Source organism: Schistocerca piceifrons, chromosome 9 (genome assembly GCF_021461385.2).
Source record: "Schistocerca piceifrons isolate TAMUIC-IGC-003096 chromosome 9, iqSchPice1.1, whole genome shotgun sequence".
NCBI lineage: Eukaryota > Metazoa > Arthropoda > Insecta > Orthoptera > Acrididae > Schistocerca > Schistocerca piceifrons.
In genome coordinates, this window is record NC_060146.1 from 184,048,482 (window position 1) to 184,336,839 (window position 288,358).

The following is a 288,358-nucleotide window of genomic DNA, read 5'->3' on the forward strand; positions in this document are numbered from 1 at the left end:
CCTTTCGCTCCCTGCATTTTACCCCTGCCATCTTCAGAATTTGAAAGAGGCTATTCCAGTCAAAATTATCAAAAGCTTTCTCTAAGTCTACAAATGCTAGGAACGTAGATTCTCCTTTTCTTAATCTACGATACGTCTTAGGGTCAGTATTGCATCACGTGTTCTAACATTTCTAAGGAATCAACTTATCTTCCCCTAGGTCGGCTTCTATTTGTTTTTCCATTCATCTGTAAGGAATTCGTGTTTGTATTTTGCAGCCGCGACTTATTAAACTGATAGTTCAGTAATTTTCACATCTGTCAACACCTGCTTTCTTTGGGATTGGAATTGATATATTTTTGTGTTGGGGTTGGGTTGTTTGGGGGAAGAGACCAAACAGCGAGGTCATCGGTCTCATCGGATTAGGGAAGGAAGTCGGCCGTGCCCTTTCAAAGAAACCATCTCGGCATTTGCCTGGAGCGATTTAAGGAAATCACGGAACACCTAAATCAGTATGACCAGACGCGGGATTGAACCGTCGTCCTCCCGAATGCGAGTCCAGTGTGTGCTAACCACTGAGCCACCTCGCTCGGTGATATATTCTTCTTGAAGTCTGAGGGTATTTTGCCTGTGTCATAAGTCTTGCTCAATAGAGTTTTGTTAGGCCTGGCTCTCCCAAGGCTGTCAGTAGTTCTAATGGAATGTTGTCTACTCCCGGAGCCTTGTTTCGACTTAGGTCTTTCAGTGCTCCGTCAAACTTTCCACGCAGTATTATATCTCCCATTTCATCTGCGTCTACATTCTCTGCCATTTCTATGATATTGTCCTCAAGTACATAGCCCTTGTATAGACCCTCTATATACTCCTTCCATCTTTCTGCTTTCCCCATTTGAGCTCTTGATATTCATACAAATGATTCTTTTCTCCAAAGGTCTCCTTAATTTTCCTGTAGGCAGTATCCATCTTACCTCTAGTGATATATGCCTCTACATTCTTACATTTGTCTTCTAGCCATCCCTGCTTAGCCATTTTGCATTTCCTGCCGATCTCATTTTTGAGACGTTTGTATTCTTTTTGCCTGCTTCATTTATTGCATTTTTATCATTTCTCTTTTCATCCATTAAATTCAATATATATGTTTTGTTACCCAAAGATTTCTACTAGCCCTCGTGTTTCTCCCTACTTGATCCTCTGCTGCCTTCACTATTTCATCTCTCAAAGCTACACATTCTTCTTCTACTTCCACCATTCATGCACGATGGAGCTCCTGCACATTTCAGTCGAAGTGTTCGTACGCTTCTCAACAACAGATTCGGTGACCGATGGATTGATAGAGGCGAGCCAATTCCATGGCCTCCACGCTCTCCTGACCTCAACCCTCTTGACTTTCATTTATGGGGGCATTTGAAAGCTCTTGTCTACGCAACCCCGGTACCAAAAGTAGAGACTCTTCGTCCTCGTATTGTGGACGGCTGTGATACAAAACGCCATTCTCCAGGGCTGCATCAGCGCATCAGGGATTCCATGCGACGGAAGGTGGATGCATGTATCCTCGCTAACGGAGGACATTTTGAACATTTCCTGTAACAAAGTGTTTGAAGTCACGCTGGTACGTTCTGTTGCTGTGTATGTCCATTCCATGATTAATGTGATTTGAAGAGAAGTAATAAAATGAGCTCTAACATGGAAAGTAAGCGTTTCCGGACACATGTGCACATAACATATTTTCTTTCTTTGAGTGTGAGGAATGTTTCCTGAAAGTTTGGCCGTACCTGTTTGTAACACCCTATATAATCTATCTGAAACCTTCCAGTATCTCCAGGCCTCTTCCATGTATACAACCTTCTTTCACGATTCTTGAACCTGGTGTTAGCTATGATTAAGTTACACTCTGTGTCACATCCTACCAGACAACTTTCTCTTTCATTGCTTACCCGTACCCCATATTCACCTACTACGTTTCCTTCTCTTCCTTTTCCTACTATCGAACTACAGTCACCCATGACTATTAAATTTTTGTCTCCCTTTACTATCTGAACAACTTCTTTTACCTCATCATATAGTTCATCAATCTCTTCGTCGTCTGCGGAGCTAGTTGGCGTATAAACTTGTACTACTGTGGGAGGCGTGGGTTTCGTATTTATGTTGGCCACAATAATGCGTTCACTATGCTGTTTGTACTAGCTTACCCGCATTCCTAATACCCACTCCCGCTTTACCCCTATTTCATTTTGTATTTATAACCCTGTATTCAACTGACCAGTGGTCTTGTTCCTCTTACCACCGAACTACCGAACTTCACTAATTCCCATTATGTCTAACTTCAACCTATACATTTCATTTTTTAAGTTTTCTAACCTACCTGCATGATTAAGGGATCCTATATTCCATGCTCCGATCCGTAGAATTCCAGTTTTGTTTCTCCTGATAACGAAGTCCTCCTGAGTAGTCCCCTACCGGAGGTCCGAATGGGGGACTATTTTACCTCCGTAATATTTTACCAAAAGAGGACGCCATCGTCATTTAACCATACAGTAAGGCTGCATGCCCTCGGGAAAAATTACGGCTGTAGTTTCCCCTTGCTTTCAGCCGTTCGCAGTACCAGGACAGTAATGCCGTTTTAGTTAGTATTACAAGGCCAGATCAGGCAATCATGCCCCTGCAACTACGGAAAAGGCTGCTGTCCCTCTTCAGGGGCCACACGTTTGTCTGGCCTTTCAACAGATACCCCTCCCTTGTGGTTGCACCTACGGTACGGCCATCTGTATCGCTGAGGCACGCAAGCCTTCCCACCAACGGCAAGGTCCATGGGTCATGTGTTATATGTTAGCTAATTTCTTTGACATTGGTTCGAAGTATACTGACCTTTCGTTATGAACTGTGGGAAGTATAGCAGAAATAGGTAATAACAATCACTATTCCATGAGCTGTGATTCGAACGGTAATTGTTGTACCAATAAGAAGCTAGTAAGCGAATACCCTCTTAGCCCAAAGAAAAAAATCCACAGTAATAGCTGGCAATCACAAAGAATAGGCTGAAAATTCCTCGTTACACAAAGGAGGGGGAAAGCGCCTAAAACTGAGCGGTGTGCTAAGTCAGTTCCGTTTCGTAAAATGTGAGTTTGAACTACATAAAGAGAAGAATGTATGACTCGCAGTAAGACATATGCACCATAATGAAATTCGCGGAAGTTTGAATTATTAGAAATATTCAGAGTTGCTCAAGACAGATATTGCACTGTTACTGAAGGAGATCTGCAAGACAGCGCCCTCCGATTTAGAGTAAGAGGAAAATTGTTCGTTTCAAAGCTTCTGTGAGCTGATTAAGCGCATTCAAGAAATCAATCAGAATAGAAAATCGGGAAGTTACGAAGTTCACTTCAGGCCAACGTGTAGATAAATTGACCTCAATGGCAATACTGGAAGGAAATTCGTATCGAATGAGAAGACGCTTCCTTTTGACCCAGAATTTGTTAGGTGTAAAAGCAAATAAGAAGAATTTCGTGAGACAACTGCATGTAAATCGCACTTTAACATTTCGGGGTGATAAAAAGACAGAATCGGTTGTGCAATCGATGAATGCGACGACACGTGCGTATACTACAATGCCACTGGAAAGTTGCGGTATGGGGCGCCATCCGTCGACCGCCAGTCAAACCGCCGTAGTTCCTACAGCCGCAGCAGCGGAATGGGGGCGCTGCCGCGAACGATTATGTCGCTGCCAATGTGCACTCCGTGTGCATACTGGCTGGAGTCATTCCAGGTGTGGAACGGGTATGCCATGAAGAGCACAGGGTGCAACCAACTGCTGGTGGTTGCTCACGTCGGTGCCAATGATGTGTGTCACTTTGAATCAGGAGAGAGTTTCTGTCACGAACGATTATGTCGCTGCCAATGATAAGAAAGCATTCCCACTCCGGAGCTCCAGCAGTTGTCACACTTCAGTCCAAACATCGATGCGCTGAGCCCATTTTGTGTTTTTGCCAGTTCATAACATTTACAGGCCTTCATAGCGGTCAGGACTTGTCATCTACAGAGTAGTCATTGTATTGAGGACTAACTGAATTGTAAACCATTACACACTGAAGAGTCAAAGAAACTGGTACACCTGCCTAATATCGTGTAGGGCTCCCGTGAGCACGAAGAAGTGCCGCTACATGACGTGGATGGACTCGACTAATATCTGAAGTAGTGCTAGAGGGAACTGACACCATGAATCCTGTATGGCTGTCCAAAAACACGTAAGAGTACAAAGGGGTGGAGATCTCTTCTGAAAAGCACGTTGAAAAGCACCCCTGATATGTTTAATAATGTTCATGTCAGGGGAGTTTGGTGGCCAGCGAAAGTGCTCTCGTGTTTATGGAGCCACTCTGTAGCAATTCTGAACGGGGAGGGGGGAGGTGGGAGGGGGGAAGAGGTATCGCGTTGTCCTGCTGGAATTGCCCAAGTCCGTCTGAAAGCACAATGGACATGAACGGTTCAAATGGCTCGGAGCACTAGAGGACTTAACGTCTGAGGTCATCAGTCCCTTAGAACTTACAAGGGAACCTCCCCATCGCACCCCCCTAAGATTTAGTTGTAAGTTGGCATGGTGGATAGGCCTTGAAAAACGGAACACAGATCAATCGAGAAAACAGGAAGAAGTTTTGTGGAACTATGAAAAAAATATGCAAAATATACAAACTGAGTAGTCCATGAGCAACATAGGCAACATCAAGGACCGTCAGAGCTAAGGAGCGCCGTGGTCCCGTGGTTAGCGTGAGCGGCTCCGGAACGACGGGTCCTTGGTTCAAGTCTTCCCTCGAATGAAAAGTTTACTTTTTTTATCTTCGCAAAGTTATGATCTGCCCGTTCGTTCATTGACGTCTCTATTCACTGTAATAAGTTTAGTGTCTGTGTTTTGCCACCGCACCGCAAAACCGTGCGATTAGTAGACTAAAGGACGTGCCTCTCCAATGGGAACTGAAAACATTTGATCGCAAGGTCATAGGTCAACCGATTCCTCCACAGAAAAACACGTCTGATATATTCTATACGACACTGGTGACGGCATGTGCGTCACATGACAGGAATATGTTGTCGATCCACCTAACTTGTACACTTGGCGAATGGGTAAAAAGATTCTTCTACCTTGCCCGATTTAGGTTTTCTTGTGGATGTGATAATCACTCCCAAAGTGAAGAAAACATAACGGACGGACAGACAATAACTGTCTGAAAATAAAAAGTTAAACTTTTCACTCGAGGGAAGACTTAAACCGAGGACCTCTCGTTCCGCAGCCGCTCACGCTAACCACGGGACCACGGCGCTCCTTTGTTCACACTCTCCTTGATGTTGCCTATCTTGCACATGGACTACTCAGTTTGTATATTTTGCTTATTTCTTTCATAGTTCCACACAACTTCTTCCTGCTTTCTCGATTGATCTGTGTTCCGTTTTTCAAGGCCTATCCACCTTCCCAACTTATAACTAAATCTGTGGGGGGTGCGATGGGGAGGTTCCCCTGTTAGATGTACTAAGACCTAACTAACCATCACACACATCCATGCCCAAGGCAGGATTCGAACCTGCGACCGTAGGGACATGAACGGGTGCAGGTGATCAGACAGGATGCTTACGTATGTGTCACCTGTCAGCGTCTTATCTAGACATATCGGGGGTCGCATATCGCTCTAACTGCACACGCCCCACACCACTAAGAGCCTTTACCAGCCTGCTCACATGCAGGGACCATGGAGTCATATGGTTGTCTCCATACCCGAACACGTCCAATCTGAAACGAGACTGCCGGCCGGTGTGGCCGAGCGGTTATAGGCGCTACAGTCTGGAACCGCGTGACCGCTACGGTCGCAGGTTCGAATCCTGCCTCGGGAATGGATGTGTGTGATGTCCTTAGGTTAGTTAGGTTTATGTAGTTCTAAGTTCTAGGGGACTGATGACAGCTGTTAAGTCTCATAGTCCTCAGAGCCATTTGAACCATTTTTTTGCAAGGACGACGCCATTGGTCCTTGCTGCATTTGCTTCGTCCTTGCCGCTCTGTTTCAGACTTGACTATGAAGTTTCACCCGAACCTCAGAGTTAAATATAGTTTTCAACTAGCCACATTACTGGGAATGAGGCTGAGCTGTGCACGGCTCGTGTTCATGACATTTATTGTTATCTTGTATTACGGTACTGCCGCCTCGTTTTCTTATTCCGTTTACTGGCATCACTACCTTCCTGCTTTACTTGTCCGTGAGCGGCAGCAGCAGCTCGCATCGATAAGTGCACTGTCATACCATCTCTGGAGCGACCGATAGTATTTCCACGTCGTCCTGTGTCAGTCAGTTCGGGACGGACCAGCAGTGCAGTCGGAAGGCAGCAGCAGTGAAGTCGGGGACGGAGCGCCGGCGAGGCGCCGACAGCCAGTGCTCGCCGACCGCTGGCGACACACTTGAAGTGTCCCATGGAGGGAGATTGGAGCGGGACGACCGTTGGTGGGTCGTTTAGTTGGTCGTCTCATCGTCCGACGTATAGTATTTCCACGTCGTCCTGTGTCAGTCAGTTCGGGACGGACCAGCAGTGCAGTCGGAAGGCAGCAGCAGTGAAGTCGGGGACGGAGCGCCGGCGAGGCGCCGACAGCCAGTGCTCGCCGACCGCTGGCGACACACTTGAAGTGTCCCATGGAGGGAGATTGGAGCGGGACGACCGTTGGTGGGTCGTTTAGTTGGTCGTCTCATCGTCCGACGTATACTTGGTCCTTTCACCGTTTCCGAGCCTGGACAGTAGGTCGGTTGCCGTGGAGCAGCGAGGAAATCTCCGCGGCGCGTAGTTTGGCCAAGGCCGCTGGCGGCATCCACGCGCGGAGTGTGGGGTGCTGTTCCCATTGCCACGAGGTTGGTGGCTTGCCGATCCTGGACACGAAAGTTGAGTTTTGACTTAATCTACCATCAAGTCACAACTGTTCTCATTGTGTCATTTGGATTTCGTTGTCGGCTGTTGGAACATTCCTGCGAGTAACAATGTGTGATTTCAAGTTGGCAAATATTAGCCACCTCCAGTGGCGTTTAACTGGGCTTGGTTATTTTGAATTGAAGTGCACCAGCGGAATCTTCAGCCTTGTGGCCGTTAACGTTCCGGTTACCTGCCCTGGCCCTTGACGTAAATTCCGGCAGTGTATTTTCCTCATCGTGTTGTCGCTGTCCTGCACGGTGTGTAGTTTGACAGCTCCATGTATAATTGCTTGTGGGCGCCAATACCTTCTCCGTTGTTCCATTGAACTCCCTGTTGTGCGTTGGTCGGGTGGAGCGGAAGTTATCTTGTCGGTGGGTCCGTTGGCTGTCTGTCGGTTGGGTTGTCGTCGGATCGACAATGGTTGGACCGACTGCCCGTCTCACCTAGGCCGACCCTCGGAAACTTCTGAGCGCCGTTGGGTGTACTGTCTTTTCTTATTTGTTCTTGTTGTTTGTATTTGTAAGGCTTCTAGCCGATTTTTAAATTAAGGTTCTTTTGCCCTTAAGGGGTGAGATTTTTTGGGCCTTCAGCCTAATTTGAAGAACTGTTTTAAGGTTCGGCCTTGGCCTTTTAAAAATTTAATTTTGGTTGAGTCTTAAGTGATGGACCTTCAGCCGATTTTTAAATTAAAGTTGTTTTGCTCTTAAGGAGTCAGATTGTTTGGGCCTTCAGCCTAATTAAAGAACTGTTTTGAGATAAGGCCCTTTGCCTTTTAAAAATCTCATGTTGGTTTGAGTCTTAAGTTATTGGCTTTCAGCCGATTTTAAATTAAAGTGGTCTTGCCCTTAAGGTATTAGATTGATGGCACCTTCACCCGGTAATTAAGTTCCAAAAATTAATGCTGTGTTCCTTAAAAATTTTTTTGGCTCTTGTAATGTATGTTCAAATAAATAAAGTTTTATGTTCGAGTGTAACTGACAGCTGCTTATTTTGGCCACTTAACACAATTTAAACTACCTGTCCTGTCCTGCTGGCTTAGCAGCGCGTTTCAGAGGCGTTTTTCTCAGATCACCTGGCAGAATGCAGTACACTATTGGCGACAGCGCAGGCACGAATCAGCGCAACCAAAATCGGCTACGGCTCCTTAAGTTATCCTGCCTTAGACGAAACTGTTCGAGATTTCTTCTAAGCACGGCGTTCGGCTACCATGGTAGAGCCTCCCACGCCTCTACCCGTGGCCATCTCACCAGTTTAAATCTCCACCCGCCTATCTGCGACGCCGTTGCCGCTTACGCCGCAGGTCGCCTCTTTCACAGACATCGACGCCCTCACCATCGGCTGGTCGCAGGGACCCTTTGAAACTCCCTCCATGCTCCTACCTGTGCCCAGGGCTGAATGCTGTGCATGCTTTTCCTGTGTAGTTTTTTTTTAAATCTTTATTTCAACAACAATATGCGCAGAACAAAATGTTCTCGGGTTTCCAACCGCGTCAATTGCTTAAAACTACACGATATTTCCTCCAAACACTCCTTGGCCATTGTCAAGTGGTATGACTGCCAGCGGGCTGTTGGTGCGCCCTTATATACGCTAGCTATGACGTCACTGGTGCCCGTGACATTGCCATATATGGGCATGTTTTGAGTCGGCGTTCGATGTGCCCTCTTCAACCGCACGATCTGTGGATCCCACGCAGCGCTGAGCTGAAAGCCACCGTCTCTATTCAGGGTGTTTGCGGTAATTTTTATTTCAATAGTTTCCTTTATTAAACTGTCCCAGAAGCCGTTAGCGCGAGCCAGGATAGAGGTATCGTCAAATTTTATTTGGTGACCGTTTTCTAACGCACGCTCAGCTAACACAGATTTCTCTGGATAGCGTAGGCGGTAATACCTCTTGTATTCTTTCCTGCTTTGTTCCACAGTGGGCACTGTTTGTCCGATGTATAGAGACGGTGGCCTGCAGCTCAGTGGTGCGTGGGATCCAGCGGTCGCGCGGTTGAAGAGGGCACATCGAACGCCGACTCAAAACATGCCCATATATGGCAATGTCACGGGCACCAGTGACGTCACAGCTGGCAGCTAGCGTATATAAGGGCGCACCAACAGCCCACTGGTAGTCATACCACTTGACAATGGCCAAGGAGTGTTTGGACGAAATCTCGTGTAGTTTTAAGCTATTAACGCGGTTGGAAATCCGAGAACATTTTATTCAATGTTATCGTCGCGAGACTCTGCATTCATCCAACAATATGTGCAGTCTTTTTTACGTTCTTTATTTCAACAACAATATGAATACTACATTAACCCACCACCTAATGATACGTGGTGCTTGCTGGAATTGAGGAAAACGTGGAAGGGAGGACCCATAAATATAGCTTTCTTTTCACTCAACATTTTTAAGTAACAATATATAAACTGTGTTTTACAATTTGCTGTGAGCACTATGGAACTGTGTTTTACAGATAATCGAAACAATTGACCATAAAATTTTCTTTAACAAAATGAACAAATTTGCTAAATTCTTTTGGCCGTAAACCTTAAGTTGAATAAGCTTTTAATCTTTACAAAATAAATCTGACATGCCGTATTGCAAAACAGGAAACAAATAGACAAAGATTACAAGAAGGCTGGACCTGCAACCCGCCCGCTATCGGGTGAAACAGCGATGATTACTACCATTCTGGACACAGTCTCTCTTATTGAATGCCCTTCTGCAACAAATGAAAACTATACAAGCACCATTAATGAGAAGAGTGATTCAGTTATTCAAAACAGATGACGTCATTTTTAATTTCAAAGCTCTATGTCGAAAGGTTCGGGGTTAAGGTGCGCACCTGTGCTTCAAGGTTAAACAGATTAGCAAATAATTATGACAATGATAAAGCTTACTTCAAAGCAACTAACCTCTGAATTTCAACCGGCAACCAAGCTGGGACTGGATGCCAACCCGTCGCTTCTGACAATTTTAATTTGACTAAAGACCTGGTGACAGTTGGCTGTTAATATTTTCAGAGTTAAAATGATTGTCAGTTAATAAGACCGCTCTGAAGGAACGTCTTAAAACATTACCCGTGAACACTTATTACAAGAGAACTCACTCGGCGAAATCACAAGATCCAGCAAAAATACACTAATAAAGACTCGGTATTTGAAACACAGAAACGAACAGATTAGTACAACAGGTTGTTCAGATTATAACTGTTTTTGTTGTTGTTGTTGTGGTCTTCAGTCCTGAGACTGGTTTGATGCAGCTCTCCATGCTACTCTATCCTGTGCAAGCTTTTTCATCTCCCAGTACCTACTGCAACCTACATCCTTCTGAATCTGCTTAGTGTATTCATCTCTTGGTCTCCCCCTACGATTTTTACCCTCCACGCTGCCCTCCAATACTAAATTGGTGATCCCTTGATGCCTCAGAACATGTCCTACCAACCGATCCCTTCTTCTGGTCAGGTTGTGCCACAAACTTCTCTTCTCCCCAATCCTATTCAATACTTCCTCATTAGTTATGTGATCTACCCATCTAATCTTCAGCATTCTTCTGTAGCACCACATTTCGAAAGCTTCTATTCTCTTCTTGTCCAAACTATTTATCGTCCATGTTTCACTTCCATACATGGCTACACTCCATACGAATACTTTCAGAAATGACTTCCTGACACTTAAATCAATACTGGATGTTAACAAATTTCTCTTCTTCAGAAACGCTTTCCTTGCCATTGCCAGCCTACATTTTATATCCCCTCTACTTCGACCATCATCAGTTATTTTGCTCCCCAAATAGCAAAACTCCTTTACTACTTTAAGTGTCTCATTTCCTAATCTAATTCCCTCAGCATCAGCCGACTTAATTAGCCTACATTCCATTATCCTTGTTTTGCTTTTGTTGATGTTCATCTTATATCCTCCTTTCAAGACACTGTCCATTCCATTCAACTGCTCTTCCAAGTCCTTTGCTGTCTCTGACAGAATTACAATGTCATCGGCGAACCTCAAAGTTTTTATTTCTTCTCCATGAATTTTAATACCTACTCCGAATTTTTCTTTTGTTTCCTTTACTGCTTGCTCAATATACAGATTGAACAACATCGGGGAGAGGCTACAACCCTGTCTTACTCCCTTCCCAACCACTGCTTCCCTTTCATGTCCCTCGACTCTTATAACTGCCATCTGGTTTCTGTACAAATTGTAAATAGCCTTTCGCTCCCTGTATTTTACCCCTGCCACCTTTAGAATTTGAAAGAGAGTATTCCAGTCAACATTGTCAAAAGCTTTCTCTAAGTCCACAAATGCTAGAAACGTAGGTTTGCCTTTCCTTAATCTTTCTTCTAAGATAAGTCGTAAGGTCAGTATTGCCTCACGTGTTCCAGTGTTTCTACGGAATCCAAACTGATCTTCCCCGAGGTTGGCTTCTACTAGTTTTTCCATTCGTCTGTAAAGAATTCGTGTTAGTATTTTGCAGCTGTGACTTATTAAGGTGATAGTTCAGTAATTTTCACATCTGTCAACACCTGCTTTGTTTGGGATTGGAATTATTATGTTATTCTTGAAGTCTGAGGGTATTTCGCCTCTTTCATACATCTTGCTCACCAGATGGTAGAGTTTTGTCAGCACTGGCTCTCCCACGGCCGTCAGTAGTTCCAATGGAATATTGTCTACTCCGGGGGCCTTGTTTCGACTCAGGTCTTTCAGTGCTCTGTCAAACTCTTCACGCAGTATCATATCTCCCATTTCATCTTCATCTACATCCTCTTCCATTTCCATAATATTTTCCTCAAGTACATCGCCCTTGTATAGACCCTCTATATACTCCTTCCACCTTTCTGCTTTCCCTTCTTTGCTTAGAACTGGGTTTCCATCTGAGCTCTTGATATTCATACAAGTGGTTCTCTTATCTCCAAAGGTCTCTTTAATTTTCTTGTAGGCGGTATCTATCTTACCCCTAGTGAGATAGGCCTCTACATCCTTACATTTGTCCTCTAGCCATCCCTGCTTAGCCATTTTGCACTTCCTGTCGATCTCATTTTTGAGACGTTTGTATTCCAGTCACCCATGACTATTAAATTTTCGTCTCCCTTCACAATCTGAATAATTTCTTTTATTTCATCATACATTTCTTCAATTTCTTCGTCATCTGCAGAGCTAGTTGGCATATAAACTTGTAGTACTGTAGTAGGCGTGGGCTTCGTATCTATCTTGGCCAATAACTAATGACTCAAAAATGCGATTACAATCAAAGAATTGAACCGGTTAACAGCTAAATCTAACCACAAGGTCCCTCTTTTGTTTAACGAAAACCTGTGCCCTAGTACAATTGTTCCGGTTGCATTTACGACCAAGAGCTCATTAATTAGAACATTAACATTAATTATCGGGTACAAACCAGAAAGAAAAGGCATTGTAGTATAGGGACGAATTTTAAAACGACAACTAGTGTCTTAGTACAATACTACTGCCTATATTTACGACCAAAGAGTCGACAGAGTAAAGCTCTGAGGGTCGGGTACAAACCAAAGAATAATAAGGAGGCCAGGTAGACAATGAATATTGCCAACCATCCGACGCAGTGTCGGCCTCCTGCTTATGGTCGACCCTGAGCCCGGTGAAGAACTCCGGTTTCTTCGCTCTGCGCAGGATCTGCTTGCGCAGCTCCTGGTTTCGGCCGCTCGGACCTCGTGACCACTTCTTTCGCGACCGCCAATCGCCATACTTCGTGACTCCCTCTCGGGCCAGCGGACCCCATATGTGTATATATATATATATATATATATATATACATATGTGGGCTGTGTACTTCGCTTGCCTATATATGTGGGTTGTGTACTTGTCTTCGCTTGCCTATATACAGGGCTATTACAAATGATTGAAGCGATTTGATAAATTCACTTTAGCTCCATTCATTGACATATGGTCACGACACACTACAGATACGTAGAAAAACTCATAAAGTTTAGTTCGGCTGAAGCCGCACTTCAGGTTTCTGCCGCCAGAGCGCTCGAGAGCGCAGTGAGACAAAATGGCGACAGGAGCCGAGAAAGCGTATGTCGTGCTTGAAATCCACTCACATCAGTCAGTCATAACAGTGCAGCGACACTTCAGGACGAAGTTCAACAAAGATCCACCAACTGCTAACTCCATTCGGCGATGGTATGCGCAGTTTAAAGCTTCTGGATGCCTCTGTAAGGGGAAATCGACGGGTCGGCCTGCAGTGAGCGAAGAAACGGTTGAACGCGTGCGGGCAAGTTTCACGCGTAGCCCGCGGAAGTCGACGGATAAAGCAAGCAGGGATCTAAACGTACCACAGCCGACGGTTTGGAAAATCTTACAGAAAAGGCTAAAGCAGAAGCCTTACCGCTTACAATTGCTACAAGCCCTGACACCCGATGACGAAGTCAAACGCTTTTAATTTTCGGCGCGGTTGCAACAGCTCATGGAAGAGGATTCGTTCAGTGAAAAACTTGTTTTCAGTGATGAAGCAACATTTTTTCTTAATGGTGAAGTGAACAGACACAATGTGCGAATCTGGGCGGTAGAGAATCCTCACGCATTCGTGCAGCAAATTCGCAATTCACCAAAAGTTAACGTGTTTTGTGCAATCTCACGGTTTAAAGTTTACGGCCCCTTTTTCTTCTGCGAAAAAACGTTACAGGACACGTGTGTCTGGACATGCTGGAAAATTGGCTCGTGCCACAACTGGAGACCGACAGCACCGACTTCATCTTTCGACAGGATGGTGCTCCACCGCACTTACATAATGATGTTCGGCATTTCTTAAACAGGACATTGGAAAACCGATGGATCGGTCGTGGTGGAGATCATGATCAGCAATTCATGTCATGGCCTCCACGCTCTCCCGACTTAACCCCATGCGATTTCTTTCTGTGGGGTTATGTGAAAGATTCAGTGTTTAAGCCTCCTCTACTAAGAAACGTGCCAGAACTGCGAGCTCGCATCAACGATGCTTTCGAACTCATTGATGGGGACATGCTGCGCCGAGTGTGGGAGGAACTTGATTATCGGCTTGATGTCTGCCGAATCACTAAGGGGGCACATATCGAACATTTGTGAATGCCTAAAAAAACTTTTTGAGTTTTTGTATGTGTGTGCAAAGCATTGTGAAAATATCTCAAATAATAAAGTTATTGTAGAGCTGTGAAATCATTTCAATCATTTGTAATAACCCTGTATATACAGGGTGTTACAAAAAGGTACGGCCAAACTTTCAGGAACCATTCCTCACACACAAATAAAGAAAACATAATATGTGGTTATGTGTCCGGAAACGCTTAATTTCCATGTTAGAGCTCAATTTAGTTTCGTCAGTATGTACTGTACTTCCTCGATTCACCGCCAGGGCCCAATTGAAGGAAGGTAATGTTGACTTCGGTGCTTGTGTTGACATGCGACTCATTGCTCTACAGCACTAGCATCAAGCACATCAGTACGTAGCATCAACATGTTAGTGTTCATCGCGAACGTGGTTTTGCAGTCAGTGCAATGTTTACAAATGCGGAGTTTGCAGATGGCCATTTGATGTATGGGTTAGCACGGAGCAATAGCCATGGCGCGGTACGTTTGTATCGAGACAGATTTCCAGAACGAAGGTGTCCCGACAGGAAGACGTTCGAAGCAATTGATCGGCGTCTTAGGGAGCACGGAACGTTCCAGCCTATCACTCGCGACTGGGGAAGGCCTAGAACGACGAGGACACCTGCAATGGACGAGGCAATTCTTCGTGCAGTTGACGATAACCCTAATGTCAGCGTCAGAGAAGTTGCTGCTGTACAAGGTAACGTTGACCACGTCACTGTATGGAGAGTGCTACGGGAGAACCAGTTGTTTCCGTACCATGTACAGCACGTGGGCAGGTACTATCAGCAGCCGATTGGCCTCCACGGGTACACTTCTGCGAATAGTTCATCCAACAATGTGTCAATCCTCATTTCAGTGCAAATGTTCTCTTTACGGATGAGGCTTTATTCGAACGTGATCAAATTGTAAATTTTCACAATCAACATGTGTGGGCTGACGAGAATCCGCACGCAATTGTGCAATCACGTCATCTACACGGATTTTCTCAATGGAGCACGTTATCATGATTTCATACGGTATACTCTACCAGTGCTGCTACAACATGTGCCTTTACAAGTACGACACAACATGTGGTTCATGCACGATGGAGCTCCTGCACATTTCAGTCGAAGTGATCGTACGCATCTCAACAACAGATTCGGTGACCGATGGATTAGTAGAGGCGGACCAATTCCATGGCCTCCATGCTTTCCTGGCCTCAACCCTCTTGACTTTCATTTATGGGGACATTTGAAAGCTCTTGTCTACGCAAGCCCGTTACCAAATGTAGAGACTCTTCGTGCTCGTATTGTGGACGGCTGTGATACAATACGCCATTCTCCAGGGCTGCATCAGCGCATCTGGGATTCCATGCGACGGAGGGTGGATGCATGTATCCTGGCTAACGGAGGACATTTTGAACATTTCCTGTAACAAAGTATTTGAAGTCACGCTGGTACGTTCTGTTGCTGTGTGTTTCCATTCCATGATTAATGTGATTTGAAGAGAAGTAATAAAATGAGCTCTAACAAGGAAAGTAAGCGTTTCCGGACACATGTCCACAAAACATATTTTCTTTCTTTGTGTGTGACGAATGTTTCCTGAAAGTTTGGCCGTACCTTTTTGTAACACCCTGTATATATATGTGGGTTGTGTACTTAGGTCTTCGCTTGCCTATATATATATATATATATATATATATATATATATATATAGGCAGGCGATGACCTAAGTACATAACCCACAGATACGAACTCTTCCTCATAGTTGTTGGCAATGGGGCTGCAAGTGGGATAGTCGATACTACACCTGAGCCAGTGGCCCCAGACTGAACAGCTTACTAACTCAATACCATCACGGCTCACCAAATATATTAGTGGGTCACATCTTTACACAATGCAATTCTTTGCCGGCCGGGGTGGCCGAGCGGTTCTAGGCGCTACAGTCTGGAACCGCGCAACCGCTATGGTCACAGGTTCGAATCCTGCCTCGGGCATGGATGTGTGTGACGTCCTTAGGTTAGTTAGGTTCTAAGTTCTAGGCGACTGATGACCTCAGAAGTTAAGTCTCATAGTGCTCAGAGCCATTTGAACCATTTGAGCAGTTCTTTGCAGCATGTTTACTACTACAGGAAGTGTTAGCTACCCTATGGGCAACAACTGGTCTTGATCACTAGGTGTACTTTACTAATCTAGCCTACCAAGCTACACTCCCTGCTGCTTTACAGGTGTGCTGGAGAATACAAACCTACATTGTCTGGCTATGCCCACAGAGCTAACCCCAGAGCGCGTGCCCCTAGCACTGAGCTAGCCCCTAAGTTGACTCGCTGTAGTTACTACATGTGATGTTGCAGAAAAAAAACTACTTCCTACGTACATACTAACCTGTTCTGCGAGATGTGATAGGTGTGCGGTTTAATGTTCGGTTTGGTGTCGTACCTTCCCCCTCTTCAAAGACGCAGCGAATCACGACTGTTATAGCGATCGTCCAGTCCGTGGCCCAGCAGAATGGGATAGGTGCGTGGAATCTTTCGCTATCTGCTATTAATTACTAGTTTCCCCTTCGATGAACTCGCAGGACCTTTGATCAAACCTCACTGGCGAGACTGTCAATAATTCTGAAAGTATCCTGGTCTCTAATCAATTGGCATGTGTCATGATTGGGCAACTCTTGTCTTAATCTGATGAGAACATCAGTGAACAGGGGGTACTCCCAGACCACATGGTCTGGAGTGCCCTCCTCAGCAACGCAGTCACACGAGGGGGTGGTCTGCATCCCAAACTGACAGATATGTCGGGTGCAGTCCATGTCCCGTGAGGAAGTGCAGTGACCCTATACATGGCTTGAAGTCTTTGAGGTGCAAGCTTTCTCTAACGTTGGGTAACACCTGGTATGTCCTGCGTCCAGTTTCCTGGCTTTCATGCCAATCTTCTTTCCCCTTCTTTTGATTGCAAACTTTAGCCAACGTGAACTCACACAATGTCTTTAGTTTTGTCAATTTCACCTCTCTTAACCCAGTACTGTGCTGCCTGTTCTCTTATCTTTATATCCAAGGGACAAAGCTCCAAAGTGCCAACAATCCCCCCCACTCTGAAGAAGATGTTCTACATCACCGAACTGAACAAAAGAGCACATTACGCTGCACCCTCCTCACAGTCATGCCGGGCATGACCCACGTGAACCTGTGCGCCCATACCCTTGATCCGTAACCAACCATGTCAAAATGCTGCATGAAATCAGATCTCTTATCAATGACTGCACACAGATGTCGAGCCTCCCGGCGCCTAAGAACTGGTGAACCATCAATTCTGATAGATTTCTGGCTATCTGACCCTTTAGTAACAGATATGTTGACTTATTGGGTGCTACCCTCATTTTGGATCTTTGACCCCATTCTGTCAAGACAGTCATTGCCTTCTCTACTTTTGGTTCGAGGTCTTCCCGGTTATGGCCGCCAACCAGTAGGAGGAGGTCATTTACATAGGCTATCGCCTCTATCACATCTGCACTGCCCTCCAAGCTGTCCAGGAGAGGCCCCATATTTATGTCCCATAAGAGTGACCCTAGGACTGAGCCCTGTGGACACCCCTTCATAATCATTTTACCAACTCTCCCCCTAGGGGACGATGGACAGACCTACATTCCCATACAAAAGACCCTATGCCATATAACGGCCCTGGACACTTTTTCTCCAGCAAGCAGAAGAAGAGCGAAGGCCACCACAGGTTGTCAAAGGTGCCACTGGTGTCCACCATGATGCCAAATATATATATATGTGTGGGGATGACCCAAAGACCTCGGTCGCCATGGCGATTGCGTCAGACGTAGATCGCCGCTATCGGAAGCCGAATTGCCTGTCGCTCATCCCACACAGCACTGTCAGTCTGTGAGCCAGCAACCACTCTAGCAATTTACCCAGCAGGACTAAGAGAAAAATCAGTCTGTAAGATTGAACTTCCTTTGGGTCTTTATCGTGGTTCTCCTTCATAATGGCTACGTCAGCCTGCTTCCAGATGGCGGGAAACTTCCTTAATCGTAAGCACTCATTACATATCTTTGTCAGAGATGTTAGTTGTTGAGGAGCGAGGTATTGCACTACCTCTGCTACAATGCCGTCTGGCCCTGCGGCCTTGCCCCTCTTTAGAGGTATTATGTGGGCAGCCACTTGGTTCTCTGAGAACGAGTACAAAATGGTGTTGTTCTCATATTGTCTTTGACCTTCCTACGTAATTACACATTGTCCTTCTGTGTCCTCTTACTCGTTGTCGTCAGGGAGCAGGGACCAGAGGAGGTATTCAGCAGGTTCCTGCCAGGATCCCGCCATCCGGTTCCCGTCCCTGAGAGTGAACAACACCATGGGTGACCGTATTTTTTTCCCTTAGAATCTTGTAAGGGACACCGCGGGGATCGTTAGGCAATTGGCTCAGTACATACTGCTCTTAACTTCGGAGCCTTACTGCTCTTAGCTCTTTTTGGAGCTGCTCTTGGCATCCCAGTAAATTTGTAGGCATCACCGTTTTTCTCCCCAGACGACACTTCTCTGATGGTACCTCCTCGCCCTCCTGACAGACTGATGCATCTGCCTTATTTCAGCAGACCGTGGCGATGCAGAGGCCGCAATGGTTCTAATCTCTGGTTGGTATGGCTGCGCCCACTCCCCTAGTAAGTGCACTCACCATTTCCTTGATGTGTCTGTCGACGTCTTCATCATCTTTCAGCCATACAAGGGCGTCAGACTCTCTTGTGAGGCAGTTTCAATCGGCTTTGTTGTAGTTTAGCTGCACTTCCCACCCTAAATCTCAACGGCACTCACTATCGCAAAGTGCAATGGTGATTAGATTATGGCCGCTTGTGGTGACCCTGTCCCTCTCCATCTAATTTTATACATCTCCCGCTATATTTGGTGACATCAGCTTCATGTCAATGTTAGTTTCCTGACACCCTCCGCCCATGTAGTGGGGGTGGGGGGGGGGGGGGGTTCCTGGGTTATTGACAATTAGGAAGTGTAAGACCTTGATGGTTTCTTCCATTTTCCCAACTCTCTCATTCCGAGTGTCACTGTGCCACAGGGCGGATTTGGCGTTTATACTTGCCACCACAACAACCTTGGCCCCATCAATGCTGTGGTTCCTGTACAAGTTGATCAAGGTACACATCTATCTCTTTTCCGTACTGAAAGTACATGTTAATTAGATATGTTACCCCTAAGGGCGACTGGAGCTCCACAACGTTGCAGTGATCATCTGATAGGTGTGATGACACTGTGACTCTCAGAGCCCTGTTTATTACCGGGATGGTGGCTTTCGGCTCATCAACTTGTCAGCTGACAGCGGCAAATGCTGTTTTCCCAGCAAGAGGGTAAGGCTCCTGTAGACAGGGTACTTCAAGTCTCATCCCCTCCACCACCCTCTGAAGCTACTGCACGGCCAACCTACTCTTGTGCGCCTTTAGCTGTCCTAGCTGTATTTCTGTTGTTGTGCAATGTACGTGTGTACGTGAAATTGCAGGAAGTTTTTCCTCCAATTGAGAGCAGTTCTCCCGTGGGACAGGACTGATTGATTATACTGGGTGATCAAAAAGCCAGTATAAATTTGAAAATTGAATAAATCACGGAATAATGTAGATAGAGAGGTACAAATCCACACTTACTTGGAATGACATGGGGTTTATGCAGGATGGCGCTCCACCCCATATTGCTAGACGCGTAAAAGATCTCTTGCGCAACGTCGTTTGGTGACGATCGTGTGCTCAGCCGCCACTTTCGTCATTCTTGGCCTCCCAGGTCCCCAGACCTCAGTCCGTGCGATTATTGGCTTTGGGGTTACCTGAAGTTGCAAGTGTATCATGATCGACCGACATCTCTAGGGATGCTGAAAGACAACATGCGACGGCAGTGCCTCACCGTAACTCCGGACATGCTTTATGGTGCTGTTCACAACATTATTCCTCAACTACAGCTATTGTTGAGTAATGATGGTGGACTTATTGAGCATTTCCCGTAAAGAACATCATCTTTGCTTTGTCTTACTTTGTTATGCTAATTATTGCTATTCGGATCAGATGAAGCGCCATCTGTTGGACATTTTTTGAACTTTTGTATTTTTCGGTTCCAATAAAACCCAATGTCATTCCAAGCATGTGTGTCAATTTGTACCTCTCTATCTACATTACTGCGTGATTTATTCAGTTTTCAAATTTATACTGACTTTTTGATCACCCGCTATATTTCACCAAGATCAAATGGTTCCTTTCATCTCTCAAAAACATTCTTCACCAAGTTACGCATGGCACCTAAGTCGAGAGATTCATCGTCTTTAACGGTATCCTGTCTACAGCCTCCATGGCCTAGAAGGTGACTTCATGCCCATACTTACGTCCAACACGTACCACATGTCAGGGCTGTGGTCAGGACAGCCGGCTCCTCCGGGCGGGATAGCGGCATGGAGTATTCAAGGTTATGGTAAATTCTGACAGGGTCGATTTCTAATCTTCTAATAGCTCATCGACCTGGTGTTGTCATGTCAAGACTTGTGCTACTCTCGGTGTTGACCTCTACCTGTTGTTCTGGTACAACATTCCCCTGCACAACCACCAGTCGGCCCAACACTACAGGACGCCCTTCTTATGGCAAACTGTAACCCCGGCGATAGGGAGAGAGAGCAGCCTCTCTTTCTTTACGGGTCAGTGTCGACGCAAGCGTCCACCGTTTCCACCCTTTGCGTTTGGCCTCCTGCGACCATTCTCAGAAATTTCTTTGAATCTTTCGGCCCTTTCCGCATTCGATACAGTTCCGCACTGTCGCCTGATAAACAAAGTAAGAGCCTACGGAATATCAGACCAGCTGTGTGGCTGGATTGAAGAGTTTTTAGCAAACAGAACACAGCATGTTGTTCTCAATGGAGAGACGTCTACAGACGTTGAAGTAACCTCTGGCGTGCCATAGGGGAGTGTTATGGGACCATTGCTTTTCAAAATATATATAAATGACCTAGTAGATAGTGTCGAAGGTTCCATGCGGCTTTTCGCGGATGATGCTGTAGTATACAGTGAAGTTGCAGCATTAGAAAATTGTAGCGAAATGCAGGAAGATCTGCAGCGGATAGGCACTTGGTGCAGGGAGTGGCAACTGACCCTTAACATAGACAAATATAATGTATTGCGAATACATAGAAAGAAGGATCCTTTATTGTATGATTATATGATAGCGGAACAAACACCGGTAGCAGTTACTTCTGTACAGTATCTGGGAGTATGCGTGCGGAACGATTTGAAGTGGAACGATCATATAAAATTAATTGTTGGTAAGGCGGGTACCAGGTTGAGATTCATTGGGAGAGTCCTTAGAAAATGTAGTCCATCAACAAAGGAGGTGGCTTACAAAACACTCGTTCGACCTATACTTGAGTATTGTTCATCAGTGTGGGATCCGTACCAGATCGGGTTGACGGAGGAGATAGAGAAGATCCAAAGAAGAGCGGCGCGTTTCGTCACAGGGTTATTTGGTAACCGTGATAGCGTTACGGAGATGTTTAACAAACTCAAGTGGCAGACTCTGCAAGAGAGGCGCTCTGCATCGTGGTGTAGCTTGCTGTCCGGGTTTCGAGAGGGTGCGTTTCTGGATGAGGTATCGAATATATTGCTTCCCTCTACTTATACCTCCCGAGGAGATCACGAATGTAAAATTAGAGAGATTAGAACGCGCACGGAGGCTTTCAGACAGTCGTTCTTCCCGCGAACCATACGCGACTGGAACAGGAAAGGGAGGTAATGACAGTGGCACGTAAAGTGCCCTCCGCCACACACCGTTGGGTGGCTTGCGGAGTATAAATCTAGATGTAGCTGTAGATGTAGATCCCTTCTCCTTTTGCATGGGGACATTCTCTTTGGCATCCTGTGCACTGTGTGGACTCAGCCATAATCGATTCTAGATATTAACCTCTGTTCTAACATCCTGTACGTGGGGCAGTTCCTTCCGGTGGCATTGCGTGTCTTCTTACCCCTGTTGGTACAGGGAATGCAAATTACAGTTTTTGAACAATTTTTTCTTATGCGACCTCCCACTCCGCACTTGCAGTAAGCCGGCTTGCGATCATCGTACTTGTGTACACGGTCTGAGCCTCCACAGTTATGGCAGTGAGGCACCGCCAAACAGTCCCGCACGTTAATAGCATGGAACCCAATTTAAAGTTTGGCCATAGACGTAAGCTTTATCCACATCTTCCCCGAAACCTCGGCAAGGTGGGGTACCACGTCGCGCTCCCGGGGTCCAGTTTTAAATCTTAATTTAAATGTATTTCTGAAATCTTCAGTGAGCCGTAGTAAAGTTAGCTTTGAAAAGCGTGCCGCAGCGCGTAGCGTAAAGCAGTCGCCCTCCGTTTTCTGGCGGTGGCGCCGTTGTCGCAATTGAACGCTTCGGTGTCTCCCTCTAGCGAGAAAGTGGAAAAGTGGGCTGTTCGCGTGGGTTTAAGAAGAGGCTCAGTTGAGCGCGCGATGCCGATGAGTGCGGACAACGGAACGCGCGCGTCCGAGCCAGCCGGCTGGGTCGCGCCGGGGGCGGCCGCTGGGGCCTGCCCCGCCGGCCGTCCCGGCGGCCGCTCCCCATAGGACGGATGGATACAACGGCGACGACCCCTGCAACGACAACGGACTCTGAAAGGCAACATAATGAGGACAGGACCACGACGAGTGATATGCGAAGGCAGAGCGGAGGACAACAACGTCAAACCCCTATGACGAGAGGCATCAGCTAACACAGAACGATTGGCAACAACGGGAACTAAGACGTGAAATACAACACATGATTCTGCAAAGTCAGGAAGTATACGACAACCGCACTAGTACAGTTCCTACTTCACAGCCTCAAGAACAAGTAGACGACGTGGAACAAGTTTCTCCACCAGACGACGACGACGAAATGGAGGGAGTCTCCTCTGAAGAAGTTTGGACCATGCAGCCCACCGACGGAGAGGGCTATTTTACACTAGTTCGCCAAAGGAAACGACTCAACGCTTCTCCTAAGCAGAACAACTCTCGGAAGCGACAACGTCCAGAAGAACTGAAAACTTCCAACCGTTATGCGGCTATTGCGACGGAAGATACTACAGATGCTCCAGAACGTATAGAAGCAGATAAAGAGGGGACAGATGGCTCTAGCCGGAACTTACTACGCAAAGTCCCGCCCGTTACTATTTACCATACCAAGAACTACATGGAACTCAACAAGGCGCTGAAAGCGAATATTGACGGCAGTCTCAAGGCCATCTACCAACGAGACAGGATCAAATATCACTTTGACTCCTATGAAGATCAACGGCGGGCCATCAATTTCTTTGTGTCGAATGACATTCACTTTTTTACACATCAGGCCGCGGGGGACAAGGACCTCAAAGTGGTTGTCAAACGTATACCTGCCGAAGTTACGGAGGAAGAACTGAAAGACGCACTGATAGAGAAGGGTTTCCCTGTCATCAACGTCCACCAGTTTAAAAATCGAGACGACAAGACGAAGGAATTACGACCTCAAGATGCTTACTGTGTCACGTTGCAGCCCAAAAGGAAAATTACAAGATTTACGACATCAAATACCTTCTATATACTAAAGTCGTTATTGAAACCTACAACAGACAAGAAGGACCTGTTCAATGTCGCCACTGCCAGCGATTCGAACATACAGCTAATTATTGCAGCTTGCCTGCTCGCTGCGTTCGATGTGGAGGGCAACACCGACCTTCAGCATGTACGCATCCCCGAGGGGCTCCGCCGAAATGTGCTAACTGTGAAAAGGACCATCCTGCCACATGGTGTGGCTGCCAGAAGTACCAGGAACTTCTCAGGAAATATACACAACGGTCTTCCCCGCAGCCCTCTCAACGAAGGACTCGTGTCATACGGAACTCCAACCTGACGCCACACCCTCCGCCCCACCGTCAGCAAACTACACAAGAACAGCCGGCGGCGACACGACAGCCAGTAACACAGCCTCCTCCTGAAGCACTTCCACCTCGACAGCACCGCCATCATTATTCATACACCCACGCAGCATCACCACGCCGACCGGAACCGGAAACCTACGTCTCACCAGCTCATTTGATGGAATCTATATCTCCAGTGCTCTCTGATGTCGCGAAACTTCTCACCGCCGTGCAGAAACAACTAATGGGGATACTTTCTTTAAACGAAAGTGTATTGAAGGCCTTTGGAACACCTTAAGATGGATCGCCCTGGGACCACGAGAAACCTGAAAATCTGTATATGGAACGCCAACGGAATGAAACACAAGAAAACAGAATTCACTGAATTCTCACAACGTCGCAAAATCGACATCGCACTTGTATCGGAGACGCACCTTCGTCCAACAACTGAGCTCAGATTTCGTAACATGTACGTCTATAGAACGGACAGACAAGGCTAACGAGGTGGAGGGACTGCAGTTCTGCTTAAAAGGGAACTGCGGCACCATCATGAAACACTACCACACCTCCAACATCTGGAGGCAACAGCAGTAACGGTTCGATCGGCGACAGGCAACATCACTTTCATTGCGGCGTACAACAGCCCCGGTAAAAACCTGGTGCCAGACGACCTACGGAGTATCTTCACCAATTTTGACAAAATCTTCCTAGGAGGTGACCTTAACAGCAAGCACGTCGCGTGGAATTCCCGGCGTACGAACCGTCGTGGACGAACTTTGATTGCCATGGAAGAAGAACTGGGCATCACAATCCATGGCCCACGAGAGCCCACACGGATTCCTTACGTCGATCGGCAAGCAGCAGACGTCCTAGATATTGCTGTCCTCAAAAATATTGAGACGAACCTCCAGCTCCGCACAGTCGGCGATCTTTCGTCTGACCACCGACCTGTTATCAGCAGAGTGGAAAACGTAACGGCCAATCTTCGGCCCCCAACCTCACAAACTCTGAACTGGGGTCAATTTCGGACATATCTTGACAACAATATCTGCCCGACGCAGGACGTTTCAACACCGGAAGCCATCGACATCGCGGTACAAACTTTGACGCAGAAGATAAAGGTAGCCAAACGGAGGGCTACTACTCACACGTTCTACCCTGTAGTAGCTTTCGATGAGTTCCCGCCTCTACTCCAAGAACTGAAGACACAGAGAAACAGGAGCAGGCGACGTTGGCTCCACTATAGAAACCCGATCGATCGACGAGAAACACACGCCTTAACACGAGAACTGCACAGGAGAGTGGCCGAGTGGCGACAGCAGGTCTGGGAAGATAAGATTGAAGATTTCTTAATTCGAACCAAGAACGAATGGCAGGTAGTCAAGAACATACGACACCAGCGGCCACCTAAACGAGCCATCCGAGGACCAGATGGCCTCCTCTATGACGAACTCGCCCAGGCAGAGCTGTATGCTACGACTTACCAAGAACAGATGTCTACACCAGCGACCCCCGTGAACGACGTCCGCCTGCAAGAACAGGAAGCCGTCGTTACAGCAGAATGGACTGCTTTTCGTACTGCGCCTGTGCAGAGCCGCCCACAACTGACCACACCAGCAGAGATCCGTAAAATTATCCGGAAGACTCGGAATAATGCGCCGGGCAACGACTCCATAAGCAACACCGATTTGAAACAGTTGCCCATGAAGCCAACTGTGCTCCTTACCCGAATTCTCAACAGCTGCCTTCTGCAGGGATATTTTCCTACGGCATGGAAGACGGCTCGAGTAGTTCCAATACCCAAGGCAGGTAAAGACCCAGCAGAACCCAATTAGCCTCTTGCCGACCCTTGGCAAGGTGCTCGAGAGAGTGCTGTTGCAGAGGCTCCATGACACGCTTACAGCGCATGATGTTATACGACCCGAACCATTCGGTTTCAAGGACAAGTTATCTGCCGAACTTCAACTTCTACGGATCACCGAACGGATACAAGAAGGATACAACAAGCAGCACTTCACGATTGGTGTCTTCCTTGACATCGAAAAAGCTTACGATAAGGTGTGGCGGCCCAACCTTATCGTCAAACTGCATCGCACTACCCCTATTGCGGATTGTTACATTAGACTCATAGACAGCTTTCTGCAGGACAGGAAACTGTATGTCCGAGTCGACGATGAAAAATCCGAAATGAAACTGATCTCCGCAGGAATTCCGCAGGGCTCTGTCATTTCGCCTCTACTTTTCAACTTATATATAAATGACATCCCAACAGTCCCCCTTGTCACGGCGAGTTTTTATGCGGACGATACGGTCTTTCTGACAACTGGACGACACTTGGAGCAGCTAATCGCCAGGATGCTACGGCAACTTTCTATAATGGAACGCTGGGCGCTGCAAAATAAGATAACGATCAACCCGACGAAGACGGCAACCGTTCTGTTCACACGGAGGAAACGGGTTCTGAACGACAGACTCCAAATAGCTGACCAATTTATCCCATGGTCGCCGGGAGTGAAATATCTCGGTGTCTACCTTGACAAAAAATTACTCTTTACGCAGCATATTGACGACAAGAAGACGGCAGCCCAGAAGATGGCCAGGTCATTGATTCCGTTCCTGAAGAGTAAGGATCTCAACCCTAAGACTAATCTCCAATTGTATAAGGCAACGGTGGAACCCACAATGTTGTATGGCTCCACCTCGTGGGGAACTGCGTGCGTCTCCAACCACAACAAACTCCAAGCGCTGCAAAACATTTGCTATCCATGGATCACAGGAGCTCCATGGTGGACAAGAAACGTCGACATCCGCACCGCGCTCCACGAGACCACTGTACAAGAGAAGGTCCATGACAAGGCTCTACGAGTTTTTGACAAGATCGATGCCCTTAGGGACGAAGTTCGACAATTACAATCGGTAGGAACGGTAAACCCTGCAAGATGGCACAAGTATCGAGTAGCGAAGTCAATAACGTTTCACCCCCATAGGCAATCTGTCATAACACGAGGAAGCAGTCACACATAACAGCCATCACACGTTTCACCCTCCACAGGAGACAGACATCACCAAAGACAGCAGGCCAAAGGACCCATTGCGTGCCCAAGCCTAACTGAATGTGTAATAAATAAAGTGTTTTCCTTTTATTCTTTCATCCCATCCTAGAAGAATAAGTCATCAAGGATGATCTCTTCACACTACACACTATATTAAAAAAAAAAAAGAAAAAAAAGTGGCTGTATGGGCTCTCGTGGAGAGTTGGCAGTCGGGGCATCAAGAAGCGACTTCTCTGCCGGTGCTAGAGTGACAGCACGCAGACCGCGGCATCAGCGAAACAGCGTCTCCGTGGTATGGGGCGTTAACTGCTCGTCGCGAAAGGAATCTTCCTGAGCGTGGGTCCACGAGGGGCCTACTCTGCAGTTCGGCCGTATGCTGGAGATTCTGAAAATCGGCGCGCCTTCCTGCGTCCGTTGAAACGGCTGGCAGCGGGCGGCTCGGCAGAGAATTTGGAGGTGCTGCGTTGGTTCAGTCCTGGGAGTCGTAACGCTCCAGAAGTTGAGTATTGACTGTTAACAGATTTTATGAAGTTTAACTGAATTCAATTTACTTATTCTTCTTAATTATACCAGCCGTATATTTTGGGGGTTTCCCGCCATTCATTGTCGTCTGCCCACCCGCAGGAAGGTGGTAATATTGGAAACGTGGTCCGTTTGTCCCTTTTTGAGGACGAAAGGGGGGGGGGGGGGGGTTGGAGTCAGAGTAAATCTGTGGTCCGCATTGCTTCTTTCCCCTCCCAGCTTACCTACGTGTTTATTCGAGTGTTAGTTAGCCTGTTAGACTGTTAGTTAGTCTGTGAAAGTCTAAGGCACCAAGGGCTGTACTGTTTAAAACGCAAGGCACTAAGACCTGATCCATTCTCTCGCCTGCCGTAACTAGTATTACTAGACTCACGTGTAAAAGGTACTGTACGGCAGAAGAAAAATTCCTTTGCCCTCGTGGTAAGAACTAGTCAAGTGCATAACGAATTCCTGCTCATCTGGAAGCTGTTAACTTATGTAAATTTCTGTTTATTTATATTTGGCTATAATCAAGCAAGGTTGTTTACGCCGTAGTGGATTTTTTTATATTGTTTCTAGTCAGCAAAAACTGTTGTGTGTTTTTCCAATTCAGTACCTTTTAAGGCTTTTACTCAACGTGCTCATGTGTTTTATACAGGTAGTTGGTTATCAGTGTGTTTTCTTGCCATTTCATTACGGGTGGAAATTGCTGCCTTGAAAGGAGAATGTTGTTAAGGTTCGCAAATCCTACCTTGCGAGCGTGTGTGTTTGCCGTAAGTTAACTGGCAGATATTTGTAAAATTTGTTTTTTTATATGTTTCAGAAATGTTAATGTTATTAGCTGTGAGCGTCACCTCCGTGTGCATGATTCATGCGTTTTGGTTTTTCTATTTTAAGAACTTTTGTGAACAGGATTGTCTTTATATGTTGCAGAGAAGTCAAATAGTTCAAATGGCTCTGAGCACTGTGGGACTTAACATCTGAGGTCATCAGTCCCCTAGAACTTAGAACTACTTAAACCTAAATAACCTGAGGACATCACACACATCCATGCCCTAGGCAGGATTCGAACCTGCGACCGTAGCGGTCGCGTGGTTCCAGACTGATGCGCCTTGAACCGCTCGGCCACTCCAGCGCCATTTAATGAGTCTGAGTGAGACTGCTGAGGGCGGCCGTAGCTACGGCTGTTGTAACCAAATGGGATATTTTTCTGCCCAAAAGTGAAGCCATATATTCAGATTGTATCCATTTATTAATGAAGTGAAATTCACCTTTTATATAGCTGAGCTTGAAATATTATACAGCCTCGCGTTTATATGTTAAATTGCTTGCCTGTACTTGCCTTACTGGCTTGAAATTTTTTAATAATAATTTAATAATTTAAAAGTCGCTTCCTATCGTAAGTTGTGACTTATTCGTTAAATTATGGGTGTTTTTTTTTTTTTTTTTTTTTTTTTTTTAATCGTAAAGTCTTGCACCAAATTTGAATAAAGAGTGTTACTGAAAATTGTGTGTAATTTCACCAGTTATTCTTTGGCACCTACTTCCACTTTACATTTTGCGTATTAATTGTGATTGATAACCTTTGGTGAACCAGTAGTAAATTTACTGTTCATTCAGTACTCATGTCTTCGAAATTTTGCAACCTAACTGTTTCACAAATCCCGTTTTGATCTAAAGTGACGGGAACATCATACATTATCACCAGGGGGTTCGTCTTTTTTGATAGGTCACACTTTACAGGCTTACAGAGTTTCTGGTTACCTAATTTCTTTTTCTATTCTCTTCTGTTGCTACATCAGTTTCCCTGATGCTCGCAAGACGCGATGTCCGGACGCGGGTAGGTCTACTCTGCCTCCAACCAAGCAACCTGCCTGATGACTACCTATGGTGCAGGTCTCCCCCCACCCCTCCCCCGGTACAAGTTGAGGGTGGGGGACGAGGGGGGCTGTGGTATCGGCCGCTATCCGGTTCGGCCGTACTTTCAAATACGCGCTCCGCCACTTACACCGCCGCGTTTCCTACAGCCACCACCACGGCACGAATGCGCTGCCACCAACGATTACGCCACTGGCAATGAGATGCAGGCATTCTCTTTCCAGAGCTCATGTGGTGGGTGTACTGAAGTTCGAACATTCACGCACCGAGCCCATTTTGTGTGTTTGCTGTTGAATAACATAACTTTAGTAGTGATCGAGGCTCGACAGCTTCTGACTACATACTGTATTGAAGAGTGGCAGATTTATGAATCTTTTGCATCCGTATATGTTTCAAAGCCGTTTTTAGCAACTGGTGCTGCAACTACAGCAACAAAGTTATTTTCTATTTTTACTGTTTAATTTTAGATGTAGAATAAATTAATACACTACTGGCCATTAAAATTGCTACACCAAGAACAAATGCAGATGATGAACGGGTATTCATTGGACAAATATATTGTACTAGAACTGACATGTGAGTACATTTTCACGCAATTTCGGTGCATAGATCCTGAGAAATCAGTACCAAGATCAACCACCTCTGGTCGTAATAACGTCCTTGATACGTCTGGGCATTGAGTCAGAGCTTGGATGCCGTGTACAGGTACAGCTGCCCATGCAGCTTCAACATGATACCACAGTTCATCAAGAGTAGTGATTGGCGTATTGTGACCAGATCTTTTCAATTGGTGAGAGATCTGGAGAATGAGCTGGCCAGGGCAGCAGTCGAACGTTTTCTGTACCAAGAAAGGCCCGTACAGGACCTGCAACATGCGGTCGTGCATTATCTTGGTGAAATGTAGGGTTTCGCAGGGATCGAATGAAGGGTAGAGCCACAGGTCGTAACACATCTGAAATGTAACATCCACTGTTCAGAGTGCCGTCAATGCGAACAAGAGGTGACCGAGACGTGTAACCAATGGTACCCCATACCATCACGCCGGGTGATAAGCCAGTAGGGCGATGAAGAATACACGCTTCCAATGTGCGTTCACCGCGATGTCGCAAAACACGGATGCGACCTTTACGATGCTGTGAACAGAACCTGGATTCGACTGAAAAAATGTTTTGGCATTCGTGCAACCAGGTTCGTCGTTGAGTACACCATCGCAGGCGCTCCTGTCTGTGATGCAGCGTGAAGGGTAACCGCAGCCATGGTGCAGCAAACGTCGTCGAACTGTTCGTGCAGATGGTTGTTGTCTTGCAAACGTCCCCATCTCTTGACTCAGGGATCGAGACGTGGCTGCACTATCCGTTACAGCCATGCGGAATAAGATGCCTGTCATCTCGACTGCTAGTGATACGAGGCCGTTGGGATCCAGCACGGCGTTCCGTGTTACTCTCCTGAACCCACCGACTCCATATTCTGCTAACAGTAACTGGATCTCGACCAACGCGATACGATAAACCGCAATCGCGATAGGCTACAATCCGACCTTTATCAAAGTCGGAAACGTGATGGTACGCATTTCTCCTCCTTACACGAGCCACCGCAACAACGTTTCACCAGGCAACGCCGGTCAGCTGCTGTTTGTGTATGAGAAATCTGTTGGAAACTTTCCTCATGTCATCACATTGTAGGTGTCGCCACCGGCGCCAACCTTGTGTGAATGCTCTGCAAAGCTAATCTTTCGCGTATGACAGCATCGTCTTCCTGTCGGTTAAATTTCGCGTCTGAAGCACGTCATCTTCGTGGTGTAGCAATTTTAATGGCCAGTAGTGTATCTGAATTCTCTGTTCATTAGCAGCTTTCTGTTCCACGCTCCTGTGCCCACAAAAGAACCACACGGCGTGGAAAGGAAGTTACAACAAGCATCACATACGACACTGCAAACTTCACTGATTTTGCACTCAATTTTTTAAATGCGTCTGAGTCATGTCTGACAATTCGGATAAGTTTGTAGATGAGATTGGAAGGAATCCGCAGTCTTCTTCTGCGACGACTGCCTACCTTCATTTTTATTTGTATGCTAATCTTTCCTCCTTGTTACTGATTTGTCCTGTACGTTCTATGCACCTCAAACACAAGCTCCTCATTCGTACAGCCTTCAGTTGCTCAAAATTCACCTTAATTTGCGATTTACGAAAGTACTGAATGCGGTAAATGTATCATAGCGATTTATACAACATTCAGACACTTATCGCTTATTTTTTGAATATAAATATTTTGAATATGCCTCGACGGAAATTTTTGATCATTGTCCAGTACACATAAAATATCTTGTCGTTAACTAACGCAAGCCTAAAAAACAAAAATCATGTCTTCTGGAGAACTCCTTCTATTCCATACACGAACTTTGATTTGAAAGAACTTGTTGCCTGTATTAAAAATAGTCATTTGAAGTGTAGTTGCATAAATAAGACTGAAAAATGGTATGCTCATTGGTGTTGGATTTAGGTCAGTGAAAATGATGCACGGAACTCCTGACAGCAGACTCCTCCCGTATAACGTGTGTAAAAAATGATCAAGGGAACATGCAACTAACTAATTATCTATTGCTGATTCATGTAATCTAAGAAAGAAACGTTGAGCCCACGATGAATGTTCGCCTATGTAACAGGCCATACCCATAAGGATATCGATGTGCTGAATCTGAAAATAACCACAATTCTATTAGCAGCTGATGCTCTCTGATGAGATGGTCAGTAGTAGTAGTGACAGTACAGTAAGTTTTGATTTTTCCATGTGAACTCAACAGAAACATGTATGAAGCTGTAGAATGAAAACAATAATAAAAACCACAAAAAGCCTTTGGGAAAATTTTCGAAATATTCTCAAGAAATAATGTTAGCTGTTAATGAAAACAGTCAATAAAATGGCCCTGGTATATAGTTTACACAAAGTTCACTAACACAACGACATTGTAATTTAGTATCATTGCGATATTTTTATTGTATACTTTATCTGAAATCTCATAATTTGAATTTTAACAACTGTACAACAACACACAACGAAACTACATTACTGTACGTTGATAGAGAATTGCACATTACAGTTTTGCTATGAAGTATGACAACCTTGCAAATGACTGTGACGTATATCACTTTCTGAAGCAAAGGAAAAGCGCTCGATAATATATTTGATTGTTTTATGGGAGTGTTCCTACCTGCTCTCTCTTACTGAGATTTAGTTTTATTCAAAATACACACATCTGGCCATTCACATTGTCAACATACATCTGCGTACTTAAACGATAGTTTCTATAAATAAGAGTCAAATGTTACCTTTATACTTGAAGTTGCATCGAAACTTATATTTAGGGTTCGCCACTTTATAACCTGGTGTGTACATACCATTCTTACCCTGCAAGAAGGCGTATGTGCTCTTTGTTGTTTATACTTCACATAATATTTGCATATTTTTTGTGTAACAAAGACTCAATGCAATAGATATTCTTGCAATGATTTTCTTTCATATAGCATCGTAACAATAAGTGACCGTGTATTAGACTGTAGATACATCACTACTATAATGAAATGAAAGGGTCTACTATGGCTTCTATGTCTTCGTTGCACTGTATCGAAACGTAACCTTGGCCATGTGTATTTTCTATCTGCAGTTACACTGTGTCCCTAGTTTTACTGTTTGGTTGCGTAATATGGTTAATTTGATTACACAGCCGGATGTTACTTATGTATTATAGGTTACTATCTTTGCGTAAGCTACACAAACATCAGACCAAATATTTTCAAAATTTACATTAACTGCAAAGAAAAAGCTTATTTTCTTATGTGTATGTGTGTGATTACGATTATGCAGTAGAACAGTAGGTACTTCCGTTGTAAAAAGTTTCTTTATTCTTTTAGACTGAAGACCGTTTCTCAATGTCATTATTATCTACAACAATTTTGTTAGTTACCTGAAAAGTGAATGAATGTCTACTATTTCAAGGAAATATTGTACAAACAGTAAGAAATTCTTTATAGTGACACTATATTAATTTTGGTTTGTGATCTGAAATCAAATAATATACGAGTATTTATAAATGATAGTTGCGAAAGGAACAATTGAGGTATATAATGGTTTGTGTAACAGAGATATTTATAATCATAAAATCTCTGCAGACTGAATTCTTGGTATGAAATCTTGATCGAGACAGGTATGAATTGCTGTAGTACTGGTAAGAAATGATTCCTTCCTTCTCACTAATGAAAATACCAGATAATGAAAGTCAGACTTACAAGAGGATTTATTTGAGACATTTAATTTCCACTGACTCCAGTTTTTGTTAGTACACGTTTTCATTTCTCTGTTATAGTTTGAGCTTCCTTTCAGCAGCGCAGTGTTTCGCCTCTGATACATTTTTCACGCAATGCAGATGATCTGTAAGGCTAGAAAGCTGATTTTTCAGGATATAATGCAAAAACAATCAGACAGTCTTTAATTTATTTATTTAAAGAAATCTCGTTTGACGAGACATTATTCAGTGTTTCCTTTTAGCTGTAAACAATAAACCAGTTGAAGAAAGTAATGCAGTTCACTTGAAGTAGCGTCTACTGTTGCTGTGTACATACATTTATGGAAATTCTAGGCATCTTATTTACATATGTAAGTCGAATGTGGACATTTATTTCAAGATTTTCAGCACCAGAACGTCAGAATAGTGGACTTTTGGGGCTCAGATTTCGGCAGGGCACCCACGACCGTCTGTACTGTGTAGTCACCTAGGGGTGCCTTTGTCAATATTCCACTACTCTGAGTTCTTTACAAGAATGAAATATTACAACTATGGAGTACCGTTCTCCAGAAGGCGTTATTGCAGTAATTCTGCCCTGCAGAACTACAAGTTATGAGACTTACAACTAAGTGAGTTTTTATTCCTGTTAAACTTACAAAAATGTTTACTTGAACGAAGAGTAGTATGAGGGTATAACGCACAGTGTGTCGAGGGGAAATGTGATTTCAATGAAAAATGTAGCACATAGGCTTCTGCTTGTGAAAAATCTTAAATTAGGCTTTTTCAGATCTGTAATTAACATTCAAAATATAAAACGGGAATAAACTAATAACAGTTATTTTAAACTTAAAATTATTTTATATAAATATTACATTTTAAATGAATATTACATCATTACTTATTGCTGGTATTTTAGTTCGTTAAAAACTAAAACATTCTGCACATCAAAATTATTTGTGTAAACAGTTGGTCAGGACTCGCTCTTAGTGTCACACAGAATCCATCACAAACATCATCTAACAGGCTAAATGAAAGAACTACAATTCTTTGAAACGTAGACGTCTTAAAAACAGATACAAAAGTGTAGGAACACATAGGAGAATGATGGAATGATGTAGACGTTTTCATGGACTTATTTGACTTAAAACTCGTTATAGATGGTGCTACATATTCCACTACGTGTTTTATTGGTGTTCTTTGCTATCAGCTGTATCATGGCAACACCAGTAATATTTGTACACTACTAATTCGAATGGCATGCTTCAGGGTTGTCAGCTTTTCGTGTCACAATGTTTTGAACGACTTAGTATTGCAGCAAACACTTATATTTATTCAATGATTCTTTAATTATATTTCTATAAATACAGGCCTGATTAGCGAAAGCACAGTAATTTCTAAGCGCAGCATAAAAATTTTCATAAAGGTAACCAGAATCCGTACAACTGAGAATTATTTACATATTTAGTGCAGTAAATACTTTGCATATAATTTAGGGCCGACGGAACTGGTTCACCATTTGGTGATACCGTTTCATAAATATTTACACTTATTAACGAAACTAAACTAAAGGAACCACCAGTTTCACACGTTTTCATTGTCGTTCCACAGCACATTTCACTAAACTCTGGACGACAGTTGTATCGTTCAAAAGCTCGTAATTAAAAGTCAAACACCTACATTATTAGTTGTCTGTGTATGGCGAATGGTAAATTACATGTATATATTAGGTCATTCTTTTATTCTTACAGAATATTTCCAGTAATACGTTTTAATCTAAGAAATTTGCAGTTAGTCTTTTTTCACACTACACTAGAGCAGTAAAAACATTACTGTTTCAATTAGTAATAGTACCGGTTTTCTCCGAACAATCAAAGAACTAAAAAAGCATAATTAAAATCAAAACATACTGCTCGTTCTGCCGTTCAGTTTTATTGCTTTGCTATGAAGCCCCTTTGACTTAAACAGAGTGCAGTTTGATATGTACCTTCTGCCCCTACACCAAGGACATAGAAGTCAAGGCTACAGTTTTTTGTTCTTGTTTGGCGTTTTTAATTCTTTTTACATACATAAGGTGCTGTTTCACTTTGCGCTCTCCGATGACTAAACATTTCTTTCTGTATAACTTTTAGATAATTAATGTAGAATGTAAAATTTGTGTGTTGTGCTTACAGTAGGCACATCAAAACACGTTGTCTCCAACTGTTTTGATTTATACATCTGTTTTAATTAATTCAAATACACATACTGGTATACTGTAAAATGGTGAAATTTCCCCACTTCCTCTTATTAGAAAAGGCTATTAATTTGAGTGGTTTATACAGAATATTAGTATAGAATGGTGGAGATTTATCAAATGTATGGGCCATGGGACTTTGTCATTGACGTATTATAGATACTAATTCATGCTATGGCCAACTGCTTTTGTGTAATATTAGAATCTTGTTAGCAGCAGTTAAAATTAATTTCAGAATTTGCAGAGGTACGTGCTGCAGAGATATTAGGAAATTTGTTACAATACCTAAAAAAGTAGCTTTTGTCCATATCGTTATTCAATGTAGGCAAACCGTCTCAAATACAAAATACAGATGTTTATAAATTACTTACAAGAAAGTAACCTTTAATTGTGAAGGAAGTGAATAACTTAAAAAAGTATTTGATAGCCTACTGAATGCAGTTTATGTTCAAGTTTTATTCCCGCCATCCACTTTTAGTTCCTGACGTTTCCGCTAGACGGCACGCGTGATTGAGCTATTCCAACTGTCATAATGGAGTCGCATAACGGTGCAGGGCATGTGCAGTGTTGTTTATGGTTTGACGAATCCAAAACTGCAGCTACATTTCAGAGATAGTTCAGGAATAAACATCGGAAGCAACCAGCTCAAAAACAAGATGATCTTAATTGCTACATTTGTTCACCGAAACTGGCTGTGTATCGCATAGGACAGCAGTCTCTCATGCAGCAATTGAACAGGTTCGGCAGTCTTACATTCGCAGTCTGGGTAAATCAACGAGTCGTGCCAGCTTAGAACTGAACATGCCTCATGTTTCAGTCTGGGTGGTATTAGGAAAACGCCTGTCATACTAACCCAACAAACTGCAACTGTTACAAGCTTTAAGAGAAAGTGACAAAGGAAAGCGAGCTGTGTTTTGTACAGGTATGTTAAACAAATTGCAGAGTGAAGATGATTTTCTTAATAAAATTGTATTCAGTGACGAGGCCACCTTGCATATCTGCAGTAAACAAAATTGTCATCCCTTTTGGGATTTTTTTTCCATGATGACTGTTGAAATAACTCATATGAACTTGCCACCTAGCAGGGACGTTAGGAACTAACACTGTTAACAAAAAAAAAGCTTCAAAATATAGTACATTCAGTGCTGTATTAAACACTTCTGTAAGTTATTTGTCTTTTATGCGATTAGAGGTTAATTTTGTATAACTGGTTTATAAACATGATTTATTTTTTTATTCTCTTTAACTCTATAGTAAGCTAAGGCCTATTGGTTCTCCATCTATTATGAAAATATGAAGCAAAATAAGGCGGTAACCAGTAACGTGAAAGGAAACAGTATTGTAAAATAGAATAGGCAGCCAGTCATCAAGTATTACGACCTGGACGTTCAACAAAGTAAAGCAATATTAGGGTTAGATGAAATTCATTCTTCGTTGTTTCAGAAACCATTCATGTAGTTCACTAACATCACAAGACAAGACATTGATTTAGGGTATTATAATATTGTAGCTAGGATATGTGAGTATACTAGAGTATAATATTCTGAGAAAAAATGCAAACAATTCAAGTTGTTTGCTGGGATATGTTTTTGTACAATATATGGAAGAAAAGTCTCTACCAATTAATCGTGGTGCGTGCAAAGCAAATAATAATTACAGATCTGAAGACTTTAAGAGAAAGGTAAAGCAGTAGACTTAAAGCATGAGGAGGAACAGTGATGCATAGTACTATTGATCCATATTATTCATACACCTAAACGAGGAATAGGATCGCAAAGGAAAGAGAGAGAGAAGTGGAGGCAAGAGCGAAGTATCTGACTAGAAAATCGAAACACAGGTCTGATTATGGCCAAAGTGGAATATCGTTAAAATTTTTCGGTGCTAGTCAACCTCATGTTAAACTGTTGGTCGCAGTTGGGAAATTATTTTTGCATTTATTTATACTGTAATGCTGTTTCCGATTGTGAGAAGGCTGTTCCTGGAGCAATCAACAAAACTACTCGTTAACTAATTGAAGTATGAGAAGGTAAGTGAGGGATGATTGATATGCAAAGGACTTCCAGCGTGTTTTTGACGGTCAGTGGTAATCAAATAAGTGATGAGATCAATCTAAACTGAACTATTCTGATGTCAAATACCGGATCATAAAAAGCACAACAAAAAAATCTCAATGATAAAGAACCTGAAGCCACAGGAACAGTACCGTTTTCTATGGTAGACTGTGTGAAACCAACAAAATTAGCCAAAAAAGGAAACAACATGGAAGTGAAGGCGTGGAATGGAATTCCAAATAAATCTGAAAATGTGTTGCTTGAGGCTTTCCCGACGGACATGTTGTATATATGGTTCTCGGGCGAGACGTCGGATGTCATAGTGAAAACTCCACAATATTTCACCAGCGCCACTGGCCGACATCTTCAGGTGCGACGAACACACTGCTAAGGCTTGACTAGAGCCCCCTATTTCTTGCCAGTCTTAGGCAGGAAGTGCGCATGCATGGAAGGCGCCAAATTAGATGGCCAATAGCGACGATATCAACCGATAACTGGAAGGACAGCGACGCCATCTGCAAGATGAAGAACCAAGGACTTCGGCGCACGCGCGGAGGCTGCCGCCGCTGCTCTGCGCTGCCATCGGCCGCCCCAGCGGCCTCTGTCGGAAGCCGCAAGCAAAAATGTGCGTCCAAGTAAGCGCGTGACTAACCCCCCCATTGTCAACAGCATATTTATGTTGCTGGCGAATCGTCATCCGTCGTACGACCAATAGTACTCCTCTCTTCTCGACGCGACTTCAATATGGCCACTGCTGGATCCCAAGCTGTACTGAGTTGAAAACCCGTGTCTCTGTTTACAAGATTCGTCGAGCTATGTATTTCCACTGCTTGCTTAACAACACTGTCCCAGTACGAACTCGTTGACGCGAGAGTTTTGGTCTGTTGCTTGGGATCCAGCAGTGGCCATACTGAAGTCGCATCGAGCAGGAGTACTATTGGTCATACGACGGATGACGATTCGCCAGCAACATAAATGTTCTGTTGACATCGGGTGGATAGTCACGCGCCTTACGCGGACGCGCATTTTTGCTTGCGGCTTCCGACAGAGGTCGCTGGGGCGGCCGATGGCAGCGCAGAGCAGCGGCGGCAGCCTCCGCGCGTGCGCCGAAGTCCTTGGTTCTTCATCCCGTAGGTGGCGTTGCTGTCCTTCCAGCTATCGGTTGATATCGTCCCTATTGGCCATCGAATTTGGCGCCTTCCACGCATGCGCACTTCCTGCCTAAGACTGGCATAAATAGGGAACTCCGTTCATGCCTTAGCAGTGTGTTCGTTGCACCTGAAGATGTCGGCCAGTGGCGCTGGTGAAATATTGTGGAGTTTTCACTATGACATCCGACGTCACGCCCGAGAACCATATATACAAATCTGGAAATCTTAGTGTACAGTGCTTGAAAAATCTCTGCCACAAAGGATCATCTAGGGTACATGGTCCAAATCGCCACATACTGCTAAGAAAAACTGTGGACGATGAATTCATGATGGGAAATCTCAATCATGGTCTTTATCAGTTGGAGAAGTTGTAGCCCACTATGCGTGAATGGTTGGTGTGTGTGTATGTGTGTGTGTGTGTGTGTGTGTGTGTGTGTGTGTGTGTGCGTGCATATGTGTGCTGCACATCCGTATAGGGTCTCAGTTACGTTTGATGTCTCGATAAGTGTTTCTTCGTAGCACTGCTGCAAGCAGTTCTTTCGTTTTGGAGGCTATAGCAACAATAACAGCAGAACTGTACAGTGATCTAGTGCACAACACTCACAATTACAGACAACAAACACAAACCTTAGTGGTCTAAAACAGGCGTCTAATTCTAGCAGTAGGCCATGTCCGGCACACCCATCACTGTCTGCGAGAGTCGCACATACATCCTAGTATGACCAGAGCGTGCGGCAGGGCCCTAGTCCGACCCCACACGGTTTTTCACAGTTCGACGTCGGCGGGCGACACCGACGCGAACGTGGACCAGCTGCGCTACGTGTCGATGGCCATGATCTTCTTGAAGGCCTTCCGGAACTCAGGGTTGAAGATGGTGTAGATGACGGGGTTGACGAAGCTGTTCATGTAGCCCAGCCACGTGGTGAGAATGAAGGCGGTGACGCCGGGAGAGCAGTCGCCCGACAGCTTCGTGCACAGCGCGTCCATGATGTTGCACGTGAAGAACGGCACCCAGCACACCAGGAAGACGCCTGCGAAACCAGCAGATAGTGGGACACCGTGCCATCGACTCTGTCCCGTCATAATCAGCAACAACAACTGCACTTCACTAGCCAATAAAATCTGTATTACCATTATCATCATCGCTGTAGCCAGAATTTTTAACATCTAACAATGAAATTCGCCAAACAGCCATGCAATTGAGATTTTATTTTCGCTACCAGTTTCGGCAATTCATTATGCCACTTTCGGGCACAATATGCACCTCTGAAAATACAACCTCTGCAACGGAAACAAAATTATCTATCATATTAAGTAATGATATCAAGTACACACATGTGAAACTACTGTTGTAACTTAATTGTTCTATAACATTGAAAAATAGGCATGGTTTGCGTACTCGTACTACTGATAAAACGTACAGTTTAAGCAACACTTCTTGACAATCTAAGTTCAGGTACTGTATCACACTTTGCACGCACAATAGACCGTCAAATTTAATATTTTCATACCATAATTATCTGCAAAACTTATTAAAATACATGTAGCTAATAGCGCTACTGAAACACTCGTAGTTGCTTGAAACGTCTCTGTGAAGTCGTTTCATAAGACGCTTGTCGCATTCGGTACAACTTATTCACTTTACTGCCTAATTTTAGCTCAATTCATGAACTCTTCCAGAAAGACTGAGCACTGAAATAAAGCCTATTGATTATTATGTGTGTGTTTTAGTGTGGGGTTTAGGTTTTGTTTGGTGGGAAACGCTGTCATCGTCTGCTGTGAGCAGACGATGTTGCTTCTCGTTCGAATGAGAGTACAGGATGACCAACTTAGGTTTCCAATACCTGAACAGAGAGGTTTATCCATCTTAGTCGAGGACTGTGTCGAAGGCTGTTTTTGTGTGTGATATTGGTGACGGAGGGCTACCCCTCTGGTAGATTCCGCTGCACGAGGAGCTAGGTAAGAGAAAGGAGCACTCTTCGGTGAACGTTTGGTGAGTACGGATCGTAGCTCTTAAGAGGGGTTTCAGGTGATAGGAAGCAGGTTGAGATAGGACTTCGTTATGTTTAAGTCGTGAAATACTTAATAACTTCAGCTTAACTAAAGCGTTTGAAGCGAGTATGAGTTTTAATGATTTTAATCTTATATTTTGTGGAAGTTGCTTTTGTCTTTGTGTGTCCATTTTGTGCCACGTGTTCGCTAATCGATGACCCTTCTGCTTCACCTTGGCACCGAAATAGGCTTTCTTTTAACAGTTTTCTTGTTTAATGAGCTATAATTTCGGCAAGAATGTCGGTTCTTTCGGGTGCTTTCTACAAAGCAGCACAACAGCTTTATTCGGAATGCACCACGTGCTCTAGTTCGGCCGTTTGCAAGCAGCAGACGCAGTTAGTATGTTGAATAATTACACAACCTCGTGCACTGGTTAAACCTCTGTCCAGCATAGTGCATGCATAGAATCGTAATGCGAATCTCACTGAGATATTTGTATGGTACGAATGCAAAGGAGATGATAGTATCATTGTCTCCCATCCCCGTTTCCTGTGTTTTCCGTTTCTTGCTGTAGTTAAATTGTGCTCTGTTTCATTCTCACGTAATTCTTACTTAAATATTTCGAGTCACGCACCAGTTATGTGTAGTTAGGATGTGCAACCAAATATTTAGCTACAATAAATAATTTACGTGAAAAATAAATTCTTTGGTGTCGATCTTACCCCCCTACTCTGATTTCCATTCCTGAATTAATCAAGCTGCTTCATGCACGACATGGAGTGCTATTTATCTGGCTGCTTAAATAAATTTGCGTACTTGTAATTAAATTATTAAAGTAATGAAACTAATAATTTTCCAGCTCCGTTTTTTTCTAAATGGTTGGGAAGGGCTTGAGCTGGTGGCGACTCTGAATTTCTGAATTTTTATCATTATTTGTGTGAGAGAAGCAGCTAAAAATGCGAGATAACGTATATGGCTCAATGAGCAACGTCGTAAACATAGTAATATGTTACATGCTGAATAGATGTTGGTTTTTACCTTCGTACCATTCATTAATACCACACACTAACTTCATTAAATTCATAAAAAATTGTTTCCATTACACTGCAAAAGTCACTTCAGCACTGCTGCTGGTCCAGCTTCACTTTAAAATGCACATGTCGACAAGAATTTAGAAAGTAAATAGTGTTATTGTTTTGTATCCTGGTCCTAGAAAGGTCAGTGAGGCCCAACCAACTGCTGTGTCACCCTCCACGAATAGTGTATTGCATGCAGTGTATAGGGTGACGTAGTCAGCAGAGCACTCTGGTGGCCGTTGTCAGGCTTCTTGACCTTAGGGCAGCTGCTACTGGATCAAGTAACTGCTCTGTTTGCCTCGTGAGGCTCAGTCCCCCATTCCACACCTCCCACACCTCCATGTCTCTACTAGGAATCCAACCTGAATCCCACACATGGCAGTCAGACGTGCAAACCACTCAGCTATCGAGGTGGGAAACCAATGTTATTCCCATGTCTAAATTCGTAAAACTCTCATCTGTAAAATCTATGTGAAGGTCAGTGAAACAGTATCATCATCTGCTGTCATATAGTGTAAAACATGACACTTCAATGAGGTGGGACAGTGAGGAATTGTAACACGCGTTGATGTAGGTAAGGAATGACAGTTGCTATGGTTTTGGCTACACACACAATTATACAGACTGCATGCTAGGGTATTAATTTTGTCTTGCAGTACAAAACATTCATCTTCTGCTGATAATGCTGTGTAGACGGGGCAATGATATTTGATACAAACACATAGCCATTCCGAATTGCCGTATAATATAAAACTAGAAACTGACAGTGTATATGCTATAGCTTAAAGTGTTGAAGTGCGCATGCCACTACATGATGGCAGAACTCAGTCACTGAACCTTGGAAACTTAACTGTGACATCAGTAGCTGACGGGGTCTGTGTGCAGTGGTAGTCAGATGCTGAGGATGTCAGAGAGCTACTGATGGGGGAGGGGGTGTCACATATTAGGAGAGGTGTCAGGTACACCACGTTAATGCAAAACTGTAAAAAGATGCCCCATATTGCAGGTAACTATAACAATTTGCCATCTATGCAGCAATTCGCTCCATGTTTTAGTGAAATTGCAAGTTGTTATTCTCCATGCTACTGCCAAACATAGCAAGTTCTCCTACATGCTACAGCAAAAATTTAAGGCCTTTCTCCATGTTGAAGTAAATCTGTGATATATTGCCACATGTTACAGCAAATAAGTGTCATGTAATATTTTGTGTAATATGATATCTTGTATAGACACTTTTTATTAACCTGACACGTTCCACACCATTACGAAGTGTCGTATTCATGATCTATGGAACAAGTACTAATCTAATCTAATTTAATCGGTGTTGGAATTCTGGAGCCATATGTTTCCGGATGTCGTGAATTCGCAGCTCAAGTGCCTCCTTCGAAGAGATGATTGCAGATGGACTCAGTTGCATTCATCTCTTCGAAGGAGGCACTTGAGCTACGAATTCACGACATCCGGAAACATATGGCTCCAGAATGCCAATACCGATTATTTTTCAGAGGCGCGTATTGGGTCTGAACGAGGCATAATGAATTGCCAGAACTGGTAGCGAAAATAAAATAAAAGAACATGTCAATTGCACAGCTGTTTAGCGAATTTCATTGTTAAGTATTTGACCAGCCGCTCTGCCATGTCCACAATTGACTAGCACAGATAGCCAGAATCATCTTCATGTTCACAATGATCTAGACCATCATAATTTTCTTATCCATCTTAATGAATAATTTCATCGCCAACTGATGATGTCCACCATCATATTGACTACCTAAAACATCACGTTGATTATCTCCAGCATCATATTAAATATCTGCATCATCATATTGATAACCTCCATTATCATGGAATTCTCCACTGTCACACTGATTAACAACACTTTGATTATGTCCACTATCATGCTAATTATATGCCACACGCTGTTGATTAATTCCACAGTTAATGTGATTGTGTGTGTGTATGTGTGTGTGTATGTGTGTGTGTGTGTGTGTGTGTGTGTGTGTGTATAAAGTAAGTCAGTCAAGAAAGTTTCGAGATTTTTCGTAACAATATTAAAAAGCAATTTGGTCTTCATATATAGCATTGTTACTAAAGATCTCAAAAAGTTCTTGACTGATTTACCTCACATTTTTACAAGATTGTCTAATAAAGACCCAGATGGAATATAATGCTGTTCCCCATTATGAGAAGGATGTCAGTGAACCAATCAACAATCTTGTATGTTAGCTAATTGATGCATGGGGATGATTCACATACAAAGAACTTCCACTGTATTTTGCTAACATGTAAATATACAGCATACAAACTGAAAGCGTTCTTAGGAAATATCTCGCAGAGTTGTCAACCGATTTACTTCAAGCTTTTCACATTTCTCTAATAAAGATATATACGTAGGCAATGTTCATCTGAATATTTGTTACAGTGTCGTGTAAAAATTAGCTGCAAATCAGTCAACAACTTTTCGACATTTTTCTAACAATACTTCCTCTCTCTCTCACTGTTAAAAAAATGTCGAAAAGTTGTTGACTGATCTGCAGCTAATTTTTACACGACACTGTAACAAATATTCAAATGAACATTGCCTATGTATTTTTTAAACAATTTTCATGTTTTCTGTTAAAACCGATTGCGAGGAAGATAATACAGTGACGGGGTAAGAAAAAGTACAGTTTAGTTTCCTTGGTCGGAGTAAGTTTAACTTCGATAGCAGTGCATTTAAACCATTACACAAATTCTTTCTCGTATATGAATTCTCTCCCCTTATACCTAGTTTTCAACAAAAATTGTATACTCAGCAATAAGTTGTGTTTTCTTTCTCGCAGTCGCTTTTAACAGGGAGCAGGAAAGTTGTGTTAATGGAACACTGAGCACACATGGGCGATGGACCAACTGGAAACGTCAGAGACACCATGTGAGCATGACATAACCAATATATCCTACGAATGAACGAGACACAGAAATCTGGAAGGTGTCTTTACACAGATGATGAATACAAAGATACCAAAATATAATGAAACCTGGAACGTGAAATACTCATGATAATATATGAAATATATTAAATACCGACAATAATGATGAAAAACCTTTAGTTAAGGAATGTGAAAAATGCAAAGGAAATCTAGAGAAGATAGAGGGTGGAGAAAAATAAAAACAGTGATTGGATAACATGGAAGAGTTAACTAACGAATCAAACGTAAGTGGAGGGAGGGTGAAAGAGGGTGGGACAGAAGGGAATAGGAAATAGAGCACAAATATGTAACATAAACATATAAGATCGAAACAGTAAAAATTTGAATAAAAATAAGTAGGCCTATATAGGTAGTCGAAATTTGCGTAAAGATTGAAATATCTCATTTCTTGTCTGTTTAGCTTTATTCACATATTTAATGTTATATTAAATATTTTCGCTTCATTTCTTACATCCTTCTCTCACACCCACCTCCACCCACTCCCCATCCACAACTTACGTTTGGTTCATTGGTCCACTCCTCCTTCCCTATTATCCAGTCACTTTTTTATTTTCATTCATCCCCACCCCCCTTCTTCTTGAGATCCCCTTTACGCATCACACCTTCTTTAACGAAAACTGTTCATCATTATTCTAAGTCGATGATTACTGCCTGTATTTAATGGCTTTTATTTTCCATCAAGGTTATTTCGTTTTACAAATTTATTTATGTTCTGGCATTTTGTATAAATCAGCTATACAAGGACGCTTCCTAACATACTGAGTCTCGTTAACCGGCAGGATTTATTTCTTATGCAATGCTCGATTGATGTCGCTTCCCAATTGGTTCCTTGACTCCTAGCATGCTGAGGATTCCACTGGATCTCGGCAGTGTGTTACAGCCACATGACTTTTAAGTTTAAAATTCTAGTAAGTTCCTTAATACAGCCTTCTTTCCATTTTCAGCGTCTGTTTGTTAATATATTTCTCGAATCTGTTTTTCACCCAACCAGTCTTTATTGGCTGCTAATTTTCTGTTTTATTATTAGGTTTTCTGTTTTATTATTAGGTTTCCTGCCTGCGTACTACCGAATGGTACTGCCACACGATTGTAGATGTTGATGTAGAGCCACACCATCGCGTGCCCTGCTGAAAAACCATCGTAGTCCCCTTCAGCTTTGTTCCAAACACTGTCCTTGAAACCAACGTCACCCAGTGTATGAACATATATTTGATCATTCGTGAAGCTCCATCCTTGTTTGCCGACTGCGTATCACAGACAAAATTTCTGCGAATGAATATTAATTTTCAGTTTATGTGGTCGGAACACAAAAAATGACTTGCAAACAGAACGTTATCAGGAGGTTAGAGACCTGTCACCACTATATAAGAGATAGTGTCGTTTAGTTATATGCTATTCATGCGTACATTCAGTTCAGAACAATGGAATTCTTTTCGTGGAACAAATGCACAAAATATCTACAGGGATTCCAAGCTACAGAAGAATGCCATAAAAAACAGAAACAAAAAACAGTAATCGAGATCATTCCCTAGATCTGTTCAAAACACTGGCAATTTCAATCATATGTGAGTACATTTATAAGTCCGTGAAATCTTCAAGCGAAGATGATGGGTACGAAACCCCTCCAAACGTTGCGAGAAGACGACGCCTTTACTCGGCTGATCACCCGAGAAGATTTCACGAATGGAATACGCCGAGAAAGTCTCAAATCACATTTATAAGTCAGTTACACACATCAAAAATAAATTTGATAACTGGTACATAGGCATGTTTTTCCCTGAAAATGGAACAACACTAAAATTACGGGACTGATATTAAGAAAGAAGAAACATAACACAGCTTTCACCAAACAAGAAACAGAATTATGTAATACATTGCGAAAGGAAATTAAGGAGATTACTGAAATGAACTTATTTGGAAATGCAGGTAAAAATTACTGTAGACCCATAATTTCTCAACATCGAAGTATTACTAAAAAATATAGAGCAGGGGTTAGATAGTAGCTGTAACAGGAATGAATGATAATAAAAACGGTCATATACATCTCTCGTTTAACATGACACTTTTGTACTATGACTCTTTCCCTTTATTTCCTGCAGAAACTGCCTCGCAAATCTCTACTATGTATAATACTAGCAACCTTATCGTCTTTCTCTCAACATCTCACTCATTATACTGGCCATTACAATTGCTACTCCACGAAGATGACGTGCTACAGACGCGAAATTTAACCAACAAGATGAAGATGCTGTGATATGCAAATGATTAGCTCTTCAGAGCATTCACACAAGGTTGGCGCCGGTGGCGACACCTACAACGTGCTGACAAGAGGAAAGTTTCCAACCGATATCTCATACACAAACAGCAGTTGACCGGCGTTGCCTGGTGAAACGTTGTTGTGATGCCTCGTGTAAGGAGAAGAAATGCGTACCATCACGTTTCCGACTTTGATGAAGGTCGGATTGTAGCCTATCGCGATTGCGGTTTATCGCATCGCGACATTGCTGCTCGCGTTGGTCGAGATCCAATGACTGTTAGCAGAATATGGAATCGGTTGGTTCAATAGGGCAATACGGAACGCTGTGCTGGATCCCAACGGTCTCGTATCACTAGCAGTCGAGATGACAGGCATCTTATCCGCATGGCTGTAACGGATCGTGCAGCCACATCTCGATCCCTGAGTCAACAGGTGGGGGTTTGCAAGACGACAACCATCTGCACGATCAGTTCGACGACGTTTGCAGCAGCATGGACTATCAGCTCGGAGACCATGGCTGCGGTTACCGTAGACGCTTCATCACAGAGAGGAGCACGTGCGATGGTGTACTCCACGAGGAACCTTGGTGCACGAATGGAAAAACGTCATTTTTTATGATGAATCCGGGTTCTCTTTACAGCATCATGATGGTCGCATCCGTGTTTGGCGACATGCACATTGGAAGCGTGTATTCTTCATCGCCATACTGGCGTATCACCCGGCGTGATGGTATGGGGTGCCATTGGTTACACGTCTTGGTCACCTCTTGTTCGCACTGACAGCTCTTTGAACGGTGGACGTTACATTTCAGATGTGTTACGACCCGTGGCTCTACCCTTCATTCGATCCCTGCGAAACCCTGCATTTCAGCAGGATAATGCACGACAGGTTGTTGCAGGTCCCGTACGGGTCTCTTGGGATACAGAAAATGTTTGACTGCTGCCCTGGCCAGCACATTCTCCAGATCTCTCACCACTTGAAAACGTCTGGTCAATGGTAGCCGAGAAACTGGCTCTCCACAATACGCCAGTCACTACTCTCGATGAACTGTGGTATCGTGTTGAAGCTGCATGGGCAGCTGTACCTGTATACGCTATCCAAGCTCTGACCCAATATACGGGCGTATCAAGGCCGTTATTACGGCGCGAGGTGGTTGTTCTGGGTACTGATTTCTCAGGATCTATGCACCCAGATTGCGTGAAAATGTAATCACATGTCAGTTCTAGTATAATATATTTGTCCAATTAATACCCGTTTTCATCTACATTTCTTCTTGGTGTAGCAATTCTAATGGCCAGTAGTGTAGATGGATGCTGTCTAACTTTTTTAGGCAAGCAGATGGAAACAAAACGTCGTAACTGTGTTTCCGATGTCAGCTGATAGTGCGTATAGTGATACATTATGCGGTAGCCAGGGTACGGTGTCTAGTGTGAGCAGTGTCTGCTAGGGAGCAATGAATTAACAGTATAGCATTAGCCTCTTTAGGTTACTAAATAACTTCTTTTCGAGGCAGTATTGGACACTAGGGATACATCGAATGAGGATGTGCTGTTTTGAAAAGACATACCTTATACTCGGTAGACTAGAGGCTGCTGTCTTTATCCTCCATTTCTGATTTAGGTCTTCCGAGATCTGTCTATATTACCTCAAGCAGATGTCCAAACAATTCATGCTGTAAGGCTCCCGCCAGCTACCAATGCCATATCGGTACACGTAGTCCACCTGCATAACATGGATTCCAGGAGACAAACAACAGGTTGTTTTCAGAAGTAGTTCCGGCAGCCGCCACTACGATAAGCAGCCATCGATTCGTGAGTAGTGCCAATGTCAGGGTTACGACTCGCGGCGAATGCATCACCGCTCGCTTCCGCTGTGCCACATTTCAGCAAGTAGGCGACGCTGCTATTGAGCAGTATTTAGGCAGCCACGCGGCGATGTAAGCCAGTTCCAGCCGCTGCACTAACTTGAACGGCACACATTGGCAGCCACAAGAAGTAGCCAGACATCAGCAACGACCCTCAGCGTCAACGACATTGGCCACTGTGGACTCTGGTACCAGTACGTGGTATCTTCCGGATTATTGACTTTTGTGATTGGGATAATGAGCACCCATCATCTATGGGTCCATTTGGACTTAGAATTTGAGCCGTATCGATTCGTTAGGTCGCAGTACGTCTTCCGCACGCCACAAAAACCTTCAAATGTGTGTGAAATCTTATGGGACTTAACTGCTAAGGCCATCAGTCCCAAAGCTTACACACTACTTAACCTAAGTTACCCTAGGGACAAACACACACCCAAGCCCGATGGACGACTCGAACCTCACCGAGCGAGGTGGCGCAGTGGTTAGCACACTGGACTCGCATTCGGGAGGACGACGGTTCAATCCCGTCTCCAGCCATCCTGATTTAGGTTTTCCGTGATTTCCCTAAATCGTTTCAGGCAAATGCCGGGATGGTTCCTTTGAAAGGGTACGGCCGATTTCCTTCCCAATCCTTCCCTAACCCGAGCTTGCGCTCCGTCTCTAATGACCTCGTTGTCGGCGGGACGTTAAACACTAACCACCACCACCCCCCCGACTCGAACCTCCGCCGGGACCAGCCGCACAGTCCAAGACTGCAGCGCCCTAGACCGCTCGGCTAATCCCGCGCGGCCCGCATGCCAACTATGCCTCTAGCAGAGAGCGTGCGGCTTTAACGTAAGCTAGTAGCAGGGTGAGGAGTGAGTAGGACGGCAGAAGGAGGCGGAACAAGTAGGACTCTTTAGGCAAGGCCTATTGTCATTTTGGTCGTGCTATTTCTCTGCGCTTGGGGGCGCGTCTTCGAGTCGAAGTCAGTGCTTGCAACGTCTTGGTTAAGAGGGAAGCATGTCGTATTATAACTATGGTAGGAGACCTTACATATGTTGGGTGAATTAGGCGACAGTGTGAGGCTTGGCAAATGTTCCTTTCTATTGTCTTTCCCAGTGCGTCGCCGTCTGCTTATGCGCCTTACAAGCCTTCACGGCTATTAGAACTCTAAAAATACTGGCTCGGTCATCCTGGTTGCTTAAGCCCCGGTCGTGGGTACGTTGAGTGTGACTTCAAGAGGCCTCCACGTACTTACACCAGCGAAAATATGTGATCTTCTGTAATTAAGACACACTTTGAAACATCCTGGCAGATTAAAACTGTGTGCCGGACCGAGATTCAAAGTCGGGACCTTTGTCTTTCGCGGGCAAGTGCTCTACCAACAGAGCTACCCAAGCACGCCGTGCCCTCACAGCTTTAATTCTGCCAGTACCTCGTCTCCTACCTTCCAAACTTCACAAAAGCTCTCCTGCGAACCTTGCAGAACTAGCACTCCTGGAAGAAAGGATATTGCGGAGACATGGCTTAGCCACAGCCTGGGGGATGTTTCTAGAATGAAACCTTCACACTACAGCGGAGTGTGCGCTGATATGAAATTTCCTACCAGATTATAACTTTGCCGGACTGAGACTTGGTAGAGCACTTGCCCGCGAGAGGCAAACGTCCCGAGTTCGAGTCTCGGTCCGGCACACAGTTTTAATCTGCCAGGAAGTTTCATTTCAGCGCACGCTCCGCTGTTGAGTGAAGGTTTCATTCTAAAGACAAGCTTTGTTTTTAGCTTCTTGTATATCGGGAATGCCGCGTTATAGGAGGAGAAGGCACTCGCGCTTGACAGTGTATAAAGCTGCTAGTTAAGTTGTTAATACTAGGAGAACAGGATTCATGCCAATTTCATGGTATTTAACGTACTGTCTGCTAATGTAATTGAAGTTTAGTAGAAACGTAGGCTTCCGCGGCCACTGTCACATTCAATAAAAATTTTCTAGGCTCGTGAGTGCATTGTCAATGTATATAAAACTACCGCCGTTTCGGTCCCTGTTGCTAGGTACCTTCTTCAGTGTGTTCTGTTTACTGTTAAACAGAAACACTCTGCAGAAGGTACCTTGCAACAAGGACCGAAGCGTCGGTAGTTTTATATACACTCCTGGAAATGGAAAAAAGAACACATTGACACCGGTGTGTCAGACCCACCATACTTGCTCCGGACACTGCGAGAGGGCTGTACAAGCAATGATCACACGCACGGCACACGGACACACCAGGAACCGCGGTGTTGGCCGTCGAATGGCGCTAGCTGCGCAGCATTTGTGCACCGCCGCCGTCAGTGTCAGCCAGTTTGCCGTGGCATACGGAGCTCCATCGCAGTCTTTAACACTGGTAGCATGCCGCGACAGCGTGGACGTGAACCGTATGTGCAGTTGACGGACTTTGAGCGAGGGCGTATAGTGGGCATGCGGGAGGCCGGGTGGACGTACCGCCGAATTGCTCAACACGTGGGGCGTGAGGTCTCCACAGTACATCGATGTTGTCGCCAGTGGTCGGCGGAAGGTGCACGTGCCCGTCGACCTGGGACCAGACCGCAGCGACGCACGGATGCACGCCAAGACCGTAGGATCCTACGCAGTGCCGTATGGGACCGCACCGCCACTTCCCAGCAAATTAGGGACACTGTTGCTCCTGGGGTATCGGCGAGGACCATTCGCAACCGTCTCCATGAAGCTGGGCTACGGTCCCGCACACCGTTAGGCCGTCTTCCGCTCACGCCCCAACATCGTGCAGCCCGCCTCCAGTGGTGTCGCGACAGGCGTGAATGGAGGGACGAATGGAGACGTGTCGTCTTCAGCGATGAGAGTCGCTTCTGCCTTGGTGCCAATGATGGTCGTATGCGTGTTTGGCGCCGTGCAGGTGAGCGCCACAATCAGGACTGCATACGACCGAGGCACACAGGGCCAACACCCGGCATCATGATGTGGGGAGCGATCTCCTACACTGGCTGTACACCACTGGTGATCGTCGAGGGGACACTGAATAGTGCACGGTACATCCAAACCGTCATCGAACCCATCGTTCTACCATTCCTAGACCGGCAAGGGAACTTGCTGTTCCAACAGGACAATGCACGTCCGCATGTATCCCGTGCCACCCAACGTGCTCTAGAAGGTGTAAGTCAACTACCCTGGCCAGCAAGATCTCCGGATCTGTCCCCCACTGAGCATGTTTGGGTCTGGATGAAGCGTCGTCTCACGCGGTCTGCACGTCCAGCACGAACGCTGGTCCAACTGAGGCGCCAGGTGGAAATGGCATGGCAAGCCGTTCCACAGGACTACATCCAGCATCTCTATGATCGTCTCCATGGGAGAATAGCAGCCTGCATTGCTGCGAAAGGTGGATATACACTGTACTAGTGCCGACATTGTGCATGCTCTGTCGCCTGTGTCTATGTGCCTGTGGTTCTGTCAGTGTGATCATGTGATGTATCTGACCCCAGGAATGTGTCAATAAAGTTTCCCCTTCCTGGGACAATGAATTCACGGTGTTCTTATTTCAATTTCCAGGAGTGTATATTGACAATGCGGTCACAAACCCAGAAAAATGTGAATGAATATAATTGAAGTTCGTTTACCAACCGCGTGCATCCCTTCAAATCTTGTTGATTTTCCGCCTGCGTGGGGCCCCTGCTACCGTTACGCCACTGGGCGTTGTTTTGAAATTGAACTGCGATTGGCGGGCGAATCTTCTTATCTCCTTTTTGAAATTTTGGTGTGTGTTTGTTCATGCTTTTTGTTTTTTTTTTTTTTTTTGCTGTTAATACTGGAGGGGTTATTCTTTTGCCCCTTTGTTGATATCCGAGTGTGTAATTATGCTTGTAGCCTTATTCTGTTCAGTTCCATGAGCGAGGGGTTAATGACCATTTATAATTTGATTATTTGTTGAACGTAAACACCCTTTTTCTTGCGAGGTAATACTAGCAGTTACTAGCACCACGCACAGAGTTATATCGATTGTCCGGGAGGTGTCTATATCTGATTTACGCTGAGCGACTACCTGGGTGCAACCGGTTGGATTCTTAGGTCGAAGTTGAGCGCTGTCTCTTGATCAACAGTATTTGCTTGGCCAAAAGAACTGCTTGAAGCAACATTGTAACTATCTTCGTCTTTCTAAAATTGTGTATTTTTTGAAATGTGTGTGTGTGTGTGTGTGTCCTTTTGGGGAACTGAATGAAAATTTAAAGGTCATTCTTTTAGTAAGTTTTTATTTGATTGGTAAGCAGTGTTGTGGAACATTCTGTGATACCACGCAATTGTAAACTGGTACACAGGCTGTCATAAAATTGCTTGTGACACAAATACTTCTTGTTGTAACTGTCGTTTCAAAGCGTAGATACTATTTTGTTCACAATCAACCGTGTTTATGGTCAATACCAGACATATTACTTCCAGATGTGTCATTTATTGAGAATTCAGATTCGGTCGATATCACCGTTTTGTTCAATCGTCTGAAGATTAACAGTATTAGTGGATTTTATGTGAATACTTTTATGTCTGTTAAAATACAATATTTCTTGGTTTATATTTACTTGGATGCTTTGCCTTGCTCATTGAGCCCTCTTACGCTTACAGCATGTCAAACTAGATTTGTAAGTATTTAAATTTGAACAATCTTATTTTTAATAATGACAGAAGGTGAAGAACTGAATTAAAATTTATGCTATGGCCGGGACTTGAACCCAGGTCTCCTACGTACGAGGCAGATGCACTAATAGTTACATCAACGTAATACAGCTGCATAGACTAGCTTTGCCCATTGCCTTCCCTAACACAGACTTCACTTCACGCCTTCACCTCATTTTGCTCTACACTTGTGTAGTTGTTAGCACATCCACATAGTAAGCAGGAGACCCTGGTTCAACTCCCGTCCATGGTACAAATTTTAATTCATTTCCTCAGCTTCTGTCATTATCGAAAATAAAGTTGAGACTCATATGTCTCAAGGAAATTGTCATTCCATCAGATCAATCTTATTCTTGATGTTCTTAAATTGTAACATCATGGTATATCCAATATCCTTATAAAAGCGATTCAAAGATGAATACGACTGCTACCACAACTAAAATCCAAAAAGCAGCCTTTCACTAAATCATCTGTTATCACATTACATACATTCTCACCAGTCCACTAGTGGAAAGCCAATAAACAGCAGTTTAACATCTCTGTATTCGCAATATCGGTGAACGTTAAATGCAGCAAAATAGTACGGACTAATCGTTTCTTACACCATATCAAGTTCTAAAGAAAGATGCTCGTCCATATCAACTTTGATAATGGGTGTTCCACACAACTGTTCTTCCTCTTGCTTTTTATCTATGAGCCACTCTGGACTGCATAGGAAACGTTTCTCCTCCCTCTTCGCCCACATTTCATCATTTCCCAAAGTTTCTCTCTTCTTTCTTCTGTCAAAGTGGGTCCAGACTTCTTTTAGAATTTTTCATGGAAACCTTAGAAATTTTCAGTTTCTTTCTTGCAATCGTTTCTCTGTATCTTGTGGAGTAGTTTTTAATTCTTCTCTGTCTTCTCTTCCAACTTCTTTGCATCATGCTTTATCCACATCTCATTTACCGTAATCAGTGAATATTTTTGTCCGTCTCATGGTAATAACACGTAGGATGTGGCCACAGAAAACTGTTCTTCTTTTCCTGTTTATGCCCGCAATTTTTTCTGTATGTCTACAAAGTCTATTACTATGATGTCATCTGTATCGTGTTTGCTCTTTAACTGGTCCCAAACTGTAAACTGTACCGTAGTATTTTTTTCTTTGCTTTCAAATGCTTCCATCCTCGCCTTTTTGTTTAAAAGTAAACGCTCTGCTACATAAAGCGCTTCGTGGAGAATTATAGCACTATCTACGTTTAGCATCAAGGGCATTGATTTCTTTCATATACAGTACGTCCTTACTGACGTAGCACACTGTTTTTATCTGATTAACTTTTCTTTTAATGGTTTATTTCTCCGAAATGCCTTGTTCAGTTAGTTTTCCTAAGTACTTGAATCTTTAGTGGTTTCAGTTTTTCCATACTTAGTTTTCATTATCTTAGGGGTTGCCCTAACGTTTCATAAATTTGGTTTCCTCAAAGTAGATATGTAAGGTGGCTTCCTCAGCTTAATCTTTTTGCAACTTTACCAGTCTCTAAATGTTTCCATTGAATTGTCAAAAAATAGTTAGGTCGTCCGACACCGCTAGACAGTCTACTTTTAGGTTATTCCTTTTGTGACCTAGTCTAACACACTGACTGACTTGCCTTTCTCCTAATGACATTCCCTCATGATTTTATCCAAAGCAGGTAAAAAGCAATGGGAAGAATCCGCCCCCTACCTAATTCTAGCTTGAATCTCAAAACTAGTCGATGTCTTACCACTAAATCTCACTTTAGAGTGGTGGTTTGTTATTGTATAGCTTCGTACTTTTATTATATAAGTCCATTTCGTTGAGAAATGCAAACAGAGATTTCCTATCGATTGACATGCGCTTCTCTGAAGTCAACAAAAGTAATCACGAAATCCTTAGAGCTTCTTTTCCGCTACATTACTATTGCTTTGAGAAATTGCTCTGAATATGATCTTTTTTTTCTAAAACCACGTTGCTATTCGTGAATTAGAGGGTCGAGTTGTTACTGTGGCTCGGTTAATAATGCTTCTGGCAAGATTTTGTAGGTACTCAGAGGAGGGAAAATGTCTCTGTAGTAGTTTATACTTCCTTTGTGGAGTCGATGGATCAAAATTCGTCTTCCGGTCTCCAGGAATCTCTGCTGTTAACAAAATACGATTCACAACTTGGCTAGTTTGTCCAGAAACTTATTATTCGATTACTTCGAAAGTTCTCCAATTACGGAATTCTTGAGTTTCTTTGAGGGATTACATAATATCACAGAATTACCCTTTTGATTCGGGTTGCAAGTTCCAGTGCTGAGTATGTTCTTGTCTGAATTTACATTTCGATTTACTATATTCTCAAATGTTCATCTTCAAATACTTTTAGTACTTTTTGAAAGAAGGTTCATTTAATGAATGCCCGAGCCGGAACTGCAATTGTGAATTTACTGTGAGCTGTGTCGAATCGGATGGACCCAGACCTGTAGGGGAGGGGCGGGGGGAGGAGGGGGAGGAATGGCAACCGAGGGATGGAAAGCTAGTGCTCTGCAGTCTGTGCATTTCTTGCGCAGCTTAATATGCATTAATTCCCTTCAACGCAAGAATAACCCACAGTCGAAGCACAAGAATGATGAGCGAGTCTTAACACTCTGCAGAGATGCTGTATTACGCATCTTTGGCATCTTCATTATTTTGATAGGCCTAATCTGCTTGGAGCGTCTCCATTGTCTCGATATAATAATCTACAGGTCTTGGGCCCTAGAGACGATTGTGGAACGACAGTTTTGCATTATTAACAGAGCATTGTGTTTCCTATATGCTAGCAACACAAAACCCGCTATTTGAAGTCTGGTACCATGACATCGGGTACCCGTGTTCTAGACGCAGTGTGTTTAACTAGTGATCAAAACGTTCTGGGTCCCGGGTTTGAACCTCGCCACTGTTTAAATTTTGAATAAAAATCATCAGCAATATCGGCCTAAGACTTCCGACATGAGAAACCACTCCCATTCAGCCAACGATTTAGTCAAAGAGGCTGGAAGAGAGGACAAAGGTTCAGGGCGCTGTCTTACGTTTGGGATGGGAAACAGCCTCCAAACAAAGGAAAAATTAGCAGTCACCTACATGCTTGAGAATGCAGAAGGCAATATAAAAGCACATCATTAGAAAAAAAAAACATAATGTGTATCCACAGGGCACATGCCCTGAATCTGAAAAAGTATCATGATAATCTTTCCATTGGCAAAAGATTCCACATTAGCTTGCCTTCGAATTTCCAGGAAGGACTACCAAGAATGAAGAAACTATGAACGATCCAAAAAATAAAAAAGGTAACATTCGCCGAATCGGGGCGTGGAAAAACAGAAGTTTGATCATAGTAGGGAAACTTGAAAATCCGAGAGACGAAATGTAGAGACGTCAGTTTGGATATAATGGGGATCAGTAAAGTGAAATGGAGAGAAAACAAGGATCTTTGATCACACGAATATAGGCTAAAACCAACAGCAGGAGAAAATCATTTATGGCAGTAGGATTCGTTATGAAAAGAAAGGTAGGGCAGAGTGTGAGTTACTGTCAACAGTTCGGTGATAGGTTTTTCTCGTCAGAACTAGCAGCAAACCATCAACAACAATAGTTCAGTTATAGATGTGAACGTCTCAAGCAAAAAACGAAGGAAAAAGTACATGGTGGTATTGAAATGGTAATTCAGAACGTCGAGGGAGAAGTTTACAAATTGGAATACTGATATATGGTAGGAGTAAAAGAAAGGGTTTCGAATGGTTATGGGCTTGGGAGTAGAAATGAGAGAGGAAAAAGAATAATAGAGTTCTGCAGTAAATTTTTGTTAGTGATGGAGCTTACTCTGTTCAGGAATAAAAAGAGAAGGAGGGATATTTGAATAGGCAGGGAGATGCTGGAAGATTCCAGTTACATTACCTGGTGCACCGGTGAAGATTTCGAAATCAGATATTGGATTGTATGGCGTACTCAATGTAAACCAATAGTAAAGCGTAGGCCAAAGTTTAAGAGACTAATGAAACAATGTGCAAATATGTGGGAAACGGAAGTACTAAAGAATGAAGACATAGTCTTGAAATTCTCTCAAGCTACAGATGGTGCAACAGTGAATAACTAAGTAGGCAGTTCAGTTGAAGGGGAATGAAGATCCTTAAAAAGGTCAATCATAGAAGGTGGAACGGAAAACACAGGTACAAGGAAGGTAACTGTGAAGAAACCATGCCTAACAGAAAAAATGCTTTAGTTGATCGTTGGGAAAAGCAAGTACAAAATGTTCCGCCAAATTCTGGAACACAGAGAAACAAGTTACTTAGGAATGAAATAAACAGGACATGCTGGAAGCGAAGGCGAAATGGCGTCATAAAAATGTAAAGAAATAAAGAGATTGATCGTCGGGAGAATTTATGCAAAATATGGAATTCTATCACCATTCAGCGACATACAAAGTAAAGATTGTAAAATTAAGTTTGCAGTGGGAATTACACTACTAAATGCTACAGAGACAGTGGATAGGTGGAAAGAGTACATTGAGCGGCTGTATGAAGAGAAGGATTTATATGATGACTTGACAGAAGTAGAAACACGAGTCGCCAGAGCTTCGCATGACTGAAGATCAAATAAGGTGGAAGGGAGAGGTTTCATTCCACAATAACTTCTAAATTCAGTGGGTGAACGTGGAAATAAAACGAATACTCAAATTGGAGTGTAGAATCTATGAGACTGGTGATGTACTACCAGACATCCGAAAAAATATCATCCACACAATTCCGAAGACAGCAAGAGCTCACGAGCAGCATTGAAATCACTCTTAAATCACCACATAATGTCCATTTGTGGTCTGAATAGCAGAGTTTTCTTAATACCAGTTCAAGGTTTTCGCATCATTCTTTCAAGTGAACCAAGTGTCCAACTGGTATAGAAGCATACTTATTGCCATTGTGTAGAAGTACTGGTTTAAGGCTTCTTTTTGAAGATTCAATAAAAGGTCTCCACTCATCAGGAGCATATTCTATTTTGAAACGTGCCGTAAGTCCAGCAACATCACCGCAAAACACCAGGTCACCTTCTTGAGAGAAGAGAGATACAGGCTCCTTTTCCCTCGATCGGTACCAAGAAAAGGATGTGCCCGGAGCCGACATATGTTTATCTTTCAGCCTAGATCCGAAAACCTCTGCCGATTCATTAGAAATGCCTAGGTCTCTAACTAAATCGTTCAGTTCGAATTGTGAGAATGGAATGCGATCGGTTGTCCCAGGATCGTAGCAATCTGTCTTCTTCACTGTCATCTTGATGAGCCAGTGGCTCGTGAACATCTACGTCATCCAAACAACCTGGAGGAGAGGGTATTGGTACTTCAGGTCCATGAGAAACAAGGCGAATGGCTGATTGAATGTTAGGGTAAGAAATATCCTTTTTGTTTTTCAAACTGAAACCTCGTATGTTAAAAGAACAAAAATAGCAGTCATCACCATGATTTTTGGGCTTCCTCCAAACCATTGGAATTCCAAAACGTAAGGACTGCTTTTTACGTTGAAACCATTGCCTCAGTTCTGCAACACACACTGAACAAACTTTGTGTGGGGCCCAAGGCTTGCCTTGATCTCCTAACTTTATACCAAAATAGGCAAAATATACTTTTTCAACAAAATCAGAAATGTTTCTTTGTTGCTTTTTAACGGTATAGTTACCAGAAATGTAGCAGAAGCAATGTGGCTAGTTTAAACATCCTCTGGTATCCATTTTCGATTGTCCATAAAACAACTTCACAACACAAGAAAACAGTCACTACTTTAAAGCGCTAGTAACAACAACACGTGAACAGTACTGAGTGAAGAGGTACTGTGAGCTGAAGGACAATAGCAGAAGCTCACTGCTTGGTGATGGCGGAGGAAGGGGCAGCGCGACTGACAGGCACTGACGTGAAAGTACTGCTGGTTTCTCCTAATTACTCTTTATTTTACGTATATTTACACAACTGGCCATTAAAATTGCTGTACAACACAAAATTTTACGCCTCGCCCTGCCCGTCAACATCGCCATTGGACTGTTGATAACTGGTAACATGTTGCCTGGTCGGACGAGTCCCGTTTCAAATTACACTACTGGCCATTAAAATTGATACAGCACGAAGATAACGTGCTACAGATGCGAAATTTAACCGACAGAAAGAAGACGCTGTGATATGCAAATGATTAGCTTTTTAGAGCATTCACACAAGGTTGGCGCCGGTGGCGACACCTACAACGTGCTGACATGAAACGAGTTTCCAACCGATTTCTCATACTCAAATAGCAGTTGACCGGCGTTGCCTGGTGAAACGTCGTTGTGATGCCTCGTTTAAGAAAGAGAAATGCGTTCCATCACGTTACCGACTTTGATAAAGGTCGGATTGTAGCCTATCGCGAGTTGTAGTATCTTATCACGACATTGCTGCTCGCGTTGGTCGAGATCCAATGACTGTTAGCAGAATATGGAATCGCTGGGTTCAGGAGGATAATACGGAACGCCGTGCTAGATCTCAACGGCCTCGTATCACTAGTACTCGAGATGACAGGCATCTTATCCGCATGGCTGTAACGGATCGTGCAGCCGCTTCTCGATCCCTGAGTCAACAGATGGGGACGGTCGCAAGACAACAAGCATCTGCACGAACCGTTCGACGACGTTTGCAACAGCGTGGAATATCAGCTCGGAGACCATGGCTGCGGTTACCGTAGACGCTGCATCACAGACAGGAGCGCCTGCAATGGTGTACTCAACGACGAACCTGGGTGCACGAACGGCAAAACGTGATTTTTTCGGATGAATCCATGTTGTGTTTACAGCATCATGATGGTCGCATCCGTGTTTGGCGAGATGGCGGTGAACGCACACTGGAAGCGTGTATTCGTCATCGCCATACTGGCATATCACCCGGCGTGATGGTATGGGGTGCCATTGCTTACACGTCTCGGTCACCTCTTGTTCGCATTGACGGCACTTTGAACAGTGGACGGTACATTTCAGATGTGTTACGACCCGTGGCTCTACCCTTCATTCGATGCCAGCAAAACCCTACATTTCAGCAGGATAATGCACGATCGCATGTTGCTGGTCCTGTATGGGCCTTTCTGGATACAGAAAATGTTCGACTGCTGCCTTGGCCAGCACATTCTCCAGATCTTTCACCAATTGAAAAGTCTGGCCAATGGTGGCCGAGCAACTGGCTCGTCACAATACGCCAGTCACTACTGTTGATGAATTGTGGTATGGTGTTGATGCTGCATGGGCAGCTGTACCTGTACACGGCATCCAAGCTCTGTTAGACTCAATGCCCAGGCGTATGAAGGCCGTTATTACTGCCAGAGGTGATTGTTCTGGGTACTGATTTCTCAGGATGTGTTCACACAAAATGTGTGAAAATGTAATCACATGTCAGTTCTAGCATAATATATTTGTCCAATGAATACCTGTTTATCATCTGCATTTCTTCTTCGGTGTAGCAATTTTAATGGCCCGTAGTGTAGTACGAAAACGGCTAAATAACAGTTTACGGAGATCCTAAAAACCAAAATTCAAACTCAATAGAGTGTTGACATATCGAAAAAAGCTAAAACTAGACAAGCAGCTTGTGAAATAACTGTACGTGATGGAATTTTTTCACTATTTTTCCTGAAATCAGCGTTGAACACACTTTAAAAATCAATAAATCTGAAACAACATTTGTGTCGCAGACCTATGTTATCAGTGTACTATCAATGCTTACAGAGGTATAGTTAGTTATCGTGACACGGACTACTCCGTGTGGATGTTTGTGATGACGAGGTGCGAATGCAGTCTCACCGAGAACGATGGCGAGCGTCTTGGTGGCCTTGCGTTCTTTCCTGGCCGAGGACTTGTCGCGCTTCTTGCGGCTGGCGCGGTTCACCTTGTAGATGGTGAACCTGGCGGCCGCCTGGCCCGGCTTCTCGCGCTTGCTGCCCCCCGTCGAGGGCAGCAGGGAGTCCACCGTCGCCTGGCGCGTCACCGGGGGCGGCGCCGCGGCCGTGGGGGCGGCGGAAGGCGGCGGGCTGTGCGTCGCGGACCCGGTCGCCGCCCCCGGAGACCCCACGTCGCGTGGTGTCGCCCCCACTGGCGAGGAAACGGCGCCTGCAGGAGCCACTGTGGGGCCCGTCGTGGACGAAGAAGACGAGTCGTTTCGCCGCACCTGAAGACAAGGGCACACCAAAGTCATCCCACACATACCAGCTGTAATCCCCAATCTGTCACAGCCCTAAATCACTCATAATGCCATCAGTATTCATCACTCATCAGTTATAACCACCAACCAATCATTTCAGTGATCAGCCATAATCCCAACCAATCACAGTCCAGGCGGCCGTTGTGGCCGAGCGGTTCTAGGTGCTTCAGTCTGGAACCGCGCTACCGCCACGGTCGCAGGTTCCAATCCTGCCTCGGGCATGGATGTGTGTGATGTCCTTAGGTTAGTTAGGTTTAAGTAGTTCTAAGTTCTAGGGGACTGATGACCTCAGATGTTAAGTCCCATAGTGCTCAGAGCAATGTTTTGAATCACAGTCCCTATTTTGGTTCAAATGGCTCTGAGCACTATGGGACTCAACACCTTAGGTCATAAGTCCCCTAGAACTTAGAACTACTTAAACCTAACTAACCTAAGGACATCACACACACCCATGCCCGAGGCAGGATTCGAACCTGCGACCGTAGCAGCCCCGCGGTTCCGGACTGCAGCGCCAGAACCGCACGACCAACGCGGCCGGCAGTCCCTATTTTACTTGAACACAATTATTATCCACTGTTATCGTCCCACATCAATCATAATTCCAAATCACATTGACTAATCAGTTCACCTATAAATCACAATAACCTGTGTGTCATAATATCCACTCAGTCATCCACAGCCAATCACAATCCACAGCCAATCACAATCCTCAGCCAATCACAATCTCCATTCTATCACAATCCTCAATCAATTATAAATCAAAATTTAATTGTAATCTCCTTTAAGTCATCAATGACAACGGGCTTGCTTCAGTGGATACACCGGTTCCCGTGAGATCGCCGAAGTTAAGCGCTGTCGGGCGTGGTCGGCACTTCGATGGGTGACCATTTGGGCCGCCATGCGCTGTTGCCATTTTCCTGGGTGCACTCAGCCTCGTGATGCCAATTGAGGAGCTACTCGACCAAATAGTAGCGGGTTCGGTCAAGAATACCATCATAACGACCGGGACAGCGGTGGGCTGACCCCATGCCCCTCCGATCTGCATCCTCCACTGAGGATGACAGGGCGGTCGGATGGTCCCGGGAAGCCACTCGTGGCCTGAAGACGGAGTGCTTTAAGTCATCAATAAATAATAAACCTCTTTCAGTGACTATGATCCCAAATTAACTACATCCGCAAATTTACAAGACACACCTGTTGTTCGAACAAAAGTTCTTCGAACATCTGCCCTGGCAATACGTTTCTTCACAGTTAAATATTCTGCGAATGTTTCATACTGCTTTGAGCGAGACTAGACAACTTGCAACAGTCTGTCTACGACCGACTCCTGTCAGTAAACTGTACCAAATTATGACTATAGCACCATCAAGTATTTTCTGGAAAGCAGCTGGAGAAGTGGAGAATATAAAACAGGAAGCTGATAGCAAACAGCCCATGTTCATGTTTGGACACGAGTCACAACATACGAGACTCAGATCAAGAAAGAGCTTCATGCATGGAATTATTACAGCAGCTCATTCATCTCCTGGAAATAGACGAGCGGAACTTCGGCTAGATTCTCTGCCTGACGCACACCGAGCGAATGTCAGAGAGGAACCAGTCGCAGGATCACGCCTGCCTTACGGGGCATGGTAGACGCTGAAGAGACTGAGAACTGGGGTGTTACCACAGTGCAAAGTAAACCTCAGGAAATTGGGCTTCAGCAGTCGTGACGAAATTTGCCAGCGTGCTGACTGGCAGAACCAACACCTGCCGGTCTGCAGGAGCTTGCCAGATAACCAGACTACTTCTGACCCTGCTGCAGCTAAGAGAACATTAATGAAACCCACAGAATATTGGCTTTCCGCAGAGTATGAAGAGTATTATCTAGCTGTTTGTTTGTTCTTACGTTTTATTTTGTCTTGCTGTCTGTGTTTCATAAATACGTGTCTGCACCTCAATCCTTGTCCATTTATTATTAGAACTTGCTGTCTTTACTTCATTGAACACCTCTGAAATGGATACTTAGCATGTAATTAATGTCTGTACGTTATTGCAGCTCTACCAATATGGTAAGAATTTCATGTTGGATAAATAACTACAATTTCCAATCAAATCTCTGATGAATCACAATCCTCATCATCAGTCACTTGCAAGCTACAGTCAGTCAGAGTTAATAAATATTTAGTCAATCAGTAACAATCAGTCAGTCAACAATCACCACCACCACAACCACCACCACACCCAACACAGATATCCCTAATTCTGAACAATCCGCCACCTTAAAATAAGTAAATCTGTTGTTAGAGCTTATTAAGATCAGTGAAATTTCTGGCGAGATTAAAACTGTGTGCCGGAACCTTTGCCTTTCTTCGACAAGTGCTTTACCTATTGAAATATCCACACAATTCTAGGTATGCCCTCACAGCTTTGCATGCGCCAGTACCTCATCTCCGTCCTCACAAACTTCAAATATGTTCTTCTGCATATTCTGCGGGACTTGTACCCCTGTCAGAAAGGATACTGTGGAGACACGACATATCCGCAAATTATGGAATTGTTTTCATAATGAACTTTTACTCTGAAGCTGCGTGTGCGCTAATCTGCAACCAAAATAGCACACAAAAATAGCGCTCTGATGCAAAGTGAAAGCACTGTCTGTGGAGTGTTTGTACAATGAAGGAATATAGTGACACATATGCTTGAAGTCTGTCAATAATAGTTCATGTGCATCTGTACTCTTGTCTTTTCCTGTTGGTAGGCGTGTGTGATTAACATTAATCCTCACAAGCTGAAAATCCTTGGCCACAAAACTGTAAGAAAATTTATAAATGCTTCTAAGACCATACCTGGAATGCTATGGTTTCTGTCACTTAAGCATCAATTAAAGTGGTGGTTTCTAAACTATGTTTCCTTTACAACCAGCAATCCCTGACCACTCTCCCTGGGACTGTACTGTTAGAACGATTATACCAGTCGAGCACATCTACTTTACGTTTAATTTTACTGTTTGCACTTTACATCAGCTCGACAGTGCCATAAACAAAACACCCCACAGCAGCGCTTCTCAGTTCCCTCGAGGGTAGAACTCTTCAGAGCCACTCTATACACGCTCATAGTCAGATTTGTGGGTGGGCCGTAGTCTGGTAGCTGCAAAAGTTAGGGTTTGTCTTGTAGTTTCGAGTTACGTCGTATTTCGTAACAATATGAGACACGCACTAGTAAATGAGGAGAGACCGCGACAAGATGATTCTGATGTGTTTTGGGCACATGACGGCAAGGTCATGGTGAATGTAGATGAAAGTGTTAGAACTATCAAACTTCAAATGCAGTTCAGAAAGTTCTTAATACGCACAAATACATACAACACACACAGACACACACACACACACACACACACACACACACACACACACACGCACACACACACACACACACACACACACACACACACACACACACACACACACCCAGACACACACACACACACACACACACACAAATACGATACTCATACATGTTTCAGCTCTAAAACTTGTAATAGAAGGAGGTAAGTGGAAAAAGTTAAAGCATTTGAGCAGTAGCTAACTGATGATGAGGCATCCACTTTGAAAGACACTAAAATCTCCAGTCTAAAAGCCTAAGTTGGAATCTGCACACTATACAAAATTCATAAAACCTTACCACAGTATCATCAGCAGGTAATATAATGGGCAGATCCCCGCCCAAATTTGCTTCTCCCCCATCTTCAGAATAAGAAGCATTCGGCTGAAACGAGGGTTATGTTGATTACTCTCTCTAGCGTGTGAGGTCAAGTGTTAGGGAAAAGTGCCCATTTCGAAGAGGGTCAGAATCACTTCATTCCTCCACAGTGCCCGGTATGAGGCCCTGTAATTGGCTTCAACGAGCACTGCTTACTGTCTGTGCCACTCTTCCTCCCACAGCTGCATGACTCTCAGCATCACAAGCGAAAACACGGCCGGAGTAGAAATGGCTCACTGACGGCCGCAGCACTCGCTGGAAATGGTCATACGAGGTAGTACAGAACTGTGATACATCTCTGAAGACAACGCTGGAGATATTGCGACACCATTCATCAATAGTTCATGCCTCCTGGATGCGGCAGCCGACTGTGTTGTCATATTAATGGTAGACTATGCATGGGAGAGCCCACGGCCTTGCCGCAGCGGTAACACCGGTTCCCGTCAGACTGGGCTAGCACTAGGATGGGTGACTATTCAGTCTGCCGAGCGCTGTTGGCAAGCGGGGTGCACTCAGCCCTTGTGAGGCAAACTGAGGAGCTACTTGATTGAGAAGTAGCGGCTCCGTTCTCGTAAACTGACTTACGGCCGGAAACAGCGATCGTGTGATACCCAACTCGCTTTATTTGTTCATGAGACCCAGAAAATATTAGATACAGGCTCCCAGGTAGATGCCATTTTCCTTGCCTTCCGGAAGGCGTTCGATACAGTTCCACACTGTCGCCTGATAAACAACGTAAGAGCCTACGGAATATCAGACCAACTGTGTGGCTGGATTGAAGAGTTTTTAGCAAACAGAACACAGCATGTTGTTCTTAAAGGAGAGACGTATATAGACGTTAAAGTGACCACTGGCGTACCACAGGGGAGTGTTATGGGAAAATTGCCTTTCACAATATATATAAATAACCTAGCAGATAGTATTGGAAGTTCCATGCGGCTTTTCACGGATGGTGGTGAAGTATACAGGGAAGTTGCAGCATTAGAAAATTGCAACGAAATGCAGGAAGATTGGCAGCGGATAGGCACTTGGTGCAGGGAGTGGCAACTGACCCTAAACATAGACAAATGTAATGTATTGCGAATACATAGAAAGAAGGATCCTTTATTGTATGATTATAAGATAGCGGAACAAACACTGGTAGCAGTTACTTCTGTAAAATATCTGGGAGTATGCGTACGGAACGATCTGAAGTGGAATGATCATGTAAAATTAATTGTTGGTAAGGCAGGTGCCAGGATGAGATTCATTGGGAGAGTCCTCAGAAAATGTAGTCCATCGACAAAGGAGGTGACTTACAAAACACTCGTTCGACCTATTCTTGAGTATTGCTCATCAGTGTGGGATCCGTACTAGATCGGGTTGACAGAAGAGATAGAGAAGATCCAAAGAAGAGCGGTGCGTTTCGTCACAGGGTTATTTGGTAACCGTGATAGCGTTACGGAGATGTTTAACAAACTCAAGTGGCAGGCTCTGTAAGAGAGGCGCTCTGCATCGCGGTGTAGCTTGCTCGCCAGGTTTCGAGAGGGTGAGTTTCTGGATGAGGTATCGAATATATTGCTTCCCCCTACTTATACCTCCCGAGGAGATCACGAATTAGAGAGATTCGAGCGCACACAGAGGCTTTCCGGCAGTCGTTCTTCCCGCGAACCATGCGCGACTAGAACAGTAAACGGTGGTAATGACAGTGGAACGTAAAGAGCCCACCGCCACACGGGTGGCTTGCGGAGTATAAATGTAGATGTAGATGTAGATGTAGAGCACATGCCCCTTCATATACGCATCCAGTGACGCCTGTGGTCTGAGGATGACACGGCGGCCGGTCGGTACCACTGGGCCTGGCAAGGCCTGCTCGGACGGAGTTTATGCATGGGAGTGTAATTTCCAGTCCACCCGCTGCTAGGGACAACCAACGGTGCAGGCTGATGCAGAATGTTGAAGGGAGCCCACTGCTTGGTCTCCGATGGCAGGGGCAAAAGGGGATGAGCTACAATCTGCTTCGTGCACAATACGGTGATCCTCACGTGTGGTGGTCAGGCGTGGTAGGCTAGAATCTTGATGACGAGAATGCCTGCCCTCAGGTTGCTATACAGTCCAGCATCGACAGTCACATCTGATTTCTCAAATATGGATATCACACGATTCAGTTAGGTCGCCGAATGGAGACCGAGAATAAGGCTCATTTCAGACTCTGTCAGGTGCACGGCATCACCCAAAATGCGACGCTGTTCACGTCCCTTGTATATCCTACAAAGCATCGTGACGAGAGTAGGAACACTAACGCATTCTGTCACAAATAACTGAAACTGTAACAACATGATAATGATGTGCACATACGTGTAGTATTGACATCCAACCGTGTGTTCTGGGTACTTCCCATTTTTTTTTTTTTTTGACAGGCAGCATATTAGAAAGACGAATAGAGGACAGCCTCTCATTGATCTAATAGTCTGTCAGTAATCCAATGTCTGACTCAGTGATTAAAAAAATAAAGATGAAGAGACAAAATTGATTTTCTCACAGACTGTGAGTGGGCTGTGACCACAAGCTGGTTTAGTTGACTAGAGAAGTGGGGGACTCACCTTGGGTCTTGGACTCGACTCGTGGACGTGAGAGGAGGCGGCGCCAGACGTGGTCGTGGTCGTGGTGGTGGTCGCCTCGTCGAGGGTGGAGGCGGCGTAGCCAGAGTCGTTGTTGCCGTTCGCCTCCGGCACGACCACCGCCGCCGCATCCGCCGCTTCCGCCCCAACGCCTCCGCCCCCGGGGCGCCCCACGTTGTTGCTGCCGCCTCCCGCGGCAGTGTTGCTCAGCACTCCCGCCGCCCTGAACCGAAGACAGGTGATTCCATTCCTTCATCCGTCCCCTATCCATTTTAGAGAATCTTTGATACGGCAGCAAGGTGAAAAGCGGTTGGCCTCTACTGGCTAGGGTTTTAGAGGATTTCCATTGGTGTTAAGTAACTATGTCCACCTAAAATCAGTCCAGATAAAATACAGAGTACACATAATATTCTTCCCTGATCCTGAAAATTTATTTCTAAGTGACAATGATAGATACGGCGTGAAGTTTGTTACGGGGAGCTTATACAGATACACTCTGAAAGGCGTTCTGATAGTACCTGGTTTCTTTTGATGTGAAGTGCATCAAAGGATGGTCTGAAAATTTTGAAGACCCTGGGGGTTTTTGTGACAGGGCAGCAAGCAGTATCCTTCTAATGAGGACGCTGCTCGTATCTTGTGCACAGATCTTCAAAGCAGTCCGAGGATATCGACGCGTTGTATTTCCAGAGAAACAGGCATACGTCAGAGCACTGTGGCGAGGATTTTACACAACCTTGCTGCATTTCCAAGCATGTAAAGTGCAGCTCCTGCCGGTGTTGCTGGCAGGTGACAGACCCAGACGTGCTGTGTTTCCTGCAATGAATCGATGCAATCAGTGACTACCTTAAGAAAGTTTGTTTTTCTCGTGAAGCTCGCCCCTGTGCAGCTCGCGTTCATGCCGTTTCTTCTTTGGCATTTTGTCACACCGAGTGCCGTCTTGTTTCTTCCTCACTTACTGGCGTATAACGAAGTCGCTGGCTTGCCTCCTTGAGTGGCAGCAGCAGCGCTTATCGATACTAGTACTGTCGTACTATCTTTGGTGTGACCGCTAGTGTTTCTGGGCGATGGTGGTGTGTATGGTGGTCAGTCGGTTGTGATGGAGCAGCGAGGAAGTCTCCACAACGTGTGGCTAGGCCGGGACCGCTGGCGGCGTGCACACGCTGTCGGATCGTGAGGCGCTAGCTGCGAGACCGACAGAGTTCGTTGCCCACCGAACCTGCACGCTGAAGTTGAGTGATCAGTTAACCTGTTATGAGACCTCTGCTGTTGTGACATCTCTTCGTTAATTTGCACGTTGTCGCTCCCAGGGCTGCTCGGGCTAACAGCAACGTATGATGTGTTGGAATCGGCGAAATCTTGCAGCCGTCTTCCAATATTGTGATTAATTATTAAATTGGCTGTTACTTGCCAGACAAGTACACCAGCGGTATTTTCTGTCCTGTGGCTGTTAACGCCCCAGTTACGTGCCGTGGTCGCTAGCGTAGTTTTCCGGAAGTGTGCCTTTCCTCGTCGTGTTGATGCTGTCCAGCATGGCGTGTAGTTCGACAGCCTTTCAAGTGTTTGGTTCATATTTTGCTTAGAGTGGTTATTGTTCCCCTGGCTGTTTTTAGGCACCAGTTTCTAAAGATGTAGTGTTGTTCGTATCCTCGTCCTTGGCCGATATTTTCCATCGTTGTGCCGTTCGTCGGACGGAAGGGAATTGGTTAAATTGTTTGTCGGTCCTTGCACTGTCCCTAGTTTGGGTTGCCATTCGATTATTTAACTTCAAGTCTTGGCTGCCTGTCTCACCTGATCTTATGTTTGGGCTACCTTTTCAGGCCGACCCTTGGAACATTTCTGAGCACCGCTTGTTCTGTTTGTTTTAGATTGTGATTTTCATTTTAGTTTGAAGTACTGTGTGAGGCCTTTGGCCGTGTATTAATCCAGTTCTTTTTAAATTTTACATAAAGGCCTCCACCCATGTTAAATTTTTGAAGATTGATTTTATATAAAAAAATTTTCCTTAAAATTTTTTCTACCTGAAATTGTTTGTAATCCAGGCCCTAAGCCGTTAGTTGCTCGATGTGTTATGAGTGACCATCAGCTGGGGGTTTACGTGAACCCCTTTTAATAAGGCCTTCAGCCGTGTGTATTCTTTAAAGGAAAAAATTTTATAAGGAGGAAGGGGCTTATTTTAAATTGTTTGTCTGACTTGTTGTTCAGGTTTTCAGCCGTTGTTTCAAATTTGTTGTTGCCTTCAGCCGCGCAACAAGTTAGTATTTCTTTAATTAGGCTTTCGGCCGTTCTGATGTAAATGTAAAAGGAAATTTCTTGGTTAGAAGAAATGGTTTATTAATGTGTTTAAATTGTAGTTGTCTTTCAGACATGTAGTGTAGGCCTTCAGCCGCTAATTGTTCTCAATTGCATACCTTTTTCTAATTTTTTTACCCTCTATTTTTTATTGCGTTTGATTTCTAACCCAGGCCTTCATCCGTTCTTGTTTTTGGTGTGGTTTTGGGCCTTCAGCCGGAAAGCATCTCAAGTTTTCTTTAACTAGTTGCAGCCGTATTGTCTAATTGTGATGTTTTAAAGTAATGTGTAAATAAGTGGTTCTCAGAAAAATATAGTTGTGTGTTTGATTGTGCAACTCACAGTAACTGTTTACGGCCCCATCCACAATCGTAACCTTATCCTGTGCACTCTCAGACTACCTACCTACCAGGTTCCAGAAGCGACTTCCACATGTTTGGGGATGTAAAAAGGTACGATGTCAGGGTCTGGAGGTCGCAGAACCCATATATCGTGGTACAGCTGACAAGGGACAGCCCGAAAGTATATGTTTGGCGTGGCTTAATGCGCCGCACAGTTATCGGATTGAGCCCACCACTGTGGCAGAATGGTCGTTTACAATCTGCCAAATGCTTTCCTTGCCCCTCTGCGTGGTTCTTACACTGCCTCTGACAGGGCCGGTCCATCCATTGTACCTGTCTCTCAGGCCTCAGGCTTTCAGATAGAACAATTATACGCCTAGCTTGCTGATTTACCCTTGCGTCCTTCTCTTTTCCACAGTTGGGCAACTGATCCAGTGTACAGAAAAACATAACACGTCTCTTTCATTGCAGAAATACAATAGAGTAATATGGATCAGATTTGCAATCATTGGTGTTTAATTCAGTTGTACCCGTACTTTGAAGTATCGCAGCTAATTTGGATTAGTTTGGGTAGTCTGATTTGGAATATTAATTGGTCACGGAGCAGATTTGCAAAAAAACTGTCCTGTGACAAGCTACTGAAGAAGGATGCGTAATATAGGTGTGTATCAAAAAGAATCACCTGATTTCAAAAAATAATAACTGTTATGTTATTTGAGATTTGTGCGTGAACACCGTATTGTTGGATAGAGAAAACTCTCGACTTTTAAATGGTTACCGCTTGGTAGCAGCAGTGATATTTGTTGATATTTGGTTTGTGGGGCGCTCAATTGCGCAGTCATCAGCGCCCGTACTAAGTCCCAAGTTTTACACAGTCCATTTTTTTTTTCAGAATCCAATGTAGACACCGTTACGAATGACGATAATGATGAAATGATGAGGACAACAAAAACACCCAGTCCTTGGGCAGAGAAAATCTCCACCCAGACCGGGAATCGAACCTGGGACCCCGTGATCTAGAGGCAGCAACGCTAACCACTTTTTATTTCTTGATCGCATTTTGTCCTAGATTTTTTGTTGAATTTGTTCGTGGCGGACGGCCGATGACATCCGTGCACTTTGTTCGTTGATCCGTTCACTCAGTTTTTTTTATTACAGAGGGTAGCTAAACCATCTGACCGAACACGCTCAGCTACGAGCTGTGGACGGTAGCAGCAGTATGCGCCCACTTCAGTTCCAGTAAAGATAGTGTCGGGACAACAGAAAGTGTTTTGTGTTCTACGTTTTGCGCAGTGTGGTCAGTAGCAACTGTCCAGCGTGACTGTCGTACTAGGTACGATTTGGATCCGCCAACAGCACAGAGCATTAGACAATGGCATGAACAACTCTGAGAAACAGGTTGTTTGCGTAAAGGCAAATCGCCGGACCATCCCCGAGTGTCTGACACAGGCGTCGAATGCATCCTCCATAGTTTCACAAATAGTCCGCAGAAATCTGTTCGCAGTGCAGCTCGACAGCTTAAAATGCCCCCGATCTCCACCTGGCGTGTTTTGTGCTGACGTTTACACATGAAGCAATACAAAATTCAGCTACTTGAAGCTCTTTCTGAATGTGACAAACAACAACGTGGAGTTTTGTAATTTCGTTCTTGGAAATATGGAGGATGACAGTTTTCTTCCACACTTAGTATTTAGTGACGGGACAACTTTTCATTCAAATGGAAAGGTGAACCGTCACCATGTGAGAACAAGGAGTACGGAACAACCATATGAAGTTCCACAACATGAGAGGGACTCTCCAGAATTTAATGTGTTTTGTGCAGCTTCATAGGAAGCGGTGTATGGTTCATTTTTCCTTGCTGAAAACACTGATACAAGAAGCACATTTCTCGATGTGCTGGAGAACTTTCTTTTCCCACCGTTGGAGACTGATTCGAACGACTTCATTTACGAAAAGGATGGGGCACCTCCACACTGGCATTTGGAAGTCCGGGAATTTTTAAATCAAAGGATTACTGAACGCAGGATCAATCGCACTGGACCAAATGTTTCAGCCTTACATGAGTGGTTTCCAAGGCCACCGGAATTGACTGTATTTGATTATATCTTGTGGGGCTTTATGAAAGACTCTGTTTATGTGCTTCCATTACCAACAATAATGAATGAACTGAGACATCGCATAACAGCAGCTGTGGAAACTGCAACTCAAGACCTGCTCTCTGCACTGTGGGAACAATTTGAATACTGCATTGACATATGTTGTGCATTTCAAGGGGAGCATATTGAACACCCATGGAAAGGTAAAAAAAAAAAAAAATCCGTTCATCAAAAAACAAAATTCATTGTATGTGTTTATTAGTTTCAGATAAATAGATGTGCCAAATAGGATGATTATTTTTGATACACCCTGTACAAACAAGAGAGGAAAATAAGAGTGGGAGGCCAAGAACATAGACTAGTAAAGGTATACGGTAGGGCTGTCTTTCACCACCCGCATTCCATCCACGCACCAAAGAAGAGTCACCTTAGGTGTTGCTCACGTCTCCTTGGCTGTTGTGTCACCGAAATAGATTCTTCTGATTGAGAGAGCCACGAGTACTGACATCACATCCTTTCCTAGACGCCGCCACCGTAGAAAAGTTCTCCCGATAGAGTGAACGCGTTTCTCACTTGTGTACTCGAAATCATACAGACAAGGAAAACCAAGGTATGGAATTGGAGGTAAGCTTACGTGGTCTCCTCAGCGACAGTGGCAAGGATGAACTCGGCAGAGCGGTCGTTGGGGATGACGTGGCAGCAGTCCTCATAGCCGGGGGACACATCCTTGTAGTCCTCATCCTCCTACGACACACAGTGGTAATTGTTAACGTAAGGAAACAATAATATTAAGACTACTGTTAGTCTCCATACTGGCTGTTATTAATCTAATGTGCAGCCTGCAAGATAAGTCCATCAAATAGCAATAATATTATGTAAATGAAACGTCCATAACAAAGGAATTATCGACTCGATGTAAAGAGCATAAGTGATATCTCTCATCACTCCTCTACGTAGATATACAGTGTGGTCCACTGATCGTGACCGGGCCAAATATCTCACGAAATAAACGTCAAACGAAAAAACTACAAACAACGAAACTCGTCTAGCTTGAAGCGGGAAACCAAATGGCACTATGGTTGGCGCGCTAGATGGCGCTTCCATAGGTCAAACGGATATCAACTGCGGTTTTTTAAGTAGGAACCCCCATTTTTTATTACATATTCGTCTACTACGTAAAGAAATATGAATATTTTAGTTGGAGCACTTTTTTCACTTTGTGATACATGGCGCTGTAATAGTCACGAACAAATGGCTCACAATTTTAGACGAACAGTTGCTAATAGGTAGGTTTTTCAAATTAAAATACAGAACGTAGGTACATTTGAAAATTTATTTCGGTTGTTCCAATGTGATAAATGTACCTTTGTGAACTTTTCATTTCTGTGAACGCATGCTGTTACAGCGTGATTACCTGTAAATACCACATTAATGCAAAAAATGCTCAAAATGATGTCCGTCAACCTCAACGCATTTGACAATATATGTAAAGACATTCCTATCAACAAAGAGTAGTTCTCCTTCCGTAATGTTCGCACATGCATTGACAATGCGTTAACGCATGTTGTCAGGCGTTGTCGATGGATCACGGTAGCATATATCCTTCAACTTTCCCCACAGAAAGAAATCTGAGGACGTCAGATCCAGTGAACGAGCGGGCCATGGTATGGTGCTTCGACGACCAATCCACCTGTCATGAAATGTGCTATTCAATGCCGCTTCAACCGCATGCGAGCTATGTGCCGCACATCCATCATGTTGGAAGTACATCGCCATTCTGTCATGCAGTGAAACATCTTGTAGTAACATCAGTGGAACATTACGTAGGAAATCAGCATACACTGCACCATTTAGATTGCCATCGATAAAATGGGGGCAATTATTCTTCCTCCCATAATGCCGCACCACACATTAACCTGCCAAGGTCGCTGATGTTCCACTTGTCGCAGCCATCGTGGACTTTCCGTTGCCCAATAGTGCGTATTATGCCGGTTTACGTTACCGCTGTTGGTGAATGACGCTTCGTCGCTAAACAGAACGCGTGCAAAAAATCTGTCATCGTCCCCTAATTTCTGTTGTGCCCAGTGGCAGAACTGTACACGACGTTGAAAGTCATCGCCATGCAATTCCTGGTGCATATAAATATGGTACGGGTGCAATCTATGTTGATGTGGCATTCTCAACACCGACGTTTTTGAGATTCCCGATTCTCGCGCAATTTGTCTGCTACTGATGTGCGGATTAGCCGCAACAGGAGCTAAAACACCTACTTGGGCACCATCATTTGTTGCAGGTCGTGGTAGACGTTTCACATGTGGCTGAACACTTCCTGTTCCCCTAAATAACGTAAAATATCAGGCGAATGGTCCGGACACTAGGGTGATGTCGTCCACGATACAGAGCAGCATACATAGCACCCGTCCGTTGGGCATTTTATCACAATAGCCATTCATCATCACGATATCGACCTTTCCCGCAGTTGGTAAACGGTCCATTTTAACACGGGTAATGTATCACGAAACAAATACCGTCCACACTGGCGGAATGTTACGTGATACCACGTACTTATACGTTTGTGACTGTTACAGCGACATCTATCACAAATCGAAAAAAGTGGTCCAACTCAAACATTCATATTTCTTTACGTACTACACGAATATGTAATAAAAATGGGGGTGCCTATTTAAAAAAACGCGGTTGATATCCGTTTGACCCATGGCAGTGGCATCTAGCGGGCCAACCGTAGCTCCATCTGGTTTCCCCCTTCAAGCTAGACAAGTTTCGTTGTTTGTAGTTTTTTCGTTTGATGCTTATTTCGTGAGATATTTGGCCCGGTCACTATCAATGGACCACACTGTAGATGCTGTGTTTTGCCAAGCATGTGAATGTCGTGTAAGCTTAATGCGAAAGTGTGTAGCAACTTTGAATCAAGTCCTAGGTGAACATGTGTATATGTTAACATTACTTTATAGTATGTCAGAAACCCAAACATTGCTGCTATTTTTACTGCTTATCAATGTTATTGTGAACTCTGCAGACAGTGGCTACAAAGAAGAAATTTTGATGTTGGGTATCTTTTTAAAACATGCTCATTATATTCGACTTTTTGTACGTTTCCCCTTATTGAGTCTAATTCTTAGAAAAATGAGTACCTTAAGTATTAAAGACAGAAAGTATATTTCTTACTGCATTATGTAACAGACTTGTTAATGAGGCTGTCAAAATTTGAGCCTTATAAAGTCAAAACACTGTGCAAAGTAACTGAGTGATGGTTTTACTCAAAGCTCCTCCTCTGTGAAACACACAACTTTTGAGATACACTACCTGATCAAAAGTATCTGGACAACTATTAGTCCAAATTGTTGTGGGATATGGCCGCCATTCCCATTAAGAGGTGCTTCAGTTCTGATGCAGACACTTTGAATACGGTGCCTGTATGTCTCTGGAAGATTGATAGCCAATTCTTCCTCAAGAGCCGAAACCACAGGTAGTGATGTTGGATGCTGGAGTCTAGTTCGAACTCCTAATGCATCCTGAAAGTGATCCACTGGGTTCCGATCAAGAATCTGGTCAGGCCTGTCCATTTCAGGATAGTTATGCCCACAAAACATTGCCTCACAGATGCCATTTTATTGTCAGGTCATCGTCTCCGAACTATTCCTCTCTGGTACACGACACACAGTCCGGTAAACTGTGTTCTATACTCCCACATTTGGGTGTTTCTTAAGCGTGGAATGGTGGCCTCACTTTAGCCACGAAAAAACACATTCGTACTATATCAGCATCTCCTCTGTAGCTCACTAATGACACTACGCCTGATGGTAGGAAATCTTCTCCATGCATTCGCAAAATCCAAGTCTCTATTGGTTTGCCACAGCGCATAGCGTGATTCAGCACACCAAATCACTCCTTCCTAGTCATTCACTATCCAGTGGTGCCACTCTTTACATGAACATAAATGTCGCTTAGTACGGAGTACTGTTATTTCTGGCTTATGAGTATGTACTGGTTAGCAGCGAGTAAGGGAATATTTTAGGGGATTGTTTAACAAGAGATTATCTCCAAAGACCCAGCAGATCTTGACAGGTTTTCTCCCAGAGAAGCTTCGGGCTGTGCCTATGTGACTTGAGGCAGTTTTTCCCGTAAAAGCTGCTGACAATATGTGTGGTCAACCTTCTACTGACGTTTGCTAGCGAATTCAGCCGATAGCGTCCGTGAGAGGAGGGGCAAGTTTGTGGACGCTGGAGGGTTCTGGAGAGCAGGACTCAGTTTCTCCTCTCTCTTGTTATCAGACCTCGAGTAGAACAGGTATCTTTCTTGGGAGGCACAACCTCTTATTCTTCACTCCATGACAAGCCACCAACGGAGCTTACCATGCACCGCCACCTGCCTCATTGCCCACTTTCTTTAGTTAGTTCTACCTCCTGGGCTGGCAACACATGGTAATTTCCTACCCTAGGCTATACTCATGTACCCCATTTCCTAAAATACATTCTCTGTAGCTGCCCAAATTTCCTGTCCTCATTGAACGCCAGCAAAGGATGTCCACTCACCAGCCCTGACCAGCAGATTACCTGTACTGGGATATGCCCGACCACTGTGCACCGTTCTCTCAAATGGCCAGCCACCTTGTGCTAGCTGAACCGTTGGTAGCAATTTGGAGCTCATATGTGATTGAAACTTCCTGGCAGATTAAAACTGTGTGCCCGACCGAGACTCGAACTCGGAAGTTTCAGGAAGTTTCATATCAGCGCACACTCCGCTGCAGATTGAAAATCTCATTTTGGGATCATATGTGATTCCTACCCCTGGGTTCATGCGACGTTTTACAGTCCCTCTCCGCAATGGTTAGTGGATCCTTTCTGTCAGTACACGAGCTCTGCCTGCTCTTAGTTCAGCTGTGATCGTTCTTTTGCATTTCCGCTTCACAGCCACGTAAGCAACAGCGGACGGGGGCAACTTTAGAATGGGCGAAACGTCCCTGATGGCTTTTTTACGCTGGTGACATTCCTTGAGAAGTCCACGATCGAAGTTATACAGTCCTCATGGCCGAGCCACTCACTGGTGCTGCATCTCCACTGACAATTGACAATTGTTTTACAGATGGCATCATTCTTGTAGTATCACCCATATCCACAAAGGGCAGGGGTCCACGTTGCTGGGAACCAAGCCTCCTGAAGGGCATTGTAGAAGCGCTTAAAAGGTGTCGTAGGTCAGCCAAGTGATGGAAAAACCCGTTACAATTCCACTGGAGAATAATGCTGTTGATGTACTGGTAATGTGTCCATGTACTATGAGGCCATGAATGGACCAAGGGATCAAATTATGCCATAGTGCCACATGCCCCCACATCATCACACATACATTGTGGCGCACGAAATGTGTTACCAATTTGATTTTGAATATAAACTTTATTGTCAATACAATCTGAAAGGAACAATGAAGAGCCGTCCATGGGGATTTGTTCTAACTCAGCACATGCTAAAGATGTCCACCATCTCGTTTCCTAACTTCCTTCAAAGGATCACAGAAGTTAGTGATTACCCTACACCACATGTCTTCCGTAATTTCATTGCAAGCTTGAAGAATAAGTCTTCTGACCTCCATTAAATCACGTGGACGTTTCGGGAAAAGTTTTTTCCTTTAGGTATCCCCAAAGAAAAAAGTCACATGGATTGAGGTCTAAACTATTGGGGGGCCAATTTTGTCCGTCATTGAAGCGACCTGGAAACCTGAGTGAAATGATCCGCATGTCGAAATGCTCGTGTAAAAACTCCAGCACAGTGTTTGCAGTATGTGGCCTTGCTCCATCTTGCATGAACCACTGTGTGTTGAAGGGCAAGGCAGTAGCAAGAAGCTGTGGAATTTAATGGAGCTCAGAATACTTATTCTTCAAGGTTTCAGTGAAATTACGGAAGACATGTGCTGTAGGGTAATCACTAACTTCAGTGTTCGTTTGAAGGAAGTTAGGAAACAAAATGGTGGGCATATTGAGCCGGTGCTGAGTTAGAACAAATCTCCATGGACGGCTCTTCATTGTAGTATATGATCCTTTCAGATTGTATTGACAATAAAGCTTATATTCCAAAACATAATGGTAGCACATTTCGTGCACCACCCTGTAGATGCTGGATTCCATTGCGTGGTGCGACCTGGGACCTCAGAGGCCGCCAGAATCTTTCCTCAGCTGTAGGAGTGGAACAGGTGGGATGTGGTTGCGTGAGGGGCACCGGACTCTCATTCTTCTTGGAGCATCACTTCTTGTCTTCCCTCTCCTTAGAGGATTTGGTGACCGGTAGGGCTTCTCTGAATCAGTTTCAGGTAATGGTGATGATCACAAAGCTCTGCAACCAGCTACCCATTGCTCTTTGGCCACTGATTGTGTCCAGTTGTAGACTGGCAGAAGTCCACCTGGAGAGAGACGTCGGAGGAGGGTGATTTGTCACCAGCTGGAAGGTGGGAACCAATGACCCTGGTGGGTGGGAAGCCTGAAAGTAGATGTGGAGGAAGCAGCAAGAGAAGAGCCCATTAGGGGGCAATCGTGGTCGACCAGCGATGAGGGCGCATTGTAGGAGAGATATATAACATGCTGGGAGCAACCGCTCATCCTTCTTCATGGTTTCTTAATAACTTAGTTGTTCCAAGTCTTATATTCTTGTCTTTTCTTCTCTTTCTGGAAAAAGGTGCAATTTGATGAGCTGGGAGAATGGTGCATCTCACGGTTAGCACAGAGGGGGGGAGTACACAAGGAGCATTTGGATGCAGCAGTCGTCCACTATCTGTACAAATGGGGCTAGTATTGCAATGTGAAGACATGTGCCTGGGTGAAGACACCAGTAGTGATTTATTGTCCTATGGAGAAAGTGTACACTCCATAACTCCAGGTTGGTGTGCAGCTCTTCATTAGATTGGAAGAGCAGCTCTCAGTGGGTAGTGAGAGTCATTGGTACGCCACCCAACTTGTTACAAGCGAACAACTTCCATGACTGTGCAGGGGACGCTGTTTCGATCAAAACTGATTCACTTTTCATTTTGGACATGGCTGCCACTTCCTACACTTGTCTGCTATGTTCTCCACAAAGAATAAGGGCTTTGTGGACAAGGGGAATCAACATTAGGTCTTGCGAAAACTAAGTAGTGTGGGAGTATTTCTCTGCTTGCCATATGTTCCTCCCATGACACAGCCAGGGAATGGAACATTTTAGGGTCATATCTCTCTGCATCAAACAAGGACTTTCCTTCTGTAGAGAATACTGGAGCCGAATGGCTACCAGCGACAGGTAACTTCATTTACTTCATCTGTGGCTCAACCACCGTGGTGCCACCCATTTCTTATGGGTGCCACGCAGCCTCAGCAATTGTTTCCTGGCCAGCCCACTTCTACACTGGTGGGTCCGCCTTCCCTGACGTCCAGTGGTCGATTGTCCAGACACCTTTGGTCGTATGTTTGTACCTGGCTGCCGGAGCCAGTGTTGGTCGGCCGCTCCTCGTCGTCGGTGGTTGTGGGCGCCCCGCCAGGTCCCAGCAGGTTGGGCGGCCCCAGCGCGGTCTCGGCCAGCCGCCTGGTCTGCGCCAGGTTCTCGATCACCGAGCCGGGCTTTATGTCCGCCGGAAGGGGGCGCCGCGCCGCTTTCGCCTTCCTCGCGCGGTTCCGCAGCGCCTGCAATCAGAAGAGCAGAACAGCGTACAGGGTGAGCTGTGGTAAAAAGTCCGGTTTTGAAGAGCGCGCCGCAGTGCGTAGTGTGAAGTAGTCGCCCTCAGTTTCTGACGGTGGCGCCGCTGTGGCAATCACAGCTTTGGTGGGAAAGGGGAAAGGTTGCCTGTTGACCTACATTTAAGGGGCGCTATGAGCTCGCCAGTGACAAATCCTTGATCCGCCCCATCCTCTGTTATGGCAGCGTAGCTTGGATTTCCGCCCCTCCCCGGTTCTATAACGCCCTCCAAATCCTCAAATGCCATGCGCTTCGCATCCGTCTTCCGTCCCCCATGCGCATCCTCTACGACCTCATCCCCTTCCCCCACCTTCTCCTTTTCCTTGAACACATCCACACACTATATATTGTCCGCCACCTTGGTACCCCTCACCCCCTGGTGTCTCCCTTCCTCTCCACCTCCAACCAGTTGCAGCGCCTTTACTGTTGTGTCCCACCCTCTCTCCATCTCCACACCCTTCATCTCGTTTCCCAATGCGACTTCCCCCATCTACCCCTCCTGGATGATGAGCTTTTCCCTTCCTACCAACTCTAACCCCATCTTCCTGCCTCCTCCTGAGGGCCCTCTCTCCTCCCCCTCCCTCCTCCTGAGCGGCTTGCCCCTTCTACACCCCCTCCATCTCTTATGCCTCCTTTCAGTGTCTCTGCACTCCCTCCTGCCCTGTCTTCCCTGTTCGTCTCCCACCCCAGGTGTTTCCTGCCTCTTCGTATACCCACTGATGCCCCTCATCCCGCCACTTCCCCTGCTGCCCCTTGCTCTCCCCTCCTTTTCCATCCTCCCTGCCCTTTCCCTCAGCAGGTCCCGCCTGGCAGTTTTATTCTTTGTCGTGTGTGATCCAAGTGGGTTTTAAGTGTGTTTGTTCCAGAGTGTTTTTACTACTGTGGCCTACTTTTAACGTGTGCATGTCCATTCAGTGTCTTCTCCGAGTTTCGAAGAATCGCCAACTGTGTTTTTTAACTAACTCCATGAACGTCTCGGTGTTAGTCTCTATTTTTTACCTCCATTTTCTCCCATTATTCTGTTTTAAGTTTCCCTTTATCGCCTTATGTATGTACCATTTTATTCTTATTTTAAGTTCATGTCACTCGGCTGAAGAGCGGCGGATTGTGCCGCTGACAGCCCTCCCCTGCCCATATGGGGTAGGCGAATGAAATCACAATAAAGAAAAAGAAACTCGCCAGTGAGTCAGTCTGGGTCAGTCTCTCGTCCCCAGCTTGCTAGTCTGTCTCTCGTCCGCATTTGTTAGGCAGTTAGTGTCTGTCTGTCGTTCAGAGTGCTAGTATGTCTGTCGTTCGGATCAACCTTAAAAGCCGGCAAAATGAGAGTCTTTCCTCTCCGCCAGTAAGAGAACTCAGCGTGGTCACGTGGTCGGGGCTTAGTTCCTGCATCTAAGTCTGCGCGTTAGGCCGCCAGTCTGCTCGAGTTTGCTCCGGCAGTGGTCATTGGCGGTTGGATCGATCGGTTGGTCGGTCGCGCACTGAGACACAAGATGACTTGTCCGCCTGAGCGTCGGCGCATGTGAGGTCGCCACCTGAGTCCAGTTGGCCGTGGCATATAGCGAAGGGGTAGCGACTTGGCGGTCGACACGAGAGCAACAGGAGTCAACCCACAACATCAGTCTGGCTGCTGCGAACTGCGACGCCGTGAGACGGGAGATCGGCGCACCTTCCTGCGTCCGTTGAAGCAGCTGGCAGCGGACGGTTCGGGAGAGCGATTTGGGGGTGCTGCGCGAGGTCTTCTCGAGAAATCAGTTTATTAGAAGTAATTGGTGATATCTTGTTTGATGTAGTATTGTTAAATTGTACTTGTTTTCTTGGCGAGGTCACCAGCTGTTTGCTTTGGCGTCGTCCCACCATTATTCTCCGTTTGCCCACCCGCGGGAAGGTGGTTGTTTATAAATTGGGTGGTCAGTTTTTCCCTTGTGGAGTAGAGGCGGGTTAGAGCAACCTGCGGTTCGGGTTGTTCGGTAATCTCCCTGTCAATCTACCGTACATTAGTAGCTGGCTCTGTCATGTTTGTCGGATTTGGTGTGTTAACGAATTTATTGCTTGAAAATATGTTTTGATCTTTGGAAACTTGATATTATAGCCTATGATCTTGAGAAGTGGTATCTGTGTACTGCAGGGCATCTTAACTATTGTTTGGCCAACCTTGTAGAATTTAATAAAAGATTGCATTTCATGGGCATTTATTTAAATCATCATTTTTGTATATAGAGTTGCCACCCTTTCACCGTAAGACTTTTCTTAGAAGTTAAAATCAGGTTGCACCTTTGGTGGCACGGTTAATATTTTAATTGTTAGTGTTTTGTACCATTTACATCCCTCCTACAGGGGGTGCATAGTTTGTGTGCTTGTGTAAATTGTTAAAACTCTTAGTTTAAAGTTATCTGGTGTGTTGCAGATTTGCACCAGTGTAGTCTTTCAGAGGCTGTTGTGAGCGGTCGTAACTACGGCCGTGTCAAAAGGGGGCGGCAAGGTTCTCTGCCCGAAAGCTCATACAGTCAAAACTTCTTTCTTTCTGCCTCTGAATAAATTGTAATTTTGATATTTAGAGGGCGCTTTCTGATTATAATTTTAAATTTGTTTCTTTAATAAAAAATGCTTTTAGGCACTATTAAAGTGAATAAAATTCCCATTTGTTAAAAGGAATTTGGTTATGATATCATCAGTTACTCCCTGGCAACTACTTCCGTGCTTACATAGTGTGATTAAATGTGTGAATGTTCTTGATGAATCGCTACTAAATAAAATAAATTCTTAAGAATATTCTTTGAAAATAAATCTCGGTCCACAGGAATTGGATAAAAACATGAGAATACCATGGGAAATGCATACTTGAACATAGATAAAGATGTTAGCCAAACCTGCAGAGATGAAGATGTTAGCCAAACCTGCAGCCGGCTCTGTTGGACAAAGATAATGCCACTCAATATTTTTCCTGAAAAATATTCTGGATTCCAATACACCATATTATTCCCCAAACTTGTAGTTACACGGCCCTATTTTGAAACGTAATTCCCGTTCAGTGTGAAGGTATTAACCCACCTCGGTTCTAGTACATGTCGTATATTACTCGCCTTTCCCTATGTGTTACCCCAATTTTCTCAGGCTTTAGAACATCTTGAACAATTTTACATTGTCCGGGTCGACAAATACTATGAACGCGTCTTGGTTTTTCTTCAGTTTTGCTGCCATTAGGGGCAACGGCCTTGCCGCAGTGGATACCCCGTTCCCGTGAGGTCACCGAAATTAAGCGCGGTCGGGCGTGGCCGGCACTTGCATGGGTCACCATCCAGGCCGTCGTGCGCTGTTGCCATTTTACTGGGTGCACTCAGCCTCGTGATTCCAATTGAGGAGCTACTCGACCGAATAGTGTCTGTCGGCTCCGGTCAAAGACCGGCAGAGCGGTGTGCTGACCACACGCCCCTCCTATCCGCATCCTCAGCTGAGGATGACACGCCGTCGGATGGTCCCGATGGGCCACTTGTGGCCTGAAGACGGAGTGCTTTTGCTTCCATTATCAACCGCAATGTCAGAACTGCGTCTCTCGCGCCTTTACCTTTCCTAAAGCCTATCTGATCGTTATCTAATGCATCTTCAGTATTCTTTTCCATTGTGATTTGTATTATTCTTGTCAACAACTTGGGTACCTGAGCTGTAAAGCCAATCTCACGACATTTCTCAAAATGTCAGCACTTGCAATCTTCGGAGTTATTCAGATGATGCTTTTCGGTAAGTTTTATGATACATCACCACTTCCATACATTCCACACACCTACAAGAATAATCGCTGTTTTACCACTTCCCCCAATGATCTTACAAATTGCGATGGAATGTTATCGAACCATTTTGCCTTATTTGAGTTTGAGTCTTCAAAAACTCTTTTAAAATCCGATTCTAATACTGGATCCCCTATCTCTTCCCTATAGACTCCTGCTTCTTCTTCTATCATGTCATCAGATAAGTCCTCCCTCTATTTTACGAAATATATTCGAAACCCAAGTTAGTTATTGATGCCCCAGGTTCTGGAGTGTGGCTGCTCACCTTTCGCATTAAAAATCGAGCAGCTGTTGTTTCATTATTAAGTTTAGCCTATTTCACTCTTGTTTGCGGATTTACACTGTACTGTATGTTTCTCATTTTTTTCGTTCCAAATGATCGTTGGCAGGGTTGTTTCAAAGGTTTCGTGTTATTAAATTACGTCCAAATTTTCGTGTTCTGAGTCAATTTTCCTTTTTCACTGTCCTGTATGGTTCTAATTTTTCCTCGTCCCAGTTTCTCGCTGGTCAAGTTGTATCTAGGGTTTCCTGTTATTAAAAATACGTACAAATCTACGTGTTGTGAGTTAACTTTTCTTTTCTCGTTTGTACACAGTGAAGAGCTGCCGTTACCAGTGGCTGCTGAGTCGATCTCAGATATCGTCTTCCTTATTTAAATTCGTCGAATCAACAGGCTGAGCTTCATCGTGACTGCAAAGCAGTTTTTTCTGAATTTTTCTCCGAGGAAAGTCACTTTTTTTTAATGGTTTCGTTGTCTGCCCATCTGTCTGTCTATTTATCAATTCGACTCATAAGACCCCTTTTTCTCAGCAACTGCTAGAGATATCAACCAGAAATTTATGTCATGTACTAAAGACTACGGTTCCTTGGCGGTGCAAATAATTTAAGGTACTAAGTCTACTCAGTTACAAGGTAAGATCAAGGAACTGACTCTCATAAACTCATCAAAACCTATCGGGTACTTTGCACTGATCTAGAGACATGAAATCTGGTCCGAAACGAGGTTTCGCAGTACACGTAAAAGGAAAAAACTCGTCAATTCTTAATTTGTTGCTATATCGCTTAAAAACAGTCACTAGAGACGAACATAAACTCGCACTAGCGAAGGATGAGCAGAAAATAGGCCATGCCCTTTCAAAGGAACCATCCTGGAATTTGCCTTAAGCTATTGAGGGATATCACCGAAAACCTATATCAGAACGGCAGGATGCGGCTTTGATGCGTCGTCCTCACGAATGCGATTCCAGTGGGCTAACCACTGTGCTACCGCTGACACGCCAGTGCTAACATCGCAGTTTCGTCGTGAACTCTACATACAAAACTTTCCCTGACAGCCTATACTTACGACAGGTGTAGCTTATGCAATGTTTCAAAGGCTAGTAATACTAGTAATTGATACAGAATTGCCTCTACAAAACCAGAGCATTACATTCACAGGCGCTTGCAAAATGTCTCTGGAGAGCTGACAGGGAACAAAAGCGTGGTGAGTCGTTGGGCGCGGCACCTGTCATCAAGTCGCACAAACCCGTCCGGGCTCCTGCATGCTGGAACGTGCGGACAGTCTCATTCGACGTGATCGACGGATCACAGTCAAACACGTTGCTACTCATCTTGGTGTCTCCTGGCACTACTGAATCACTCGTCCACTTATTGGGGTATTCAAGAGCAGCCCATAGAGCTGCGCCACATTCCCAACTGTCCACCTCTCCTCCCTCAGCTTGGAAAGTCATGGCAACGGCCTTTGTGTGATGTCCTCCCTCATGTGCAACGATTAAATTTTAAGAGTGTAGTATTACTTCTGAGTATTGGTTGCCACAAAAATACAAGAATTTTTCCTTCTCCATGACAGCGCAAAGCCTCACGTAAGTCTGCGCTCCCAGGTGGAGCTCACAAAACTCCATCTCGTAGCTGTTGTTCCTCGTCCACCCTACAGCCCTGAGTCGCACATCCGACTTCCATCTGCTTGGCACAACGAAGGATGCACTCCACTAGCAGAGAGTGGTTCTGCGCGCACATACGGGCCATCCCAGTACGATGGCGTAAGACAGTCGCACTGAACGGGATTACGTTGAAAAATAGGGTTTTGTGGCCAAAGGAGTGGGGAAGAAAATGGTGTATTGCAATGCCGAACAAAACCAAAGTTTCTTTTAAAAAAAATAGAAAGGTGTAGCGTTAATTACTGAACGCGCCTCGTATAAAGCCTAAATTAAAGAAATACAACAGCGAAGCGAAATTACACAAAAAATTAAAATTACAACATTCTCGAAAATCTCGGAATTCCTGACACCGATAATTTGCGAGTAATTATATTACTGGCCATAAAAATTGCTACACCACGAAGATGACGTGCTACATACGCGAAATTTAACCGTCAGGAAGAAGATACTGTGCTATGCATTTACACAAGGTTGGCGCCGGTGGCTACATTTACAACGTGCTGACATGAGGAAAGTTTCCAATCGATTTCTCATACACAAACAGCAGTTGGCTGGCGTTGCCTGGTGAGACGTTGTTGTGATGCCTCGTGTAAGGAGGAGAAATGCGTACCATCACGCTTCCGACTTCGATAAAGGTCGGGTTGTAGCCTATCGCGATTGCCGTTTATTGTATCGCGACATTGCTGCTCGCATTGGTCGAGATCCAATGACTGTTAGCAGAATATGGAATCGGTGGGTTCAGGAGGGTAATACGTAATGCCGTGCTGGATCTCAACGGCCTCGTATAACTAGCAGTCGAGATGACAGGCATCTTATCAACATGGCTGTAACGGATCGTGGAGCCACGTCCCGATCCCTGAGTCAATAGATGGGGACGTTTGCAAGACAATAACTATTTGCACGAACAGTTCGACGACGTTTGCAGCAGCATGGACTATCAGCTCGGAGACCGTGGCTGCGGTTACCCTTGACGCTGCATCACAGACAGGAGCGCCTGAGATGGTGTACTCGACGACGATCCTATTACTGATTCACTTAATCTGAAGGGGACACACTGGAAAATTAAACTCCTACCTGCACATCAAATATGAGAAATATAGATGGCCGGCTGGAGTGCCCGAGCGGTTCTAGGCGCTACAGTCTGGAGCTGCGCGACCGCTACGGTCGCAGGTTCGAATCCTGCCTCGGGCATGGATGTGTGTGATGTCCTTAGATGAGTTAGGTTTAAGTAGTTCTAAGTTCTGGGGGACTGATGACCTCAGATGTTAAGTCCCATAGTGCTCAGAGCCATTTTTGAAATGTAGATGGCGTATCACAAGCTGATTACTTCTTGGAATGCAGCTGGAGCATACAAATCACAGCCACTCTCTGTGTGAGTGGGACAGCAGGGACAGAACAAAAACCGAACTATGAGGAAACAAGGCCCTCTCTGAATGAAGAAATCGGCGAGCATTATTAAGATGACAGTGATCACTGAATCTCAGATAACACGTAATTTACGACTTGACCCTTGACCCTGATAGCAGGTACGCATCTCGGCTAATTGGTCACTTACGTAATGGCGCTCTCTGTCTAGTACCTTCTCACACCCTCGCATCGTCCCCCTCTCCCTCCCTCATCTAGTGTTTAGTGACCAATGGCATTTGAGTATTAGGCTATTCGGCCAATGAGCTCTTGACCTTATGGTTCCCATGACTCTGCGTGGAGTGGCAGTTCATCAGCATTGTCAGCAGCTGCAACAAGCATTTTCAAATGTTGCAAAAAAGGCAGTAAGCTTTTCCAAATATACTTTTGCTATTATAATAGTTTATAATCGTTTTTCTGCAACCAGACATTGATATTGTTGCTATTATAATTGTTTTTACAGCACCCAATCACTTCTTGCTTCGAGCAGCCCAACGTTAGAGCATAGGGCAGCGGCGAAATTGCTGAGCCCCTAACGAGCTGCATTGCTTACTCGGCAGCCAATTAATTTCCTCAAGAGTACGCAGTGACATGGGCAGCTACTCGAAAAAATTATCTTTTGTGGTGCGATAGTGCAGTGGGTAGTTAGCGGAAAAAGTTAATATTTTTCCATGTGGCTGTCTACCTGTCATGAGCAGCAGGCTCACAACATAGTGGGAAAAAAATTATATTTGTGTTAACGAAAGCTGAGTGTGTCATCGTTATTAATAGGTGTCCTCCAAGGTAATTATGTATCAGGTTCCAGCGTGTTCAAGTGGTTCAAATGGCTCTGAGCACAATGGGATTTAACATCTGTGGTCATCAGTCTCCTATAACTTAGAACTACTTAAAACTAACTAACCTAAGGATATCACACACATCCATGCCCGAGGCAGGATTCGAACCTGCGACCGTACTGGTGGTGCTGTTGCAGACTGAAGTGCCTAGAACCGCTCGGCCACACTGGCCGGCTTCCAGCGTGTCTGTTCGACAATACTGTTGCAGCAACAGCCACGAATTACTGGCAGTAATAACTGTTTTTCTAGCTAGAAGGACGCTCATGAGCAGGACAGCATAGGGAAAGGATCAGGCAGTATCTATAACAAATTTGTCACCTGGCTTCTATTACGTCATTCGTGGGGCCAGGAAGATTTGTAAGTATTCTCACATTTTTTTTTTTTACGTATTTATTCATATTTTCGTAATTCTAATCACGTCGGGTTGACGTTATGATGCTCTCAGCCAATCACAATGCAAGATGGACATGATTTACTCATCATTATTTTAAAAAAAGTACCCCAATAAAGAAGAAGAAGCACAGCGTCGCATATTAAGTCGACAATGCACGTAACACGCAGTTGGTACTTTCTCCCTAGGTTATTAGCACGTGTACCATCATGATAGGGAGTCGCAGAAACGTTACCTATAGGTATCTACAACCCCACATACTCTGCTATTGGCCAGCCGCTATGACCGAGAGGTTCTAGGCGCTTCAGTCCGGAACCGCGCAGCTGTTACGGTCGCAGGTTGGAATCCTGCCTCGGGCATGGATGTTTGTGATGTCCTTAGGTTAGTTAGGTTTAAGTAGTTCTAAGTCTAGGGGACTCATGACCTTAGATGTTAAGTCCCATAGTGCTCAGAGCTATTTGAACCATTTGTTAGATCCCATAGTGCTTAGAGCCATTTGAACCATATTTGAACTCTGCTGTCCCTGCACAGGATCACAGCACAGCCGCGTAACCGTAGGTACACTATGTCTCCGCCACACTATAGGATGCGATATACATTTAATTTGTTTAAAAATATTTGTCTCGCAGTCCCTGGCTACCCAGTCGGCAAGCAGGTTGTTGAGGTGAACCTGGCGCTGTAGGCACCGGCCAGGCATCTCTCCCCAACCCTCTGTGTTCAAAAAATGTTCAAATGTGTGTGAAATCTTATGGGACTTAACTACTAAGGTCATCAGTACCTAAGCTTACACGCTACTTAAACTAAATTATCCTAAGGACAAACACACACACACACACACACACACACCCATGCCCGAGGGAGGACTCGAACCTCCGCTGGGACCAGCCGCACAGTCCATTACTGCACCCTCTGTGTGCCAGCAGCTTAACGATAAGTGGTCAGCAAACTGCCGTTCTAAAAAGCAACGAGCACCGGCAGACATTGATGTAAGCTGTATTAAAACACTACTTATCTCTCATTACAAACACTCCAGCATGATTCTACGAAATGAAACGCCCATCTCTCAAAAAAACTTATCACAGCATATGTATTAATTGTCCTGATTTGGAGGGAAAACTTAGCAAAAATACCGCAAATCGACGTATAAAAGCTTCCAAGACTATCCTTAGAGTTAAAAGAAATACCTAGTCCTTCCGGTATTGGTCACCAATAATCTCAGTGAATAAGCTATTATTCTGGAAATGCTCCGGGAACTCAAATGGAAAACTGTGGAGGGAAGGCGTCGTTAATTTCACGAAAATCTACTGAGAATATTTAGAGAAGCGATATCAGTGGCTGACTGCAACACTATCCTGGTGACCCCACCGTGAGAGAAATTAGACCTTATCTTCTTTAGTATGTACAGTCTTCTGACTGGTCTGATGCAGCATGTCACGAATTCCTCTCGTGTGCCAACCTCTTCTTCTCCAAGCAGCAATTGCAATCTATGTCCTCAGATATTTGCTGGGTGTATTCGAATTTTTGATATCCTTTGCAGTTTTTACCTTCTACAGCTTCCTCCATTACCATGGAAGTGATTGCCTGATGTCTTAACAGACTCCCACCATCCTGCCCCTTCTTGTTGGTGTTTTCCATACATTCCTTTCCTCGCCCATTTCCCGAAGGCCCTCCTCATTCCTTCGCTTATCAAGCCACCTAGCTTTCACAATTCTTCTATAACATCACATCTTTAATGCTTCGATTCACTTCTTTTCTGTTTTTCCCTCAGTCCATGTTACACTGACATACAAAGCTGTGCTCCAAACGTACGTTTGCAGAATTTCTTCCTCGAACTAAGACTTATGTTTGATACTAGTAAGACTTCTCCTGGCCAGGAGCGCCTTTTTCGTCAGTGCTAGTCTGCTTTTGCTTATGGTGTCCTCCTTGCTCCGACCGTCATAGGTTATTTTGCTGCCTAGGTAGAAGAATTCCTTAATTTCATCTCCTTCATGACTACCAGTCCTGATGTTAAATTTCTCGTTGTTCTCATTTCTGCTACGTCTCATAACTTTCGTCTTTCATCGAGGTACTCTCAGTCCATATTCTGTACTCACTAGACTGTCCATTAAATTCAGCAGCCGTCCGCGGTGGCCGAGCAGTTCTAGGCGCTTCAGTCCGGAACCACGCGGCTGCTACGGTCGCAGCTACGAATCTTGCCTCGGGCATGGATGTGTGTGATGTCCTTAGGTTAGTTAGGTTTAAGTAGTTCTAAGTTCTAGAGGACTGATGACCTCAGCTGTTATTCCTATAGTGCTTAGAGCCATTTGAACCAATCAAGCAGATCCTGTAATTCACTTCCACTAAGGATAGCAACGTCATCACCGAATCGTATCATTGATATCACAGACCAACGAAAATTAAAAAAAAAAATCTTTTTTGTACTTTGATAGCTGATCTTTATAAATTTTTATAAGCTGAATCCAAATCTTGCCTTAGTCTTTTTAGACCACCCTCAGTTTTCGATTAATATGCTTTTTATTATATACTATAAAAATGGCGGGTGATAGTTTTTTTAAGTATCATATTTGGATTTCCCACCCTAAAAAACATTACAATATTTTCAGCAAAAACGTTTTTCCATCGTTGGCCTACGTATCCTTTCACCTTGAAATTTAATTCCACTCTAGAACCTCCGTAATAGCGTCTTCTATGTATACACTGAACAGGAGGTGCGAAAGACTACATCCCTGTCTTACTTCGTTTTTAGTCCGAGCACTTTGTCTCCCACTCTTGTTGTTCCCTCTTGGTTCTCTTATGTATTGTATATTACCTCTCTTTCCCTATAGCTTACCCATACTTTTCTGATAATTTCGAACATCTTGCACCATGTTTTACTATCGAAACCAGTTTTCAGGTCGACAAATCCTATGAACGTGTCTGGGCCTTGCATGGAATCATATAGGTTGTCGTTTTTCCTTGGAACAGGAAATGATGAATAGTTGTGATATTAGTTATCCTCCGCCAGCTACCCTGTGGTGGCTTGCGTAGTATGTATGTTGATGTTGATGATGTTGTGTTATGGGCCTAAATATATGTGGGACATGTGGAGGCCTGTTTACTTTTGGGTGATATGATTATTTTAACCTCGTTCCACTACTGAACCGCATGGCCGTCTGAAACAAGTGTTTCAGGCACTCTAGTAACAATTGGCGTAGCGTGAGTTTAACGTTGTTTTTACCAGACGAGCTGTTATTTCCCCTTGAAATTGACTCTTCGATTTCATGGCTGCCTGTTTCGTTTGTTCGCAATCAATCGGATTCAGATTGCAGTGACTCCTCATTTGGTAATGTGATTGCTTCGTTTTCTATTTCCCTTTTGTGATTCCGGCTTTTCGTCAGTAGGAGATAGATTTTTTAAGTCTCGACTTCACCCTCACCTCTGGTGAGTACGTTGTCATTGTGCTGCAGAGGCGTTTCGCTATGGTGGTCCAGGCCAGCTTTTTTAAGAAATATTTTCCAAAACCAAGTTACTTGTTTCTGGTCTAGGTTCTGGCATGTGGCTGTTCATCTTTTAGATCTAAAATAGAGCAGCTATTGTTCCACTATGAGGTTTGCCCTATTTCACTCCTGTTTGTGTATTTCCAACTGAAATCGCTTGTGAAGTTTTCTTTTTTGTTTGATCATATGTAGGATTCGATATGACTTTTAGTCTTTTGGGGCGCAATCGTCAGTCACAAATTGGATAGTTCAGGTTGTATAATTCTAGCCCTTCTTCGTTTCCGATTTTGGCTTCTTGCGAAGAGATTGTTTCTAGAATTTGTTGTTATTTAATGAGTTTCTTTTCTCGTTTGTGCGTAATGAAGAATTGCCGCTGCCATTGTCTACTGAGCTTGTTCTATTGTGAGATGAACACAGTGCCAAACCGACAGATCACAGTGAAGGCGATAATCGTACAGATCCAACATTTCATTATCACTGCGAATCAAATGAGACACAGCTGTTTGTCCCCGTTTCACCGAGGAAGATGACTTTTTTATTCCCAATAATGCCGATTCACTTGGCAGTGAATTTAGTTTGTATGAGTGGCACTTGTTAGAAGATTCCAGGAAATGTTAGCGTGAAAATATACTTCTCCACAGGGAGAACAAATATCGTTTGCATACTATTGTCCTTGTAGCTAAATTCGAGGGGCATATGAGAACCTTCAACTGTTACGCAAACTTATTCAATATGAGAAACAGCAGAGGCGCGTATGTGGGGTTCTCTAAGTAGTTCCAGTTCTTCTCGGCATGGAGCCGTGATACAAAATGATCGCTAATTCCACGAGCAGAACAGCCAAGACAATAAAAACACTACTTTGGGGAAAAATAGCCTGCTCTGAAAGACGAATTCGGAGAACGCATTTCTTTTTGACCTCTAAAACATGTATTTACTTGCTTTGCACATTAAACTGGCACTCATCAAGAACATATGAAAGACACGAACAAAATATCCCGTACATCCATCTACTTGCAAAAGGTTTCAGGTATTAGTGAATCAAAAATAAAGGAAGGAATATGTGTAGGAGCCGAGACTGGGGAATTATTGTCTGATGAACGTGTACTTCATTTGATTCGTGATGTCGAAAGAATCGTATGGCGGCATTTCACATGCATCTGCAAGAACTTTTTAGGCAGCTATATGGTACAGAGCTATTGCTATATTCTACAAGAACAGTTCAGAACATACATGATGGGATGAAACATGTCACTTAAACTAGATAGTGTGCTCTTAATCTTACTTAGAATATATTTTTCACCTACAGATGAGTGATTAAATTAGAACTTTCTGAAAATTTTTAATAGCTGTTTACTATCGTCTAACGAAGACATAATATTTCATCATTGGCTACAAAAAAAAAAATGGTTCAAATGGCTCTGAGCACTATGGGACTTAACATCTTAGGTCATCAGTCCCCTAGAACTTAGAACTACTTAAACCTAACTAACCTATGGACATCACACACATCCATGCACGAGGCAGGATTCGAACCTGCGACCGTAGCGGTCACGCGGTTCCAGACTGTAGCGCCTAGAACCGCTCGGCCACCCTGGCCGGCCGTTAATTATGAATACGGTTTTTAAGTTTAGTACTTGATCTACCGTGCTAAAACTCTAACTTAAGGTATACCATTTGACTGGTAGATTATGACAGCATTTTAAATATTTAAATTCAGTTATGAATTTTTGACACTGAAATCAAATATTTGTTGGCTTGGAAGGCCTCTGATAGGCAACCTGTAACTGGAATTGTGCACCGTGCTCCGTTTTCGATGCTTAGTAAATCAGTTATGCGAAGATAGTAACTGTTCCGAAACAACAGATACCAGTGATGACCATGCAGCTTCTCTAGAAAGAAATGATAATTAATCGAAACCCACACCTGCCAACAGGTGTTGTTGATATACCTCAATGGGGGCAGCTGAAAATGCGTGCCCCGACCTGGACTCGTTCCCGGGATCTCCTGTTTACATGGCAGACGCTCTATCCATCTGAGGCACTGAGGGCACAGAGGATAGCGCGACAGCAGGGACTTATCCCTCGCACGCATCCCATGAGACCCACATTCCCAACTGTCCACAACCCTCATTCGTAATGTTCCTAAAGGATATTTGCCCATTCACTCATTATTCGCGCCAACTAAGATGATGGTTCGCGTGGTTCGCATGCTATACCAACACCTGTTGGCAGCTGAAGGTTTCGATTAATTATTTCTTTCTAGAGATGCTACATGGTCATCATTGGTATCTATTCTTTCGGAAAAGTTACTATCTTCATATAGTTAAAGTCTACCCGGCCGTTGACCTCCCTTTTGTGTGAATGTGCGCAGTTTGCCCGAACTCTTACGGGAATTGTCACCTTAGCTGGCGCGAGTAATGAGTGAATGGGCAAATATCCTTCAGGAACATTACGTTGGTAGGTTGTGGACAGTTGGGAATGTGGGTCTCACGGGAAGCGTGCAGGGCATAAGTCACTGCAGTCTCGCTATTCCCGGTGCGCTCGGTCGCTCAGATGGATAGAGCGTCTACCATGTAAACACGAGATCTCGGGTTCGAGTCCCGGTTGGGGTATACATTTTCAGCTGTTTCCATTGAGGTATACCAACAAAACCTGTTGGCCGTTGAGGGTTGCCATTAATTATCATTTCTTAATACAGGTAAGTTGGACTGTAGATCAACAGGATTATCAAAAATCTGGATAAACCGGCAGTTAAGAAGAAAAATTAGAATAACGTAGCGTAATTCCTGTAAACTTAAAATTGTATTTTTTTTCACTTAGAGACACACCGTATACATTGCTTTTACAGGCAGGATGACAATTATTGAACTATATGAAATAAAATCGTCATAACTTCTGAACGGTTTTCGTTAGGACGTTGAAACTGCACGGTTGGCTGTGGGGCGTGGTGGGAATTAGTATGGGCAGCATGGTTTGGTTTACTGACGATGCCCACTTTTATTTGGATGGGTTCGTTAGTAAGTAAATGTGGTTCATTTAGGGGACTGAGAATCCGCATTTCGTGATCGAGAAGTCTCTTCATCCTCAGCGGGTGACTGTGGTGTCAATGTCCAGTCACAGAATAATCAGTGCCATATTCCTTGATGGTACGGCGACTACCGAACGGTACGTGAAGGTTTTGGAAAATTATTTCACCCACATTATCCATAGCATGATTTCGACAAGACGTGGTTCATACAAGACGGAGCTCGACCCCATCGCAGCAGGAGACTGTTTGATGTCCTGGAGGACTGCAATCTGGCTCCAGGATACCCAGAGCCTTTTGGTGTGGACCTCGATTGGCCGCAATATTCTTCGGGTATGAACACATGCGACTCCTTTTTGTAGGGCTGTATTAAAGACAAGCTGTACAGCAATAAACCCAAAACCATTGCTGAAGTGAAAATAGCCAAGCCATTCAGGTAGTCATCCACAGCATCGATGTTCCGACACTTCAGGAGGTATGCAGAATTCCACTATTCGTCTGCGTCATATGATCGCCAAGGATGAGACGCATATAGAACATCTCATAACCGAAATCCGAATATCTGTATTGATGTTTATATCTTGAATAAACGGTGAGCACGCTATAGCTTGTAACTAATTTACGCTTTTTTCATGTTGTTCAATAATTGTCGCCCTGTACATTGTGACAAGAAACCTCCACACAGCAGGTCTGCCGAACTTGACCAGCGGGAAATAGCAATATGCGGATGACTTTGCTATTTCATGTCAGAATGAACATCTCTCTAAATGTTGAGAACTCCTAACAAACAGCCTCACTAAAATTCATGGATATTTTCAGACACGGTGACTTAGACCTAATGTTCCTAAATCTGAAGTATGTATTTCCTACCCCTCTAATCGTCTGGCATCAGCAAAGATCATCCCACAGTTTGTCCCACTTGGCATAAAAGCTAAAATATCTTGATGTCAAAATGGTTCAAATGGCTCTGAGCACTATGGGACTTAACATCTGAGGTCATAAGTCCCCTAGGACTTAGAATTACTTAAACCTAACTAACCTAAGGACATCACACACATCCATGCCCGAGGCAGGATTCGAACCTGCGACCGTAGCGGTCGCGCGGCTCCAGACTGAAGTGCCTCGGTCTTGATGTCACATACGCTGAAATACCATAAACACTTCTACACAGCTAAGGATTTAGAAACTTGAGTCAATGTGGTGAGGAAGGTGGCAGGTAGCAAATGGGGAGCGAATGAATGGTTTCTCCTTGGACCTTCTGTTGCGCTGGAATACTCTGAAACAGAATATTGCGCCCCAACTTGGTTCTGCAGCATACATGTGAAGAAAGTTGACGTTCCCTTTAACGCAGCAGGGCACAGTCAGATCCACACCTACACGCTGGCTGCCAATCACCTTTGTCAAAATGTGGCTGTCTACAACTTTATCCAGCAAGTTTCTAAGAGTGAGTCAGCTGTTGCTCACGGAGATTTATTCTCGCTGCCTATGAAACGACTGAAATCAAGAAGACCAATGTATGAAGAAGGATGCAAATGCTCGCCACTAGGTTCATCTGCGACTCTAAATAGATATGTGAATGGCGAGCCAAGGAAACCTGAAACCAGCACCCAACAGTTAAAATTCCAGGCTTTCGTCATCTAAGGGAGGGGTGAGTAATGCTTAACGTGTACCATTGTTGAAGAAGATATGTGCAAAAACAGCTAACAATGACAGTACGTGCGACTGTGGGGACATTCAAACAATGAGGTACATAGTAAATGAGCGTCCTAACGGACGTTTCCCCGGAAGCGTCATGAGTCTGCAGGAAACTTCCAACTTGGCGCACGATTCGACTGTATCTTCCGCAATTCGTGTGTAGTCTGGGCCGTTGGATAGTAATATAGTGTAAATACAGGATCCAGCCACATTAATGGGACCAACGCATATGTTCGACGTCAACATGCAATAACCGCTCCCGGACAGCATGAGGCAGAATTATTAGTGGAGTGGGAGAGAAGGGGAGGACGTTGAAAACTGTGCAGTCGTTGTAAGCGACAATTAGGACGTCCAAATGGCATCATCATTGGCTTTTGGTTAAATTTTTAAACTGTTCACATGCTACCGTAGTTAAAGTACACTGTGCGTCGCAAAATGGCGCTATCCAAAACAGACACCGGGGCTACTATGGTGCACCACGGCCCATGGCTAACAAGTGGTGAACGGCGGCTGTGGAGATGAGGCCGGGTGAAAAGATGAATTCTGGGCTACTGACTGCCCAAATAAACCAATTGGCTACTAACAGTGTGTCCTCAACGGCTGTTCAGTGAAGGTTGCTGTGTATGGACGTCCACATCAGTTGCCTGGGTCATGCACCCGTCGGCGACGAAGGCTGGAATTTGCAAGCCAGTAGCGCAACTCGTCGTCCACTTCGTGAAGACAGATGCCTTTTTCAGTTGAGAGGGGGCGGGTACAGGGTGAAAATTCTGAAAGCAAACACTCCGCAACGGTCATCGAAACTTGGAAGAAAATGAAACACTTGCAGCCGTCCTTATGATGTCAAACCTCTTGACAGTTGATGGTTGGAGAGACGACATCATAGTTACAGATAGTCTGCATAAACCAGTTGTAGGTCATTGGTGCATCGCATATATGGATTGTGACAAACCCTTCAGGCCTGACGATGGTGAATTCAAGCGCCGAAACTCATTGTTGTTATGGTGGTCTTCACTCCTGAGACTGGTTTGATGCAGCTCTCCATGCTACTCTATCCTGTGCGAGCTCCTTCATCTCCCAGTACCTACTGCAGCCTACATCCTTCTGAATCTGCTTAATGTATCCATCTCTTGGTCTCCCTTTACGGTTTTTAACCTCTACGCTGCCCTCCAATGCTAAATTTGTGATCCCTTGATGCCTCAGAACATGTCCTACCAACCGATCCCTTCTTCTGGTCAAGTTGTGCCACAAACTTCTCTTCTCCCCAATCCTATTCAACACCTCCTCATTAGTTGCGTGATCTACCCACCTAATCTTCAACATTCTTCTGTAGCACCACATTTCGAAAGCTTCTATTCTCTTCTTGTCCAAACTATTTATCGTCAATGTTTCACTTCCATACATGGCTACACTCCATACAAATACTTTCAGAAACGACTTCCTGACACTTAAATCTATACTCGATGTTAACAAACCTCTCTTCTTCAGAAACGCTTTTCTTGCCATTGCCAGTCTACATTTTATATCCTCTCTACTTCGTCCATCATCAGTTATTTTGCTCCCCAAATAGCAAAACTCCTTTACTACTTTAAGTGTCTCAATTCCTAATCTAATTCCCTCAGCATCACCCGACTTAATTCGACTACATTCGGTTATCCTCGTTTTGCTTTTGTTGATGTTCATCTTATACCCTCCTTTCATGACACTGTCCATTCCGTTCAACTGCTCAAACTCGTAGCTACCCAATAAATGACAGCGTAAGGACGGCTGTAGGTGTTTCAATTTCTTACAATAGTGAACGGATATTGTTCCCCAAATCTCCAGGCACAAGGATAGACATACAAAAAGAATCGTTGGAAGGGTCCAACCTGAAGGAGGAAGCGTTATTATCTGGGGAATGGTTTTGTGGCATTCCCTAGGTAACATAGTCATTCTGAAAAGAACAGAAGATCACCGCAGGTATACATCTATCCTTGGGGCCGTGTCCACCCCAACATGCAGTTTGTTTTTTCCTGGCAGTGATGACATCTACCAGTAGGACAACGCAACGTATCACACAGCTCGCAGTGTATGAGTAAGCGGGTGTTTCGAAGAGCACCAGGGTGACTTTACCGTACCTCCTTGACTACTGGACTCCCCTGAATGAACTAAACTCAGTCGAAAATCTGTGATACCTCCTCCATTGGGCTGTTCGCGCCTTGGGTTCTCAACCTAGAAAGCTAGGGCAGCTGGCCATGGAGTTGGAATCTGCATGGCTCCACATCCCTGTGGATACCTTCATGGACCTCACTGACCTTCACTTCTCGTAGCTGTTCGCGCTGAAAGAGGTGGTTATTCAGGCTTTTGACAGGTGGTCACACTAACTGAGACTGGACAGTGTAACAGCACATGTTTTTTTTTTATCCAGATCATTAACGCCGTTTCTGCGCAGCACAAAACAGCACGATCACGCGAGTTTTTCACCACCAACTTAGGCTCAAAATGGCTCAAATGGTCCTAAGCACTATGAGACTTAACGTCTGAGGTCATCAGTCCATTAGACTTAGAACTACTTAAACCTGACTAACCTAAGGACATTACACACATCCATGCCCGAGGCAGGATTCGAACCTGCGACCATAGCAGCAGCGCAGTTCTGGACTGAAGTGCCAAGAACCGCTCGGCCACAGCGGCCGGCTAATACTTCATCCAAAGCTGTCCCCATCTGACGTTCCAAATAAACCGTAAGTCTGTCTAGCTGCTTTCTGGGTTCTGTATGTGTCATAATGTACTCATACTGAGCGCCTACTTTGTAAATTAATTCATCACTATAGTCATAGTCTGCAGACGAATGAACAGCGACAATTTCGTAATCGTAAATCATATAGTAGCTAGTCAGTTACCTTTCATTAACTCGCTTGTTTAAGACCATTGACACATTAACTAATTCTCCAACGAAATCTTTTTTTTTAGATTTGTCCTTCACCCATCCTGTGTAGTGCATCTAACTTTTGGTCCAGGGAAACAAGTACCTACTTCTTCTTTGGTACTAATTTATACTCATTACGATCGGGGGCAGTAAAATACATTTATTGATTTACTAGCTGACGAACACGGCATTTGCCAGGTATAGATTTTGGCAATTTTCTATCACAAACGAAAGCAGAGATGAACTCTGATTGTAGTGAAGTGTGCAAGGAGTTTAATTTTCATGTATTCATGAGAAGATCTTTGAAATCATGAAACAGTAGTGCAAATAAATATGCATAATGTACAAATACATAACTAAATTATCCAAATTAAGAAACATGGTGCTGGACAAGTTCTGCACGCTTAGCGCAACTGCTTTGCTTGTCTACAACGCGAATTCGTCAACGTTTCTACGGCAACGACTCTTCATAGCTCTATAGACGGTTAACGTTTCCACCTCCAGCCGTCTACGTCTACATCTACATCCATACTCCGCAAGCCACCTGACGGTGTGTGGCGGAGGGTACCTTGAGTACCTCTACCGGTTCTCCCTTCTATTCCAGTCTCGTATTGTTCGTGGAAAGAAGGATTGTCGGTATGCCTCTGTGTGGGCTCTAATCTTCCTGATTTTATCCTCTTGGTCTCTTCGCGAGATATGTGTAGGAGGGAGCAACATACTGCTTGACTCCTCGGTGAAGGTATGTTCTCGAAACTTCAACAAAAGCCCGTACCGAGCGTCTCTCCTGCAGGGTCTTCCACTGGAGTTTATCTATCATCTCCGTAACGCTTTCGCGATTACTAAGTGATCCTGTAACGAAGCGCGCTGCTCTCCGTTGGATCTTCTCTATCTCTTCTATCAACCCTATCTGGTACGGATCCCACACTGCTGAGCAGTATCCAAGCAGTGGGCGAACAAGCGTACTGTAACCTACTTCCTTTGTTTTCGGATTGCATTTCCTTAGGATTCTTCCAATTAATCTCAGTCTGGCATCTGCTTTACCGACGATTAATTTTATGTGGTCATTCCATTCTAGATCACTCGTAATGCCTACTCCCAGATTATTTATAGAATTAACTACTTCCAGTTGCTGACCTGCTATATTGTAGCTAAATGATAAAGGATCTTTCTTTCTATGTATTCGCAGCACATTACACATGTTTATATTGAGATTCAATTGCCATTCCCTGCACCATGCGTCAATTCGTTGCAGATCCTCCTGCATTTCAGTACAATTTTCCATTGTTACAACCTCTCAATATACTGCAGCATCATCCGCAAAAAGCTTCAGTGAATTTCCGATGTTATCACCAAGATCATTAATATATATTGTGAATAGCAATGGTCCTACGACACTTCCCCGCAACACACCTGAAATCACTCTTACTTCGGAAGACTTCTCTCCATTGAGAATGACATGCTGCCTTCTGTTACCTAGGAACTCTTCAATCCAATCACGCATCACAGCTGAACGCTGCCCTAAGAGCTGTCAGGTATCAGATATTTCCTTAATTTGACTCGACTGTACAAGTGTCAGTGATATAACAACGGAGAAATGAACAAGCTGGTTCAAAGTAGCACATGAAATACAGCGTCCTGTTTCTAAGTTGACGACCATTCAAGAAAACTATGGCAGACCTATTTCCCTTGTACCATTACATCCGGAATGGTATGAGAAGCAGATGAGGTAATTCTGATCCACGTACTCTTATGGAACAGAAATGTAATTTTAACGAGAGTCCTCTTTCGTGCGTTGTTTGAGAAAGTGTTGTGGGTGGTGAGTGACATATACGTTTAAGCTATAAAAATGGAGAATTGAACCTACTGGTTCAAAGTAAGATATACAAGACAGCATCCAATCTATTTCTAGGGTGACGACAAGTGAAGAAAACAATGGGGAGCATACTTCCTGTGTACTATTACATCCGGAGTGGTGTATGAAGCTGATGAGGTTATTTTGGTCCATGTACTGTGGCTTGTGGAACGCAAATGTATTTTTAATGAGGGTCTTGTTTCACGACTTGTTTGAGAAAGTGCTGTAGGTGGTGACGTGTGTGTGTGTGTGTGTGTGTGAGAGAGAGAGAGAGAGAGAGAGAAGTAGTTTCTTCAGAGGGGACGGCTACGTGATGCGGCGTGCGGAGCGGACAGAACTCTCGGAGACAGCCTGCCCACCGGCTTCTGGAGAGGCCAATCAGGCGCTGCTTCACAGGCGCCCCTTCAGAGGGCGCTCTTTCGGCCTACGCAGACCAAGAGTGGAGAACAGGAGAGAAGAGGAGCAAGAAGAGGAGGTGGGAGAAGAGGAGGAGGAGGAAGAGAGTGGTTTTCACTTAGCGGATCCACAGCCGCCTATGCTCACACTCATCCTACACATACCAACCGGCCAGGCAGCCAACGTGAATTTAAAAGCACATCACGCATAAATGATATGGGACTATTTTTTTCCTCATTCCTTTCCTTTACCAGTCCAACTAAATTTAAATATTCTTCTCTAACAGTACATCTCCAGTGCTTTTCTTCTCTTCTGTTCCAGTTTTCTCATAGTCCATGTTTCACTACCGTGCTATGCTGTTCCCTGGATGTACAATCTAGGAAATTTATGCTTCAAGTTAAGGCCTATACTAGTAAACATCTCTTGGGCAGAAATGCCCTTTTTGCCACTATTTCAGTGGTTTATCTATACAAACACTGATAACAGTTCATCATTGCTGATAAATTTTGATTTTGGAAAACTTCAATTTATTACTTCCTGACAAAAGAGTGTGCTCTACTACCGTTAATTTTTCTACTTCCCCATGTCAGTGAAGGCTAATGTGTTCTTCCAAATGTGTATTAACACACCTCTTTTTAGTTCTGATGTAGACCTCACACAAGTATACACAATTTTGTAACAACTCACATGCCAACAGACCAGGTCATTTATGGTTTACAGCTGTGAGGGCTTGACATAATTTCTTTGTTGGCCTAAAAACTGACCTGGTGTTACATTTCTATAAAATCTTTCTGAATTGATTAGTTATTTTTTGATATATATACTAAGATGGTATCTGTCTTTTCGGACATGTCCGAAAGAACAGATACCATCGGTGAGCATGTAGCTCGTTAGAATGAAATTACAATGAAATGAACACCCTTAGCTGCTTACAGGCGTTGACATACGTCAACGGGGACAGATGAAAATGTGTACCTCGACCGGGACTCGAACAAGGGATCTCCTGCTTACATGGCAGACGCTCTATCCATCTGAGCCACCGAGGACACAGAGGATAGCGCGACTGCAGGGATTTATCTCTTGCACGCCTCCCGTGAAACTCACATTCTCAACGGCCATTTGACCATCTTCTTCTTCTGTGCAAGTGCACAAACAGTGCCCGAACTCTTATGGGAATCGGCAACGCGCCTACCTCCGTTCGTCATTACTTATTTTGCTGCCTAGGTAGTAGAATTCCATAACGTCATCTACTTTGTGACCATCAATCCTTATGTAAAGTTTCTCGATCTTCTCATTTCTGCTATTTCTCTTTATTTTTGTCTTTCTGTAATCAGACTATTCATTCCATTCACGACACCATCCAATTTCTCTACTGAACCTTTCTTCTACATCCATCATTGCTTCTTCGATGGGCGAAAGACTACTCCCCTCTTGTACATCCTTTTTAATCCGATCACTTCGTTCTTGGTCGTCCACTCTTATTATTCCCTCCTGGCCCTTATACATACTGTATATTACCCATCTCTAGAATTCGAACATCTTGCACTGTTGTAGATGGTCGAACTCTTTTTCCAGGTTGACATACCGTATGACCACGTCCTGATTTTTCTATAATCTTGCTTGTATTGTCAACCACAACGTCAGAATTTCCTCTCTGGTGTCTTTACCTTTCCTAAAGCCGACCTGATCGTCATCTAACACATCTTCAATTTTCTTTTCCATTCCAGTTGTTAAGCTGATTGTACTATAATTCCGCACTTGTCAGCACTTGCAGCCTTGGGAACTGTGTGGATGATACTGTATTTTTAAGAAAGTCAGATGATGTGTCACCAGTCTCATACATTCTGCATACCAACATGAATACTCGATCTGTTTCCACTTCGTCAAATGATTTTAGAAATTCTGATGGATTGTTATCTATATCTTTTGCCTGATTTGATGTTAAATTCTCCAAAGCTCTCTTAAATTCTGATTCTAATACTGGATCCCCCATCTTTTCTAAATCGATCCCTGTTTCTTCTTCTATCACATCTGACAAATCTTCCCTTCAATGCACTCTTTCGACCTATCCGCTCTCTCCTCTGCGTTTAACAGTAGAATTACCGTTGCACTCTTAATGTTACCCTCCTTGCTTAGCTTACTCCAGTTTTAGCACAATTTCGAACGTCTTGCACCATTTTATATTATTAAACTCATATTCTAGGTCGAAAAATCCCACGATCCTGTCTTGATTTTTATACAGTGTTGCTTCCATTTTTAAGCGCAGCGTCAGGACTGTCTCATACGCTGCCTTTAGCTTTACTAATGCCAAAGTGATCGTTATTTAAACGATCTTCAGTTTCCTTTACGATTCTTCGGCAAATTATCCTTGTCAGCAATCGTACTCCCGTTACACTATTTGCTGCTGCTGTTTATATTATCTGATATTCGTCGGACCAGAAACCCTTGTTATCTTTACATTTCAAGTCACTGACCTCTGCTATATCTAGACTGAGCCTTAGAATTTCCATTTACAGGATTTCTAGCTTCCCTACCTCGTTCAAACTTCTAAAATTCCACGTGCTGACTTGTAAAATGTTACCCTTTCGTTGGCTATTCCACGTTTTTCTCATGGTCACCTGCCCTCTTGGCAATCCCCTCCCTGAGATTTGAATGGAGGACTAGGCCACAATCTTTGGACAATGGAGAGATCACTATGACAGTGTTTCCTCTCATAAGCACTAATTTACCTTCCTCAAGCCACGGTACAAGGACCAGAATTACTGTATCTGCTTCCTAGATAAGGCTCACAATGGAAGAAAGTGCCAGGTATAAGCGATGAAAAAAAACTAATTTATCAGTTTTAATTTAGGTGCACAAATTAGTTGTAACAATGTTAAACCCAAATTAATTACTGACTTGTCGTTAAGCGCAACAGACACGCAGTTGAAATGATAATCAGTAATTTCCACCTTATTCTTTAAAGTAACGAACTCCCGTGTATATAACACCGAGTGAAGTGGCACAGTGGTCATATACTGGACTCGCATTCGGGAGGATGATGTTTCAAATACCCGTCTGGACATCAGCATTTAGATTTTGTGTTATTTCCCATAATAGGCAAATGCAGGGGTGGTTCCTTTACATGGGCGCACCCTATTTCCCCCACAATCTTCCGTAACCCAAGCTTGTGCTCCGTCTCTATATTCAAACTGAAAATAAATTTATTACCACTACAGAATGACCTTATTATCGACAAGGCACTGAACATGATCTTCCGTTTCTTCTTGTACGAAACTGTTTCAAGGGTCTGATTACATATGACGCAGCGTCATACACATTTGACGTGAAGCGTGTGAACCCTTAAAGAAAGAAAATTTTTAGAAATGGTTTAAAATTACGTTTACAGTTTTATGAAGTTCATTAACTGCACTTATTTTCAAATACTGGAAGCGTATAATCTGAGTAATGACCCCTACGTTTTATAAAAAGCTACACTGCTGCCCATTAAAATTGCTACACCACGAAGATGGCGTGCTACAGACGCGAAATTTAACCGATAGGAAGAAGATGCTGTGATATGCAAATGATTAGCTTTTCAGAGCATTCACACAAGGTTGGCGCCGGTGGCGATACCTACAACGTGCTGACATGAGGAAAGTTTCCAACCGATTTCTCATACACAAACAGCAGTTGACCGGCGTTGCCTTGTGAAACGTTGTTGTGATGCCACGTGTAAGGAGGAGAAATGCGTACCATCACGTTTCCGACTTTGATAAAGGTCGGATTGCAGCCTATCGCGATTGCGGTTTATCGTATCGCGACATTGCTGCTCGCGTTGGTCGAGATCCAATGACTGTTAACAGAATATGGAATCGGTGGGTTCAGGAGGCTAATACGGAATGCCGTGCTGGATCCCAACGGCCTCGTATCACTAGCAGTCGAGATGACAGGCATCTTATCCGCATGGCTGTAACGTATCGTGGAGCCACGTCTCGATCCCTGAGTCAACAGATGGAGACGTTTGTAAGACAACAACCATCTGCACGAACAGTTCGACGACGTTTGCAGCACTATGGACTATCAGCTCGGAGACCATGGGTGCGGTTACCCTTGACGCTGCATCACTGACAGGAGCGCCTGCGATGGTGTACTCAACGACGGACCTGGGTGCACGAATGGCAAAACGTCTTTTTTTCGGATGAATCCAGGTTCTGTTTACAGCATCATGATGGTCGCATCCAGGTTTGGCAACATCGCGGAGAACATACATTGGAAGGGTGTATTCGTCCTCGCCATACTGGCGTATCACCCGGCGTGATGGTATGGGGTGCCATTGGTTACACGTCTCGTTCACCTTCTGTTCGCATTAACGGCACTTTGAACTGTAGACTTTACAATTCAGATGTGTTAAGACCCGTGGCTCTGCCCTTCATTCGATCCCTGCGAAACCCTACATTTCAGCAGGATAATGCAGATTAATGCATGTTGCAGGCCAGCACATTCTCCAGATCTCTCACCAATTGAAAACGTCTGGTCAATGGTGGCCGAGAAACTGTCTCGTCGCAATACGCCATTCACTAGTCTTGATGAACTGTGGTATCGTGTTCAAGCTGCGTGGGCAGCTGTACCTGTACACTCCATCCAAGCTCTATTTGACTCAACGCCCAGGCGTGGTTGTTCTGGGTACTGATTTCTCAGGATCTGTGCACCCAAATTGCGAGAATATGTAATCACATGTCAGTTCTAGTATAATATATTTGTCCAATGAATACCCGTTTATCACCTGCATTTCTTCTTGGTGCAGCAATTTTATGGCCAGTAGTCTAGTTTCATAAGTGTCTCGATGTTTATGATATGATATATTGGCAACAAACGACTATTTAGTTTGGTGTATAGAATGTATAAGACTGGCCATGTACCATAACACTTCTCGAAAAACATCACCCACACAGAACCGAAGGTAACAAGAGCAGTAAAATGCGAGTGTATTGCACGGTCACCATTACAGCTCATGCTTCGAAGTTGCTGACAAGAATAGTGTACAGAAGAAGTGAGCGGAAAACTGACGATCTGTTACATGACGACTTTGGCTTTAGGAAAGCTGAAGGAGACGAAAAGGCAGTACGTAGAGGTTGATAATGGGAGCAAGACTGAAGAAAAATCACAAGTTCATAGGATATTTTGACTTGGAAAAAGAGTCCGACAATCTAAAGTGCTGTAAAGCCTAAAAAAAATAAGGGTAAGCTACATTGAAATGACGGGTAATACACAGTGTGTACAAGAACCAAGGGAAAAAAATAGACTGGAAGATCGACAATGAAGTGCTCGGATCAAAAAGAGTATAAGACAGGGACGCAGTCTTCCACCGCCACTGTTCAATCTATACATGGAAAAAGCAATGATGAATATAAAAGGAAGCTTCAATGGTAGGACTAAAATTCAAGGTGAAAGGATATCAATGATAAGACATTGTTATCAGTGAAGGCGAAGAGGAATTACATGATCTGCTGAATGGTTTGAACATCTAATGGGTAGAGAATATGGAAGCGAGAGTAAACCGAAGAAAGACGAAATTATTGAGAAGTGGCAATTCAGCTACGTTGGAGATAAAATAACTGATGATGGACGGAACAAGGAGTATACTGAAACAGTCTAGCACTTACCAGGGGATTATTCCTGATCAAGAGAAATCCACTAGTATCAAACACAGGCCTTAATTTGAGGAACAAACACCTAAAAACGTACGTTAGGGCCCCAGCAATTCACGTTAGTGAAACACGGGTTGTGGGAAAAGTGGAACAGAAGTGAACCGAAGCATTTGATATGTGGTGCTACTGAGGAGTGGTGAAAGTTAGGTTGACTGATAAGGTAAAGAATGAGAAGTTTATCCACAGAATCGGCGAGGGAACGAATATACTGAAAACACTGACAAGAAGAGGGGACAGGATAACAGGACATGCGTTAAGACATCAGGGAATGACCCCCACTGCACTAGAGTGAGCTGTAGATGATAGAAACTATAGAAGAAGAAAGAGGATGACTTACATGAAGCAAGTAGCTGAGGACGTAATTTGCAATTTCTACTCTGAAATGAACGCAAACCAAAGAGCGATGATTCAAAAAAAATAAATAAATAAATAAATAAAAACATTGTGAACTACGTGTCGTCCATCGTTGTAAGTTAGCATGTACATTCAGTGGTTTGCGCTGAAGTGACAAAGAAACTGGTATAGGCATGCCTATTCGAGTACAGAGACAAGTAAACAGGTGGAATACGGCGCTGCGGTCGGCCACGCCTGTATAAGGCAACAAGTGTCTAGCGCAGTTGTTGGATCTGTTACTACTTCCACAAGGAGAATTATGACGATTTAAGTGAGTCTGAAGGTGGTGTTACAGTCGGTGCAACGAGATGAAACAGAGCATCTCCAAGGTAGCGATGAAGGGGGATTTTCCCGTGTGACCATTTCACGAGTGTACCGTGAATATCAGGAATCCGGTAAAACATCAAATCTCCGACATCACTGCGGCTGGAGAAAGATGGTACATGAACAGGACGAATGATGACTGAAGATAATCGTTCAGCGTGACAGAAGCGCAACCCTTCCGCAAACTGGTGCAAATTTCAATGCTGGGCCATCAACAGTGCAACAGCCCACACGTCCAGTATTGCTACGGCGTGGCTCCAGGAATATTCTTTCCGCTTGCCACCACTCCCCGGACAGGAAGCCTTACAACGTGCTGTTCAGAAGAGACCTAAACCCCGTCGTACTCTTACGTGTTTATGGACAGTGCTGCAGGATTCATGGTGTCTGTTCGCTCCAGCACAACTTCAGACATTAGTCGAATTCATGCCAGGTCGTGTTGCGGCACTTCTGCGACCTTGTGGGGGGCCTACACGATATTAGACAAGTGTAATAGTTTCTTTGGCTCTTCAGTGTGTGTGCACTGTATCTCGAAAATGTGTTAGGAATACGGTTAGGAGCAATGAAATAATAAATTAGTATGTCGTACTTAAAGCTGAAGCTTTATGGCATTAACGGTGATTTGTAGGCCCTTTTTCCTTTCAGAATTTCGTGGGATGATGGGGGATGCCATGGCGGAAAGGTTTCGGATATATTTGGAAATTAAGGGTAAAGTTGGTTGGATGTCGGAAATTGCTGTCTTTCTCTTATACTACATGTAGGTAGTCTGATTAATCTTCTCACGATGAGTTATGTTGCCTTACTGTGTGAAACTTATAAAGTAAGATTGTAACTGTTAAAGACTATATTATGATAACATTTTACATTATTAACTTCCGTCATTAACCATTGTTGTTGTTGTGGTCTTCAGTCCTGAGACTGGTTTGATGCAGCTCTCCATGCTGTTCTATCCTGTGCAAGCTTCTTCATCTCTCAGTACCTACTGCAGCCTACATCCTTCTGAATCTGTTTAGTGTATTCATCTCTTGGTCTCCCTCTACGATTTGTACCCTCCACGCTGCCCTCCAGTACTAAATTGGTGATCCCTTGATGCCTCAGAACATGTCCTACGAACCAATCCCTTCTTCAAGCTGTGCCACAAACTCCTCTTCTCCCCAATTCTATTCAATACCTCCTCATTATTTATGTGATCTACCCATCTAATTTTCAGCATTCGTCTGTAGCAGCACATATCGAAAGCTTCTATTCTCTTCTTTTCCAAACTATTTATTGTCCATGTTTCACTTCCATACATGGCTACACTCCATGCAAATACTTTCAGAAACGACTTCCTCACACGTAAATCAATACTCGATGTTAACAAATTTCTCTTCTTCAGAAACGCTTTCCTTGCCATTGCCAGTCTACATTTTATATCCTCTCTACTTCGTCCATCATCAGTTAGTTTGCTCCCCAAATAGCAAAACTCCTTTACTACTTTAAGTGTCTCAATTCCTAATCTAATTCCCTCAGCATCACCCGACTTAATTCGACTACATTCCATTTTCCTCGTTTTGCTTTTGTTGATGTTCATCTCATATCCTCCTTTCAAGACACTGTCCATTCCTTTCAACTGCTCTTCCAAGTCCTTTGCTGTCTCTAACAGAATTACAATGCCATCGGCGAACCTCAAAGTTTTTATTTCTTCTCCATGGATTTTAATACCAACTCCGAACTTTTCTTTCGTTTCCTTTACTGCTTGCTCATTATACAGATTGAATAGTATCAGGGATAGGCTACGACCCTGTCTCACTCTCTTCCCAATCACTGCTTCCCTTTCATGCCCCTCGTCTCTTATAACTACCATCTGGTTTCTGTACAAATTGTAAATAGCCGTTCGTTCCCTGTATTTTACCCCTGCACCTTCAGAATTTGAAAGAATTCCAGTCAACACTGTCAAAGCTTTCTCTAAGTCTACAAATGCTAGAAACGTAGGTTTGCCTTTTCTTAATCTTTCTTCTAAGATAAGTGGTAGGGTCAGTATTGCCTCACGTGTTCCAACATTTCTACGGAATCATTAACCATAACGAAAATCAAATTTTTGTTGCTCCTGGAGGCTGTTAGACAACATGCAAATGGGACTGAGTGCCTATAGGCGTTCATTATAGCAGATTTCTCAAACAGAGCAGAGTAATACTAATAAAAGACTAACAATATTTTTATTTTTACTTAGGTGTAAGACGGAGTCACACCATTTTAATTGCCGCCATTACCAAATGCTTTTCCTCGGTGGTATCGTGGATGGTCCTTATAACTGCTGTGTGCTGCGCTGCAAACATGCACTTTCTACGCATATCACAATAATTAACAGCTGACTTTTATTCTGTCGTTCACAGTGCGGCCCGACATGCTACTTTTTACTTCCCTGCCAGTGTCCAGCAATGTTCATTTGTCTAGCTAAAAGCTGTAGTAGAAAATACTAGACCACTACTGTCTATTGCAGGTCGCAACATACATAGAATTGTCCGGTGAACGGGATGTGGCTAGCTACTGAAATAAAAGTTTTAACTTGGCAATGTAAATTTTCCGGTGTATTTTTACGATAAACATCACAGTTAATACTGCCAAGTCTGCACTAAGTGGCAAGACAATGTAAAGTCCACGCGCACACCACAATCACACACGTAGGCAGTTTATTGTATTTACGCCCGTTACCGAAGTTAATAGAGTCCACCGGATCGTTTAGTTATGAAAATGCTCGCTCAAATGTTGTGCACTCTTCTCTACACGAAATACCTGTTCTAGTCTTAGATCGCACAACACGCCACGCTGTTTTAGCTAACAGTCAAAGGCAATAATTTTGATATTCAGTCCGAAATTCCACACTACTTCCACTATACCGTTCACTTAAATACATTTTGTACTACTTCACGAACTCATAATTAGCATTTTCCGCGATTTTACAGTACTTTCGTCGGAGCTGCTTTCAATGAAATGTTACTCGTTCGAACCCTCAGCCCTGACCCCCCTTGATCACACCAAAGGCTTTGTTCCCAGCATAGATTGGCGCGAGCCTGCACTTTTCTGATTGGCTGATATCACAAACAGCAAATCAGGTTGCAGTATTATTCCGCGCTAACCCGCGCTTTACTTCAATGACCAATGGTAGTAAAACATTTCTTTCGATGGCAATTGCTAAATAAATAAGTTTAGAAAAGTGTCAAATATAAAATTACTCCTTCTGAAATTACCGATTAATTTGTGTTCTACTCACGATTTATTAGTACCATAAACTGACTGCACATTTAATTATAGTAAATCACCTGTATAGTTTAACTGGTACTTCGTGAATAAACAAAACAATTTTCATTTACTTCTGTTCTTCTTCACTTATACAACACTCACACTGCTAATTACTACACATATAAAACAATTATAATTATGCAAATACATTAAATATTAATCAAACATAACTTTACGACATCGTTTTGACTACGATTGCTAGCACTGTCCGTCAACTGCTGACCTCTGCCGCCTACTAGTACAACTACGTGCAGCTCTGTAACTTAGGTCCACATCAGCTGGTGACATCTGTCGATGACTCATGCCTATAACGATACCGTCCTAACAAGTGACAGGAGCGATGCGACGGTGCTACGCCTCAATAAGTGGAAGGGAGCAGTGGTGTTCTTCTCTCTATCTCACGAGTAGTAAAGCAGACTGTGCAGAGCAGTACTCACCATGAAGATGTTGTAGTAGAGGAAGACCATGATGATGCAGGGGATGTAGAAGGAGGAGAGGGAGCTGTAGATGATGAAGTCGGAGTTGTAGAAGAGGCAGAGGTCGGGCCGGCGGTCGGGCGTGTTGTTGAGGCCCAGCACGATGGGGCTGCCGATGGCGGCGCTGATCATCCAGACCAGCGCGATCGTCAGCCACACGCGCCGGCTGTTGCGGTGCTTGGCGTACTTGATGGGCTGCGTCACCGCGATGTACCTGCGAAAGGAGCACAACACTGGCTGATCAGTGTCCCCAGCCCCCAACACCCAACTTCTCAAGGGTTCTGGTGAGTGGGATTGGCTTTGTCAGCCCGATGTACCTGCCGCAGCAATAGGACGCAGTCACGAGGCTTGTGACACCTGGTACCGACAGCCAACTCACCAAGGTCTCTGAGGATAGGGATGGGCTGCATCAGCGTTATGTACGTGCAACAGTAATGGAGATACAACTACAAGTGGACAGAAAGTAAAGCGACCCCAGTTTCCGACAGGAAACTCTTCAAGGGTTTTGATGAAATGGATGGACTGCATCACCTCAATGTATATGCTGCGATAATAGTGTATGCCACAGCTCCCAACAGCCAACTCGTCAAGAGTCTAGGCGATATACTGTAAGAGTAAGACAACAGCAGTCACAAGAGGACTGAGAGTACAGGGTCGCCAGTTTTAGACCGGCAGCTATTCAAGCGTTCTGTTAAAAAAGATGGACTCGTATCCATGATTATTTGCTACAGCAATATAATGCATCCACGAGACTCATTAATATACATTGACCCCGGCATACGACACCCAACAATGGGGGCTGGGAGGGACTGCCTCTATGTGATATCGTTGCCAAAGAAAGACAGCAATAAAGAGGACACAGAATACAGTGTCCCCAGCCCCTAATACGATTCAGGTGGAATGGAATAGGTTGCACGAAGGCGATGTACCTGCTGAAGCAACATAATGCAGCTATGATACTTCACAGGGTATGTTGACATCAGCTTCCAAAATCTGATTCATCAGAGATTCTGGGGAATGGGATACGCTGCATCTATGTGATATGGCCACCAAAGCAAGACAGCAGCAATCATAAGAGGACAGGGAGTACTGTGCCCTCAGCTCCCTACAGGCAACTCTTCAAGGGTTCTGGTGGAGTCGATTGAGGGCATCACCATGAAGTACATGCTGCAGGATTGATAGCAACAGTCTTAAGAGAACACATAAAAAAGTGTCCCCAGCTCTTATTACGATTTTGGAGAATTGGAATGGGCTGCATCAAGGCGATGTACCTGCTGAAGCAACATAATGCAGATATGAGACTTCACATGGTGTATTGACATCAGCTTCCAAAATCTGATTCATCAGAGATTCTGGGGAATATGATACGCTGCATCTATGTGATATGGCCACCAAAGCAAGACAGCAGCAATCATAATAGGACAGGGAGTACTGTACCCTCAGCTCCCTACAGGTAACTCTTCAAGGGTTCTGGTGGAGTCGATTGAGGACATCACCATGAAGTACATGCTGCAGGATTGGCAGCGTCTATGTGATATGCTGTAAAAGTAAGACAACAGCAGTCACAAGAGGACTGAGAGTACAGGGTCGCCAGTTTTCGACCGGCAGCTATTCAAGCGTTCTGTTAAAAAAGATGGACTCGTATCTGTGATTATTTGCTACAGCAATATAATGCAGCCACGAGACTCCTTAATATACATTGACCCCAGCATACGACTCCCAACAATGGGGGCTGGGAGGGACTGCCTCTATGTGATATCGCTGCCAAAGAAAGACAGCAATAAAGAGGACACAGAATACAGTGTTCCCAGCTCCTAATACGATTCAGGTGAAATGGAATAGGTTGCACGAAGGCGATGTACCTGCTGAAGCAACATAATGCAGGGTATGTTGACATCAGCTTCCAAAATCTGATTCACCAGAGATTTTGGGGAATGTGATACGCTGCATCTATGTGACATGTCCACCAAAGCAAGACAGCAGCATTCATAAGAGGACAGGGAGTACTGTGCCCTCTGCTCCCTAGAGGCAACTCTTCAAGGGTTCTGGTGAAGCCGATTCAGCGCATCACCATGATGTACATGCTGCAGGATTGATAGCGTCTATGTGATATACTGTAAAAGTAAGACAAAAGGAGTCACAAGAGGACTGATAGTAGAGGGTCGCCAGTTTTCGACAGGCAGCTATTCAAGCATTCTGCTGAAAGTGATGGACTCGTATCTGTGATTATTTGCTACAGCAATACAATGCAACCACGAGACTCCCTAATATGCAGTGACACCAGCATATGACACCCAACTCTGGGGGCTGGGAGGGACTGCCTCTATGTGGTATCGCTGCCAAAGTAAGACAGTGACAGTCTTAAGAGGACACAGAATATATTGTCCCCACCTTCTATTATGATTTTGGTGAGTTGGAATGGGCTGCATCAAGTCGATGCACCTGCTGAAGCAACATAATGCAGATATGAAACTTCACAGGTTGTATTGACATCAGCTTCCAAAATCTGATTCATCAGAGATTCTGGGGAATGTGATACACTGCGTCTGTGTGATATGGCCACCAAGGCAAGACAGCAACAATCATAAGAGGATAGGGAGTACTGTCCTCACCTCTCTACAGGCAACTCTTCAAGGGTTCCGGTGAAATCGATGGACTACATCACCATGATGTACATACTGCAGCAATACTGAGACAGGATTGGTAGCGTCGATGTGATATACTGTAGAAGTAAGACAACAGCAGTTATAAGAGGACGGAAAATACAGTCTACCCATCTTCCAATTGGCAGCTCTTCAAGGGTTCTGGTGAAATCTGTCGACTGCATCACCATGATGTACATGCTGCAGTAATACAAAGCAGCCATGCTACTCTATAGCGTATGCTGACACCAACCCGCCACAGCAAACTCATCAGAGGTTCTGGGGGATAGGATTGGTAGCGTCTACTTGATATATTTTAAAGGTAAGACAACAGCAGTCATAAGAGGACAGAAACTACAGTGTCCCCAGCTTCCAACAGGCTGACCTTAAGAGGCTTTTGACGAATAGATAGACTGCATCACTGAGTCGTTCCTGTCGGATTAACACAATGGAGCCAAGAGACTCCATAGCGTACGCTGACCCCAGCTGCCGAAAGTTAATTCACGAGGGGCTCTGAGCACTGTGGGACTTAACATCCATGATCATCAGTCCCCTAGAACTTAGAACTACTTAAACCTAACTAACCTAAGGTCAGCACATAACACCCAGTCACCACGAGGCAGGGGAAAATCCCTGACCCCGCCGGGAATCAAACCCGGGAACCCGGGCGTGGGAAGCGAGAACGCTACCGCACGACCACGAGCTGCGGACTAATTCACGGGGGGTTCTGGGGGACAGAGTCTACGTGATTTACTGCAAAAGTAGGACACCAAGAAGTACTTCCCATAGTGACACAGACGAACCACTTAGCCTGTGGTGTCCAACAAAGCCTGTGGTGTCCAACAGCTAACTGTTTCAGGATATAGGGCAATGACATAGACTGAGTCACTGCGATGTACTTATCTCAATAACTCAACGGCAGTCACTAGAACACGAGGTCTACAGTATCCTATACATACAGTACTGTACAATCACTGGACAAAAAGGTCGACGAGGCAGACCCTAATAACGGCAGCTGTATCACATTATCACCTGTTCTGTACAAGATTCTGTGCAAGGCAATAATCAGCAGACTAGAACAAGAAATGTTACGTGAAAACCAAGCATTCAGAAAACGAAGCCCATGTACTGAGCAAAGTTGCATCGTGGGAACAGTCCTGAAGTCAAACAGACGAACAATATTGTGGACACATTTGTGCACTTTAAGAAGGCCTACTACTCCATACACCGTCTGACTCTTTATAAAGTACTAGAAGAAGATGGAATATGTAGAAAACTAGGGCACTCGTGCAGTAAGCTCCACATGCAAAGCAAAATTTATGGCAGAAATGTCAGAAACATTTATACAGACAGTGATCAGACAAGGAGATGGTCTCTCACAACTTTTATTCAAAAGAATCTTGAAACAAATCAACAACCAGTGGGAACAGAAAGTAAAAGGGATTTACTTAGGAAGAGCGCGTGTAAACAAAAGAATTATAAAAACTCTAGCGTTGGCAGATGTCATGGCAATAGCAACAACAGACGAGGAGCACAGGAAGCACTGGAATACTTACAAGAAGTTTAGCCAAAACAAGTCTGTTAATACCATACGATCAAATGAGATACACTAAAAGAAAGAACAATAACACAAAAGCCATGTACACAGAATACGGAAAGGTTAGCAGAGTCCCAAAACTCCAATATCGAGGGTAATATATACAAGTAGGAGAATTAAACAAAGCACCAAACGTGGAAACGACAGAATACTTCAGGAAGAATACAAACTCACAGGGACACACTACAATCAAAGGAACATATCAAGATAGGAAAAACTCAGGAACTGCAACAGAGTTTTGAAACCCTCTGCGCACCAGAAATAACCACAAACATCAACAGAAATGTGAAATCCCCAGAATATTTGGAACAATACACAGCGCTCATATGTGGACGATGAAACCAGCCTAACCATTATACGAAAACATAGTCAGCCGTAAAAAAATAAAAAAGTAAAAAAAATACTTGTCAAGAAATAGAAGAAGACCTAAAACAAGCAGGAATCTTACCTATGCGAATCCGCAGGATCGGTAGCATATGTCAGTGTATCTTTTCTTAACTGTCGACAACGTTATTACTTTCTGCGACGCAACGAGTTAGCCAAGACAACGCCGACTTAAGCGCAACAGGGGAACACGCCCTACCGGCCGTGTGCTCGCGTCAGCTGTGACCCTACCACCGTGTTGGGCAAGGCGTTTAACATTACCACGCAATTCTGTGTTGCGGCCGTGTGAGACACTTCTTCCTGGCACCTTTTAATTCACGTGCGTTTCATGCAGTCTAAGCTTGGCTGTGTGATTACCGACTTGTGACCTTCTGACAATTCCGTTGTTTCTACAGTGAAGACGTAGTACGCGTTTGGAAGTGAATATCCCGCGAGCTATGTTGTTGTTCATAGCTAATTACGTGAAGTAGAAATCTATTACTTCTCTGTTATTCAACTTATATTTAATTTAACTGCTGGACCATAGACACCAATAATTGTTTTGCAGAAATATACCGCATTCTTAAAAGTACTTCTACTATAGTATTCATCATTTAAAGTCGTTAAAATAGTACCTACAGATTTTATTTAATTGCAGTCTTTTATTGATAAATTTATGTGTTACTTTCATAATTCGCAATTGCCGAGTGATAGAAACTTTTGACCATTCGATTCATGTGTGTATTCTTGCCGTATACTGTAGACTTAGCAGTATTTGGCCTGTAATGCGGCCACTACGTATCCCAGCCCCTAGACAAGGAAACCAACCAAAACTTTTAGTATCACAACGTTGAGTCTGTGGGTACATAAACTACTGGCCATTAAAATTGCTACACCACGAAGATGAAGTTCTACAGACGCGAAATTTAACCGACAGAAAGAAGATACTGTGATATGCAAATGACTGGCTTTTCAGATCATTCGCACAAGGTTGGCACCGGTGGCGACACCTACAACGTGCTGACATGAGGAAAGTATCCAACCGATTTCTCATACACAAACAGCAGTTGACCGGCGTTGGCTGGTGAAGCGTTGTTGTGATGCCCCGTGTAAGGAGGAGAAATGCGTACCATCACGTTTCCGACTTTGATAAAGGTCGGATTGTAGCGAATCGCGGTTTATCGTATCGCGATATTGCTGCTCGCGTTGGTCGAGATCCAATGACTGTTAGCAGAAGATGAAATCGGTGGGTTCAGGAGGGTAATGCGGAACGCCGTGCTGGATCCCAACGGCCTCGTATCACTAGGAAACGAGATGACAGGCATCTTATCCGCATGGCTGTAACGGATCGTGCAGTCACGTCTCGATCCCTGAGTCAACAGATGGGGACGTTTGCTAGACAACAACCATCTGCACGAACAGTTCGACGACGTTTGCAGCCGCATGGACTATCAGCTCGGAGACCACGGCTGCAGTTACCCTTGACGCTGCATCACAGACAGCAGCGCCTGCGATGGTGTACTCAACGACGAACCTGGGCACACGACTGGCAAAACGTCAATTTTCGGATGAATCCAGGTTCTGTTTACAGCGTCATGATGGTCGCATCCGTGTTTGGTGACATCACGGTGAAAGCACACTGGAAGCGTGTATTCGTCATCGCCATACTGGCGTATGACCAGTCGTGATGGTATGGGGTGCCATTGGTTACACTTCTCGGTCACCTCTTGTTCGCATTGACGGCACTTTGAACAGTGGACGTTATATTTCAGATGTGTTACGACCCGTGGCTCTACCCTTCATTCGATCTCTGCGAAACACGATATTTCAGCAGGATAATGCACGACCGCATGTTGCAGGTCCTGTACGGGCCTTTCTGGATACAGAAAATGTTCGACAGCAGCCCTGGCTAGCACATTCTACAGATGTCTCACCAACTGAAAACGTCTGGTCATTGGTGGCCGAGCAACTGGCTCGTCACAACACGCCAGTCACTACTCTTGATGAACTGTGGTATCGTCTTGAAGCTGCATGGGCAGCTGTACCTGTACACGCCATCCAAGCTCTGTTTGACTTAATGCCCAAGCGTATCAAGGCCGTTATTACGGCCAGAGGTGATTGTTCTGGGTGCTTATTTCTCAGGATCTATGCACCCAAATTGCGTGAAAATGTAGTCACATATCAGTTGTAGTATAATATATTTGTCCAATGAAAACCCGTTTATCATATGCATTTCTTCTTGGTGTAGCAATTTTAATGGCCAGTAGTTTAGTTCAGGGCCACCACCACCAGTACACATTTATTGTCAAAACCCCTCAGCTGTTAACTTGGGGCAGTGTCGGGCGAAGAAGCTGGTTAATAGAAAACTCTTAAAGCTTATTTAAACATTTTTTTATTTCTTAACATGGTCACCCCGACGACGACCACAGTGCTCCCACCGAGAGACCACTTTGTCCATACCGACAATGTAGAATGTTTGACTTAACTGACGAAGCGACAACCTCACTTCCGCTTGCGCCGCCTCATCATTATCAGAGTGGAGTCCTCGAAGGTGTTCTTTAAATATTCGAAACAGGTGGTAGTCGGATGGGGCCTAGTCGGAGCTGTTCGGAGGTTGGCCGATGACAGTGAACCGACGGATTGTAGCAGATGTCGCAGCGCTCGTGTGTGGTCTGGCATTTTCATGCGGAAGAAGAGGGTGGTCCAAGTGTGGACGAGCTCTTAGGATTCGAAACGCGATACTGAACGCTGTTTCCGACGCGCCGACATAGTAACCTAACAGACCGCAATCATTTCTGTTAAAATTCAGAGCCCTCTAGCGGTATAGGTTTGAAAACAAGTAGTCATGAAAAATTCAGACCTAGAAACTTAATAAAGTTTGTTTTATTTTAAAATCTTTAAGAGTTTCCACGTAAAAATCTTCGGAATTATTATTTTTCAGCACGCCATTATAGTTTATTGTCTCAGCTGGATGCCTTTTATAACTATTCTTTTTCTTTATCTCAAGATTTTAAACCTGGCTGGAACAGCAACTGTTGAAGTTCTTCACGGTAAATGATGACAGCCAAAACAGTTGCAGGATAAAGATTTATTAAAATTCTTGACCACGGTTTCGGTACATATAAATATACCTTCATCAGAAGTAAAATACCTAAAATCACATCCTGCAATAGAGATTAATAAAACAATTGTGTCAAAGGCGTCGTCAGTAAATAATATTTATGTATACCGAAACCATGGTCAAGAATTTTAATGAATCTTTATCCTGGAACTGTTTCGGCTGTCATCATTTACAGTGAACTTTTTGTTTATTGTGATAATTCAAGGGATGCCAAAGCAGAACATAGTTTTAGCAGCACTTAACCACAACTACGTTTTATTTACATTGTGCTGTAACTTTTTCAAATTGTTTCTGAGTATAAAGCGAGCACTATGCCTTCCATTATGTTCAAATGTGTTCAAATGGCTCTGAGCACTATGGGACTTAACATCTGAGGTCATCAGTCCCCTAGAACTTAGAACTACTTAAACCTGACTAAGCTAAGGACATCACACACATCCATGCCCGCGGAAGCATTCGAACCTGCGACCGTAGCATCAGTGCGGTTCCGGACTGAAGCGCCTAGAAACGCTCGGCCACAGCGGCGGGCTAAAGAGGTATGTATAACTGTTATCTCCCCCGTTCCTGTACAGCTAAATTTTACCAATTGTCTAAATTGGTATTTTAACGATATAAATGGTCCTTAAAACTTAAAATTGTGATTCTTTCTCTCCCCCTCTCTCTCCCTCTCCCTCCCTCCCTCTCCCTCGCTCCCTCCCTCCCCCCCCCCCCCCCTCTCTCTCTCTCTCTCATAGCACTGGGTCATTTGTTATACAGACTAATTGTTGACCCTATTCCTTGGTTTCAGTGGGAGTGCTATGTCAACAACTATGAAGCTAATTATTTCAGAAATACATTCTTTAATTAAATACTAAGATCTGTTTTCCAAGAAATTCTATGTGGCGCTTTAACAAAACTGCGCCTATTCATGGCATGAGATCTTACCATTCAATACCACCTGCCTACGTCCTATCAGAAACAATCGGGAAACAATCGATGAAAGAGGCAAATTCTGAAGCAAAATTATTAACACGAAATTTATAAGTAAAAGGAAGGAGAAAACAGGGGAAAATATGGTCAGAAGAGAGGAAAGATGATATATTGGTACAAATACGTGGATGACATTATTTGTCTGGTAGACGAGCCAAGTGAAAAAATAGATGAACTCCATTCAGAAATAAACAAAGCTCATAAGAACATAAAATTCACACTTGAAAAAGAAAAAGAAAATCAAATAAATTTTCTTGACATTACAATTAAAAAAGAAAATGGAAAACATACATTTAACATCTTTAGAAAACCAACAGCCACGGACACAATAATACATTCCACATCCAACCACCCCCAAAGCCAGAAACTTGCAGCACTAAGACACATGTTACATAGATTAAACAGAATCCCACTCAGCAAGAGAAACTATGAACAAGAAATGAACACGATCATACAAATAGCTAGGAACAACGGGTATGACACACATGTGGTACACAGGCTCAATCAAAAAATAAAAACACAAATAAAAAACAAACACAACATTTCCACAATACAAAATAACTCACAAGCTGAAAACTTACAAACACACTCAACAAACACACACAATGACAACACCACACAGAAAAGAACCAGATGGTACACCATGACCTACACACATAAACTAACATACAGAGTTGCAAACATCCTAAAGAGACAGGGCTTCAAAATAGCATATCAGCCTGGGCAAACCCTTCAATCACACCTAAGCCAGCCAGCTACCAAGAGGGACAAATTCCAACAATCAGGAATATATAAACTTGAATGTCGAAGTTGTGATGCAGTATACATAGGCATGACATGCAGGAATTTTGAAACAAGATACAAAGAACATATCAGATGTTGGAAGTGTGAAACAAACCATTCCACATTTGCAGAGCATTTAAAACACTACAACCATCATGCTACAAACATGGAACAAGAAATGAAAATAATGAGAATAAGCAACCATGACAAACATCTTATACAAATGCAAGAAAACTTCCACATCCAGAAAGCCATAGCAGAAAACAAACATGTGATAAATGAACAAACACACATCAGCACAAGCTCCCTACTACACTTAATAAAGGAAATGATAACATAAATATTTATATATATATATATATATATATATATATATATATATATATATATACAGCACCAAAATACAGACACACACACACACACACACATACACAGCCCCCCCTCCCAAAAAAAAATTACATAACACAAAAATACAGACAGACACACACACACAGCACAAAAAAATACATATCACACCAAAACACACACACACACACATACACAGGACAAAAACAAAAATAAATAAATAAATACAATAAAATAAAATTAAATTAATACCACACCAAGAAACACTCACTCACACACACACACACACACACACACACACATACACAAACGCACACACAAATGCATACACGAACAGACCACAGATACTTCAATAGTTACACTCATAAGTTTGGCAGTAATATTCGATCTCTGGCAAAAACATTTGACAGTCGGCAACAGAAACCAAAACATTGCATTAAAACAAGCGTTCAGTGCATAGTGCTGTGGAATGTGGAAAAAACAGCAAATTGGCCCTCATAGGAAGAAGAACAACACCAAAAATGCAACAGGAGCGTAATATGTAAGAAGCTGTCTACGCAACCTGTAAGTACTGTTCAAAACATTACTACTTAATAGGAAATATCAAGCACCAGAACTGTTTATAACCTGTAGGCACAGTGACAAAAATGTAAATAAAATAGCTAACATATGTACATATTCCAGGCCACTGATGATGCCTTGCAGAAAATAAAGGCGAAACGCGTATGGCACTAAAATTGTGTTTTATTCGGTTGCTGTCAGACGGTCCATAAGTGAAAATTATCAATATACCGTAATATTACGCGCAACTGAGGAGGACAGGACCACAAAAGTTGAAGGAAAGATGAGGTCTGTTAAAGAATGAATGAAGAGATTTTGAGAAGAAAAACAACATACTGCCATCACTGGCACCGAAGCTGAACCAGCTTTCATCTGAATGTACAACACACCTACACTTTGTCGTCCAACGAGCTTGACACCGCTCTAGTAGCAAATGACGGTGGTTTGGGGTCTGTGGAATGCAAGCTACAGGGAGTCTGGCCCGGAGCTGTCCTTGAAGTAACCGATTCGTAACAGTTCATTGTGTCACTGCGGTGTCCACTGCTGCTCATATTGCTGCTGCAGTGCACCAGACCCCAGCGCCGAACACAATGGTCTTCCCTCTTGGTGGCTGGTGCCACGTGGCCGTCTGGATCAAGGTCCTCTTGCGACTGCACGTTGTCGTCACCAACCTGGCAGCAGTCACGTAAACTATGTGATCGGAAGTATCCGGACAACCCCAAAAACATACGTTTTTTATATTAGGTGCATTGTGCTGCCACCTACTGTCAGGTACTCCATATCAGCGACCTCAGTAGTCATTAGACATCGTGAGAGAGCAAAATGGGGCTCTCCGCGGAACTCACGAACGTGGTCAGGTGATTGGGTGTCACTTGTGTCATGCGTCTGTATCCGAGATTCCTACACTCATAGAGATCCTTAAGTGTACTGTTTCCAATGTGATAGGGAAGTGAAAACGTGAAGGGACACGTACAGCACAAAAGCGTACAGGCCGACTTCGTCTGTTGACTGACAGAGAGCGCCTACAGTTGAAGAGGGTCGTAATGTATAATAGGGAGACATCTATCCAGACCATCACACGGGAATTGCAAACTGCATCAGGATCCACTGCAAGTACTATGGCAGTTAGGCGGCAGGTGTGAAAATTTTGATTTCATGGTCGAGCGGCTGGTCATAAGCTACACATCACGGCGGTAAATGCCAGACGACGCCTCGCTTGGTGTAAGGAGCGAAAACACTGGACGATTCAACAGTGGAAAAAAATGTATGGAGTGACGAATCACGGTACACAATGTGGCGATCCGATAGCAGGATGTGGGTATGGCGAATGCCCGGTCAACGTCATCTGCCAGCGTGTGTAGTGCCAACAGTAAAAGCCGGAGACGGTGGTGTTATGCTGTGGTGGTGTTTTTCATGGAAGGCATCTTGCACCCTTGTTGTTTTGCGTGGCACTATCACAGCGCAGACTTACATTGATGTTTTAAGCACCTTCTTGCTTCCCACTACTAAAGAGGAATTCGAGGATGGCGATTGCATCTTTCAAGACAATCGAGCATCTGTTCATAATTCACGGCCTGTGGCGGAGTGGTTACATGACAATAACGTACCTGTAATAGACTGGCCTGCACAGAGTCCTGACCTGAATCCTACAGATGTTTTGGAACGCCAAATTCGTTCTAGGCCTCTCCGACCGACATCGATACCTTTCCTAAGTGCAGCACTCCGTGAAGAATGCGCTGCCATTCCCTGCACCTGTCTGTACGTATGCCTGCCAAAGTGGAATCTGTCCTCAAGGCTGTGAATAGGACGACACCGTACTGAATTCGAACATTACCGATGGAGGCCGCCATGAACTTGTAAGTCATTTTCAGCCATGTGTCAGGATACTTTTGATGACATAGTGTAGAATGGTTGTTTTCCTTCCAAGTCTTTCTGCAGGAGCTTAGAAGGAGCATCCAGCTTGTCGTAGACCTCGTTCAAACTCAGTGAGTTCTGGATAATGACGTCTTTGTCTCCTTAAAGGCATTCTTCACTAACATCGACTCACCAAGTCGAACCTCAACGCTCACGTTACAGCGTGTATTTAAAGCAAACCTGATCTGCATTCTCATAGTGGTGCTAATAGCGCTCTCTTATGCTATTGGAGAGAGATCTGAAGAGACGTAATCTTCCAAAAACACGTCTAGGAACTTTCACTTGAGACGTGTAACTCCCTTTGGCGTTGCGATTTTTTTCCTTCAGTGTATTATCAGTAAATTACACTCAAGCGCCAAATACAGAGATATGTAGACAGGCAGAATACGGCTCTGCGGTGGGGAACGCCTATATCAGACAACAGGTGTCTGGAGCTGTTATGTCATCGGTTAGTGCTGTCACAATGGCAGGTTATCAGTATTTGAGTGAGTTTGAACGTGGTGCTATAATCGGTGCACCTCCGAGGCAGTGATGAAGTGTGGATTTTCCGGTACGACCATTTCACAAGGTTATCGCGAATACGATGAATCCGGTAAAACATCAAATGTCCGACAACGCTGCAGCCGGAAAAAAATAATGCAAGAACGAGACAAACGACGACCGAAGACAATTGTTCAACGTAACAGAATTGCAACCCTTCCGCAGATTGTTGCAGATTTCAATGCTCAGCCATCGAAAAGTGTCAACATGCGCACCATTCGACGAAACATCATCGATATGGGCTTTTGGAGACGAAGGCCCACTCTTGTACACTTGATGACAGTACGACACAAAGTTTTACGTCTCGCCTGGTCCCGTCAACATCGACATTGGACTGTTGATGACTGGAAACATATTGGCTGGTCGGAAGAGTCTCGTTTCAATTTGTACTGAGCGGAAGGACGAGTGTAGGTATTGAGACAACTCCATGGAAGCTGCATGCCAGCAGGGGACTGTTCAAACTGTTGGAGGCTCTGTTATGGGGTGGGGCGTGTGTAGTTGGGGTGATATGGGACGCCTGATAAACCTAGATACGACTCTGACACCAGTGAGACGTGCAAAAGCATACCGTTTGATCACCTGCATGCATTCATGTCGATCGTGCATTTCGACGGACTCGGAGAACTCAGGATTGCTACAGTGTCTCCAGGGGCACTCTTCTGAGTTTAAACACTTCCGATAGCCACCAAAACGTCCAGAACTGAACGTTATTGAGCGTATCTGGGCAACCCGGTGTTCAGAAGAGACCCCTACCCCCTCGTACTCCTACGGATTTATGGACAGACCTGCAGGATTCATGTTCAGTTCCGTCCAGCACTGCTTCAGATAGCAGTCGAGTCCATGCCATGCCATGTTGTGGTAACTGCATGCTCGGAGGTCCGTACATGATATTAGGCAGATGTACCAATTACTCTGTCTTTTCAGAGTAATAATAAAGATTGCCCCCCCCCCCCCCCCTCCCCATGAACCATGGCTCTTGCCGTTGGTGGGGAGGCTTGCGTGGCTCAGCGATACAGATGGGCGTACCGTAGGTGCAACCACAACGGAGGGGTATCTGTTGAGAGGCCAGACAAACGTGTGGTTCCTGAAGAGGGGCAGCAGCCTTTTCAGTAGTTGCAGGGGCAACAGTCTGGATGATTGACTGATCTGGCCTTGTAACATTAACCAAAATGGCCTTGCTGTGCTGGTACTGCGAACGGCTGAAAGCAAGGGGAAACTACAGCCGTAATTTTTCCCGACGGCATGCAGCTTTACTGTATGATTAAATGATGATGACATCCTCTTGGGTAAAATATTCCGGAGGTAAAACAGTCCCCCATTCGGATCTCCGGGTGGGGACTACTCAAGAGGACGTCGTTATCAGGAGAAAGAAAACTGGCGTTCTACGGATCGGAGCGTGGAATGTCAGATCCCTTAATCGGGCAGGTAGGTTAGAAAATTTAAAAAGGGAAACGGATAGGTTAAAGTTAGATATAGTGGGAATTAGTGAAGTTCGGTGGCAGGAGGAACAAGACTTTTGGTCAGGTGAATACAGGGTTATAAATACAAAATCAAATAGGGGTAATGCAGGAGTAGGTTTAATAATGAATAAAAAAGAGCATAGTGAACGCATCATTGTGGCCAAGATAGACACAAAGCCCACGCCTACTACAGTAGTACAAGTTTATATGCCAACTAGCTCCGCAGACGATGAAGAAATAGATGAAATGTATGATGAGATAAAAGAAGTTATTCAGGTAGTGAAGTGCGACGAAAATTTAATAGTCATGGGTGACTGGAATTCGTCAGTAGAAAAAGGGAGAGAAGGAAACATAGTAGGTGAATATGAATTGGGGGGAAGAAATGAAAGAGGAAGCCGTCTGATAGAATTTTGCACAGAGCATAACTTAATCATAGCTAACACTTGGTTCATGAATCATAAAAGAAGGTTGTATACATGGAAGAATCCTGGAGATACTAAAAGGTATCAGATAGATCATATAATGGTAAGACAGAGATTTAGGAACCAGGTCTTAAATTGTAAGACATTTCCTGGGGCAGATGTGGACTCTGAGCGCAATCTATTGGTTATGAACTGTAGATTAAAACTGAAGAAACTACAAAAGGTGCTAACTTAAGGAGATGGGACTGGATAAACTGACTAAACCAGAGGTTGTAGAGAGTTTCAGGGAGAGCATAAGGGAACAATTGACAGGAATGGGGGAAAGAAATACAGTAGAAGAAGAATGGGTAGCTCTGAGGGATGAAGTAGTGAAGGCAGCAGACGAGCAAGTAGATAAAAAGACGAGGGCTAATAGAAATCCTTGGGTAACAGAAGAAATATTGAATTTAATTGATGAAAGGAGAAAATATAAAAATGCAGTAAATTAAGCAGGCAAAAAGGAATACAAACGTCTCAAAGATGAGATCGACAGGAAGTGCAAAATGGCTAAGCAGGGATGGCTAGTAGACAAATCTAAGGATGGAGAGGCTTATCTCACAAGGGGTAAGATAGATACTGCCAACAGGACAATTAAAGAGCCCGTTGGAGAGAAGAGAACCACTTGTATGAATATCAAGAGCTCAGATGGAAACCCAGTTCTAAGCAAAGAAGGGAACACAGAAAGGTGGAAGGAGTATATAGAGGGTTTATACAAGGGCGATGTACTTGAGGACATTATTATGGAAATGGAAGAGGATGTAGATAAAGACGAAATGGGAGATAAGATACTGCGTGAAGAGTTTGACAGAGCACTGAAAGACCTGAGTCGAAACAAGGCCCCGGGAGTAGACAACATTCCATTAGAACTACTGACAGCCTTGGGAGAGCCAGTCATGACAAAACTCTACCATCTGGTGAGCAAGATGTATGAGACAGGCGAAATTCCCTCAGACTTCAAGAAGAATATAATAATTCCAATCCCAAAGAAAGCAAGTGTTGACAGATGTGCAAATTACCGAACAATCAGTTTAATAAGTCACAGCTGCCAAATACTAACGCGAATTCTTTACAGACGAATGGAAAAACTGGTTGAAGCGGACCTCGGGGAAGATCAGTTAGGATTCCGTAGAAATGTTGGAACACGTGAGGCAATACTAACCTTACGACTTACCTTAGAAGAAAGATTAAGAAAAGGCAAACCAACGTTTCTAGCATTTGTAGACTTAGAGAAAGCTTTTGATAATGTTAACTGGAATACTCTCTTTCAGATTCTGAAGGTGGCGAAAGGCTATTTACAATTTGTACAGAAACCAGATGGCAGATATAAGCGTAGAGGGGCATGGAAGGGAAGCAGTGGTTGGGAAGGGAGTGGGACAGGGTTGTAGCCTCTCCCCGATGTTATTCAATCTGTATATTGAGCGAGCTGTAAAGGAAACAAAAAAAAAGTTCGGAGTAGGTATTAAAATCCATGGAGAAGAAATAAAAACGTTGAGGTTCGCCGATGACATCGTAATTCTGTCAGAGACAGCAAAGGACTAGGAAGAGCAGTTGAACGGAATGGACAGTGTCTTGAAAGGAGGATATAAGATGAACATCAACAAAAGCAAAATGAGGATAATGGAATGTAGTCAAATTAAATTGGGTGATGCTGAGGGAATTAGATTAGGAAATGAGACACTTAAAGTAGGAAAGCGTTTCTGAAGAAGAGAAATTTGTTAACATCGAGAATAGATTTAAGTGTCAGGAAGTCGTTTCTGAAAGTATTTGTATGGAGTGTAGGCATGTATGGAAGTGAAACATGGACGATAAATAGTTTGGACAAGAAGAGAGTAGAAGCTTTCGAAATGTGGTACTACAGATGAATGCTGAAGATTAGATGGGTAGATCACATAACTAATGAGGAGGCATTGAATAGAATTGGGGACAAGAGGAGTTTGTGGCACAACTTGACGAAAAGAAGGGACCGGTTGGTAGGACATGTTTTGGGGCATGAAGGGATCACAAATTTAGCATTGGAGGGCAGCGTGGAGGGTAAAAATCGTAGAGGGAGACCAAGAGATGAATACACTAAGGAGATTCAGAAGGATGTAGGTTGCAGGAGATGAAGAAGCTTGCACAGGATAGAGTAGCATGGAGAGCTGCACCAAACCAGTATCAGAACTGAAGACTACAACAACAACAATAAAGATTGAGTGGTCCCTGAATTGAACCCTGTGGAACGCCATACCTTGCTGTCTGATCCCCTGCATCCATTCATGTCCATAGTGCATTACGACGGACAAGGACAATTCGAGAATCTCTACAGAGTTGCTCCAGTAACTCTTCTGAATTCGGACACTTCCGCTAGCCACATCTTCAGACGTGAACATTATTGAGGGTATCTGCGATGCATTGCAATATGCTCTTCAGAAGAGATCCCTACCCCCTCGTACTCTTACGGATTTATGGACAGTCCTGCAGGTTTCATGTTGTCAGTTCTGTCCAGCACTACTTCAGATATTAGTCAACTCAATGGCAAGTCGTGTTGTGGCAACTGCATGCTCGGGGGTCCTTACATGATATTAGGCAGATGTACCAATTTATTTGTCTTTTCAGGGTGATAATAGAGTGGTCCCTGAACCGAACCCTATGGAACGTCATAGCATCCTGTCTGATCCCCTGCATCCATTAATGTCCATAGTGCATTACGACAGACATGGACAATTCCAGAATTGCTACAGAGTGGCTCCAGTAACTCTTCTGAGTTTAAACACTTCTGCTATCCACATCTCCAGACCTGAACATTATTGAGCGTATCTGGGCTGCCTTGCAACGTGCTGTTCAGAAGAGATTGCTACCCCTTCGTATTCTTACGGATTTATGGACAGTCCTGCAGGATTCATGTCATCAGTTCCATCCTGACTACTTCAGATAGTAGTCGAGTGCATGCCAACTTCTAATAGTAGTTGAGTCCATGCCATGTCGTGGTGTTGTAACTGCATGCTCGAGGGTCCGTACATGATATCAGACAGATGTACCAATTTCTTTGTCTTTTCAGGGTAATAATAAAGATAGAGTGGTCCCTGAACTGAACCCTGTGGAATACCATAGCATTCTGTCTGATTACCTGCATCCATTCATGTCGATCGTAAATTCCGACGGACTTGGAGAATTCAGGATTGCTACAGAGTGTCTCCACTGACTCTCTTCTGAGTTTAAACACTTCCGCTAGCCACCAATATCTCCAGATGTGAACGTTATTGAGCGTATCTGGGCAACGCGCTGTTCAGGGACCCCTACCCCCTCGTACCCTTACGGATTTATGGACAGCCGTGCAGCATTCATGTTGTCAGTTCCGTCCAGCACTACTTCAAATATTAGTCTAGTCCATGCCACGTCGTGTTGTGGTAACTGCGAGCTCTAGGATCCGTACATGATATTAGACAGATGTACCTATTTGTTTGGCTTTTCGGGGTAATAATAAAGATAGAGTGGTCCCTGAACTAAACCCTGTGGAACGCCAATACTGATTTGTCACACTTCACGTATTTCATCCATGTCGACTCCATTCATTCCATGTCAGCGAGTTTAATTCGATTCCAAGGGTCTGGAGCGCATCGAATCCGCTGTCGGCCAGCGACGTCGCCGGTTCGAGCGGAAGGAAGCACTGTGCAGGAGGCGTCAGCGGACGCTGACAGAGCCGGAGCTGCAAGTTGCGCGGCTGTCGTCCGTGTGGTGGGAGCTGCGTCGCCCGGTCCGGCCACGCGGCTGGGACAGCGAGTGCCGCGGGGGGTGCGAAGAGGGGAAAATCGAGTTACGCCCTCTGGCGCGGCCACCGACGCCGCCGCGAGATCAAAGGCGCCCTTTTAGGGCTGCAGTAGTGCGCTGCGCCCCGCCGTTCGCACGCGTACGGGTGTGGGCTGGGGGAGGGGCGTGGGTGTCGCAGCACGCGAATCAGACGTCAGATAAGAGGCGCCCCTTACCGGTACAGGATTCGCGCTATCCGAGGGGACGGAATATTTCCTTCATTCAATGTCAGCATCGTTGTTAACATTGAGACAAAGTTGGCACCACTACTGGCACTTAAAAGCAGCTTAAACTGCCTAAATGGATGCAATAGCATATATTTTTTAGATTTGCACAATTCTATTCAATAGCTCGTCATTAGTTATGTGATCTACCCATCTAATCTTCAGCATTCATCTGTAGCACCACATTTCGAAAGCTTCTATTCTCTTCTTGTCCAAACTATTTATCGTTCATGTTTCACTTCCATACATGGCTACACACCATACAAATACTTTCAGAAACGACTTCCTGAGACTTAAATCTATACTCGATGTTAAAAAATTTCTCTTCTTCAGAAACGCTTTCCTTGCCACTGCCAGTCTACATTTTATATCCTCTCTACTTCGTCCATCATCAGTTATTTTGCTCAACAAATAGCAAAACTCCTTTACTACTTTAAGTGTCTCATTTCCTAATCTAATTCCCTCAGCATCACCCGACTTAATTCGACTACATTCCATTATCCTTGTTTTGCTTTTGTTGATGTTCATATTATACCCTCCTTCCAGAACACAGTCCATTCCGTTCAACTGCTCTTGCAAGTCCTTTGCTACCTCTGACAGAATAACAATGTCGTAGGCGAACTTCAAAGTTTTTATTTCTTCTCCATGTATTTTAATACCTACTCCGAACTTTTCTTTTGATTCCTTTAGTGCTTGCTCAGTATAGAGATTGAACAGCATTGGGGATAGGCTATTACCCTATCTCACTGCCTTTCCAACCACTGCTTCCCTTTCATGTCCCTCGACTCTTATAACTGCCATCTGGTTTCTGTATTAATTGTAAATAGCCTACCGCTCCCTGTATTTTACCCCTGCAACCTTTAGAATTTGAAAGAGAGTATTCCAGTCAACATTGTCAAAAGGTTTCTCTAAGTCTACAAATGCTAGAAACGTAGGTTTGCCTTTTCTTAATCATTCTTCTAAGATAAGTCGTAGGGTCAGTATTGCCTCACGTGTTCCAACAAACTTATCTTCCCCGAGGTCGGCTTCTACCAGTTTTTCCATTCGTCAGTAATGAATTCTCGTTAGTATTTTGCAGCTGTGACTCATTAAACTGATAGTTCGGCAATTTTCACATCTGTCTACACCTGCTTTCTTTGAGATTGGAATTATTATATTCTTCTTGAAGTCTGAGGGAATTTCGCCTGTCTGATACATCTTGCTCACCAGATGGTAGAGTTTTGTCAGGAATTGCTCTCCCAAGGCTGTCAATAGTTCTAATGGAAAGTTGTCTACTCCCGGGGCCTTGTTTCGGCTTAGGTCTTTCAGTGCTCTGTCAAACTCTTCACGCAGTATCATATTTCCCATTTCATCTTCGTCTACCTCCTGTTCCATTTCCATAATATTGTCCTCAAGAACATCGCCCCTGTATAGACCCTGTATATACTCCTTCCACCTTTCTGCTTTCCCTTCTCTGCTTAGAACTGGGTTTCCATCTGACATTATGACCAACCGCTTAATAGCCTGTAGGTCCACGTTCGCCACCCATTCCGCGTGGCAGAGATTCGACAAATTCTTAGTAGGTCACGCAATATCTTTGAATTATGGGTTGGTGTTTTGTGCGGCTTGCCATTTTGTACATAACAATGTTACCGCTGCTTCGCTTGGCCGATAAATTGGACAGAAGTGCTAAGTTTCTGATCTGCTAAGAAAAGTGACAGTTCCTGTCTCTGTGGCGTGATCTTTTAACTGGGGAACGCTCAGATATTTGCACCGACTTGTCTGTGCACACAGTGCTCAGCAGAAAAACCACTGCAAAATATTTATCGATTTTCTCCTAATGGTGTGTCGTGGAAGGTATGTTTTTGCACCACCAACTGAGCCCTCCAACCCTGTTCCACTCGCTAATAGCGTCTCGGAAGTTTCCAGAATGAGATTTTCACTCTGCAGTGGAGTGTGCGCTGATTTGAAACTTTCTGGCAGATTAGCACTATGTGCAGGACCGAGACTCGAACTCGGGATGTTTGCCTTTCGCGGGCATGTGCTCCGTCATCTGAGCTACCCAAGCACGACTCACGTCCCGCCCTCACAGCCTTACTTCCGCCAGTACCTCGTCTCCTACCTTCCAAACTTTACAGAAGTTCTCCTGCGAATCTTGCAGTGCACAGTTTTAATCTGCCAGAAAGTTTCAGCGTGTGGGAAGAATGATTGTCGGTAATTCTCAGTACTGGCTTTAATATTTCAAATTTTCTCCTCGTGGTCATTACGCGAGGCGTACATAGTGTGAAACAATACGTTGTCCGACTCTTCCCAGAGTATGCTCCCTTGAACTTTCAATATCACAACGGCTCTCTTGTAACGTCTGAGAATGGAGTTAGCTGAACATTTCCGTAACGATCTCACGCGTTATTTTTCCTTATCTACGTTGCAACATACTACAACAACACAAGGTATATCTCTTCATCCTAGGTAGTTAAACCAGTCCTCTGTTTCAAATTTTTAGTTTCTTACAACGATTACACGTTAAGAAGGCACACTTTTGTGCACCTCCTTCGTGCGAATATTTTTCGTTTTATAACTTCCGAAACAATAGCACTAGACTGATAATTGTCTTACAAGCAAGTTTCATTAATTTGTTCATGGTCAGTGGAAACTTTATACACGCATACTAATAAATTAAGGATAATGCTGATACATGGTGAAACAACGCTCTGGTTGGCGGTTTGCGAGTTTAAATCACCTCGGGTTATCACCATGCGGTCCATTTGACCTGCGGTTGTCGCACGGTGACTCTGACAGCAGTCCACATACGCAGAGGTGTATTGGTGCAGCGAGTAAATTTGCAGACGTTTTCAGAACTGCTAATGATGTCTGTGTGTTGAAAATGGCTCAAAGAACGCATATTGATGACGTTATGAGGGGTAGAATACTAGGACGACTGGAGGCTGGTCAAACACAGCAGGTCGTAGCAGAGGTCCTTCGTGTGCCACAAAGTGTGATCTCAAGATTGTGGCAACGATTCCATCAGACAGGAAACGTATCCAGGCCCTGCAGTACGGGATGTCCGCAGTATACAACACCACAAGAAGACCGATATCTCACCATCAATGCCCGCAGGCGGCCACGGAGTACTGAAGGTAGCCTTGCTCGGGACCTTACCGCAGCCAATGGAACAGTTGTCTCCAGGCACACAGTCTACAGATGACAGAACAGACATGGTTTGTTCGCCTGGTGACCTGCGAGGTGCATTCCACTGATCACTGGTCACAGGAGAGCCCATAAAGCCTGGTGTCAAGAACACAGTACATGGTCATTGGAACCCCTTAATCCCGTTGTAAGGGACCTGTATGGAGGTCGTGGGATGGGTGGGATTATGGTTCGTGCACGTACACCCCTGCAAGTCCTTGACAGAGGAACTGTAACAGGTGAGCTGTATCAGGACGTCATTTTGCACCAGTATGTCCGCCTTTTCGGGGGTGCAGTGGGTCCCACCTTCCTCCTGATGGATGATAACGCAAAGCACCACCGAGCTGCTATCGTGGAGGAGTGCCTTGAAACAAGATATCAAGCGAATTGAGTGGCCTGCCTGTTTTCGAGACCTAAACGCCATTGAGAGCGTCTGGGATGCTATCGGTTGACGTATCACTGCCCGTCTTCAAACCCCTAGGACACTTCAGGAGCTCCGACAGGCACTAGTGCAAGAATGGGAGGCTATACCCCAGCAGCTGCTCGCCCACCTGATCCAGAGTATGCAAATCCGTTGTACTGCCTGTGTACGTTTGCATGGTGATCATATCTCATCTTGATGTCGGGGTACATGCGCAAGGCACAGTGGTGTTTTGTAGCACATGTGTTTCGGGACGGTTTTCCCAACTTATCACCACTACCGTGGACTTGCAGAACTGTGTGGTGTGTGTTCCCTATGTGCCTATGCTATTAGCGCCAGTTTTGTGTAGTGCCACGTTGTGTGGCACCGCATTCTGCAATCATCCTTAATTTATGAACCGTTGTGTGGCACCGCATTCTGCAATCATCCTTAATTTATGAACATGAGTGTACCTTCGGGCTACTGATTCAGTACTGTCTGGAAGCTGCAGTGTAGTAGGAAGGTGTAAATGCCAATTGAATACTGCAGAACACATGAGCCAACGGTCGTTGTGTACATGGTCTGCTCGGACAAACCTGAATGTGTCAGGAGGCATTAAGACTGAATACTGCCCTTACTGTCCTTATTTGCCTCGACAGTGCTGCACTGGTCAGCGCGTTCTTGAGATGTGACCTAAGAAGAGTCTGGAGACTCCCAGGGCCGTGGCGGGATACCAGTGTGAGTGGCGCCCGCTATACGGCTGACAATCAGGGAAGGTGATCTTGGGTGCCGTTTTATTTCATAGCACAAACACTCTGGTTGTCATCCATACCATCCTTACAGCACAGAGGAACTTCGATGACATTCTACGCGCTATTCTGTTGCCCTACAAGTTAAGCCATCCTGGGCTTACATTTCAGCACGATAATGCCAGCCCGCACACAGCGAGAGTTGCTACTGCTTGTCTCTGTGCTTGTCAAATCGTACGTCGGGCAATAAGGTCGCAGGACCTCTGCCCAATTGAGAACGTTTAAAATAAATGGTTCAAATCTAAACGCTATGGGACTTAACATCTGAGGTCATCAGTCCCCTAGACTCAGAGCTACGTAAAGCTAACTAACGTAAGAACATCACACGCAGCCATTCCCGAAGCAGTATTCGAACCTTCGACCTTGTACCTATGTGAGTCTTTCCAGCTTCTGTGTCTGATCATTTTAAATGTGTCCATTCCTCCTCAGCTATTCATTATCGCAGTATATATAACCTCAGAGATCTTCAAGTGTATCTCTTAGTTCCTTGGTACTTCCATATCCCACATCTTCACACTTTGATCCTTCCTGAATAGTCTTTTAAACGTCAGCGTACTCTTCATCATTATCAATTTGTTTTCTGCATTTGTATCTGCCTCTGGGTACGCCTTAATTGTGATCTAAGTCTACGATGTCCCTTCGTATGCCTGTCAGTCGAGTATCTGATTGCGAAATCTCTGCCTGACTACGATGTAATCCATATCAAATCTTCCTGGATCCTCCGGCCTTTTACGAGGTTACCTCGTCCTGGTGTGATTCTTGAACAGAATTTTCACCATTACCACCGAAATTTATTGCAGAAAATTAGCCTCTCTTCTTTCTCATTCCTACCACCAAAACCATTTCCTCCCATAACCTTTTCTTCTAATCCTCCCTCTACAACCGCAATCCATTTTATCATGGCTATTAGATTTTGTCTTCCGTTACGAACCGAATTAGCAATTCAGTATCCTCATATACCTTCTCTGTCTCTTCAAAATTTGCTTGCGACGTCGGCATCTATACCTGAGTTATTGTTGTCAGTTTTTCGTTCGCTGTCGATTGTGATGAGAACGACCCTGTCATCGAGCTATTCACAGTAACTAACTCTCTCGCCTATCTTCCTGTTCGTAACGAATACTTCTCCCGTTGTACCGTTTTCTGGTGCAGTTGATATTACCCTACGCTTTACTACCCAGAAATCCTTGTCTTCTTTCCAGCTCACTTCACTGATCCCACCTCTGTCTAGATTGGGGTACATCAGTTCCCTTATCAGATGTCGTAGCTTCCCTACAATAATGCGCACTCCGACTCGTAGAATATTACCCTTTCGTTGCTTATTCTATCTTTTCCTCATATTCAGTCCCCCCTTAACAGTCCCCTCCCGAGGAACTCAATGGGGGACCACACCGGAATCCTTTACCAATGCTTAGATCATCATGACTCTTTTTCAATTACAGGCCACATGTCCTGTGGAGAAACATTACGTGCCTTTAATACAGCGGTTTAGATTTCAGTGGTTTAGATTGCCGAACACACTGGCTACCGGTCTAGACCACAGGTGCAGTAGCAGACTCAGGTAAATTGTATTTTCACGTACAATTCTTTTGCGACATATTAATTGAAATATGTCCCCTAATTTAAAAAAAAAAGTTCAACTGAGACTGAACAATAGATACGAATTATTTTAAATTTAAGTAATGTTGCTGGTTCCCTGGAGACGAATGTGGCGGCTATAGTGACTGTAGAGAACGTTTAGAGAACTAGCATTTCTGACAGACTGCTCAAGGAACCTACTGCCACCTACGTTCTCACCCATGTAAAGGGCACCAAGTCCACAGGAGAGAAATCAGTGCTCGTACAGAAACACACAGCCTGTCATTATTCCCTCATTCCATTTTTTTGTGAGCTGAGCAAGAAATGGAATGAATAACAGTATTAAAAGGTGTCTCCACCATGCACGGTATGGGCTTGCGGAGTGTGGGACATGGTGTGTGTTTTTATGTGGTGCTGCTGGATACACAATGAGTTCAGGCTCATACAGCTAATAACTCGGACAATAGGCACTTTATTTCTGTCGTGTGTACCCTGGTGGTCATGACCGATCATCAAAGTCTTCGGGACCTTATTCTTCAACAAGGTAACGCAACTCTGGCAAATTGCTCATGCTGTCATGATCTACCTTAATAGTAGGTTATTCTGAAGTACCTCCAAGATTTCAGAAGATGATTGTGCAAAAACTACAACTCACATTGCAGGTGCTTAATAGGGGAAGCGCTCCTGGAGTGGCAAACGGGAAAGAAATTTCTTTGAAGTTGCTGACATGGGTTTCCTGTGAAGACGCGACGGCAACCCAAGCTGGAAATCTGATCACTGGGTCGCCTACTTCAGGTGCGAACTAATTCGATCTGACAATGAAGAGCACATGATTTGTCTACTTCAGGGCTGACCACCGCACGCCAAACTTCACACGAAACGAAAGAAGAGATGCAGTGGTCAGCACACTTTACTCGTGTTCAGGAGGATCACGGTTCAAACCCACGTCCGGCTGTCCTGATTTACGTTTTTTTTGTGATTTCCCTAAATCGTTTCAGGTAAATGCAGGGATGGTTCCTTTGAGATATTCGCTCTGCAATATCTTTTCTTCCAGGAGTGCTAGTTCAGTCAGTTGCTGCACTAGTGTCTGTCCTGGTCGAGGGAAAGGGAAATTTTATCAAAATTTAATGAAGGCGCGGTTGGGCGATGAAATCTGGGGCCACTAGCAGAGTCTGGTAACAGATGACAGCCAGCAGGTCAGACAAGGTAAACATGGTACTCAGGGGCACGGAGCTGCGATGGCGGTATTTCAAGCATGATTTGTTTTGAGTGGAGTAAAAACTAGGCAGGAAACTACAGCGTTGCTTGACGTTATTGCGATGTATGAGGTGTGGATCTAGGCCAGAGCCAGGAGGATGATTTGTAAGTGGCTGACGTGAGAATTTGTCCCTGCCATACTTTCTGTCTCTCTCTGACACTATGTCAGAAACGAGGGAGAAACCAATATAAATAGACGGGCAATTTTACCTTGGCAGAGTGCGCCAGGTCAGTTAAGTGTCAGGACGGACCTGTGTTGGTCTACGCTTATAGGGTCCAGTCTGGCAGCAATGTTATAAGTGAAACTTCCTGGCAGATTGTGTGCCGGGCCGAGACTCGAACTTGGGACCTTTGCTTTTCGCGGGCAAGTGCTCTACCAACTGAGCTACCCAAGCTTGAGATCGAGTCTTGGCCCGGCACACAGTTTTAATCTGCCAGGAAGTTCCATATCAGCGCACACTCCGCTGCAGAGTGAAACTCTCATTCTGGAATGCTATAAGTATTTGGCATAAACTTGTACTCTGTTTCTATGAACTTGTTCGGGCTATATTCCGCCCTCGGGGACACATCACCGGGGTGGGACGGAATGACAGCCTGAAACTAGGAGATCCCATGGTCTGTTTGAAAGAGGGCAGTGACAGCGGTCTGCAGTGGGTCCAGGAGGGGCTCGGTTCCACCCCAGTCTACAGGCCACGTTCGCGTCCCACCTGGCGTACCGGGGTTTGGGCGAGGCGTACACTGCAGGAGGTGCAGCAACGCTGTGACAGCGCCAGAGATGCTGGCAGGTGTTGCCATCTGGCAAGCACCACTAGCGGCAAGTTGTGACACAGCGTCCAGGGGGGCACAGGTTCAAGGCTGGTCCTGTCCTGGGAGCAACGGCGACCTGAGGGCCATTGGTGAACAGTACATCCACCTTCGTCCCATGGTCGCACAGAGCAGGAAAAACATGGTGGAGGGCGGCGAGGACCAGGGACTGTAGCAGTCTCCGGAATCACGGGCAGCAGCACTGCGCCAGATGGGAAGCATCGGCGGGCGGCGACTGAGGAGAGCACGGCCGACTTCCAGCTAAGCGGCCTTGATGACAGCAGCAGCAGCAGTGTCGCCATACCGGGAGTTGCTGAGGCGGCTGGACTCGCAGGACAGTGCTGCGGGCAGCACGCCGACACTACAATGCACCCATCTAATCTGTAAATTAGCTGAATAAAGAAAAGCTAGCGAATACCGCTGTATCACTCTGCACTGCCCCTCGACGCTCTTGAACTTGCTCGGCCTCCTGACGAAATACGGTTTGGTGGGTCCTAGCTTCAGCTCTGCCATCTGGAGTCCCCGGTTTGACTCCTGACGCCGCAACAAAGTTTCGCAGGAGAGTTTCTGTGAAGTTTGGGAGGTAGGAGACGAGGTACTGGCAGAAGTAAGGCTGTGAGGATGGGTCGTGAGTTGTATTTGGATCGCATCGATGGTACAACTCTCACCTACAAAAGGCAAAGGTCCAAAGTTCGAGTCTCGGTCTGGCACTAAGTTTTAATATGCCAGGAAGTTTCGTTCTTACATCTGTTTTGAGCTGTTTTCGAGATCATTCGACGTTTCTGTTGAAAGTAAACCTGTGGATGTGTAGATGTATTGATTTAGCTGGCGTCACCCGTTTTAAAGATGAAACTTTTTTACGGTGTACCGTCACATTAACATGAAAACCTGTCAAAAGCCTCAATAACCACCTTTTGCAGTGCGGACTGCTGACGCCAGCAGGAAAAGGGTCAGTGACGGTCTGGAAGGTACTGGCAGGGCTGTCGAGCCATGCTGACTCCAGTGATGTGGCTGTCTAAGCTAGTTTTCTCGACTGAGGATGCATGGCACCAACAGCTCGGTCGAGCGTTGATTAGCTGAATGTCGTCGGATAATCTATGCAGAATCGGAGAGGAAAGGAATATGTGGAAAACACTGATAAGGAGAAGGGACAGGATGATAGGACATCTGCTAAGACATGAGGGAATGACTTCCATGGTACTAGAGGGAGCTGTAGAGGGCCAAAACTGTAGAGGAAGACAGAGATTGGAATACGTCAAGCAAATAATTGAGGACGTAGGTTGCATGTGCTACTCTGAGATGAAGAGGTTAGCGCAGGGAAGGAATTCGTGGCGGGCCGCATCAAACCAGTCAGTAGACTGATGACCAAAAAAAAGAAAAATCTGTGATCGCATAACCGAAATGTTACTCGTATGCAAGTGTCGCCTGCTTCCGCTGTCACCGAACGAGGGGGCGCAGTGCTTAGCACACTGGACTAGCGGTAGGGAGGACGACAGTTCAATCCCGCGTCCTGATTTAGGTTTTCCGTGATTTCCCTAAATTCCTCCAGGCAAATGCCAGGATGGCTCCTTTGAAAGGGCACGGCCGACTTCCTTCCCCATCCTTACACAATCCAATGAGACCGATGACCTCGCTGTTTGGTCTCTTCCTCCAAATAACCCAACCCAACCCAACCCTTCCGCTGTCGTCTTGTGCCCCACTCCCTCTCCCCCTCCTCCCCCCAATATGCCCACAGCACCAATACCGAGTTGCCGGAAATAGTAACTGCTTGAGTACTGTTATGATCACCATTAACTTCGTAGCGTCGAACTTGCGATATAAAATGTCTAAACGAAGCGTGTTGGCCTTCCAATGAGAGACAAATACGATGGTATTATCCAGTGAGCTCAAGGTTACAAGAAAAAACACAGGATCAATATCACAAATCTTACTTCTAGAAGCTTAACTCTAGTGTTGAATCAACAAGTTTTAAAACTATGAAGCTCGACACGAACAAGGATGTAAGAAGATGCTATTTGCAAGTGGTTTGCACAAAAAAGATCACATGTAGATCCTATCTCTGGTTCCATTGTATACAAAATGGAAACTAATTGTAATGAACATTCTGGGGGCTCAACGAATTTTAAAGCAAGCACGGGCTTGTTAAAACGCTTTAATTAAAGATACGGCACCTGCTGGCTCCAAATACAAGGAGAACAAACTAAGCGCTGATTCTTCAGCAGATGATTCTTTCAGAATCAAACTAACGGACGTATTGCGGGAAGATTATGTTCTCGAGAACAATGCTGACGAAACTGAGCTCAATTGGAAACGTTTTCCAAGAAAAAGTATAGCTTCACATCGTGGATTAGCAGAACATGGTCATAAAATAAGTAACGAACGTATTATTACTGTAGCTTGTACTAGTGCAACTGGTATTCACCAGTTGCCTATGATCGTCATTGTGAAAGTAAGAAACTGCGTTGTTTCAAACACTTTAATGTAAGGGATAGGGAAAGAAAAAAGTAAGTAAAATGTTTTTTATCTCAGAAGTAATTGCTGTAGCCGTTAATACATTTACCCCTCAGACAAGATAATCAGTGCCCTCATGGAAAAATGTTTGCGGTTCCCTATGGGACCATTATTGTGTGCTGGTGTGGTCGTCCGAAGCAATTCGATGGCCACGAATGTGTTTCTTCAGGGCTCAAAAAATGTGGAAATCCCATGGGGGGGGGGGGGGGGAGAGGTCTTGGAGGATGTCTAAGGGCTTCCCAGCGAATCTTTTGCAGCGTAGTCGTCAGAAAATTGGCAAGCGTTTGACAGCCCTTTATATGTACACGATGGGTATTTTTTACACCTCATAGAAGGTCGCCTGGACAGATAGTACGAGTTTCACGGAATGGTTTACGGCACTTTTTGTGGTTAGGAACGGAGAAAGGGAGAAAACATTACTCCTTGACAGCGCACTAGGTCATCTATCATGTGATAGCTTAAACGAAAAGAACGAATTCATAAAAGTGATATTTCTTCCACCTAATGTAATTTCCTTGTTTGCAGCGTAACTGAGACTTTCAAGCGGCATTACACAACCGAATTTTTAAGCAAGCTATTGACAGAAAGACAAGAGGAGGCAGAAGAAAATCGTAAAAAATTATTGATTTGGAAAATGCGTTCTACATGGCCGGAGCAACGTGGGATAGTGTGAGCAAACAGAATTTGCAGAAAGCCTTGAAAAATATTTTCGGTATGGCGCGAAGTTCTCATTGTCCAATTGAAGTTAACAAACAGAATGATGTGTTCAATACGCTCAGTATGCTAAAAGACTCAGATACCATGGATGTAATGAGGAAGACGTTCAGGAATGGATGAGAGTCGACGATGATGGAGATGCGGGACACTGTATGATGCAGGATCGCGAAATTCTAAACCTCCTCACTGATAAAGCTGACGATGCTAGCATCTCATCAGCTACTGGTCCAGAAAGTGAAGATGAAAATATGCCGGCTGGTTCTGAAGCATTTACGTACGATGGTTGCTGAAAACAATGCTACGAATGCGAAACGTTACTTATGTATTATTGAGTGTTCCAAGTTTCCGTCACTTTTCACAGGTGGTGTAGCTGCAGGACAGTTTGAAAATGCGTCTGCAAGTGATGTAAGTTACAAGCAACGTGCCGTCATTGAATTTCTCAACGCAGTGACAGAAACTGTGGGGAATATTCACAAACGCTTGTGCAAAGTCTGTGGAGCATCTGCTGTCGACAGTCAGTCGCTGGGCACAGAGGGTGAGGTCATCAGAAGGCGGTTCGGCGGAGCTCCACGATTTGCAGCGGTCGGGGAGACCATCCACGGCTGTCACATCTGACATGTTGCAGCGAGATGATGTCATCGGCGGGGACAGACGCATTACGACTCGGCAGTTGGTGCTGCATCTGTCAGTCAGCAAAGACAGTTCACACAGTGAAGCACTGGGTCTGCCACCAGGACAGGGATTGGTACCGACGGGGTACACACGCCCTTGTTTTTCGCCCGCGGAAGATCACAGAACGGGATGGAGATGACGTGGAAAAATAGGGTGTGTAGATAAAGCACCATTCTTTCGTTTGTGTAATTCTCATTATGTTCAATAAAGAACTGATGAAGAAAAAAAAGTGCGGTGTATTACTGTCTGGGCTACCCTGGTATTTAGAGATCACAACCACAGGTGGAAGCAGAAGCGGCCAAGGACACTGCTAGCTAGGGCATAGCCACCTATGGTAAACTAACATACGCAAACAGCGACAAACGTCGGTAAGCCCCTGCATATCAGCAACACTGACTGGCAACTACCAGCTGCTATTAGAGCCGACCAACAGGCCACAGCAGCGACACCGACGAGCTCGCCCAAAGACTCACAAACAATCTGCCAACACTCCCTCACACTGTGCTTCCGGTATATGACCTATTGGACGTAAGGTCGATAACAAACCTATCTGTTGCAGGTTGCTGACGCTGAACGAGGACTCTGTACCAGCACCCAGCGCCAGCCGCCGAGCAGCACAAACGCACAACGTCAAGGTATCGACATGCATGATACCCACTACTAACAAAGCCTATCCTTGCACAACCTATCGCAGGCAGCAAGACAACCGCTACTGCTCTTACCACCCGACCTAACTTTCGCAGAGGTTTTTTTCCCTTGGCTCTTGCCTTGGCACTTTTTTTCCTCTGCCCTTCAAACCGCTACCCTTCGTCAGATTTCGACAAATCTATCTCCAGATGAGCGCCTATTAATGGTTAATCCTAACCAGACGTACGCAAACATCGCAGTACCCACATCCTGCGACACCTCACTTTAGTGAATACTAACCCTTATGCAGAGATGGCAGTAGACCTTTTGTGTTGGCCATCATGCCGGTGTGGGCGTGGAGGGGCTCCACCTCTATTTAAAAAAAAAAAAAAGTATTTAAATGCTGCCTTGCGGCGGTTAGAAGTTCAACATGAAACCGACCAGTATCAGATATCCGTACTGAAGGAAAGTGCATGACTTACCTGTTCGTAAGCGAACAGGCTTCCTTAGACCGACCAGAATTTAAGATTTTAAACCCTTAATTCTATACATGTAGGCCGCTCATGATCTCGCAGTGGCGTTCTAGCTTCCGAGTACGGGATCTCGGGTTCGATTCCGGCTGGGGTCAGGGATTTTCACCTGCCTCGAGATGACTGAGTGTTTTTGTGTCGTCTCCCTCGTCATCATCATTCATCCCCATTACGGTCGGAGGAAGGCAACGGAAAACCGCCGAAATTAGGACCTTGTCTAGCACGTTGGTGCGGGGTCTCTCGCATCGTTCCCCTACGCTCCGTGAAGAAGCATGGGACTTAATTTCCATTTTCCAAGTCTATACATACGTACTGAACATGGAAAATGCTTATGTATTACATGTTTACTACACTCATGTTCATAAATTAAGGATAATTGCAGAATGTGGTGCCACACAACGTGGCACTACACAAAACTGGCGCTAATAGCATAGGCACACAGGGAACACACACGACACAGATCTGTAAGTCCACGGTATTGGTAATAAGTTGAGAAAACTGTCCCGAAACACATTTGCTACAAAACGCCCTGTTTCCTGCGCATGTACCTCGACATCAATATGGGATATGATCACCATGCACACGTAAACAGGCCGCACAACGGGTTGACATACTACGCATCAGGTGGTCGAGCAGCTGCTAGGGTATAGCCTCCCAATCTGGTAGCAGTGCCTGTCGGAGCTCCTGAAGTGTGGTAGGGGTTTGAAGACGTGCAGCGATACGTCGACCGACAGCATCCCAGACGTGCTCGATGGGATTTAGGTCTGGAGAACAGGCAGGCCATTCCATTCACCTGATATCTTCTGTTTCAAGGTACTCCTCCACGATGGCAGCTCGGTGGGGCCATGAGCTATCATCCATCAGGAGGAAGGTGGGACCCACTGCACCCCTGAAAAGGCGGACATACTGGTGCAAAATGACGTCCCGATATATCTGATCTGTTACAGTTCTTCTGTCAAAGACACGCAGGTGTGTACGTGCACCAATCATGATGCCACCCCACACCATCAAACCACGACCAACATACATGTCCCTTTCAAGGACATTAAAGGGATGGTATGTGGTTCCTGGTTCACGAGAGATGAAAACCCAACGAGAATTACTGTTCAGGCTGTACCTGGACTCGTCCGAAAATGGCGTTGAGGTCTCGAAAACAGGCAGGCCACTCAATTCGCTTGATATCTTGTTTCAAGGCACTCCTCCTCGATAGCAGCTCGGTTGGGCCGTGCGCTATCATCCATCTTAAGAAAGGTGGGACCCACTGCACCCCCGAAAAGGCGGACATACCGGTGCAAAATGACGTCCTGATACAGCTCACCTGTTACAGTTCCTTTGTCAAGGACTTGCAGGGGTGTATGTGCACGAACCATAATCCCACCCGTCCCACGACCTCCATACAGGTCCCTTACAACGTGATTAAGGGGTTCCAATGACCATGTACTGTGTTCTTGACACCAGGCTTTACGGGCTCTCCTCTGACCAGGGGGTCTCTGGCTGAATAAACTTTGTCTGTTCAGCCGTCTGTAGACTGTGTGTCTGGAGACAACTGTTCCAGTGGCTGCGGTAAGGTCCTGAGTAAGGCTACCTGCAGTACTCCGTGGCCGTCTGCGGGCACTGATGGTGAGATATCGGTCTTCTTGTGGTGTTGTACACTGTGGACGTCCCGTTCTGTAGCACCTGGACACGTTTCCTGTCTGCTGGAATCGTTCATAATCTTGAGATCACACTTCGTGGCACACGGAGGGCCCGTGCTATGACCTGCTGTGATGACCAGCCTGCAGTCGCCCTAGTATTCTAGCCCTCATAACGTCATCAGTATTTCAACAAGCAGTCACCATTAGCACGTCTGATAACGTCTGCACACATACCGCCTGCACCGTACTCTGACATGCACCAACACACCTCTGCGTATGTGGAATGCTCCCGAGGGCCAACGGCACCGCATGGTCATACCCTGAGGTGATTTAAACCCGCAAAACGCCCACCAGAGCGTTGTTTCTCCATGTATCAACATTATCCTTAATTTATGAGCATGAGTGCATTTTGAACTGCATACATTCCTATTGTACTTGCCTTTGTAGTGATTCAAGGAACTGACGTTATCATACTGCCTATAACAAGGCGAAAATCCCCATTAATGTATGAGTACAAAATAAATGATCAGTCTTTGGAAGCGGTAACATCAGTCAACTATCTGGATGTGACTATTCGAAATGATCTCAAATGGAATGATCAGATTACACAAGTAACGCGTAAGGCGAACTGTAGATTGCGGTTTATTGGTAGAATCCGGAAGCGATGCAGTCCTTCAACGAAGGAAATAGCTTACAATACGTTAGTTCGTCCAGTCGTAGAGTTGTTGAGTGGTACTTAAGTAAATAAATTAGTGAAATCAAAGTGAACTAAAATTAGAATATAAATGGAAAACTTGGTTTAGTTTAGAGAGTTACATACTGGCATTCAGCGGGCAGAACAGAAGAAACAATGACCATGTGAAGTCAGCGAGTTCCACATAAGCGGGCGCTGTCGATTCAGCCGTCAGGGCATCGCCCGTCCGGCTCACGTGTTTCTCAGTTGTCGCATGTGAGCAAAGGCCCTCGCCTACAGTCCAAGAGCCAATGACCGACGTCAAGAAGATTCTTCGAGAAGCTTTTCAACGTGACGGAAGAGGCAATGACCGGCTCACGTGTTTCTCAGTCGTCACATGCGATCAGAGGCTCCCGCCTACATTCCAAGAGCCAATGACCGAGGTCAAGAAGATTCTTCGAGAAGCTTTTCAACGTGACAGAAGAGGCAATGGCCGTGAAGTCGTTCACCTCCAGTGAACTGAAGTGAATAAATACGCGAGACGCGGTGGGCCCGACAGATGAAGACAGATGAAGACAGACGGAGACGAAGACGAGAGACGAAGGAAGAAAAGAAGAGTAGCAGTAGTTTTCAGTCAGTTTCGGTGCTGAAGACCGTCATGCAAGAAGAGACTGCATCATGCACAGACGCACCAAGTCCGCCGCTGTAATGGAATAGCAAGCAGCAGCCGCAGCGCCAGAAGACAGAAGTTAAAAGGTATTGGAAGTCTGATTTTTACGTACCCGGGTGACTCGTGAGGACGGGAAGGAGACGGCCTCACCTCAGCAGTCACCTGTGAGCTGGGATAAAGACCTGACAGCCGAAGACTGGCAAGCGGGAGTCCGTGGTTTGAGTTCGGGACACTGGCCTTGCCCCGCCGCGCCGCTCCGCTGGTCGACGCACAACACACGCGGCCGCTTAGAGAAGAGAAACACTGGGACGCCACACCCAAGGTATCATCCGATGCACGACTTCGCTCGCAATAGTTAAACCGGCCACCTCGCGCTGCGCGTCTCCGGTCAGCTGGGCGAGACGGCGACACGGGATTCACACCGCTACGCGTAATCAGACGCCGCCGCCGCCGCCGCCGCCGCTGCCGCAGCAGAAGACTTCACAAACGACACAGCTGCCGCTCTCCGAACCAGAACATCCCGTAAGATACAGTTGTACAAATCTTCAATAAAAGCTATCTTATGTAAAAATGATGTTTCATTCGACCTCATACCCGAGCCAAGGAAGAACCCACCCTGCCCACATGTTGTAAGAGAGAAAAATTAATTTATTTAATATTTTCACCCTGACAGAATGCTTTAGAATGCTCATCCTGACAATTGACAGCATCCAAAGAGAAAACCCAGTTACATTGAGTGACAGAAGTGTCACATTTAGTAACACAACTGATACATTTGATGTCAGAAGCCGTTGTAGTTGTTACATTTGGTGACATGCCAGTTGCTTCATGCGTCTTGGCGTTGTATACCGACACGATTATTGGTAAATACGTATCCCAATTAGAATGTTGTTCGTTAATATAATAACTAAGCATCTTGCCAATTGTCCGATGAACTCTTTCTGTGCGCCCGTTGCACTGAGGGTGTAACGGAGTTGTGCGTAATTTGCGTATTTTTAATAAGTGGCATAGCTGTTTCATTAATTCAGACATAAAATTAGATCCCTGATCTGTGATAATAGCTTCAGGTACTCCAAATTTAAGTATCCAGTTGTTAACTAAAGCTTGGGCAACTGTATTTGCTTGCTGATCTGGGAGACTCACCATAGCTAGATACCGTGAAAAGTGATCTATAATTGTAAGGACATACTTATTACCAGCAGGTGTTTTATGAAATGGCCCGTAGAGATCGACTCCGCAGATTTGAAATGGACATGAAGCCTCGGGGAGCCTCTGTAAGGGTATTTTTGAACGAGAAAGTTCAGCTCGTTGTGCGCACGCAATGCAATTACGAACGTACTGCGCAACATCCTGCTTTCTGGTTTGCCACCAAAATCGTTCTGCTACTCGTCTTTCGGTTGTCCGCTGTCCACCGTGTCCTGCAAGGATATGATCGTGGGCCTCTGCCATTATTTCTTGTCTAAGGTGTTGGGGAACAACAATTCGCGGTCCAAGTTTTGTTTTACGGCATAATACACCATCTTCAAAGCAAAATTGTTTTTGAGTTGCGTATTTTTTACATTCTGTATCCTCATCTTGTGCCTTTCTCCAGTCCTCAGTATCTCGGCCTGTTGCTTCCAAAAGTGCTATTTTCCGACTTAGGCAATCTGCATTCGTGTGGTTTTTGCCTGGTTTATGGATAACTTCGAAATTCATTTCGGAAAGGCATAGGGCCCAACGGGTAAGACGACTAGATGGATCCTTTAATCCAAGCAACCATTTTAAAGCTGCGTGGTCTGTAATAACCTTGAATTTTCTACCATACAAGTAGCATTTAAAGTATTTGATACCATAAATAACACTTAACAATTCTTTCTCCGTTGTGGAATAATTTCTTTCTGCCGTTGTTAGTTGTCTCGAAGCATAGGCTATGGGGTGTTCCGTGCAATTAATATTCTGACTCAAAACAACTCCTACTGAATGACCACTTGCGTCACAGGATAAAATAAATTCTTTATTATAATCTGGATAGGCTAATACAGGACTGTGTGTTAACTTATCTTTAAGGGTTTGAAATGCAGATTCACAATCTTAAGACCAATGAAATTTTGCACCATTTTTCAACAATTGGGTTAAGGGTCGGGCAATTTCAGCAAAATTTTGAACATATTTTCGGTAATACGATGCGAGACCAATGAAACTTTGTACCTCCTTAACGCGTTGTGGTGTTGGGAAGTCCTTAACTGCCGAAATTAATCGAGGATCTGTTTTAATTCCTTTTTCACTAATGACATGCCCTAGGTATGTAAACTCTGTCAATGCAAAACTACATTTTTCCATATTTAATGTTAATTTAGATTTTCTAAGACTCTGAAAAACATTACGCAGACGCACAGCATGTTCATTAATGTCTCTGGAGAATACAATAATATCGTCTAGATATACACAACATTGTTGAGTTTTGAGTCCTCGCAATACTCCATCGAGTAGTCTTTGAAAAGTTGCGGGTGCATTTTTCAAACCGAAAGGCATTCTTTTAAATTGCCAGTGGCCTCCAGGGGTAGAAAATGCTGTTTTATGCCTATCTTCAGGAGCAACTTCCAATTGATGATATCCACTACGTAGATCGATTGTTGAAAAGTATTTACTGTTACCTAAACTGTCAATGATATCTGTAATGTTGGGAAGAGGATAAACATCTCAGATAGTTTGTTTGTTAAGGTGTCTGTAGTCACAACAAAATCTATATCGTTTCGTATTGTTCGTCTGTATGGGACCCTTGTCAGTTGGGTCTGATTCAAGAGATTGACAAGGTCCAAAGAAGAGCGGCAAGATTCGTGACTGGTACATTTAGACATCGCGAAGGCATTACAAATCTCATTGAAAGATCGAAGTGGAACACACTTGCAGATAGACGACGCGCTAAATAGAAGGGGCTGCTCTCTAAATTTCGAAATCCAATCTTCACCGAGGATGTAGAGCATATATTATTACTACCAACTTTCAAATCGCGTGATGATCATCATTCAAAGATAAGGGAAATTAGAGCTCGTACTGAGGCGTTCAGACAGTCGTTTTCCCCTCGCACGATCCGCGAGTGGAACAGAGGGGGGCGAAATATGACTTTGGCACGAAATCTGCCCTCCGCGACACATCGCTTGGTGGCTAGCGGAGTATATATGTAGATTTAGATGTAGATGGATTCCGGCACCTGCTACCCCAAGTTCTTTCTATGAGCATGGGACTACTTTGACTTTACCGTCGTTACTCAACAGTGTGAGTTCATATAAGCTAGTAGACCTGATTACGTCACAACGCGCAATATTTGAAATTTTCGTCATTTGTTGTCCTATATGGTGTTTAAAAACTTGACGAAAAAAATAACGGTCAAGTTTGAGTAGGACTCACGCTCCGAAGGTTCCATACGAACTTAACTGTGGATATACCTGATGTGCCAAAACATTACGACCGCCTGCTCAGTTGCCTGTTTGTTCGTCTGTGGAAGGAAATACGATTCTGCGTACCAGGGATACGAAGTTTTATTGGTGGTGGTGGTGGTGGTGGTTAGTGTTTAACGTCCCATCGACAACGAGGTCATTAGAGACGGAGCGCAAGCTCGGGTTAGGGAAGGAGTGGGAAGGAAATCGGCCGTGCCCTTTCAAAGGAACCATCCCGGCATTTGCCTGAAACGATTTAGGGAAATCACGGAAAACCTAAATCAGGATGGCCGGAGACGGGATTGAACCGTCGTCCTCCCGAATGCGAGTCCAGTGTGCTAACCACTGCGCCACCTCGCTCGGTGTTTATTGGTGGATTTGTAGTGGTATGTGGCATTAGATTTATACGCACAGGTCATGTAATTCGCGTAAATAACTGGCCGCCGATTTGCGTACGTGGTGATGGCTCCCGATAGCGACCCAGTTCGGTTCCGTAGGATTTATATCAGGTTAATTCGGTCGCGGAGACATCAACCTGAATTCACTATAACGTTCCTCAAACTACTGTAGGACGGTTCTGGCTCCAGACGAGGACAGTTGTACTGCTGAAGGATGATACCGCCGTCGGGGAAGACATCAAACATGAAGGGATTCAGCGTGTCCTCGACTTCTTCGACAGGCTCCATGCAAGCGCAGGAGAGTTTCTCCCACAGCATAATACTGCTCCCACGCTGCACGTTTCGAGCCGCCCTTCACCTCGATGATGGCGCTGGTGGAGACGGCCATCGACAAAGTGTTGGAAAAATGTGATTTAACAGCATAGCCGACACGCTTCCATGGTCGAAACGCGATGGTCTCGTGCCCACTGCAATCGTAACTGACGATGTCGTTGAGCCAACATGTGAGCACGTATGGGTCGTCTGCTGCGAAGCTCCATGTTCAACAATGTACGATGTACAGTGTGCTCCCAAACACTTGTATGTGCATCATTACTGTGCTCTTTCGGCAGAAATGCCATAGATCACCATATATCCAAACTCCTCGTGCTCTGCGTAATAGTAATCTGCCCTTTGTCAAAGTTGCTCATCTGAATGTATTTGCCCATTTACAGCCCATATCTTCGTTAGAATGATACCCTGTACGCCTCTGTTCCTCTTGCATACTTTTATTACCACGTCACCGGCCCGCAGCGCTACCTGTAGGTATCGAACGTCGCGATGGGTAGTAGTCACAATGTTTTGGCTTATCGGTGCACATCATTCATCCCAAGAATCAAGGATCTCAACGATTTTTGCCTGTTATGGACAACCATACTGCCAAGATAACGGTCTTGGGAGCGCCAAGGCTCTCGAAAATGTTGTAATTTTAAGTTTAAATGTGTAATTTCACACTCACTGTTGCAATTTTTCAGTTAGTTTGTTAACTTTGGAGGTATATTAACATGTGATGCTAACTGGCAATTGCACATGCGATTACAGGGTTATTACAAATGATTGAAGCGATTTCACACCTCTACAATAACTTTATTATTTGAGATATTTTCACAACGCTTTGCACACACATACAGAAACTCAAAAAGTATTTTTAGGCATTCACAAATGTTCGATATGTGACCCTTTAGTGATCCGGCAGACATCAAGCCGATAATCAAGTTCCTCCCACACTCGGCGCAGCGTGTCCCCATCAATGAGTTCAAAAGCATCGTTGATACGAGCTCGCAGTTCTGGCACGTTTCTTGATAGAGGAGGTTTAAACACTGAATCTTTCACATAACACCCCACAGAAAGAAATCGCATGGGGTTAAGTCGGGAGAGCGTGGAGGCCATGACATGAATTGCTGATCATGATGTCCACCACGACCGATCCATCGGTTTTCCAATCTCCTGTTTAAGAAATGCCGAACATCATGATGGAAGTGCGGTGGAGCACCATCCTGTTGAAAGATGAAGTCGGCGCTGTCGGTCTCCAGTTGTGGCATGAGCCAATTTTCCAGCATGTCCAGATACACGTGACCTGTAACGTTTTTTTCGCAGAAGAAAAAGGGACCGTAAACTTTAAACCGTGAGATTGCACGAAACACGTTAACTTTTGGTGAATTGCGAATTTGCTGCACGAATGCGTGAGGATTCTCTACCGCCCAGATTCGCACATTGTGTCTGTTCACTTCACCATTAGGAAAAAATGTTGCTTCATCACTGAAAACAAGTTTCGCACTGAACGCATCCTCTTGCATGAGATGTTGCAACCGCGCCGAAAATTCAAAGCGTTTGACTTTGTCATCGGGTGTCAGGGCTTGTAGCAATTGTAAACGGTAATGCTTCTGCTTTAGCCTTTTCCGTAAGATTTTCCAAACCGTCGGCTGTGGTACGTTTAGCTCCCTGCTTGCTTTATTCGTCGACTTCCGCGGGCTACGCGTGAAACTTGCCCGCACGCGTTCAACCGTTTCTTCGCTCAATGCAGGCCGACCCGTTGATTTCCCCTTACAGAGGCAGCCAGAAGCTTTAAATTGCGCATACCATCGCCGAATGGAGTTAGCAGTTGGTGGATCTTTGTTGAACTTCGTCCTGAAGTGTCGTTGCACCGTTATGACTGACTGATGTGAGTGCATTTCAAGCACGACATACGCTTTCTCGGCTCCTGTCGCCATTTTGTCTCACTGCGCTCTCGAGCGCTCTGCCGGCAGAAACCTGAAGTGCGGCTTCAGCCGAACAAAACTTTATGAGTTTTTCTACGTATCTGTAGTGTGTCGTGACCATATGTCAATGAATGGAGCTACAGTGAATTTATGAAATCGCTTCAATCATTTGTAATAGCCCTGTATTTCGTTTGCTCTCATCCCTGTTGTGACTACTGGTCACATTTTATGGAAGTTCCTGGAGAAGGAAACGGTACAGTCAGTCAAGGGGCTATTGTTGTTACGCAAATATTGAATTGTTCTGTGGAATGCTTCAACTGATATTTTATGGGATATTTCAACTTCATGCCAAGCAATGGAGGTGCCATCCTGCATCAGTTTCCACTACTACTTTGCTCTGAAATATTACAGATGCTCTACGTGTTGTAAGCATAGATTACCATGAATGGAGAATAAGCAGTTTGTGGAAGAACTGCGATGACAGCGCCGGCATGTCGGTGTTATGGCAACTTACACCTATCGCAGCTAGATGTGAAGAGGCATCGTTTTCATAACATCAGGGAGTACAGATCAGCCAAATAAGACGGAATATTTTTAAATCATACACATAACCCTTCCTCATGAATCACTCTACCTGTTACTAAATGGTTCAAATGGCTCTAAGCACTATGGGACTTAACATCTGAGGTCATCAGTCACCTAGAACTGCTTGAATCTAACTAACCTAAGGACATTACACACATCCATGCCCGAGGCAGGATTCGAACCTGCGACCGTAGCAGCCGCGTAGTTCCGGACTGAAGCGCCTAGAACCGCTCGGTCACAACGGCCGGCTCTACCTGTTACTGGAAGCAATATGAAAGTCCCTTCAATAGTTTCGGAAGGGTTTGTCGAATTATGAAGACAATGGAAGTCTGCAATGGTGAAACAATATTTTCTTAATGTGACAGGATTACGAGGATTGTTCGGAAAGTAAAGAACGATCGGTCGCGAAATGGAAACCACAGTGAAAATCAAAACTGTTTTCTTTGCACATATAGCCACACCTTCCAGGTACTTCTCTACATAGCCGCCGCTCAGACTGAGACATTTGTCGTAGCGTTATACCAAATTTCCAACACCATCGTCATAGAAGACAGCCGCCTGTGCTTTCCGATAATTCTCTGCGCTGGTCTATATCGCGAAGCCTGCGCCCAAGTATTGTCTTCGTATCCAGCGTTTCATGTGAACAGAGATGATACTCAGGACGAGCCAATTAGGGCTGAGTTGTGGGTGATCGAACACTTCCCATCGAAAAGGCTGCAGGAATGTCTTCACTGCACCTGCAGAGTGCGGCTAAGAATTGCCATGAAGAAGTAAGTGCGTGGCAGTTGTGTTAGGTGGGCTGCATTCATTAAGGCGAAGCCTCAAAGCTGGCCCTCCTAATTGGCGGGAGGCACCTTTACTCGCTCACAGTGCGCTCACAACTGAAAAGAGCGTCTTGATGCGATCGACGGGCATAGTAGATACACTACCCAAAACGTCTGTGAAAAGCCTCGTGGGATTTTCGCAGTGGTTTCCTTTTCGCGACCGACCGTTCATCACTTTACGAATAGCCTTGTACAAATTACAATGGTTGGTTGGTTGGGTGTTCCACTGTTCAATCGCACGGTACAGTAACCGTTATGATGTGGAACGTGTCAAGTGCACAAGAAATGAACATATGAAACAAGATACACAGTTAATGATTAATATTTTTATTATTTACCCCATTACCTTAAATGGCACAAAATGCATACATTATATTTATAGATTTATTTATTCCTATTCAAGAATTCATCTATGGTATAGAATTGTCAAAGAGATATGATTTCAGTTTATTTTTGAAGCTATTACTGCTGTATGTCAGACATTTTATCTCACTTGGTAATTTGTTGAAAACTTTTACAGCAACCTATTTTACCCATTTCTGTGCCAAAGATAGGCTGAGTGAAGTCTTTCTTTTTCCTGGTATTATAATCATGAATGTCACTGTTGTTTTTAAACTGGTCCATGTTGTTGAGAACAAATTTCATTAGTGAGTAAATGTACTGTTAGGCTGTTGTAAGAATTCCCAATCTTTTAAAAAGATGCCTACAAGATGTGCGATTATGACCCCCCCCCCTCCCACATTATTCTAACCACTTTCTTTTGAGCACTGAATACTTTTTGTCTAAATGTTGAGTTACCCGAAAATATTATTACGTATGACATCAGAGAGTGAAAGTATTCAAAGTATGTTAGCTCACTAATTTCTGTATCCTCAAAATTGGCAATTATTCTGATTGCTGAACCTAGTCGCGTTAGACGATCCAAAATATGAATTTTCCAACTGAGATTCTCATCTATGTGTACACCCAAAAACTTAGTATGCTCTACCCTGTCTACTGACTTCTGTTGATATGTTATATTTATTGAAGGAACTGTACTTTTTGCAGCAGAAAATTGTATGTACTGTATTTTTTCAAAGTTTAGAGCCCATTTGCAGAAAACCAATTAATGACTTTTCCAAAGACCTTATTTGTATCATTTTCCATTAGAGTTTCTTTTACTGGATTAATAATGATGCTTGTATCATCAACAAACAGTGTCAGTTCAGCTTCCTGTTTCAGATAGGAAGAGGGGTCGTTCACATATATCAAGAACAGAAGCGGACCCATGATTTAACTCTGTGGAACACCTAACGTAATTTCACCCGAGTTAGATGAAGTGGCAAACTTATTTAAATCACTTGACCCATATAGGGAAACTTCTTGCTTCCTGTTCTGTAGGTATGACTTAAACCACTCATATGATATTCCATTTATCCTATAGAACTGTAATTTCTTTAACATAATGTCATGGTTCACACAAGCAAATGCTTTGGGCAAGTCAGAGGAAATTGCTATTGGTGACATTTTACTATTTAAAGACTCTAGTATGTGGACAGTGAAATCGTATATTGCTGTCTCAGTGGAACAGCATTTTTGAAATCCGAACTGTGATTTGCTAAGTATCCCATTACCGTTGAGATGGCTATCCACTCTTGAATACATTACCTTCTCGAAGATTTTAGAAAATGCTGTAAGCAAGGATACTGGCCGATAGTTAATGACATCTGTGGTATCCCTCGTTTTTAATGTGATGTTATTACAAACTAACAATTTTGGATTATTTCCTTTACTTACACTGTGAAAACTTGGACAATTTCATGGTCCTCGGTCAGCGAGAAATACCTCATTTTGACGAGTGAGAGTGCGGATGTGAAAAAATGGAAGTATCTTTTCATTGTACACTACTGGCCATTAAAATTGCTACACCAAGAAGAAATGCAGATGATAAAGGGCCATTCATTGGACAAATATACACTCCTGGAAATTGAAATAAGAACACCGTGAATTCATTGTCCCAGGAAAGGGAAACTTTATTGACACATTCCTGGGGTCAGATACATCACATGATCACACTGACAGAACCACAGGCACATAGACACAGGCAACAGAGCATGCACAATGTCGGCACTAGTACAGTGTATATCCAACTTTCGCAGCAATGCAGGCTGCTATTCTCCCATGGAGACGATCGTAGAGATGCTGGATGTAGTCCTGTGGAACGGCTTGCCATGCCATTTCCACCTGGCGCCTCAGTTCGACCAGCGTTCGTGCTGGACGTGCAGACCGCGTGAGACGACGCTTCATCCAGTCCCAAACATGCTCAATGGGGAACAGATCCGGAGATCTTGCTGGCCAGGGTAGTTGACTTACACCTTCTAGAGCACGTTGGGTGGCACGGGATACATGCGGACGTGCATTGTCCTGTTGGAACAGCAAGTTCCCTTGCCGGTCTAGGAATGGTAGAACGATGGGTTCGATGACGGTTTGGATGTACCGTGCACTATTCAGTGTCCCCTCGACGATCACCAGTGGTGTACGGCCAGTGTAGGAGATCGCTCCCCACACCATGATGCCGGGTGTTGGCCCTGTGTGCCTCGGCCGTATGCAGTCCTGATTGTGGCGCTCACCTGCACGGCGCCAAACACGCATACGACCATCATTGGCACCAAGGCAGAAGCGACTCTCATCGCTGAAGACGACACGTCTCCATTCGTCCCTCCATTCACGCCTGTCGCGACACCACTGGAGTCGGGCTGCACGATGTTGGGGCGTGAGCGGAAGACGGCCTAACGGTGTGCGGGACCGTAGCCCAGCTTCATGGAGACGGTTGCGAATGGTCCTCGCCGATACCCCAGGAGCAACAGTGTCCCTAATTTGCTGGGAAGTGGCGGTGAGGTCCCCTACGGCACTGCGTAGGATCCTACGGTCTTGGCGTGCATCCGTGCGTCGCTGCGGTCCGGTCGCAGGTCGACGGGCACCTGCACCTTCCGCCGACCATTGGCGACAACATCGATGTACTGTGGAGACCTCACGCCCCACGTGTTGAGCAATTCGGCGGTACGTCCACCCGGCCTCCCGCATGCCCACTATACGCCCTCGCTCAAAGTCCGTCAACTGCACATACGGTTCACGTCCACGCTGTCGCGGCATGCTACCAGTGTTAAAGACTGCGATGGAGTTCCGTATGCCACGGCAAACTGGCTGACACTGACGGCGGCGGTGCACAAATGCTGCGCAGCTAGCGCCATTCGACGGCCAACACCGCGGTTCCTGGTGTGTCCGCTGTGCCGTGCGTGTGATCATTGCTTGTACAGCCCTCTCGCAGTGTCCGGAGCAAGTATGGTGGGTCTGACACACCGGTGTCAATGTGTTCTTTTTTCCATTTCCAGGAGTGTATTATACTAGAACTGACAAGTGATTACACTTTCATTCAATTTGGGTGCATAGATCCTGAGAAATCAGTACCCAGAACAACCATATCTGGCCGTAATAACGGCCCTGATACGCCTGGGCATTGAGTCAAACAGAGCTTGGATGGCGTGTACTGGTACAGCAGCCCATGCAGCTTCAACACGATACCACAGTTCATCAAGAGTAGTGACTAGCGTATTGTGACGAGCCAGTTGCTCGGCCACCATTGAAAAGACGTTTTCAATTGGTGACAGATCTGGAGAATGTGCTGGCCAGGGCAGCAATCGAACATTTTCTGTATCCAGAAAGGCCCGTACAAGACCTGCAACATGCGGTCGGGCATTATCCTGCTGAAATGTAGAGTTTCGCAGGGATCGAATGAAGGGTAGAGCCACGGGTCGTAACACATCTGAAATGTAACGTCCACTGTTCAAAGTGACGTCTATGTGAACAAGAGGTGACCGAGACGAGTAACCAATGGCACCCCATACCATCGCGCTGTGTGATACGCCAATGTGCGTTCACCGCAATGTCGCCAAACACGGATGCGACCATCATGATGCTGTAAACGGAACCTGGATTCATCCGAAATAATGACGTTTTGCCATTAGTGCACCCAGGTTCGTCGCTGAGTACACCATCGCGGGCGCTGCTGTCTGTGATGCAGCGTCAAGGGTTACCGCAGGCATGGTCACCGAGCTGATAGTCCATGCTGCTGCAAACGTCGTCAAACTGTTCGTGCAGATGGTTGTTGTCTTGCAGACGTCTCCATCTGTTGACTCAGGGATCGAGACGTGGCTGCACGAACCGTTACAGCCATGCGGTTAAGATGGCTGTCATCTCGACTGCTAGTGATACAAGGCCGATGGGATCCAGCACGGCGTTCCGTATTACCCTCCTGAACCCACCGATACCATATTACGCTAACAGTCATTAGATCTCGACCAACGCGAGCAGCAATGTCGCGATACGATAAACCCAATCGCGATAGGCTACAATCCGACCTTTATCAAAGTCTGAAACGTGATGGTACGCATTTCTCCTCCTCACACGAGGCATCACAGCAACGTTTCACCAGGCAACGCCGTCAACTGCTGCTTGTGTATGAGAAATCGGTTGGAAACTTTCCTCATGTCAGCACGTTGTAGGTATCGCCACCGGCGCCAACCTTGTGTGAATGCTCTGAAAAGCTAATTATTTGCATATCACAGCATCTTCTTCCTGTCGGTTAAATTTCGCGTCTGTAGCACGTCATCTTCGTCGTGTAGCAATTTTAATGACCAGTAGTGTATATGACGTGTTTTTTAGATTCGAATTTACACTGTTTTCATCATCCGTCAAAAGCGTAACAGTCGGTTAAATTTCGCGTCTGTAGCACGTCATCTTCATGATATAGCAATTTTAATGGCCAGTAGTGTACAAATTAGTAATTTTCGGATCACTTCCTTTACTTGCAGCGTGAAAACTTGCTCCTTGCCTAATTTCATATCCTAGGACAGCGAGAAATACCCCATAGACTTTGACGAGTGAGTTTGTGAGTGTAAAAAAATGGCAGTATATTTTCATTATATTAACTAGGAAGCTTAAATTTTCTGTAAGTCCAAAGCACTGTAGACCTCAGTGTGTGACATCAGTTTGACCGTTGTACCTATACCCGGGCCTGAGGTACGTCGTCTTAACAGTGGGATGGACAATCCCGTGGATGAACAACAAAGGGTTCCATTGTTACCGATTGAGGTCAGGAAACCTTAAAGGAATGTAAAAAAACTCTTTGATGCTTCAAGTCGAACACAGCACCACGTAATCACGGACGCAGTAGAGCCTCACTGGTTACGCTAATCATCCTGAGACTTGCCTGCTGTGCTGGGAAGCTCTGCCCGCCACTGCAGCTGTGTGGGCAGACTTGCCGCATCTGCAATGCAAAACGCAGTTGGCCGCCGACCACCGACCGACCGTCAGCCGGACGTAGCCACTCAGAACTTGCGCGCACTTCGCGGGGCATTGGGAGTAGCAGACATGAAGTCGCAGGTCGCCGTCCGTCGGCGATAAACGTGGCCGCTGCCGCTGCCGCCGCCACTGCGCTGTCTCGCAGCCTAAGAGCTCGCCGTGTATATTAATTGACTCATCAGCATAGGGCCGCGAGCAGTTGGCACACCTCGCCACCGTGGCCCGAGGCCAGCAGATAAAAAGCTACACACTCACACAGTGGCGGCTGGGGACCGTCTCTGTATTTCGCCGAGGGCGATGAAATATGCATGCGGGACCCGAAAAGGCTGGACGGAAGTGTCAAAAGTTTTCTTTCAGTCTCCTTCTCACCCGTCATCCCCCCCCCCCCCTCCCCTGCTCTCATATTTAGAAGTAAATCACAGCGGCTGCCGCTTTTGCAAACGTAATTCACTTACGACGCACGCTCCAAATCTCCATACCCGCATAAGCACTGCTGTTTTTTCTTATTTCCACTCACAGTCCCCCCCGCACTTGTAGCTCTTTCAGCTGCACGCAATTTAAATTCTGGTCATGGAAACAGTTTCTCCTCGTAAACTTCGAAAGCAAGCACATTAGCTGCCGGAAGGAGCTACATGTAAATATAAAATGTCAAACTTTCATGTGCATGCATTTTGAAGTGAACTTAATTTGGCAAGCCTATTGCAATGGCTGGCGTACACAGGGCTGTGCCCCTGTGTAATGCGGCCACCACACGTGTGGGTATATTTCGCGGGTCAGGTAGGGCCTCTGCCATCACCAAGGAGGAATTTCCGGTAATTCATCAAATGAGGTTGTAGCCGGACACTTAGTAATTGAATAAAGATAAGAAAACCATCGGCTGTGTTTGAATGTAGCGTCGTTTATGCTTTTTATCACATGCTACCAGTTTTGACACCACATGGTGTCATCTTCAGGCCCCGAACGCAACCTACTGTCCACAACCGTTTACATGTACAAGGAACAGAACCGAACGCAGGTGGTCAAAAATAAACGGACTCCGCGCCTTCCATGGCAATAAGAAGCTCAGCATGGTCAGACAACAACTACTTCCATTTTGTGTGATGGAATGGGACCTTGGCCGCAGTTTGATTTAGCTGTCGTGGAAGTAACGGAATCCAGATAATTTTGGCCTGCTGCATACGATTGTGTTAACTAGACACGAAAACGGTTGTGAACGGCAGGTTAGATGGGGGCCTGAAGATGACAACATGTGGTGTGGCAACTGGTAGCTTGTGACAAAAAAGAATGAACGATGTTACATTCAAATTCAGCCAAAGGTTTTGTTATTTATTCAAGTACTAGGATCTGCAGCTCGTGGTCTAGTGGCTAGCATTGCTGCCTGTGGATCACAGGGTTCCAGATTCTATTCCCGGCAGGCTTGGGGATTTTCTCTGCCTGTGGACTGGGTGTTTGTGTTGTCCTCATCATTTCATCATCGTCATCATCATTATCATCATCACCACCATTCGTGACAGTGGCTAGATTGGATTGTGAAAAAATTGGACTGGGAATTTCTATGGGCGCTGATGATTGGGCAGTTGAGCTCCCCACAAACCAAACATCATCATCATTATCATCAAGTACCAGGAGGAAGTTTGTCAGTAGGAGAGTCAAGGTTGTACTGCAGTCACAGGCACCTACTCACGTCCACGCAATCACATGCCCATGTGCATGTACTTGTACATGGACGTCTACTTGGGACTCTCTCAATAGCAAGGTAGGTGTTAAGTTTTGGTCTCCAACCAACCAATAGCCGCTATGAGTTTCCGATACAGATCCAATGACTGCTACTGCCACTGTCCACCTAGGCGTTGTCTCGCTGTCATCATGAGCCCAATATGATGCTGCATTTCCAACACCTGCTCCCAAGGACAGCACACTGCAGGATCTGCACGTGGCTGCTCACAAGCCGAGCACTTTATGGGACTGTGTCGTAACGCCATCCTGCTGCACATCAGTGGACTGTTTACGAGCTTGCAGCCTCATGGGAGTTAAGGTGTATATGGGATTTGTCCTAGTCTTCACCTGTTAGACACTGTCGAGAATCGATATTTCTGTTACCGGGTTGTGTGGACCTTGGTTCTCAGGAGCTGTACATAGTTTAGTCATGTTTATAAATACTTGTTGTTGTGATCTAGCGGTTCTAGGCGCTCAGTCCGGAACCGAGCGACTGCTACGGTCGCAGGTTCGAATCCTCCCTCGGGCATGGATGTGTATGATGTCCTTAGGTTAGTTAGGTTTAAGTAGTTCTAAGTTCTAGGGGACTGATGACCACAGATGTTAAGTTCCATAGTGCTCAGAACCATAAATACTTGTTATTGCAAGCTATCTACCTCAGGTCACACACGCTACTCGGCTAAAGGATACTTCAGAATATATCTTTGCCTCAGCTTACTCGCCAAGGCACACTTCAGGTAGTACACATTCGTAGTCTGCAAGAAGCGATGATTCTTAGAAATTTGAGGGGAAGACTGTGAAACGCCCCTTGTACATATAAAGCGTTCATATTTCTTTGTACAACCCTTACACCTGTAGATCTATATGGGGTGTACAAAGTGATGTGAAACCTTTATATGTACGCAAGGCGTTTTATAGTCTTTCCATCAAATATGTAAGGCTCATACAACACCTCTAACGTTACAAGTGTGAAGGGTGAATGTCTACCGAGAAGTTTTAGAAGTCTACGTTAGTCAGTTGGATGTAGCGCTCCTACACTAACACAAACGACTAGACGATTTACCTACATCCGAGTGTAGGAGCCGGATGATGATGGGAACAACGCACCAAAACTGGTAGCAAAATAAAATTATTAAATTACCTCTGTTGGTATCTTTTTTCCTCATGTGTTCGAACATCCGCAGTCCCATTCCATCACATAAAATGGAAGTAGGGAACTTAAATTTCTAATTTCTGTTAAAGGGTGTTTCAAATGAGTTCGATTTAGAGATGAAAAGGTTAGAGAAGAGTTGCAAATATATAACCTAATATAACAACGTAAACTAGTGGAAAGACAATCTGCATCATATGAGAGAAAGACGAATGCCAAAAGTAGCATTATTCGTGGTCACCAAGATGGTGGTGGCCATTGGAGAGGCCACTCTAATTGAAGAAGGACTTGAGGGGGCAGGGATACCTCCTTGGGAGGCGGTTGGTTGTTAGAACCAACAAAATATGGGGTTCAAATGGCTCTAAGCACTATGGGACTGAACATCCGAGGTCATCAGTCCCCTAGACTTTGAACTACTTAAACCTAACTAATTTAAGGACATCACACCCATCCATGCCCGAGGCAGGATTCAAACCTGTGACCGTAGCAGCAGACTTTCTTTTATTTCATTCATTACATATTAGATTGAACAGTAGGTGAGGAAGACTGCAATGCAGTCGTAACACCCCTTTTAATCCAAGTACTTTGTATTTAGTCTTTCGATCTTGGTGTTACCTCTTGGTTCTTGTACATAATGTACGAGGGCTGTTCAGAAACAAAGGTCCTATAATTGCGAAATGATGTGTTAGGTCGTGTCTCTAGTACGCCCGTCGATTGCGTCACGTTGCTGTTTTCAGTTGTGAACAAACAGTTGCACGTAAAGATGGCTACAACAATGGTGCGTCCCGCCATGCATGAGTTCCCGCTTCGAGGTTTCGCCTGATTTCAAGCAACCCCACATACCGTACCTGTCGTAGCTACATAACATTTCGTATATCTGGGAGAACGTGACAGTAATGGGATATGCATTTCCTTCTTCATGACAATTCTCGGCCGCATACTGGAGGAATAATGGGGCGCGCCCATAACGTTTTGGATGGGAAGTGTTTGATCACCTACCATACAGCTCGGACGTGGTTCGCTGTGATCCTTGTCTCTGCTAAGATGAACTGCTGCCTGATAGGACGACAATTTTGCACAGACAACGACCTACAGCGCAGCGTAGAAAATAGTCAACGCTACGACAAATGTCGAAGATGGAGCGGCGACTCTGTAGAGAAGTAACTGAAACATGTAGCTAACTATTGCAAATAAAACAGCTTCGATTTTCACTATGGTTTCCATTTCGTGATCGACCGCACCTTACTTTCAGATTAGACCTCATATACCAGTATTATTCGTTTTTCCCTGTAGCTTACTCTTATTTTCCTCAGAATTTCGAACACGTCTTGACTTTTGTTCAACGTTGTTCCCTTTTTCAGGCGCAACGTGAGATTTGCACTCTGGTACCAGTACTTCCCCTAAAGAGAAACTGATCGTCATCTAACTCATCCTCAATTTCCTTTCCCATTCCTCTGTAGGATTATTCTTGTCAGCCCCTTGGATGCATAAGCTGCTAAGCTGATCATGCGATAATTTTCTCACTTGTCTACCATTGCTAACTTCACTGAGCACTAGTGCCCTTTTTTCCCGATCTCTCTGATTAGTATTAGTTACCATGTTTGCCGATAAATCTTAAATACAGTATGTGTTTCACTTAATAAAGAAAATTTTTACTCCTTCCGCTGTTATGATTTCTGTTCATCTGCATCCTCATGACTAGTTTTGATTAATCCATGTTCAATCTGACTTCTTTATTCTCGCCTATACGTAGGATCGAGTCAAATGCTTCCGAGGTAACATGGAGCTGCATCATCGTCTTAGAACTTCACCTGTTAGCGGAAGTGATTGGCAGATGAAGTGTGCTACCACAACTCAACTGGTATTTAGAACCAATGGGTATCAAATTCCGCGTCGGGTCAACGAAAGGAAGATACTCTTTGGTTTCCTTTTCTCGATTACAACGACTGTCTGACTGCTTCTCCCGAAAACTACAGGGCCTATCCTTATCAATTCTGTCGCCTTCTCCATCTCTAAAAAACTTTATAGGACAGAATCCAGAACCTTAGCTTTCTTTAACTGCCACGTTGTACGTAGGAGTAAATGTAACGAAGAAACACATAGATCTGTTTGTGCAGTGGCTGTACACATCAATTCGCACTTTCGCCTATTAAAATTACAATATTTCACAAACCGATCGCACTTTCATTAACTTCTTAATTAAATTAAACTTGGAAAATAAATTGTTCTTTCACCGAACAAAATTCGAGTTGGGGTGCGTTTAATATTTCCCTTGCTAAATTTAACTAATGTATTTATTTTATGGGTCTTTGCCGATGACATGGCCCAGCTGAATCTGAAATTTAAAAAAAATACCTTTGTATAATGAGGAAAAATTGTGGGTCTTTGGTGAGATGGACAAATATAATACTAAATGAATGTGAATTTGTTTTATTCAAACCTCTGTGGTTAACTGTTATCCAGTGATTAGCCGTTTAAGAAAAAGAGAGAGGAAAGGGAGCATACTACACTCGTCTGGTATGAGACGTTCCCGGCGGTGTCGAATAGGGGCCGAACCGAACAATAACCCGCGAAAGGCAAAGGTCACGAGTTCGAGTTTCGGTTGGGCACACAGTTTTAATCTGCCAGGAAGTTTCATATCAGCGCACACTCCGCTGCAGAGTGAAAATCTCATTCTGAATAACCCTGGGTTCGGCGTGGGGCAGCGGTGGGGTGGGTGGACTGCTGTGGCCTGTAGTGAGGTTGTGAAACACTAAGGGCTACTGCGGGACGAAGCCGCTACGTCGTTTCTAGGTCCCCGACTTGACGCACAATTCACGCTGCTACCACGAAACAAGAACACAGTGGTATTAATGTAAATTAATGGAACTTAAGACAAAGTGTGTCATACGTAGAAAAACGGTAGTGGATTCGAATTATCTGTTTCTGTCCGTTTTGCTTTACAGGCTGAACTCATCTAGATGGATCGCCACATAAGGTGGGAAAAATTCACCGCGTGACAAAGAATGTAAAACACCCAGAAGACATGGTCGCATGTCACTGTAACATCATCGTACGCTTACACAACGTAGGCGTGTAAGAAAGTAATAGCTTTTGAACACATTATGGGAGTGACATTGATCAATGTGTTACAAATATTTTCTAATAAAAACGGTCTTGATCACGATTTATTTATTAAGGTGACCGGTTTCGACCACTACTGCGGTCATCTACAGACCACTGAGTAGGAACCTGTTTCCGCTGGAGAATCACTACTCCAGCAGAAAGAGGTTCCTACTCAATGGTCTGAAGATGACCACAGTAGTGGTCGAAATCGGTCACCTTAATAAATAAATCGTGATCAAGACTGTTTTTAATAGTAAATATGTGTAAGAAAGTGACTATAACTGCTGTGATCTCTGAGAGGCAGAACGTCCACCACATTACATTAATGTTGTTGGTGTTTTGTATTGTTAACTGGCCTCGTCGTATATATAGGAGAGGTCAGCAGCAGTCACTGGGAAGGGCACGGAAATAAGGATGGGCAAACAGCAGTCAGTCGCAATTTCACTAGTTCTTGTTATTATTGGTCAAGATTTCAGCTATAAATAGCCATCTTTAGTGCAATTCAGTGAATTTCAAACCGAAAACTCGCGTCAGCATGTATCACCATATGACCTGCCTGTACACCAGTAAGGTGGTATGTACTGCCTCGAGTTTGATGGTCTAAAACGCACTTAAATAGACTGAAGATGGCTATTTACAGATTGAATCTACGGTTTCTGTGTACAGCGGTTCCTTATGGAATCAAATATGGCTTTGGATACGGAGATGCCTCGCACTCGTGTGAGACAGCGTTGTCAGCACCTAAAGGAGTTTCAAACTGTCATCATTATGCGTCGCCACTCGGCTGGCTGGTCGAAACTGGCAGAACTGAAACGTTTAAAATGGTGTTCACCGCACGTCCGTTATTTTAAAATACTGGATACTGTTTTAAAATTACAGACATATGGTATACTACGTTTCAGAGTTCTTAAGTCTGCCATATGTTAGCACAATACCGAGACTACGTGAGGAATAATAAATATTTTAGCAGTTTTCTGATTGTGATAGTCAAAATTTACACAAAATGACTATTCAAACAGAGGTTGTCGAAACGTTACTATTTTTCAGACGTTGTTTACAATTGAATTTTTTCGTTGCTCAATATACAAAACAAGGAAATTTTTCGAACATTAGAAAGAACCCAATTTCAGAAATTTCTTTTGTGTCATATACTCGTATTTCCAAGCAAGGCACAAACGCACAATTGGCATCACTTTGTTTACGGCCGTAACGCGATTTCTTTCGTTTTCGCCGCTGCTGCTTACGATGCATCTGATTGTTGTTTTACTGATGATTCGACAGTGCTTGTAAACAGCTTTACCCTTAGACGAAGTGTATTTTCCTCGTCTGACTGACGACGTCCCGATGAATTCCTTTGTCGATGGCGTGTCTCTAGAATCTCACGAAGCAGGCTCAGATGAAACTCAGTGAATGAAGAGCTCTCGATGGTGTGAACCTTAAAAAAATAACGTCGCAGATTAGCACGCACATATCTACGGAGTGAAAGAAGACTTTTTTGTACCATGTCAGTATTTCGCGAACACAGTCCCATGACCTAAGTAGCATTTTGTCCACTGATCCCGCAGACGCACTGTAATCCAACACACATTTAAGTATAAACTTTTCGGTACTCGTGTGGAGATCCATTTTCACAGCTGATCTCATTGCAGCTGATGGTACGTCGTCAAAATACATCTCTTTTGCCATGCCTCTTTCAGGCCATCATAGCATCTGTTGCTCTAAATTCCAGATCCCCAGTGCAGTTTCCGTGTATTTCGTAGTCATTGCACTTGTTCTTCTTTCAGGCAATTAGTGGAAGACAGAAGGACTTCTATACTTATTATACAAGTATAGCAGGTGTTTCATAGCATGATTTACTAAGAAAACTTCGAAACGTACACAGAGTGGTCAGAAACAGTCTCGAAAGGCTCTAATGGTGTTGTAGGGTAGACTGCGCTGGGAAATAATTGTTAAGAAAAAATATATTCGATACACTGCACCGTTTCCGAGTTAAAGTTAGCCAATCAGGGCATATTGCGAGCGAATACAAGCAGCCAGCCAGATATAATTAGTGTCAGTAGTTCTCATAGCGTAGATAATACCTAATAAGTAACTCAGTCGTTGGCTAGGGTTAGGTCCCTACTACCATTTCACGTACAATTTTCGTATTGGCCATTTCTTCGGTTTTAAGAAACCAAACGGAGAACACGCTTGGCAACACTGTCTTTGCGATCTGCTTGAATCTATGCCCGCAACAGCCTGATTGGTTAACTTCCGTGTTAATTAATTCGGAAATGACATGACGTGTCGAATTTTTTCCATAACTGTTATTTCTCAGAACAACCTACCCTGCAACATCCTCACAAGCCTCTCGGACATTTTCCGACCACCCTGAATATCCGGCGTTAGCACTAATGGCTCACTCAGCCCCTGTTACATTTCTACAAGTTGGTTCAAATGGCTCTAAGCACTATGGGACTTAACATCTGCGGTCATCAGTCCCCTAGAACTTAGAACTACTTAAACCTAACTAAGGCCATCACACACATCCATGCCCGAAGCATGATTCGAACCTGCGACCGTAGCGTTCACGCGGTTCCAGACTGTAGCGCCTAGAACCGCTCGGCCACCCCGGCCGGCTGTTCGAGTACAGTATATGCTCCAAAACCCTACTGCAAATTGAGGTCAGTGATATGGGTCTGTAATTCAATGGGCTACTCCTATTTCCTTTCTTGAATATTGGTGTGACCTGTGCTACTTTCCAGTCTTTACGAACAGATCTTTCTTCAAGTGAGCGGTTGTATATGATTGTTAAGAAAAGTACTATTGTTTTTGCATACTCTGAAAGGAACCTGACTGGTATACCATCTGGACCGGAAGACTTGCCTTTCTTAAGTTTCGCAACACCTAAGATATCTACTTTTATGCCACTCATGCGTTCATTCGTCTTTAGTATTGGAGGCACGACGATTGTGCTGTGATGTAGAGGGTGGTTAATAATTAAACTTTCACTATATGACCCAATTTAGACCGAAAATTGTTTACAATATGGGTAAGAAACATTTACGAATGATGTTCTGCCTGTTTGCTGCAGGATTCCCGTTGTTAATAGTGCTATTGTCGTAACTTGCCCTTAGCAACCAGTAATGGTACGGCAACGTAGGTTTGAAAAACGAGCATCGGTGTGCATTAAACTTGCAGGCAGTCAACACGGGTCTAGACGAGGTGAACTGGTCTTTACTGTTAGAGCTGTTTTATCTGAACAACAGCAATAGTGCTGCCGCTTTTCACAAGTACCTCGGCATTAAAGGAATAGGGAGAGGTCCACTTTCCACAACGAGGTTGAAGAACACGATTAGAAAGCTCGAATTAACTGGCGATTTAGGAACTGCTTCTGGGGGAAGTCGTCGGCCCACTGCTCCACCAATTGTTGAAGAACCTACTGTTGCCATGGCTGGGAATGCTGGACACACTGTGCGATTTTCGAGCAGTGTACGAGCTGTGTCACGACAGCTGAACATTCCATGGGCCACCTTCGAAAATCGCTGCGAACAGTTCTGAAATGGTATCTCTAGAGCGGTTCCAGGCGGTCGGGAAAGCAGATGATCAGCACACTGAGGAACGTTTGTAATTTTGGAACGTAAACATGGTACGCAGTTAACATATGTTATCCTCTCACGTGGAAATTAAACTGTGTTACTTTCAATGGTTTATTCGTTATTTCCCTGGCACGTCGTTCAAAATCTACCCACAAAGTTTCATTGTCCTACAGCTATTCGATTTTCATGGGAGCGATTTAACTAACAGGAAGTTTAATTATAACCACAATCTATACTTCGCTAGCTATTATAGGGCTATGACTCCATCAGGCAGGTAGGATGATTCTAGAACTACGCACCGAGCACAGCTGAGGCAGTTCAGGCAACTTATTTTCTTTCGACTTCTCTCGCAGATAATCATCCCCACTTTTACCCACTCGGCCTGCCCGCTCAACCGTCACCAAATAGTTTGAAATTTCCACTCAGAAGTTAAAAGTTGGGACAAAGAAAAAGCTACCGGGCTTCAACTCTCCGGAGACTTTAATGGACGCTTCGAGTGGCGCCAGTTTGGCAGTCAGGGAGGATGCGGGCTGTCAAAAGTTTTGCGACCCGACAGCCGCGGAGAGGAACCTCCCTGCGGCTCCACCCACGCTCAGGACAGGAGTTCGACGAAAGACCACAGTCTGGCCACCTTCCAGCTATACAGGATTTACCAACGACTCTAGGCAATGCGGGCCAGTGTCATGGTGTGATGTCAACTAATATGATTGATATGCTATACAGGTATTCACATTACATTCGAAAGTCTCGGAAATTTTCATCTACTCAATTTTCCCCTCCCTTCCCCCCCCCCCCACCCCCCACCCTTCTCCCTTGCGTTTCCGCCACCTCCGGACAACGCGAGAACTTCAGTACCTCGTTATCTGCACTATAATTTTTTTTCCAGTACCCTTTCACCTTTTCACCGAGTTTATTTTTTTCTTTTGCAGAGGACTTTCTTTTAATCAGAATATTTTGATGCGTCACCACAAATCTAGACGGCTTGTAATCAAAATGCGTGCCTATGGTGTATCGCCTCGGCTGTGCGACTGGATTCGTATTTTCCTGTCACGAAAGGTCACAGTTTGTAGTATATAACACGTAGTCCTTGAGGAAAACAGAATTGATATGTGGCCTCCTCCAAGAAAGTAATAAGGCCATTTGCTGTTCCTAATTTATGTAAATGATTTAGGAGACTATTTGAGCAGTCCTATTAGGTAGTTTTTAGATGACGCCGTCATATACCGTCTATGAAAGAGATCGAAACATCAAAACCAATTGCGAAACAATGAAAAGTGTGAAGTCTTCTGCACGAGTACTAAAAGGAATCAGTTAGATTGCGTTTACACGAGAACTTGCCTAGATCTAAAGGCTGTCAATTCAACGAAATACATAGGGATTACTACTACGAATAATTAATATTGGAGCGATCGCATAGATAAGGTTCTGGGTAGGCCGAACCAAAGACTGAATTTTATGGACATAACACTTAGAGGATGCAACAAATTGAAACTTCTTTATTTTAATGTGTGTGTCTGTACTTAAACTTCAGAATGACTGAGAAGATGAAACTTCTAAGTTATCTGACTCTGAACCAGCTGAGTAAAACTGAACGTACTGAGCCTACTTTCTCTTCACTTTTTCTTATCATGTCAACACTGACCCACAATATACTAGCGCAACGCAATCAGACTTCTCAAAAAAAAAAAAAAAAAAAAAAAAAAAAATTACAACCTGGCTTCAAATAATTAATTCAAAAGAACGTCCCTGAGTAAAAAGAAATCTTAACAATAACCTATACATTTCAGTAAGCACTTACCTCACAAAAACCTTCATTACGCGAACTACTACAATACAGCGAGCGTGAATACTGGCAGCTAAATGAAAGATTCTAACTTCTAAATCCACTCTAATTGTTATGTGGTTCGCAAAGGAAAGATTTTGTTGCAAACCAAGTAATGTATTTTTTTACGTTAACAATGTGACATCCAGTTCAAACACGAATATAAATCGTCGTTGACATCCAATACAAAGATACATAATCCTCCAAGTCGGATACTTCCAGATCATTAGCCTACGCTGACACTTCAGACCTCTACCCTCCATCAATGCCAACTTCTCACATTTAACATCCATCACTGCTGGCTGTTCACCTACAACTGCCCAACAGTACTTCCATCACTGCTGGCGACTAACTCCCAACTGCCCAACACTAGTGGCGATTAACTTCCAACAACGAGTCCAACCAGCCATAGAGTCTCTTACAAAGAAAGTGTAGCCAAAGATCCAATGCAAAGCGCTACACAGCGCTGCCAACACAGAGGCAGCCCTCTTACAAAATCTACTAAAGAGGTCGCCTACACATCGCTTTCCCATCCTATACTGGAGTACAGCTGTGCAGCATGGCAGCCCCATCGGACAGGTCTAGGCAGGACATTGAAAATGTTCAACGAAGTTCGCCTCGTTATACGTTGTCACAAAATAGATCAGAGAATGTAACGGATATGATACGTGAGTTGGGGGCGCCTGTCGTCAACAGAATGGCATTGTTCGTTGCCGCGAGAGATTTTCAGGTAGTTTCCTAACACGAACTTTCTTCTCCGAATACAAGACTATTCTTTTGGTGCCAATCTACGTAGGTAGAAATGATCATCGTAATAAAAAATAGAGAAATCGTAGCTCGCTCAGAAAGATTTAACTGTTCGTTTTTCGTGTGCGCTGTTCGAGGCTGGACAATAGAAACATGGTGTGAAAGTGGTTCGATGAACACTCTGCGTGAACTGCAAAGTTGTTTTGTAGATGTAGATGTACATTACTTTTACGCCATGAGGTCTAAGTTACTTTCGAAGGTAACAATCTAGTTGTCAGCTGGCGAAGCGGTATCGAAGACTTCCGTTAACGGGTTTCGCCTATGGTTAATTAACGTGGAATGGATGAGCCACGTAAAGAGACTTTGCAGAGTTTACTGTTGAAAAGTACTCAAAAGTAGCGGATTATGGGTAAATCCCAGCAGCTGATAACTATTCTGGAATGCTACTGCGATGAACATTTTTTGGCAAGGGGAAGTAAGGTGCCTTTTCTTTATTATAGTTCAGTACAAAAACAATAACTCAGCTGAGATGAACTGAAATATCTCGCTGTAACATCGCTGCCATCTTCACCCTAGCAAAATCAGTACAGTGTCATCCCGAAAATATATCTGTAGGTGTCAGAGCACCTACTTGCTAATTACGTCGACATGTCTTATTGTGTTGTGCTATGATGTCACTCCCATGCTATCACACAAATCTTAAATCAGAATTACTACCTCTTTTACGTATCACATTTAGTTATGGTGACGATCAGATTTATGGGTACTGCAGAGCATGTAAATGCCGTTCAGATGGCATCACAAATTGCCGATTCTGTTTGCACTGTAAACGTTATTATACTATAATTACTTAACTGTGTTGATAGAAGGGTCGACTCGCGAAATTCATACAGAAACATAAACACTAAAAAATGCCGAAATAAAACTAATTCAGAACGTTATTGTGATTCATGTGAAACAATTACGTTTGGCCAGATACATACGAAATAAATTGGATTTTATCCATGCAAAGTATTATGTCAGTCATAGATGCATCTTTCTCAACATTTTATTGAGTAATATTCAAAACACCGTCATTTAAGTAAAAATTGTTACCCGAAGCGTGGTATTTTGACACTCTGCATTTATTGAAATACCTCAGTTGCTGCAAATGAATTTTCTAAAAAAGACGTCAGTATTAATATCAGTAGTGCTCTCATATCACACTTTACAGGAATAGTTGATGGAAGATTTTCCCCTGAGAACGTACTACTTCACTGCGAATAAGACATAGTCCCTTTTAATAAATGTTCTGCGTCCCCTAACGACTCACCCACCAACGACACAGCTGTGTACTGCGGGTTGCCGCAGACCTAGACCCTCTAGAACTCTGATGAAAACAATTCATAGCACCATTCTATATTGAAGACTCAAAGAAACTGGTACACCTTCCTAATATCGCGTCCCCACGAGCATGTACGCGTGCTGCAACGCGACGTTCCATGGACTCGACTAGTGTCTGAAGTGGTGCTGGAGGGAAATGGCACCGTGAATCCTGCAAGGCTGTCCTTAATTCCGTAAGAGTGCGAGGGGATGGATATCTTTCCTGAGCACACGTTGCAAGGCGTCCCAGATATGCTCAATCATGTTCATGTCTGAGGACTTTGGTAGCAAACGGAAGTGCCTAAACTCAGAACGGTATTCCAGGAGCCACTCTGTAGCAATTTTGGACGTGTAGGGTATTCTAACACCGTACTGGAATTGCCCAAGTCCGTTGGAATGCACAATGAACACGAATGGATACAGGTGATCAGACAGGATTCTCACATATGTGTCACCTAGCAGAGTCGTATCTAGACGTATCAGGGGTCCCATATCATTCCAACTGCACAGACACCGTACATTAGAGAGCCACCAGCTTGAACAGTCGCCTGCTAACATGCAGGGGCCACGGATTGAGTAGGTTGTCGACATACCCGTACACGTCCATCCACTCGAAACAATTTGAAAGGAGACTCGTCCGACCAGGCAACATGTTTCCAGTCGTCAACAGTTCACTGTCGGTATTGACGGCCCCTGGCGAGGTGTAAGGCTTTGTATAGTGCAGTCGTCAAGGTAACAGGAGTGGGCCTTCAGCTCCGAAAGCCCATATCGCTGATGTTTCGGTGAATGCTTCGCACGCTGACACACAAGATGGCCCAGCATTGAAATCTGCTGGTTGCACTTCTGTCACGTTGGACGATTCTCTTCGGTCGGTTGGTCCCGTTCTTGGGGGGTCCTTTTCCGCCTCAGCGATGTCGGAGGATTGATGTTTTACCGGATTACTGATATTCACTTTACACTCATGAAATGGTCGTACAGGAAAATCCCATCGCCACCTCAGAGATGCTGTGTCCCATCACTCGTACGCCGACTGCAGCATCAGCATTAGCTGATCGAACAAGTGGGTCAGACACTGCGTTGCCGACCACAGGGCCGTATTCTGCCTGTTTACACACCTCCGCATTTGAATACGCATGCCTATACTGATTTCTTTGGCTCTTCAATGTAATATACATTGATCAGACAGAAGTTTATGACCACTTTCCTTATAGCCGTTACGTTCACCTTCGTCACGGATAAAAGAGGCTACAGGTCGTGGCAAGAAAATAATGAGGCCTAGGTAGGTCGCTGGAGAGATTTGGCACCACATCTTCACCCATAAGTTACTTAATTCCCGTAAATTCCGGGGAGCTGTGAGCTCTGACACGACATTCAATCACAGTCCAGATGTGTTCAGTCGGGTTCAGATCTGGCGAGCTGTGGGGAGTGTGGCAGCACATCAACTGAAATTCTCCACTAAGTTCCTCGAACCACTCCATCACACTGCTGACTTTGTTGCATGGCCCATTATCTTGTTGAAAAATACCACTGCTGTCGGAAAACATGATCTTCATGAAATGGTGTACCTGGTCTACGACCACTGTACGATACTTCTTGGCCATCATGGCGCCATTAATTAGTTCCACTGGACCAATTAATGCCCGAATGAATGTTCCCCAGAACAAAATGGAGACCCCGCTAGCTTATCTGTATAGGTGTACAGGTGGCATGATGAAGAAGGTATCAGGCGCCGACATCCAGTGTCGATGGTCACATGCCAATTTCATACGTAGTTGCCGATGTCGTGGTGTTAACATTGGACCTGCATGAATCGTTGGCTGCGGAGGCCCATCTTTAGGTGTGTTTGGTGCACTGCGTGTTCAGACACACTTGTACTCTACCCAGCATTAAAGTTGGATGTGAGTTCAGCCAAGTTCACCCAAGTTCACCCCCTCTCCTGTTTTAGCAACATGCCCAGCCTACGACGTCCGACATCTATAATGAGGGTGACCACCCAACACCCAACCCCACGATGTCTGGACATGATTTCATCTTGGTTTCACCACGTGTTGAAGACACTCATCACAGTATTTGTCGAACACCCTACTAGTCGTGCAGTTTCCGAAATGCTCCGGCCGCGCCTCTGGGCCATCACAATCTGCCCTTGGTCAAACTCAGAGATCCAGAATGAGATTTTCACTCTGCAGCGGAGTGTGCGCTGATATGAAACTTCGTGGCAGATTAAAACTGTGTGCCCGACCGAGACTCGAACTCGGGACCTTTGCCTTCCGCGGGCAAGTGCTCTACCAACTGAGCTACCGAACCACGACTCACGCCCGGTCCTCACAGCTTTACTTCTGCAAGTATCAGGTCTCCTACCTTCCAAACTTTACAAAAGCTCTCCTGCGAACCTTGCAGAACTAGCACTCCTGAAAGAAAGGATACTGCGGAGACATGGCTTAGCCACAGCCTGGGGATGTTTCCAGAATGAGATTTTCACTCTGCAGCGGAGTGTGCGCTGATATGGAACTTCGTGGCAGATTAAAACTGTGTGCCCGACCGAGACTCGAACTCGGGACCTTTGCCTTTCGCGGGCAAGTGCTCTACCATCTGAGCTACCGAAGCACGACTCACGCCCGGTCCTCACAGCTTTACTTTTGCCAGTATCTCGTCTCCTACCTTCCAAACTTGGTAGAGCACTTGCCCGTGGTGTCATCTTCGCCACCGGAGACATAAGCATCGCCACAAACACCACTTCCATCAAGGCACTACCTCTCTTCTTCAGGTCACATGTCTCTAATGATATACTTCCGCCGATGAGTATTCTGGCGGCAGTCTGACCGCCATGCAGCCGTTTTGGACCTTAAGTCGACCTTATGTAGCGGTTCACCGATCGCCAAGCACACTTTACTCCCCAGTCTCTACGCTAGTCATACGTAGCAATCCATAAAGTCGTCACAGCTCACCACTTCGTGGGACATCAACTCTGACATGCCTCTGAGCATACCGCCTCCTGGGATGCGATTACTGTGAATCGTCCGCAATCGAAAATACCCTGATATAATAATTCAGTGATTAACCATCAGACTGGTCCAACGACTGCCAACTCTCATTCCAAGAAACGGTTATTGCATTTTTTTTAATTAGACTCAATAAGTTTAACTTTCTTGGCTACATGGTCACATCAATCATAGTGTGTTGCTCTGTTCAAACTACAGCAGAATTTAAAAACAAATTGTGTATGATTTCTGACAGAGAAACGAAATACGAAAATTACTATCACTTGTTAATAGTTGTAAGTTAAACACAAGTAAACGACATCAGTGTAGTGGGCAAACGGATTTGTTATGTTAAATCAGAACACAGTTTAGTTTCATATAATTTTAGGCTACAATTTAAAAGGTGTTTTCATCGGAAGCAGTCTTACTTTACAATAGGTCAAAGGGTTTGAATCGATCTCGTATTTATGAAAAGAGCGGTGAAAATATATTTAAATCTTTCTGTGTAAGTGTAAGCAACGATGATAACATTGTCAATTTGAGAAGAATCTGCAGTTGGTATACATACTGGGTGGTTATAATTACACTAATGGTGTTCCGAGTGCTGTAGTGCGGGCTGTACACATCGCGGGTTGACGAAACTTCGTAGGTATGTTAGTTAATCTGCGCGTCTTCGGAGTATAGTGAAAAATAAATAGTTTCACTTTCTGCCATTATTTAAGAATATGGCGCTGTAAGCAGTCAGAATGTGGTGTGGATGCAGGAAAACGGGACTAGCGATCAAACACATGATTTTGCCACGAATATGGTCACAAGTTACAATAAATACCATGCGATCAAAAGTTTCCGGACACTATAAAAAACATACGTTTTTCATATTAGGTGCATTGTGCTGCCACCTACTGCCAGGTACTCCATATAAGCGACGTCAGTAGTCATTAGACATCGTGAGACAGCAGAATGGGGCGCTCTGCGGAACTCACGGACTTCGAACGTGGTCAGGTGACTGGTTGTCACTTGTGTCATACGTCTGAACGCGAAATTTCTACATTCCTAAACATCCCTAGGTCCACTGTTTCCGATGTGATAGTGAAGTGGAAACGTGAAGGGACACGTACAGCACAAAAGCGTACCGCCAACAGTTGAAGAGAGTCGTAATTTGTAATAGACAGACATCTGTGCAGACCATCACACAGAAATTCCAAACTTCATAAGTATCCACTGCAAGTACTGTGACAGTTGGGCCGGAGGTGAGAAAACCTAGATTTCATGGTCGGACGGCTGCCCATAAGCCACATCACAACGGTAAATGCCAAACGACGCCTCGCTTAGTGTAAGGAGCGTAAGTATTGGATGATTGAACAGTGGAAAAACGTTGTGTGGAGTGACGAATCACGGTACACAATGAGGCGATTCGATGGCAGGGTGTGGGTATGGCGAATGCCCGGTGAACGTCATCTGCCAGCGTGTGTAATGCCAACAGTAAAAGTCGGAGGTGGTAGTGTTATGGTGCGGTCGATTTTTTTATGTAGGGGGCTTGCACCCATTATTGTTTTGTGTAGCACAGTAACAGCACAGGGCTACACTGATGTTATGAGCACCTTCTTGCTTCCCACTGTTGAAGAGCAGTTCGGGGATGGAGATTACATCTTTCAACACGATCGAGCACGATAACACCCCCCATGATAGCAAATACTTCTCCTATAGTTAATAAATAGTGGAAGTGGGATACTGTAGAACAGGTATCATGTAGTACAATGTCAAGCGATGAATCTGCTAATGCACGGCACGTAGCGGTGTGGTTAGACGACAATAGCGTCCCTGTAATTGACTGGCCTGCAGAAAGGTCTGACTTGAATCCTATAAAACTCCTTGGGATGTTTTGGAACGCCGACTTCATGCCAGGCCTCACCGAACGACAACGATACGTCTCTTAGTGCAGCACTCCGTGAAGAATGTGCTGCCATTTCCAAAGAATGCATCCAGCGCCTGACTGAACGTATGCCTGCGAGAGTGGAAACTGTTTTCAAGGCTAAAGGTTGGCTAACACCATGTAGAACTCCAGCATTACCGATGGACGACGCCACGAACTTGTAAGTTATATTCAACCAGGTGTCTGGATGCTTTTGATCACATAGTGTATGTTAAATATGTTATCCCGAGTCAGCAATATGGCTTGTTCTACAGTCTCTCGCGGCATATCGAGTGTAATGAGGACGATATGTCTTTGTACGTTATTCTTCGGATCAGGAAGAGCCCGATAAATTCCTTATAGACTCGATCCGTCAGATATCTCCACAACCAGAAGTCATATGGATTTGGATATGGGAGTTGGGAGGCCACACATCCTGAAATGATGTGATAGCTACTGGAGGTTTCTGTAAGCGAATTTTTCACCCGGAAATCGACATATGGTGTCACCCATCCTGCACAAAAATATGGTGGGTAATACACTTGCGTTCTTGCAAAGCTGTAATCACGTATTACACAATGAGGACCTTATAAAGAGCAGATATCACTGTACACCTAAAAGGCCCGACAGGTGTTATCTCATCGAAGGAAAACGGGCTGAGAATGAAGGAGATTGTGAAACCACACCACACAGTCACATAAGCTATGTGCAGAGGACGTTCCTGCACAACATGTTGCGGAGTGGAGCGACATATGCTACAATGCCGTGTATTAACGGCGCCGTACGTAGTAAAATGTACCACGTCTGTCCAAACAATATTCTCCGGCCAAATGTCATCCATTTCCATGCACGTCAAGAAACGAAGGGCAAAATCACTGCGTCGTAGTCTATCTGGGGGCTACATTTGGTGTGCATTTTGAAGGTTGTACGGATACGAGTGTAAAATGGCCTGAAGATCTTTTGAAACGTTGAGCATGGGAGAAATAATTTCCAAGACACACCACGAGCACTATCTGCAGAATTTGAAGCATGTGCATGTGCATGTGCTACAGCAACTCCATCAGCAACTGCCACGGAAATGAGCAGCCTCCCTTTCGTTCTTGCACCAACTAACTGATCTGTTTTTTTTTTTTTTTTTTCAAATTTCTTGATCATATACTTTAACCCATATATTGACATGCCACCACTTTCCATCTGTTTCTGTCGGTATATTCCCAAAATGCAGCGCTGCTATTACTACTGTTCTGATCAAATACGAGTATTTTTACCAGCAGTTTACTCTTTCTTCTCAATAACCATTGCGTTTCGTACGGAAAATTTCAACCTGCTTAACTACCCTTTAGACAAATAGTCACTAAAAAAGGAAATAAAACTGCGTCAGGAAGCAACAAACAGCACATTGACATTAAAAGAGAAATAATGCACATTCTGACTGCTTACAGCGCCATATTTTCATCTTGTGGCAGAATATGAAACTATTATTTTTTTTTCAGCTTTCTCTGCGAGCGCACCGATTACTTTACACGTCTACTATGTTTCAGCGTCCTGCTATGAATGCTGCCAAAACTGCAGCACTCGGAGAACCGTCTGTTTAATTACAACCTCCCGTTACATAAGCATCGGCTGAGACACAGCTTCACAGGAAACATTTATAGGAGACTCGGGCATACTTTTATTGGGCTACACTTTGTTGCTAACCCATATGTGTTGTACTTTGGCGTCTGCTTCAAGTTCAGTCAAGACACTGCTGCCATAATTGATCACCTGAAAAGATACTGCTGGAAAATGGATTCACCAAAGCCTTCCTAAATTCAATGCTTGCCACGCTGTAAAACTGTTATCTCATGCTTGCCTCGTTAAGACCACTTAACATAAACCCATCGTCCTTGCATCACATGATGCGGTAAGTAATGCAGATAAAAAGCCAATGTTTCATTTGCTTCCTTCTAATGACTTACACGTAGGCCACTGACACTTGCAATTTTGCACCATGTAGTGAATAAAGCAGTCCAGACTGAATGTTGTATTTTATTACAAGGACTGCCTGAAAAAACTCGTGAAGCACAAGGAAGACGTGATCGGGTGTCAATGTAACTGCGTACAGATGCACACCAGTGAGTCTGTAAATAAACAGAAGTGCAATTCTCTGTCATAGGTATAATGTCCAACAGACTTCATTACTGTTGTTCGTATTTACTGTTGCTACCCAGCAGGGTCGGGTATTTAAACGGCACCAACAGCGTCAGGAGCTTAGCGATGACTGTGAAGGAGACGGTGAATCTGCGTACTCATAAGAGTAAGCGTTATCAGCACCCAATGATGTTCCACAGATCGAACCATGCGGTATTTAGATTTGTGGGAATTTGGATGTGACAATATGATTTTAGACTGCATGGGGGTCTGGTGGCAGCCATCCTCATTGTCAAGATACCTATCCAACACGTGTAACGACAACAAGGGACGACGCCATATTGTGCATGAAGCACTTCTTAACACACTCAGATCTGTGGTTGCCATCTGAGAACAAATAATTGACTCCTGCAATATTCCATCGCATCCCCCCCACCACTGACCAGAGATTAGCAACAGCCAGATGTGGGGTTAACGTCCTATGTGTAGGTTGCTGTTAACATCACCACACAAACAACTGCATTTCGAATGATGTCGTGACTGGGAACATATACTGCTGAAGAATGGTGTCGCATTATTTTTAGCGATGAATTGTGGTTCTACACTATCCCAGGTGATCATCGTCAGCAAGCAAGACAGTGACGTGGGCTGAGATACCATTGTTACTATGTTTTAGAGAGGCACAGAAATGTTACTGCTGGCGTCATGTCGTGGAAAGCCGTCGGATATGACCTAAAGCACTTCAGTTTGCCACGGATGTCCTGCGCCCTCACGTGTTATCACTCGTGTGACAGTAACATGCTGCCATAATTCAACAGCGCAATGCTCATACACCCATAGCACATGTCTCTACGGACTTCGTGATTTTGAAGTGCTCCCGTGCCTAGCAAGACATGCAGACTTGGTTCCTATACAAGTGTGGACATAAACTACATTCCACTGTCAATACCCATGCTATAAAGGACTAGTTACAACAGTTGTGGTCCAGCTAGCCTCTGGGAAGGATACAACGGTTTTATGATACCCTTCCCAAACGAATCACTGCACTTATCCATGTCAGAGGGGGTGCAACGTTATACTGTTACGCAGTCCCACAGTGCGAGATTCTTAGCAAACTTGTCTCGATTTTACGAGGGCTATTCGGAAAGTAAGGAACGATAGGTCGCGAAATGGAAGCCACAGAGAAAATTAAAACTGTTTTATTTGCAACGGTTAGCTACACCTTCCCGCTACTTCTCTACACAGTTGCCGCTCAGACTTCGACATCAGTCGTAGCGTTGTACCAAGTTTTCGATTCCCTCGTTATAGAAGACAGCTGCCAGTGCTTTTCGCCAATTTTCTACTCTGGACTGCAGCTCGTTGTCTGTGTCAAAATATTGTCTTCATAGCCAGCGGTTCATTTGAGCAGAGATGAACCTCAGGGGTAGCCAATTACGTGCTTTATTGTGGGTGATCAAACACTTCCCATCGAAAACGCTGCAGGAGCATCTTCATTGCCCTTGCAGAGTGCGGCCCAGAATTGTCGCGTAGAGCGAACTGCATGACTTATGTTATGTGGATTGCATAGCTTCAGGCGTAAACCTTCTCCAGGCCCTCATACTTGGCGGGAGACTAATTTGTAACTATCTTTTCGTTCTCACTGTGAGCTGAGAAGTGAAAAGAGCGACATAATGCGATCGACGGTCATACTAGACACAGTGTCCAACGGATCTGCGCAAAACTTCGTCAGATTTTCACTGTATTTTCCATTTCGCGACTGATCGTTCCTTACATTCCGAATAACCCTCGTATTATAACTGTAATAATACCACATACCTTCTAAACCCATCATGTTCATTTCTTTTTCTATTTTCGTCGTGGCTGCTTCACTTTTTTTTGTCAGGGAATGCATTTCCTAATTTACACTGTCGTTTCAACTAATCCCATGACATATCTGTAATTGACATTAAAGGAACACAAAAATGAGAGTCCTTGATCGTTCACTGTGAGGCTAAAACGGGTGGAGAACTTTTCTTAATAAGCATCCATTTATCACAACTTAGAACTTGTGAGAAACATTCGCAGTCAATATCAGTATAACAAGTGCACAGCCCAAGTGCGGCATCAACTGTCACCTCAGCTCAAATATTTTTCAAGAATATTATGGCACTTTGACATAACTTTGATGAAAATATTAACAATAAAGGTTTTACTGAGACTGACGCTGCACCTCATATTACAAGTTCTAAGCTTTGGTGTGTGAAACTTTTATTTAAAAAAAAAGAAAGGTCAGCTTTTTAATTTCCTCAGTAGCCTCATGATGTATGACAAACCCATCTTGTTCGTAAACTATTTTTATCGTAACTATAGATTTTGTGATGGTAGTACCTGAAACGATGTTATAAATAAAGAAATGTATAAAGTGATTTAGATCTACATTGAAAAATATCTACAGTGGTCGAATACTCACCGAAGCAGTTTATTTTCTTTCATAATAAATATTGTTATCGTGAGTATGTTGTCGTTTGTTCTGTGATGGAAAGACGTTAATTGTTTCAGAATAAGTTGCGTTGTAAATTTGTAAAATGTTAGGTACAACCAGCAAACACGCAGTAAACAACAGCTCTATTTTGTGGAGATTAAAACAGTTCCTCAGATAGAGGTTAGTTGAGTAGTGATTGACTATTAGTGAATTAACGTCCGACTGGCTACAGATAAAGAGATATTCCTTGCATATAACATGTACGTACATGTTGCCAGGACTTCTTAGAGTAGTCGCCAGCCAAATTCCAGGATTGGTTGTAGTACGACATGACGTTCTTTATCACTTCATCAAGGAAATGTGCCTCCCATTTCTTCAGACACTTGCTGACATCATCTTTGAGTTCATCCTCGGTCGTAACGTTCTGACTAGCGAGCCAGTCTTTCACCTTTGGGAAAGCCGGCCGCGGTGGTCTAGCGGTTCTAGGCGCTCAGTCCGGAGCCGAGCGACTGCTACGGTCGCAGGTTCGAATCCTGCCTCGGGCATGGATGTGTGTGATGTCCTTAGGTTAGTTAGGTTTAAGTAGTTCTAAGTTCTAGGGGACTGATGACCATAGATGTTAAGTCCCATAGTACTCAGAAGCATTTGAACCATTTGAACCTTTGGGAAAAGATGAATGTCACTTGTTGCCAAGAGCTCCCAGTCAAAAGCTCTGAGTTTTATCTTCGGTCGATTCGGAATATGGGGTCACGCATTGTCATGAATAAGAATGGTTCCTCCAGGAAAAATGTCACATCGTTTGGTTAGGACTGACGTTCGACGTTCCGTAAGAGTCTCACAACAAACCTATTACGTCACGGTAATCTCAAGCGTTACTGTCATGAAATGAGTTGTCAAAATTCCTTTCCCATCCTTAAAATATCTATAACAATCATTCTGGAAGAGTTTGCTTCAATTTCATAGGCTAATTGGGAGATTGCATCCCTTGTTTGGGCTGTTCATTCGTTTTATAATTCACGTACTGCACCCATGTCCCCTTCCCAATTATGTTCCGTTCCTCTTACTTTTCATAGGAACTTTGAAGGAACAGGGGTGACACCAATATACTTAAAGACCGCGAGACATGTATCCTTGAGCACAAATGCAGATACTATAAAAAACTACTGGCTTTGCTGATGTATTTGACCACGAACGACAACTATGCAATCTCCTCAATACTTCGCAGGTGTCGACCGTGATCAGAACAGTGTTCTATGCAGCTAAGAGGCATTATGTCGGAGTTAAATTAATTCGTGAGCAAGTTGTTGGTGTTCTTACAGCGAATGCTCCGGAACCAAGGCAGCCGAAGTCTTCCGTGTTTCAAGGGGCACTGTATCAAAAATTTGTACCGGATATAGGGAAAGCGGGGAAACATCGTACGCTCAGTAACAACGCGGGCGAATCTGTATGTTGAATGATGGTGACGGACGGTCATTGAAGAGGATTACGACGGAAAAATAAGAGGACTGCAGCAGCAAAAGTCACTGCAGAAGTGAATTTTGCTCTCGTGAACTCTATCAGAATCAAAACAACTCTAAGGGGGCTCCATAACATCAAATTTAGGAGTAGGTCTGGAATTCCAGAACTACTGCTCAGTGACTGAAGTGCCTGTCACAGAAAAACGTGGTGCCGAAGCCATGACACCTGGACTGTGGAGCACTGGAAGAAAGTCAATTGGTCGGATAAATTTTGATGCACACTCATTGTAACTTCTGGTCGAGTTTGCACCCGATGTATGAAAACACAGCGTGGGTTGGGTGATGATTTTGGCAACCTTATCGTCGTATTCCATGCTCCCATGGTTACTGTGCAAGATCGCATTACTGCCAAAATGGTGATGGTGTGTTTAAAAATGACTGGGGCCATTTTTACACAACTTGTACCGACCAGGACTGGTTTCATGAGTATGAAGGTCAACTGTCGCAGCTCCCCTGCCTAACAGTCACCAGATCTCAATGTTATTGAGCCTACTTTGGAGGGAAGGGTGTGTTATAGCTATCCACCTCCATCATCGTTAATTGAAATAGACACCATTTGGGAGGATTAATGGTAAAAGATTCCCTAGAAAACAATACAGGACCTATATTTATCCACTGCGAGGCGACTGGAACAATCTACACCGTATCAGACATGATTATTTTGCTTTCGGTGATACCGTGATTTCGTTCGCACCCTGTACCTCACAACTGGTGATAGACACAATAACACAGAACACCTCAGTTACTTACTTTTTACATAGTGATGAACGAAACAGAGCTGACACATTCATCGTGGCATTCGAAGTCTCCTTCTTCAAGAAATACAAATGCTCCATCAAGCTACAAGAATCTATCTATAACAGGCAATGGGAGGTTATATTATGAATAGCTCTCGTACAATCTTATATAGCGTACAAGCCAAAAAAAAAAAATCATTTGAAAGCCTTTGGAGACAGAGTTTTGATCGCCTTTAATTAATTCCAGCAACTGGCAAAACTAATCCGTTTTTTCCCTGTTATATCCAACTGTTCAGTACATTGCTCATAATTAATAAATGTGATTAATTTAAATTATCTTCTCAGGCTGAGTGTCGTAATGAAACCATCGCCATTTCATTAGTTTTCTCACACGTGATCGACAAAGTTCACTACTTTTACGAATAACTGTGCCTGTATTGTTCAATGATGCCCTCTCAGTCTCAAACATTTTTAAAATTACGATCTGATAGTCGTCACAGCCGAAACGAAGCAGGAATAGCCCAGTAAATTAAAGCAGTTATTAACCAATCAAGATTCGTGTAAGTTAATGATGATTTCTGATTAAGCCGGCCGCTGTGGGCGAGCGGTTCTAGGCGCTTCAGTCTGGAACCGCGAGACTGCTACTGTCGCAGTTTCGAATCCTGTCTCTGGTATGGATGTGTGTGATGTCCTTAGGTTAATTGGGTTTAAGTAGTTCTAAGTTCTAGGGGACTGATGACCTCAGATGTTAAGTACCATAGTGCTCAGAGCCATTTGAACCATTTTTTTAAATTTCAGATTCGTTCCAAGAATTTATCACCTTGATTAAAAAAATATTCTATACATAAAGAAGCTTCACAGCAAGGAGTCAACAGCGTGGTCACTACACAAAATGACGCTTACTGTCGGGCCAAATAAAGTAAAACCATAAATTTGTAAATTATAACAATCTGATTCAATGGCGGCTTCCATCTAGTTTGCATTCATGGATGTTGTGCAGTTTCGGCTCAGTCTCAGGAGGCCCCAGAAGAGGGACCAAAACGTCGAGCAATAAAGAACTTCGAAGAGGTATATGACGTAGCCTAACGACTCAGAAGTTTTGTTCGTCAATGACATAGGCCACGAAACCCTTCAGCCTTAAACACTATTTACAAAACAGCCAAGAGAAGAGAAGCTACCCGCGGGTTGGTTCCGACAGGCAGATTTTGCTCAAGGCAATGTACAGTTCGAAGGGTTATGGAGAACTACCCAAGGAACCCAAAGAAAGCACAGATAACGTACTTCAAAAGAGAGATATAGGAGACCCAGCAAGATTTCTTGGTAAAAGAGGCGAGAAAGATGTACCGTAAAGTGAAATTCTTTAAGAAGGGATACCAGTGGCGCCAAAAGTTCGTCAAGGCAAGTAGAGGGACCATACTCCCAACGATATCACCACTGCTGGGAAGGGGAAATGGTCAGGAAGCACTCAAATGTGCTCAACTTGAAAATCTGTTCAAATTTTAACACTGAGACTCTAGATTTAAATTACCTGCCACATACATTGGAGGAAATGAAGGTTCAGATAATGAAACTGAAGAGAAAAAGTACAGGAGAAGATGGAATCCAGGCAGAAGTCTTCAGACCGGAGGAGAGAGACTCCACAAGAAGGATGTGGAGTTTGGAGAAGAGTACAGATGATTCGAAGATAGTGTCCATGTGTTCTATACACAAGGAAGATGACGAAATTGGCTGCACCAGCTTCAAAGGAATCACTCTCCTTACCGTCTGCAATAAGGCTTTGTCCATCTGTATAATGGATAGAATTCTGCTCTTTGCAAAAAAAAGTGGCTGGTGAATATCTAGGGGGATTGAAAACGGGCCGATCGACTGCCAGCAAGTTCTATGTGGTGCGACAGCTCACAGAAAAATGTGGGAATAGTAGTATGGAGTAGAGCTGCTTGTGCTCCTCGTAGATTTTAAGAAGACACAAGGCTGCGTCCCCTAGGGAAGCCTGATGAATTGCCTAACCGAGTTTGGAATACCCAAGAAACCAGTCAGCCTAGTTCGAGCTTACCCCACTGCTTCAAAAAGGAAACTGAAGCTCGAGAACCAAGTCACAGAGAGCTTTTACATAAACATTGAGAAAAGGAGATGGTGTGTCACCGATATTGTTTATCTGTCGCTCGAAAAGATAACGAGAGAAATTTTCCATAATACCTTCGCCAGGACCGAGATAGAAGGTGGAAACAATCACACACCCCATATTTGGTCCTGTTGTCCACATCCAAGGAAGAACTGAGGCAGATGAGCGACATTATGACACTGTACCACACAAGCGGCTTGTCGTGAAATTGCGTGCTTACGGAATATCGTCTGAGTTATGTAACTGGATTTGTGATTTCCTGTCTGAGAGATCACAGTTCATAGTAATTGACGAAAGGCATCGAGTAAAACAGAAGTGATTTCTGGCGTTCCCCAAGGCAGTGTTATAGGCCATTTGCTATTCCTTAACTATATAAACAATTTGGGAGACAATATGAGCAGCCGTCTTAGGTTGTTTGCAGATGACGCTTTCGTTTATCGACTAATAAAGTCATCAGAAAATCAAAACAAAAAAATGGCTCTGGGCACTATGGGACTTAACATCTGAGCTCATCAGTCCCCCAGAACTTAGAACTACTTAAAAGTAACTAACCAAAGGACATCACACACATCCACGCCCGAGGCAGTATTCGAACCTGTGACCGAAGCGGTCGCGCGGTTCCAGACTGAAGCACCTAGAACCGCTCGGCCGCACCGGCCGGCGACGAAAACAAATTGCAAAACGATTTAGAAAAGATATCAGAATGGTGCGAGAATTGGCAGTTGACCCTAAATAACGAAAGTGTGAGGTCATCCACACGAGTGCTAAAAGGAATTCGTTAATCTTCGGTTACGCGATAAATCAGTCTAATGTAAAAGCCGTAAATTCAACTAAATACCTAGGTATTACAATTACAAACAACTTAAATTGGAAGGAACACATAGCAAATGTTGTGGGGAAAGCTAACCAAAGACTGCATTTTACTGGCAGGACACTTAGAAAATGTAACAGTCCTACTTATGAGACTGCCTAAACTACGCTTGTCCGTCCTCTTTTAGGATACTGCTGCGCGGTGTGGGATCCTTACCAGATAGGAGTGACGGTGTACATCGAAAAAGTTCAAAGAAAGGAAGCACGTTTTGTATCATCGCGGAATGTGGGAGAGCGTGTCACAGATATGATACACGATTTGGGCCGGAAATCATAAAAAAAAGGCGTTTTTCGTTGCGACGGAATCTTCTCACGAAATTCCAATCACTAACTTTCTCCTCTGAATCTGAAAATATTTTGTTGACACCGACCTACATAGTGAGAAACCACAGTAAAATAAGGGAAACCAAAGCTCGTACGGAAAGATATAGGTGTTCATTCTTTCCGCGCGCTATACGAGATTGGAATATTAGAGGATTGTGGTTCGATGAACCCTCTGCCAGGCACATAACCGTGATTTGCAGAGCATAGATGAAGCGGCACTGAGCAGAATGTATCTCCTTTTGAAACAGTGGAGGACCGAGTATATGGTGATCAACGGGACTCATGTCTATTCAGCGGCCTCATATAGTCGGAACACTATCAAGCGAAAGGGTTCATAATTAAAAATATCTGCAGTGTAATTCTTACAGAGGATACATCGTGTGAAGCAGAAATCAAGCCGATCATACTTCAAGGTGAGCCAGCTTTTTAAATCACGCAGTTTCCCAAAGAATTTCCAAGTCCAGCGGTACAAAACACTGATTCAACCCGTAGGCCTGTATAGTTGTGATATATAGAGTGTCCGGAAAAAAACTTAAGTAACCGTCTCGTTTTCGAGAGTAAAGTTTTAAGGAATATCTATGATCTGGTACAAGATTAGATCAGTGGAGAATGGAGCATCTGGCATGGTTGTGAGATGGATGAAATCTACAATAGACCCAACATTTGATAAGAGGCAAGCTTAAAAAAAAAGGATATAATCCATGAGGAATTGCTTCAGATCAGCTTAGTGGGTGGTTGGCGACAGAAGGCACAGAACAGAATCTAGTGGAGGAGGAGCTTTGTATGTCGTCTGTGCCTGATCGCTTAAAGTAAAACCGTCATCTATGACAGACAGCAGAACGATCTTACTGCCTCCAACATACATTTCACGTATAAACAGTGAAGTTTGACATCAAAGCTCAAACGGAAGTATATAGACAGTCCATTTTGGAGTGGAACAGGAGAGGTAATGACTAGCAATGAGAGAAAGTACCGTCCGCGATGCACCATTTGATAGCTTGCGGAGTGTGTATGTATATGTACATTCATGCTGACAAATTAAGGATAATTGCAGAATGTGCTGCTACACAACTTGGCACTACACACAACTGGCGCTAATAGCATAGGCACATAGTGAACACACACGACACAAATATGTAAGTCAATTGGTGGTAAGTTGAGAAAACCATCCCGAAACACACGTGCTACAAAACGCCACTGTTTCCTGCGCATGTACCCCTGCATCAATATGGGATATGATCACCATGCACACGTACACAGACCGCACAACGGGTTAGCATACACTGGATAAGGTAGTCGAGCAGAAGCTGGGGTATAGCCTCCCATTCCGGCACCAGTGCCTGTCGGAGCTCCTGAAGTGTCGTAGGGGTTTGAAGACGTACAGCGATACGTCGACCGAGAGCTTCCCAGGCGTTTTCGATGGGGTTTAGATCTGAAGAACAGGCAGGTCACTACATTCGCCTGATATCTTCTGTTTCAAGGTACTCCTCCACGATGGCAGCTCGGTGGAGCCGTGCATTGTCATCCATCAGCAGGAAGGTAGGACCAACTGCAACCCTGAAAAGACATACTGGTGCAAAATGACGTCCCGATACATCTGTCAAAGACCAGCATGGGTGTACGGGCACCAATCGTAATCCTACCCCACACCATCAAACCATGACCTCCATACAGGTCCCTTTTAAGGACATTAAGGGGTTGGTATCTGTTTCCTGGTTCATGCCAGATGAAAACCCGGCGAGACTATACCTGGACTCGTCTGTGGACATAACCTGGGACCACTGTTCCAATGACCATGTACTGTGTTCTTGACATCTTGCTTTACAGGCTCTCCTGTGATCAGGGGTCAGTGGAATGCACCTTGCAGATCTCCGGGCGAATAAACCGTGTCTGTTCAGTCGTCTGTAGACTGTGTGTCTGGAGACAAGTGTTCCAGTGGCTAAGGTAAGGTCCCGAGCAAGGGTACCTGCAGTACTCTGTGGCCATCTGCGGGCACTGATGGTGAGATATCGGTCTTCTTGTGGTGTTGTACGCTGTGGACGTCCCATAATGTAGTGCCTGGACACGTTTCCTTTCCGCTGGAATCGTGGCCGTAATACTGAGATCACACTTTGTGACACACGGAGGGCCCGTGCAACGACCCGCTGTGTTTGACCAGCCTGCAGTCGCCCTAGTATTCTACCCCTCATAACGTCATCAATATGTGTTCTTTGAGCCATTTTTAACAGACAGTCACCATTAGCACGTCTGAAAACGTCGGGACACTTACTCGCTGCACGATACTCCGACATGCACCAACACACCTCTGCGTATTTGGACTGCTGCCAGCGCCACCGTGCGACACCAGCAGGTCAAATGGACCGCATGGGCATACCGCGAGGTGATTTAAGCGGGGAAACCGCCCACCAGAGCGTTGTTTCACCATGTATCAGCATTATCCTTAATTTATGAGCATGAGTGTAGATGTTAGTGAGCACAACGACAATGCACAAGGTTGTTGTTCTCTTTCTTTCTCTCTCTCTCTCTCTCTCTCTCTCTCTCTCTCTCTCTCTGCCAGAACGAATCGTACACCCGCCTTCTAAGTTTCATGGCACTGTAGTCGCGGTCGCTTCTGCGAAGTCTGGTCAGATACGCCTGGCGTCTGTACGTCGTCAACAAGAGGAAACACTTGTAGCTGGACGTGCTGAGCCGTAACTGGCTTTGGGGGCGGGTTTACTGGAGACACACTTCACTGGGCACACTTGTCGGCCGGTGGTGGGCGGAGGCTAAGAGACCCGCCAGCCAGCTATCTGTAAGAGCAGCTGGACGAACTGCGCCCGGCAGCTGGAAGGCGCGGCGGCGCTGGAATTCCAGCCGGCTGGAGAGGGGAGCGCGCTGATCGGCTTAGCACCGTCTGCCACCGGCTGTTGCGTCACGATAAGGGATGGGGGAGGGGGAGGGAGGTGATGGGCAAGGGTGGGGGGGGGAGGGAGGTGACAATACGGGCGGGGCCGCCCCTCAGCCGGTTCTCGACTTTACGGTCTCGCGGGATCGATAGGTGGTCGACGCGGCTGTCCGATCCGGCGCCCCGTTGTCACACGGCGTGGAGTCCAGACACTCTCCAGCCGCGGCGGAAGCTCGTGGCATAGCGGGGCGCGTCTTTTCCTCCAAGTGATCTCCAGCACGAAGCGTTGTGTCTGGTAACGGGAGCAGACCTTCGATTTTTTTTCTTTTTTCATCTTTTGTCGTGGGCTTCTCAGGTGGCAGACACCAGTACGTTGTCCTGGACGGCGAGTGTCTGTGACGGAATATGGTTTGTATTCAGGGCCATCATATCCTGGATATAAAATTTTGAATGAAAAATCGACTTCAGCTGTAGGTACTTTAATTATAAGCAAGGCCAGTTTCGCAGCGTAATTACGCGATTTTCATACAAAATAATAGATAAGATCTCATAACTCACGTAAGACAAGAAAACATGACTATCAAGAAAAGTTGTACGAGATAAGCATATTCGAAAAAAATTATGTTCCGATTTAAAAAAAAAAAAGTGTATGACCCAGCATCGATAGCAATTTATCACTATGGGTTCAAAAATGGTTCAAATGGCTCTGAGCACTATGGGACTTAACTCATCAGTCGCGTAGAACTTAAAACTACTTAAACCTAACCAACCTAAGGACATCACACACATCCATGCCCGAGGCAGGATTCGCACCTGCGACCGTAGCGAAAAAATGGCTCTGAGCACTATGGGACTGAACATCGATGGTCATCAGTCCCCTAGAACTTAGAACTACTTAAACCTAACTAACCTAAGGACAGCACACAACACCCAGCCCCATCACGAGGCAGAGAAAATCCCTGACCCCGCCGGGAATCGAACCCGGGAACCCGGGTGTGGGAAGCGAGAACGCTACCGCACGACCACGAGATGCGGGCCGACCGTAGCGGTCGCGCGGTTCCAGACTGTAGCGCCTAGAACCGCTCGGTCCCCGCTACGGGGCGGACGCCAACTATAAATTACTATTAAACGACATGGAACGCTCCGCTGATACGCTCCCATGATGTCAGAAGTACAAGGTGAACTACAGGGTCCTCTACATCGAAAACGTGGTCGAAATTAAGTAGCATCGGTCCCTCATTTACCACTGCAAGCGCGCGCATTGGACATGTAATAACAGGCTGCGTGTCAAGACGGGGACATACCGCACGCACGCGCAAATGCAGTGGTGAATGAGGAACCGATGCTGCTTAGTTTTACATAAGCCCACAGATGATGGTATACGACCCATTTTTCATCACTTATTCGGTATAGGGCAGCCTGTTAGATCACCCGATATTGGTAATCCTGACACCATATTAGCGTTCTATACCATTTCATAAATGTCTGCTACACAGCGAGAAATTGCCATGAGCGCTGGGACATGCAATTCCCTTTTCTAATCAGAACTGACTTGATGTTATTACACCTGATGCTGTAGCTAAAATGTTTTGAAGTCGGCCGTGCTTATAAATGAAGTAATTACAGCAGAAGCCGTTTCATCTTCAAAACAGAGATAGCTATCGCCAGGAGTGCCTCAGTGAAAGAATGGCTCTTGTTTTATACACTGGGTAAGTCAGCAGGGAAGGTACATGCTTTTTGGGGTGACATTATCGGCGATTCTCAACAAAAAAACTTCAAATGAACAAAAGACCTGTACATAATCGTATGCGACGTATGCCAGCATCAAAATCATTAGCTCCTATTCAAGAGAACACACATGCGAATCCATCCTAAGCTACATAAAGCTACGTTCCTTCTCGGTGAAGCTTTGGTTCGGTGTTATTGAAGACCAACTCACAGGTCCAGCTGCTTTAGATAACCCCCTTAATGTAGTATGGTCTCTTGATTTCCTTCAAAATGTGTTATCATGAAACTTAGAGCATATACCTACAGCAACACGATGTCCGTACTGCCACGGACATATCCTGGGTGTTGCATCGACAGCGGTGGAGTCATTTCTTCCATCAATGTCAGCCGAACTTACGCCATTGGATTACTGTTTGAGGGTTTCGCTTAAGAGTGAAGTCTAAAAGCGCACGTTCACTGAAGCGCCGGCCGTGCGGGGTAGCCGAGCGGTCTAAGGCGCCTTGTGACGGGCCACGAGGCTCGCCCCCCCCCCCCCCCCCCCCCCCCCGTAGGAGGTTCGAGCCCTCCCTCGGGCATGGATGTGTGGGCGTAAGTTAGTTTAAGTTAGATTAAGAAGTAGTGTGTAAGCTTAGGGACTGATGACCTGCGCAGTTTGATCCCATAAGATCTTACCACAAATTTAATTTACTGAAGCACCAAGCAATCTGGTATAGGCATACGTATTCAAATACAGAGATCGGTAAACAGACAGAATACGGCGCTGTGGTCGGCAATGCTTATATACGGCAAAAAGTGTTTGGCGCAGATGTTACGTCGGCTACTGCTGCTACAATGGCAGGTTAAAAAGATTTAAGTGGGTTTTAACGTGGTGGTGTAGTCGGCGCACGAGCGATAGAACACAGTGTCTCCAAGGTAGCGAAGAAACGGTGAATTTTCCGTGCGACCATCTTACGAGTGCACCGTGAATTTTAGGAATCTGATAAAACATCAAATCTCCGACATCGCTGTGGCCGGAAAAAAAGAATAGGACCAACGACGACTGAAGAGAATCTGCCGGCCGAAGTGGCCTTGCGGTTCTAGGCGCTGCAGTCTGGAACCGCGAGGCCGCTACGGTCGCAGGTTCGAATCCTGCCTCGGGCATGGATGTGTGTAATGTCCTTAGGTTAGGTAGGTTTAACTAGTTCTAAGTCCTAGGGGACTAATGACCTCAGCAGTTGAGTCCCATAGTGCTCAGAGCCATTTGAACCATTTTTTTTTAAGAGAATCGTTCAACGTGAGAGAAGTCCAAGCCTTCTGCAAATCGCTGCAGATTTCAATGCTGGGCCATCAACAAGTGCCAGCGTGCGAACGGTTCAAAAACATTATAGATATGGCCGTTCGGAGCCGAAGACCCACTCCTCTACCCTTGATGACTGCACGACACAAAGCTTTACTCATCGCCAGGGCCCGTCAACGCCGACAAAGGTCTTTTGATGACAGGAAACACGTTGCGTCGTAGGAGAAGTCTCGTTGCATATTGTATCGAGCGGACGGACGTGAGTATGGAGACAACCTCATGAATCCATGAACACTGCATGTCAGTAGGAGAATGTACAAACTGGCGGAGGGTCTGCAACGGTGTGGGAGGTGTGCAGTTGGAGTGATATGGGACCCATGATACGTCTAGATGCGATTCGGATGATCATCTACTTCCATTCATGTCCATTGTGTATTCCGACGGACTCGGGAAATTCCAGCAGGACAATGCGGCACCACACACTTCCAAAATTGCTACAAAGTGGGCCCAGGAACATTCTTCTGATTTTAAACACACCCAATGGCCACAACAAATCCCTAGACATGAACATTGTTGAGCATATTTGGGATGCCTTGCAACGTACTGTTCAGAAGAGCTCTCCACCCCCTCGTACTCTCACGGATTTATGGGCAGCCATGCAGGATTCATGGTGTCAGGTCCCTCCAGCACTACTTCAGACATCAGTGGAGTCCATGCCACATCGTGTTGCGGCATTTCTGTGCGCTCGCTGGGGCCCTAGACGGTATTAGGCAGGTTCACCATCATCTTTGGCTCTTCAGTGTATTTTAAATCTGTGCGATCAAGTAAAGGATCGTACGGGTGAACTCATGTCGGCAACACAGCAGCTGTCTATAAAAGCTGAAAAATGCATTGCAACCGACAGTGAACTTTTCGAACATCTTTTGCGAGGAAAAGATCATCTGCATTTTTTCTGTTTCCTCGGAAACTGTTAAGGGCAGGTGAAATGTCCATGTTACATTTTTCGTTCAGAATCATTGTTTCTATCACCCCTAAAAGCACGTATATTTCCTCCTGACTCACCTTGAGTACATAAATGATATGACAGCAACATGTTGTAAGTTTGCTACTTTAATTTTTGCTATGTAAGCGGTACTGCTAGACAATAAAAGCGGGTTAAAAGCTGTGAGCTGTCTGGGGAAGTTAACCTTGCATTATTGAGCAACTGTTTCACCAGGTAACTAGTCTAGGTTTACCAAATTCCCAAACAGACTAACATATTAAACGTGAGTTATAACTGAGCTGGTGCCTTATTTAGGATTGTGAAAATGTGAGATTGTAATCTTACAGAACACATAAAATATGGAGCCAAGATTGGGAGACTGCATACAACACTGCATTCATAAAATAACACACGAAGAACGTTGAAAGATAAGCAAGAGGAAATTAACCACAACCAACCGATTCAGTTTTCACCCAAAGAAATTACGTTCGTAGCACAATCCTGTCCGTCATGTAGTTACCACACACTGGTATACTAAATTCATACTAACTCTCTGTGAAATCTTCCCAAAAAGAGTAGCTGAGGGCTACTTTGATGATTACTCCACATGCTTCACATGGTCAACTTGGTTTACACAAAGCGTATAACTCCACAATAATTTTGATAATTAAAATAAATTAGATCGAAAAGCAATTCACAAAAGAAAAACCTCGAACTGGTTACTAACGTCTTATTATTAACCTGATGGGTCAAACAGTTATATAAGCACGTGGTACTGGTCTTGCAAAGTACACCCCACGTGGGTTGAACATAAAGAAAAGTTGCTATATTGAAAAATATTGTCAAGACGAGACGTTATAATCACACAAGCATTCGCATTTAAGATTGATCTTAGTTAGAGTTACTGATCAACACGTGGTTCCACTTTACTCATAAAGTAGTGACAAAGCAACTACCAGAAAATAATCTGAACTTCACACGAGAATTACACTGCGCTGCAATTTAAGATAACATTAGATATTTTAGAGCTAAACCTGAAATAAAGATGATTAAATTTTCAGTTAGGCTGAACTTAAGAAATCCATTGTCCTACGGACTTAGCAGACACGCGCTTAGCCGGAGATCTTACCACTTCAGACGCTCGCCACGGATCGACTGACCTGCGCTCCTACCGAGCGTGCTTCCCAGATACAAACGGAAGTGACCAGAGGGGCAGCTTCCTATACCAACATGACAACGGACGGCCAGGACCATGCTAAGAATGGAAACCTCTCTGCTTTTAGAAAGCGTAGCTACCTGTTCCGACGTTGGTCCTACTGTTCTCTAGCAGACAGGCTTGTCTGCTACCCTCAAGCATGCAACTAGAAATACATTTGCTCATTCATCCTCTCACACAGAAGGGAAGGGGGATGACAGTATCTTATCATATACAGTATATAAAAGAAAGCGGATGTAAGTTCCGTATGAGACTGTGTGGCATGAATTACATATAAACTGTGTTTTAAAGTGTAGTAGTGAGACAGATCGTTCTTGTTTATGTGTACAAGTAACACGTTCCACTACTCATTCTCCTCCCTGATAGTCAGAAACGCCACAGTAAATTTAGAAGAGGAATTTATTCCATAAATGACAACAGATTTAAGAAATCAAACATGAAAGGAATCCAACAGAGACCTTTCACTGTGTCTCTTTGCTAATGTCGATTTAGTGCACAGGACACTGTTGTCGGCTGACTGTAGGAGGATACACAGGGTGTATACGGGGACGGGGACAAAAAATTTCCGGATTATTCCCGGATTTCTCCCGGATATCCCGTTTAAAAAATATGCTTTTTCCCGGGCAAAACCGGGCAAAAATACACTTTTTCTGTGCTAAGTGACAGTAGGTTTACCGTAGATTTTCCCTTATCAATCCATTGAATGGTTAATGTTTTATACAAATGCATAGAACTTCCCGGAAAAAAAGAAAAGACGGGGCAAAGAAGTTTTGGACAGACTTTTAATTTTAAAAAAAAGGAGAAAAGTTTTGGAAAGACCTTTGATTTGCAGCAACATATAAGTTGCATACTTTCGTAATACGAAAGTATAAATTCGAATTGCACCAAACACATCGCGTTAGTTTCCGGAGCGTTGAAACCGAGGTTGCGATGTCCTTTTGTAAGGGAGCCGTATCTCAAGCCACGAGATCTCGTCAGCCGATGACAGCAGCTATTCAGAGCATAGCACACGTGTTATAGTCAGCCAAGAGCATCGGAATTTTGTAAGCCATACTAAAATGCATAATTTGGCTTGAAGTGCAAATTGGCTTTTTCCAGATTCACAATGAAGTAGGTCCCATCTGATATTAAACTTTTCAGTGTGGTTTTTGGGATGTAAATTTTCTTGGAGTGCCAGTACTCTACAATCTCATTTTTGGCTCTTTATTATCACATAATGCCATATATGGCAGAAGATGATAGCGTGCACTTGAAATTGCACTTGAAATTTAGCGAACAGTTGGAACTAGCCAATACTGTAGAATGAAACACTTCGTTTCAAATAAAATGACTGCCTCGGCGGCAAGATTAATGAAGCCAAATTTCTTTAGCAAACTTGCAAAAATGACTTCACTGTTCTGCAAGGCGATTAATGCTTGACTGCTACTAACTTGGAAATAAAATAAAATCAGAAAACTGAAATTAATAATATATTTTTGCCCTCCGTAATTATGTGAATGTATTTTAATTCACCTGATAGCTCCCGGCCACAGAAATCCGTTTTGTTTTCATTTGACGTGGGAGATGTACACGAAGAGAAGCAGCGAAATCACTTAACGTAAACACGGGTCACGTGGAGGTTAACGCCCTCCCCATTACAACTCAGACAACTCTGTGCAAGCGTGAATATGGCAGCTAGGGCGCGCGACAAAAATTTTTCTCGTTTGCATCTGGCTGCTCGCTGCTACTACCGATACAGCTAACAGCCAAACTTCAAGTAGCGGGAGAAGGTACTGCTTATACGCTAGTCAAATGCGCATGCGCAACAGACCGCTGGCAATTGGTCAAACGAACATAATGTGAACAGTTGCGACGTCATGCTCATAGCAAGCAGTTTATTGTTACGAAGAATTACAGTCTGCGCCCTACGGCCTTTGACATATTTTTACTATCTGCAGACGCTTGTGCGTGCACGGTGTTTTGTTGTCGTAAATTGCGCATTTCCTTTGAAACTAAATTTTTAATTTTTTTCCCTCTCGTTTATATTTTATTGCTGCAGTATCATTCTCCAGTAGCAGGATACAATAACATTCTTTGCTAGAGAATCAATTCTGCAGTCAAAATTACAAAAATTTAACTGAAAGCTGAAACAATGAAAAATTCCCGGAATTCCGAAAAATTCCCGTTTTTTCCCGGTTTCCTTCCGGATGAAAAAATTCCCGGGTTTTTCCCGGATTTCCCGGTTGTCCCGCGTCGTATACGCCCTGGATACACGACAAATGAAATATAATTACTTGGAACAGTTAATGGACAATTGCTGTATTTCAGGAAAAATCTTAAGTTAATACAGTTGTGTAGCAAAGACAATACAGTTAATGTTAGGATACTGCTTTACATAGTCAAGCCAATTAAATATCTAGGCATAAGGTAGAAAAGCGATATGAAATGGAGCGAACATGTAAGGTTGATTTTACAGAAGGCGAATGGTCGGTTTCGGCTCATTAGAGGATTTCTAGAAAGGTGTAGCTCATTTAGAAAGGAGACCGCGTACATGACATTTGTTCAACCCATTCTTGAGTACTGCTAGAGTGTTCGGGATTCCCACCGGTTCGGATTAAGGGATCATATAGGAGCAGTGCAGAAGTGTGCTGCTGTGTGTGTTACTAGTAGGTTCGATCAATAAGTGAGTATTACGAAAATGCTCCTTCAGCTCAAACGAGATTCCCTGGAAAGAAGAAGATGTTTGCGTGAAACGCTACAGAGATTGTTTGGACAACCATCATATGAAAAAGACTGCAGAACGATGCTACTTATACGAATGTATATACCGCGTAAGGACCGTGAAGGCAAGACAGGAGAAATTAGAACTCGTATAGAAACATACAATCGTTTTTCCCACGCGCTATTCGCGAATGGAACAGGAAAGAGAACGTCGAGTAGGGGTACAGGATACCCTCCACCACGCACCGTATGGTGGCGTGCGGTGCATGTATGTAGCTGTAGATGTACTCTACTGTTCAATGTGTAGGTGTCGACTAATATAGTTGTTATTCTTGACGACAATTTCAATCCATATTGGAATTGGGAAATTTAATAATAAAACACGTCTAATATCTTTACGGCATTCTTAGCATGCTAATTTTCGAGAGAGCCGGGCAAAGTAGCCAGGCAATGATGTACCTACGTTTTTAATCTCAGTAGCAGTAGACGAAAATGCATGGAAATGACTGATTATAATCTATGACTGTTAAAGTACAATATGGAAAAGTTTAGTCATCTTAGGATCAAATTAAGTACTATAACCAGTTTAGTTTTCACAAAGTGGCAAAATGGTCAATTTCCCCGACTGGAGATGGCAACCTGGTCATTAAATTCTGAACTCGCAAATAAGAGATAAAAAAACTGTTTAAATGAAGAACTAAATGTATTTTATAGTGAAACATATTAGAATTGAATTATTTACACTCAACTTCATGAGTCCAGGGGGAGTACAACTGGCACTAAATCCACTGCTCTTCTGCCCTTGAGTTTGGAAAATTTTCACTGCAATAAACACACCCTCTATCTTCGTTGTTGTCATCAAAAGAGCTCTTCTACATTTTGCTTATCTGCTCTTCGTACTCTTCTTTTTGTTGCCTTACTTCTCACTGGCTACTTTCCGTTTTTCTATCTTTTTGATTTCCTTTTTCTTTTCTTTCTTTATTTTACGCCTCAGGATCACTCATATAGAGACTTCCTGTAAATGTCGCCACGGAAACCTTCTTTCGGTGGCTGCTTTTACGTTTTCCCCTAGACGAAGAGGGTAGAAGCCACAGCCGAGATGACAACTTTGCGCCCATTGATGCCATCACGCAAAAGCTCTGTACCATCTAGTAGCTAGACAGAACTTTCAACAACTAAAGTAGAATTATGTAGTGAAGATGAGACGCTTTCACCAAAATTTCATTAATAAGACGTAGGCCAGATTCCCTCCCCAGAATAAATATTCATACTTGAGGATAACAAAAATCCACAAGAAACGTAATTCTGAGAGCGGCACAGCAAACAGGTTAAACTTCATATGGAGACTCAGCACTCCACCGTGAATAAGTTATAACAAATTACGCATTTTCTGCGCGATTGCTGCACCTTACAGCTCCAGAAACCCTTATAGGCACTTTACCCGCTATGTAAGTTTTCCCGGCTCTCCCCTATATTTGCAAGTCACAGTTGGATCGTAGGAGCTGTTTCTTTTTGTATAACGATCTTCACTTCGATGTCACCAAGCCACAAACGAGTATCCATAGGAGTTCAGTGCAATACTAAACGCAATTCAAGCTACTGTGGTGGAATACGTACAGAAGTGGAGAAGAACTTACGACGAGCGAAAACCTTATGACCAAGTGATTAATAGCGTATTGATCCTGTTTTGTTATCAAATACAGCAGCGTCTCTGCGGGCCCTCGATTGGACAAGTCCTGATAAGTTACTGGAGATACGTGCCACGAAATGTCTAGGTACAGGTCACGTGGCCAGTAGCGTCCCAGATGTCTTACATCGGGCTCTGACCAGGCGAAACTCCTAAAATTACTGCATGTCGTGTCTGGCTCTGTGACACAGACCTACCGGAAAATGACAACGCAATCATTCGCATGGAGGATCAGGTCATCAACAAAATTCGCGAAGTCCCAATCATGGACCTTTGATTGCAAACCAGAGGTTCAATAGAGGCCCAGTTGAATCATTCCCATCACAGTAAACGCCACGGAGGGCTGAGCCCATGACGCGTTTGGGATTTATCAGGAAACTTACCAGACTCTTGACATCGTTCCTCTTTTCACTGTGGCGGTGCAGCGATCCTCCAAAGTATAATTACATTGGCAACATGGGAAGAGCCGACTAAAAGAGTCTCTCGGAGGTCAACCGTAAAAACAAAGTGTCGTTTGCTTGGCAGAAAACGAGATCATTTCTGTACCTACGTCTATACTAATAGTAGGACTACACAAACGTCGTATCTCTCTGTTTGAACACGCTAATCTCCAAAACTAAGAAACGAATTTTCATTGGATTTTCATAGGTAAATTGAGCAGAGGTTGGGGCAATGTGTAGACTTTATTTCATCACAATCGGATAAAGGAATTTAAGTTACCCTCATTGCAAGTGTTATCTAAAACTGTCTGTATGCGTGTTTGGACACCCAAATCTCCTGAAATACGACACGAATTTTCGTGGGGTTTTCACTGGTAACTTGAGCATAGCTTGGGGCAACATACTGGCTCCATTCCATGAAAATCGGAATATGGAAAGAAAATTTGTCGTAGTTTAATGTTTCAAATAAAAACGTCCGCGCAGATAAAGGGTTGAGATGCTTAATCGTTATGGCTTACAATACCAAATAATCGATAGATAGTGCTGTTCGTTTAGTGGTAAACCAAAGAACCGTTGGTCGGCGATGTTAGTTTTCTTTTCACTTTCCGGAAGTTTACTTCAGTGACAGAAGTAAGTAGGCAATTTTATCTTAATGAACGTAAACTAACAGCGAATTAAACGGCTGGAATATACGTATTGATTGATTTCGATTTGTCTATAAAAACTTAATTATGTTGCTTTGCAGTCTTCCATTGCATTTTTTAAATATTTTACTTCATGCCTAGGAAAGTCTTTTTAACCTCAGTGACAGTAATATTGCAGGCCGCTGTGGCCGAGCGGTTCTAGGCGCTTCAGTCCGGAACCACGCGGATGCTACGGTCGTAGGTTCGAATCCTGCCTCGGGCATGGATGCGTGTAATGTGCTTAGGTTAGTTAGGTTTACGTAGTTCCCAGTCTAGGGGACTGATGACCTCCGATGTTAAGTCCCATAGTGCTTAGATCTTTGTTGTTGTTGTGGTCTTCAGTCCTGAGACTGGTTTGATGCAGCTCTCCATGCTACTCTGTCCTGTGCAAGCTTCTTCATCTCCCAGTACCTACTGCAACATACATCCTTCTGAATCTGCTTAGTGTATTCATCTCTTGGTCTCCCTCTACGATTTTTACCCTCCACGCTGCCCTCCAATGCTAAATTGGTGATCCCTTGATGCCTCAGAACGTGCCCTACCAATCGATCCCTTCTTCTAGTCAAGTTGTGCCACAAACTTCTCCCCAACCATATTCAATACGTCCTCATTAGTTATGTGATTTACCCATCTAATCTTCAGCATTCTTCTGTACCACATTTCGAAAGCATCTATTCTCTTCTTATCTAAACTATTTATCGTCCACGTTTCACTTCCATACATGGCTACACTCCATACAAATACTTTCAGAAATGACTTCACACTTAAATCTATTTTCGATGTTAACAAATTTCTCTTCTTCAGAAACGCTTTCCTTGCCATTGCCAGTCTACATTTTATATCCTCTCTACTTCGACCATCATCAGTTATTTTGCTCCGCAAATAGCAAAACTCCTTTACTACTTTAAGTGTCTCATTTACTAATCTAATACCCTCAGCATCTCCCGACTTAATTCGACTACATTCCATTATCCTCGTTTTGCTTTTGTTGGTGTTCATCTTATATCCTCCTATCAAGACACTATCCATTCCGTTCAACTGCTCTTCCAAGTCCTTTGCTGTCTCTGACAGAATTACAATGTCATCGGCGAACCTCAAGGTTTTTATTTCTTTTCCATGGATTTTAAAACCTCCTCCGAACTTTTCTTTTGTTTCCTTCACTGCTTGCTCAATGTACAGATTGAATAACATCGGGGAGAGGCTACAACCCTGTCTCACTCCCTTCCAAACCACTGCTTCCCTTTCATGCCCCTCAACTCTTATAATTGCCATCTGGTATCTGTACAAATTGTGAATAGCCTTTCGCTCCCTGTATTTTACCCCTACCAACTTCAGAATCTGAAAGAGAGTATTCCAGTCCACATTGTCAAAAGCTTTCTCTAAGTCTACAGATGCCAGAAACGTAGGTTTGCCTTTCCTTAGTCTAGCATCCAAGATAAGTCGTAGGGTCAGTATTGCCTCACGTGTTCCAATATTTCTACGGAATCCAAACTGATCTTCCCCGAGGTCGGCTTCTATTAGTTTTTCGATTCGTCTGTAAAGAATTCGCGTTAGTATTTTGCAGCCGTGACTTATTAAACTGGTAGTTCGGTAATTTTCACATCTGTCAACATCTGCTTTCTTTGGGATTGGAATTATTATATTCTTCTTGAAGTCTGAGGGTATTTCGCCTGTCTCATACATCTTGCTCACCAGATGGTAGAGTTTTGTCAGGACTGGCTCTCCCAAGGCTGTCAGTAGTTCTAATGGAATGTTGTCTACTCCCGGGGCCTTGTTTCGACTCAGGTCTTTCAGTGCTCTGTCAAACTCTTCACGCAGTGTCGTATCTCCCATTTCATCTTCATCTACATCCTCTTCCATTTCCATAATATTGTCCTCAAATATATCGCCCTTGTATAGACCCTCTGTATACTCCTTCCACCTTTCTGCTTTCCCTTCTTTGCTTAGAACTGGATCTGAGCTCTTCATATTCGTACAAGTGGTTCTCTTTTCTCCAAAGGTCTCTTTAATTTTCCTATAGGCAGTATCTATCTTACCCCTAGTGAGATAAGCCTCTACATCCTTACATTTGTTATCTAGCCATCCCTGCTTAGCCATTTTGCACTCCCTATCGGTTTCATTTTTGAGACGTTTGTATTCCTTTTTGCCAGCTTCATTTACTGCTTTTTTATATTTTCTCCTTTCATCAATTAAATTCAATATTTCTTCTGTTGTACAAGGATTTCTACAAGCCCTCGTCTTTTTACCTACTTGACCCACTGCTGCCTTCACTAATTCATACCTCAAAACTACCCCTTCTTCTTCTACTGTATTTCTTTCCCTCATTCCTGTCAAATGTTCCCTTATGCTCTCCCTGAAAGTCTGTACAACCTCTGGTTTAGTCAGATTATCAAGGTCCCATTTCCTTAAATTCCCACCTTTTTGCAGTTTCATCAGTTTTAATCTACAGTTCATAACCAATAGATTGTGGTCGAGTCCACATCTGCCCCTGTAAATGTCTTACAATTTAAAACTTTGTTCCTAAATCTCTGTCTTACCATTATATAATCTATCTGAAACCTGTCAGTATCACCAGGCTTCTTCCATGTACACAACCTTCTTTAATGAATCTTGAACCAAGTGTGAGCTATGATTAAGTTGTGCTCTGTGCAAAATTCTACCAGTCGGCTTCCTCTTTCATTTCTTACCCCCAATCCATATTCACCTACTACGTTTCCTTCTCTCCCTTTTCCTACTACCGAATTCCAGTCACCCATGACTACTAAATTTTCGTCTCCCTTCACTATCTGAATGATTTCTTTTATTTCATCATACATTTCTTCAATTTCTTCGTCATCTGCAGAGCTAGTTGGCATATAAACTTGTACTACTGTAGTAGGCGTGGGCTTCGTGTCTATCTTGGCCACAATAATGCGTTCACTATGCTGTTTGTAGTAGCTTCCCCGCATTCCTATTTTTTTATTCATTATTAAACCTACTCCTGCATTACCCCTATTTGACTTTGTATTTATAACCCTGTATTCGCCTGACCAAAAATCTTGTTCCTCCTGCCACCGTACTTCAATAATTCCCACTATACCTAACTTTAACCTATCCATTTCCCTTTTTAAATTTTCTAACCTACCTGCCCGATTAAGGGATCTGACATTCCACGCTCCGATCCGTAGAACGCCAGTTTTCTTTCTCCTGATAACGACGTCCTCTTGAGTAGTCCCCGACCGGAGATCCGAATGGGGACTATTTTACCTCCGGAATATTTTACCCAAGAGGACGCCATCATCATTAACCATACAGTAGAGCTGCATGCCCTCGGGAAAAATTACGGCTGTAATATCCCCTTGCTTTCAACCGTTCGCAGTACCAGCACAGCAAGGCTGTATTGGGTAGTGTTACGAGGCCAGATCAGTGAATCATCCAGACTGTTGCCCCTGCAACTACTGAAAAGGTTGCTGACCCTCTTCAGGAACCACACGTTTGTCTGGCATCTCAACAGATACCCCTCCGTTGTGGTTGCACCTACGGTACGGCTAGCTGTATCGCTGAGGCACGCAAGCCTCCCCACCAACGGCAGGGTCTATGGTTCATGGGGGGAGGGGGGGGGGTGAGGGGGGGGTGCTTAGAGCTATTTGACAGTAATATTTCCGGAAGTTTACGTAATAGAGAGAATTTAATGCCGCAATCTTCTCTCTATGAATACAAACTGATACTGAATTATGCAGATATACTAGTTTTGATTTGTGGATTAAAAGCTTCACGAAATTGCTCTGCTTCTTTCGACAGGTGTAAATTATATTCTTTGCTACAAGAAAACGAGTCTAGTAAGTCTGTTTTGTGATTTGCTTGCCTACTCATTTTATTTTGATTTTGTTTTGCTTAAGAGTAAAATGCCTAGGAGACGGTTGAGTCTTTCTCAGTACACTAGAAAGGCTAAAAGTCTCAGGAATCTAATAAACATCACGAGGAGAGACTTGCCGCACCTCGCGAATATGAGGCTTTAACTCACTCTTAGCAAACTCCTTCCTAAAGCTAGGCACTACATAACTCTTATGCAGACTGTCTTGCATTATCTCGCTCCTCAGAACCCTTCACTAGGGCGGGATTAAAGTTACTTCTCTCCAAAGTAACAACATAGAAGCGGAAATTTTGATGGGAAGTTGCGCCGGCGAGTCTTTTTATCCCGAATCCAGCTTAACCTAGCAGTTTCTCGTTTCGCGTTAAGCGTATACAATTCTCACTGAGCTTATTTTATGCCAAGACCATAAACACAGCATATGCCCACACGCTGCATGCTGCAAATGTGGTCTTCGGCGTCAGTCGTTTTCACACAGCCAGTTGTAGGTGATTCTCTCCCTTGTTAGTGAACAAACAAGCTCTTCCTTCATTTCCCTAATCAAACTGTTTCAAGCATTGTGTACTAAGAAGCCATACAAGTTGAAAACAAGTTCCACACCTACGAACTGTCAGGAACAGCTATAAATAAATACCCGGACAATGCCAGCTTTCTTAGCTAGTCTAGATATACAGTGTTACGGAGTGAATGTGTTTTCATGGTCATTCCCATAGACAATGAGTGGTTGTTCAAGGGCCAATAAGACTTGCTCGCTGTTCAGCATTGCCTGACGGGTTACCTGATTCAGCGGACGTAAACTGTGTGACGGTTGGTCGGTTTGTTTGGGGGTTATCCGTCCCATCTGCGTGACGACAACATGCATTATCGTTGGGCTATCCTTCGGTTCGTTGGATATATATGGGGACAAAGAGCCAAACGACGGCTACTTTTGCATTCGAGTTGTCTAATACACTGAAGAGCCAAAGAAACTGGTACACCTGCATAATATCGTGTAGCACCCCCGCGAGCACGCAGAAGTGCCGCAACATCTACTATCTAGTATGTCATTAATATATATTGTGAAAAGCAATGGTCCCATAATACTCCCCTGTGGCACGCCAGAGGTTATTGTAACGTCTGTAGACGTCTCCCCATTGAGAACAACATGCTGTGTTCTGTTTGCTAAAAACTCTTCAATCCAGCCACACAGCAGGTCTGATATTCCGTAGCCTCTTACTCTGTTTATCAGGCGACAGTGCGGAACTGTATCGAACGCCTTCCGGAAGTCAAGGAAAATGGCATCTACCTGGGAGCCTGTATCTAATATTTCTGGGTCTCACGAACAAATAAAGTTAGTTGGGTCTCACACGATCGCTGTTTCCGGAATCCATGTTGATTCCTACAGAGTAGATTTTGCTTTTCCAGAAATGACATGATACGCGAGCAAAAAACATGTTCTAAAATTCTGCAACAGATCGATGTCAGCGATATAGGCCTATAGTTTTGCGCATCTGCTCGACGACCCTTCCTGAAAACTGGGACTACCTGTGCTCTTTTCCAATCATTTGGAACGTTACGTTCCTCTAGAGACTTACGGCTGTTAGAAAGTGGGCAAGTTCTGTCGCGTACTCTGTGTAGAATCGAATTGGTATCCCGTCAGGTCGAGTGGACTCTCTTCTGTTGAGTGATTTCAATTGTTTTTTATTCCTTGGACACTTATTTCGATGTCAGCCATCACTAACAAGTGAAATGAAAACTTCTCTCTCTATCCAGCTGTATCGGCGTAACAAATAAAAACTGAACACATGTTTATGCAACGTTTTAGTCGAATTAGTCTATATCACCACGGCGTAAAATGCTTCCTATCCGTTTCGAACAGTCTGTGTGTTGCTGTTGAACCCAGCGAGTACGGTCCAACCGATCACCTTGGTCAGGAGTATACTCGTCGTTATCACTTTTATTAATGTGAGAGGCTGTTCATGAGGGGAGCCATTAATCTAGCCACCATCTATTATCCTCTCTATGAACCACCGTGGCAAACGCGGTCGAAGTGTTCAGCGCTCCATGCACTATTAATTCATCTCAAGCAGGGACTGACACAAGTCCGCCACCAGACGCACAGTGTTTCGGGGGAGCGCGGCACCCACCTGTCGATGCTGATGGCGACCAGGTTGAAGATGGAGGAGGTGCTGCAAGTGACGTCCATGGCGATGTAGAAGTCGCACACGAAGCTGGGAAGGCCCCACGTGCCGTTCACCTGGGGGGCAAACAAACAGGAAAACCTCCGTCAGTTTACGATACGTCGCTCTACCTCAACTGTAGCATTATTTTATGTTATCAATGTAAACGGATTGTAAACAAAGGTATTCCGAATATACCGGGTGATGAAAAAGTCAGTATAAATTTGAAAACTTAATAAACCACGGAATAATGTAGATAGAGAGGTAAAAATTGACACACATGCTTGGAATGACATGGGGTTTTATTAGAACCACCTCGTATTGCTAGACGCGTGAAAGATCTCTTGCGCACGTCGTTTGGTGATGATCGTGTGCTCAGCCGCCACTTTCTTTATGTTTGGCCTCCCAGGTCCGCAGACCTCAGTCCGTGCGAGTATTGGCTTTGGGGTTACCTGAAGTCGCCAGTGTATCGTGATCGATCGACATCTCTAGGCAAGCTGAAAGACAACATCCGACGCCAATGGTGCAGTTAAGCTAATGCTATCGAAATAAGTGGTTTTCCTGTCAGTAACATCATATATTTACTAGAAATACTTCACAAGATAAATATGTCTCCATCCACGTCTTTCTCGTACTAGGATTCAGTCCAGGGTAAAAGGATTATGAAAATGTATTTCAGTTGTTTTGCATTGTTCTCGGTGCGTTTGAATTAACTGTATGAGTTTCCTTGCCTGCTACATGTTTCGATGAAGACTTAAATCGCGATTCAATTTTCAAGGGACTAGAAATAAAATTGAGACAAATATTATGGGTACACTTGTGGCCTCTTCATTGCTAAAAGCTCCTGGATAAATCATACGACTGATTGCTTAATACTCAACCCTTTTTACGGTTCTGGACATCAGTAGGTAAAAGCGGAATTCTTATAGAACCACATCGTTCGTCTTTCAGTCTGTTTGTCTGTCCGACGCCTTTTTCTCAGGAACGGAGTGAGGTATTGAGTTGAAATTTATGTCAAGTCTACATTTCCTTGGCGGAGTCAAAAATTCAGTCTGTGTTAATGCAACTAAGAGACAAGGCCTTTTTTTTTTTTGGCACTCGCACACTCAATCGTCAGAACCTGTAGATACGGTACTTCCCGTTAACCTATAATCATGAAATTTGTCAAGATGCGAAGTTTCGCAGCACATGTAAAGGAAAAACTACCAAAATCCTTAATTAGTAATTATTTATGAAAAGATACACTACTGGCCATTAAAATTGCTACACCACGTCGTATCGGGACATTGCTGCTCACGTTGGTCGAGATCCGATGACTGTTAACAGAATATGGAATCGGTGGGTTCAGGAGGGTAATACGGAACGCCGTGCTAGATCCCAACGGCCTCGTATCACTAGCAGTCGAGATGACAGGCATCTTATCCGCATGACTGTAACGGATCGTGCAGCCACGTCTCGATTCCTGAGTCAACAGATGGGGACGTTTGCAAGACAACAACCATCTGCACGAACAGTTCGACAACGTTTGCAGCAGCATGGACCATCAGCTCGGAGACCATGGCTGCGGTTACCCTTGACGCTGAATCACAGAGCGCCTGCGATGGTGTACTCAACGACGGACCTAGGTGCACGAATGGCAAAACGTTATTTTCTCAGATGAATCCAGGTTCTGTTTGCAGCATCAAAATGGTCGCATCCGTGTTTGGCGACATCGCGGTGAACGCACATTGGAAGCGTGTATTCGTCATCGCCATACTGGCGTATAACCCGGCGTGATGGTACGGGGTGTCATTGGTTACACGTCTCGGTCACCTCTTGTTCGCACTGACGGCACTCTGGACAGTGGACATTCAGATGTGTTACGACCCGTGGCTCTACCCTACATTAGATCCCTGCGAAACCCTACATTTCAGCAGGATAATGCACGACCGCATGTCTGGATACAGAAAATGTTCGATTGCTGCCCTTATCAGCAAGGTCTCCAGATCTCTCACCAACTGAAAACGTCTGGTCAATGGTGGCCGAGCAACTGGCTCGTCACAATACGCCAGTCACTACTCCTGATGAACTGTGGTATCGTGTAAAAGCTGGATGGGCAGCTGCACCCGTACACGCCATTCAAGCTCTGTTTGACTCAATGCCCAGGGGTATCAAGGCCGTTATTACGGCCAGAGGTGGTTGTTCTGGGTACTGATTTCTCAGGATCTATGCACCCAAACTGCGTGAAAATGTAATCAAATGTCAGTTCTAGTATAATATATTTGTCCAATGAATACCCGGTTATCATCTGCATTTCTTCTTGGTGTAGCAATTTTGATGGCCAGTAGTGTAGTTACTGCTCACCACATAGCGGAGATGTTGAGTCGCTGATAGGCACAATAAAAAAGACTGTCAGAAAGGGAGCTTTAGGCCAACAAGACCTTCATCGAAAATAAACATACACACACGCACACTCGCACGCATATACTGCTCACAGACCCATCACGTCATCCTGTTGTGCCTATCTGCGATTCAGCGTCTCCGCTTTATGGTGAGCAGCACCTATCATTTTCATAACTTGTTGCATTCCATCCTGGGTTTTTGAGTATTAATTTGTAATTATATCATAAAAAATATTCGAGTACAAACTTACGACGACGAGTGTTCAATACGTAATGTGACGTTATTTTTTTCTCTCGGGGAATTTCGATTGAAGAAATGCGGTTTTAGTTGTGAGACATCGTGGAGTATTCCCGCTTCAGTCTTTATGGTTCCTCGAAATTCCGATAGGTGGCGGTGCTATATGAAGTCTTCAAAATGGTCTCTGTAACAGCAGTTCGCTTCAAGCAGAGAGCTGGCTCTGAGTTCCTTTGGCGGAAAAACTGAGCATCGCAGAAATTTCTAGGCGCTTGCACAATATCTACGGAGATCTAGCAGCTTTTCCCGTTTCATGCGAGCTGTCATAACGAGTTCGTCTTAGGCACCTCGGCTATTCGAGGACGGTTACGATCCAACGTAAATTCTCAACTTGTCGCACACTACGCATGTTGCATCCACTACCTGTTAGCCTCATTGGTCGCCGCTTCGCCTGATTCCCGCAAGAAATCGGACGTAATGCACATACTAGCTGAAGGTGTCGTTATCCGCTGTCAGGTGCTTATGTTACTGTGTATGCTTTCGAACACGTCCGAATGAACAGATACTGCGTATATAATAGTGCCATAGCTTTCCTGTATATAAAAGGCAATGTCACGCGTGACTCATTGACTGACTGACTGACTGACTATGATCAGCCAGCCCAAACCACTGAGGATAGATACTTGGAATCTGCTGATGGTGTTGATCACATAGTGTAAGCGCCGTTAAAGAACGGATTTTTCGAAGTTCCATCCGTAAGGGGGTGAAAGAGGGGATGAAGGGTTTTCGGAAAAATGTCGCTATTAAGACCATTTTGAAGCTAGACCTACAAAAATTGGTGTTTGGTTTGTCGGTCGAAAATTAATAAATACGTGTTTCAGCATTTTTGGGAATTTAACTCTGTGCGGTTGAAAGCAATTTTTGAAATTATGTAATTATTAAAGACCTACTAAAATATTTTTAAAGCTACATCAATGAACAATGGTATTTGACTTCTCGCATAAAAATGAAAAAATACGCGTTTCAGTGTTTTTTTGCAAATTGAACCCCTAATGGGGTAAAGTAGGGGATGAGACTTTTTATGAAAAAAATGTATTATGTAAACATTTTTCAAGCTGTATTTATGAAGATTTAAATTTCGCCTCTCAGTTAGAAATTTAAAACTGCCCTTGTTTCACTGTTTTTAAATATTCATCCACTATAGGGCTGAAACGGAGGATGAAAGTTTTTATCAAAACATTTCATTGTGCAAACATTTTTAAGCTAAATCTATGAAAATTTGCATTTGGCTTTTTTGTTAGAAATAAAAAATTCGCATATCACTGTTTTTTGGAAAGTGCATGCGGATGAAACAGGGGGTGAAACGTTTTATGAAAATATCTCACTACGAAAATGGCTCTGAGAACTATGGGACTTAACATCTGAGGTCATCAGTCCCCTATAACTTAGAACTAATTAAACCTAACTAACCTAAGGACATCACACACATCCATGCCCGAGGCAGGATTCGAACCTGCGACCGTAGCGGTCGCGCGGTTCCAGACTGAAGTGCCTAGAACCGCATGGCCACTGCGGCCGGTCATCTCACTACGAAAGCATTTTAAAAGGTATATCTTTGACAACTTATGTTTGTTTTCTCGGTTATAGATGAAAAAATACTCATATTTTTGGAAAGTAAACCCATAACGGCACTAAATAGGGTCAGACTGATTCACTGACTCTTCATCGCCCAGCCAAAACTGCTAAGGATAGGAAGTTGAAGTTTGGAGAGAGAGTCGATCTTTTGCTGCTGGCATCGTTTAAGAAAGGATTGTCCGAAATTCCTCTCCTAAAGAAGTGAAACAGGGGATGAAAGGCTTTTTGAAAGTACGTCGCTATTAAGGGAATTTTGAAGCTAAACTACGAAAACTGGTATTCGGTTTCTGAGTCAGTAAATAAAAAATACGTATTGCAGTATTTTTGAAATTCAACTACTAATGGGGTAAAATAGTGGGTGAAAGTTTTTTGAAAATAAATAACTACTAAAGGGCTGCTAATGAACTTTTAAGGCTGCATCTATGACAACTTGTATTTGACTTCTCGGTAGGATATAGAATAAAAATGTGTTTCAGTGTTCCTGGAAATTCGACCCTTAAGGGAGTGAAACAGGTGATGATAATTTTTAAGAACATAGTTCGTTACACTGAAAAATGGAAATAGCTCCACAAGTATGGAAAAGGCATGATTAACAAAAACTTTGGAATCCAGCTAGCAGAATCGCTTTTAGGTCAGAAGTATATTCAGAAAAAACCGCACTTCTTTGGTCTTAATTAGCGTGAAAAGTATAGAAGATATTGCAGTTTGTGATCATAAAAATTCTATTACAGAAAAACGAAAAGTCTCGGCAGTCTAGAGCGTGAGGCAGTGGACGCTAAGCTAGTATGTGTAATATACCGGGTGATCAAAAAGTAAGTATAAATCTGAAAACTGAATAAATCACGGAATTATGTAGATAGAGAGATAAAAATTGACACACATGCTTATAATGACATGGGGTTTTATTAGAACCGAAAAAATACAAAAGTTCAAAAAATGTCCTACAGATGGCGCTTCATCTGGTCAGAATAGCAATAATTAGCATAACAAAGTAAGACAAAGCAAAGATGATGTTCTTTGCAGGTAATGCTCAATATGTCCACCATCATTCCTCAACAATAGCTGCAGTCGAGGAATGATGTTGCGAACAGCACTGTAAAGAATGTCCGGAGTCATCGTGAGGCATTGGCGTCGGCCGGCCGGTGCGGCCAAGCGGTTCTAGGCGCTTCACAGCAAACATAAACATAGCCAAAGCCATGCAGACAAACAATAATTACACGAAGCGAAATGTAGTGTGAGGAGGGCTATGCGAGAGGCGTTCAATGAGTTGGAAAGTAAAGTTCTATGTACCCTACTTGGCAGAAAATCCTAAGAAATTTTGGTCTTATGTCAAAGAGATAGGAGGATCAAAACAGAATGTCGAGACACTATGTGACCAAAATGGTACTGAAACAGAGGATGACAGACTAAAGGCCGAAATACAAAATGTCTTTTTCCAAAGCTGTTTCACAGAGGAAGACTGCACTGTAGAGCCTTCCATAGAATGTCGCACAGATGACAAAATGGTAGATATCGAAATAGATGACACAGGGATAGAAAAACAATTAAAATCGCTCAAAAGAGGAAAGACCGCTGGACCTGATGGGATACCAGTTCGATTTTACACAGAGTACGCGAAGGAACTTGCGCCCCTTCTTGCAGCGGTGTACCGTAGGTCTCTAGAAGAGCGTAGCATTCCAAAGGATTGGAAGGGACGTCGAACAGATGTGCAGAACTATAGACCTATATCTCTAACGTCGATCAGATGTAGAATTTTGGAACACGTATTATGTTCGACTATAATGACTTTTCTGGAGACTAGAAATCTACACTGTAGGAGTCAGTATGGGTTTCGAAAAAGATGATCGTGTGAAACCCAGCTCACGCTATTCGTCCACGAGACTCAGAGGGCCATAGACACGGGTTCCCAGGTAGATGCCGTGTTCCTTGACTTCCGCAAGGCGTTTGTTACAGTTCCCAACAGTCGTTTAATGAACAAAGTAAGAACATATGGAGTATCAGACCAATTGTGTGTTTGGATTGAAGAGTTCCTAGATATCACAACGCAGCATGTCTCGTTGTCAATGGGGAGAAGTCTTCCGAAGTAAGAGTGATTTCAGGTGTGTTGCGGGGAAGTGTCGTAGGACCATTGCTATTCACAATATATATTAATGACCTTGTTGATAACATCGGAAATTCACTGAAGCTTTTTGCGGATGATGCTGCAGTATATTGAGAGGTTGTAACAATGGAAAATTGTACTGAAATGCAGGAGGATCTGCAACGAATTGACGCATGGTGCAGGGAATGGCAATTGAATCTCAATATAAACATGTGTAATGTGCTGCGAATACATAGAAAGAAAGATCCTTTATCATTTAGCTACAATATAGCAGGTCAGCAACTGGAAGTAGTTAATTCTATAAATAATCTGGGAGTAGGCATTACGAGTGATCTAGAATGGAATGACCACATAAAATTAATCGTCGGTAAAGCAGATGCCAGACTGAGCTTCATTGGAAGAATTCTAAGGAAAAGCAGTCCGAAAACAAAGGAGGTAGGTTACAGTACACTTGTTCATCCACTCCTTGAATACTGATCACTGGTGTGGGATCCGTACCAGATAGGGTTGATAGAAGAGATAGAGAAGATTCAATGGAGAGGAGCGTGCGTCGTTACAGGATCATTTAGCAATTGCGAAAGCGTTGTGGAGATGATGGACAAACTCCAGGGGAGTACTCTGCAAGAGAGACGCTCAGTAGCTCGGTACGGGCTTTTGTTGAAATTTCGAGAACATACCTTCACCGAGGAGTCAAGCCGTATATTGCTCCCTCCTACGTATATCTCGCGAAGAGACCATGAGGATAAAATCAGAGGGATTAGAGCCGACACAGAGGCATACCGACAATCTTTCTTTCCACGAACAGTACGAGACTGGAATAGAAGAGAGAACCTATAGAGGTGCTCAAGGTACCCTCCGCCACACACCGTCAGGTGGCTTGCGGACTTTAGATGCAGATGTAGATGGGCGATCGAATGACGCTCAGGGGATCTGTCTGTGCACCCCTACAGAGAGTAACTGCGCTGAGTTTAGAGGTGAACAGTGTTTGCGAAAACCATTGTAGGGTACAGCCACGCTCCACTGACAAGAAAAGCTGATGAATTGAGCCACATTGTAGGCCTGCAGGAAGTTGGATGGATGTATCGACGGGTAGCTGTGTGTCGCCACAGTCAGTAGTGGTCAGTGAAACATTTCTGCACTTGTAGACCAGGTTCTGGACGTCTGCGCAGTACAGATGCACGTCAGGATAGACGGAAGGCGAGCAATCCGGCATCTTCCGGATACGAAATCCGGACACGCAGGTCCATTGCTTGCAGCAGGATTAATAGCATGTGTGCCTCCAGCCACATTGTGACACAACGGCGCTACCAGCCATGGGTACTCTCGTGTCGTGAATGAGTTGAGTGAAGAATGTAATGGCGCTGTGTCGTCTTCATCCTGTATTCGAGCGATGGGTTGCGCAGGTGTATGGTGTAGCCTGGTGAGCTGCCTAGTCCAGACTACATTCACACACTACACATCGGTATCATTCCAAGATTATGGTGTGGTGAGGCGGGGGGGGGGGGGGGGGGGGGTGGAGCATCAGTTACAACTGGGAGTCATATTTCGTGTTCTTCAGTAAAGTAGCCAGTGACCTTTACATTCCACAAACCATGATCTCAATGCTTCTGTAATTTTTTAGAAAGAAAGATGATAGATTTTTTCAGCAGGACAATGCCCGTACTCATACTGCTGCTGAGATTCAAAGTACTATTTCAATTATTCAAAATGACATTCACAATCGCGTTATTTGTTTTGCCGCCAACCGGTTTCAACCCACGATGGGGTCATCTTCAGGGCAATTTACACCATTTGGTCGCTCGCTGGAGTCGTCACCCTGCGTGGCATAGTTACCAACCGTGCACAGGCAGGGTGATGACTCCAGCGAGCGACCAAATGGTGTAAATTTCCCTGAAGATGACCTCATCGCGGTTTGAAACTGCTTGGCCGCAAAACAAATAACGCGATTGTGACTGTCATTTTGAATAATTGATTATAAGTAAATTAATCGCTGTTTATCTCCATACAACTATGTTGTGTAAAAAAAAGTACTCTTTGACCAGCAATATCATCAGATCTCTCGCCAACTGAAGACTTGTGGGATACGATATAGTGGGAACTTATTCGTTCCCAAGTGCTGGCAAGAACCTTTGCCTTACTGGTACAAAAGACGCAAGATGCTTGGGACAGTATATCACAGGGTGCTATTCGGCAATAAACCAGTGTTGCCACCATGCATATGTATGGACACACTTCACTGTGACATGCGTACAAGATTTGGCACGTGGGACATCTGCAACTGAGAGTCGTCATAATTTAGGGAGATCCGGTTCGATTGCGCCAATATTCATTTATACCCCGAACAGTTTCGAGCTTTTAAAATCCCTTCTTCACGTGTACGAAATTATAGTACTTGGTAATACATAGTAGGATTGAGCTTCCAGACGTCCAGCATGGCTCTCCACATGTTGGCGTTTCTACCGTGCAGCTGCCAAGCGGTCGACAGTTTGCCCCAACATGCAGTGACTTGAAGTCCGGCATAGACAGGCCAGACGAATGTTATGTACTATCAAATACTGCATTTTCATACACCTAAAGAAGGGATTTTAAAATCTCAAAACCAGTGGTGGTTTTGATAAGTATTAGTACAACTGAATCGGATCTCCCTAAATTAATTATGTGACATATGTGTTTTAAGACTGAAACAAATGAGCCCTCGGTCGCAATTATTTAAGTCTTATTGACCAGGTTTCAACACTTCTAAGAGTGCTTTCATCAGAATTAAACGATTACAATGGCCTAAAAAAATTTCTCCAACGATATAAAGCAGTTACTTGACATTGAATTTCGGGTCTCCTTGTGCAGTTAACCGAAATTCTTCTTCCCATCTAAGTTAACTCATAATTTTTCATTTATTAAATGGTTTATTGGCTGTATTTCATGTTATATCGTTTACTACAAACTGTGTCATTCAGCCCATTTTCTATAATGACGTATTTACGCTTCAAACTGTACTGCCAAGCTCTGATGCAGACAAAATGTTGCTTTATCTGTAGCTGTTAAACAAAATATTACTTTTTACATTATGTACTGAACAATATTCGTCATAATTTTCGTCTGTCTTCACTTCAATGTTAAGCAACCAAGTTGTACCTGCGGCTACCAGATGGTACTCTCGATGCAATGTCATGTTCACCTGCCCGCACTTGTCAACGAGGGCGGCTCAGTCCGTTGCAGCCTGTGGCTATACAGGTACGAGCAGCCCATAGTGGCTCGCTTTCACGCTTTTCTTTTTTATATATTTTGTGACTAAAGTCTTTCTGGATTGTTAATTATTCTGTATGTGACTGCATCTGTCTTTTATTGTTAGTCAGTACTTACACTTTTTATATGAGAAATCTGTAACTATTTTATAGGCCATTTTAAGTGTTTAATTTTGATGAAGGCCTTCTTAGAAATGTTGAAACCTGGTCAATAAGACTTAAATAATTGTGACTGAGGGCTACTTTGTTTCAATTTTAATTTAGCCATGTTTAAAATTTTGCGATACGTGTTTTATTTGGTCTGGATTTGTTATCACGTACTCGTATAAATTTGTTCAAATTCTTATGGGACTTAACTGCTAAGGTCATCAGTCCCTAAGCTTACACACTACTTAACCTAAATTATCCTAAGGACAAACACACACACCCACGCCCGAGGGAAGACTCGAACCTCCACCGGGATCAGCCGCACAGTCCATGACTGCAGCGCCTGAGACCGCTCGGCTAATCCCGTGCGGCGTACTCGTATAGTGATAAACTACTTGCTACCACACTTAGCACTAAAATGACCTTGTCCTTGTTGGTGTTGTATTTTTCTTGTTGCTAATTTCAGAATGCCCCTATATTTTCGTTACTCCTTATTTCTTTCTCTTAAGAGCTGTGATGCCTTCCCATATTCCCGCAGTATCCAACAAATCAGAATACACTATCGGATACTGGATAAGAAATCAATTTAAAATCCCGGCGCCCACAAACTGGGGCAGAGTTCTTTTATATCTGCCGCCTTGAATAGCTAAAGCTTTGGAAGGTAGCCACAAACTCTCCATAGCACTTTATCACGCATGGTTCCTCTGCTCTGGCACAAATAGTTTTTTTTTTTTAACGTAGCGGAAATAAACCCTGAGATAGACTTCTTTACTCCAGTAACGAGACCATTTTTCCAGATGATACTCCAAATAACTCAGATCACAATCCTCGACAAACGCACAAAGTTACAAGCAGATGGGAAACAGGCAGCCATTTAATTTAAGAGGTGTCACTGCGGCGTGACACGAGAGTGATAAACGTCCATCTAAACCCCACAATGCAATGCGGTATGCTGTTGGTTGATGCACAACGCAATCTCCACCGCGAAATATGCGTAATTAAGTTACGCGCTGAATAACAGCTTGATGGACGTCAATACAGTCTCGACGGCCGCAACATCGAGCGCAACAAAAAAAGAAGTAGAAAAAAATATGACACAACTACGTTAAAATAAAAGTTAAAAAATGAACAGCGCTGTATGTTTCGAAAGTGATTTAATATAATGAAATGTGCGTGATGTCCAAACAAAATGCTGATGCCTCTGCCGTCACCAACTGATTCTGTTTTAATCTGGTCGCCGGGCAGTATTACGGACGTGCGGGATTTGCATACGCTCTGACCCCTCCCCGGAAAACTGTTTATTAAATTCTGGCCGTTTAATTTTTCAAAACGACACAGAGCGGACCGAGAATTGGGACTCGGTCTGTGTCGTCATTAACTGTGAAGCCATGTAGCGTGATGACGCAAATGACTGATGCAAGCTTATAAATGAGGTCACTACGTATGGAAAGCCAGATTACGGAATGGGGGCGGGGAGGGAGGAGGTTAGGCGGGCTACACATTAATACAGGGCTATTACAAATGATTGAAGAGATTTCATAAATTCACTGTAGCTCCATTCATTGACATATGGTCACGACACACTACAGATACGTAGAAAAACTCATAAAGTTTTGTTCGGCTGAAGCCGCACTTCAGGTTTCAGCCGCCAGAGCGCTCGAGAGCGCAGTGAGACAAAATGGCGACAGGAGCCGAGAAAGCGTATGTCGTGCTTGAAATGCACTCACATCAGTCAGTCATAACAGTGCAACGACACTTGAGGACGAAGTTCGACAAAGATCCACCAACTGCTTTTGGATGCCTCTGTAAGGGGAAATCAACGGGTCGGCCTGCAGTGAGCGAAGAAACGGTTGAACGCGTGCGGGCAAGTTTCACGCGTAGCCCGCGGAACTCGACGAATGAAGCAAGCAGGGAGCTAAACGTACCACAGCCGACGGTATGAAAAATCTTACGGAAAAGGCTAAAGCAGAAGCCTTACCGTTTACAATTGCTACAAGCCCTGACATCCGATGACAAAGTCAAATGCTTTGAATTTTCGGCGCGGTTGCAACAGCTCTTGGAAGAGGATGCGTTCAGTGCGAAACTTGTTTCCAGTGATGAAGCAACATTTTTTCTTAATGGTGAAGTGAACAGACACAATATGCGAATCTGGGCGGTATAGAATCCTCACACATTCGTGCAGCAAATTCGCAATTCACCAAAAGTTAACGTGTTTTGTGCAATCTCACGGTTTAAAGTTTATGGTCCCTTTTTCTTCTGCGAAAAAAACGTTACAGGGCACGTGTATCTGGACATGCTGGAAAATTGGCTCTTGCCACAACTGGAGACCGACAGCGCCGACTTCATCTTTCAATAGGATGGTGCTCCACCGCACTTCCATCATGATGTTTGGCATTTCTTAAACAGGAGATTGGAAAACCGATGGATCGGTCGTGGTGGACATCATGATTAGTAATTCATGTCATGGCCTCCACGCTCTCCCGACTTAACCCCATGCGATTTCTTTCTGTGGGGTTATGTGAAAGATTCAGTGTTTAAACCTCCTCTACCAAGAAACGTGCCAGAACTGCGAGCTCGCATCAACGATGCTTTCGAACTTGATTATCGGCTTGCTGTCTGCCGAATCACTAAAGGGGCACCTATCGAACATTTGTGAATGCCTAAAAAAACTCTTTGAGTTTTTGTATGTGTGTGCAAAGCATTGTGAAAATATCTCAAATAATAAAGTTATTGTAGAGCTGTGAAATCGCTTCAATCATTTGTAATAACCCTGTATTTAATTATTACTTCGACCATGAAGCTGTGCGATGGTCCTTCTTTACATACACTATTTTATTTATGGTTCCTGGGTACCGACTAGTTGATTATTAATAACGGTTGTTTCTGCACTTTGGACTGATTGCGGATTCGTAGCCGGCCGGAGTGGCCGAACGGTTCTATGCGCTACAGTCTGGAACCGGGCGACCGCTACGGTCGCAGGTTCGAATCCTGCCTCGGGCATGGATGTGTGGGATGTCCTTAGGTTAGTTAGGTTTAAGTAGTTCTCAGTTCTAGGGGACTGATGACCTCAGAAGTTTAGTCCCATAGGTCTCAGAGCCATTTGAACCATTTTTGAACCGATTCATATCTGCTGGGGACACTTTCGGAATTTTTTCTTCTGAGTCATCAGTCTCGTGACTGGTTTGATACAGCCTGCCACGAATTACTCTCCTGTGCCAACCTCTTCATCTCAGAGCAGCACTAGCAACCTACGTCCTCAATTGCTTGCTGGATGTAGTCCAGTAGTCCAATTTCTGCCTTCCACTAAAAAAAAAAAAAAAAAAAAAAAAAAAGATTTAACATCTGAGGTCATCAGTCCCCTAGAACTTAGAACTACTTAAACATAACTAACCTGAGGACATCACACACATCCATGCCCGAGGCCGGATTCGTAGCGACCGTAGCGGACGCGCGGTTCCAGACTGAAGCGCCTAGAACCACTCGGCCACTCTGGCCGGCCTTCCTCAACAGTTTTTGCCCTCTACAGCTCCCTCTAGTACCATGGAAGTTATTCCTTGATGTCTTAACAGTTTTCCTACATCCTGTCCCTTATTCTTGTTATCGTTTTCGATAACGTCCTTACATCGCCGATTCTGCAAAGAACGTTCTATTATCACTACACGTAATTTTCCACATTCTTCTGTATCACCACATAACAAATACTTCGATTCGCATCTGTTCCAATTTTCTCTTAGTCCATATCTCCTTGCTGTTCAATTATGTGCTCCAAGCGTACTTATCCGGAAATTTCTTCCTCAAATTAAGGCCTATGTTTGATACTACGCTTCTGGGCATTACACCACGAAGATGGGGTGCTACAGACGCGAAATTTAACCAACAGGAAGAAGATGCTGTGATATACAAATGATTAGCTTTTCAGAGCATTCACACAAGGTTACCGCCGGTGGCGACACCTACAACGTGCTGACATAAGGAAAGTTTCCACCCCATTTCTCATACACAAACAGCAGTTGACCGGCGTTGCCTGGTGAAACGTTGCTGTGATGCCTCGTGTAAGGAGGAGAAATGCGTACCATCACGTTTCCGATTTTGATAAGGGGCGGATTGTAGCCTATCGCGATTGCGGTTTATCGTATCGCGACACTGCTGCTCGCGTTGGTCGAGCTCAAATGACTGTTAGCAGAATATGGAATCGGTGGATTCAGGAGGGTAAAACGGAACGCCGTTCTGTATCCCAACGGCTTCGTATCACTAGCAGTCGAGATGACAGGCATCATATCCGCATGGCTGTAACGGATCGTGCAGCCACGTCTCGATACCTGAGTCAAAAGATGGGGACGTTTGCAAGACAACAACCATCTGCACGAACAGTTGGACGACGTTTGCAGCAGCATGGAGTATCAGCTCGGAGACCATGGCTGCGTTTACCCTTGACACTGCATTACAGACAGGAGAGACAGTGATGGTGTACTCGACGACGAACCAGGGTGCACGAATGGCAAAACGTCATTTTTTCGAATGAATAGAGGTTCTGTTTACAGCATCATGACGGTCGCATCCCTGTTTGGCGACATCGCGGTGAACGCACATTGGAAGCGTGTATTCGTCATCGCCATACTGGCGTATCACCCGGCGTGACGGTATGGGGTGCCATTGGTTACACGTCTCGGTCACCTCCTGTTCGCATTGACGGCACTTTCCCAGTGGGCGTTACATTTCAGATGTGTTACGACCCGTGGCTCTACCCTTCATTCGATCCCTGCGAAACCCTTGATTTCAGCAGGATAATGCACGACCACATGTAGCAGCTCCTGTACGGGCCTTTCTGGATACAGAAAATGTTCGACTTCTGCCCTGGCCAGCACATTCTCCAGATCTCCCACCAATTGAAAACGTCTGGTCAATGGTGGCCGAGCAACTGGCTCGTCACAATACACCAGTCACTACTCTTGATGAACTGTGGTATCGTGTGGAAGCTGCTGTACCTGTACACGCCGTCCAAGGTCTCTTTGACTCTATGCAAAGGCGTATCAAGGCCATTATTACGGCCCGAGGTGGTTGTTCTGGGTACTGGTTTCTCAGGATCTATGCACCGAAATTGCGTGAAAATGTAGTAACATGTCAGTTGTAGCATAATATATTCATCCAATGAATACCCGTTTATCATCTGCATTTATTCTTGGTGTAGAAAGTTTAATGGCCAGTATTGTAGATTTCCCTTGCCCAGGAATGCCATTTCGCCTGTACTAGTCTGCTTTTGATGCCCTTCTTGCTGCGTCCGAAATTAGTTATCTTTTTGTGTGTTGTTGTGCTTTTCAGTCCAGAGACTGGTTTGATGCAGCTCTCCATGCTACTCTATCCTGTGCAGGCCCTTCATCTCCCAGTATCTACTGCAACCTACATCCTTCTGAATCTGCTTAGTGTATTCAGCTCTTGGTCTCCCTCTACGATTTTTACCGTCCACGCTGCCCCCCAATACTAAACTGGTGATCCCTTGATGCCTCGGAACATGTCATACCAAGCCATTCCTTCTTATTGTCAAGTTGTGCCATAAATTTCTCTGCTGCCCAATTCTGTTCAATACCTCCTCATTAGTTATGTGGTCTACCCATCTAGGTATTGCCTAGGTAGTAGAAGTCCTTAACTTCTCCTGCTTCGTGGTCAGCAGTGCTGATGTCAAGTTTCTCGCTGTTCTCATCTGTGCTACTTCTCACTACTTTCGTCTTTCTTCGATTTTCTCATAACTCATATTTTATACTCATTAGATTCCATTCTGGATACATCCCCTAGGCTGTCGCTAAGCGATGGCTCCGCAATATCCATTCTTTCAGGAGTGCTAGTTCTGCAAGGTTCGCAGGAGAGCTTCTGTTTAGTTTGGAAGGTAGGTACTGGCAGAAGTAAAGCTGTGAGGATGGGGCGTGAGTCGTGCTTGGGTAGCTCATTTCGTAGAGCGCTTCTCCGCGAAAGGCAAAGGTCCCACGTTCGAGTCTCGGTCCGGCACACAGTTTTAATCTGCCAGGAAGTTTCTTATCAGCGCACACTCCGCTGCAGAGTGAAAATCTCATTCTGGATACCGAGAATGTTTTACATACCATAGTGCTGTGACGGTCTACTAACGTAATCCATCATTCATGCGCTGTCTTGATCTCCTTTTCCATGTCAGGAACTCGACTCCGGAATGATCTCCATCATTAAAGAGAGAAAAGAGAGCAATTTTTCGAACCGATCTGAGTAAAAGTGTTAACAGAATTTTTTCTTACGTAAAATCGGCAAGCGGTTCGAAATCCTCTATTCATTCACCAGGTGATCATACTGACACCCAAACGGAAGTCAGCAGAGATATGGTCCAAATACTGAATTCAGTCTTCCGAAAATCTTTCACCAGACCGTAAAACGGTCCAACATTTCAGTCATCCCACCAACATCAAAATGGGAGATGCTGAGAAAATCGATTGCGGAACGGAAAAGCGACTACAATTCCTTTGTAATGGAAAGACATTAGGACGCGATGAGATATCTGTAACATTCTACAGAGGTTGTGCGAAAGAGCTTGCTCCACTTGTAGCAGGAGTTTATCGTAGGTCGGTGGAGTAACGATGTGTAGCTAGCGACTGTAAAAAGCGCAGGTCTTTCCTGTTTCCAAGAAGGACCGCAGGACACATGCACATAATTACAGGACTACATGGTTGACGTCGATCTGTTGTAAAATAATGGAACAAGTTCTATGTTTATATTGCTGGCGATCACTGTTGAAATACAAAAAAAAAAAAATTATTTGTTGATGACTCAACAGATACAATTGGAACAATTGTAAGTGGCAAGGTAGCATTAGCCGAAAATATATCTGTACTTACATATAGATGAAGCATCCTTATAATTATGCTCCGGTGACAGTTTTTCCATTCAGTTGCACATTTATTATCATTCTCACGACTATGTTCCAGTTTTATAAAATTTAGCAGCATATTTCTCTACTGTGTAGTACACTCGTGATATACACTGTGTTTACATAAAAACATGCAGTCTGTGATCAAAGAACTTAGACGTAGGACGTGCAAAGATGTTGAGCATAAAGAAATATGTTGGTTATGGTGAAGAAACTTAGCCATAGGAAGTGCAAGGTAGTTGCACACATAGAATGTTAAAAAGCTATTATAAATTCCCAAATTTTTTGATCCACATCATGAAATTTTTGATCCACATTTTTGTCATATGTCTAGGAAGTACAGTGATGCTATACATATGAAATTACTGAAGGTCATTGCAAATTACAAAAATGACAGAACTGTTCTGAGCCACACTGTTGTCAGAAAACGTAGGTCTAGGAAGTACAATGATGATATACGCACGTGGCAATGATAACAAATGTGCGACTGAGTGGAAAAACTGTCACCGCAGCATAATTAAAATTAGGATGCTTCCTCTCTATGTAAGTACAGATGTATTTTCGACAAATGTTACCTTACCAGTTGTTCCACTTGTATCTGCTTACATCTACATCTACATGACTACTCTGCAACTCAGATTTAAGTTCTTGGCAGAGGGTTCATCGAACCACAATCATCCTATCTCTCTACCATTCCACTCCCGAACATCGCGCGGGAAAAACGAATACCTAAACCTTTCTGTTCGAGCTCTGATCTCTTTTATTTTATTTTGATGATCATTCCTACCTATGTAGGTCGGGCTCAACAACATATTTTCGCATTCGGAAGAGAAAGTTGGTGACTGAAATTTCGTAAATAGATCTCGCCGCGACGAAAAACGTCTTTGCTTTAATGGCTTCCATCCCAATTCGCGTATCATATCTGCCACACTCCCTCCCCTATTACGCGATAATACAAAACGAGCTGCCCTTTTTTGCACCCTTTCGATGTTCTCCGTCAATCCCACCTGGTAAGGATCCCACACCGCGCAACAATATTCTAACAGAGGACGAACGAGTATAGTGTAAGCTGTCTCTTTAGTGGACTTGTTGCATCTTCTAAGTATCCTGCCAATGAAACGCAACCTTTGGCTTGCCTTCCCCACAATATTATCTTTGTGGTCTTTCCAACTGAAGTTGTTCGTAATTCTTACACCCAGGTACTTAGTTGAATTGACAGCCTTGAGAATTGTACTATTTGGATTTCATGTGGATCACCTTAGTTACCAGCAAATAATTTTTTGTGTTTAAACAGTGATCTCCTGCAATATAAACATGTACTTGAATATATAAACATCTGAGGATGGGCACAAGCGCGAAACCGGTCGTGTGACGAATAAATAATCTATTATCGTGACTGGTAGCGGAAGGAAGTGGCTCGCAAGGTGCGAACGAGTATTGAGTACTGTTCATTAATCTGGAATCCTTACCAGATAAGACAGAAAAGCTTCACTGAGTCTTGCCACGGGATCATTAGGTGGGCGCTAGAACGTAGCAGCGATGTCCAAAAACACTCAAATGGCAGACGCACAAGAGAGGCGTTGTGCATTACGGAAAGGTTTACTTTTGAAATTTAGAGAAAGCAGGAGTCGGATAACATATTACTTCTTCCCACACACATCTCGCAAAATTACCGCTACTAGAAAATTTTAGAAATTGGAGCTAATACGGAGGCTTAACGACTACCGTTCTTCCGACGCACCAACGCGACTGGATCAGCATAGGGGAGATCTGTTAGTGGCACCAGAAGTACCTCACTCCACAACTCCTTCAGATGGCTTGCGGAGCATGCTGTAAGTGTAGATTATATCAGAGAAGGGAACTTCTCTCCACCTTCAGAAGAAGGATACGATGTACCTCATACAGCAACAGTACCGTCTACCCTCACCCCTGCGCGCACATTCGGGAGGACGACGGTTCAATCCCGTGTCCAGCCATCCTGATTTAGGTTTTCCGTGACTTCCCTAAATCCCTTCAGGCAAATGCTGGGATGGTACCTTCGAAAGGGCACGGCCGACTTCGTTCCCCATTCCTTCCCTAAGCCAATGAGACCGATGACCTCGCTATTTGGTCTCTTCCCCAAACAACCGAACCCCAAACCACACAACCGATTACAACGAAGTAATTATATCTTCCTCACTTTCCAAGCTGGTGCGGTCTACCTGAATTTAAGGAATTGTTTGTGTAAAAATCTCCACAGACGCTGTACCTAAATTTCTCGCCTAGTGAGTTTGCTATCTCAGAAAATGTCAGTTTTGTGTATTTTGTAAGTTCCATTACCTTCTTGTTGCATTAAGGGTTCTAGGGACACCATCTCAATTTAATTTCTCAATCCTTCGTTGTTCTTAACCTTTCTTGCAGTATTTGTTACGTTATATATATATATATATATATATATATATATATATATATAATCAGCATGATTTTTTCTTTCGTTAGAGCTTGAGTCTTTCTCTCAGGGATATTACCGTTTCTTATCACTTTTACTTTCGTGCATAAGTAAATATGAAACGGGTTCTTGAAGGGCCACTGTTATTCATGTACCAACTTTATATTTTGAACGTGGTAACTAAAATATAGTTGCCGTTAACTGAATTGAATGTAATTTTGTAAATTTCTATTTACTGATTTCAAAGCAAGGCTCGAAAGAATTTCTATTGTTGCCGTGGAGCGGCCAAGATTAAACTTACTGAACTCATGGAATCTGTATAATTTAAAAAATGAACTTCAACGTAAATTAATGATCTTGTGCAATTTGAAAAGGTTCTTACAACGAAATCTCTCGCATTTACAGTTACTGTTAACACTTTGAAAAATAAATTAATACTTCGGCGCGTAATGGCCGACCAGAAGCTGCAACGGAAGATGAGCTTCCCGCAGCGCAAATTACTGAAAAAATGCTTATTAAAAATAATTAGCCGCTGCGACCATTTGAGGTGACAACTGTTACAAAGAAATTCATTTTGTGATAACAATAATTAGTTTATTTTAGCAGAGTACCGAATAACTTACATAAAATATGTGTAGCCGCTCAATGGCTGCCTTCCGTATCGCGAAACAAAACAGTGTGTGTCTCATAAAGTACGTCCTTCCTCCTCGGCCGTACAATCGCATCTCTTTTTTCGATCATTTTTTTATTATCATACACATGTTTTAAATAAAGATGCTATTTTTAAATTATCGCTGCATATCAGTTGTTTGAAGAACATTAACTGTATCTTTTATACTAATTATGTTCATAAAATACAAATACATAAAATACAAATAATTTTTTGTTCAATCTTAACAGTATTGTTCACTGTTTACAACCGATAAAAATGTCAATATTTATGTGTCGTACAGTCACATATTCCTTCATTGTTTCAGTATGTTTCTTTCTCCTGACTTCAGACTACTTCGCACCACTTTTCTTTACCGCCCTGCCTTGGAATCCTTCCAGGTTTGAAGTGATACTGATCGTTAACAATATGACCATTTTCCATGGGAGTTATAGAAGAATAATGAAATGATACTGTAACTCAAAGGTAAATCAACTGGAAACAATTGGTAAGGTAATGAAATTTTGTATATTTAGTTTAAGTATGCAGCAACGCAATGTAAATTTCGCTACTTTTTACAGTGCTGACCCTTGAATGTAGGAACCAAGTATTTTCCATCAGTTATTTTCCATCAGTTTTCATGTATAGATTGATTAGGTATACCCGATTAGTAATATTTTGTGTGTTTTGTAATCCTGATACAGAGAAGTAAAATCTGTTTTGTCAAACGATGTCAGCCTTTTTGTCACGTAACAATCCAAGTGTTTTTAACTACGACAGTAAGTGAGGATCATAGTACAGTTGTGAAGTTCACTGTTTTTGAAGTTAATGTAAAAGGTTTCGTATCAGACTTTGAATACAGTTTTCAAATTGAAGCATTTGGTCTTATGATATGCCCTTATCAGTAACTCATCCTTTTGCATGTCGTGTTTATTTGAACCTAACAAATACTTTTTTTAAAGAAATCGTTTTTCAATCAGAGTCAGAATAATATTAATGTGCCGGAATCAGAAAATTGTTAACATTTGTAACTTTTTCAATGTTCGCAGCATTCCACAGCTCTGAGCAAATATCCAGAGTTTTTCACTGAAAATTTGAGAGGTTATTCATTTATCAACAAGTCTATTGATATTATTTGTAAGAATCTATTTTACGGCCGGCATTGCAATTCGCTGAGCCAAGATTGAATATTTTGTATGCCTACTGTGAAGAGAACAGAACACCAGGATTACATCCGTTGCGACTCTAGAGCCAATGAAAATTTATTTCATTGTTTATTTGCGTAGGGAATTTTACCAGTTTATTGCACAACGCCATAGAACTCGTTGCTCACGAGACTGAGTATATTTCAGAGGGATTGATTTCATTATCAAAATTCCGTATTGATTTTGCGATTTAAGTCATTTGCTCAACTACACATTACACTGTCAAATTGCATGACACAAACATTACGCATTTCTTGGATGTGAGGTCCGCCAGTAAGGCAAAACACCATTTTTCTCAGTACCCAAACATGTTTCGGCACCACTGTGCAATCAACAGTGGGTTTTCATTTATATTTATTCTTTACATTTGGTGTGCATGACATTTCTGGATCACTTTTGTGTTAATTACTACAGGTAGCTTGCTATGTTTTCGTGTGGCAAGCACTTCCATTCTCCACATCATGCTGAGATGTTGTGATGCATATGTAACTATAGCAAGTATTTTCCACATATAACATAGTAAAACACTTCTCACAACACCAGAACACAGTGTAGTAATTAACACAAAAGTGATCCAGAAAATTCATGCACACCAAATGTAAAGAATAAATCAAAACGAAAACCCACTGATGATGGCACAGTGGTGCCGAAACATGTTTGGGTACTGAGAAAAACGGTGTTTTGCATAACTGGTGAACCTCACATGCCAAACATTTTAACTGAAACACGGCCAATACAAGGAGCTGCAAATCAAAACGATGGATATTACGCATTTCATATTCGTTGGCAAAAAAAAAAATGTTACAACAGGCACTCCGTTACCGAAACCTTTTTGTAGTGGTTTATTTTTATTCTTTCACTTAAGCCTATTTCACTGCAGGTGCTACCAATCTTTTGTATCCTTCCCTCTAAGGAGGAATTTATAAGCACTTCTCTCGAACAGTCTCCCACAAAATATTTGAAATTTTGCTCTCACTATTATTGTTAATATTATTACTATTATTTTTGTTAGGGCAGCAGCATTTGCATGGCCAAAACTAAGTTATTAGTTCCTAGTGAGTACTGTTATTCACATTATCTCTATATACGCTTAAATCAGTTTTAATTCCATTAATATCACTGTTCTACTACTTGTCATACTACAGTTATTTCGTTTTTTCGGCAGTTGTTATGCAAAAAATAGGGTGTTTGTGAACGCTGTTCCCGTGTAAGAGATGGCATGGAATTCCCAATTTTTTCATTAGTTTAAGTAAATAAATACATAGATTAAATAAAATTTGTGTCAATGAAGAACTGCTTACGATCCGTCAAAAATATTTCTTGAGTGGGGATGTGTTTTTCCAGCGTTTCATCGAGAGAGAGAGAGAGAGAGAGAGAGAGAAAGAGAGGGAGAGAGAAAGGGGGGATTGGGCTGGGGGTCCCAGACTCTGTCCTAAATCCTGCCTCAGGGAGTGCCCACCGAGCTGTTCGCCTCCAAGAGCCCTCTTTAAGCGCAAACTTCGTTCCGCAGGGCGATGCAGGGGGAGCAAAGACGAGATATTATCGCGTCAGCGCGATCCGCAGAGACGAATCGATGGGGCAGGATGGCCCACGTTCGAGACTTTCAGGCGGGAGGGCTTGCCGAAAGAAAGAAATGGTTGAGTCTAGTCGCCGTTACGCGGCGGGGGGAAATCTAATAGCCGGCCCTCTGGAGGAAAGCTACAGAGATTCCGGGATGTGAGAGGGATGAAGCCGTTCAGAAATATATCGCATCGGCAACTTCTTGCGGTGGAGCCCAATGCTCCGAAAAAAATATTCAGCAGAGCGAGCGAGACTTTCCCGTGTGACGGGTTAAAACGGTCCTCCTTCCGGCTGCCCGTAAGTACTGCTGGGATGAAGACAAATCGTAGTGTAGGATGATGTGTATGTTTTTTGGACAATATGGTTGTGGAGAGAAGCAGCGATTAGTATGATTAATCAATAATTGAAAAACGGTCTTAATCGCATTTATTATTATTATTATTGTACCGCCAGCCGGTTTCAACTGACAGTTTCCTGCCGTTATATAGACAGGAGTGACACCACCAGCGGTCGACCAATGGTGTAAACGCCCAGAAGATGACCCCTACGTCGGGCTGAAACCGGTTGGCGGTATAATAATAATAAAAAATGCGATTAAGACTGTTTTTGAATTATTGATGTGTACGTGCGTGTGTCATAGGGATGAGCACTAAACGTCTTTGGATTAAAGAATTACTTTTGAATACATTATGGGAGAGGCAGTGATCGATGTGTTACAAATATTTACTATTAAAAAGCAGTCTTGATCACGATTTACTACACCTCTTTCCGTTGGAGAATCACTAGTAGTGATTCTCCAACGAAAAGAGGTTCCTACTCAATGGTATGAAGATGACCACAGTAGTGGTCGAAACCGGTCACCTTGATAAATAAATCGTGATCAACACTGTTTTTAATAGTAAATATTTGAATTAAAGCGTTCAACCTGTACATGTGTTTCAGGATAAATAGTAAATGTTTTAGGGCTGGTAGTATAGAACCATTCAAATAAAAATTTCTACGTGACACGCATTCACTTTTCAGGTTTGTTTCCATTAGGAACAACGTGCTTAATGAGGCCCAATATAGGAGTGAGGGCAGCATCGGTTGTAAATTTTTGATCTACTTATTGCACATCAATTTCAGCAACTGTGCAGCTATTTTCATTGCAATTACATCCAAGGCGTGATGACTCGTCGTAGATGAAAGCGCACATGGTACCACAGTAACATTACAGATAACAGTTAACATTTAAACAATTTCAAAGTGATATCATGTACGGTTTTATGTATAATGAGTCATCATGACTTGGATGTAATTCCAATGAAGATAGCTCCATAGTTGTTGAAATCGATCTACAATAAGCAAAATAAAAATTTAATACCGATGCTGCCCTTCCTCTTATCTTGGATCTAAATTTTTATTTGTTACAGAATTACAGCCGTCAGAACGTAACCTAGAGAAATACTCAGAGCAGGGCACAGGAAGAGGCAAATGATTAACTTCAAAATTGATTTTTACAAATTCTTGCCGCCCAGTGTGTCCGAGCTGTTCTAGGCGCTACAGTCTGGAACGCACGACCGCTACGGTCTCAGGTTCGAATCCTGCCTCGGGCATGGCTGTGTGTGATCCTGTGGCCTATTATAGCCGTTGGAGCACACAGTTGCCTCAGTGCCGGTTTTGGATAGCGACATTTTGCCACGCATGGTGTAGTATAAACGCGACGGCACATGAACAGTTTACGAACTTAGTCTTTCGGAAATGCTTCCCCGCTTAACTCGAAACCCAATAATCAAGCCCTTTTGGACGTCAGATAAATTACTCCGCTTCTACCTTACAATAACAACAGTTCCCCGCCATCTTCCGGCCTCTCCCCCCCTCCCCCACGAACACTTTATAGACCCGCAGCTACCAGTGTTGCCATACGCCTTCTGTGAGTGGTTATTTCCCCTTGATGTCTAACACAGGCAGTGTTAATGTGATTGGACCGTGTATAATTACACTGAATTCGTAAACGACATTTGCTTTATTATAATTCAAGTATTGTATCACAATGTTTATTTGTAGTCAGGATCATCTTCAGACCTGCCTTTCTGCTCAGTACCGACCGAAATTAATAAGTTGATTGCAAATAAGCATTGTGAGCAAAAACTGGAATTACAATAAAACAAATATTTTCTGGATCGCTGGAAACTTTTTCGTGACTGCGTCATTTGATTCATCTGTTATCATACTAGATTTATAGCTGAAAACATGGTCCGTTTTACGCTGCCACGTCAACGTTACAGGTTACTTTGGGCCATGTATTCTTTTGTGGATTTAGTATAATAATAGATGAATCAACTGATGTATCTATGTTTAAACCTTTAGCAGGTGTTATGCGGTACTTTTGTCGCAGCCAAGGCAAAATTGTATCATTTGCGATAGCGGAACTTAAATCGCTGCCAGTACAGTAGGACGTACCAAGCTGTTACTGTCTGAAAATAATTTACGTCCTAACACATTGCTTGTTATCGGAAATGACAATGCAGTTGCAATGACTGGGTGTAACAACTGAGCATTTATTAAATTGAGAGTAGAGTTTAGAAATCTCCATATGATGTTGTTTCCATGTTTCCTCCACGCTTTACAACTGGCGGTAAGCGCAACATATGAGAAAGCTCTACCGATAAGATTCGATTTATCACTTAAAGTAACTCACAATTGATTTTCTCATTCAACTGCTTGACACATTGAATACATAGGTATTTCTCTGACTGTAAATTGCACCATGGAGACATCGCAAATTCCACAAACTAGCGACACGCGTTGGATTTCGACACAGCCAGCTGTTAGTCGGATTCTACATCTACATCTACATGGATACTCTGTAAATCACATGTAAGTGCCTGGCAGAGGGTTCATCGAACCACCTTCACAATTATCTATTATTCCAATCTCGTATAGTGCGGAAAGAATGAACACCTACATCTTTCCGTACGAGCTCTTTTTTTCCCTTATTTTATCGTGGTGATCATTCCTCTCGATGTCGGTCGGTGTCAACAAAATATTTTAGCATTCGGAGGAGAAAGTTGGTGATTAGAATTTCGTGAGAAGATTCCGTCGCAACGAAAAATGCCTTCTTTTTTTAATGATGTCCAGCCCAAATCCTGTATAATTTCTGTCACACTCTCTCCCATATTTCGCGATAATACAAAATAGTGGAACGAACTGAAGTTACATTTTGAACTGACCAGGCAAGAGGAAAAATGCTATAAAGTGGAATTAGTTGTTTGATTATACAAATCTCAAAACTTTTTATACCACTTGAATCTTGAAGTGCAGAGAACCAATAAATCATTTGAATCAAGAGGCCGTGGACCGGATGAAACTTAAGTATGATTTAGTCTATTATGTTAGCAGAAACATGTTAAGTGCTACTGCAAAAATTGACCCGTTAGCAAGTTCAGTTGCAGTTCATATGGATTGCAAGCCTTATCAATGTTTCTAATCTGAAACTGCTGTACATGACCTAAATATATTGGAAGATGTACAACATAATATTCGGCAAAGATGCCTAAGGTACGCTGTAGACATTCCAGAGGGACTTCGATCCCATCTTCCTCAGAATTTGAAAGTCTATAGAATAAGAAATATATTTTTTGTAGAGGAAAATTTGAAAGTGTCGCAACCATAGACATTGCATTTGAGGTAGTTTGTAGACATTGTAGACATTGACTCATCAATAACTCAGTGGATATACATAACGCACAGTGAAAGGAAGAAATACAAGAAGTGCAATCAGGTTTTGGGCAGAAGTAGTAGATAAATTTCGTAAGGTAAATATTCAAAATCCACATGGTAACCTGGTCTCATTGACATCTACAGTTCTTTGCCTGCCATGCTCGAATGTGGAACGTGTGTTTAGCCAGGTGAACATTTAAATATGAACAGTCTGGGTTAGGCTTTAGCGTGACTGTTACTGATATCGTACAATGGCAAGGCCTCATTTACGAAAATGTCATCATACCAATAGCATAAATTGTACACCTATCTGCACGTTTCAAAACATTAACCGATGAATTATTCCAACCAATAGTTACTTATTACATGTAACATGTATAATCTTAAGAAGCGCTGCTTTGGAAAAGTTTGCTCTATTCCAGTCACACCTTCCACCTTCTGTATGTGAAGCTCTCTCCTCCTGTCTCAGCCGCGCTGTCTCAGGCGACTTGCCACGGTTCGCGCAGTTACCCCCGCCGGAGATTCGAGTCCTCTGTCAGTCATGGGTGTGTGTGTTGTCCATAGCGTAAGTTATCTAAGTTGGACTACGTAGTGTGTAAACCTGGAGACCGATGAGTTCAGCAGTTTGGTGCCATAGGAAATTAGCACAAATTTCCAAAAATTTCCTTTCTCTCTTTCCACCTGTCTCTTTTTCTCTCCCTCTCCCTCTTTAACTCCCTCCACCCCTCCCTCCCTCTCTCTAATAGCTCTCTCTCTAATCTCTCTCTCTCTGTCTCTTCTCTTTCTCTGTTTCTCTCTCTCTCTGCCTCCATCCTTTCGTCTCTATCTCAAAACCCCGGCCAAAGCGTTATTTATGTGTAATTTTACCACTGTTATCTGCAAATAAATAGGAAGTGCAGGGAAGTTAAGACGAAATGGCTGCAGGAAAAATGTGAAGACGTCGAAAAAGATATGATTGTCGGAAGGACAGACTCAGCATACAGGAAAGTCAAAACAAGCTTTGGTGACATTAAAAGTAACGGTGGTAACATTAAGAGTGCAGCGGGAATTCCACTGTTAAATGCAGAGGAGAGAGCAGATAGGTGGAAAGAATACACTAAAAGCCTCTATGAGGGTGAAGATTTGTCTGATGTGATAGAAGAAGAAACAGGAGTCGATTTAGAAGAGATAGGGGATCCAGTATTAGAATCGGAATTTAATAGAGCTTTGGAGGACTTACGGTCAAATAAGGCAGAAGGGATAGATAACATTCCATCAGAATTTCTAAAATCATTGGGGGAAGTGGCAACAAAACGACTATTCACGTTGGTGTGTAGAATATATGAGTCTGGCGATATACCATCTGACTTTCGGAAAAGCATTATCCACACAATTCCGAAGACGTCAAGAGCTGACAAGTGCGAGAATGATCGCATAATCAGCTTAACAGCTCATTCATCGAAGCTGCTTACAAGAATAATATACAGAAGAATGGAAAAGAAAATTGAGAATGCGCAAGGTGATCATCAGTTTGGCTTTAGGAAAGGTAAAGGGACGAGAGAGGCAATTCTGACGTTACGGCTAATAATAGGAGCAAGGTTAAAGAAAACTCAAGACACTTTCATAGGATTTGTCGACCTGGTAAAAGCGTTCGACAATATAAAATGGTGCAAGCTGTTCGAGATTCTGAAAAATGTAGGGGTAAGCTATAGGGAGAGACGGGTCATATACAATATGTACAACAACCAAGAGGGAATAATAAGAGTGGACGATCAAGAACGAAGTGCTCGTATTAAGAAGGGTGTAAGACAAGGCTGTAGCCTTTCGCCCCTACTCTTCAATCTGTATGTACATCGAGGAAGCAATGATGGAAATAAAAGAAAGGTTCAGGGGTGGAATTAAAATACAAGGTGAAAGGATATCAATGATACGATTCGCTGATGACATTGCTATCCGGAGTGAAAGTGAAGAAGAATTAAATGATCTGCTGAACGGAATGAACAGTCTAATGAGTACACAGTATGGTTTGAGAGTAAATCGGAGAAAGACGAAGGTAATGAGAAGTAGTAGAAATGAGAACAGCGAGAAACTTAACATCAGGATTGATGGTCACGAAGTCAGTGAAGTTAAGGAATTCTACTACCTAGGCAGTAAAATAACCAATCACGGACGGAGCAAGGAGGAATCAAAAGCAGACTCGCTATGGCAAAAAAGGCATTTCTGGCCAGGAGAAGTCTACCAATATCAAATACCGGCCTTAATTTGAGGAAGAAATTTCTGAGGATGTACGTCTGGAGTAGAGCATTGTATGGTAGTGAAACATGGACTGTGGGAAAACCGGAAGAGAATCGAAGCATTTGAGATGTGGTGCTATAGACGAACGTTGAAAATTAAGTGGACTGAGAAGCAAGAAATGAGGAGGTTCTACGCAGAATCGGAGAGGAAAGGAATATGTGGAAAACACTGATAAGGAGAAGGGATAGGATGATAGGACATCTGCTAAGACATGAGGGAATGACATCCATGGTACTAGAGGGAGCTGTAGAGGGCAAAAACTGTAGAGGAAGACAGAGATTGGAATACGTCAAGCAAATAATTGAGGACGTAGGTTGCAAGTGCTACTCTGAGGTGAAGGGGTTAGCACAGGAAAGGAATTCGTGGCGGGCCGCATCAAACCAGTCAGTAGACTGATGACAAAAAAAAAACAAAAATCTGCAAATTCGTAACATGTCACCTGATTACACAAACGTGTATGAAATTTAAGATATATGAACCTGACAGATCCGGACTACCACCTGTAATATTTATTCCAACGCATGCACTCAGAAACTGAAAGAAAAATCTCCACGATCCTTAAAAACACATCCAGAAACAGTAATGTTGTTATGGTATATATTCTTTGTTCTTCGAGATAATGTTCCTCTTTTGCCATTGTTCTTTGTACCTAGTATTTTCCAGACACCATCTTCGTTTTCAAAATATGACAGTTTACATGTGTTACGACGGAGAAAGGAGCCTATGACGATGAAGGTATTCTATTTTACATGTTTTATTTTCATCGTTAGATAAGTTTTCGTTTTAGTCAAAAACCCTCCAAAAATGTGTTCTGAAATAGTGTTTTTGCTTCTCCACTAGAGATAGTCACAAGTTACCACAAAATTTGAACACAACACACCATTATGTCATAATAACACATGTAAACCCATCTGATGATAGAGGGTTGAACCTTCGAGATGCTTTGTGATATAAACAAACAATGACCACAGAACATTCTTACATGTAAGCTGCGAAACCGAATCACTTCATCGTTTCTGCAGTTTTAGAAAATAAATCTACAATAATTAGCCACTGTGAAGGGGGACATCTGCGTAGAACTATTAGCGGACGCCAAAATTGACTAGTGAATAACAGTTTCAAAAATGGTTAAAATGGCTCTGAGCACTATGGGACTTACGATCTGAGGTCATCAGTCCCCTAGAACTTAGAACTACTTTAACCCAACTTACCTAATGAAATCACACATCCATGCCCGAGGCTGAATTCGAACCTGCGACCATAGCGGTCGCGCGGTTCCAGACTGAAGCGCCTAGAAACGCTCGGCCACTCCGGCCGGCAATAACAGTTTCGCGGGAGGTAGTTTGCACGAACAGATTGACAAAGAGGCCTCGTGTATGGTCTCATTGTCTTCTGTATAGCGTTCCAGCAACGCCTGCAAGTGATCCGTAGAAGTTTGGTCCGTCGCTGGCCACAGTGTGCGCGATGGCCCTGCGGTGTAATCGCTCTGCGCCGTTTTCTTCTATCCTCTTTCCGTTTCTGCCTTTAACTCTCGTATTCGCTCGGCGATTCCATTCGAAGTGAACTTCCCTCTGACTTGCGTCTTCTATAATTCTGAGCATATTCAAGGGTCGTAGAGGACGACAGCTTTCGTTATTTTGTAATTTTGAATTCAGAGCTGATATTTCACTTATATTCCGGCAAATACGCTGATAAGCAAAACCACTGGGGTGTAAAGCTAGTTCGCGTCCGTAGTTGAAAACTACACGTGCACCCTGGGTAACGCTAAATGAACTAGCACCATACTGGCGACCAGACAATCGGTAAACGATCTCCTGGTCATAATCAAATCACGACGACTCACAGAAAACGGAATGCTGAGTGTCCTTCTGAGGGCAACTTGATTAGACAGTTCGGACCGATCGTACGAGTCTGCCAACTTAATATTGAAGGCATAAGTAAAGTCAAATGCCAAAACATGCATAAAATTTTAACATTGTACAACACTGACATAGTTGCAATCCAGGAGACCCATACAGAAAACGATGAGTAGCTAAGATCAAGAGGTAAAATAACGGGCTATGACCTGATAGGTGCTACACATCACAGGTATTATGGTACAGCAATGCACATTAGAAAGGACATAGAGGATGCAGTCCTTCTCTCTACATCTACCACATGTGATATCCACGAAGTTACTGTAAAAGTAGGTGAAGTAACAGTAAACAACATCTACAAACCTCCAGGCCATTCGTGGCCTCCACAAGTTCTACAACGCCTGCCTCACCCCACAATGTATGTGGGTGGCTTCAACAGCCACCACGAACTGTGGAAATACCGCAGATCTGACCAGAATGGTGAAGACTTGGTGAAATGGACTGAAGATTGCAATACACAGCTAATCTTTGACGCCAAAGACCAAAGTACTTTTAAGTCAGCTGCATGGGGAACTGAAACCCACCCTGATCTATGCTTTGTTACGGCTGACACTAATAACAGACCTATACCAGCCTTCCGCAGAATACTTGGGGACTTCCCTCACTCCCAACATCGTCCGGTGCTCATAGAAATAGGCCTTACTATCCCCCTAATTTCCTCGTATCCTCGGCCCAGATGGAACTTTGGGAAAGCGGACTGGGCTACTTTCTCAGAAAAACTTGATAAACTCCTTGGATGGGTACCTCCAACTTATAAAAATTACAAAAGATTTGTGGGAGCAGTCATCAGCTCAGCTAAGAACAGCATTCCCCGGGGATTTAGAAAAGAATACGTGCCGGGGTGGAACGAAGAGAGTGAGCGCCTCTATAAACAGTTCCTAGAGCATGGGGATAGGGAGATTGCAGATGACTTATTGCACAGTCTGGACGCTGCCAGGCGCACTAAATGGATAGAGACTGTTGAGGAAATGGACTTCGCAAAATCAAGCAGAAAGGCGTGGTCACTACTTCGGAAGCTTGGTGGCAGTAGCAGGAACCAACGACCTACCAGCTCTATTTCTCCAAACACAGTTGCGGCGCTCATCAGTAAAATCTCTAGAGCTCCAGGGGATCGAGCTCATACGATAAAAGTTAAAAAGGAACTTAAAAAGTTGAAATCTTTAGTAGGAAACAATTCACTACACTCGCAGCCCTTCTCAGTCGAAGAGGTAACACTGGCTCTGAGAGACATCAAGCCACGGAAAGCCCCAGGTTTTGATGGAACATCCAGAGTTTCTGATTCACTGCGGTAAATTTGAAAAATTATGGCTTGCACAGTTCTTCTCCAGCATGATGGAAACTGGAAGAATACCAAATACCCTTAAGAAAGCAAAAATCATAGCGATACTGAAACCAGGTAAACCGAATGACCAACCAAACAGATACTGCCCAATTGCCCTTCTTAGCACGATCTACAAACTACTGGAGTGACTTAAATGTAACAGAATAAGTCCAGATATCCTAAAGTGTATCCCTGTGGAACAAGCAGACTTCCGGCCAAACAGGAGCTGCACAGATCCTCTCACTAACTTCCTACATCGAGGCAGGCTTCCAAAGACAAGAAAAAACATCCGTGGTATTTATAGACCTGACAGCGGCTTATGATACTGTATGGAGGCAAGGCCTGGTTTACAAACTACTCCGCATCGTGCCACGTTTGAAAATGGCTAACCTTACCAACGAGATGCTCTGCAACAGACCATTCCAGGTGATACTTGGAAATTATAGGAGCAAAAAAATGAAGCTCAATAATGGCTTGCCCCATGGGTCAGTTCTGGCACCGCTACTTTTCAGCATCTATATAGCCGATATGCCTTATACTAAATCTGAAAAGTTTGGATATGCAGATGACTGGGCCATAGCTACACAACATCGAGATATGGAGCATACTGAGACTGTCCTGACAAGCGACTTGTCCTTGCTGGGAACGTACTTTCGTGAATGGAGACTACAACCTAGTCCAACTAATACTGAGGCTATGTGTTTCCACCTGAATAATAAATTGCCTAACAGACGCCTTAAGATATATTTTGATAATAATATTTTGCCTTATAATAAAAATCCAAAATACCTGGGAGTGACAATAGATAGTACCCTGAGCTACAAACAACACCTCATCAACACTGCTCCAAAAATCCGTACTAGGAACAATATCATTCAGAAACTATGTGGTACCAACTGGGGCTCCTCCGCCTCTACCTTGCGATGCTCTGCTTTCGGACTTGTCTACTCTGCGGCACTGTTCCCCTGTTTGGCTAAGGAGCACTCACACCAAGACGGTGGGCACAGTACTGAACCAAAGTATGAGGATTATTTCAGGTACAATAAAATCAACCCCCATTCACTGGCTACCTGTACTGAGCCACATACCGCCACCTCACTTACGGAGAGAACATGCGCTTCTCAGAGAATTTAAAAAAAATACAAGACAACCCGCAACTTCCGATTCACGCTTTGAGCAATGGAATGGACAGAGATAGATTGCGCTCTAGACATCCACCTCTTATAAGGGCCAAAGATCTGGAAGAAAATGGTTTCTGTCTTGAAGAACGCTGGAAAGTGGGATGGGAAGAATCAGCACCACCACAGGTAAACACCTAACTGAAACCGTCGAACAGACGTCCAGGCTTTGGCTTACCAAGTAAAACCTGGACCATCCACAACAGGATCAGGACGGGCCACGGTCGATGTGCGGACTCTCTACACAAATGGGGAAGAGCACCATCTCCAAAGTGCGACTGCGGCGCTGAGAAGCAGACGATCCGGCACATCACTGCAGAGTGCCCTCTGGGAGCCTACTCAGATCAAATAACGAACTTCCTGGATGTGACTCGAAGTGCAGTTCAATATATTAAAAACCTAAATGTTAATTTGTAATTATATATATGTTGTTGTTGTGGTCTTCAGTCCTGAGACTCGTTTGATGCAGCTCTCCATGCCACTCTATCCTGTGCAAGCTTTTTCATCTCCCAGTACCTACTGCAACCTACATCCTTCTGAATCTGCTTAGTGTATTCATCTCTTGGTCTCCCTCTACGATTTTTACCCTCCACGCTGCCCTCCAATACTAAATTGGTGATCCCTTGATGCCTCAGAACATGTCCTACCAACCGATCCCTTCTTCTGGTCAAGTTGTGCCACAAACTTCTCTTCTCCCCAATCCTATTCAATACTTCCTCATTAGTTACGTGATCTACCCATCTAATCTTCAGCATTCTTCTGTAGCACCACATTTCGAAAGCTTCTATTCTCTTCTTGTCCAAACTATTTATCGTCCATGTTTCACTTCCATACATGGCTACACTCCATACGTATACTTTCAGAAATGACTTCCTGACACTTAAATCAATACTGGATGTTAACAAATTTCTCTTCTTCAGAAACGCTTTCCTTGCCATTGCCAGCCTACATTTTATATCCTCTCTACTTCGACCATCATCAGTTATTTTGCTCCCCAAATAGCAAAACTCCTTTACTACTTTAAGTACCTCATTTCCTAATCTAATTCCCTCAGCATCACCCGACTTAATTAGACTACATTCCATTATCCTTGTTTTGCTTTTGTTGATGTTCATCTTATATCCTCCTTTCAAGACACTGTCCATTCCATTCAACTGCTCTTCCAAGTCCTTTGCTGTCTCTGACAGAATTACAATGTCATCGGCGAACCTCAAAGTTTTTATTTCTTCTCCATGAATTTTAATACCTACCCCGAATTTTTCTTTTGTTTCCTTTACTGCTTGCTCAATATACAGATTGAACAACATCGGGGAGAGGCTACAACCTTGTCTTACTCCCTTCCCAACCACTGCTTCCCTTTCATGTCCCTCGACTCTTATAACTGCCATCTGGTTTCTGTACAAATTGTAAATAGCCTTTCGCTCCCTGTGTTTTACCCCTGCCACCTTCAGAATTTGAAAGAGAGTATTCCAGTCAACATTGTCAAAAGCTTTCTCTAAGTCTGCAAATGCTAGAAACGTAGGTTTGCCTTTCCTTAATCTTTCTTATAAGATAAGTCGTAAGGTCAGTATTGCCTCACGTGTTCCAGTGTTTCTACGGAATCCAAACTGATCTTCCCCGAGGTTGGCTTCTACTAGTTTTTCCATTCGTCTGTAAAGAATTCGTGTTAGTATTTTGCAGCTGTGACTTATTAAGCTGATAGTTCGGTAATTTTCACATCTGTCAACACCTGCTTTCTTTGGGATTGGAATTATTATATTCTTCTTGAAGTCTGAGGGTATTTCGCCTGTTTCATACATCTTGCTCACCAGATGGTAGAGTTTTGTCAGGGCTGGCTCTCCCACGGCCGTCAGTAGTTCCAATGGAATATTGTCTACTCCGGGGGCCTTGTTTCGACTCAGGTCTTTCAGTGCTCTGTCAAACTCTTCACGCAGTATCGTATCTCCCATTTCATCTTCATCTACATCTACATCCTCTTCCATTTCCATAATATTGTCCTCAAGTACATCGCCCTTGTATAGACCCTCTATATACTCCTTCCACCTTTCTGCTTTCCCTTCTTTGCTTAGAACTGGGTTTCCATCTGAGCTCTTGATATTCATACCAGTTGTTCTCTTATCTCCAAAGGTCTCTTTAATTTTCCTATAGGCGGTATCTATCTTACCCCTAGTGAGATAGGCCTCTACATCCTTACATTTGTCCTCTAGCCATCGCTGCTTAGCCATTTTGCACTTCCTGTCGATCTCATTTTTGATACGTTTGTATTCCTTTTTGCCTGTTTCACTTACTGCATTTTTATATTTTCTCCTTTCATCAATTAAATTCAATATTTCTTCTGTTACCCAAGGGTTTCTACTAGCCCTCTTCTTTTTACCTATTTGATCCTCTGCTGCCTTCACTATTTCATCCCTCAAAGCTACCCATTCTTCTTCTACTGTATTTATTTCCCCCATTCCTGTCAATTGCTCCCTTATGCTCTCCCTGAATCTCTGTACAACCTCTGGTTCTTTCAGTTTATCCAGGTCCCATCTCCTTAAATTCCCACCTTTTTGCAGTTTCTTCAGTTTTAATCTACAGGTCATAACCAATAGATTGTGGTCAGAGTCCACATCTGCCCCTGGAAATGTCTTACAATTTAAAACCTGGTTCCTAAATCTCTGTCTTACCATTATATAATCTATCTGATACCTTTTAGTATCTCCAGGGTTCTTCCATGTATACAACCTTCTTTCATGATTCTTAAACCAAGTGTTAGTTATGATTATGTTGTGCTCTGTGCAAAATTCTACAAGGCGGCTTCCTCTTTCATTTCTGTCCCCCAATCCATATTCACCTACTATGTTTCCTTCTCTCCCTTTTCCTACACTCGAATTCCAGTCACCCATGACTATTAAATTTTCGTCTCCCTTCACAATCTGAATAATTTCTTTTATTTCATCATACATTTCTTCAATTTCTTCGTCATCTGCAGAGCTAGTTGGCATATAAACTTGTACTACTGTAGTAGGTGTGGGCTTCGTATCTATCTTGGCCACAATAACGCGTTCACTATGCTGTTTGTAGTAGCTTACCCGCTTTCCTATTTTCCTATTCATTATTAAACCTACTCCTGCATTCCCCCTATTTGATTTTGTGTTTATAACCCTGTAGTCACCTGACCAGAAGTCTTGTTCCTCCTGCCACCGAACTTCACTAATTCCCACTATATCTAACTTCAACCTATCCATTTCCCTTTTTAAATTTTCTAACCTACCTGCCCGATTAAGGGATCTGACATTCCACGCTCCGATCCGTAGAACGCCAGTTTTCTTTCTCCTGATAACGACATCCTCTTGAGTAGTCCCCGCCCGGAGATCCGAATGGGGGACTATTTTACCTCCGGAATATTTTACCCAAGAGGACGCCATCATCATGTAATCATACAGTAAAGCTGCATGCCCTCGGGAAAAATTACGGCTGTAGTTTCCCCTTGCTTTCAGCCGTTCGCAGTACCAGCACAGCAAGGCCGTTTTGGTTATTGTTACAAGGCCAGATCAGTCAATCATCCAGACTGTTGCCCTTGCAACTACTGAAAAGGCTGCTGCCCCTCTTCAGGAACCACACGTTTGTCTGGCCTCTCAACAGATACCCCTCCGTTGTGGTTGCACCTACGGTACGGCTATCTGTATCGCTGAGGCACGCAAGCCTCCCCACCAACGGCAAGGCCCATGGTTCATGGGGGGGAATTATATATATATATATATATATATATATATATATATATATATATATATATATATATATATATATATAAGTTCATGACATAGCTGTATTTAATTCTTTATGTCTTGTTTTTAGTTATAAAATTATTGTAGCAACTTATTTCTCTATAAACGTGATTTGTACTTGCCATAGGCTAAATAAATAATTACGACCACTGCCCACCCCGAAGTTAGACGCCGCTTAGTGGCGTTGCGGGTACGTGACACTGTAACAAAAGTTTGTAAGCGGAGCAACCACGGACCGGCTATCACCCTAGCGAAGATATGGGCTGCAAATGAGCAATTCCATTGAGACCAGCAACATTGACAGAGGGAAGATCATTATTACGCAGACCCTATGAGCGAGTATCTGGAAAACGGCGAAGCTGGTCGAATGTTCACGTGCTACTGTCGTGGGCATTTATGGTTCAAATGGCTCTGAGCACTATGGGACTTAACATCTATGGTCATCAGTCCCCTAGAACTACTTAAACCTAACTAACCTAAGGGCAGCACACAACACCCAGTCATCATGAGGCCGAGAAAATCCCTGACCCCGCCGGGAATCGAACCCGGGAACCCGGGCGTGGGAAGCGAGAACGCTACCGCACTACCACTTGCTGCGGACGGGCATCTATGGAAAGAGATAGAAGATCAATGGAACCACCACTAGGTGCTAAATGGTTGGAAGTCCGCGACTCTTCGCAGAACGTGGGGTTCGAAGGCTTGTCTGCTCTGTAAAGTAGGATGTACTGATATGTGGCACCTCTGCCGAAAGAGCACAATGCTGGTGCAAGCACAAGTGTTTCGAAGCACACCGTTCATAGCACATTGTTGAACATGGAGCACGGCAGCACCCACCCTGTCGTGTTCACATGTTGACCGAACGACCATCAGAATTCGACCGTCGATCACTGACAAGGTGTCGGCTCTTCAGGTGAATCACATTTTTGCTACACTAGGTCTCCACAAACGCCGTCATCGAGGTGAACGACGGTTCAAAAAGTGCAGCGCCACGGACGCGAATGGTGGGGACAGTATTATGCTTTGGCAAACATTCTCCGGCACTTGCAAGTGCCCTGTGGCGGTAATCAAAGACAGCTACGAATCACCTGCACCCCTTCATGCTTGATGTCTTCCCCGACGGCGATGTCATCTTTCAGCAGAATAATTATCGGTGTCTCGGGGCCAGAACCGAGCTACAATGGTGTCAAACACACGTTGATGGCTCGTCGACCAAACTATGGAACCCATGCGGCTTTTCGCGGATGATGCTGTAGTATACAGATAAGTTGCAACATTAGAAAATTGCAGCGAAATGCAGGAAGATCTGCAGCGGATAGACACTTGGTGCAGGGAGTGGCAACTGACCCTTAACGTAGACAAATGTAATGTATTGCGAGTACACAGAAAGAAGGATCCTTTATTGTATGATTATATGATAGTGGAACAAACACTGGTAGCAGTTACTTCTGTAAAATATCTGAGAATATGCGTGCGGAACGATTTGAAGTGGAATGATCATATAAAATTAATTTTTGGTAGGGCGTGTGCCAGGTTGAGATTCATTGGGAGAGTCCTTAGAAAATGTAGTCCATCAACAAAGGCGGTGGCTTACAAAACACTGTTTCGACCAATAATTCAGTATTGCTCATCAGTGTGGGATCCATACCAGGTCTGGTTGACAGAGGAGATAAGATCCAATGAAGAGCGGCGCGTTTCGTCACAGGGTTATTTGGTAAGCGTGACAGCGTTACAGAGATGTTTAGCAAACTCAAGTGGCAGAATCTGCAAGAGAGGCGTTCTGCATCGCGGTGTAGCTTGCTGTCGAGGTTTCGAGAGGGTGCGTTTCTGGATGAGGTATCGGAAATATTGCTTCCCCCTACTTATACCTCCCGAGGAGATCACGAATGTAAAATCAAAGAAATTCGAGCGCGCACGGAGGCTTTCCGGGAGTCGTTCTTCCCGCGAACCATACGCGACTGGAACAGGAAAGGGAGGTAATGACAGTGGCACGTAAAGTGCCCTCCGCCACACACCGTTGGGTGGCTTGCGGAGTATAAATGTAGATGTAGATGTAGATCTGGGTCGCTATCGCGCGACATCACCACGTACGCAAATCAGTGGCCTGTAATTTACGCGAATTACATGACCTGTGGGTAGACATCTAATGCCACATATCTCCACAAACCTACGAACAAACTATTGGATACCTGATACGCAGAATCAGTGACTTATTTAGTTGCATAATACAGACAACCTATTAACCATTTTTGTATGTCCATCCTTCTAGCAGGAGGTCTCTGGGACGACGGCCGTCAGCTGTCCTTATGATTTTATTTTATTTTGTCGCTACCAGTTCCAACGCTTCACTGCGTCATCTTCAGGCCTTTATGCATAAAACTTTAAAGATAGCGTTATCAACTTATCAATCAAGTTACAGAGAAGCAGATAAAAGCAGAATGAGAACAATGGCAAGACACTACAAATGAATCACACCGAACATTTGACAGAAAGAACAGATACATCCATTGCCATATCTAAAATTTCCACTCAATACATTGTATAATTATAATATCTATTAAAACTTCTTTACATGCTATTCGTGATTTTTATTTGGCAGTCGGACATACATTATCTGCACAGCCCTGAAATAATTTATTGTAAGACAAAATAACTGTAAAAGGTGATGAATGGAAGAAAATAATACCTCACAAAGAAGTAAAAAGAAGGAACATGAACTGTGTGTCGTGTCAAAGTATAAAATGCTCTGTAACTTGATTGATAAGTTTATAATGATGTCTTTAATGTTTTATGCGTACTGGCCTGAAGATGACGCAATGAAGCGTTGAAGCTGGTAGCGACAAAACAAAATACAATCATAAGGACGGCTGAAGGTGTTTTTAGTTTTTGTCACCCATTAACCAGGTGGTTATAGTCTTTCAGCCCATGTGTATATCTTTATTCTCTGACTTTGGGTGCTGGTACTTCTCAGGAAGCTGTTCACAGTGAGACCCAAATCAATATCCCAGCTCATAGAATGACGGCTTCAGGCTATGAGACGTGTCCGAACGAAGTGCAGGTCTGTGACTTGGTGTGACGTCAATGTAGTTTACTGTAATATATGAGGTCTCCAACACTGTTTCTTCAGTTCCATTGAAAACGGTTGCAACTGGCAGTGGAATAACTAGTGTGATTTCAGAAATTTTACTATTCGCACAACCAGTTTTCCCCGTGCTACAGGCCTGCAAATTTAGGACACAGAGCTATTTGATGTGCAGAACAATGAATCAATCGTTGCAATTTTTTGCTCTTTCATTCTCAACTAAACCTTTAAATTCTTGCTGGATGGTATTGTAATGTCGTTTCTGTTGTGACTGACAATTCGCAGTTTTTCTCAAACACAACTTTTGTTGAGGTACGTTCACAAGGTTGATGACTGAACAAGAAACGAAAAGGTAACAATAACGATACCAGTAAAAGTCTCCTAACTGAGGCAAACAAAAGTTCCCTTCTAATTTTCCACAAAGGTTCGTGGTAACAGACACACACACTAGTAAGAGTCCAGTTCAGAGACGAAGACCTAATGTTTAGCGACCGAAGTACACGAGGTCGGCATCCGGAGTGATCTGAACTTCGGGGCTGGTTCTAGCCCCTAAATGGCTGTCTCCAGCCAATCAGGTTTCTGCGTAGTGATATTTCCTGCATGCCGTGGCTCGAGCTCCCCCTGCAGAAAGTGGTGCTCGGAATGTCTGTTTCCATTATCTTGTATGTAAACTGCCGGTGTTCACCATGATGCTTTTGGTACACCTTGGACACAGACAACGCTGTCCTCTGTGGTGTAACATGGGTTGCCGCCCGGCAGGGACTACCTTGGCTCCGGCATAACAGTTTCCAGTTTCGTAGCAATAAGCAGTAGGTATCGCTCATGCGAACTGAGAATCTTCATCCCTCTCCTCTGTCATCCCCATTCATTTTTAAGGACTGCGACGATAGATCACTAGACTGGCTCTTTTTGTCCAAACAGCCACTGGGCACTGCGAATGTTCTTGATACAAAGAACAAATAGTGGAGGTTAAACAGCGCTGAAAACACTATTCTGCCGAACGCAGAGAATTCTGATGGTCAAAACTGCCGCAACGCAGTGCTAAAACAAATGACGCGCTGTCCCGGGTACTTTCGTGATGGACCGAACAAAGCCGAGTGGCAGGCCGTCCTGCGGCCCCCCACACGCTGCAAGCGTTACGTTTAACCCTGTGATAAACGACACTCTGTGGCCGAAGAGAAAAGCCTGGAACAGGCTGTGTGAACGACCTGCATAAGAAGAGACGTTTCAGAAAGAAGTAGTCTCGTAGTTGTAGGGGATTCGATTCCGACGGTATTTTATCACAGAAAATAGTTCGATCCACGAGCGAACGACCGTTTTCATGTCAAAAATGTTCCGGCTTGTATTGTAGCCCGCGCGGCTGATCGGGCCGGCGGCAATTTCGGCGCAGAACAAAAGCTCCGGCCCGCCGCCAAAGGCACACAGAAACAATTACTCTCACTGCGACCGGCCGGAGGGGGAGCTGCACGCTTGATTAGCCGACCACACACCGGAGCGGCAGATTGCTCTAACTCGCTTTACTGGGGGCACGGTCTCGTGTGCGGTTCCCTTTCTACCTGGAGGCAATTTTTTTTTTTTTTATTTCAAGGAACGAACGCGGTACGTTCGGAATAGTGCTGCTCATCCGTTTCCTGCTTTCACTGCCAGCGCTTTAGTGTGGGAACACAATGAAAACCAGTACATTCTGCGAGCCAACTCGCTGCAGACTCAAGCGCCGCGCTACGTGCCTACTCGTGCGCACAGAGAATGCTAGTTATCCCGTTAGTCAGAATACGGCAGTGCCACTTCAAGCAGACCGTCACTAGTGCTCCACTTGTCTGCAGTCTTTCTCAGAAGACTGTAGAGAATCTATTCGGTAGAAATGGGACAAAAAAACCTTAGAATTTGGTATTCTCGTGAGTCAGCATCACGTTGAATTGCCATTGTACGAGGGCTATTCAGAAAGTATGCAACGATGGGTCGAGAAATCGTAACCACAGTTAAAATCAAAATTGTTTTATTTGCAATGGTTAGCTACACTTTCTACATACTTCTCTACACAGTCGCCGCTCAGACTTAGAAATCTGTCGTAGCGTTGTACCAGCTTTTAAATTCCCTGATTATAGAAGACACCCACCAGTGCTTTCCGACAATTTTCTTCTCTGGGCTGCAGCTCGTTGTCTGTGTCAAAATATTGTCTTCATAGCGAACAGTTCATCTGAACCTCAGGGGTAGCCGACTACGTGCTTTATTGTGGATAATCAAACACTTCCTATCGAAAACGCTGCAGGAGCATCTTCATTGCCCCTGCAGAGTGCGGCCAAGAACTGTCGTGTAGAACCAACCGCATGACAGTTATGTTATGTGGATTGCATAGCTTCAGGCGAAATCCTTCGCCAGGTCTTCATACTTGGCGGGGGACTCTAATTTGTAGCCATTTGTACGTTCTGTGAGCTCAGAACTGAAAGGAGTGACATGATGCGATCGACGGGTGTACTAGACAGTGCCCAACACATCAGAGTTTCACAGTATTTTCCATTTCGCGACCAATCGTTCCTTACTTTCCGAATGACCCTCGTACTAATGGTAATAGATGCTGTGATATTTCGCAGCTTAGCAACACATTGCACAAATTTCGAATAGACTGCAATGAAAAATACGTGATGACATGAATCTACGTTTGCTGTATGTTAGACCATACATTGCAATCTACCAAGTTTAGCTATGCTTCTGCATTTTTGATCTGATAGCTCCTAACAATTTTTAAATAAAACAAATGTTAATAACATTCTATGACTTTAAATTTAAAGAAGGACAACAGCCTGTCTCAAAAACCGATGTTTTATTTTTATTTTTTATTTATTTTTTTATATTTTTGAAGCTCTATGGGACTTAAATCTGAGGTCTTGAGTCCCCTAGAGTTACAACTATTTGAACCTAACTAACCTAAGGACATCACACACATCCATGCCCAAGACAGGATTCGAACCTGCGACCGTAGCAGCAGCGCGGTTCCTCCTAGAACCGCTCGGCCACAGCGGCTGGCCATGTTTTATTGCACGTCTAGATTTCGACTACAGCACAGTCACATTGGTGCATTACCTGAAGTTGATCCTGTGTCAATTTGGTACCTGCATGACTCTTCTGGAATTACACCGATAATTATTTATATTCGAAATCTAGAACTGCAATAAATTACCGATTTCTGTGACGGGCTGCTGCCCTCCTTTAAATTTGAATGTTCAATGGCCACCTTGAACAAAGCCATTCTGTGGCCTCCAATTTAGTTATTATTCCTCGTGTTTAGGCACATGCATGTCTCAGCCGCTAGACAGCTCTGAGTTGGAGCACTGTCACTCTATCAGGAACAGTGAAAACTTTATACGTACAAGTATGCAGTATGACAATGCCAGACCGCACAAACACTGCAACATCTGCAACAATGTATTTAACGTCTTCGGTTGATTGTCACTGATCATCTTCTTCATTGTCCCACTTTCCCCACTTAGTTTCCAGCTCCTGCCGAAAATTACAGAAATCATCAAGGAATGGAAACAAAATCCCCTTGCTGTAATCTGCTGTGCCAATTCCTTGCGCCTACTCAGCCAGCAACCAACAATACAGACAGGTTACATGTGGACGTACATCACAGGGGACGGGTAGTCAGACAATACACAACAGATGGCCACACTCTGCCCCGCCGTAACGTGATCAACCAATCGGTGCCAGAGGTCACTGGTCCTGTGCATCTTTTCTCCTCCATGGACCACATGGATAAAAGTAGTACCTGCAGTATCCTGGCGCCTGGGCAATGTTTAGGCCAGCATATTGCCTACGCTCGGCAGTTCACTCCAAGAGGGATTCCTGGGACAGTCTTTGTCGAAGGATCCCATTCTGAAGCCCCAGCTACGACGACGACTCTGCCAACGTCTACTTTCACCCCCAGGGGCTGCCATCTACAGACCTCCACTCCTCACATTCGTAGCCTCTACATACGTGGCCTCAGAGACCGTGCCCGCTACTGGACTTCATAGTAACTCCAGAATGAGATTTTCACTCTGCAGCGGAGTGTGCGCTGATATGAAACTTCTTGCCAGATTAAAACTGTGTACCGAGCTCGAGTCTCGGTCGGGCACACAGTTTTAATCTGCCAGGAAGTTTCATAGTAACTGTTTTTCATTGGCAGTACGCCAGACTTAAACCTTTGTGCATCCCTTCAGCACTTCAAATTTTGCTCGTCCTCCCCCCACCTTAACATTTGTACATCCGTTCCAAATTTTGCTTGTGGCATACTTGGAGTATGGAAATTGGATTTTGGAACGTTCAGTTTACTGTGACACTTTCAGGCCTTTGGCCTTCTGACATATCATTTCTTAAAAGACATTATAGTCGCCAATGACTGGACGAAACATTTATTATTACGATTGCAATTTCGGCTTTAGGGCCATTTTCAAGTAACACTACAAAAGTTACATTCTGTCAGAATATATAAGGAGCTTAGCTTCACATGTTGTCAGTTCACCTGAGCTTTTATTTGTGATATATCATTAGAGCGATGGTAAAATTGACAATACAGCACATATTTAACAACATTTTACAATATAATAAGTGTCGTACTCATCGGATCTTGTGGGACTCTCGCAGTCAAAAGGCTGCATTTTGACGACGACATGTACTCATCTCAGATAACCTTATATTCTGACACAATGTAACTTTTGCGGCGTTACTTGAAGATTGTCCTAAGGCCGAAATTGCAATCGTTATAATAAATATTTCATATAGTCAACGGCGACTATAATGTATTCTAAGAAATATTATATGACTCTGAATCCCAACCATGAGAAGTTAATTGATATATCATTGTTGTTGTTTCCATATTCAAGAAGTGACTTGTTTTCAGTTCTGGTGTTTGAAACTAATACCTATCGAAGAACACTGTTTATGTGTGGTACAATAAACTACATATTCGTACCTGGGTACTTTTCCATCAATGCGTTTTGTGGTCACACACAATGTGATCAAAAGCATCCAGACACCCCCAACAACATACGTTTTTCATATTAGGCGCACTGTGTTACCACCTGCTGCCAGGTACTCGATATCAGCGACCTCAGTAGTCATTAGACATCGTAACAGAGCAGGCTGGAACGCTCCGCCGAACTCATGGGCTCCGAACGTGGTCAGGTGATTGGGTGTCACTTGTGTCATACGTCTGTACGCGAGATTTGCACACTCCTAAACATCCCTAGGTTCATTGTTGCCGATATGATAGTGAAGTGGAAACGTGAAGGGACACGTACAGCGCAAAAGCGTAGGCCTACAGGCCGACATCGTCTGTTGACTGAGAGACTTCCGACAGTTGAAGAGGGTCGTAATGTGTAATAGGCATACATATATCCAGACCATCACACATGTATTCCAAACTACATCAGGATCCATTGCAAATATTATGACAGTTAGGCGGGATGTGAGAAAACTTGGATTTCATGGTTGAGCCGCTGCTCGTAAGCCACACATCACGCCGGTACATGCCAAACGATGCCTCGCTTGGTGTAAGGAGCGTAAACATTGGACGATTGAACAGTGGAAAAACGTTGTGTGGAGTGACGAATGACGGTATACAATTTGGCAATCCAATGGCAGGGTGTGGGTATGGCGAATGCCCGGTAAACGTCATCTGCCAGCGAGTGTAGTGCCGACAGTAAAATTCGAAGGCGGTGGTGTTATGGTGTGGTCATGTTTTTCATGGAGGGGGCTTGCAAACCATGTTGGTTTTGCGTTGCACTGTCACAGCACAGGCCTACATAGAAGTTCCAACTACCTTCTAGCTTCCCACTGTTGAAGAGCAATTCGGGGATGGCGATTGCATCTTTAAACACGATCGAGCACCTGTTAATAATGCACGGACCGTGGCGGAGTAGTTACTCGGCAATAACATGCCTGTAATGGACTGGCCTGCACAGGGTTCTGAGCTGAATCCTACAGAACACTTCTGGGATGTTTTGGAACGCCGACTTCGTGCTAGGCTCACCAACCGATCGATACCTCTCCTCAGTGCAGCACTCCGTGAAGAATGAGTTGCCAATCCCCAAGAAAGCTTCCTGTTCCTGATTGAACTTATGCCTGCGAGAGTGGAAGCTGTCATCAAGGCTAAGGGTGGGTCCACACGATATTGAATTCCAGCTTTACCAATGGAGGGCACCACGAACTTGTAAGTCATTTTCAACAGGTCGTGCAGCTGCTTTTGATAACATAGTGCATCAGTATCCAGATAGACAACAAGTTGAGTTAGACACACTACTGTTTGCAGATAAAATTTAAAGCTTTATAGTATAGTCGGCTGCGATACCCGAAGGATTACATTGAGCAGCCGGATTGGAAAACTTATTCCCATCCTTCGCACACACCGGCGCTTTTCCTTCATCAAGCGTGGGCATTGTGTGTTATAGATATCTATTATGCGTAGGTGACAGTGATGGATGTGTGAGTAGTGTGGTGCCATGTACGTGTTTTATGACGATGACAGACGGAAGCGACTGAAACCTTTGTTGGTATATAACCTACTACTCTCGAATAGAACCAAGGGTGTTGTAGACCTCATTGTCCCCATCGAACGGACGGATCACCATCCACAGTGTCACCAGCCCTCTCTTCAAACGAAGTTTTGGAATTTAAATCCATGACATTGGTGACCACTAAATTCACAGCAGTGAAAGCAGCCAATGGCGAGGGGTGTGTCCATGAGGTAAGTCAAGTACTGGGCCACGCCAGACATTGCGGAACGTCGGCGATACGACGGAAACCGGTGCTTTCAAAGAGGAAAAACCGTTGGTACTATATGAAGATGACCAGGTACATTTTTCAGAATCCAAGGAGGGTGTAGAGAGGTCAGTATATAATCTGCTCACAACATCATAGCAGCAACATTCATGAAAGCCAAATTTATGGCCTTCATCTGGAGAGATTCCAAGATAACTGAAGTATGAATGGACAACACAACTCTCAAGCAACGTCCAAATACGAAGATTCTGTACAATCTCACCTGGTGAAATGGTAAGGGTGGGGGACAAGGGAGTGATAAGCTGCCAAGCTTACACTCAGCAAAATAAAATTTCACAATTTATTTCATACCGACAGTTATACATAAGGCACACGCGTTCTTGATTATTAGATTCAATACTCATAAGGTGATTAATGAGTCTGTTAAAATCACTAAGAGCGCGGGATTAGCCGAGCGGTCTCAGGCGCTGCAGTCATGGACTGTGCGGCTGGTCCCAGCGGAGGTTCGAGTCCTCCCTCGGGCATGGGTTTGTGTGTTTGTCCTTAGGATAATTTACGGTTAAGTAGTGTGTAAGCTTAGGGACTGATGACCTTAGCAGTTAAGTCGCGTAAGATTTCACACACACAAAATCACTAAGAAGTAAATGAGGCACTTTAAATATCAAAAATACTTTCTCTAAAAAAGAGCTCTGTGCCTAGGCGTTCAATTACTTCAAAAGTAGTAATTAACATAACTACAATAACAAGAGTTAAATTAAAATTCACAACTTAATAACAATACCAAAACATCAACCCAATAGACGAAAAAGGGAGCTAGAAACTCATCTTCAAAATACTGTCTCACAAGCTGGTATCTGGCTTATTAACATTCCCCACACGTCTCAACATGCCTTCCACCCGATTTAGACAAGCGTAAAGAAACAATTAGGCCTTAGAGCACTAAAAAGAAAAAAAGTATTACCACACATGCCATAAAATCTTAAAACAATAATATAAGCAAAGATGCCAGAGTTGCACTTTTTCCATAGATCAAATGCTTAAGCGAGTTTATCGTATGTGTTCCAGTAACTACTAAACCTCACTTGCCAAGTCGCAGGTCCGCTTTTCTGTCTTTGGAAGTTGCCAATCGTCACTGTAGGTGGGGCTATGTCCACGTGGTCATCACTGCCAGGAGACCCCATGGCCAATGTACCCTCCAAAGTGGCGAATTCCCTTAAAATGGCCGGCCGCGGTAGCCGTGCGGTTCTAGGCGCTCCAGTCCGCAGCCGCGCTGCTGCTACGGTCGCAGGTTCGAATCCTGCCTCGGGCATGCATGTGTGTGATGTCCTTAGGTTAGTTAGGTTTAAGTAGTTCTAAGTTCTAGGGGACTGATGGCCACAGCAGTTGAGTCCCATAGTGCTCAGAGCCATTTGAACCATTTGAACCTTAAAAATGGAGCATGCGGATCTCGCACCATCTCGCGACACGCCACAGAAATTCGACATACCTCAGGTCAAGACATTAGCGCAAGCTTACAATATACCGATACGAAAGTATCAGATATATAAAAGAAAACGCCATGGAACGAAAAATCACATACTTCTCAAAAGTCAAAGAAATAATAGATGTCTTAAGATCATGTCTTGTTCAGGAGCACACAGGACGCAGTGTGTAGAACACCCTATTTGTGAATGTGCCCTTTCTCAACGTGTACTATTGATGAAAAGTTCTCTGGTTTCCAGAGGCAGGCACTGTTAAAGTGTCGGCACGTTTCGAGGACTGACACACTCATCATCTGCGAAACGTCGCGGTATTTTAATAGTGCCACCTCGCTACAAGTCAGAGATGTTTTCACCTGAACAACACTCAGGCCTTACCGCGCCTCAAGTATGGCAGTGAAGCTTGGTCATTCCGTAGAAACGAGAAACGGAGGCAACAGAGTGCTGAGATGTTGTTCATAAAAACAGGGAACATATGGGATAGATTAAGACGTGTGTGATTGGTTCGAAGATTTCTTAATAGGATGCAGTGTGTTGTCCTCGACGGCAAGTGTTCATCAGTGACAAGGATATCGTCAGGGGCGCCCCATGAATCTGTGGTAGGACATATACAGAGGGGTTCACAAAATTGTATCCACTGTTTAAAAGTCCATAGCTTGCAAAATAATTGACGAAGTTGTCTCTTTTTTGGCGAAAGTTTGGATTAAAGTCCAACTTAAAGATATCACTGTAGGTGTTCGAAATGGTCACCATTAACATCCGCACACAAACGATGCCGTCGAACTGCAGCACGAACTACTGACTGCAACGTGTTCAGTTGGATATTTGCACATGAATGTACGATGGATTCTCGAAGTTCATCCAATGTGCGTGGCTTTCGTTGATAAACGACGTCCTTTAGTGTTCCACACAGGTAAAAGTCCAGAGGAATTAGGTCCGGGGAACGTGGTGGATACTCCACAGCACCTCTACGGCCTATCCATCTGAATCGCTAAAGGTGTCGGTGACTCTGTTTGATACTCATTTCGCCATTGCCGTTGAAACTCATTAATGTTTTCGTACTTAAAATACCACTTCAAAACTGACTTCCTTTCATGGAATGTAAGCCTTACGCCAGCGATGTTTACTCGAGTAACTAGGTGCAACTAAGAACAAGACACTGACTATCTGGCGACTGTCATCTGGCAAAAGAAAACAACGCAATATAACGCTTATGTAGCGATTGCCGGAACTACAAACTATTACAGTACCAAAGATGAGACAACTTCGTCAATTAGTTTGCCATTTATGACAGAGCGAAAAGCAATCTGCGCCTGTTTACTGATGGTACTGTGGTGTACGAGAAGATGGCACCATTAAGTGACTTTAGGAGAGGAAAAGATGATTTAGACTTAATTTTTTGTTAGTGTGATGAACGGCAGCTACTGCTAAATTTTAAAAAAAATGCGGTAATGCATACAAGGAGGGGAAGCAAGCCCGTAATATTTCTAATACAGCATTAGTAGTGTCAAGATGACACGGTCAGGTCGTTGAAAAATCTGAGTGTAGCGTTGAAAAGTGAGATGAGCTTTCGTTTACTGGGAGAATTTAGGGAAAGTGTGGTTCATCTGTAACGGATATCACATACAGTGCAGTAGTGTGACCTATTCTTGAGTTCTGCTAGAGTGTTTGGAATCCGAACCAGGTCTACTTGAACGAAGGCTTCGAAGCAGCTTAGAGGTAGATTGGTAAATTTGTTGAGATCGAACATGATGCAAGTGCTACGGAGATGCTTCAGGAACTCAAATGAGAATCCCACTGGGGAAGGAGACGCTCTTTTAGAGGAACACTGTTGAGAAAAATTTAGGGATCTGGCATTTGAAGCTGACTGCGCAAGGACCACGAAGATAAGATACGAGAGATCATATGGAGGCATATTTGTGAGTGGATCGAGAGAGGTAATGAGATTTGTGGTACAGGGTATCGTGAATTGTGAAGAACATATGTAGATGTAGTAGTATGTAGACACTACGGGACAGAGAAAAGGTCTAATAACAATTTTAGGTATCTCAAAGTAAAATCAAACTTTAACATAGGACAGTATTACAAAACATCTTGAAGGACCATGTACTATAGATTGAGACAGGCTGGATCTCAAAGTAAAACCAGTTATCGACTTAATACAGAGTTAAATAATATTGGAAGGACCATGTACCCCAAAGTAAAACCTGTTCTCAGTATACTACCTAACTACGTAATATTTTTAAGGAGCATGTACTATGGCCAAGACTGGCCAGATCCCTTGAAAAATATTGAAGAACTAATGCAGAGGCAGAAGGCATTTAGGAAGACCAACAAGAAGTTGAACTGAGACCCGTAACAGGCCACCAGGACTAAGACTGGAGAGGAAGCAGAACAATAAGATCTTGTTTGCTTGCGAGAATGTCATGTTATAGTGTTCAAAGGAGAAACATGTACCTATACACGTCGCAATATGACAGCAGCCAGAACTAGTCCTATTGAAATTGTGGTTTATTGTTACGCTATGTTTCTGCTCACATTGGTCAGCAGCCTTCGACTGCCAGCGAAAATGGGATCGATCTGATCAGCGTGGCCCTACTCAAAACCATCTAGGATTCCTAAAGCCCCACATAAATAGCGCCAGAGAGGACAGACACTGATAGCTGTCCTGTGAACATCTATCAGTCCAGGGGTCCTTACTCAGTACCATTAAGGATCGCAAAAGCCCCATGCAAGTATTGTGAGAGAGGACAGGCACTGATTGCTCTGCTGTCCAGGATCGTACAGCCACACTATGTACCTTGAGTCAAGGAATGGACTTATTTGCAGCAAGACAAGTTTTCACACGGACAGTACGACGACGTCCGAAGCACCACAGGCTGTCAGTATAGTGTTCACTGTTGCAGTTCTCTTGACACGGAAGCAGAGGAAGAAGTGGCAAAGTCTTGAGTGCCAGGTAGCATCCCAAAAGACCCATGCAACTAGCGCCAGAAGGAACAGACACAGATCGCTCTGCTGTGCATCGTCATACAGCTACACTATATGCCTTCGGTCAAGAAATGGACTTATTTGCAGCAAGACAAGTTTCCACATGGACGGTATGACGACATCCAGAGCACCACGGACCGTCAGCAGAATACCCATTGTTGCAGTTTCTGTCGATGTGACAGCAGAGAAACATCTGACAACATTACACAGTAGTGACACCACGTCGTCTCTGCTGATGATTCCCAAATCTCATTACATTCCATCGGTTGAGGTAACCCAATGTCGAGACTCCGATGAGAGAAAATGCTCCCGTAATCTATTTCTTGTTGTCATATTTTCATCGCACCATCCATGACGGTGATAAATGGCATAGGGTACACCAAATGATCTGGTCCGTATCTGACGTGTTACACCCGGAGGTCGTGCCCTGTAATCGATGTTTCTAGAAGCTTGCACTTCAGCAAGTCTGCCTCTGCTGTCTTGGCTTACCTCGATACAGAGGGTGGTCGACTGTCGCCTGGGCAGCACATGCTTCAAACGTGACATCCACTGTGCATATCTGGCTGATCATGGGTTGTCAAGAGATCAGTACACCACCACTCGCCAGCTGCTATGATTGACGGTCTTCCGTAGACTGAACAGGTACAGGTTTATGTCTACAGTCGCAACTTAATTATTTTGTCTACTGGATACAAGCTTCGGTACTCAGTACCATCCTTAGGTCATTATACACTCCTGTAAATGGAAAAAAGAACACATTGACACCGGTGTGTCAGACCCACCATACTTGCTCCGGACACTGCGAGAGGGCTGTACAAGCAATGATCACACGCACGGCACAGCGGACACACCAGGAACCGCGGTGTTGGCCGTCGAATGGCGCTAGCTGCGCAGCATTTGTGCACCGCCGCCATCAGTGTCAGCCAGTTTGCCGTGGCATACGGAGCTCCATCGCAGTCTTTAACACTGGTAGCATGCCGCGACAGCGTGGACGTGAACCGTATGTGCAGTTGACGGACTTTGAGCGAGGGGGTATGGTGGGCATGCGGAAGGCCGGGTGGACGTACCGCCGAATTGCTCAACACGTGGGGCGTGAGGTCTCCACAGTACATCGATGTTGTCGCTAGTGGTCGGCGGAAGGTGCACGTGCCCGTCGACCTGGGACCGGACCGCAGCGACGCACGGATGCACGCCAAGACCGTAGGATCCTACGCAGTGCCGTAGGGGACCGCACCGCCACTTCCCAGCAAATTAAGGACATTGTTGCTCCTGGGGTATCGGCGAGGACCATTCGCAACCGTCTCCATGAAGCTGGGCTATGGTCCCGCACACCGTTAGGCCGTCTTCCGCTCACGCCCCAACATCGTGCAGCCCGCCTCCAGTGGTGTCGCGACAGGCGTGAATGGAGGGACGAATGGAGACGTGTCGTCTTCAGCGATGAGAGTCGCTTCTGCCTTGGTTGCCAATGATGGCCGTATGCGTGTTTGCCGCCGTGCAGGTGAGCGCCACAATCAGGACTGCATACGACCGAGGCACACAGGGCCAACACCCGGCATCATGGTGTGGGGAGCGATCTCCTACACTGGCCGTACACCACTGGTGATCGTCGAGGGGACACTGAATAGTGCACGGTACATCCAAACCGTCATCGAACCCATCGTTCTACCATTCCTAGACCGGCAAGGGAACTTGCTGTTCCAACAGGACAATGCACGTCCGCATGTATCCCGTGCCACCCAACGTGCTCTAGAAGGTGTAAGTCAACTACCCTGGCCAGCAAGATCTCCGGGAATGTGTCAATAAAGTTTCCCCTTCCTGGGACAATGAATTCACGGTGTTCTTATTTCAATTTCCAGGAGTGTATAATCAAAACCTACGGTTACATAGCCTGAACAGCAGAGCAAAAGCAATAAAAAATGACTATACAGGATGAAAATTAATAAAGCCGACAACCTGCAGTGACGGATTCCTGATTGGAAATGGAGGAGAAAAAGTTCTATGAACATGTGTCCTGAAATATCTTGTTGCCACGGTAAATCGTACTGTCGAATGAACGTTCCTCGAACCACATGCTATGTGTTCCTTGTGTGCCGCAGGCTATGTGATTGACGCAACGTGCTGTAAGCAGCAGAATGTTGCAGTATTCACGTCGGGAACAAGTCAAGATGGTGTTTGAGTATGGCCAAGCAGATGGGAACGGTCGTGAGGCAACACGGGTGTACCAAAACAAGTAAGCTCACAGACATCAGCTACATCACACAACATTTCAAGTTCTTTTGCCGTTTGTGTGATCATGCGCCCTTAAGACAGACTAACGTGCAGGCAGGCAGCAGACTATACGTATAACGGATTTAGAAAGACCAGGTTCTACAGGATATTGAGATAAACCGTGGTAAAAGCTCCAGGAAAGTGGCCCGCCAACGTGGTGTAAGCCAAGGTACCGCTACCATCTCTATCACATCCAACGATTGCAAGGACGGAGGATGGAAAAGGGCCTTCTTCTTCATGTGATTTTTCTCAATTATTTTACACAGTGTCTGGTTTCAAAAACATATTTGGTCATTGACCAAGTGTTCATTTGGTTGATGTCTAATTCCACTGGGAGCCGTGTGCACCACGACCGTATTATTGTAACTATATTTTGGATAAATGGCAACATCAGTCTGTCTTTGAGATTCTTAAACTTTGTGCCTAGCTGAGCTTGTACAGCGTACTTCCAGATTAAGAACTCGTAAATCAGACTAGCAGTTACCATTCAACAGATTATTTTAATAACGAATTTTTAAGAAAGAAGATGGACACACAGTGACCTAAATCGATCTGTAAAATCAAAGATTTCAGTCTTAGCGATCGATGCTGCCTTGTATCCAAAATATCTTGTTTATTCTGTGTCAGTACTTTGTGTCTCTGGAAATTTTCTTTGAAAGGGGGGAAGTGTCTGTCTCTACTGATTTTATGATGTCCATATCTTTTTCAATATTGCTCGGTATATGGCATCCTTGTTTACGACGATCTGCAGATATGGTTTGTACTACAATTTAATGCTAAACGTGTACTTGGTCGAACAAATTTCCGATTTTGCAAATTGCTTTTAGCCCTGTGATGAAACTGCTAGCGAATTCACGCTACCAGTTTCAGTTTTAGAGAATAGCGTGCGTGGGTGGCAGGTCACGTGTGTGGACGCTGGAGGGTCCTGCAGGGTAGAACGCAGTTGCTTCGCCTCTGTTGTGATCCAGACCTCGACGAAAACAGACGTCTTTTTTGAGAGGCAGAGCCTCGCCATAGGTCACCCTCTTATTCTGTTGTTCGTCCTCCTAGACTGACCTGCGCCTGGTTACTTCCTCCCTAGGCGCACTCTTTGTATTCCGACTGAAATATATTCTCTTTATCTGATCTAATTTCCTGTTCTGTCACCTGACGCGAGCCCTGGACGCCCGTCTGGTAAATTGTGACCGCCAGACCTCGTGAACATGGTCATCGGTAGCCAGCTTCAACAACCCTCGCCATTCTCCCCTTTCCTGTACATTGTCTGTCATAAGCGGGACGCAACAACACTTTTCCCTCTCTCCTTTCATGTACACTACTGGGGAAGCGATCGTGACGACTGCAAGAGTAAGATACTACCTTACAATTTAATTTTCACTATACATCAAACGTTTGCTGTGATAAGCTATATTTCCACAAATTACTCTTGCACTACTGTTCAATTTAAGTAATCGTAGTGCCGGTCGGTGTGGCCGAGCGGTTCTAGGCGCTTCAGTCTGGAACTGCGCGACCGTACGGTCGTAGGTTCGAATCCTGCCTCGGGCATGGATGTGTGTGATATCCTTAGGGACTGATGACCTCAGATGTTAAGTCCCATAGTGCTCAGAGCCCTTTTAAGTAATCGTATTTTTTGATCATACTATGCCGTTTGTACCGAAACCAGTATCATGTGGACACAATGAACAGTTTGCTACTGTAGACACAAACATACACTATCTAGGACAGTATTGGTCTCTGTTCCACGGGCAATACGCCGAGAATATGTAGTCAGCCGTAGAGTCGAGGCAGCATGGTATGACATACAATTATCTGGCACCCGAGCTCAGCAGAGCGCACTAGGAGAGGCACACCTGTGTCGAAATAGTCTTTTCCAAACCAAGTATGTGGTGATGTAGTTGAAGCTCCCAGGTATCATCTTTTGCAGCCATTCAACCTGCTGCGCCTTTTTCTGCGAGTAATGGACGAAAAAAGTTTAGAGATTTTGCGTGACACTTAATAGCGTTTAAAAATGTATGTCACACACATGTATGTCACACACACTTGTTACGTGGTGTAATGGATAGGGTAACGGCTTAACATTCAGGAGGTTGCGTGTTTGAATCTCACCACGTGCATTAAATATTATTATTATTAAATCATTATCAAAATTATTTTGAACATTATTTTTATTCATTAATTGGTTTAAATGTAATTTGTATTTCTATTTCACAGTCACATAATTTTAATTGCCGTATGAACGTTTCAATTTGTTTTATGTTTCTCTTTATGTCATTATTTTTCCACTTAAAATTATTGTGAATTTTAATTTAATTATATTTATGTATTACAGTATTCAGCTAGTTAAAAGTTCCTATCTATCAATTAAAAAACAACAGACGAAATAATCTATTTATACCGACTGTGCAATAGTGTGAAAAATCTATTTTTCGTTAAAAGATATGCAAGTTTTTTGTATGGAAATCGTCAAACAAACATTTAGGAGATTTAAAGCGAGGAAGCGTTTATAATTGAAAGGAAATTCGAGAAAAATTAGGAATATATATATAATGAATGCAAAAACCTGGAAGAAAACGTGGAATGAGAAAGCAAAAGAAATTAAATCGAAATTAATAGATGAAATTAATGTAATACACATGAACAAAGATTTCAGTTGGAAAATGAGAGTAAGAAAAAGAGAGTAAATGAAGTAATTAATATTATAATTACAATATTGTGAGGAAGTAACAGAAATAAAAATTAAATTTCAATCAAATGATTAACAAAATGATGATCAAAGGCAGTTCGAGAAAGATTTAAAAATAAGAAGTTTAAACCACCGGATGAGATTCAAACCCACAACCTCCAGCATTTGACCGCCTTACTTTACGCGCTGCACCATACAATCAGTCAATGTACAGTACACAACTTCTTTAACGTTATTGGGCATCACGCCCAACTTCGATTTTTTTCCATCATTAATTCGCAAATGAGGGCCACCCTCGAGGATGAATGGTTGCAGTGTGTGACACACAAGATCTTAACCTATATAACCGTATACATGGTTACAAAAAGTTGATGCCACCGCTGGAGACCCGTCCTTGTCAGTGCTTAGCAGCATTTAAGCCGTTGTTGCTGCTAAGTTACCAGCACTGCGTACTAAATTTTGCATCCTGCATGTCCCCGACTCACCTAAAAAATAAGATTATGTACCACTGATATGTACTTCCCAGTTTCGCAGTTCTATAGACCAAAGGTATAAATCATACATACAATTGTTTGTGAAACGTACGTACAGAAGGGTCTGTGCCCCTTTAAAGATGTAAAAATACATTCACGTTGCGGTGGAGCAGATTTGAGCCGCACAAAGGTGGTTCATTTGCGGGCAGTGCGGCAAAACAGGGCCCGTATTTACACACACACACACACACACACACACACACACACACACACACCTCCACTACAGCAGTGATATCCATAAAAACTGGAGATAGAGAAATGAGGGATGAATCGGCACGTACAATCCACGAGTGAGAATTTGGGACTGTGGGCTACAGCAGTGCGTGTTGCGTGGCATAACGACGCTTTTCTGTCCATTGGTAATGAGGCTGCCACGCACTGAACGTCACGTCTGATAGCCACGTGAAACGTGCCCCGTGACAACAGGGTAGAGAGGGGAGTGCGAATTGATATTCAGAGCGGGATCAGGCCAGTGTCAGAGAGAGAGAGAGAGAGAGAGAGAGAGAGAGAGAGAGGAAAGAGAGAGAGAGACAGAGGTTGGGGAGGAGAGACAACGATCAGACGATCGTGACCAGCATGTACTGCCACCCACTGACGTGAGGGCTACAATGACCATTCTATTTCCAGCAGCGGCCATCAATCGCGCACATGTAACAGTCTAACATCTCTCCAGTAAGGCCACTCCCAGCGGAAGAAACTGGCTGGCTCTGCAACCTACGAGAGGGCGGAAGAGCTTGTCTTAAGTTACTAGGGGGAATCTTTTGTTAGCGCCACTTGGGCACAGTGGAGGCTCACTCCTAAAGTAAGGCACAAGTACGTTTTAAACGTCCAATTTATATAATTTCACAGTATGTTGATGCTGAGCCGTGATGAGTCGTATCGAATGTATTTTGGATAGGAGTTGTAAGGTTCCAGGACATGGGCACTTACACGTTAGCTTACCAACATTAGTATTGAGAATAAAGGGCCTGGCAAGGGCATCAGATCATGACTCTGTTGAATTATGATAGTTATGAGGCACTCTACAGCAATATTCCCTGCATGTCTGCATGATTGAATCACTAATGTAATGTTGATGCATAGATTTGTTCTGATTGCGGTGCTGATATTCAAGACAATAAAAGCGTATTAAAAGCCGTGAGCTATCTGGGGAAGTTATCCTTGCATTACTGAGCAAGTGTTTCACCAGGTATCCAGTCTAGTTTACAAAATTGCCAACCAGATTAACATTAATTATAAACTTTTTAATAGTCATCTTACGACAACCGGTGATATATATACATAAAAAGAGAATTTAAATAAAAAGAAAGAAATCGGTTTATATTTAGATATTTATTTTATCTTTGATCAGTGTTCCGTTAAAATTTCAGCATATTAAACTTGATTCGTAACTAAACTGGTGCCTTATTTAGGATTGTGAAAATGTGAGTTTTTAATATTACGGAACACTTCAAATATGGAGCCAAGATTGGGAGACTGCATACAACACTGCATTCAGAAAATAACACACGAAGAACGATGAAACATATGCCAGTGGAAATTAACCACAACCAACCGATTCAATTTTCACCCAAAGAAGTTACGTTCGTAGCGCAATCCTGTCCGTCATGAAATTACCACACACTGGTATACTAAACTCATACTAACTCTCTGTGAAATCTTCCCGAAAAGAATAGCTGAGGGTTACTTTGATGCTTACACCACATGCTTCACGTGGTCAACTTGGTTAACACAAAGAGTGTAGCTCCACAATAATTTTTATAATTAAAATTAATTACATCGAAACGCAATTTACAAAAGAAGAACCTCGAACTGGTTACTATTGTCTTACTATTAACCTGATGGGTCAAACAATTGTAGAAGAATGTGGTACTGGTCACACAAAGTACACCCCACATGGGTTGAACATAAAGAAAAGTTGCTATATTGAAAAATATTGTCAAGACGAGACGTTATAATCTCACGCACATGCACATTCGCATTTAAGACTGATGATCTTAGTTAGAGTTACAGATCATCCACACGTGGTTCCACTTTACTCACAAAGTAGTGACAAAGCAACTACTGGAAGATATTCTGAACTTCACTCGAGAATTACACAGAGTTGCAATTTAACATTAGATATTTTAGATCTAAACCTGAAATAAAGGTGATTAAATTTTCGGTTAGGCTGAACTTAAGAAATCCATTGTCCTACGGACTTAGCAGACACGCGCTTAGCCGGAGATCTTACCACTTCAGACGCTCGCTGCGGACCGACTGCCGTGGGCCCCTACCAAGGGTGCTTCGCAGATACAAACGGAAGTGACCAGAGAGGCAGCTTCCTATACCAACATGACAAGGGAGGGACAGGACCATACTAAGAATAGAAACCTCTTTGCTTTTAGAAAGCGTAGCTACCTGTTCCGACGTTGGTCCTACTGTTCTCTAGCAGACAGGCTTGTCTGCTACCATCAAGCATGCAACTAGAAATACATTTGCTCATTCATCCTCTCACACAGAAGGGAAGGGGAATGACATTATCTTATCATATACAGTATATAAAAGAAAGCGGATGTAGGTTCCGTATGAGACTGTGTGACATGAATTACATATAAACTGTGTTTTAAAGTGTAGTAGTGTGACAGATCGTTCTCGATTATGTGTAAAAGTAACACGTTCCACTGCTCAGTCTCGTCCCAGATGGAGTCAGAAACACCACAGTAAATTCAGAAGTCGAATGTATGCCACAAATGACAACAGATTTAAGAAATCAACATGAAAGGAATCCAACAGAGACCTTTCACTAACTTAAAGCGTTGGTGAAAAGTGTAGGAAGTTGAGAATTGTGGCCGTAGCTCGCCGGGCCGCCGTGGGCGGCAGGTAGCGGTCACTGGAAACGCGGGACAATACGGCGCTTTTGGGGATAGCCCGGAATCCGGAGCCACCTGTGCTGGGCAACACGTGGCGAAGACGGGAATTTCGTTTGCCTAGGGGCGATATGACCGACACGATCATTGGGTACATCTCAGAAATGCCGTTGCAGGGATTTCGGCGATAATAGAGCGTTCGACATTGGCCGATACTTTCTTCTGCCGCGTTTTCATACGCTTGGGAGACGGGAGAATTGAGGAAAGAGTGGAGCTTCGCCTTCAGCCATCGAGCGGTACAGACTTGGAGACGGCGTCTTGGCCGTCGTCTTCGAAGGGAGAGATACGGTCTGTATCGCAGCACTGCACCAACGCGTGCTCCGTGCAGAGTTCTGCGGTTAGAGCTCTTTGTGTGCTCAGAAGAGAGATTTTCACCAACGCTTAACTACTTCCAACAACTTACATTGATCTGGTAGTTATCCTTGTGAGGTGCCGAGTATTTATCAACATAGCTGCCCGTAACAGGGGCGTGAAATTGCAAATTGTTATGTGCCATTCTCAGGAGTGTGTGCATGGACAAAGAAATTCACATTTTTTTTGGAAATTTTGTCAGTTGTGGGGAATATAAAGTTAAAACGCAAGTATTACAATGGAATTATCGACTTCCAAAATTGTTCAAATGCCTCTGAGCACTATGGGACTTAACATCTGAGGTCATCAGTCCCCTGGAACTAAGAGCTACTTAAACCTAACTAAGGACATCACACACATCCATGCCCGAGGCTGGATTCGAACCTGCGACTGTAGCGGTCGCGCGATTGCGGACTGAAGCGCATAGAACCGCTCGGCCACTCTGGCCGACGACTTCAATGTAGCTAGCATTTACCCTGTCCCAGTAAGCTTTACATGTACCCTAGTCACTGCATAGCTTGTCAAGCCGGGAAGGAAAGAAGGTTTGCGGTCTTCTATGTCAGCGACGGACAAAAAAAGCTTACACTATCGCACTCCTTGGTTTGTGGGTGGCCCGCGGCGTCAGCAGCAGGTTTGGGCGGCCACTGAGAAACTGGATTCGAAGTAAGCAGTGACGCGAAGTGTTTCTCCAATTGACCTGGCAGTTGGATTTGGAATTACTTGGCCATAGTGTGATGTGCCCGGGCTCGTGGTGCTCTTCCTGTAGCGCCATCCCGAGGGTTGCCATGTTCTGGGAGATCATTTGGTTATTATGAGCGTAGTCTCTCATTCCATGCTTTGCAATTCCGCTTGCTTGTACTTGTGGCGCTGTTCACTGTGTGATTTAGAAAGTGCCTTTTACGCTGTCATATGAGGTTCGAGCGTCGATATAATGTGTGATACCTCAAAAAGACAGAGGTTGGGGAGGAGAGGCAACAACCTCGGGGAAGATCAATTCGGATTCCGTAGAAATGTAGGAACGCGTGAGACAATACTGAACCTACGACGTATCTTATAAAGTAGATTAAGAAAGGCAAACCTACATTTCTAGCATTTGTAGACTTACAGAAAGCTTTTGACAATGACGACTGAAATATTCTCTTTCAAATTATGAGGTGGCAGGGGTAAAATACAGGGAGCGAAAGGCTATTTACAATTTGTACAGAAATCAGATGGCAGTTATAATCGTCGAGGGGCATGACAGGGAAGCTGTGGTTGGGAAGGGAGTGAGACAGGGTTGCAGCCTATCGCCGATGTTATTCAATCTGTATATTGAGCAAGCAGTGAGGGGAACAAAAGAAAAATTTGTAGTAGGAATTAAAACCCATGGAGAAGAAATAAATAGTTTGAGGTTCACCGATGACATTGTAATTCTGTCAGAGAGAGCAAAAGACCTGGAAGAGCAGTTGAACGGAATGGACAGTGTCTTGAAAGGATGATATAAGATGAACATCAACAAATGCAAAACGAGGATGATGGAATTTAGTCGAATTAAATCGGGTGATGCTGAGGGAATTAGATTAGGAAATGATACGCTTGAAGTAGGAAATGAGTTTTGCTATTTGGGGAGCAAAATAACTGATGATGATCGAAGTAGAGAGGATATAAAAAGTAGACTGGCAATGGCATGGGAAGTGTTTCCGAAGAAGAGAAATTTGTTAACATCGAGTATAGATTTAAGTGTCAGGAAGTCGTTTCTGAGAGTATTTGTATTGAGTGTAGCCATGTATGGAAGTGAAACGTGGACGATAAATAGTTTAGACAAGAAGAGAGTAGAAGCTCTCGAAATGTGGTCCTACTGTAGAATGCTGAAGATGAGATGGGTGGATCACATAACTAATGAGGAGGTATTGAATAGAATTGGAGAGAAGAGAAATTTGTGGCACAACTTGACTAGAAGAAGGGATCGGTTGGTAGGGCATATTCTGAGGCATCAAGGGGTCACCAGTTTGGTATTGGAGGGCAGAGTGGAGGGTAAAAGTAGTAGAGGTAGACAAGGAGATGAATACACTAAACAGATTCAGAAGGTTGTAGGTTGCAGTAGGTACTGGGAGATGAAGAAGCTTGCACAGGATAGAGTAGCATGGAGAGCTGCATCAAACCAGTCTCTGGACTGAAGACCACAACAACCCCAAAAAGAAAAAAAAAGTGCCACTAATTTCCTTCTGAGTGTTATTTTAGCTGGCTGTTAACCTGGCGTAAACTTGATCTCAATAAGAAAGGAGCTCTTTCTACGATACTGAGGGTAACCTGCATGCTAACCTTTTCCTTTTTTCCCGATATTAAAGCTTTAGTCTTTGTTTTTCTTCGAGGGCCGCTAAGGGTCGTTGCGTGTGTCGTGGGGCACTGTCCCATTGCTGCGTCTGACGGTTAGGGCCCGTACTGGTTCATAACCGCTCGTGTATTGGGTGAAGGAACGCTGGTTGAGAACTGTTAGTAATTTTCGTGTTAAAAGAAGCACGCCTCTATGTGCCTTTGCTTATTTGCTTTCCTTCACCCAGTAGAAGGGCGGGTATAAAAGAACATATGCCCAAAACGACATACTCCGCAATCAGACAGTACCCCAGGACGCAAAGACTGTTTGCGCCCCTCGAAGGAAAACGGCTAAAACACACACTTTTCATATTAGAAAAGAAGGAAAATGGTAGCATAAATTTTACCCTTAGTATCGTAGAAAGAGCTACTTTCTTATCCGGATCAAATGTACGCCATCTCAACAGCCAGTTAAAATAACATTCATAAGGAAATCAGCTGCAGTTTTTTTTCAAGGAGGTAACATACAATACATGGAGGCTCGAACCTCATACAACAGCTTAAAGGGCACTTTCTAAAGCACGCGACGAACAACGCGCTTAATGCAATTTCGGTGTTTGAGTTCCTCTGAAGACCAGTTTCTGGCTCTAATATGATTAGAGGGGTTTGTTTTCAGTGCCTACCTTTTGATTAGCAAGCCGTGATAGGGTGATTAATTATCTGCTATATGCAATCGCTGTCATTTCTTCCTTATGTCGCTGAGGCAACTAATTTTTAAAGCTGACTACTGTCGTGTATATTATTTATTGATAACGTCATAAATAGCTGATTCAAGGTCCAGCTTGCACTTCGACCACCCAGATTAATACATTTTCTCTTAAGACGGCCAAAAAGGCTGCTATTGAACTATTTTCAGCGTAATTGAAATTAGTGTGTAAATTTTAAAGCTGCTTCATTTCCACTATTTGTGACTTGCTTCCATTGAATGTCTTGAAACTCGCCCGTCCTACACTTTATTTCGAATCGAAACTGGTACTGAACAATTATTATACGGTAAGTAGTAGTCGATTGTCTGTACTACAGATGATGTTGTTCATATATTTGTTATTTAGAGGCTTGATAAAACATATTGTTGCTGTGTTTTGACCTATCTCAGCACCGGATTTTGTTTTGCAATCACAGTCGGCGCTCAGTGCTACCGGCTCGTTTAGACCTGCACCTTGATGCTTGGGCACAGGCAGCAAGTGTATTAGAACAGTCAACCATTATTTCAGGCAACTTCGTCTGTGTGTATTCAGCGGATTAGTATTTTCTGACTGTCCTGTTGTCACGACTAAAGGAGGAGTTAAGTGTATTTCCAATTTTAAAACACTTATAATTTTACTACTGTTCCATTTGTTTGGATCTTAAAGCCTACTTTTCTTCATGTATTAGCAGTTTCATTGTTTAATACTGTTAATATATTTTACTGCAGCTTTACTTTAGGTGCTTTTACTGTTTTACGCAGCTCTGAGTTGTTATAAGCTTGAAGCCATTTATTGTTTACTTGGAGCATTGAAAGGCTCGTGTAATTTCAAGCTGCTAAAATTTGAATCCCCTGACTCTTTTCCTGGATGGTAAGGAGAAAAGTTAATTCTGTTAAGGTCCGAAGTGGTTCGTGCCAATCCTTTTAAATTCTGCGTGCGAAATATAGGTGTTGCTCCTTTTAATGGTGAATTACGTTTTCAAAAACTGGAGGCCCAGTTCCTCCACTCAACAGCATTTTCTGGTGCCGGTTTCGGTCAGAGTCAGATACGTCCTTGACAGGTGAAGCACTATTTTCCCACATAATCTCCGTCGCTTTCAACTGCCTCACGCCACTGGTGAACAATGCCCTTTATGCCTGCACTGTCGAATTCTGGACCAGCACGTCCGAGGCACTGTGAAGTAGTCTTCACGAAGTAGTCACCACCTTGAAACCTCGTCAAGTGAAGGGATTCCTTCAGTTTACCGAAGAGTTGGTAATCATATGATAAAAGATGAGGGCTATAGGTGGATGTTACAATCTGTTCCCAAGCCTTGTGATCTCGGTTTTCTCACTGACCTGTGGCTGGGCTTTAACATCCATAGGAAAAACAGTTTTTTCTGGTATTTTCGAAAGTGTGTCGTTCTAGCATAAGCACTCCGCCTTCAGGCCACGTGTGGCCTACCGGGACCATCCGACCGCCGTGTCATCCTCAGAGGAGGATGCGGATACGAGGGGCGTCGGGCACCACACCGCTCTCCCGGTCGTTATGACGGTATTCTGTGACCGGAGCCGCTACTATTCGGTCGAGTAGCTCCTCAGCTAGCATCGCGAAGCTGAGTGCACTCCGAAAAATGGCAACAGCGCATGGTGGCGGGACGGTCACCCATCCAAGTGCCAGCCACGGGAACCGGTGTATCCACTGCGGTAAAGCCGTTGCCTATTCTAGCATGAAGGTTGTTAAATGTTGCCACATATATTCGTACAGTGGTTGAATGTGGCAGTGATGTCTGCAGTTCACAGTCGTTCACAATAAAAAAAAGAACAACTTATTTTCACTTTTGCTGTCGAAGGCTAACTCTGAAATCACTTCCTAAAAAAACCTAACTAACCTAAGGACATCACACACATCCATGCCCGAGGCAGGATTCCAACTTCCAACCGTAGCGGTCGCGCTCATTTTCTAAATTAGTTTGCATGGTGTGCCATTTTATCGATTTCGCTTCCGGTTCGAAGGGGCCAGATGTCGTTTCCTGCCACAATTCTTGCAAAAAAGCAATCTCCAGAATTTTCGTACTGCATACAGTCTCCTTTGTTTCTTTGACAGCATTCGTTACCATTCTTAGGACACGCCTGGCGCTAACGTTACACACCTGTCTGAATCTCCAGCACACATTCGCCTCTTCTGCTTCCACTCGGATCGAAAGATCGTTCACGGTTGTGCCTCTACAAGCCAAAATCAGTTTCTGAAGTCACTACACATTGTCGGTCTTCCACTGCGTGGGAATTCCTGTGTAAGGGCGTGCCCGCTTTGACCGCCATCCCCACACATCATTTTCAGTCTCTTGCGAATTTTTATTACTGTTACGGACGGTGGGTGGTGGGAGCAATGTCTCCCATAGGGAGACATTCTCGTGCTCTTGCATGGGTTCTATGGGAGTAATCGAAGACACGCTGACAACCACACGCATTTCTTCATCCTTGGTGTCTTACCGGACGGCTATGTCATGTTTCAGCAGTATAATTGTGCGTGTCTCGGAGCCAAGAACCACCTTACAGTAGTTTGAGGAGCATTATAATGAACTCACGTTGACGGCTCGGCAACCAGATTGGCCTTATATAAGTCTTATGGAATCCATCTGGCTCGCTATCGCAGCCCATCACCGCGTACGAAATCAGCGGCACGCTATTTACGCCAATTACATGACCTGTGCGTAGACATCTAATGCCACATATCACCACAAACCTACCAGAACATCGTCGGACCCGTGATACGAAGAATCAGCGTTGTATTTCGTTCCAAAGATGGACAAACAAGCTATTAATCAGGTGGTCACAATCTTTTGGCATATCAGTGTATGCTGAGCTTTGTTCCGAAGTTGTAATCGGTACATATCGCCTTCTGTGTACGACTGTGAGGATCTTTAGTGATCTAGCAATATGGCAAGTCTCGTGTTATGCGTGTCAATTAGAAGCAAGCACCGAGCAGCTGCAATGCAACTGAAACTTCCTGGCAGATTAAAACTGTGTGCCCGACCGAGACTCGAACTCGGGACCTTTGCGTTTCGCGGGCAAGCGCTCTACCATCTGAGCTACCGAAGCACGACTCACGCCCGGTACCCACAGCTTTACTTATGCCAGTATCTCGTCTCCTACCTTCCAAACTTTACAGAAGCTCTCCTGCGAACCTTGCAGAACTAGCACTCCTGAAAGAAAGGATACTGCGGAGACATGGCTTAGCCACAGCGTGGGGGATGTTTCCAGAATGAGATTTTCACTCTGCAGCGGAGTGGGCGCTGATATGTAAAGTTTGGAAGGTAGGAGACGAGATACTGGCAGAAGTAAAGCTGTGAGGACCGGGTGTGAGTCGTGCTTCGGTAGCTCAGTTGGTAGAGCACTTTCCCGCGAAAGACAAAGGTCCCGAGTTCGAGTCTCGGTCGGGCACACAGTTTTAATCTGCCAGAAAGTTTCATATCAGCGCACACTCCGCTGCAGAGTGAAAATCTCATTCTACAATGCAACTGTTTGACCTTGCGGCCGGGAACAATTGAAAACACGCCGTTATACTCACGAAGACTACCTTGTGCCGACATGTGACAAGCGGGACAAGAGAGCTACGACGTGAGACGGTATCACTTGTTTTTTTAAGGTAAACTTTGTGATTTTATTGTTTTCACAATAAGAAATCACATTTTAAAAACCTGAATATCAGAACAGTAATTTCTAACAAATTAGAATCAATGTTTCTGATTTCTTTGTGGGTCAGACCGCGGCGGGGAGAGGACGGGGGGGGGGGGGGGGGGGAAGGAGCAAGTCACGTCGGTTTTATGGTTGAAAAAGTGTCTTCCGGCACCTAAGATTTTAGAAATTAAGCAGTGGTCATGGCTCCTGGGACTTCTGCTGTTCCTGATCTATATAAATGACCTGGGTGACATTCTGAGCAGTTCTCTTAGGTTGTTCGCAGATGATGCTGTAATTTACCGTCTAGTAAGGTCATCCGAAGACCAATATCAGTTGCAAAGCGATTTAGAAAAGATTGCTGTATGGTGTGGCAGGTAGCAACTGACGCTAAATAACGAAAAGTGTGAGGTGATCCACATGAGTTCCAAAAGAAATCCGTTGGAATTCGATTACTCGATAAATAGTACAATTCTCAAGGCTGTCAATTCAACTAAGTACCTGGGTGTAAAAATTACGAACAACTTCAGTTGGAAAGACCACATAGATAATATTGTGGGGAAGGCGAGCCAAAGGTTGCGTTTCATTGGCAGGACACTTAGAAGATGCAACAAGTCCACTACAGAGACGGCTTACACTACACTCGTTCGTCCTCTGTTAGAATATTGTTGCGCGGTGTGGGATCCTTACCAGGTGGGATTGACCGAGGACATCGAAAGGGAGCAAAAAGGGCAGCTCGTTTTGTATTATCGCGTAATAGGGGAGAGAGTGTGGCAGATATGATACGCGAGTTGGGATGGAAGTCATTAAAGCAAAGACGTTTTTCGTCGCGGCGAGATCTATTTACGAAATTTCAGTCACCAACTTTCTCTTCCGAATGCGAAAATATTTTGTTGAGCCCAACCTACATAGGTAGGAATGATCATCAAAATAAAATAAGAGAAATCAGAGCTCGAACTGAAAGGTTTAGGTGTTCGTTTTTCCCACGCGCTGTTCGGGAGTGGAATGGTAGGGAGATAGTATGATTGTGGTTCGATGAACCCTCTGCCAAGCATTTAAATGTGAACTGCAGAGTAATCATGTAGATGTAGATGTACCGCCGCCCCTCTCATCTTGGCGTTTAGCGTTCCTAGTGTGGCGACTTGTGCCGTTTGGGCCTTAAGTGGGTATGCGAAGTTACGATACTTTGAAGAAAACATTATAAAGTCCAAATTTTTCAAGGTAGTGTAACCAAATTTGGCACAGTTGTTGAAGAATGTTATACGGATATACACATACGTTGTTAAACTTATTGAAGTTAAACGTCTTTAGTTAGAAAGAAAGGAATTATTTTCAAGAAGGAGGGTACAAAAGTTCCTTTTTTGAAAAATCTGTCAGAAGGAAGTTAATGTATTTTTGTAGAAAGTTTTCTATACTACTATTACAAATATCTGTGGAACAGAATATTGATATCTTCTTCTGTTAGGTTCTACAGCTCTGGAAATTTCTGTGGAAAAAAAGAAAACCTAATCATAGAGCTTTTCTCTTACATAAATTCCTTACTATCAGAGGAAATTAAAATTCCTTCAACAGAATTTTGACTAATAGCCTGCCAAGTTTAAGTACTAAAATGTCAGTGATTTGTGAGGAAAAGGTACATAAAGTTGTTAAAGTCTTAATTACGGGAAACCTGAATGAAAGATCTGACAGTGTTTGAATTAGGCCTTACCTTATCTGGCTGAACTAGTGCAAACGATATGCGTTCTCCTCTTCGTCGCCAAGCAGTATTTCCTTTACTTATCGTCTTAGTGTAACCTGATTTTCAAATTTAACAATAATGGCAGTTGTCTCAACGCCCCTGTTATCGATTTACTTCAATGTCGACGGCTTGGAAGCTTCTGGATCAAACATAGCCTCTGTAGAGTCCGTAGCCTGCCAAGACTACCGCAGTTAAGATTGCGTGCTGCAGCTTCGCCAGCAATTGTGGAAACAAATGTCGTCTAGCGGCATTGTTTTCGTATCAGAGAGTCGTTACTTTCATTAGGATTTTGAGTTCTTCGATGCACATAATTTATAGACGTTCTGGATCCGATAAACACCGAAATAATCCCCATAGTGTGACTGCATAAACTGGGAGAAAACACCTCAGGAATAAATATGAGGAAATACAGGACAACAGGAAGGCGTGGCCATGTGCAAGATTTTATTAATCGTTATTTTTATCACACATAGGAGTTCGAAATTAATATTCAAAAATTGAAATATCAGCACCATGTAGTAAATGAAGATTTAATAAAAAAAATCTGCGCAAGTTGTGACGCTATCTCGTGCGTCCCCCCTTATACCGGCTGTGGCGCTAACAGAGAATGTTGCGGCTGGGGTACTACCACATTTCCTACTGATTGTGAGTCAACTCAACGTTTCTTGGGCTGTGGATTGGTCGAGGTAGCATGGTCCGGTAACATGGCTTGCCCGTACATGGGATTTCAGTCTTTCTCGGCGTATTCCACTAATGAGCTCTTCTCGAGTTATCAGCCGAGTGGTGGTGTCATCTTGTCGCAAGATGTGGCACTGAACACCGCCCGCCATAAATCAAATGTGTTCTACAGATACGTAGACGACACTTTCGTAGTGTGGCCCCATGGCTAGGGAAAACTACGGGAGTTCCTACGCCATCTGAGCGGCATACACGACAGCATCAGATTCACCATGGAGGTGGAAGAGAATGGCTACCTTCCCTTCTTGGATATTTTGAACAAGAAAATTCCGGGCGGTACGTTGGGACACTTTGTCCACAGGAAGAAGACGACACGGATTTATAGCTCAATGCTCGGAGTTGCCATCATCCAGCACAAGGCAACTCAGTATTGAACACCTTAGTACAAAGAGCCAGGTAGACCTGTCACAGCGAGAGTCTGCAGCGTGAGTTAGCACATCTGAGGGAAACCTTCCGTAAGAATGGCTACACCGAGACACAAGTAAGACACGCCTTGCGTGCAGACAAGAGGCGGGAGGAGAAACCCGAAGAAGACGAAGCAGAAGGTGTGGCGTTTCTGCCGTTTGCTGCACCGCCGACATGCACGTCCAATAAGTTTCCGCGAGAAAGTCAAATACCTCGGTGTCTGGCTGGACCGGAAATTACTCTGGGGGGACCACATACAACACATGACCAACCGAGCTAGCGCGAGGCTCAAACAGCTCTATCCTATGCTCGACAGGCGTAGCACACTGAACAGAAGGGTGTCGAGGTCCATGTACATGACACTTATCCGACCCCTGATGACGTACGCAGCTCCCGTCTGGGGATACGCTGCGCCTACGCGCCTGCGCCGTCTGCAGCTCATACAAAACAAAGTACTCAAAATCATAAGCAATGCTCCACGATACGCACGCATCGCGGACCTTCACCGGGAATACCGACTTGAGACTCTCACGGAGGTAATCCACAAACTTACCACAAGACTATACAGAAACTCCAGACATTCGCAGAACCCGTTTATTCTGAATCTGGGAAACTACGACTACAACCATAGACGGAAACATAAAAGACCAAAAGACACACTTGTAAGGACATAACATCTATGGCCAAGCATACGCAAACATAACGGCACAGGCGAGCCCCTGTTAATCAGACGCCATTACTGGATATCCAGCTGAAATACACTGTCGAATAACTGGCACCACACAGGGAAGCCGTACCGTACACTGCATGCAAACAAGCTCCATACATCGCCCCCACAGTGAGATGATCTATGGCCGATCTCCCACTACTGTATTGTTCCAGGAATGTAGCAGCTGCAGCAACTGGGACACATCGCCATCGCTTGTCACGGTAATGATGCATGATACCTATACTAACAAATCCAACCTTGCATGAACTATCGCAGCTAGTAAGCCACTACTGCTCTTACTACCCATCCCACTGTCGCAGAGGTTTTTTTTCCCGCGGCACGAGCCATGGCACTTTTTTCCTCTGCTCTTCAAATCGCTACCCTCACTCGCGTTTCGTCCACTATCTATCACCTGATCGACCGTGTTAATGCGTAGCCTTACCCAGACGCACGGACAACATCACAGCCCAGGATCCTGTGATCCACTTACTAGACAACTAACATGTTTACGGAGGTGACAGTAGAACTTTTGGTTTGGTCACCACGTTGGTGCGGGCGTGGAGGGGCCCCATCTCTTTAAAAAAAGCCAGGATCGCAAGAATATTAAAGAAGCAGGAAATAACGACCATCTTTCGAGCACCGAAAAAATTCAATCACATACTTGGCTCAACCAAAGACCAACTGGGGCTGCAGATGCCGGGCTTTTACAGTACTGAGTGCGAACGTGGGATGGAATACACTACTGGCCACTAAAATTGCTACACCACGAAGATGACGTGCTACAGACGCGAAACTTAACCGACAGGAAGAAGACGCTGTGATACGCAAATGATTAGCACTTTAGAGCATTCACATAAGGTGGTGAAATCTACAAAGTACTGACATGAGGAAAGTTTCCAACCGCTTTCTCATACACAAACAGCAGTTGATCGGTGTTGCCTGGTGAAACGTTGTTGTGATGTCTCGTGTAAAGAGGAGAAATGCGTACCATCACGTTTCGGACTTTGATAAAGGTCGTACTGTAGCCTGTCGCGATTGCGGTTTATCGTATCGCGACATTGCTGCTCGCGTTGGTCGAGATCCAATGATTTTTAGCAGAATATGGAATCAGTGGGTTCAGGAGGGTAATACGGAACGCCGTGCTGGAACCCAACAGCCTTGTATCACTAGCAGTCGAGATGACACGCATCTTATTCGCACGGCTGTAACTGATTGTGCAGCCACGTCTCGATCCCTGAGTCAACAGATGAGGACGTTTGCAAGGCAACAACCATCTGCACGAACAGTAGGACGACGTTTGCAGCAGCATGGAGTATCAGCTCGGAGACCATGGCTGCGGTTACCCTTGACGCTGCATCACAGACAGGAGCGCCTGCGATGGTGTACTCAACGACGACCCTGGGTGCACGAATGGCAAAACGTCATTTTTTCGGATGACTCCGGGTTCTGTTTACAGCATCATGATGGTCGCATCCCTGTTTGGCGACATCGCGGTGAACGCACATTGGAAGCGTGTTTACACGTGGTTACACGTCTCGGACACCTCTTGTTCTCATTGACGACACTTTGTTTGGACAGTGGACATTACATTTCTGATGTGTTACGATCCGTGGCCCTACCCTTGAGTCGATCCCTGCGAAACCCTACATTTCAGTAGGATAATGCACGACCGCATGTTGCAGGTCCTGTAAGGGCCTTAGCGGAAAAGGGAAATGTTCGACTGCTGCTCTGGCCAGCACATTCTCCAGATCGCTCACCAACTGAAAACGTCTGGCCAATGGTGGCCGAGCAACTGGCTCGTCACAATACGCCAGTCACTACTCTTGATGAACTGTGGTATCGTGTTGAAGCTGCATTGGCAGCTGTACCTGTACACGCAATCCAAGCTCTGGTGCAATGCCCAGGCGTATCAAGGCCGTTATTACGGCCAGAGGTGGTTGTTCTGGGTACTGATTTCTCGGGATCTATGCACCCAAATTGCGTGAAAATGTAGTCACATGTCAGTTCTAGCATAATATATTTGTCCAATGAATACCCGTTTATCATCTGCATTTCTTCTTAGTATAGAAATGTTAATGGCCAGTAGTGTATATCGGGCAGACACATCTATGTATCTCCCAGCGCTGTATTGAACACATCAGGAGCGTACGGCTAGGACAGACAAACAAGTCCGCGGTAGCAGAACAGAGAGCGTTATCGAGGGACGCACCTTCGAATTCGAAAAAAAACGAAGAAGCTGAGCAGCGCCAACGGTTTGTGGGACTCTATCTTCGCAGAGGCAGTGGAGACACGTCTGCACAACAAGTTATTAAACAGGGATAGCAGTTTTCAGCTCAGTGCGGTGCGGGATCCCACAATTGACAAAATACCCCAGGAACGCTCCGATCTGAAGGCAGCGGCGTCCGCAGACAAATTGAGAAGCGACCGGGTCTCGACGCCGGACCGCGCCTTGCCCCCCTCTGCCCCCCCCCCCCCAATCACTACCAGCGACGCGGTTCCCCCTTCCGGAGGAACGTGATTGGTCGTCCTACAATAGCGGACGACGGCCAAGCACCTATATAATGCAAAACACAGCATCTCCCACCCACGGCGTTTAGACACCTCGCGAACATCCTCAACGAGATTACTCGATCCCGCGAGTTCCCAGCTTGCTGGAAACATGCGGAAGTGGACGCGATACACAAACCAGGGAAAGACCCTCTATTACCGCAGCGCTACAGGCCGATTAGCCTCTTGCCAACTCTCAGCAAGATCTATGAGCGCCTCCTGCTAAGACCCATACAGGAACACATTACCAGAGAGCAAATTCTGCCGGATTTCCAATTCGAGTTCCGGCAGAACCACTCAGCCCCACAACACCTCATGAGAGTGGTTGAGGCAGCCACAGAGGGCTTCAACCACAGAGGCTACTGCGGGATAGTGCTACTAGACGTAGCCAAAGCCTTTGACTCAGTGTGGCATAGAGGGCTACTCTACAAGTTGTACACGCAAGGGTTCCCCGGGAGCATAGTTAAGCTGATCAAAAGCTATCTCACGAATAGAACTTTCTCCGTCAAAGTAGAAACTACCACCTCCAGCAAAAGCCGTATTCGTGATGGGGTGCCACAGGGATCGGTCCCGGGGCCCGTTTTATATAGTCTGTACACTGCGGACACTCCAACGGCCCCCTTGGTGCACACTGCACAGCACGCGGACGACACAGCCTTCTACACGAGAAATGCGAACAAGGACCTGGTCATTCGTAGTCTACAACGGGTTTTAGACGACACAGAAACATGGGCCCGTCGCTGACGCATCACCATCAACTCTGAAAAGACGCAGACTATGCTGATTACCCGCAGGATCGCAAGGCGCGAACCTCCTCAACGTCCACCCCTCCACCTTCACCTAAACGGAACCCAACCCCCCATGGCGCAGAACCGCCAAGTACCTTGGCGTAACCTTGGACTCTCGTCTTACGTGGAAACCCAACATAGACGAGGTCCACAGGAAGGTCTGCGCCAGAATGTCCGCCCTATACCCAATCCTGAACTCAACCAGCTCCCTTCCCTGCCCAGCAGGAGTAAATGTGTACCAGGTCCTGATCCGGCCAGTAATGGAATATGTGTGACCTGTCTGGGGATGCGCGGCAAAGCAGCACCTGGAGAAACTCCAGAGGCTGCGGAACCGCGCCCTCAGGAGGGCACTGCATTTACCTCTCGGATTCCCCATAGATGATCGGCACGCTGCAGCTGAAATCCCACTCCTGAGAGAGCGTTTCCAAGATCTGGCAAGGGCCTTCTATGAACGTTCTTCCAGATCCGGAAACGCCCTCCTCCACTCCCTAGGTCGGTATGACATGGCCCGCGACAAGCACAAGCGCCCCATGACGATCTTCGACGATTAAGTCGAAGAGAAAATTCCAGTATCCAATCCCTTAATCATGCTCCTTCCCATATAACAACAATCATCTCGCCAACCTCAGGCAAGTACCAGACACAAACAGAACAGTCATCACATATACAGAAATAATCACACGCACACGTACACAGGGGAGTAAAAGCCGAAAGCCTGCGAACTCCCCCTCACACTTCCCCAAAGAGGGGAAAGTAACAGATGAGAGCAGCAGCATCTCGGCTCAGACTGCGGATAGGTACGCATCTATGCCGTCGCTGTTGCCGCTCGAGATGTCGGGACGCGGAAGGGGACTCAAAGCTGCAGCCCTAGCGGAGTTGCTGCTCACGCTAACAGGAAGAAGAAGACTGCAGTGCAGTGCTTTCGCTGCCAAAAGCTTGGCCTCGTTGCCAAGCACTGCAGCGGCGCAGTTGCGTGTTTGAAGTGTGCGGAAGCACATGACACACGCGACTGCAAGGAGGAGAAGGACACCCCTTGTACCTGCGTCCACTGTGGCGGCGCACATGCGGCGAACGCCCGTTCCTGCGCCTACAAGAGGAATTGGTGCGGACCGGAGAAGCAAGTGACCACCACACATGGTGGTCTCTTGTACAGAAGACGTCGTCTCCAAGCGTCTAAAGGACACCATGGCGGAAGACAGGGCGGCCATGTTGGCGGAACAGGGAGAGGCTCGGCGTCAGATTGCTGTGCAGATGCAGCAACTTCGCTCAGCCAAAGAATACTCCGCCACAAGAGAAGACACCACCACCCAGACGACTCCTGCTCGAGAGAAGGAGTTCGCAACGGTGGCCACGCAAACTGACGAGCCTGCCGAAGGGGAGGCGATACAGCAAAAAGGACACCGAAGCAGCTGCACAAGAGGAAGAAGAGTGGGAAGAAGTTCAAATTGGTTCAAATGGTTCTCAGCGCTATGGGAATTAACATCTGTGGTCATCAGTCCCCTAGACTTAGAACTACTTAAACCTAAGGACATCCACACATCCATGCCCGAGGCAGGATTCGAACCTGCGACCGTAGTGGTCGCGCGGTTCCAGACTGAAGCGCCTAGAACCACTCGGCCACCGCGGCCGACTGGGAAGAAATACCATGCCTCCCGCTTCCCGACATGTACAGGGCAAGTGCTGCACTGACGAATATTGCTAGTTCTCCTCGCGACGGTATACATCCTCACCACGACATTCCTTATCCTTTTGTCCCACCAAATCATCCAAAACCGCCACATCCAGATCATGGCCTTACCTATCCAGACGGTCTTACTGGACTTTCCAGGGGGGATTATGAACTCATTAATTCCTACCCCGTCTTCGCTACCTTGCACATGCGAGGTCTAATCTGTTCTCTGATCTATGGAGAACAATTGAAGGCAGAATACGCTACGTATCAAGCCAACCCCGAGGAACAGTGCCCATTCACCAGTAAGAAGAAAAAGCGCCGCGCTGGATTACCCGAGCGATCTAAGGCGCTACAGTCATGGGCTGTGCGGCTGGTCGCGGTGGAGGTCGAGTCCTCCCTCGGGCGTGGTTGTGTGTATTTCTCCTTAGGATACTGTAGGTTAAGTAGTGTGTAAGCTTAGGGACTGATAGCCTTAGCTGTAAAATCCCATAAGATTTCACAAACATTTGAACGTATGAAAAGTACCATATACATCAAACTGTCCCAGGAAAAGTCTCATCAAGATTCTCAGGGGAGTAAAGGCCAACAGGCCACAAACTTCCATTCGAACTTCCTCACAGTGAGGAAAGTCAAAAAGGAGCCGCCAGTCAGCATCTCGGTACTTCGGTAGAAGATGGTGGGTACGAAACTCATTGAAACGTTGCGACAAGACGACGCCACCACTCGGCTGATAACCCGAGATGAATTCACCATGGCCTGCCCGTTCACTACACCTCAGATTTCTGGCTATGGCTAGATTTAAAGGCACTGGTGTCTGTCTTACGCTTCGACGACTCGCAGAGGTTACAGGAGCTCGTAACTAATGCGTGAGAGGCAATCTGAAAAGAGCAAAGTGCATCTGAAAAGAATGAGTTATTCTCTCTAAAGGACGCGTCAGGATGCGTGGTAAACGCGCAGCACCGCCTACAGTGTTTACTTCTACGTAACACACGAATGGGAATGAGAGAACAGATGCGCCTGTATGACAACAAGTATTTTTCTTTTTATCTCACGGGCCGTTAGCACTCGTTGGTGACAACTGACGGCACTCCTCGTGTGGTAAATCAACCTGCCGGCCTCCCGGGGGCGAGCTGATAACCTTTAACCTTTTAACTAGCGTAGAGTTTTAGTGCGCTCGCTAAACGAATAACGCAGAGTAAACGCCGCCGGTAGGTTGCCGCTGTGTCCTTCTGGTAACTGAGTTTCCAGGGAGCAGGGCACGTCGTAAAGCCGTAATCCTATAAGGCAAAAGAGCGCGCCGGGGCATTGCCCCAGATTAAACACAACAGCGTGGAAGGCGGCGGCATCCGCTCCCCAGGCGGTGCCAGAGGCTTTGGCGGGAAGGGCGTAAGATGACGCCCAACACAAGGCGCCGCCTCGTTTCCTCGTCAGAGGACGAAAAAGTACGCGCAGAGCGTCCTTGAGTCGCTACACAGCGACGCTAAGCAGGATCGTCAAGCATGTGCTGGGTTTGCCACTGGCTAAAAAACTGACAACTTGGTACCTTGTAAAACTTCCCAAAAGTGAAAAACCTTCAACATGTCGCTGGGCATTGCGTAAGAAGAAAGTTGGATTTTAAAGCCGGACTAACAAAGAAGAAGATCCCGAATGTATTATAAACAATATATGAAATTGCAGACTCCAAACACATTAACTTCTGACTCAACTGGTTATTGGTTTAACTTCGCGGTTACCCACACATTAAATGCAAATTAATTCCATATTTTAAAATTCAGAGACGCACCAAGGAACAGAATTCCTGAATCTGATTTCAGATGCCACAATTTTTACAGGATTTTTTGAAAGATATGGACACCATTTGACTGTGCAACAGGTTTTATTCCACAATCTAAAGTTCGGCCTTACGGCTTTCTCATGTGTTACAGCTTACGATAACTAGTAACTATACTGTTGATACCCATACATGGAAATGCTATTGTTTTAAATATTGAAGACAAGTCATTGTTAAAATATTCATATTCGCTTATATAAACCAATTTCGTCAAAAGTAAAAGCGTGTAATAGACTAATTTAGTGGTATTTAGCATTACTTATTCACTTGATATGGTTTTGGAATAAAACAGGTGACCAAATAACAGTTTTTAAACTTCGCTACAACTGTTTCTAAGCAGCCAATAATGTAAACATAAGCATATGTCGCGATCGTGGCAACCAGTCGCGATCACTGAATAACAAACAGCTCTGGGAGAAGTACCTTGTAATTTCGGCGCCCTGTAGCAACAGCACATGGGTTCCAACCACGATTCATCACATTTCAGGGACAGCCTGTATAATGGTGCAGATGTGTGGAGCCCTTTAACATCACCCTCGTGTTTGGCCACGCCTCAGACAGCAAGGTGTCGACATATGCGAGAAAAGGCCAGGGTATCAGAAGTTCGTGTATCCTCTGTTATGCCAGACCTGCCCCCCCCCCTTCCACCATGCACTCTGCCTCGCCTTCCATATAAGCCTCCTGTCCCCCATGCGGATCCTCCCTGATCTGATTCCCCCATCTGCTCCTATTCCTTGAACATATCTGCCTATCTGCCTACTCTACTCCTCCCGCCACCTTGATCCCCCTCAACCCCTGGTTGCTTCTCTCCTCTCCAACCCCCGATCTCTGCAGTGCCTTCACCATTGTGTCCCCCCATGCCTCCATGTCTATACCCTTTATCTTCTTTCCCAAGGTGGCTTCCGTCAACTCCCCCTCCCGGATGATGCCCTCTCTTCCATTTATCTCTCCTATCAACTCTTCGAGAAAACTTTTGCCAACATTGACTGGAATACTCTCTTTCAAATTCTGAAGGTGGCAGGGGTAAAATACAGGGAGCGAAAGGCTATTTACAATTAGTACAGAAACCAGATATCAGTTATAAGACTCGAGGGGCATGAAAGGGAAGCAGTGGTTGGGACGGGAGTGAGACAGGGTTGTAGCCTATCCCCGATATTATTCAATCTGTATATTGAGCAAACAGTAAAGGAAACAAATGAAAAATTCGGAGTAGGAATTAAAATCCATGGAGAAGAAATAAAACTTTGAGGTTCGCTGATGAGATTGTAATTCTGTCAGAAACAGCAAAGGACCTGGAAGAGCAACTGAATGGTATGTACAGTGTCTTGAAAGGAGGATATAAGATGAACATCAACAAAAGCAAAACGAGGATCAAGGAATGCAAGATGCTGCGGGAATTAGATTAGCAAATGATATACTTAAAGTAGTAAATGAGTTTCGCTATTTGGGCAGCAAAATAACTGAGGATGGTCGAAGTAGAGAGGATATAAAATGTAGACTAGCAATGGCAAGGAAAGCGTTTCTGAAGAAGAGAAATTTGTTAACATGGAGTATAGATTTAAGTGTCAGGAAGTCGTTTCTGAAAGTATTTGTATGGAGTGTAACCAGGTATGGAAGTGAAACATGGACGATAAGTAGTTTGGACAAGAAGAGAATATAATCTTTCGAAATGTGGTGCTACGGAAGAATGAAGAAGATTAGATGGATAGATCACATAACTAATGAGGAGGAATTGAACAGAATTGGAGAGAAGAGAAATTTGTGGCACAAATTGACTAGAAGAAGGGATCGGATGGTAGGACATATTCAGAAGCATCAAGGGATCACCAATTTAGTATAGGGGGGCAGTGTGGAGGGTAAAAATCGTAGAGGGAGACCAAGAGATGAAAACACTAAACAGATTCAGAAGGATGTAGGTTGCAGCATGTACTGGGAGATGAAAAAGCTTGCACAGGATAGAGTAGCATGGAAAGCTGCATCAAACCAGTCTCTGGACTGAAGACCACACACACACACACACACACACACACACACACACAAATCAGCTCTGATCGTCACCTCCCTCTCTCTTCGTCTGTGCTTTTCCTGTGCTCCTCTCCTTCCATCCTGTTTTTACCCCACCTATCCCTGCCTCCCTTCTCTCCCCCAAATCCTTTTGCATTTCCCTCCTCTGCTTTTCCCCATTCCCTCTCGCATCTGCCCTGCCCCCCCTTATGAGTCCTCTCTCTCTTTCAGTTCCTCCCCCCCTTTGTTTTTCTCTCCTCCCCCCTTTTTCCCCTCATCTGTACAGGTCCCTTCCATCTGCCCTTGGCTGAGGTGTGTCATCTTTGTGCCGACTTTTTAGTGCTGTGTTTTCAGTGACTGTTCAGTGTTGTGCGTCTTTTCTGAAGTGTTCCGAACGGAAATCATAGTGTCGCTGGGTGAGATATTTGTATCTCTTGCGAACAGTAATAAGACTGTCACCGTGTTTTTTAATTGTCTGTCTACTCTTTTACCTGTCTGCCTCCTGTGTATTGTATTAGCATTGTAAGGCCTTTGTTTTATGTTTTAACTTTCCACAATTTTCCGCTGTTTTATAATTTAAGTCACCGTGTTATCGCCTGCTTTTATTATTTGTTACCTTCTTCTTCTGTTCTAAAAAAAAAGAATTTCGTGTAAAGCCCTCATGCACCCAATCCTCTGTTATGCCCATCCTGGGTGGATCTCCGCTCCTACCTACTACCTTCGAATCCTGGAACGCCATTAGCTCAGCCTCGCCTACTGTATCCGCCTTCCATCCCCCACACAGCTCCTCTACGATTTAATTCCTTTCCCACACCAACTCCTCTTCCTTGAACGGACAAGAATCCTTTACACCTCCCGAAAACTTGATCCCCTTCACCTGCTTGTCTCTCCCATCCCTTCCCATCCCAGTCTCCTGCTGCACCTGTACTCCTGCATCTCACCCACTCTCTGTCTTACCACCCTCCATACCCTTGCTCAAGGTGGCTTCTGTCAACTCCCCCTCCTGGATGATGCCTTTGTCCCCTCCATCTATCCCTCCTACCAGATTTGATTCTCCCCTTCCTTCTCCTGAGCTTTTCCTCGTTCCCTTCTCTGCCTCCTAACTTCCTTCCCC

At 44.2% G+C, this 288,358-nt stretch overlaps 1 protein-coding gene and 1 non-coding gene across 2 annotated transcripts; both read right to left on the minus strand.

Moving 5' to 3' along the window:
• Window positions 1-39,645: 39,645 nt before the first annotated feature.
• On the minus strand, window positions 39,646-208,532 carry LOC124717306 (dopamine D2-like receptor). The gene is made up of 7 exons (XM_047244132.1): window positions 208,414-208,532; window positions 112,662-112,914; window positions 80,582-80,788; window positions 73,763-73,872; window positions 72,938-72,940; window positions 61,665-61,765; window positions 39,646-40,067 (listed from the first exon to the last, which is right to left on the minus strand). The coding sequence occupies exons 1-7, from the start codon at window positions 208,470-208,472 to the stop codon at window positions 39,853-39,855; spliced, it is 948 nt and encodes a 315-aa protein (XP_047100088.1). The 5' UTR covers window positions 208,473-208,532; the 3' UTR covers window positions 39,646-39,852.
• On the minus strand, window positions 176,020-176,094 carry Trnap-cgg. The gene has a single exon. It is a non-coding gene; the product is annotated as a tRNA-Pro (tRNA).
• Window positions 208,533-288,358: the final 79,826 nt, after the last annotated feature.

Coding starts and splice junctions, on each gene's coding strand:
- LOC124717306 (XM_047244132.1), bottom strand. CDS start 208,472: ATGGACGTCACTTGCAGCACCTCCTCCATCTTCAACCTGGTCGCCATC. Junction 112,915..208,413: donor GTCGCCATCAGCATCGACAG/GTGGGTGCCGCG, acceptor CTCCTTTCGCAG/GTACATCGCGGTGACGCAGC. Junction 40,068..61,664: donor GACGCTCGCCATCGTTCTCG/GTGAGACTGCAT, acceptor CTGGTTTCGCAG/GCGTCTTCCTGGTGTGCTGG.